This window comes from Schistocerca americana, chromosome 5, assembly GCF_021461395.2.
Source record: "Schistocerca americana isolate TAMUIC-IGC-003095 chromosome 5, iqSchAmer2.1, whole genome shotgun sequence".
NCBI lineage: Eukaryota > Metazoa > Arthropoda > Insecta > Orthoptera > Acrididae > Schistocerca > Schistocerca americana.
The window spans coordinates 672316955-672546685 of NC_060123.1; the positions used below are offsets into that span (position 1 = coordinate 672316955).

Consider the following 229731-nt stretch of genomic DNA (forward strand, 5'->3'; position numbering starts at 1 on the left):
AAATTCCGAAAGTGTCGTTAGATTAGAACTGTTGTTATTCAGTATTTTCTCATTCAGTAATAGGACATACAGTAATGCGGTTAGCCACGACTGTTTTGGATAGGCACACGGTCATTGATAGAAGCGAATACCAGTAAAAGACGTGAGGTCTACTGCTAATTAAACATTCCAACTGCCGAATTTTAATTGTAATAGCAGTTTACTAGTAGAGAGATTACAATACACATCTTCAACTTCTTACCACATCCCGGAAACCACTCTCAATGGGACACAGAATACAAGTGAAACGTAATATAAGAAGACCAAGACAGATTTCCACTCCCAACACTCTAGAATTGAGCTAGTGCTGCATCTGTAATAACCTCGATATCGATAGTATCATGAATTATGCTCCTTCTTCCTTCCTTCCGACAAGACAATAAACTTAGACTGACGAGCGTGTATGTGCGCCACATTTTAATGGAATACACCTTGTATTAAGTTCAGATCCAGGGCAAAGCAGTTGCCTGTTTCTTGCTCTAAGCGCAAGGACAATGATTTCTGTTTCTGTAAGTACGTGTTGTTCTGCGACGCACGAAGAGAAGAGAAGACGACACTGTGGCGAGGTGCTGGCCGCTTCACACCCGCGCCGAGGGCGCCGAGGCGAGTAGCCTGCTGCCGCCCGCGCCGGCAGGTGGCTGCGGGTTGGGCCGCTCCTCGACGACGGCGGCGTACGGCAGGTCCGGCTGGTGGGCGCGCCCGCCGCCGGCCGTGGGTTCGAGCCCCGCGCCGGCCCTGGGCCGCGGGGTGGCCGGCGGCCGCTAGGCGCTGCCCTGCGTCGGCCTGCTCGACGAGCGGCTGCCCTTGCCGGACTTGTTCCTGCTCGGCCTGCGGCGGCAGCACCAGCCAGCCACGTGCAAGGCAAAGCGCGTGTTACAAAGCATTTTCACTTGCAAAAACCACAAAGCTGCTAAAATGATTCACTGTTCCACAACTAATTTCGACAATGTCTCCCTGTCTGGCACAAGTGGACTTAATACTAGGATCATTCAATAAGTAATGCAACAGATGTTTTTTTCTCGGCCAGTTTCAGTTGAAAAAATGTAGAATTTACTGTGGAACATCGTGGGATATCCCGCTTTAGCCCTTATGGTTTCGTGATGTTCCGATAGGAGCCTTCAAAATGACATCTGTTATGGAGGTGCGTTGCAAGCTGTGAGCTGTCATTCAGTTTATTTTGGCGGAAAACCAGAACATTCCAAATGTTCATAGACGCTTGCAGAATGTCTACGGAGGCGCAGCAGTGAACAAAAGCACGGCGAGGCGTTGCGCGAGGCGTCTGCCATCATCGGAACAAAGGTGTGCAAACATATCTGATCCTCCGCCTACCGGCCGGCCACTCACAGCAGTGACTCCTGCAATGTTTGAACGTGCTTACACTCTCATTCGAGATGATCAACGGAACACAATGGAATACCACCTTTCACAACTGGACGTCTCTCTTAGTAGTTCAAAATGGTTCAAATGGCTCTGAGCACGATGGGACTTAACATCTGAGGTCATCAGTCCTCTAGACATAGAACCACTTAAACATAACTAACCTAAGGACATCACCTACATTCATGCACGAGGCAGGATTCGAACCTGCGACCGTAGCGGTCGCGCGGTTCCAGACTGAAGCGCCTAGAACCCTCTCGGCCGTTGTGGTCACAACGGCCGGCTCTCTTAGTAGTGTTGACACACTCGTCCGCCGGCCGCGGTGGTCTAGCGGTTCAGGCGCTCAGTCCGGAACTGCACGACTACTACGGTCGCAGGTTCGAATCCTGCCTCGGGCATGGATGAGTGTGATGTCTTTCGGTTAGTTAGGCTTAAGTAGTTCTAAGTTCTAGGGGACTGATGATCTTAGAAGTTTAGTCCCATAGTGTTCAGAGCCATTTTGAACCACACTCGTCCATCAGTTGGGGTACTCAGTGCATGGCCGTTGTGTTCCTCGGCGCCTAACAAAAGGCCATAAAGAACAACGAAGGACCATCTGGACGGAACTGCTTGCACGTTACGAGGCTGATGGTGACAATTTTTTGTCGAACGTCGTCACAGGCTATGAAACATGGCTTCATCATTTAGAACTGGAATCAAAACGGCAATCCATGGGGTAGAGCATTGAATGGAGATTATGGTGAGAAATAGGATTTTGTAGCCAAAACAGCGGGGAATAACATGGTGTATTTGAATCTTGAAAAAAATGAACCTGCTTTCAGAAAAAAGTATTGTATTACTTATTGAATGTCCTTCATACATAGTAAGAGATACAACTTCATGACGAAAGAGATTTATGTAATACAGTAAACATACCACATAATTAAAGACCTTACTTTCAAATTTTGAGCCGGCCGGGGTGGTCGAGCGGTTCAAGGCGCTATAGTGTGGAACCGCGCGACCGCTACGGTCGCAGGTTCGAATCCTGCCTCGGGCATGGATGTGTGTGATGTCCTTAGGTTAGTTAGGTTTAAGTAGTTCTAATTTCTAGGGGACTGGTGATCTTAGAAGTTTAGTCCTATAGTGTTCAGAGCCACCTGAACCACTTCAGATTTTGAAATGGTGTGTATTACATGTCTATAATTTTAAAATATCCGTATATAATGCCGTTAAAGTAAGTGGGCCTGTAAATACACTCACGATGTACAACAAAACTATTACCAAGAACAATTGCACTCCAGTAACAATTGCAATTCACACCATATAGCTGGATTACGGCTTAAAATTATCCAGCTCAAACCGCAGCTGAAATAGGGTCCTTACTCAGTCAACGTAATGCGAGATAGGGTATGTTTAACTACCAATGTATGAGGCGAGCAGCATTAAAGTTACATAAACAGCACTGACTATTTTAGTCAATATTGTATATAATTTTAACGTACATTATATCGGAGCAGAAATCAGGTGGATGACATACAGCGGTGTTCTAGAGACTGTGTGACTAGTCAGTTTGGAAGCAGTTCCAGCTACCATGCCTTATAGGCGAATCATAAATTCATATTACAATTAATGTAACGAATACAGACGACATTCTTACTACATGGAAGTCGTTATGGCAACCCTAATATTACCCAAGGATTTTAGCAGTGACCAAGAAACCACAGCATCTTTTTAGATAATATATTTTAATATTTACCAAATAAATTAAATAACCAGGTCTGTCAGACAATGGCATACTATAGAAAGTTATTCCAGAACAAAGAAATATTTTGGCAGTTTTGTGGTGGCTATATATATAAATGTCTTTCATACAAGCTGTAGAATACAACTTGAAAAATATTTTATGCAGGCTATAACATTAACAAGTTAATATAAGAATTTGATCCAACACCAGTAAAACCATTATTACTAATTCTAGGAGCATATCCTGCCGATTAATTGTCAAGAAGGAAAATGCATGTTTGTAGTAGCGGAAAAGAGGCACTGAGGCTGTTCCGGCATAACCACAAACCACGACGACAAGAGCGGCCTCTACAGGAAGAGAATACAAGGAGCCGCTGCTGCCGGCCTCGGCGGCACAGTACTAGCACAGAAATAGGAGAGCACTACGACAGCAATTGTTAGTGATCCGTATCCACTGTTGTATGGACATAGTATATACAGAAAGACGCTGACTGTTTGCCCGTCGCCCATCGCTTGCGACACGTTCTTGTGATACAAAGTTTTGTCTATCTTCTTCATTGTAACAAAAACTATTAATGTGATTCGCTTGAATTGTTGTATAGCATTCCGAGAACGCAGCATCCCTTAGGCACCCTATACGAGACGAGTGTGCACGACCCCACAGAGACAGTGACATCACTGGGCACCAAATCACTGTTAAAGTTCAATTAACGTCCTGGAGAGCAAAGACGTGTACACAACAGACAGACTGGGAGTCTAAGGAACTGGTCACGAAATTTACGAATAAATTCCAGACATTCGTGAAAGAAAACTGTAGTATATGACCCCACGCAGAGGCACGATCCATTTCCTAACCGGAAATCCTTTCTTCCTTGCCAAAAGACAATCAGATAGATGTGAATGTAGAGAACTCAGTATACGACATTATGTTGTCTTATTACAGCTTTCTCTAACACGAGGGAAAACAATGATGTAGATATGGGTCTTTGCTTTGAAGTAAGTAACCCAGATTCCTGGGTAACTAGAAATAACGTTCCCAAACGAATATCACAGAGACAACTACTAAGGTTCAGTGCACAAAGGGTTGCAAATAGAGGCAGCGTCAACCACTTCTCAGACTAACTCAGTTGTATTTTCTGGCATCAGCAAACACAATTACTGTGACTACTTGGCCAACTAAATTGGTAACGTGGCCACGGTGGTAGCATCTACGTATGAGGGATTTGTGACGTCACAGGTATGTAGCTGAGGTTATCTGAATCACTTGTTTGTAATCGCTGCGTTTATTGCATTTATGGTGGAAATCTCATTCGTTAAGACTGAGATACATGGGTCAGAATATTATTTAGTGTCCATTCCAAGTACCTCGAAATTGTTTTATGCCCACTTATGGGGGAACTATGATAACGGTCCTAAGGTTAACGCTTTTACATTCCTGTCTGATGGAGGTTTAAGATGAAAATGAATCTCGGTAATTCACAGGAAAGGCTGAGTTAACACTGAACAATCTGTCATGAGTAACTGCACATTTATCTTATTAATAAATCATTATTTTTAATAACAAAAAGTACCAAAATAGAAAACTCTAACCATTAACTAAAACAAAGCATTATTAACCACTTCCTATACCGTACTCTTAGTTTTCTTTGTTTAGTTTGCATCAAAACTAACACTAAGATGTGTGTTTGTTTTTAGGTATGTGATTTGCATTTTAATACAGACAACATTTTGTGCAGTAACACTATGTATGACCAAAGAACTGGTACGGTCTTTATGGCACCTTTGGGCAGTCTATATTTAAAGAAACGTGGATGAAAATCTGTTCACTACTTAGGAGAAAATACTTATAATCAATTTTTAAAAAATGAATTGCGCATCGAGTTCGTTACGATGTTGATAAAAGGTCCAGTATGAGCTTATGATACACACACTAAGACAAGTACAGTACAAAGAATTTCCAGGTTACTCTTTTACTTATCTCCATATTTGCACCAAGGCTGCCTGGATGCCCTACGTATTTGTTTGCACAGCAGATTTCTAGCCTAGAAGATTCAAAGACTCTTCGAGACTATTTATAAAACAGTGCATTCGAGGCAGTCATACAGCAGAGTGTGGCGTAGAATGCATAAACGATTGAGACGATTTCATTAAGAAGAATTTAAAAGTAAATTGTGGAAAGATTCCATCAGAGGTTCTTGGAAAATATAATATAAAAGCCAAAATGGAGTTATGGGATTCCATCATTAATACTCTAGACATCAACTAACAGATAGAAAATAGTAACCACAAATTGAAAGTTTACCGGAAAGACTCCTTTGCTGACACATTCCTCTCTACACAAAAGCTTACGAACATGCAGAATTCCAGAACATGTTCCACTTTCTCCTGTCCGTTCCCATTTCCTAAGAAGACAGCAGTAGTACAGCTATACCGGCACGAGCCCAGGGCCAAGGTGTAAAGGGAAACCGGACTAAAAGCTAAGGGCAACTGGTACAGCATAGAAGGAACTCCATACAACAGAAAAATGTGAACTGTTTGCAATATGGTAGCACTTTGATACTTAGGTTCCTATATCCAGATTAAACTGAACGGCAAAATGTGTAGCATTGTGTATTTTTAATAATATGACAGTTGTTAGTTTTCACCACTTAGGCTGAAGAAAGGAACATAAAACTGGAAGAGTATTGCTACATTTATAAAAGCAATAGGTCAGTGATGAGCTGTTGTTGATGTTCAAATACTGCCTAAAGATGAAAGGCTAGGGGGTGTTTCCCAGGAGCCTGTCACTGTCACTGTCACTGTCACTTCACAACATAGTCTAAATTTTTTGAAAAACTTTCTGCCATGGTTGCCTTCATGGCATGATTTCACTGATGGAAGGAGCCGACCAGAGAAACATACTCCGCTCTGAAACACACTACTGCTGCCTTAATTGATTCAAGCAATTAGTGGCTTTTTGAGATAACGAAAATATATTTGCATCTTGGAAAAGTACAAACCAGAGAGTTTAGAGGACAGGTTTGGGAAACACTGCCAACTAAATGGAGGAAATGACCACAGGTCTTTAAGACAGGTGTTTGAAATAGGGAAATATTAAGGTCACTGCTGTTGTACTAAAGTCTAAAGCATTTGGTGGTGCACTTATATGGACTTCTTGTTGAATCCCAAACTTAAAAGATGCAGTTGCACCAGAGCCCTTATATGCAGTAGCAGATGATAACGATGTTGATTAAATAGAGGACTACTACATTTGGCCATTACTCCACTGAATGTCAGTCTATTGTTCACACTAGATACTTAAAAAAACTTGTAGAGGTAGGGGTGTAAATGTGGAAGCGTGTGGGTAATGTGGAAACGTCTAGTGTCTGGCCTGCAGAGTGCTGCATTCTATCAGGGCAGCCAGAAATTGTTACAATAGTGCCCATTTGTCACGGTAGAAGGTTAGCAGTCAGTTGAGCAGCAGACGCCGTGACAAAGATGCAATTTACGTTCGCGCGTTTTCTAAACCTTTTTCGAGGTAAGTTTTGGTATTAGATTTATCTACATATTTTGTAGTTATCTTTTCTTTACGTCTGATAGCTTACAAAGGAAGGTGTGTAGAAGGTTTTAGCAGCCGTTTGTCAACCTTAAATGGATAGTTGCTTAATATAATCTACCGAAATTTAAAATGGCCCTTGTGTAGGTAATGTGGAAGCATACATACGATGGCATTGTGGGAACGTTTCCACAATACCAACATCAAATACATTACTTATAATACGTTTTTCGTCTGTTTCTAGATGCCGCGAAAGCTGACTGATCGGAAACCAAGAGCTATTGTGAAGAAGTGGGATGCTAAAAACATGATTAAGGCTATAATAGCCTTAAGGGAAAAGCAGGTGGGGTTAAGAAGAACAGTAGAAGCTTTCAGTGTACCTCAGACGACACTTCAAAAGTTTGTGCATAGTGATATGTCACCTGAAGAATGTATTTCTTTGAGACTTGGACGTAAACCTGTACTACCTGATGCTACTGAGAAACAATTGGTATAGTATCTCATTGAAATTGATACTGGCTTCTATGGCCTTATCAGATTAGATGTCAAGACAAAGGCATATCAGCTAGCAGAAAGAAATAATATTAATCATCCTTTTACTTCAAATTCTGCTGGTAGAGCTTGGTTTGACCTTTTTCTTAGACGACACAGAAATAAATTCACAAGCCCTATGAGGACCTCATTCTCGAGAGCAAACTGGTTCAACAAAGAAGCTGTAGACAAGTTTTTTGATATTTTGGAAGCTGAGTACAGTAAACACTCCTTAAGTTATCTGAGGATTCAGATGAAGAGCCCAATGCACCAACTGTCTCTTCAGGCGAGTCAGATTTGAATCTCCCAGTTGGGAAAGAAAAACCTACTGAATAAGATGCCATTTCTATTTTTTGTGGAGGCGCATTTTCTAAAGTCGTTCGGGGAGAATTGTGGATTAAGTGTGTAGTGTGTGAGGAATGGAGTCACTCTTTGTGTGCCAGAAATGAAGAGGATATTTACATATGCGATTTTTGCAAATGAACGTCACTTATAAAGCATTTTTCTATTACAGTTGCGTTTAAAAATATTTTTGTGTAGCTTAAATTTAACATAAAATAAAATAGTATCTAAAATTTTTAATACTTTTCGTTTGAAGTAGTCAGTTTCCCACAAATTTAAGGCGTTTCCACATCACCCGCACTTCTTGAAAAATTAATGAGTAGTTGTGCAAGTAGAAATTGTTTTTTAATTTTTAATATATTTAGGTTTTGTGTTTCATAATATTACATCCATTGCTAAAACATTATGAATTAGCTTTGGCTAATTTTTGAAGCTGAAAGAGAAGTAAACATTTCTTCTATACAACAAAAACAAACTGGGTTTCCACATTTACACCCCTACCTCTACTTATTGTAAAGACTTTCTCACCGCTGAAGAAATTAAACAAGCAGATGATTTAGCATTGATTAAGGGTAGGGGAGGACTGACATATCCAGTGAAAGATGTAGTCATGCGTGTCTTGAATGTACATTTAATTCTTCTAAAAATCCCCAAAGAAGGGAAATTTTTACCCAACAGCATGAAAATCAAAAGTGTATGCTTCCGAAAGTAGCAACCAATAACATTCGCCGACATTTCTTCCATGGATTTGATTGTATAAACAACTACACACTTGAGTCAGTCACAATTCGTATAACGACATGCTGTGCAAATATTTGTTAATTAACTTTACAAAGAAGGATGAATGACGTAGGGCACACGAAAATACAACCGTGCCCAAAAGAATGAAATGTTGATTGTACTGCATCTTCTCACAAAATAATAATTGGCTACTTAACGTATTGATCAATTTTTTCGTGTATTATTACTTAGAACGTGTACTTATTCCTTTCTCCCCCCCCCCTCTCTCTCTCTCTCTCTCTCTCTCTCTCTCTCTCTCTCTCTCTCTCTCTCTCTCTCTCTCTCCCCCTCTCTCTCTCTTTCTGTGAGTGTTGTAAGTGTGCGTGCGTGCGTGCCTGTGTGTGTGTGTGTGTGGGGGTGGGGGGGGGGCAAGAATTACTGACTTGTGAGTCACAAAAGTAATTATATGAGGGGCATTCAATAAGTAATGTAACACATTTGTTTCTGGAACCGGGTTGGTTTTATTCAGGATTCCGAAACACCATATTATTAACCACTCTTTTGGCCCCAAAACCCTATTTTTCTACATAAACGCCGTTCAGGGCGACGGCCTTTCGCCACCTTACTGGGAGGCCCTGTATGCAAGCATTGTACCACTCTAATGGTCGACGTCGGAACCAACTTCTTGCTGGATCAGTAAAATTGCTATCACGCTCGTACCGCTTCCCGTGAAGTGCACCCGTCAATGGACCAGACAGATCGAAGTCAGAAGGTGCGAAATTCAGGATAAGTGCCCAAACCTGAGTGAGGCATTGTGTTATCATGGAGAAAGAGATGTTGGTTTACACTTTTGTGGGGACGAACACGCTGAAGACGTTTCTTCAATTTCCGGAGCGTAGCACAGTACATTTCCAAGTTTGTCACTACACCATGAGAAAGGACGTCAAGCAGAATAACCTCTTCAGAGTAGCAGAAAACTGTCTCCATGAATTTTCCGGCTGAGGGTGCACCTTTAAACTTTTTCTTCGAAGGTGAGTTGGTTTGGCGCCACCCCATGGATTCCGTTTTATTTCGGCCTCGAAGTGATGACCATTTTCATCACCTGTGTCGATGTTCGACAAAAAATTGTCACGATCAGCCTCGTAACGCGCAAGCAATTCCGCACAGATGGTCCTTCGTTGCTCTTTATTGTCTTCTGTTAGGCTGCGAGAAACCCAGTTGGTTCAAATGGCTCTGAGCACTATGGGACTTAACATCTATGGTCATCAGTCCCATAGAACTTAAAACTACTTAAACCTAACTAACCTATGGACATCACACAACACCCAGTCATCACGAGGCAGAGAAAATCCCTGACCCCGCCGGGAACCGAACCCGGGAACCCGGGCGCGGGAAGCGAGAACGCTACCGCACGACCACGAGCTGCGGACAACCCAGCTGGCAACACACTTTTGAGTACCCCAATTAGTGGACGAATGCGTTAGCACTGCCAACGGAGATGTTCAGTTATTCAGCGGGGTGTTAGACTTTGATCCGACGATCACCTCGAATGAGAGTGTCCGCGCGTTCCAACATTTCATCTATCACAGCTGAGTGCGGCCTTTCGCCACAAGCTAGATCTGAGAGGTTTGCACAGCCTTGTTGGGATCATGAGTGTGACTAAGTTCGTGCAGTAATAATCCCTTAATGTGTGTGCATTTATGCATTTATGCAGCTGTACCTGTACACGCCATCCAAGCTCTGTTTGACTCAATGCCCAGGCGTATCGAGGCCGTTATTACGGCCAGAGGTGGTTGTTCTGGGTACTGATTTCTCACGACCTATGCACCCAAATTGTGTGAAAATGTAATCACATGTCAGTTCCAGTGTAATATATTTGTCCAACGAATACCTGTTTATCATCTGAATTTCTTCTTGGTGTAGCAATTTTAATGGCCAGTAGTGTAAAAAATGTACATTTGGATGAGAATCTGATCCCTAATGATGACAGACGTCTCTCCCAACAAGTCACCGTGCTTTTCTTCACTGTATGGTATCCGTAGAATTACTGCGAGCGGCTATGAATATCTTCGATGGTCAGGTTTTCCGCCAAAAGGAACTCAATGACAGTTCTTTGTTTGGAACGCACTTCCGTTACAGACACCATCTTGAAGGCTGCGTATAACGCCGACACCGTCGGAACTTCATGAAACTATAGGGTCTGAAGAGGGCGTGTTCCACGACGAGCCTCAAGAAATTCCGCGTTATTTCAACCTAAATTGGCCGAGGAAAAAATGTTGCATTGCTTATTGAACATACCTCATAATTCAATATACTTTTACGATAAAAACGAGTGGTTTGTTTTCTCCATTTCTGTCTTGTTTTGTTGTCAGTTTAAAAGAAAAAATGACAATAAACCCTTTAGGTTATAATCTGTAAGCGAATTTTGGAGTAAATGTTTTATAAGTGTTCATGATTGTCATAGTTTCCGTCTGCAAAGAAAATTATTACAATTATTATTATTATATGGCGTTTGCCTATTATAGGTACAAATGGCAGGAGAGACTAGAGGACAATTAAACAAGCAAATAATGCTAATGTAGGTCCTCAAAACCAGTGGTTTTCCCATTACGACGTACGCACAAGTGCTGTCAGTCCATTGCTACTGTTCATGCCTAAGACCACGTTTTGGGTTTATATTCATTGTGGCGAAAGGATGCGTATGTAGCACTCGCGTGGTGGTGCACCGACACACTTTCATGTGCCTGTTCGGGAATACGTAGCACACTTCATCGACAGCGAGGGCATCGGTCATAGCTCACCAACGCAATGGCGTCCCAAACCCTCACGACTGGAACCCGTTGATTTATTTGTTTATTGGTGATTTTTAAAAGCGTTGGTGTTGATACTGTTGATGAACTTCAGGAACGTATTGTGAATGGTTGTCACTGCATTCAGTACATGCCTGAGATTTTTGAACGTGTACAGGTATTGATGAGGAGACATGCTGAAGCCTGCCGTCTGTGACCATGCGGAATACTTGTTGGAATGTGTGTGTGTGTCGTCAAGTGCATATCTGCAGTTTGGATCCTTGGAGACTTTATTACAGGGTATTCATATAAGGAAAATCATTGGTTTCCCAATATATGTTTATTAGGAAGATTTGTTTGTTTCATTGTCCTGTACATGCCCCTTTCGTTTGCACCTATAATAGAGCACACACTGTACATGAATTCAAAGTTGTGAGTTGGTTACCTAATAGTAACATTATATTTGCAACACTTAAAACATATAAGTTCCAGCATTGGTATAACTCGAATCAATTATGAGACATTTTCTGTTTTAGGAACTAGTGCAACAGAGCACGCAGAACAGTCACTGAGGCAGTGGCTTCAGTACGGTTAGCAATTTCAGCCACTGTTAGCAATTTCAGCCACTGTCATGACGTCACAGCTCGATGCTTTGTTTTCTAGGTGGCATTAGGTCAGTGTACGCCTAAAGATCGCCAGAAGATTGCGCCTAAGTATCGTGGCAGCAACTTAGCGACATCTGGCTGTTAGTTTGACATTTCAGAGAACAGTTTATATTCCCACAAAGTTCGTGTACTTCACACTTCGAACAAAACAGCAAGTTTACTGATACCAGTCACGGTTTATTTATATCCACAACGTGTTTCGAAGTTTAAACCTATATCGTCATGTGGATTTACGTGTGTTAGTACGACATGTGTGTGTTGTGTTACGACTTTGGAGTAACTAGACAGCGTTACGGGCTACCCACAGCCATAACAGAACACACACAAGTCGTACTAGCTCATGCAAATCCACCTGATGATGGAGATTTAAACCTTAGAAACGCATTATGGATATAGATAAACAGTGATTGATAACAGTAAACTTGTTGTTTCATTCTATACCGATAACAGTCAAGGTAAAGACTAACCTAAAATGTTCATCCTTCCAGCGATAGGGAAAGGTCCCGAGTTCGAGTCTCGGTCCGGCATACAGTTTTAATCAGCCAGGAAGTTTCATATCAGCGCACACTCTGCTGCAGAGTGAAAATCTCATTCTGGATGTTCATCCTTCGTATTTTCTATTTATATTGCGGATGAGAAAATGGAAGAACTGGCAACGCGAGTCATTTGGTGTGAGCACTCACAAGTGAGTTTAACCGTAAACCGAGGTGAGAAACCACCCTACCTCGAACGAGAGCCAGAAGGAAGTTAAGGCTAAAAAGTTCTGTATAGGAACAATATGGCCACCCTTCTCCCCGCCGCTTGCTGTCATTTGTAGTTGGTTATTGGTTCAAATTTGATATTTTCCGCCTTATTGGGCCTTTAAATTCCTTGTGTATCTTAGGAAGTATTGTGCATTTTCAAGAGTTTCGTGTTGGTGATCCAAGCTGTAGTTTTCGTGGCCAGAAGGGAGAGAAACGTTACAGACATTTTCTGCAGGAAGATATGCAATAAAAAGACGAATCTGGGAGATTAAAATCAGTGGAGCTGATTGGTATCCAACAAGAGAAACTCTATTGTGTGCAGTAAACACAATTTCTATGCATTAACGTAAATTACAAGATTCAAGATTCATCGACGAATATATCACGTAGCAAAGTCGTGCAGTGTTTTAATTTGAACAGATTTGTGACGAGCAGTATACTGAACATCTTACATATCAACACCACTGTAATCTTAAATACACTTCTGCTGTCAGGCAAGAATCCTGTGAATTCCTCATACTTCTGTGATATATCTCTAAGGCGGGTACCGATCATTGATTTTCCCACTGTCCATAATGCCTTTGTTTCCTCAGTGTTTTGATCCAGTAAAAAATCCTTTCAAAAATACAAAACTAGTATTACATAGTACAGCGTATAATATACCGCGATTCTGTCTTTATAATAAATGAGCGGTTACGAAAGCTGTGCACTGCTGTGCACTGAGAAGAAATCTATACTCTCGTTTTTAAGCCTTGATGGCGGAGAAGCATGGCTGCTGACCAGTATATGCTTTGTTTCCGCTAATTTCTTTTGAAGGGTCACGGAATCTGCTCCAGAATTTCGATTTTTGTGTTGCAATTACGACTTTTTCTCGTAAAAACTGCGTTCTGCGACCTAATATTAGTTATCCTTTTTCTGCTTCTGAGGATTCGAGATCAATTGAAAGCTACCGATACTTACGACAACACAAAAAGCGTCTGAGATTGCTTCTATAGTAGGTTTTAATGACTGTTGAAAAGAATGACGAAAACTGGTTTGACCTTGTCAGAAAGCATATTTTTATGATTCTGTTTTTGCTTGCTGAAAATTCGAAGTTCAGTTTGCACATCGCGCTCTACCTTATCAATGGGCGAGGCAGTTGAGCTCACTCCCTTAATAAAAAGAGCTGAATACAATGTAGCGATCAATGTAGAGGTTGTCCATAATTGAAGCTCCAGTTTCAAAACGCTATAGAAAGAGAACCACAGCTCAGAATGACGTCAAATTTGAACAGTATATTACTGACGTAGAAAGGGGGGGTGGGGGGGGGGATATCGTGAAACGAGTACCAGTTTAAGGAAAATTTTATCAGTAGATGGGGCTGAAAGCGTATGAACGTAATTGGGGTCGGTTGCAACTGACATGTGAGTCGAAATACGACAGCTATCGTTTGAATCGCCCACTACACTATGCGTACTGTTCAGCGTGCATGACTACACAAGTCTGGCAGTCAATAGCTGTGGAACTGCTTGTTAAGTAAGCCCATCCACCACGGCAAGTTCTTATCACATAGGATGGGAAAAGTTGGTTGTTAATTACCCTGATACCAAAACCCGCTTAAACAACAAAATGACATCGGTTTTCAATCGTGTTGGGGCCAAAAACCGCACCAAAAGCAAACTGGCTTCTGTTTATAATTGTCCTGGGGCCAAGAAAGCGCATAAAAGCAAGATGACGTCAGCTTTCAAGTGTCAGAAGGCTGGCGCAAGGCATTTTCAATATATGCTCTCCACTATTTTCTGCCACAAGGAGAAATAGAGAAACATCATGTTCGACAGCAGATAAGAGTGTCTTGGGGGTCACGTTCAGAATGCGTTGCGCAACGCGTGCCTTCAGTTCAGCTAGTTCATAATTCGAGCACTAAATACAACATCTCTCAGATAACCCAACAGCTAGAAGTCAGACGGATTAAGATCGGGTGATCTGGGGGGCCAGGCTGTAGAAAAATGACGGCTGATAATTTTACCCCATTTCCGAAATGCCACAGCAGCACTCACTTCGCTGGTTGTGTAATGTGCGGAGGCGCGCCAACTTGCATTAAAAAGATCCCACCCGCACATCCATGTTGTTGAAGTGTTGGAATGATGTTGGTGCACAAAAGACGCCCATAGTGTTTATCACGAACGGTAACAGGATCCGCAGGACTCATCTCGTCGAAAAAATACGGCCCAACGATATGCGATGCCGTCAACTCGTACCACAGTCACCTTTGCAAAAAGAAGTGGTACCGATCGCTGTGCATGCGGATTTTCCGTTGCCCATATTCTGCAATTCTGCGTATTGACATGTCCTTGGAGATAGACTTCGTCTGTCTACAGAATGTCCTATGGCCATTCAATGTCCACTTCTAAGCGAGCACGAAATTCCAGAGAGAACTTTTGTCTTGCTCGCAGTTCAGCAGGAAGCAACTTCCAAAGGTGGGTGTTTTTAATGTGGATATCAATGTAGGATGTTTCGTAGGATTTTATGCACCGTGCTTGCGGGCATGTCAAGCGCGTGAGTCGGAGACACACACACATGCGAGGAATAAGGTTCTCCAGAACACACTGTCTTCTTGTCTCCTTTTGCGGGCAATACGAGAACAAAAGGCACACAGCACGCTTAGACAACACACCAATAAGGAGGAAAAAGATTGCGCACAACTAAATGCATTAACAAACAGTATTTCAAAACAACACATGAAGAGTACCTGCCGACACAACGTAACAGACATCCCTACAAAATATACAACGAAACAACTATCTATAGAGGGTGGACAGCGACACTCACAGTAACAACAAAAATAGTGACACTGAAGAGGAACAGGAGGAAGACGAGTTGTAACGGTAAATAAGAAAGATATAACATGCGAAAATCCACTGGCAAACTGTACATATCGGTCAAATAACATTAAAGATAGCGAGCACTAGAGTAAATGTATTGTACGGTGCTGGCGACCTAGCCAAGAAAGCTCCCAGTGCTGTACACGAATGAGTATCTAATGTTACTGCATAGGATTAGCAATACCATTTCTCTAGTACTAATTAGAAACTATTTTGTTGTGACTGGCGGTCAACAGCTCGAAGAACTCATTCCGAGGAATTCACCGCCAGTCAAAATCGGTGATAGCACTAACAAATCTCTCCTCTGTTCTATCATGTTTTTACACTCCTCTTACAACAACGAAATTTTATTTATATTGCAGCCTCATATTAGTGTTATTTGAAAAGAGTATTATTCTTTCTCAAATGTTGTAGGTAAAAAACAAAATAAAAAAGAACTGCAAGAAAGATGACAAACGAAAGCAGTAAGATGTACGATCTGCTTTAAAAGGTCAGTTAAGAGATCTTTAAATTTGCAATAAAATAAATAAATAAAAAATGACCAATTTTCGGGCAATTCCCGGTGCACAGCATGTTTGCACACTACAGCTCGACTACTCCTGCAATCCGGGGCCACATCTTCGACAGACATCGGGTCAAATGCTTTCCTCCCTCTTCCACATTCCAATTCAAAACAAGCTGTCTTTTCGTATTTTGTAAAGATTTTGTTGAGAAGCTTAGCACACGTCGGGCCAATGCCTTTTTTTCATACCCTTGAGTGTACGGATCTTCTCGAGGGCTACTGGCGATCAGTCATCCATTCTTGTAAAAGAGCTTTACCAGCAACGAGCGATCCTTGTCAGAGGCAGTCATGTAGGGAATTTCGGACTCAAACTGAGAAACAGCCGTGTATATTGCGTCTGAGGGTGTACATATTCTGCCGCTAATATCGCCATATACAGGGTGAAGAAAAATTCGAGCACTCGGACTTCGCTGCGCGATCCCTCACATACCAACAATTCAAAAATGTCTCTCGCAGAATTTCGTCCTGAGCACTTTTCGGGCAGTAAATGTACGTTAAAGATTTGAAATCTGGAAGCAATGTAATCACATGTACGGTCACTCTCTCTTTTAGCTCATAGCACCAACGCTGTGCAGTTGGAGCAATTAATAGCGTTTTGGGTTAGCATTGTGCGTGGTATGGTATCTAGCGTCTTAATCTTCATACAGTGGTTACAGTGCGCCTTCTATAAAACATTTGCAGTTACCTATTACGAACACAGAAATGGGAGTACAATCGTTTTCACTCGTCAGCTTGTAAAGCAGCCTTTTGCACATCATGGACAGGAATTCTTTCGCACCACTGCATCTACTAGGTACCAAACTTGTTTAGTGTATAATCTCCCATAATAGCCCAATCGGTTAATATCAACTACTATTCTTGCGACGTTCAGGTCCATTACATTTCGTTAGGGCCTTACGTCACCAGCAGGGCTAGTAACGCGCTTTGCAATTAATTTCGATTGGCGCATTGGGGGAGAGTACACAGAGAGCAGGTTTGGAATCTATTAGATATAGCGGCGCGAAACAATTCGCGTCCACGACGTGCAAAAAGCTTCTTTAAAAGCTGACCAATGAAAGCGATTGTAGTTCCACTTCTGTGTTTGTCGTACGTAACTGCAAATGTTTTGTAAAAGACCTACTGTAAAAGCTGTATGACAACTAAGACGTCAGGTACCTTACCACACAGACTACATTTCGCAGATAAAAACAAATACGCCTCGAGCCAGACTCGAACCCTCGACCTGCTGCATGCTACCGTAAAACGATAGCAACTGCACACCAACTGCACAGCACTGCTGCAATCTGCTGATAGTAGTGGTTACCCAACATGTAATTACAGTGTTGGCAGATTTCCAATCTTTAACGTCCATTTACTGCCCGAAATATGCGCCAGACGAAATTTTCCGAGAGACATTTTTGTACTGCTAATATGTGAGAGGTCGAAGTAGAGAATATATAAAATGTAGACTGGCAATGGCAAGGAAAGCTTTCCTGAAGAAGTGAAATTTGTTAACATCGGCCGGCCGGAGTGGCCGTCCGGTTCTAGGCTCTAAAGTCTGGAACCGCGCGACCACTACGGTCGCAGGTTCGAATCCTGCCTCGGGATGGATGTCTACGATGTCCTTAGGTTAGTTAGGTTTAAGTAGTTGTAAGTTCTAGGGGACTGATGACCTCAGAAGTTAAGTCCCATAGTGCTCAGAGCCATTTTAACTATGGTTTTTTTTTTTTTTTTTTTTTTTTTTTTTTTTTTTTTTTTGTTAACATCGAGTATAGATTTAAATGTCAGGAAGTCGTTTCTGAAAGTATTTGTGTGGTGTGTAGCCATGTATGTAAGTGAAACATGGACGATAAATAGTTTGGACAAGAAGAGAATAGAAGCTATCAAAATGTGGTGCTACAGAAGAATGCTGAAGATTAGATGGGTATATCACATAACTAATGAGGAGGCATTGAATAGAATTGGGGAGAACAGGAGTTTGTGGCACAACTTGACTATAAGAAGGGATCAGTTGGTAGGACATGTTCTGAGGCATCAAGGGATCACCAATTTAGTACTTGAGGGCAGCGTGGAGGGTAAAAATCATGGAGACCAAGAGATGAATACACTAAGCAGATTCAGAAGGACGTAGGTTGCAGTAGGTACGGGGAGATGAAGAAACTTGCACAGGATAGAGTAGCATGGAGAGCTGCATCAAACCAGTCTCAAGACTGAAGACCACAACAACAACAACAACATGTAATCACATGTACGGTAACTACCTCTGCCAGCACATAGTACGAGTGCAGTTGGAGCAATTGATAGCGTTTTAGGTTAGCATTATGCGTGGTACGGTATCTAGTGTCTTAATCGTCATACAGCGATTACAGTGGGCCCTCTATAAAACATTTGCAGTTACCTATTACGAACACGGAAATGGAAGTACAACGGTCTTCACTCGGCAGCTTGTAAAGAAGCCAATTCCACGTCATGGACACGAATTGTTTCGCATCACTGCATCTACTAGGTTCCAAACTTGTTTTGTGTATACTCTGCCATAATGGCCCGATCGGTTAATATCAACTACTATTCTTGCGAGTTCAGGTCCATTACATTTCCTTACGTCACCAATAGGGCTAGCAACGCGCTTTGCAAATAATTTCGATGGGCCCGTTGGGGGAGGGTACACAGAGAACAGGTTTGGAATCTAATAGATGCGGTGGCACGAAAAAATTCGCATCCACGACGTGCAAAAGGCTTCGTTAAAAGCTGACCAATGAAAGCGATTGTAGTTCCATTTCTGTGATCGTAGTACGTTCCTGGAATGTTTTGTAGAAGACCCACTGTAAAATGCTGTACGACGACTAAGACGCCAGGTATCTTACCATGCAGACTACGTGCAGCAGACAAGAAGACGCCTCCACCCAGACTCGAACCCTCGATCTCCTGCTTCCTCGAAACGCTAGCGACTCCATCAACTGCCCAGCATTGCTGCTATATGCTGACAGAGGCAGTTACCGTAAATGTGATTACATTATTGCCAGATTTCCAATCTTCAACTTCCGTTTACTGCCCGAAATATCCCTAAGACGCAATTTTCTGAGAGACATTTTTGTACTGCTAATATGTGAGGAACTACGCTGCGAAGTACGAATGCACGAATTTTCCTTCCCCCTTCAAATTTTTGTTAATTTTTTTTCCATGACTTTTCTCCCTACGTGAACAAAATGCTGTTCCAATCTGACGACATTCGGAGCAGTGGATCTCTTTTTACAGTGTTTTGAAACTGGGAGTTTAAATATGAATATGCTGTATAAGCAGCATCGTGATACGCCCAACACGGCGATCTCCAGCAACTTACCAATGTTTGTCAGTACTACACAGAGCTGTAAGTCACCGTGTATTAGTCAAATTTTCGTTATCTTTTTCTTTCATGACGGTTCCCCGCACGTGAATAAAATGCTCTTCCAGTCTCACGACATTGTGAGAAGTGGATCTCCTTTTACAGTGTTTTGAAACTGGGACTTTAATGATGAGCACCCTGCATGAGCAGCATCGTGACACGCCCAGTTGGGCGACCTCCGGCAACTTGGCCATGTTTCCCAGCACTACACAGAGCTGTGGGTAAGGTGGCTGAGGGGGGCGAGTGGTGAGGTGAGGGTGGGCACCTGGCGCGCTGCTGCGGGTCGCCGCCTTCGGCGGCCTCGAAGTCTGCGCCGGGCGCGCTCTGGCGGCGGCCCCACGACGGCTCGGGCTGCGTCCAGATGTAGCCGGTGCCCGTCATCGTGCAGAAGGCGTTGTAGTAGCGGCCCGGGCTGCGGCAGAACGACCACACGGGGCACTTGCAGCGGAACAGCGTCTGGAACTCCTCCTTGCAGACCTCGTTCCACCAGCACGTCCGCTGCAACACCCACACACCACACCGCTCTGTCACACGCCAGTGTCGGGAACAGTGTCTGGTAAACACCATCAAAGGTACGGACTCCTGACCGTAGCCATAGAAGCGGGAACGACGTCGCGTTAAATCAAAGATATACGGTGTATCCGATTTATCTTGACCACTCCAAATAACGTTTTGTCCAGAAGCCAAGCCAGCCGAGCGGTTCTAGGCGCTTCAGTCTGGAACCGCGCGACCGCTACGGTCGCAGATTCAAATCCTATACTAAAATGTAGACTTTCACGGCCGGATATATCATGTCCATTATAATTATCCGATACGTGGATGACACGTTTGTGCTGTGGAGACATGGTAGGGAGGAACTAATCCGGTTCCACGAACATCTGAACAGTATAAACTCGAGATTCAGTTTACGGTGGAGGAGGAGGTAGACGGCAAATTACATTTCCTCGATGTGCTTGTTTTTAGAAACGAAAATGGTAGTTTGGGCCACTCAGTATACCGCAAACCCACGCACACGAACCGTTATTTACACCGGGATTCGAACCACCACCCACAACAGAAGCGTGGTGTTATCAAGACGTTAGCGGACAGAGCTAGAAATATTTGTGAACCTGAGTTGCTCGACGCTGAGATGGAACATCTCCACAATGCACTAATGATGAACGGATATTCGTCCGCCGAAATAAAACGTGCGTTGAGGCAGCCACGCAGAAATCATACTGACGTACAGGCTACTGCAAAATCTAAGGTTTTCCTGCCGTTTGTTAAAAATGTAACAGAAACAATAGGGAGGATCTTGACGAAGCGGAATATTACCGTAATTTACAAGCCCACCAGGAAGATACAGGAATACCTTAAGCCTGCCAAGGACGCTCGCAAACCATTGGAAAAAGCTGGAGTGTATAGGATCCCATGCAGCTGTGGAGATGTTTATGTGGGTACCACTAAAAGAACAGTTTCTAAATGTTTGGAAGAGCACAAGGGAAATTGTAGAAGAGGAGAAACGGAACGATCAGCTGTTGCGGAGCATGCTTTCCAGCCAGGGAACCACAATATTCGTTTCGGGGAGACGCAAGTACTAGCTGCCACAAGGGGATATTACGAAAGGCTCTACAGGGAGGCAATCGAAATCGCTAAACACCCAAATAATTTCAACCGAAAGGAGGAGGGCATGAAATTAAACGGTATATGGATGCCGGTGTTAAAGGAGATGTGTACCACCCGTCCACTACTGGGTGATGGCAACGGCGATCGACGGCGACGGACAGCGGCCAATTGCACTGACGTTTTCAAAACACGTGACGTCACGCCGCGGCGTGGGAGCGCGCGGACACGGAATTTAGCGGCAGTCAGTAGCGAGCCAGTGGGTGTGTTGGACCTTCCATCGAGATACGGACCCACTTGAAGATGTCTCCCGTAGTCGAAGACGAAACGTTGGGAATTGACACAGAATTCATCAACCGACCACGGCATAACAGCCCGGATAATTATAATGGACATGAGATTCAAATCCTGCCTCGGGCATGGATGTGTGTGTTGTCCTTAGGTTAGTTAGTTTTAAGTAGTTCTAAGTTCTAGGGGACTGTTAACCTCAGATGTTAAGTCCCATAGTCCCCAGAGCCATTTGAACCATTTGAGCCATCCAGAAACCAAATGGAAATGCCGCTTGGCTATGGCCGACCCGTCGGGTAGACCGTTCACCTGGTGCAAGTCTTTCGAGTTGACGCCACTTCCATGGGGATGAAATAACGATGATAAGGACAATACAACACCCAGTCCCTGAGTGGAGAAAATCTCCGACCCAGCCGGGAATCGAACACAGGCCGTTAGATATGACATTCCTTCGCGCTGACCACGCAGCTACCAGGGGTGGACAGAAGCCAAATGGAAACTGTGTGAACTAAATACTATACTGAAGCGCCAAAGAAACTGGTATAGGCATGTGCAATCAAATACGGAGATATACGAGGGTTATTCGGAAAGTAAGGAACGATCGGTCGCGAAATGGAAACCACAGTGAAAATCCGACGAAATTTTCCACAGGTGTGTTGGACAGTGTCTCTAGTATGCCCGTCGTTCTTTTTAGTTCTGAGAAACCAGGGAGCATATAAAAATACCTAGAACACTAGTGTCTGCCGCCAAGTACGAGGGCCTGGTGAGAAATTTTGCCTGAAGCTATGCAGCCAACATTACATAACTGTCGTGCGTTTTCTTCTTCAAGACAGTTCTCAACCGCATTCTGCAGGGGCAATGAAGATGCTTCTGCATCGTTTTCAGCTGGAAATGTTTTTCCTACAATACAGCCCGCAATTGTCCCCCTCTGAGTTTCATCTCTGCTCACATGAACAGCTGGCTATGAAGACAACATTTTGGCACTGACCACGAGCTGTAGGCCAGCGCAGAAAATTGGCGGAAAGCACTGGCCGCTCCCTTCTATAACGAGGGTATCGGAAATATGCTACAACACTACGACAAACATCTAAGTCGGATAGGCGGCTCTGAAGATTGGGAGCTGGAAGTTGTATCTAACTGTTGTAAACAAAAAAGTTTTGATTTTCACTGTGGTTTCCATTTCGTGAACTATCGTTCCTTACTTTCCGAATAGCCCTCATATAAACAGGCAGAATACGGCGCAGCGGTCGGCAACGCCTACGTAAGACAGCACGTGTCTGGCGCAGTTGGTAGATCGGTTACTGCTCCTACAATGGCAGGTGATCAAGATTTAAGTGAGTTCGAACTTAGTGTTACAGTCGGCGCACGAGCGATGGGACACAGCATCTCCGAGTAGTGGGGATTTTCCCGTACGACCATTTCACAAGTGTACCGTGAATATCAGCAATCTGGTAAAAGAATGAGATTTTCACTCTGCAGCGGAGTGTGCGCTGATACGAAACTTCCTGGCAGATTAAAACTGTGTGCCGGTCCGAGACTCGAACTCGGGACCTTTGCCTTCCGCGGGCAAGTGCTCTACCAACTGAGCTACCCAAGCACGACTCACGCCCCGTCCTCACAGCTTTACTTCTGTCAGTACCTTGGAAGGTAGGAGACGAGGTACTGGCAGGAAGTAAAGCTGTGAGGACGGGGCGTGAGTCGTGCTTGGGTAGCTCAGTTGGTAGAGCACTTGCCCGCGGAAGGCAAAGGTCCCGAGTTCGAGTCTCGGACCGGCACACAGTTTTAATCTGCCAGGAAGTTTCAATCTGGTAGCTGCGGCCGGAAAAAGATCCTAGAAGAACGGAACCATCGACGACTGAAGAGAATTGTTCAACGTGACAGAGGCGCAATTATTTCGGAAATTGTTGCAGATTTCAATGCTGGGCCATCAACAAGTGTCAACGTGTGAACCATTCAACGAAACATTATCGATAAGGGCTTTCAGAGCCAAAGGCCCACTCGTGTGCCCTTGATGACTGCACGACACAAAGCTTTACGCCTTTCCTGGGCCCGTCAACACCAACATTGGACTGTCGTTGACTGGAACATTTCCTCTGATAGGACGAGTCTCGTTCAAATTGTATCGAGAGGATGGACGTGTACGGCTATGGAGAAAACGTGATGAATCCGTGGACCCTGCATGTCAGCAGGGGACTGTTCAAGCTGGTGGAGGCTGTGTAATGGCGTGGGGCGTGTGCAGTTGGAGTGGTATGTGACCCCTAATACGTCTACACACGACTTTGGCACCTGCATCCATTCATGTCCACTGCGAATTCCGACGGACTTGGACAATTCCGGCAGGACGATGCGGCACCTCACACGTCCAGAATCGCTGCAGAGTGGATGCAGGAGCCCTCTTGTGAGTTTAAACACCTCCGGTGACCACCAGACTCCTCAGACATAAACATTATTGAGCATATCTGGGATGCCTTCCAACGTGCTGTTCAGAAGAGATCTCCATCCGTCGTACTCTTACCTGTTTATGGACATCCCTGCAGTATTCATGGTGTCAGTTCCCTCCAGCAGTACTTCAGACATGTCGAACCCATGCCACGTAGTGTTGAGGCACTTCTGCGTGCTCGTGGGGGACCCTACATGATATTAGGCAGTTCCTTTGGCTCTTCAGTGTACAGGGTGATTCAAAAAGAATACCACAACTTTAAAAGTGTGTATTTAATGAAAGAAACATAATATAACCTTCTGTTATACATCATTACAAAGAGTATTTAAAAAGGCTTTTTTTCACTCAAAAACAAGTTCAGAGATGTTCAATATGGCCCCCTCCAGACACTCGAGCAATATCAACCCGATACTCCAACTCGTTCCACACTCTCTGTAACATATCAGGCGTAACAGTTTGGATAGCTGCTGTTATTTCTCGTATCAAATCATCAATGGTGGCTGGGAGAGGTGGCCAAAACACCATATCCTTAACATACCCCCATAAGAAAAAATCGCAGGGGGTAAGATCAGGGCTTCTTGGAGGCCAGTGATGAAGTGCTCTGTCACGGGCTGCCTGGCGGCCGATCCATCGCCTCGGGTAGTTGACGTTCAGGTAGTTATGGACAGATAAGTGCCAATGTGGTGGCGCTCCATCCTGCTGAAATATGAATTGTTGTGCTTCTTGTTCGAGCTGAGGGAACAGCCAATTCTCTAACATCTCCAGATACTGTAGTCCAGTTAGAGTAGCACCTTCGAAGAAAAAGGGACCAAAAACTTTATTGGCTGAAATGGCACAGAAAACGTTCACCTTAGGCTAGTCACGTTCATACTGAGTTGTTTCCCGCGGATTCTCAGTGCCCCATATACAGTATCAGCCGACGACGACGTCGACGACGACGACGATATACAGACATTGTGACGGTTGACTTTCCCATTAGTGTGGAAAGTTGCTTCATCACTAAACACAATCTTTGAAACGAAAGATTCATCTGTTTCCATTTGAGCAAGGATAAAATCACAGAAATCGATTCTTTTAATCTTATCAGCTGCAGACAGTGCTTGAACCAATTTCAGACGATAAGGTTTCATAACTAACCTTTTTCGTAGGACTCTCCATACAGTTGATTGTGGAATTTGCAGCTCTCTGCTAGCTCTGCGAGTCGATTTTCCTGGGCTGCGAACAAATGCTTGCTGGATGCGTGCTACATTTTCATCACTCGTTCTCGGCCGTCCAGAACTTTTCCCTTTGCACAAACACCCATTCTCTGTAAACTGTTTATACCAACGTTTAATACACCACCTATCAGGAGGTTTAACACCATACGTCGTTCGAAATGCACGCTGAACAACTGCCGTCGATTCACGTCTGCCGTACTCAATAACACAAAAAGCTTTCTGTTGAGCGGTCGCCATCTTAGCATCAACTGACGCTGACGCCTAGTCAACAGCGCCTCAAGCGAACAAATGTACAACTAAATGAAACTTTATAGCTCCCTTAATTCGCCGACAGATAGTGCTTAGCTCTGCCTTTTGTCGTTGCAGAGTTTTAATTTCCTAAAGTTGTGGTATTCTTTTTGAATCACCCTGTATATTGCAGTACCTCTGTTGTTAAGAATAACGATGCTGTGTTTCTTCGGACATTACTGCGGTGACTACGACCGTTATGAAATAAATGAAGTGTATTCGCAGTTGCAAATACGAACTATATAAGGGAATGACAACAATGAAAACCGCGCGGGGTAGCCGTGCAGTCGCAGGCGGCTTATCACGGTTCGCGCGGCTCTGCCCCGTCGGAGGCTCGAGTCCTCCCTCGTGCATGGCTGTGTGCGTTGTCCTTAGCGTAAGTTAGATTAAGTAGTGTGTAAGCCTAGGGACCGATGACCTCAGCAGTTTAGTCCCGCCGGATGTGGTGGCCGAGTGGTTCTAGGCGCTTCAGTCTGGAACCGCGCGACCGCTACGGTCGCAGGTTCGAATCCTGCCTCGGGCATGGATGTGTGTGATGTCCGTAGGTTAGTTGGGTTTAAGCAGTTCTAAGTTCTAGGGGACTGATGACATCCGATGCTAAGTCCCATAATGCTCAGAGCCATTTGAACCATTTGAGTTTGGTCCCATAGGAGCTTACGACAAATTTCCAGTTTCCAACAATGAAAATTTGTGCCGAACTGCGACTCGAATTGGAATTTCCATTTTATGCAAGAGGCTGCCGTACTTGTTTTGGCTATTCGTGCACTGTCAAGGCGACTGTTCGCGATCGAGTACCGCCCCGGCACAAATTTTCATTGTCGTCATTCCCTTACACTACTAATGGTAGTTCGCATTCGCAACTGCAGCATAATGGCTTTAGCCGATGCACGATGCAGTGCTTGTGCATGCATGTCAGAAGGAACGGTGTATCGTTCTTCTTAATAACACAGACACTACAATATTATACTTATCTGCCGATACCAGTAGGCGACTTTCCGTTAACATGTCCTCCCCTGTACGGGAATTACAAAATATGTACACGAGTACAGGGTGAGACGCAGGAACAACGACATATGGAAGTTTGGATCTGGCCGTGGGCCGCGCACGGGTAACCGAAGCTGTTACGGCGACTGCTCGCCTAAACCGGGAAATCTGAGTTCGAATCCCGGACCGGCACAGATTCTCATTGTCGTCATTCCCGTACACAACTGATCGCTGTTCGCATTAGCAACTCTTAATACAATTCATCCATCGAGTAAAAGCTACCATGGAGATATTAATCAGCATGATTGTCTTTCTGGTAACTTCGTTCGTTACGATGGTATGAACAGCGGTATGTCTTTTTTTTAAATAGCAGCCTATATTTTTCATTCGTTAATCCACTTCCTCTCCTCAAGACCTGTTCAAAAACGTACCGGAGTGTAGTATTTACTTAACTACGACTTTAAAAAGTAGCTCAAAATAAACTGTATGAGCACGTGCAGTACCCGGGATAACGTAACTCAACCACTTGCTGGAGTTAACAGTAAACAAATGGAAACACAAGGGAAACGGACGCTGGTCATTCAGTCAACCAGCTACACTCGAAGATATGTGTGAGTAGAACGTACAGCAACGAAAAGAAGGTAGAAATGCTACTCATCTATGGCGAAAGTAAGTTAGCAGAACTGAAACAGCAACAACCTTTTTCTTTATTTACATGTAGCACGATACTGGAGTACTTCTAAACACGCTAGGACAGTAACGGCAGTCCATGATTAAAATTGGACCATCATTACTTTTATTGCGGTTAAAGTTAGATGAAATGTCAATCGGGCAGAGGAACTCCACAGATAACAATACTCTGAATAGAGTCCTCTTTCAGTCGCATTCTACACATTATACTCGTCAGGTGACACATTACCTAAATCTAAAATAAATCTGAAGATGGATAGATAGAAATAATTACTTTTATGCGCCACGGTGGTCCCAAAACTTCATCCCTCTAAATTTTTGACTGTGGGGATGGTTGAAAGGCAAAGTCTACAAAGAAAAAGTAAATAAAAAAGATTAACTGTTAGGATTACAAACAATGACTTAACTTAATTCTTTTGGTCCATGTCGAAGCATAGGGCATTTCCCTCCGTTCCACCCAGGTCTTGCAAAATCTCCTTCTTACCCTTCTACCGTCCTCTTCCACATACATCTAGACCTATCTGTTGTAAGGTGTCAGGCAAAACCAACACCTTCCATGAAAACCCCGGCATGATAAGCAAATTCAGTAGTATATCACATAGCTCTGAATAAATCGTGACATTAAATTAACCAAAGTAATACGAGTAACGAGTGAGCAAATGGAATACCACAGACTAACACAAGAATGCCTAAATGCATGTCATACCTTCCTACCGTGAGACAGGCGCAGTTCCGAGGGGAGAAACGAGAACAGAAGCCGAGAGCAGAACCGTGTTAAGCTAGAAGGCCCTACGATAAGGGACGGACACCCACGTCGCCAGCTAACCGCTAGGACCATCCCCAGCCCATGTTGAAAGCTAGAGCCCTCCACAAGAACAGTATAGATCTTACGATAACACTAAAAGGTCCACACCAGCTGCAAGTTTTAGCGTGAGACTTTTTCGCGTCTCTGTTACGTTGCAAACTTTAAAAACATTGCCCCACCACGAAAAGTATAACGTTTCTCATTGGATAGACAGAATTTTTGTAGGCGGAGCTTAAGGTTAACATTGAGACCCTGATTGGTCAGATGAAAACACAGCCAGATAGTTTTTTTAAACCAACATCGGTATATTGTAATAAAGAGAAGTTAGGGGAGAGTTGCTTCCGAGGCAGCGAGGTGAGTGGAGCTGTGCTGTCGCCGCCCCCTAACGAACACTGACAAGGTAATGAACGCATGCGATGCCGCATAACAGCGCATAAAGCTTCACTCAGAACTGCAGAAGTCTCACCTGTTACACCCCCTTTTTGCGTAATACTAGTGTCGATCGTCAATTAAAGCTCATGGTGTTCACATTTGCCACTTGAAGTAAAAATCTGAAATGCGATGATTTTTCTGTTATATAGTTATTGAGAAGCCACATCAGCCACTGTAATTTACGACAAGTTAGATAAGTAATTAAAGATAATTGAGGGTCACTGTAGACCATTTTGATAGTTTCCTCTTTTCTGAAACTTAATTTAAACCTAGATTATAGATGTGAAATGGCATAGGTCATCCTTCGATCCATTGTAGAACTTGGAAACCCATTCAGGGAATATTCGTTCACATTTTTGTTGGACGCAGTTGGTTTTTACCATCCTGTATTAAAACATTTCCTTTTATCAATAGCGCAATTTATAAACAACGTTTTGTGAGTAGAATAAAATTCCCAATGGTAAACTTAACTGCTTTTTCGACGTTATTTTACCAGCTAACTAAAAATAGGAAAGCCTTGAACCCCTTCCACTAAATTTAGTTAGTATTAAGATTCTTTTATAGGGAGTGCAGTGGAGCTGACGCTGAAATCATTAAGTATTTGGTTATATCATCGCTAGTCTCACTGAACTCTACATGTCATGTGTGGTCTGGCGTCTCCTTACCAGCAACAGATCCCAGGTTCAAACTAGTCAATTCCCTAAAAAGCACACTCAGAGCGTCGTTGCGCGAAAGTGGTAGGGAGACACGATATAGAACAAACAGACGCCACGCAGAACGTTAGACGGGTACTGGAGAACCAATAGACCGACAAATAATCAACAAAGAAACCACTATCAACAAGCTGAACAAGAAAAGAGAATACAGATAGAAGAGGTGGAGGTAAGACCACCAAACCCCAATAAACGTTCGAATTGACAGCTAAGCGCCCATGCCAAAGAGAATGACGCACCGACCCAGGAAAATTGCAGCACCTTGAACAGAGAAGTAAAAATCTTATCACGAGAAGAGATGAAGGAAGAAACAAATCCGCAGGGACCAGATAAAAACGAAGAAAATAACAATATCGTGTTGGGACGAAATTAATTGGGACAATACTGACGAGGAGGATGAATTACCAGAGGCATGCACAAGGAATGTAGGAGGAAAGGACGAAGTAATGAGTATTGCAGAGCTATTTGAGATGGAAACCAGGGAAAGCGAATTGAGTGAGGATAATGCGCAGTTGACAGAAGTTGAAAATAAGTTACGAGTGGGCACACAACCCAACGTATATAATGAAGGAAGTTATGAAGCGATAATTAGAGCATTTAGATGCGATTATGTGGAAGTAGCGACGAAGAAGGAGAAGATAGACGAGGATGAGAAAAAAGTAGAGGATGTTGAAGAAAGCGTAAATGAAGGAAGAAATAGAGAAGAAGAAATAAAAGAGAGAGAAGTAGCAGTCGAAGCTTATCCTACAGAAAGTTCGAATTCACAAGGGAAATTTCTAAAAAGACTCATGTATGATTCAGTGGAGGATTCGTTGATGCAAGAAGAAGAAGAACAGAACCAACCCTTTCAAATTCAACCAATTGTGAAGGCCATGGTAAAGCATATCCCAGTCAATATTGTAATTGATAGCGGAAGTGAACTGACTGCGATCTCAGAAAATTTATTCATACAGTGTAATGCCAATGAGGAATTGCCAGTTCAGAAAACACGTAAGATTAAAGTAAGAGGTCCTATTAGAAACAATGCTGCGGAAGTTACGAGACAAACAAGGTTAACTCTTTCGTGTCAAGGTCAAACGATCGAAGCCAACTTCGTGATAATACCTAAACTAACTGTAGATTTGATTATAGGTGCAGATTTTTTAAATGAGAGACGAGCGATGATAAATACGGGGAAAGGTAGCGTAACATTCGGGAATGTCACACTTCTCTTTGAGCAAAAGCTAAAATTAGAAGAAATACCAGTTATAAACAAACAATTAAGAAAGACGCGAGATAAAGAGGATGAAGAATTAGAATGGTATGCACAAAAGGGGGAATCGCCTCAACTCATGTTAGAAGTCCGTAAAGAAACCGACGAAAAATTGCAAGAAGTTCAAGGTATTTCGGAACACAGTAAAAGAGAATTAGAGGGTATTTTACGAGATAAAGCAGAGGTATTTTTACCTAAGACTGGCAGTATTAAACACTTTCAGTACAAGTTTGAGTAAAACAGCACAAACCATTTAGAGTGCCACCCTATACAATCCCATTAAGCTACAGGAATAAAGTATTCCAGGAGATATCTAAAATGTTAGATGACGATATTATTGAACCAGCTACCTCCACATATAACAGCCCGCTCCATATTGCACAAAAACGAGATGGGAGCATCAGGTTAGTGCTTGATTCCAGACAGATCAACACAATCATAATCACTGAGACAGATCGCCCAGAAAAATTAGAGGAATTGATACAAAACTTCCACGGTGCTAAGATATTTTCATCAATTGATTTACGGAATAGTTTCTGGCAAACAGAATTGGCCCCAGAATGTAGAAAATTTACAGCATTTATCGTATTCGGTAGATGTTACCAGTTTAAACGATTGCCATTTGGTTGAAACATATCATCAGCAGCTTTTATTAGGGGATTTAATACTATACTCAGACCTGAAATTTTACAAAAAATTACTTCTTATGTTGATGATGTGATTATAGCAGAACCCTCTTGGGAACATCACAACGACACATTAAATCAGTTTTTACAGATCATGAAAGAGCATGGGGTCACAGTAAATATAACAAAATCCAAATTTGGAAGGCGAGAGGTCATATTTCTAGGACACATAATTTCAGAGAAATGGGTAATGCCCGACCCAGAAAAACTAACGGCAATCAAAGAATTCTGTACTCCATATAATAAGAAAACTCTCAGAGGATTTCTAGGTCTCACTGGATTCTATAAAAAATTTATTTGGATCGACTCTCTCGCAACACCACACCTATGTGCATTGACTGGAAAAAACACGCCATGGGTATGGGATCAACAAGCCAATGAAGAATTTTTAAAAGTGAAAAACGCACTAACAACAGCACCGATTTTAGCACATCCTGATCTAACACAAAATTTTTGTATGGCCACTGATAGCGCGAAAACAGGTTTAGGAGTTGTTTCATTCCAAGAATACGAACAGGCAGGGCTAAGATCATATAGAACAATTGCATTTGCCAGTCGGGTACTCACAAAAAGCGAGAAAAACTATTCAGTCACGGAGCTGGAAGCATTGGCCATTGTATGGGCTTCCAACGATTTCGATACTTCCTATTCGGAAGAAAAACAAAAATGAACACTGACCACAAAGCATTAGAATTTCTGTTATCCGCCAAACTAACTCATGGGAGGTTAGCCAGATGGATGTTAATACTACGAGAATTTGACTTCACTATTACACACATACCAGGACCAGCGAATGCATTAGCAGATGCTTTGTCACGATATCCACAGGGTGCATCCAATAACATAGGTTTGGAAGCAGCAGAAGACCGGTTTACAATGTACTATATGAAACAAGTACCTTTCGTAAAACTACATTACGACAGCATTGAAAAACTGGCAAAGAACAGGACAATGATCCCGAAATACTAGGAATCAAACACAGGTGGAAAAGTAAGGATTTTCCAGACATTCGACAGAACTATCTCGTAAAAAACAATGTTTTATTTTTTAGACGAAATGGTGCAACGAATGAATGGTTAATTTATATCCCAGATGAACTAATTAATAAGTACATATGGTATACACATTTAAGTAATGGCCACTTTGGACCAAAGAAATGCTTTTTAAAAATAAAATAAACAAGCCATTTTCCTAATATGGAAGGGTGAATTAGAAAAGTATTAGTCAAATGCATAAATGTATGAGGGCTAAATACGTCACTTTCCAAACCAGGCCACCTATGTTTCCAATAATCCCCAAAAGATTAAAACAAATAGCTGCAACAGATTTGATGGGGCCCCTCCCACGCACAAAATATGGTCAACCAAAGTAATACGAGTAACGAGTGAGCAAATGGAATACCACAGACTAACACAAGAATGCCTAAATGCATGTCATACCTTCCCACCGTGAGACAGACGCAGTTCCGAGGGGAGAAACGAGAACAGAGGCCGAGAGCAGAACCGTGTTAAGCTAGAAGGCCCTACGATAAGGGACGGACACCCACGTCGCCAGCTAACCGCTAGGACCATCCCCAGCCCATGTTGAAAGCTAGAGCCCTCCACAAGAACAGTATAGATCTTACGATAATACTAAAAGGTCCACACCAGCTGCAAGTTTTAGCGTGAGACTTTTTCGCGTCTCTGTTACGTTGCAAACTTTAAAAACATTGCCCCACCACGAAAAGTATAACGTTTCTCATTGGATAGACAGAATTTTTGTAGGCGGAGCTTAAGGTTAACATTGAAACCCTGATTGGTCAGATGAAAACACAGCCAGATAGTTTTTTTAAACCAACTTCGGTAAATTGTAGTAAGGAGAAATTAGGGGAGAGTTGCTTCCGAGACGGCGAAGTGAGCGGAGCTGTGCTGTCCGCCGCCCCCTGACGAACACCGACAAGGTAATGAACGCATGCGATGCCTCATAACAGCGCATTAAGCTTCACTCAGAATAGCAGAAGTCTCATCTGTTACACCCCCTTTTTGCTTAATACTAGTGTCGATCGTCAATTAAAGCTCATGGTGTTCACATTTGCCACTTGAAGTGAAAATCTGAAATGTGATGATTTTTCTGTTATATAGTTATTGAGAAGCCACATCAGCCACTGTAATTTACGACAAGTTAGATAAGTAATTAAAGATAATTGAGGGTCACTGTAGACCATTTTGATAGTTTCCTCTTTTCTGAAACTTAATTTAAACCTAGATTATAGATGTGAAATGGCATAGGTCATCCTTCGATCCATTGTAGAACTTGGAAACCCATTCAGGGAATATTCGTTCACATTTTTGTTGGACGCAGTTGGTTTTTACCATCCTGTATTAAAACATTTCCTTTTATCAATAGTGCAATTTATAAACAATGTTTTGTGAGTAGAATAAAATTCCCAATGGTAAACTTAACTGCTTTTTCGACGTTATTTTAACAGCTAACTAAAAATAGGAAAGCCTTGAACCCCTTCCACTAAATTTAGTTAGTATTAAGATTCTTTTACAGGGAGTGCAGTGGAGCTGACGCTGAAATCATTAAGTATTTGGTTATATCATCGCTAGTCTCACTGAACTCTACATGTCATGTGTGGTCTGGCGTCTCCTTACCAGTAACAGGTCCCAGGTTCAAACTAGTCAATTCCCTAAAAAACACACTCAGAGTGTCATTGCGCGAAAGCGGTAGGGAGACACGATATAGAACAAACAGACACCATGCAGAATGTTAGAAAATGGCGACCCTTCCAGGATGGTAAAATACAATGATTGAAGGTCGACCACATGCCTAACTAGGTCAGAAAAATATCCTGTTAAAAAATTTTCGTAATAAAAAAAATTTTTTTGAAAGGCATAAGTAGTTGAAAACAGTAGCTGCAGTGATAGATAGTGAGACATTCTAGCAGAGACAATAGCATAATTAAGTTATGAATTTTAAAAATTGTTAGTATTAAGTTTTCTCCTCAATGCAAGCGCACAGGTGGCGGATACATCGTTGACAAGTTGGTTCTGACCCAACAAGTAAGTGAATGGATTGTCAGCCTTGGGTATAATAAGTGTCAAGTCGTGTGACCAAAAAGTTTATGAAGCGCGTGAGATCGTATGAGCGCATGTTGACTCGAAGTAGGGCGCGTGAATTGCTTTTAAAACAGAAAATAAGGGATTCGGAAAGATTAGCAATGGCAGATCGAGACCTTGACCGAATTGAGGTAGAGACCCAGCATGAAAATGGACAGACAATAGAGGACAGTACAACAGACGATGCAGTATCGCGAGAAATAGGACATATAACGCACCATAACGAGGATAATGTACGTCAAGGCATAGAAAACGTAAGTCAGCATACGACAGAGGAGCAGGAAAGTAGAGAGACATTCGATGAGGATTCTAACTTGCGTCTTGAATACGTAGAACCCATAGTACGAGTAATCAGAGCTCCCTCACCACAGAGTACAAGGAATGCGAGCAGAAACGTGTCACAGCACAGTTCAATGCAATCGGTTGCGAACCAACACTTGGGCGAAAACACAGAGCGTAGGACGTCGGAAGAAAACGCAATAGGACCCACCAATCTGGCAGAATTATTACAACAAATTACGGAAACCATTACAAGGCAAAATAAAGACATAGCGAACCAAATTCAAATTCAGAATGCAGAAACCACGAGACAAATGCGTGCGATTAAAGAACAAAACAAAAAAATTCAGTTACACCTTAGTCATATTGAAGACGAGGCAAAAGAATCTCGAGAAGTGATAGGAAACTTAATAACAGGTCACAATCAATTGAGAACAGACATTGACAAGGTACAAGCGGACGTACAAACATTGCGTAATGACATTCAGGACAAGATCAAAACACTACGTAACAACACCCAAGGAGAAGTCAAGAAACTAGAGAAACAGATAAACGAAATTACTAGACAAGCAGCAGGAACAGCGCGTGAAATTGTTGAAAACAGTGTGTTACACAAACGTATCACAAAAGCAGCGCTGAAAAGATATGATAACCGCATGGTCAAAATAGAAGCGCAAACGAAGCGACAATTTCAGAAATTGCGAACAGAGTTGTTGCAAACCATTGAAGAGCGCAGTGAACGGGATCGAACAAGCACAGAGTCTGCAACCACATCCGTATCTGTAACAGCACCGGACAAACAAGCAATTAACGAAGATATTACGCATTTGCGATTCCAATCACAGGCGGAAAGTAACATACGTGAAATCAGACAGCCTGCACAGCAACAAACACGTTTCGAAATTCTTGATGAACAAACATCATCACAAACACATGCGGAACCACAAATGTATGTTTCAAGACAGTTTGGATCGTGCAATGAAGCAGCAAGGTTAGCCAGACAAGATACCGAACCAATACCTGACAATGGAAAAGCCAGATCACGAAGAGTACAGTGCAATGCATTCAGCTACACGTTCATAACCGATGGAATAAAATTATTGCGTACCACTCCAACGATACTACGCAAGGGTAGGCGAAAGTTACAGTGGACAATATCCAATGGATCTACCACAACCGGAAAGAACGACGGGAGAAATGATCAGAAACAAAAGTGGCGAAGAATCGCGAATTTCATATGGAACTATGACGAAGTACGACAACGATCATTTCCTCACAGTCAGAAAATTTCAACACTTTCGAGAAGGAAACTCATTACATCCACGAACTTTTATTGATCAATTCCGAGTAGGATTACCAGAACACTGGACGCTAGCACACAATTTAGACTTTATATGTGCACACATGTCAGGAACAGTCGCAGAAACCATGCAGAATGTTGCAGCGACATGCCGATCGTACGAAGATTTCAGAGAGAAGTTCCTCTCACGATATTGGTCCAGCGAAGCACAGAACAGAGTGAAGTACGAATTATTACAGAACCCATATTTTGAAAATTCAGGAGAGAAGAGTCCCGTGAAATTTTTCGAATTAATGGCAAAGAAAAATCAATGCTTAGATGTACCATACAGTGACGGAGAGCTGATTAAATCATGCGCGATGAAGTTACCATTGAAATACCAGCAATCACTAGTAGGTCGCGGAGGCAATGACGTCGAAGCATTTAAAGGTATTCTAAGGGAACTAGCGTTCATATTTTCGGAAGATGACGCAAGAAAAAGACGAAGCGCACGTGAAAACGAAAGCAAAAAGCAGTGGAATCCACAAGACACAGTACGAAGAAACAATAATTACGAACCACGTGATAACTTCGCACCAAGAAACGACAATAGATTTCAACGAAGAACCGGTTATGGATTTAGAAGAGAATATGGCAATAACTATAATTCACCCAGGAACGGCAACAACTATTACAGAGGGAATAACGACAACCGGAACGGGTACTGGAGAAACAATAGACCGACAAATTATCAACAAAGAAACCACTATCAACAAGCTGAACAAGAAAAGAGAATACAGATAGAAGAGGTGGAGGTAAGACCAACAAACCCCGATAAACGTTCGAATTGACAGCTAAGCGCCCGTGCCAAAGAGAATGACGCACCGACCCAGGAAAATTGCAGCACCTTGAACAGAGAAGTAAAAATCTTATCACGAGAAGAGAAGAAGGAAGAAACAAATCCGCAGGGACCAGATAAAAACGAAGAAAATAACAATATCGTGTTGGGACGAAATTAATTGGGACAATACTGACGAGGAGGATGAATTACCAGAGGCATGCACAAGGAATGTAGGAGGAAAGGACGAAGTAATGAGTATTGCAGAGCTATTTGAGATGGAAACCAGGGAAAGCGAATTGAGTGAGGATAATGCACAGTCAACAGAAGTTGAAAATAAGTTACGAGTGGGCACGCAACCCAACGTATATAATGAAGGAAGTTATGAAGCGATAATTAGAGCATTTAGATGCGGTTATGTGGAAGTAGCGACGAAGAAGGAGAAGATAGACGAGGAAGAGGAAAAAGTAGAGGATGTTGAAGAAAGCGTAAATGAAGGAAGAAATAGAGAAGAGGAAATAAAAGAGAGAGAAGTAGCAGTCGAAGCTTATCCTACAGAAAGTTCGAATTCACAAGGGAAATTTCTAAAAAGACTCATGTATGATTCAGTGGAGGATTCGTTGATGCAAGAAGAAGAAGAACAGAACCAACCCTTTCAAATTCAACCTGTTGTGAAGGCCATGGTAAAGCATATCCCAGTCAATATTGTAATTGATAGCGGAAGTGAACTGACTGCGATCTCAGAAAATTTATTCATGCAGTGTAATGCCAACGAGGAATTGCCAGTTCAGAAAACACGTAAGAGTAAAGTAAGAGGTCATATTAGAAACAATGCTGCGGAAGTTACGAGACAAACAAGGTTAACTCTTTCGTGTCAAGGTCAAAAGATCGAAGCCAACTTCGTGATAATATCTAAACTAACTGTAGATTTGAGTATAGGTGCAGATTTTTAAATGAGAGACGAGCGATAATAGATACGGGGAAAGGTAGCGGAACATTCGGGAATGTCACACATATCTTTGAGCAAAAGCTATGAAAGGGTACAGTACCGCCCGACATTGAAAATAGGTACAACATACTTCATTATTTTTGTCAGAACAACACATGTTTTTTTTGTAAAATAACTCAATTTCAATTAATACAGCGAAGCCGGATACCAGTGTGGGAAAGAATGACAATTTATTTATTTAATTGATCACATGTGCACTCCCACAATGTAAATCCCTACATCCAGTTTGGTGAGATCTGTGAAATGAATGAATGTATGGTCGTCTCCTAACCGCAGATAGTGAATGTGAAGATATGATCATCTTTGAGTCGATCCTTTGGTCACCTTTGGTGGGACCAAAGAGATGAAATTTACCAGAGCTTTGAGCGCCTGAAATGTGGCTGACCAATACGATAGCAAGGTACTTCCCCCACCTCGACAGAGATGGGAGAGAACCTCAGGAACGGCATTGTTTCAGCACTCTGCCGCTGGATCTTGTGCTGTTAAGACCTGTTTTAGTTGTGCTCCGTAATGACGAAAGAGTGGAGACATGGTATGCATGTGGAATATTTAAGAGTAGTTTGAAATAATAATTTCTCTATTTCAGGAACTTTTGTGGGGAGAATTAAATGTCAGGCAGGTAATATTAAAGGGATTGTAGTAATCTTCGGAAGTGACCAACGGTCACAATGAAACCACGTGTAGCAATAAGTTGAAATACTTCCGTGTGCTTAAGTTAAGCTGGATTACTAGCGTGTGTACAATAAGTTGAAATATTTAAGAAATAGCGTATGTACCATAAGTTGAAATATTTAAGAAATGGCGTGTGCAGTACTTGAAATTAGAGACGAGTACTTCCACGTGGTGAGTACTGTGTGAGTCTCAATCTGTGTATGAGACAAAGGATAAAGAGAAGTACTCGTCCATGGTATCAGTTGAGGACTCGCGTGTGTGAGTGTTACTTTGCGTGATATGATTCCGTGTGACGCTTGATTCAAACTCTGAGAGAGAAGCAAGGTGAGTCGGCCGTCTATCCAGCAACGCCACTTAGCTTGCATTGCACAGGAAGACGTGCAAATATCTCCAGAGTTCATAGTAGGAAAGTAGAGTTACAAAGTGGGGCAGTGTCGTGTGAAACTGGGATAAATACTAATTGAAGTGGGAAAGCTGAAAGTGATAATGTTGTGACCATTCTCTGTGTAGTATTTCATGTTGTAGTGTGGTGTATGTCATGTAATTTGGGTACGTGTGGTTTGCATGGGAGAGTAGCGAGGTAGTTTCAAAAGATTAGTGGGTTATGCTTGTTCCTTCGGTACCGCTCGGTCTGGAGGAAAGTTTCGTGATGATGATTGTGAGAGTCGAAGTGTGAGGTATAATAAAAGATCCACCATCCTATCCAGAAAGTGCACTGTAGCGTTAAAATAATTACGAGACCATAATATAGAGATTCACCATTGTAAAGCCATGCCCACTGGGCGGAATTTCTCATGTGTTATTGTTGTAGGTTCTAGAATTTGTGTGTTTAGGTTAGAGAATTTATCGGAATAAATAAGATAGTGAAAAGAAAAAGATTGGTGGACTTTTCCTTCGAATTGTATGTTGTCATAATGTCCCGAATTTATAATGTGTGCGCCATTCATGTCCAGTGCGGTGGCCACGTGTTGACAAAAGCCGTTAAATAAAAGACAAAAAGAAAATGTGGTATTGCCAGTGCGTAGTGTACAGTCAGAGTTCTGTAAATTACTGATAGTCAGATGCGTGAATCCGTTGCGTATTAATCATATAGGAGGATAACTGGTAACTTAAGTGTGAGTACTAGAGTTCATGTTACTCGATAAATAAGAATGAATCCACTCGCTTGGCAGACCACTCATCTTGCAGGCCTGACTGCTTGATGCCACAGTATGAGCGAGGCATGTGGGTGCCTCTCATAATTTCGACCCTGGTAGGATTCTGTTTTTTTTTTTTTTTTTTGGCCGGGATTTTTTGCTTCCAGGATATTTTGCCAGGATATTTTGCTGTTAGGGTTTGCTGTTAAGATTTTTTAATTTTTTGATGGAATATATTGTGATAGCGCTAAGAAGTAAAATTTTTTCTGTTTGCAATTTCTTTCTGGATTGGTGAGGATCTTTTATTTTTTTATGTAATTAATTGCTATATCGTCCAAGGCTGGAAGATCGTGGTATAATTTTTTTGCGTAATGTCCGTAGTAACTAGGTCGCAGTCGAAAAGTGTAGCCACCACGGAGAATAGCGATGCTGGGGTGAACGTAGCAGTGCAGCAGGAAGTAGCTGTTGATCATGGGCTAATGAGCGAGAACGACAAACACTCAGAAGGGTCTGAATTGTTCAGCGGACCGCTGCTAGGTGATCGTTTGAGCGGCGGGCTTTGTTCACAATCGGGGGCTTTTCCCTATGACGCGGGCGAGCCAGGACTAGGTCAGGTATGCAGTGAAAGTGCAGCTACCCTTAGCGAGGCTACAGTTTCTCAGGCGAACGAGGTGAGCGCGTCGAAAGTAGCAAATGACAATGTGATACTACAGTTTTTACAGAGGATGGATAGAGATAATAAGGAGAGAGATAGGGAGAGCGATAGGGAGAATAAGGAAAGATTGGAAGCAATGAATAGGGAGACTAAGGAAAGATTGGAAGCAAATAAGGAAAGATTGGAAGCGATGGATAGAGATAATAAGGAGAGATATAGGGAGACTAAGGAGAGAGATAGGGAGACTAAGGAAAGATTGGAAGCAAATAAGGAAAGATTGGAGGCAATGGATAAGGGAAATAAAGAGGCAATGAGAAAGCTACACACAGTTATCGATGAGCGTCTGCCCGCAGTTAATAATCGGTTAGATGAGGGGGAGAAGAATCTGGGTGCGTTGAAGCAAGTATGTGACGCCGTGAAAGAAAAAGCTAATAATTTGGAGGTACAAGTATTTGCAATAGAGAGTGATACTACTGAACGTAGGGACGTGTTGCCGGATGAGCGAATAAAAGAAGTAGTGGTCAGAATGAATACGATTAGTGCAGAGGTAGAAAAGATCAGTATAAGAGGCGAGACAGGCTCTGACAGTACGCAGCGAGAGGTTTATGCCAACCAGGGGGAGATACAATCGCTATTACAGCTTAAAGAGGCGCAATTAGTAATAAGTAGGAAACATAGTGAAGAACTAGCACAGTTGCAATTAGCGTGCAGAAGCGAAGGTGAAACACCACCAGGTAGACTGCAGAGGGAGAGTGAGATGAATTCAAAAAACGAAAATAGGCAGAAAGAGGAAGACGAATTCACAGAGTCAGAAGAACGGTTGTGTCGGATAAAACAGGTGGCAGACCCAACTGGGTATAGTCCAAGGCTGTCTCAATTTCAGGATTCATTACCTTCATCGTGGGGACTGCCCCTCAAAATGAAGTTTGTGTGTAACCATTTGAGGGACGAGGCTAGAGCGAAAATGCAGGAAGTTATTAAAGACTGTAGTAGCTATTTAAATGAATTCTGGTCGCAAAGTAAGCAGGACCAGGTTACGCAAAGCATATTGATGATGCGAAATGGTAACGAAGGTGGTATAAGAGATCCAGTGGCGTGCTATCAGGATATGCTGAGACGAAATAGGTATTTGGATGTGCCATACGAAACTGGGGAGCTCATTAGGATCTGTATAACGAAGTTGTCAGTGAGATTGCGCAGAGATATAGTGATAGCAGGCAGAGGCTTAGACGATTCTTCGTCATTTCAGCACTTGCTACAGGAACTTGGTAATGAGAGCAACATCGTAAACGGAGCCACGACTCATAGGTCAGACAGAGTCGAGGATAGACACTATCAGAATAACAGGAGAGCATGGAATCCTGGCATTTCATTCTTGTCATAATGGATTGAACTAATCCAACATATCAGCCCTTAGCATCTTGCCTTAAAACACATGCAGCTGGCACTGAAAATTGTCTATGTAGCAGACATACTCTACTGATATGTAGGAGTGCAAATACCATACTTCTGATCAGAGAATAAAACACCAGTAATGGCATCTGTTAGGCTGGTCTCTCAGAGCAAAATTTGCAAATTTTTATTTCGAACAGTAATGTAAAAAGGACTGTTTCCTCAAAGAAACCAGTTGCTAAAATGTTATGTAATAATGCCAATAAGCCCAGTTTAATTAGTGCGATTTGACTATTGCAGGTACTTAACACGTAATGTAAAAAGTCAACATGTGATCGAAGTTTTTAAATTAGATGCCATCTGATCTATAGCATGTCATAGTCGTGGTGACAGTTATAATGAGGTGCTGTGTATGGTTGTTCGGAATCTGGTGTTAGGGAAAGAGGCCACTAGCACCAAAGTTTCTAACACTTGGGCTGTCCCATCTCTCCCAGCTTGTATATTCTCTGCACACATTTAATTTTCATGTAAGCACAGATTCCTAACTAGCATATTCTTTACTGTGTATAGTGGACCATTCAGAGTGAGGCGGATTGTCCAGGAAAATGCTGTACTGATTGAGACGATCAAGGGAAAACAATCGCGTGGGCTTCATCACATTTCAAACATCAAATTGTGGAAAAGTTAAGGATAGATCGAAAGTAGGCAATTTATGGTAGATAGTTAGTGTATTTATTTGTGGTGTGTAACGTTGTGCAGGGTCAAATCGAACATAAGAATCTTCAGGCGGGATGTCAGGAAGTATGACGGAATAGACTGGTCGAATGAGTCATGAACAGGAGTCGACAGAGTGGTGTATGTACGTATTTTTTGTCATAAGAATAAGGATCAAGTAGAAACGAAGTGATGATTAATGAGTGGATAAAGATGGTAGAGAAGCGACGTGATAAATAGTAGTGGATAAAGGGGATATTTAAGGAGAGAAGCGACGTGAAGCAGTGTGATTAATAAAGAGAGACTCGACGTGATGAAACAGTGATAAATAAAGGTGAGTAGAATTAATAATGTGGAGATGTCTTAGATGTATGTTACAGAGAGGCCTGTGTATGCTGCAATAGAGATTGATGCCAAAGGCGAAGGAAGACCAGGAAATGATGGAGTAATGGACGGACGGAGAGCCGAAATACGAATGAAGAGATGAGGACAACTGCATAATGTGAAAGGACATAAAGGGAGTATGAGATCCAGATGGTGAACGTTGTGGAATACTGACGTAAGATGTAATATAAGTGTAGATCTAATTCTTAGTATAACATTTGCGATTTGGCGAAAATAATATTTTTTGTTGTTGTTGAAGCCTTGTACCAGTATAACTAATCAAAACGGTACCAAGAATGTGTTCAGTTATTTTGCAGGATGAATAATTTGTGTATTTTTTGTTCTTAGATGGAATGTCGCAATTCTAAAGTGATATTTAGCAGGAGGAATAATCGGTAAAGTGAATGCAGAGGTAAGCCGATGGAGAGAGATGCCAAAGTGAAAGGACGAATTCGGAGACTGGAACGCTATCTCCGAAACAGCTTCATGTGTTATGTGGTTGAGTATAAGGGAGCAAAGGTATGGTATGTTGTGAGTGCGGTGGTGTTATGAGTATAAGGGAGCAAAGGTATGGTATGTTGTCGTGAGTGTGGTGGTGTTAAGGTTAGCTGACTTCTAGACCTATTCTGTTAGTGCATTAATGGATTGAATGAGAAGGAAAATGTGATGTCTGGTGAGTGAGAGTCGTAGAGTACTGTGATCAATGCGCACACTCCTGTAAAGGGAATGCTACCGATCCATAACTAAAACATTATTGTGTTTTATTGTTTGATTGGGATGAACCTCGATGGCAGGTCAGGATCTGACATGTGGATGGTTCATACATGTCCTAGAAACGTTGTTGTATATAATAAAGGTAAAATATATAAAGAGATACGAATTTCAGTCTGTCACAAGCACAAGGATGTATTGTATGTTGTAGATTTAGAGTCATCAGTTTCTAAAATGTTTATTGTCTTAGTATGTTAAAGTAGTTTACTAGTTAATAACATGTGGTAGGAAGTTGTGAGCTGTGTAGATTATTTCTTATTTTTTTGTTAGAACACTTTCAAGTGGTATTAATTTCAGTCTGTCACAAGCACAAAGGTTCACTGTATATCGTAGTTTTAGAATAAACAGTTTCTAATATTTTCACTGTGATAGGATGTTAGAGTAGTCTACTATTTTATATTGTAATTATGAGTTGTATAGATTGTTTCTTATTCCTTTTTTTTTTTTTTTTTACACTTTCATGTTTTGTATGAGGGACGACAGGTACAATCAATAGCACAAGTGTGGGCTGTATATAAAAAAGGGATAAATGTTGATGTTGTATGTGTAGATAACTAGGGTGTATGATTTTATGTTTTAAAAAAAAAATCTTTTACTACCACAGTATCAAATAGATGATACATGTAATCAATGAATATTTAAATACTGTACGAACATCCTTTTGTCTGTAATGTTGCGAGATGCACGGAAGGGTCTGACTGATTGGGTGTCGTAGCGCTGAGGTGCTCACGCAGAACGCGACCGTACCTGCATAAGAAGGCGGGAGGCCGAGCTGACGTCACCATGGGAGATGTGACAAAGCTGCGGCACTCCCCACTCCACTGCCGGTCGGGGTACACTCCACGTGCCCGCTACAGCAGGTCAACGGCCTGGGGCGACACGCACGTACCACTGGCCATTCATAAGTTCCGCCACCCTTACGACTGGGGAAAGTATCCCGCAGAGGCAACAGCGGGTGGTTTCTTCTGCTCAACGGCGTGCGCAGCGGCGCCACGGCAGAAAGGACGACGCGCGGAAGAGCCCGGCGGGCATTTGTTACCAGCAACTATTAACTAGTACTGGACTGTGGAGCCGTGAAGCAAGATGACTGCTTGCATGTCTCCATAAGGTGGAAAGTGAAAGACTGGTGTTCCCACGTTGTGAGTAGTGGAAAAGATTTTGTCTTTAGCAGACAGGACGATCGTTTTGTTTTGTCTTGACCACTGAATGGTGGGATCCATAAACTTTTGGCAGTGACTTGTTAAGTGTGCTTTGTGAATTGCATGTGGGACGCTTGGTATTCTTGAAGAGGACAGTTGTCGTTTGGTGACTAATTATTGTATGAACGCAAGAAACTAGAGTGGGACATTGACATTTGCGTCTGTAGTAGGAGACATTTCTTTAATTGGTGCGGGAATAAGTGCTGTTTGTTGGAACTTACGACTTTTAATTACACCATGAACTGAAAGGACAGAACCGTGGGTAATAGTAGTTGTAGGGCCATTTCTGGACGACCAGATTCGTGTGGATGGTACGCTGAGTGTGACTATGACATTTGTGTTTAATGTGAGATACATTTTACTGTTCAGTGCGTGTTCAAAATGCCGATTTGAGTGACTTAAAGACTTTCGTCCAGGTAACCATGGGAGAGCTTTGACACCGAGACAGTGTTTCTAGGGAACCTGCCAGCAACTTTTTTGACCCCAAGAAAATCACAGAATGAAATGATTCCGTGTGACTCGCAAGATAGGGAATAATGTATTTGTAATTGTGTAAATATTTTTTTTATTATGTGTTTCATTCCTGAAGGGACAGCAAGTGTAATTGTATTTTATTAACATTTGTCTTTAGAATAGTTAGTGTTTTTTTTTTTTTTGTTTGTTCTGGGTATCAAGTTCACATAGCATGTTTATTAGAATATTTGGTACAATGATGCTTTAATTATTAGCCAGTGGCGTAATACTAACGTAGCGGCTCTTGTAGCATTGATCAGTAAGGTTGTCACAGGGGAGAAGAGTTTGCATTGCACAACAAATATCGGAATTAATTGATGCATTTTGATGTCGTGGACAGTAATGATCTTGTTGGTGTGCTGACTGAAGCCACTTATTTTATTATCACAGTGGTGATATTTCACATTAAAGTGTAACGAAGGCTAGTCGAAATGCAAGTTCTTGTCGTCTAAATGTGTGACAACAGAGAAATGAGCACTAGAGTAAGATACGAGACCTACTGGTGGATTCAAGCACTTATTGCTAACTATTTATTGCGTTTATTGATATGGAGCCTGACTTCTACGTGTAACTAGTGTACGCAATTTTTTTTTCCTTTTGTTGATTTTGTTTTGTATTTAGACATTGCCGTGTAAAGATTATTACAACGCAATTTATGAATGTCAGATTACATGTTCTGTGTTTGGACGGTGAGCTATTTGAAATTTCATGAGTACAATTAGTATTTTCTTTTATTTGTCATAGAATTATTGAAGTTTGGATTACTCACAAAATAACAGAGATCCCGGTAACTAAGCAATTTTTTATCTCACCATTATTTTTTATTTGTATGATGTAATGTTATATTTGTCATGTGGATTGTTGTAAATTTGTATGTGTACCTTACTCCGCATTGTGGAGAGTACAATAATGCAACAACTGTGTCAATAATTTGGTAAAGTAACAACATTTGGTCGCCAATTTGAGGTCACCAGGGGCTAAGGTCTCCTCCTGGTTATTTTGATGACTTGCTAAGTTTGTTCTAATGAAGCTTTTTTAAAAAAATGTTCGGAACTACCCTCGCATTGCAAGGATAGTACCGTGCCATTTTTTTCTGCATGAGTAGCCGGTGGTGAAAGGGTACAGTACCGCCTGAAATTGAAAATAGGTACAACATACTTCATTATTTTTGTCAGAACAACACATGTTTTTTTTGTAAAATAACTCAATTTCAATTAATACAGCGAAGCCGGATACCAGTGTGGGAAAGAATGACAATTTATTTATTTAATTGATCACATGTGCACTCCCACAAAGTAAATCCCTACATCCAGTTTGGTGAGATCTGTGAAATGAATGAATGTATGGTCGTCTGCTAACCGCAGATAGTGAATGTGAAGATATGATCATCTTTGAGTCGATCCTTTGGCCACCTTTGGTGGGACCAAAGAAATGAAATTTACCAGAGCTTTGAGCGCCTGAAATGTGGCTGACCAATACGATAGCAAGGTACTTCCCCCACCTCGACAGAGATGGGAGAGAACCTCAGGAACGGCATTGTTTCAGCACTCTGCCGCTGGATCTTGTGCTGTTAAGACCTGTTTTAGTTGTGCTCCGTAATGACGAAAGAGTGGAGACATGGTATGCATGTGGAATATTTAAGAGTAGTTTGAAATAATAATTTCTCTATTTCAGGAACTTTTGCGGGGAGAATTAAATGTCAGGCAGGTAATATTAAAGGGATTGTAGTAATCTTCGGAAGTGACCAACGGTCACAATGAAACCACGTGCAGCAATAAGTTGAAATACCCCCGTGTGCTTAAGTTAAGCTGGATTACTAGCGTGTGTACAATAAGTTGAAATATTTAAGAAATAGCGTGTGTACCATAAGTTGAAATATTTAAGAAATGGCGTGTGCAGGACTTGAAATTAGAGACGAGTACTTCCACGTGGTGAGTACTGTGTGAGTCTCAATCTGTGTATGAGACAAAGGATAAAGAGAAGTACTCGTCCATGGTATCAGTTGAGGACTCGCGTGTGTGAGTGTTACTTTGCGTGATATGATTCCGTGTGACGCTTGATTCAAACTCTGAGAGAGAAGCAAGGTGAGTCGGCCGTCTATCCAGCAACGCCACTTGGCTTGCATTGCACAGGAAGACGTGCAAATATCTCCAGAGTTCATAGTAGGAAAGTAGAATTACAAAGTGGGGCAGTGTCGTGTGAAACTGGGATAAATACTAACTGAAGTGGGAAAGCTGAAAGTGATAATGTTGTGACTATTCTCTGTGTAGTATTTCATGTTGTAGTGTGGTGTATGTCATGTAATTTGGGTACGTGTGGTTTGCATGGAAGAGTAGCGAGGTAGTTTCAAAAGATTAGTGGGTTATGCTTGTTCCTTCGGTACCGCTCGGTCTGGAGGAAAGTTTCGTGATGATGATTGTGAGAGTCGAAGTGTGAGGTATAATAAAAGATCCACCATCCTATCCAGAAAGTGCACTGTAGCGTTAAAATAATTACGAGACCATAATATAGAGATTCACCATTGTAAAGCCATGCCCACTGGGCGGAATTTCTCATGTGTTATTGTTGTAGGTTCTAGAATTTGTGTGTTTAGGTTAGAGACTTTATCGGAATAAATAAGATAGTGAAAAGAAAAAGATTGGTGGACTTTTCCTTCGAATTGTATATTGTCATAATGTCCCGAATTTATAATGTGTGCGCCATTCATGTCCAGTGCGGTGGCCACGTGTTGACAAAAGCCGTTAAATAAAAGACAAAAAGAAAATGTGGTATTGCCACTGCGAAGTGTACAGTCAGAGTTCTGTAAATTACTGATAGTCAGATGCGTGTTTCCGCTGCATATTAATCATATAGGAGGATAGCTGGTAACTTAATTGTGAGTATTAGAGTTCATGTTACTCGATAAATAAGAATGAATCCACTCACTTGGCAGACCACTCATCTTGCAGGCCTGACTGTTTGATGCCACAGTATGAGCAAGGCATGTGGGTGCCTCTCAGCTAAAATTAGAAGAAATACCAGTTATAAACAAACAATTAAGAATGACGGGAGATAAAGAGGATGACGAATTAGAATGGTATCCACAAAAGGGGGAATCGCCTCAACTCATGTTAGAAGTCCGTAAAGAAACCGACGAAAAATTGCAAGAAGTTCAAGGTATTTCGGAACACAGTAAAAGAGAATTAGAGGGTATTTTACGAGATAAAGCAGAGGTATTTTTACCTAAGACTGGCAGTATTAAACACTTTCAGTACAAGTTTGAAGTAAAACAGCACAAACCATATAGAGTGCCACCCTATACAATCCCATTAAGCTACAGGAATAAAGTATTCCAGGAGATATCTAAAATGTAAGATGACGATATTATTGAACCAGCTACCTCCACATATAACAGCCCGCTCCATATTGTACAAAAACGAGATGGGAGCATCAGGTTAGTGCTTGATTCCAGACAGATCAACACAATCATAATCACTGAGACAGATCGCCCAGAAAAATTAGAGGAATTGATACAAAACTTCCACGGTGCTAAGATATTTTCATCAATTGATTTACGGAGTAGTTTCTGCAAATAGAATTGGCCCCAGAATGTAGAAAATTTACAGCATTTATCGTATTCGGTAGATGTTACCAGTTTAAACGATTGCCATTTGGTTTAAACATATCATCAGCAGCGTTTATTAGGGAATTTAATACTATACTCAGTCCTGAAATTTTACAAAAAATTACTTCTTATGTTGATGATGTGATTATAGCACAACCCTCTTGGGAACATCACAACGACACATTAAATCAGTTTTTACAGATCATGAAAGAGCATGGAGTCACTGTAAATATAACAAAATCCAAATTTAGAAGGCGAGAGGTCATATTTCTAGGACACATAATTTCAGAGAAATGGGTAATGCCCGACCCAGAAAAACTAACGGCAATCAAAGAATTCTGTACTCCATATAATAAGAAAACTCTCAGAGGATTTCTAGGTCTCACCGGATTCTATAAAAAATTTATTTGGATCGACTCTCTCGCAACACCACGCCTATGTGCATTGACTGGAAAAAACACGCCGTGGGTATGGAATCAACAAGCATATGAAGACTTTTTAAAAGTGAAAACGCACTAACAACAGCACCGATTTTAGCACATCCTGATCTAACACAAAATTTTTGAATGGCCACTGATAGCGCGAAAACAGGTTTAGGAGTTGTTTTATTCCAAGAATACGAACAGGCAGGGCTAAGATCATATAGAACAATTGCATTTGCCAGTCGGGTACTCACATAAAGCGAGAAAAACTACTCAGTCACGGAGCTGGAAGCATTGGCCATTGTATGGGCTTCCAACGTTTTCGGAAGAAAAACAAAAATAAACACTGACCACAAAGCATTAGAATTTCTGTTATCCGCCAAACTAACTCATGGGAGGTTAGCCAGATGGATGTTAATACTACAAGAATTTTACTTCACTATTACACGCATACCAGGACCAGCAAATGTATTGGCAGATGCTTTATCACGATGTCCACAGGGTGCATCCAATAACATAGGTTTGGAAGCAGCAGAAGACCAGTTTACAATGTACTATATGAAACAAGTACCTTTCGAAAACTACATTACGACAGACAGCACTGAAAAACAGGCAAAGAACAGGACAATGATCCCGAAATACAAGGAATCAAACACAAGTGGAGAAGTAAGGATTTTCCAGACTTTCGACAGAACTATCTCGTAAAAAACAATGTTGTATTTTTAGACGAAATGTTGCAACGAATGAATGGTTAATTTATATCCCAGATGAACTAATTATTAACTACATATGGTATACACATTTAAGTAATGGCCACTTTGGACCAAAGAAATGCTTTTTAAAAATAAAACAAACAAGCCATTTTCCTAATATGGAAGGACGAATTAGAACAGTATTAGTCAAATGCAAAAAATGTATGAGGGCTAAACACGTCACTTTCCAAACCAAACCACCTATGTTTCCAATAATCCCCAAAAGATTAAAACAAATAGCTGCAACAGATTTGATGGGGCCCCTTCCACGCACAAAAAATGGTTAACCAAAGTAATACGAGTAACGAGTGAGCAAATGGAATACCACAGACTAACACAAGAATGCCTAAATGCATGTCATACCTTCCCACCGTGAGACAGACGCAGTTCCGAGGAGAGAAACGAGAACAGAAGCCGAGAGCAGAACCGTGTTAAGCTAGAAGGCCCTACGATAAGGGACGGACACCCACGTCGCCAGCTAACTGCTAGGATCACCCCCCAGCCCATGTTAAAAGCTAGAGCCCTCCAGAAGAACACTATAGATCTTACGATAACACTAAAAGGGCCACCCCAGCCGCAAGTTTTAGCGTGAGACTTTTTCGCGTCTCTGTTACGTCAGGACCACCCCCCAGCCCATGTTAAAGGATAGAGCTCTCCGGAAGAACAGTATACATCTTACGATAACATTAAAACGACCACACCAGCTGCAAGTTTTAGCGTGTGACTTTTCGCGTCTCTGTTACGTTGCAAACTTTAAAAACATTGCCCCACCACGAAAGTATAACGTTCGTCATTGGATAGACAGAATTTTTGTAGGCGGAGCTTAAACCACGAGATTCTGCACTCACAGCTCCATTCCATTATGGGACCTCCACAACAGCCAACAAGGAACGACGAACGAAGCTGTGCATCAAATACTTGCCCACATCCATCTCGCTCAAGTCTATCAGCTTCGTGCAAAAAACATTCACCACCTCATGCTTAAACATTCATAGGATTGTGTGAATGTGTGATATCAAATTATGTGATGTAGGAATTGTGCAAAAGAAACGTGTGAAAAACTAAATAAGTTAAGCACACCAGAGAGCTAATAAACTACAAAATAACAGTCACTCACTATGGACTTAAGTAAAAAATAGACTATCGATAAAAATAAGTCATTAGTTCGGAAATGGACAGTATATAAAGAACAAAAGTACGGCATAATAAACACTAAAACTATATGCCACTTATTTTCTCCTCATAAAAATAAAAGAATAACTATATTTTACTTATTTTCTCTTTATAAAAACAAAGAATAAATAATTATATTTTTGGATGTTTTCCCTTTTTCGTTTAACATTTGTACCATTTGTTAGGATAATATCTCAATACTTGCGTATGTATGTTTCTTTGTCAAAGCAATTCTTGGAAATAATTCTTATTTGTTAGTGTAACAATGTTGAAATGAGTGTCTAGAAACAAAAAATTTTACTTGTACATGATATTTAGGAATAGATTTTGCTTAATTACTACATTTATAAGAACAATATTTCTAAGAAAATCGATGTGAAAGACTCCTCACTTTCGAAAACAAACTTCTTAAAAAACAAACTTCACAGTTAAATAAAGAAATAAAATAATAAAAAACTAATAATTATAATAGAATAAAATTATTCTTCCCTTGTCAATATATACATACTTTTGATAATAATGTGGAAGAATATAAAAATTAGTAATAAAAACTACCATAGAACAGAATAACGTGGCTGAACAGTAGGCAACAAAATTTAGATAACGGAATAATTTTTCACTGGCTTAGACAACGATTCAATCATTGCCTAACTTCAGTACAAAAATTAAGTTCGAAGAGTGGTGATATGTAAGGTGCCAAGCAAATCCAACACCTTCCATGAAAACCCTGCCATGATAAGCAAATCCAGTAGTATGTCACATACAAGCCATTTTCCTAATATGGAAGGACGAATTAGAACAGTATTAGTCAAATGCAAAAAATGTATGAGGGCTAAACACGTCACTTTCGAAACCAAACCACCTATGTTTCCAATAATCCCCAAAAGATTAAAACAAATAGCTGCAACAGATTTGATGGGGCCCCTTCCACGCACAAATAATTGTTAACCAAAGTAATACGAGTAACGAGTGAGCAAATGGAATACCACAGACTAACACAAGAATGCCTACATGCATGTCATACCTTCCCACCGTGAGACAGACGCAGTTCCGAGGGGAGAAACGAGAACAGAAGCCGAGAGCAGAACCGTGTTAAGCTAGAAGGCCCTACGATAAGGGACGGACACCCACGTCGCCAGCTAACCGCTAGGACCATCCCCAGCTCAGGTTAAAAGCTAGAGCCCTCCAGAAGAACAGTATAGATCTTACAATAATACTAAAAGGTCCACACCAGCTGCAAGTTTTAGCGTGAGACTTTTTCGCGTCTCTCTTACGTTGCAAACTTTAAAAACATTGCCCCACCACGAAAAGTATAACGTTTCTCATTGGATAGACAGAATTTTTGTAGGCGGAGCTTAAGGTTAACATTGAGACCCTGATTGGTCAGATGAAAACACAGCCAGATAGTTTTTTTAAACCAACTTCGGTAAATTGTAGTAAGGAGAAGTTAGGGGAGAGTTGCTTCCGAGACGGAGAGGTGAGCGGAGCTGTGCTGTCGCCGCCCCCTGTCGAACACTGACAAGGTAATGAACGCACGCGATGCCTCATAACAGCGCACAAAGCTTCACTCAGAACTGCAGAAGTCTCATCTGTGACACCCACTTTTGGCGTAATACTAGTGTCGATCGTCAATTAAAGCTCATGGTGTTCACATTTGCCACTTGAAGTAAAAATCTGAAATGCGATGACTTTTCTGTTATGTAGTTATTGAGAAGCCACATCAGCCACTGTAATTTACGACAAGTTAGATAAGTAATTAAAGATAATTGAGGGTTACTGTAGACCATTTTGATAGTTTCCTCTTTTCTGAAACTTAATTTAAACCTAGATTATAGATGTGAAATGGCGTAGGTCATCCTTCGATCCATTGTAGAACTTGGAAACCCATTCAGGGAATATTCGTTCACATTTTTGTTGGACGCAGTTGGTTTTTACCATCCTGTATTAAAACATTTCCTTTTATCAATAGTGCAATTTATAAACAATTGTGAGTAGAATAAAATTTCCAATGATAAACTTAACTGCTTTTTCGACGTTATTTTACCAGCTAACTAAAAATAGGAAAGCCTTGAACCCCTTCCACTAAATTTAGTTGGTATTAAGATTCTTTTACAGGGAGTGCAGTGGAGCTGACGCTGAAATCATTAAGTATTTGGTTATATCATCGCTAGTTTCACTGAACTCTTCTGAACTCTACATGTCATGTGTGGTCTGGCGTCTTCTTACCAGCAACAGTTCCCAGGTTCAAACTAGTCAATTCCCCAAAAAACACGCTCAGAGCGTCGTTGCGCGAAAGTGGTATGGAGACACGATATAGAACAAACAGACACCACGCAGAATGTTAGAAAATGGCGACCCTTCCAGGATGGTAAAATACCATGATTGAAGGTCGACCACATGCCTAACTAGGTCAGAAAAATATCCTGTTAAAAAATTTTCGTAATAAAAAAATTTTTTTTTGAAAGGCATAAGTAGTTGAAAACAGTAGCTGCAGCGATAGATAGTGAGACATTCTAGCAGAGACAATAGCATAATTAAGTTATGAATTTTAAAAATTGTTAGTATTAAGTTTTCTCCTCAATGCAAGCGCACAGGTGGCGGATACATCGTTGACAAGTTGGTTCTGACCCAACAAGTAAGTGAATGGATTGTCAGTCTTGGGTATAATAAGTGTCAAGTCGTGTGACCAAAAAGTTTATGAATCGCGTGAGATCGTATGAGCGCATGTTGACTCGAAGTAGGGCGCGTGAATTGCTTTTAAAACAGAAAATAAGGGATTCGGAAAGATTAGCAATGGCAGATCGAGACCTTGACCGAATTGAGGTAGAGACCCAGTACGAAAATGGACAGACAATAGAGGACAGTACAACTGACGATGCAGTATCGCGAGAAATAGGACATATAACGCACCATAACGAGGATAATGTACGTCAAGGCATAGAAAACGTAAGTCAGCATACGACAGAGGAGCAGGAAAGTAGAGAGACATTCGATGAGGATTCTAACTTGCGTCTTGAATACGTAGAACCCATAGTACAAGTAATCAGAGCTCCCTCACCACAGAGTACAAGGAATGCGAGCAGAAACGTGTCACAGCACAGTTCAATGCAATCGGTTGCGAACCAACACTTGGGCGAAAACACAGAGCGTAGGACGTCGGAAGAAAACGCAATAGGACCCACCAATCTGGCAGAATTATTACAACAAATTACGGAAACCATTACAAGGCAAAATAAAGACATAGCGAACCAAATTCAAATTCAGAATGCAGAAACCACGAGACAAATGCGTGCGATTAAAGAACAAAACAAAAAAATTCAGCTACACCTTAGTCATATTGAAGACGAGGCAAAAGAATCTCGAGAAGTGATAGGAAACTTAATAACAGGTCACAATCAATTGAGAACAGACATTGACGAGGTACAAGCGGACGTACAAACATTGCGTAATGACATTCAGGACGAGATCAAAACATTACGTAACAACACCCAAGGAGAAGTCAAGAAACTAGAGAAACAGATAAACGAAATTACTAGACAAGCAGCAGGAACAGCGCGTGAAATTGTTGAAAACAGTGTGTTACACAAACGTATCACAAAAGCAGCGCTGAAAAGATATGATAACCGCATGGTCAAAATAGAAGCGCAAACGAAGCGACAATTTCAGAAATTGCGAACAGAGTTGTTGCAAACCATTGAAGAGCGTAGTGAACAGGATCGAACAAGCACAGTGTCTGCAACCACATCCGTATCTGCAACAGCACCGGACAAACAAGCAATTAACGAAGATATTACTCATTTGCGATCCCAATCACAAGCGGAAAGTAACATACGTGAAATCAGACAGCCTGCACAGCAACAAACACGTTTCGAAATTCTTGATGAACAAACGTCATCACAAACACATGCGGAACCACAAATGTATGTTTCAAGACAGTTTGGATCGTGCAATGAAGCAGCAAGGTTAGCCAGACAAGATACCGAACCAATACCTGACAATGGAAAGCCAGGTCGCGAAGAGTACAGTGCAATGCATTCAGCTACACGTTCACAACCGATGGAATATAATTATTGCGTACCACTCCAACGATACTACGCAAGGGTAGGCGAAAGTTACAGTGGACAATATCCAATGGATCTACCACAACCGGAAAGAACGACGGGAGAAATGATCAGAAACAAAAGTGGCGAAGAATCGCGAATTTCATATGGAACTATGACGAAGTACGACAACGATCATTTCCTCACAGTCAGAAAAATTCAACACTTTCGAGAAGGAAACTCATTACATCCACGAACTTTTATTGATCAATTCCGAGTAGGATTACCAGAACACTGGACGCTAGCACACAAATTAGACTTTATATGTGCACACATGTCAGGAACAGTCGCAGAAACCATGCAGAATGTTGCAGCGGCATGCCGATCGTACGAAGATTTTAGAGAGAAGTTTCTCTCACGATATTGGTCCAGCGAAGCACAGAACAGAGTGAAGTACGAATTATTACACAACCCATATTTTGAAAATTCAGGAGAGAAGAGTCCCGTGAAATTTTTCTAATTAATGGCAAAGAAAAATCAATGCTTAGATGTACCATACAGTGACGGAGAGTTGATTGAATTATGCGCGATGAGGTTACCATTGAAATACCAGCAATCATTAGTAGGTCGCGGAGGCAATGACGTCGATGCATTTAAAGATATTCTAAGGGAACTAGAGTTCATATTTTCGGAAGATGACGCAAGAAAAGGACGAAGCGCACGTGAAAACGAATGCAAAAAGCAGTGGAATCCACAAGACACAGTACGAAGAAACAATAATTACGAACCACGTGATAACTTCGCACCAAGAAACGACAATAGATTTCAACAAAGAACCGGTTATGGATTTAGAAGAGAATATGGCAATAACTATAATTCACCCAGGAACGGCAACAACTATTACAGAGGGAATAACGACAACCGGAACGGGTACTGGAGAACCAATAGACCGACAAATTATCAACAAAGAAACCACTATCAACAAGCTGAACAAGAAAAGAGAATACAGATAGAAGAGGTGGAGGTAAGACCAACAAACCCCGATAAACGTTCGAATTGACAGCTAAGCGCCCGTGCCAAAGAGAATGACGCACCGACCCAGGAAAATTGCAGCACCTTGAACAGAGAAGTAAAAATCTTATCACGAGAAGAGAAGAAGGAAGAAACAAATCCGCAGGGACCAGATAAAAACGAAGACAAGAAAATAACAATATCGTGTTGGGACGAAATTAATTGGGAGAATACTGACGAGGAAGATGAATTACCAGAGGCATGCACAACGAATGTAGGAGGAAAGGACGAAGTAATGAGTATTGCAGAGCTATTTGAGATGGAAACCAGGGAAAGCGAATTGAGTGAGGATAATGCGCAGTCGACAGAAGTTGAAAATAAGTTTCGAGTGGGCACATAACCCAACGTATATAATGAAGGAAGTTATGAAGCGATAATTAGAGCATTTAGATGCGATTATGTGGAAGTAGCGACGAAGAAGGAGAATGTAATTTGTTTCCTTCTTTTCTACGTAATTCTGTAGCTCTCAATTCGTTCGAGCAATCAATCATTCATGATAGGAAACACAGGCATAGCTCAGTCACTCAAAATGATTCTGAAATTTTACTTGTTAGAATGAAATCAGGCGATGATTCTTCTTCTCTGCAGGCTCGTGCTTTGCGGCAGTCTGCTAATCTGTACAAACAAAATGCCTCGTAATTTTGGGAGCGTTGTATAATCAGTCGGGAAACCTCATATCAAGCGGATATTTGGCTTTGATGAAGTTTAACCTTCCGAAGAAGTAATGGAGCTCTTGGATTATTAAATGCAGGTTCGTATCCAGTCTTTCGGAAGTTCCCTTCTGATTAACAACTACCCAATATATCGATAAATATCATTAATTCTCAAATTTCAAATACACACCTTTTATTTCAAGGAGCAATCTATATATATTTCCTTTTTAATCGTACAGTTTGTATCAGTTATCTTCTGTGATAAATCTCAATAATCAGATTACAGTTCTTCCAAACCAAGCTCAGGCTAATCGGCACGAAGACAATCTCCGAAGCTAGAATACTTATGCGCTCATGGCATAGCTATTGTATGAACTACTTTTCGCATGGATTCTGCGAGTATGAAGATAGAAAATTAGTAAACGTCATTCAAGGGTAGAATTGTATCAGAATAATTAATCGAATATAAAGAGATATTATAATTGCCCCTCGCAGCGAGCAAAGTTAATGATAATACACTTTGCGAGCTAACAGAAAAAATTTGTTGGGTTGTTTATTCAAAAGAGGAATATTTTGAATTATTAGAATTTTACTATAGAGAGTATGGGTAACACGTTAACACAATAAGTTACGAGAATACCTAAGCTGTAGCTTTTACATGTACTGGGGTATACCAGCATCCCGAGTACATAACCAGGGAAGATGTAGATTGGTGTAATTACGAAAAAGGTGTACCCATTTGGGAACTGGCCTTCACAGGGAAACCCTGGAAAACCCGGAAGAATAGACCCCAGCTCAGGTATTAAAGAAGATAGGAAAGCCTAAATCCAGTAATTTTGAAATATACAGAAGCTCCATAAATTAGATCGAAGGAAAAGTGCCTCTTAGCCAAAAAAAAATTTTACAATATTGCTCAAAAAAAATTTTCAAAACTCTTCTTTCGACGATGTAGCCGGCGATCTCGTTTGAAGTCGATGGAACAGGAACACCGGGTACGGACACCGGGTAGGCGACGTACAGCGTTTGGTGGAGGCGGCACGGAGGACAGGCGATGGCTTATGGTACAGGATAGAAGCTGGTAATGTGCCGTAGAAACAGGAAGACGATCTCAGGAACAGATGGTCAGGGACGTGAACATGAAACAGGTTTAAAGTGGAATAAGAAAAGGTTCTGACTGAATAAATCCCTGGAAGAGTGTGGATTGAGGCAACGAAGTCCATATTTCATCGTTGAACTCAAAATCGGAGTGGATTCTTATATTCTTCTATCTTTACTAGACTGGAACATTCATCAGTCCTGACAATCGCGAATTTTTTTTTGTAGTCCTCAATACCAAAGTTGTTTTGCATTACAACTGCTGATTGTCCAAAACATTGCCAAATAGACTGTGGGCATTTAAATGTTGTAGCTCATATCGAATGTATTCCTCTCAAAAAAAATTTTAATCTAATCTTCGTTTTGTTATAGTGCAGGTGGAAGTAGAGCATTGAATCTGTCCGAGGTTTGCTTTCAATTACGGAATTATGGATAAAATTTAAGTTTGCACCTGATGAAAAATTTTATACATAGGCATATGACACTGACTCCACAAAATGAATAATTTGAAAAATTTTCATTATTCTTATAATTAATTGATTTATAGATCCACTTGCAAATAAATATCATTAATGATGATGTATGTTCATTTAACAAATCATCCACTCACAGAAAATTCTTCATCCTCTCATGAACATTTATGGAAATATATTTCAACAATTATGTCCATAATATGAAACACACAAACTGCTATTCTTAAAATGTTAATTAAAATTCTTAAATTAATTCTCTGGGTAAAGAAGGCATAATGAAAAATCTAAAAATTATAATAATTTTCTCTTGCGCAACCAGAGAGTTTCTTCAATTGTTTGCAACAGTGACATTATCGACTGTTGCTTCATTTCACAGTTCATTTGTTTTCTCGCGCGAACAGCGCACATCATACACACAGCGTATTTACCTACATATCTCACACTGTTCAAGTTTCACACGCAATTCTCACATAAGTGCCGTGTCTTGAGGAAATGTATATGCACTTTCATTGTATATCACTATGGCTTCTGCTCATAGTCCACACTTAAAAACTCTAGTATTTCACATTTCTTCTACCTATCTTAAAATTTTTGTGCTAAACTATCACCGGAGTAATCTCACTGTCTCTTAACCTATCACAAGAGTAATCTCACTGTCTCTTAACCTATAACAGGAGTAAACTCACTGCCTCTTAAAATATCACAGGAGTAACCTCACTGTCTCTTAACCTATCACAGGAGCAATCTCACTGTCTCTTAACCTATCACAGGAGTAATCTCACTGTCTCTTAACCCCTAGACAACATAAACTTCTTGATATTTATTTACACATTCGACTCATAGTCAAATTCCACTCTAAATTCTTCTCCATATTTGGTATCACAGATCTACGGTCCTTCAAAAAATTTCTTAATATCATTATGCGGGAATAATCCCTTTATTCTTTTCGATTCGGGATATGCCAACAAGTATGATCCAGGATTTGGTATATTTACAATAACATATGGTCCGGTATAAATAAGATTCCATTTCTTTATGTTCTTCATCAGTTTCGAGGAATGGATGTGTCGCCCCAATAAAACCTTTTCTCCAAGATGAAACGTCTGAATCCGGTGAATCCGTTTATCATATGTCAATTTCCGTTGTATTGCCTTTTTAGTTAAATTGACAAGTGCGAGTCGAATCTTTTCCTCCCATTTTAAATTCTGGTCTTCATACTTTGGCAGATGGTTTATCCAGAAGTTCTTTTCAATCTGACTAAACATAAGCTCTGTTGGAGTAAAGTTAGTTGAGGTATGTGTCAGATTATTAAATATTTGTTCAAATTCTGACAAATAATCAGCCCATGATGTTTGTTTACTGTGACAGTATCTACGCATAAATCGGTTTAATTCTCGGAAAACTCGTTCTATTGGAGTACCTTGTGGATGGTAACATAATGTCAAAATTTGTCGAATACCAAGTTGTGTTAATGTTTGCTTCCATTTAAATCCAGTAAAAATTCTGTCATTATCTGTAATTATGGATTTCGGTAAACCTACATGCGGAAGATAGTCACGCACCAATCTCACTACAACAGCTCTGGCAGTAGCACACTTTAATGGATATAGTTTTACATATTTTGTAAACACGTCAAAGAATCCAACAATGAATTTGACTCCTCCTCTTGATCGTGGGAGAGGGCCGCAGATATCACACGAAATTAACGCCCTTGGCTCTCGTGGAATAATTGAATGCAGAACATGCTTACTACCTCTATTATCCGGTTTTGCCTTTCGACAGAGTAAACAGTTTTGTATTGTTTAGTGCACTTTTCTCCGAATATTCGGAAAATAACAGTATGCTCCTATTTTATTGGCACATTTAATTGCACCAAAATGTCCCCATGATAAGTGGGTAAACCAAATTAATTTTTCCTCATATTCCTTCGGGATACATACACACCACCGTGGATTGTTGTCCTTCCCACGTCTGTAGAATAATACTCCATTTACTAATTTATAATGATCTAATGTAGCCCTTGAATTTTGTTGTTTCTTTAGCTGAATTATCTTCTTCCATAGAGGGTCTTTTCGTTGTAAATTTCCCATATCTTTACAAAGATGTACATAATAAGTCTTGTAGATATTGTCCTGCAACAGTAATACTGGAAAATCCGAAGTATTTACTGATTCTATTTCCGGCGTTAAACCTTCTGGGGATCTTGACAGTGTATCCGCAATAATATTTTCTTTGCCAGACACATGAATAATTTTAAGTTGGTACTGTTGTAGTGTCATTGTCCAACGTGACAGTCTAGGATGTAATAATTTACATGTTTGCAAAAAGGTTAGTGATTGATGGTCACAATACACAATCGTTTTCGAACCATATAAATAATAGTTAAACTTCTTGAATGCCCAGATAACCGCAAGTGCTTCAAGTTCTGTGGTCGTATAGGCTCTTTCACAGGGCGACAACACTCGACTGGCAAATGCTATCGGACAGAATGTTGGCACCCCTTTTATTTTCCTTATTTGGAAGAGACAAGCACCTAATCCAACATCCGATGAATCTGTGGACAGACAGAACTCACAATTCATGTTAGGGTGATATAATAAGGATGCGTTAACTAGTTGGTCTTTAATGTCTCGAAAAGCTAGTTCACATTCTTCAGTCCATTTCCATGGCACATCCTTGCGTAGAAGCCGGTTTAATGCCTCAGAATTCATGGCTTGAGTCTTTATGAAACGACGGAAGAACGATGCCATACCTATAAATCCCTTCAGCTGTCTTTTATTCCGTGGTGATGGAAAATTTCGAATTGCACTTATCTTCTTCTCGGTAGCCAGGATACCTTTCGCATCTATCATATGTCCTACGAACTTAATTTGCGGTAAAGCAAAATGAGACTTTTGTAAGTTTACTGTAATTCCGGTTTTCTTGAAAACAGCAAATATCCTTTCCAAAATATGCAAATGCTCTTCCCATGTTTTCGTGGCTATTAATAAGTCGTCAACAAACACAGTTATACGACTACGCAATTCTGGTCCAAGAACATAATTAAACGCTGAAATAAATATTCCGGCACTAATATTAAGTCCGAACGAGACAACTCTAAATTGGTAACTTCTCCCAGCATAGATAAATGCGGTATATTTCCTAGATTCTTCATCCATTTGGACCTGCCAGTACGAACTTCTCAAATCAACACTAGTTAAGTACGAAACATCCTGGAAATTTTAAATTAATTCATTTATATTTTCCGAATGAGTTCTTACAGATACTATTATTTTATTAATCTCTCTCGCATCCAGAATTAATCTAACGTTGCCTCCAGGTTTTGGGACGACTAAGAGCGGAGAACAATATGGACTAGTTGATGGCTCAATCAAGTTCCATTCTAACATTCTATTTATCTCCCTTTGAACGGATTGTTTTAAACGCCAGGGAATCGGATAGTGCGTGTAACAGTAAGTCTGATGTGGCTTCACTTGTAGGTGACAAATATACCCTTTAATAATTCCTGGTTTCTCATTAAAAATCTTTTCATATGCCTCTAACAAATAATGAAGCTGCTGCCTTTGTTCTCCGGTAAGCTGATTTGATTCACTAGCTTTTATCATTGTCGTTTGGTTAAAGTCCTCCTGTTGTACCAAATCCTTTGAAAGCTCCTTCCAACGACCGTTTGTAGTGTCAATTAATTGAATTATGGCACCGTGACAATATTTCTCATGCACCGTTTCCTTTCTGTTTAAATCCAGTGCTATCACTTCTCCATTTAATCTAAATTTAACTATTCCTTCCAAAAAATACTCTCAATACCAAGAATACAGTCCACTAATAACTTCTCCACTACAAGGAACGTGCATTTTATCGCTACATTTCCCATTTTCATCTCTAATTGTGTTTGTATTTTGACATTGGGAGAGCGTGCTCCAACAGCTCCGATGATTTTGCAGTTCTGTACTGGCAAAATTGGTACCTTCTTCTTCCTAATAATTCTCCGAAAAAGAGCGCCTGAGATGACATTGGCGGAAGCGGCGGTGTCTAATATCACATTCGTTGGAACTTCCTCCATTTCAACAAATACTTCCGATACCGGAACACTCGATCTCTATATCCGACAAAGGAATCGGTACATCCCAATACAAAGATTTATTAATGTAGTTCTCAAAATATCTCTTTAGAGATCCGTTAGAACATGAGAAAGGCTCAGGATATAATACTTCCTGCCTAAGTCTTTCTTGTACTCCAGCAGGCCAATATTTTGCTAGAAAAGCCTGCTCAAATTCTTTGTAACATTTACAAGAAGATGTTTGTTCGGATGCCCACAATGCTCCTGATCCTTGTATATACCCAGATACAAAACTAATCTTTTGCCATTCTGTCCAAGATCGTGGAAATAGACCTCTGAAACTTCGAATAAAGACTACAGGATGAACATTCCTTTTGTCAGGGTTAAAGATTTGAAATTGTCTCTGTTTAATCATCTTTTCCTCAACGGTACTACGATTCCATAAATCATCCTGTTCGTACTCTTCCTTGTGGCTATCCGTTATGTCGAATCTAACTTGTGACGTTCCAGTTCTGTCTACATCGGATCTTGACGTGGACGGAATTTCACGCGCAGATTGAGAATGTTGTTTCCTACTTCTCGCTGTTTCTAAATCCTCCTGCGAGAGATTTAGTGATCTTTCGATATTTGCTTTCCAACGCGAGAATTCTTCGCCAAGTTGTTCTCGAACTTCCTTTAACCCTTTGCTGAAAAAATTCTCCTCGGAACTCTCTGAAATTGACTGTAAAGCTACTTTCACAGTTTCTTCTTTCGTTTCCGAAGGAAAATTTTGCCGCTGTAATGTCATTTCTGAAAACTTTCCCGCAAGTACATTCATTCTGTGTTCCACTGTCTCCTGTTTTTCCTTCACTTCGTCAAATTGCTTCTTTAGATTATCTTGGGATTCTATAATTTCTGGTATCATAGCTACGGAACACTATGTCCTCTTTAGCTTGTATTACTTGAGGAAACAGTTCTACTTGTTTTTGTATCGTGTCAATTTTGACGGATACATATTCGGTTAGTTCCGCTTTTAATTTACTATTGTTTTCTTGGCATTGTTGGCGGATCTGCTCAATTTGAGCAATAAAATTCTGTTCGGTCCTTTCTGCCCGTTCTTTTATTTCCTGTGTCTGGGTATTTAATCTCTGATCTAATTCGGTAAAGGTGGCTCTTAACTGATTTTGTAATTCTGTTTGATTTTCGGCTAATTGATTTTGAAGTTCATTTTGTATAACGGATAAGTCTCGTTTTACCTCCGCTTGGCCTTCGGCTAATAGAGACAACTGTTGCATAATAACAACTAATGTGTCAACAACAGTCTGATCAGCTGTTGTATGAATGTTTTCTGAACCAGCGGGATTATTTATATTGCTACCGCTAGCCACAACAGTCTCAGAATTGCTATCTGTGGCCTCTGCTTCTGCGCAAACAGCTGAAGGCTGTTGCACGTCTCGTTGATGATTCAATGACATTTTAAATGCCGCTCTAGTCAATACCATTAAATAACTGTCAATATCAGGTTCTAATCACTAAATACAGTTGCAAATTTACTGTCGTAGACACACTTAACTTTGAAATTACTTCACAGATGGTATAAAGTTCAATGTCCAAATACGAAAATCACACAATATGCAGTTCTACAATCTAACTATCATCTGGAAAAAAGTTCTTTCTAAATTGATTTCAAACTATTTCAACTACAGGATAAAAAAAATTAGATTTCTCTGGCCTTGTTCTGTAGTCTCGGTGTTGTCCAATAGTTGAAATCGTTTCTTCGTATCAGCAACCTTTTACTATGGACACCGAATCTCTCTTCAGATTAGTTACCTCTCGTTCTCGTTGGTTTTCATGAAACAAAAAAATACATATATTATATAACAATCCAAGAGAGTCCTGTCACACTGGCGCCACTGTAATTTTTTCCTTCTTTTCTACGTAATTCTGTACCTCTCAATTCGTTCGAGCAATCAATCATTCATGATAGGAAACACAGTCATAGCTCAGTCACTCAAAATGATTCTGAAATTTTACTTGTTAGAATGAAATCAGGCGATGATTCTTCTTCTCTGCAGGCTCGTGCTTTGCGGCAGTCCGCTAATCTGTACAAATAAAATGCCTCGTAATTTTGGGACCGTTGCATAATCAGTCGGGAAACCTTATATCAAGCGGATATTTGGCTTTGATGAAGTTTAACCTTCCGAAGAAGTAATGGAGCTCTTGGATTATTAAATGCAGGTTCGTATCCAGTCTTTCGGAAGTTCCCTTCTGATTAACAACTACGCAATATATCGATAAATATCATTAATTCTCAAATTTCAAATACACACCTTTTATTTGAAGGAGCAATCTATATATATTTCCTTTTCAATCGTACAGTTTGTATCAGTTATCTTCTGTGATAAATCTAAATAATCAGATTACAGTTCTTCCAAACCAAGCTCAGGCTAATCGGCACGAAGACAATCTCCAAAGCTTTCTTTTTTTTCTCCTTTTTTTTCTTTTTTTCTAACAACCACCAGAGAGAGTACTACAAAGAATACTTATGCGCTCATGGCATAGCTTTTGTATGAACTACTTTTCACATGGATTCTGCGAGTATGAAGATAGAAAATTAGTAAACGTCATTCAAGGGTAAAATTGTATCAGAATAATTCATCGAATATAAAGAGATATTACAAGAAGATAGACGAGGATGAGGAAAAAGTAGAGGATGTTGAAGAAAGCGTAAATGAAGGAAGAAATAGAGAAGAGGAAATAAAAGAGAGAGAAGTAGCAGTCGAAGCTTATCCTACAGAAAGTTCGAATTCATAAGGGAAATTCCTAAAAAGACTCATGTATGATTCAGTGGAGGATTCGTTGATGCAGGAAGAAGAAGAACAGAACCAACCCTTTCAAATTCAACTAATTGTGAAGGCCATGGTAAAGCATATCCCAGTCAATATTGTAATTGATAGCGGAAGTGAACTGACTGCGATCTCAGAAAATTTATTCATACAGTGTAATGCCAATGAGGAAATGCCAGTTCTGAAAACACGTAAGATTAAAGTAAGGGGTCCTATTAGAAACAATGCTGCGGAAGTTACGAGACAAACTAGGTTAACTCTTTCGTGTCAAGGTCAAACGATCGAAGCCAACTTCGTGATAATACCTAAACTAACTGTAGATTTGATTATAGGTGCAGATTTTTTAAATGAGAGACGAGCGATGATAAATACGGGGAAAGGTAGCGTAACATTCGGGAATGTCACACTTCTCTTTGAGCAAAAGCTAAAATTAGAAGAAATACCAGTTATAAACAAACAATTAAGAAAGACGCGAGATAAAGAGGATGAAGAATTAGAATGGTATGCACAAAAGGGGGAATCGCCTCAACTCATGTTAGAAGTCCGTAAAGAAACCGACGAAAAATTGCAAGAAGTTCAAGGTATTTCGGAACACAGTAAAAGAGAATTAGAGGGTATTTTACGAGATAAAGCAGAGGTATTTTTACCTAAGACTGGCAGTATTAAACACTTTCAGTACAAGTTTGAGTAAAACAGCACAAACCATTTAGAGTGCCACCCTATACAATCCCATTAAGCTACAGGAATAAAGTATTCCAGGAGATATCTAAAATGTTAGATGACGATATTATTGAACCAGCTACCTCCACATATAACGCCCGCTCCATATTGTACAAAAACGAGATGGGAGCATCAGGTTAGTGCTTGATTCCAGACAGATCAACACAATCATAATCACTGAGACAGATCGCCCAGAAAAATTAGAGGAATTGATACAAAACTTCCACGGTGCTAAGATATTTTCATCAATTGATTTACGGAGTAGTTTCTGGCAAATAGAATTGGCCCCAGAATGTAGAAAATTTACAGCATTTATCGTATTCGGTAGATGTTACCAGTTTAAACGATTGCCATTTGGTTTAAACAAATCATCAGCAGCGTTTATTAGGGGATTTAATACTATACTCAGTCCTGAAATTTTACAAAAAAATACTTCTTATGTTGATGATGCGATTATAGCAGAACCCTCTTGGGAACATCACAACGACACTATAAATCAGTTTTTACAGATCATGAAAGAGCATGGGGTCAGAGTAAATACAACAAAATCCCAAATTTGGAAGGCGAGAGGTCATATTTCTAGGACACATAATTTCAGAGAAATGGGTAATGCCCGACTCAGAAAAAATAACGGCAATCAAAGAATTCTGTACTCCATATAATAAGAAAACTCTCAGAGGATTTCTAGGTCTCACCGGATTCTATAAAAAATTTATTTGGATCGACTCTCTCGCAACACCACGCCTATGTGCATTGACTGGAAAAAACACGCCATGGGTATGGAATCAACAAGCCTATGAAGACTTTTTAAAAGTGAAAAACGCACTAACAACAGCACCGATTTTAGCACATCCTGATCTAACACAAAATTTTTGAATGGCCACTGATAGCGCGAAAACAGGTTTAGGAGTTGTTTTATTCCAAGAATACGAACAGGCAGGGCTAAGATCATATAGAACAATTGCATTTGCCAGTCGGGTACTCACATAAAGCGAGAAAAACTATTCAGTCACGGAGCTGGAAGCATTGGCCATTGTATGGGCTTCCAACGATTTCGATACTTCCTATTCGGAAGAAAAACAAAAGTATACACTGACCACAAAGCATTAGAATTTCTGTTATCCGCCAAACTAACTCACGGGAGGTTAGCCAGATGGATGTTAACACTACAAGAAATTGACTTCACTATTACACACATACCAGGAACAGCGAATGTATTAGCAGATGCTTTATCACGATGTCCACAGGGTGCATCCAATAACATAGCTTTGGAAGCAGCAGAAGACCAGTTTACAATGTACGAGGGCCGTTCAGAAAGTAACCTCCGGTTGATTTTAAAAAATACACCAGGTTAAATAAAAATATTTTAATATATACATCTTACAACTACATCTTTGCACTATTTTTCTACATAGTCTCCATAGCGATTGAGGCACTTATCGTATCTCTTCACAAGCTTTGAAATTCCTTCTGCATAAAAATCACCCGCTTGTGCCTGGAGCCAGCCTGTGACCGCATCTTTGAGCTCTTCGTCGTCATCAAACCGCTGTGACCCGAGCCATTTCTTCAAATGCATGAAGAGGTGATAATCACTTGGCGCCAAGTCTGGGCTGTAAGGTGGATGGTTGATAACGTCCCACTTGAAGGACTCAAGAAGGGCCGTTGTTCTGCGAGCAGAGTGAGGACGGGCGTTATTGTGCAAAAAAACGATACCGGAAGTCAGCATACCACGGTGTTTGTTCTGTATAGCCCGTCGTAACTTTTTTATTGTTTCACAGTACACGTCTTGATTAATGGTCGTGCCACGTTCCATGAATTCAACCAACAACACCCCTTTGGCATCCCGAAACACCGTTGCCATCAGTTTTCTGGCAGAAAAATCTTGCGAGGCTTTTCTTGGTTTGGTAGGCGAATTTGAATGTGCCCACATCTTTGATTGTTCTTTTGTCTCAGGGTTCACATACTTAATCCAGGTTTCGTCACCGGTCACGATTCTGTTTAACAATGGTTCTCCTTCGTCCTCATAACGTGACAGAAAGTCTAATGCAGAGGCCATTCTTTGAGTTTTGTGGTGGTCGGTAAGAATTTTGGGCACCCATCGTGCACAGAACTTACGGTAACCCAATCTTGCTGTCACTATCTCGTACAAGAGAGTCTTAGAAATCTGTGGAAAACCAGTAGACAACTCCGACATTGAGAAACGTCGATTTTCACGAACTTTTGCATCAACTGTCTGAACGAGTTCGTCAGTCACCAATGATGGTCTACCACTCCTCTCTTCATCATGAACGTTTTCTCGTCCACTTTTAAATAAACATACCCATTCACGGACAACTCCTTCACTCATAACTCTTGGTCTGTACACGGCACAAAGCTCACGATGAATAGCTGCTGCAGAATATCCTTTGGCTGTAAAAAACCTTATGACAGCACGCACTTCACATTTGGCGGGGTTTTCTATTGCAGCACACATTTCAAACTGCCACAAAAACTAAACTAGCACAGGTACGACGTTCACTCGACCACGGCTTGATGCCGACAGACCTGTTGAGTGCGTGAACGCACAGATGGCGTCGCTACTCCCCCCACAACCCGCACTGTGACCAATCGGAGGTTACTTTCTGAACCGCCCTCGTACTATATGAAACAAGTACCTTTCGAAAACTACATTACGACAGCATTGAAAAACAGGCAAAGAACAGGACAATGATCCCGAAATACTAGGAATCAAACACAAGTGGAGAAGTAAGGATTTTCCATATGCATGTTTACTCATAAATAAACTATTTCTGTCTTATCTTATGATGACACAGTTCGATTCTAACCCCATTGACAATTTCAGACGTGTCCTGCCATCTGTGAGTAAGATGTAGAACTTTTTGCATTCCGTAAGAATCGTGCCATCGCAGACTAGAATGAATCGTGAAAGAATCGTGAACGAATCGTAGGAATCGATTCGCAATGTGAAATTGAATCGTGGGAATCGAATCGGGAAAAAGAATCGTGTTGCCCAACTCTATTTTGCACTGCTCCACTCACACTGACGCAGTCCGCACTACGCTCTGAACCGCTGTGGATCACGTGGTGAACGAACACGTGGTGTGCGCGTCGCCCGGTGTGATCACATGCATACATTCACGTCCAATCGTATCCACTCGTCCAGGCCACTTTTATTTACCCCACTGTGTAAAATAGTTACTCCCCCTCCTGAAACATTCTATAAAATGAACCAGACATTGTCAGTCCCATTAAAACTAGTTTTTGTCAGTTGTATTAAAAGGCCATTACAAGTAATGAGAGATAATGAGCGAACGATTAGGAAGATATTAAGGGCATGAAGGCACCAAGAAGAGGGTGAAAGACCAAAGCTAATGTAGGAGGAATGTGTCAGAGAGGACACAACGAAAATTGGAATTGGAGTAGTTCGGCACTAAACAGGACAGAATGGAATAATGTCCTACAGAAGGCAAATAATCAAAGAGCTGTCGGAGCAGTGGTGATGATGATTCTTGTGGCGAAATAAATAAAAAAATTTAATTTATTGACTTTTTGAAAAGAGAAAAAATTATGGATATGGGACTGTAAATTTAGAATTTTTAAAGGCTATTTTACTGACTGTATTGACCAGTTTGAATGCGGACAAATTCAGTGCTGTGTGAAATTTGCCTGTAATATAATTTACCATTCCGAATAATTAAATTCTTGAATTCTACGTCATTGTTGATTTATTCAGAGGTCTCACCTTAGACGTAGAATTCGTCCTTCTGCCACAATATTAATTCATTAGTCGCCATCGATGTTCTTCTCTTTGTTGACCGTGTGTATCTTCCTGAGTCGGCATCGGTTCACTTCACAAAGGCGGTGGAAACCAAGGAATACAATGCTACGTCGCTTTAAATAATTCTCGTAAAACTTAGATAATTTTCACTATTTTTTATTCACAAGACAATAAGACTTGCTCTGCTCGTCGCACAAACCATAAATATTAACAAGATGGCTGCCTTTCCGCACACACCAAAAATTACGTCCATCCCCTACAAGGTAACAATCGAGAGTGTGTCTTAACTCCTTCTTGGAGCATGAAACAAAAGAGAATCCAATATGAACATTACTGAGATTATACTCTACATCCCTCTCAATTTAATCTTTGGCACAGCCTTTAAGGTATTGCATATATCTGCGTTGGAATGTGTCATTACATTCTGCAGGTAAAAACGTGAATACCCGTTCAATTGATTCACCTAACTGGTTTAATGAACAAAAAGGATCAATAAATTATTTTCCACGTGGCAGGTAGAAGTTGGCGGTCAGAGGTCCCCCATTCACGCTGACGCGCCGACTCCCTAACTCGCTTGTGGCCCCACTCAGACGGGCAACAGCAGCAACATCAGCAGCAGCAGAGCAGGCCTTTCTCGCAGAAGAACTCTCAGAACAACGGGCGGGCGACCGCGGCTCTCTGGTGCTGCGCTGCGTAGCGCCGCGCTTATAACTCGCCATTGATCCCGCCGTCTCGCCGGCGCAACGGCACGGAGAACAAAGCGAGCGCGGCGGCAACTCAGAGCCGCCTGTCGCTCTTTGTGCTGTCTCACTGGTCCGCAGGCGTTGCTGCTCCAGAATGTTTTCCAGCCGTACTCACTCTGAAAAGGAATTTGTTTATTTGAGAAAAGACGTGGGACGCTGCTGCAGACCTGGGACTAACCAAGGGACGGTGGTTTCAGTACTGAAAACCACAGCTGACACAGCATTCTTATCTTCTGGTCTCTTGTGTAACAGAAACCCCTCTTCACTCCCCGATTCCTTAAAGAGTCGCACTGACATATACAAAACTGCTTCAAAAATCTGATTACATCGCTTCGGAAACGGCTGAGCGCTCTCATTATCAAACACTGGATGAGCGCAGTCTGGCTAATTTGCATTCCGTTTTAAGAAAAGATTTATTTTCACGTATCTCAGTGATTATGACGTCATATCTTCTGAAATACGTGCCGCACAGTGAATAATATGACATTTAGTGGTATATGTCGATAATATATGAAAAATATGTTACGAATACAATTAGTAATAAAGAAGTAATAATTTATAACGTCCTACCGGATGCTGACGTTCAACTGCATGAACAACGAAAATGTATTAACACTTAACTTCCCAGTCCCTTTTTTTTCCACTTCCTGCCGTGGTGTGGTCTGACAGACTGCTGTATTTAAATAGCCATAAAAATTGAATCCAGAAATTTCACTGAAACAATTCAGATTTTTATGGAAAATGTTACGTTAATCACACACACACACACAAATATTCAGGCGATTTTAAAGTTTATTATTACGAAAGAAACACATTTAATCAGAAAGCTGCACAAAATGAACAACTTAAGTAAGGTAGCCAGAAAGGTGGGACTGAGGATGGCCTGTAACAAGAGAATGACATCAAACACCACTGCAGACTGGGAAACACTGGAAGGCACTGTGCAAGTGGTGGACATATTTACATACCTGGGAGAATTTATAACGGGAAGGAACAGGAGCAAGGAGGGAATAACAGAGAGGATAAAGAAGATGAGGTCAGCCTTCTGTATGACGAGAGACATATACAATAAAAAGAATACATCCACAGAGGCAAAGATAAGCCACTACAAGGTAACAGCGAGGAATGCAGTATTATATGCTGCTGAGACGATGACACTAGGAAGAAATGGGGCAGAACAACTAGAGAAAGAAGACAGAAAAATACTGAGAAAAATACTAGGTCACAAAAGACGTAGAGAGAGGTGGATGCGAAGACCTAGGGCACAGTTGTACCGGAACACGAGAACAATATCTGGGGAAATCAGACTCAAAAGGGCGAGATTTGCTGGACATGTAGTTAGGATGAGTATGGACAGAATGATGAAGAGAGTGTGGGAAACAACAGGGAGGACAAGGGGAAAGACAGGAACCAAGTGGGTTGTTGAACTTCGGAAGGACTGGTTGGAATTGAGGATCAGGGTCGAAGGAAAGGAAAATTGGAAGGACAAATAAACACCGACCAATATGCCGGAGATCAACGACAGGGAAGAATACAGGAAAAGATTTAGAGTGTCTCCAGTGGAGCCGACAGGAGAAAAGGACACTGAAGATCTCGGAAGAAGAACGGAAGAGAAGAAGAGAAAGAATGAAGAGGTTCTGGGAGAAGAAGAGGAAAATGCGAAGGGGCTACCCGTGGTCCTACAGAGACCGTAACGCAAGAAGAAGAATAAGATTCTACGATAGCGCTAATGCAATAAAAACTCAAAACCCGTGTACTCTAAATTTCACTTCTTGCTGTATTTTTGCTGTCTATTATACACTGAAGAGCCAAAGAAACTGGTACACGTGCCTAATGTTGTGTAGAGCCTCCGCGAGCACGCAGAAGTGCCGCAACACGACGTGACATTGACTCGACTAATGTCTGAACTAGTGCTGGAGGGAATTGACACCATGAATATTGCAGGGCTGTCCATAAACCCGTAAGAGTACGGCGGGATGGAGGTCTCTTCTGAACAGCACGTTGCAAGGAATCCCAGATATGCTCAGTATGCTCTGGGGAGCTTGCTGGCCAGTGGAAGTGTTTAAACTCAGAGGAGTGTTCATGGAGTCACTCTGTAGCAATTCTGAACGTTTAGGATGCCGAGTTGTCCTGCTGGAATTTACCAATGGATACAGGTGATCAGACCCAACACACCAGTACAGAGCCTCCACCAACTTGGACAGTCCCCTGCTGACATGCAGGGTCTATGGATTCATGAGATTGTCTCCATACCTGTACACGTCCATCCGCTCGATACAATTTGAAACGAGACTCGTCCGACCAGGCAACATGTTTGCAGTCATCAACAGTCCAATGTCGGTGTTGACGAGGGCAGGCGAGGCGTAAAGCTTTGCATCGTGTAATCATCAAGGGTACACCAGTGGGCTTTCGTTGAATGGTTCGCACGCTGACACTTTTTGATGGCCCAGTACTGAAATCGGCAGCAATTTGCGGAAGGGTTGCACTTCTGTCACGCTGAACGATTGTCTTCAGTCGTCGTTGGTCCCATTCGTGCAGGATCTCTTTCCGGCCGTAGTGATGTCGGATATCTGATGTTTTACCGGATTCACGGTACACTCGTGAAATGGTCGTACAGGAAAATCCCTACTTCATCGCTACCTCAGAGATGCTGTGTCCCATCGCTCGTGCCCCGACTATTAACACCATGTTCCAACTCAATTAAATCTTGGTAACCCGCCACTGTATCAGCAGCAACCGGTCTAACAACAGCACCAGACACTTGTATTATATACTGTACCATAGGTGCTGCCGACCGCAACGGCGTCTTCTGCTTCTTTATATATCTGTGTATTTCAAAACGAATGCCCATATCACTTTCTTTCGCGGTTCAGTGTACATGTAGTAATCAATGCATAAGAAACTCTCATAAAACAGTAATAGAAATTCAAATTAGACTAGTACTTTTTAGCTTTTTAGTTTCCTTCTAGCTGCAAATTTTTGTAGAGCATTCACAGCAAACTGGCTTCTTGCAGCAGTAGCAGACATAAGGGGACATCCTCTGTTTTTTATTTGGGGTGAGGATGTTCTGCGTTTTTTCAGTCGTTCTACAAACACTTCTGCGCTTGGTTCTGCTAAACCCAAAGCACGGTGAATGGAAGCACGAAGAAATGCTTTAAGGCCACACAAATCAGGTTCATGTCAAATATTTGCATCATTTTCAGGCTTTCATTTGTTTATTTTTACGTTACCAGTTTCAGTATAGTACTCAAAATGTCGTCACTTCAAAATGGTTGAAATGGCTCCAAACACTACGGGACTTAACATCTGAGGTCATTAGTCCCCTAGACTCAAAACTACTTAAACCTAACTAACCTAACGACATCACACACATCCATGCCCGAAGCAGGATTCGAACCTGCGACCGTAGCAGCAGTGCAGTTCCGGGCTGAAGCGCCTAGAGCCGCTCGGCCACAGCGGCTGACAATGTCGTCACTCATAAGTAAATTTCGAATAGTAAGAGGATCTGGATTTTTCCTCCTTCAGCAGTTAGTTTTACTGTTAGCATACGAATGATGTTATGCTGCCGAACATGAAATTGATGAGACTTCACAGATCACCGATATTTGTTTCGCCCAAATATATTTCTAACAGAACATTTAACAAAAGATTTAGTCTCTACACTTCTGTTTCCATCTCTTTGACCACTTGTTTCATTCAGTGAATTCACTGCTGGCACAACAAATTCGTTTTCTTTCCACTCTGTTCGGATTATGAACTATCTTCCCTTTCAATTTAATTTTCACTATCTGATCAAACATCACTTCCTAAACTATCTTCAAACGATTTGAAAACAGTATCCTCAAAGTCAGCTGTACCACGAATGATAGATGAAGACCTAGCTACGGAATCCATAACGCAAAATCTCAGTGCGGTCTCAGAGACCGCCACCACGAAAGAAGCCCAGTAACAGGATCGGCACGCGTCGATCCGGCAAACAACGGCAGCTGCGAGAAGAACAACCAGACAACGCACTGGTCCCCTACCACGCCTCTATGCATTAGCAACAGAGAAACAACAAACGCTCTCGGTCTGTGAGACAGTACCTGGGACGTTACGGATTAGGCGATAAACTGTTTTTTCTTTCATCACTTTGTGTGGGGTGTCAGCGGTAGAAAGTTCCGAAAAGTTTGAAATTATTTGTAAACCTTGTTGGAATTTGGTAACTCTTTCAGTACCAATGGTTTCGGCCTGAAACCACCATTTTACTATTATTTTAAACTACCAGCGCCTTTCGCCTGAAACCATCCATGCTGCTGCAAGACAGAGAGATCTACTGCTACAATGAGGTGCTACTACGAACGTAGTACATAGCGGCAGTCACTGGCAGCGGTCAAACCATCGGTTAGCGCAGGGACCGTGCTACGTGATTGTAACAGGCTGTCGCATGTGGTATTTTGATAGGGATCGTACCGAGGAGAACGTTGACGGTGAAGTAAGTACATCTACAGTTTATTGTAACGTAAATCTGAGTTTGTGCTGCTGTTGTTATAAGCGATTTCGAATTGTAGCAGCATCTGGAATCACTCAATAGAGGAAAGTCCACTGGACCTGACGGGATACCAATTCGATTCTACACAGAGTACGCGAAAGAACTTGCCCCCCTTCTAACAGCCGTGTACCGCAAGTCTCTAGAGGTTCCAAATGATTGGAAAAGAGCACAGATAGTCCCAGTCTTCAAGAAGGGTCGTCGAGCAGATGCGCAAAACTATAGACCTATATCTCTGACGTCGATCTGTTGTAGAATTTTAGAACATGTTTTTTGCTCGCGTATCATGTCATTTCTGGAAACCCAGAATCTACTATGTAGGAATCAACATGGATTCCGGAAACAGCGATCGTGTGAGACCCAACTCGCCTTATTTGTTCATGAGACCCAGAAAATTAGATACAGGCTCCCAGGTAGATGCTATTTTTCTTGACTTCCGGAAGGCGTTCCATACAGTTCCGCACTGTCGCCTGATAAACAAAGTAAGAGCCTACGGAATATCAGACCAGCTGTGTGGCTGGATTGAAGAGTTTTTAGCAAACAGAACACAGCATGTTGTTATCAATGGAGAGACGTCTACAGACGTTAAAGTAACCTCTGGCGTGCCACAGGGGAGTGTTATGGGACCATTGCTTTTCACAATATATATAAATGACTTAGTAGATAGTGTCGGAAGTTCCATGCGGCTTTTCGCGGATGATGCTGTAGTATACAGAGAAGTTGCTGCATTAGAAAATTGTAGCGAAATACAGGAAGATCTGCAGCGGATAGGCACTTGGTGCAGGGAGTGGCAACTGACCCTTAACATAGACAAATGTAATGTATTGCGAATACATAGAAAGAAGGATCCTTTATTGTATGATTATATGATAGCGGAACAAACACTGGTAGCAGTTACTTCTGTAAAATATCTGGGAGTATGCGTACGGAACGATTTGAAGTGGAATGATCATATAAAACTAATTGTTGGTAAGGCGGGTACCAGGTTGAGATTCATTGGGAGAGTGCTTAGAAAATGTAGTCCATCAACAAAGGAGGTGGCTTACAAAACACTCGTTCGACCTATACTTGACTATTGCTCATCAGTGTGGGATCCGTACCAGGTCGGGTTGACGGAGGAGATAGAGAAGATCCAAAGAAGAGCGGCGCGTTTCGTCACTGGGTTATTTGGTAACCGTGATAGCGTTACGGAGATGTTTAATAAACTCAAGTGGCAGACTCTGCAAGAGAGGCGCTCTGCATCGCGGTGTAGCTTGCTCGCCAGGTTTCGAGAGGGTGCGTTTCTGGATGAGGTATCGAATATATTGCTTCCCCCTACTTATACTTCCCGAGGAGATCACGAATGTAAAATTAGAGAGATTAGAGCGCGCACGGAGGCTTTCAGACAGTCGTTCTTCCCGCGAACCATACGCGACTGGAACAGGAAAGGGAGGTAATGACAGTGGCACGTAAAGTGCCCTCCGCCACACACCGTTGGGTGGCTTGCGGAGTATCAATGTAGATGTAGATGTAGTAGATCTATTACCGAGCTAGGTGGCGCTGTGGTCAGCATACTGGGCGACTGTTCAGACCCGCGGCCGGTCATCCTTATTTAGGTTTTCCGTCATTTCCTTAAACTGTTTCAGGCAAATGGTTCCTTTGAAAGGGCGCGGCCGGCTTCCTTCCCTAATCCGACGGGACCGGCGACATCGCTGTCTGGTCCCCTCCCCTAAATCAACCAACCAGCATGTACTTCTGATATAAATTTATTAAATTTTAGGCACATTTCTGCTTTTTACGTAAGACCCTAATTTGTTTTAGGTATTACGAATTCACGGAAGTTTCGAGATGTGGGATTATCTCTAGGAAAAATGCGAAATTGCTTACAAATATATCTCATGAAATGATGGATGATAGAAAACTGAATGTCTCAGTGGTTCTACAACTTCAACACAACTGATTGTTTAGGTTTGCTAATTTCTTCTTTTACATGCTGCTTACTACGATAAAAATAAGCGTTAATTATATTCCCAAGTGAAAATGTTTGAATATTTACTTTCAGCTAATTTCTTCTTGTATTTGTAAATTACTATGACTATATAGGTTAATTTCGTGAAAAATGTTAAAATGAATCTTTTATCTTATTGGAACTCAGCGGCTTAAGTGCCTTCATTCACAAATGTTTGTTGTGGTCTTCAGTCCGAAGACTGGTTTGATGCTGCTCTCCAAGCCTCTTTATCTCTGAGTAACTACTGCAACTTACATTCTTCTGAATCTCCTTACTGCATTCATCTTGGTCTCTCTCTACGATTATTACCAACCCCCTCCTCCCACACTTCTCTCCAGTACTAAATTATCTCAGAATGTGTCCTACCACAAATTTCTTTGTACCCTAATTCTGTTCAGTACCTCCTCATTAGTTACGTGATCTACCCATCTAATCTTCAGCATTCTTCTGTAGTACCACATTTCAGAGGCTTCTTTTCTTGTCTAAAGTGTTTAGCATCCATGTTTTACTTCCATACACTCCATACAGAAACTTTAAGAAAACGCTTCCTGACAAGTCTATACTCGACGTCAGCAAATTTCTCTTGTCCAGAAACGATTTTTTTGCCATTGCCAGTCTACATTTTATATCCCCTCTACTTCTGCCATCATCAGTTGTTTTGCTGCCCAAATAGGAAAACTCATCTACTACTTTAAGTGTCTCGATTCCTAATCTAAATCCCTCAGCATCACCCGATTTAATTTTACTGCAGTCAATTATCCTCGTTTTGCTTTTTTCGACCTTCATCTTACCATACATCTTCTTTTCAAGACACTGTCCATTCCGTTTAACTGCTCTTCCAGGTCCTTTGCTGTTTCTGACAGAATTGCAATATCATCGACTAACCTCAAGGTTTTTATTTCTTCTCCCTGGACGTTAAGTCCTACACCAAATTTTTCTTTGGATTCCTCTATTGCTTGCTCTGTGTACAGATTAAATAACATACGGTATAGGCTACAGCCCTGTCTAGCTCACTTCTCAACCACTGCTTCCTTTTTATGTCCAACTCTTACAACTGCCGTCTGGTTTCTGTACAAAGTTGTAGATACACAGAAAATACGTAGAAAAAAACAGAAGAATTCATCAGCAAAACCAACATAAAAAAGGTAAAATCAAACAAATCTAACAGATTTCAAACACATGTTAAAAACACAATCAAAAACATACACATTTACACACAGAAACAGAGACTTGTACAAAAAAATCCTCAATCCGCCAACTTGAGATGTCAATCAAAGATCCATAAAGAAAATTATCCAGTCCGTCCAATACTGAATTGCAGAGCAGCTCGTACGTATCTACTAGCAAAACAAATGCAGTCACAGCTCACCCAATACTATAAACTAGATAATGATACAACAATAACAAATCCCTGGCACAGCGCAACTACTATCCTTTGATGTATAAAGTATGTACAGTCGCATCGATGTTAACGAAACCATAAAAATAATTGAAGAAGACCCGAAAACACACTATCAGCTACCTCATGAACACCCATGTGATACAATAAAGTTTTTACAACAAAATTATTTTGAATTCAATTAAGAATACTAGATACAAGAAGAAGGTTTACCCATGGGTTCACCTACATCATCAACATTAGCCAACATTTTCGTAAATCATATAGAAAAATTTATATTGCGGAGGTGTATTGTATTCAGTGCCCTCGGCGACAGGGTGTCGGGACCACATATATCCTACCACCTAACTGCCAAAATCAGTGCCTTCCTTGCCGCCGTAAGGCTTTCGAGGCTGGTTTTCCGCTCTTATTTGCAACATTGCGATTTATTCAATTAAATGCGCTGTCGATGTCACATTTCATGTGACGAAGACAGAAGTTGGGGACAATTTTCTGAGGTGACTAGGTGCTCCGGCTGTTTACAGTTATTATATTTTATTGGCCAATTAAGCATTGGTATTACAAGGATAACACATTTTAATTATTAATTTCCCATTAATTTATTCGCTAGAAACCGCCAATTCACTTCTCCAATTGGCAATCTCCTCTTCATTTTTATATTTAAACTCTTGTCTCTTGAAAAGATGACGGCAGCGGTAGCTTGTCGCAAAAATTTTCGAAGCACGGGTTGTAGGTGTGCTCCCCCCCCCCCCCCCTCCCTCCGCCCTCCCCCATGTTATTCAATCAGTAAACCGATCAAAGTGGGAAGAAAACCAAACAGAAATTTGGAAAGGGATTTTAAGTTCATGGAGAAGAAATAAAAGGTTCGAGGTTTGCCAATGACTTCGTAATTCGGTCAGAGACGGGAACATTAGTTGGACGGACTGAATTGTATCTCGAAAAGAGGTTACATGATGAACATCAAAAAAAGAAAACAAGTGAAATGGAGGGTATACGAATTAAGCTGGGTGACGTTGAGGGAATTAGATTAGAAAATAAGACTTTAAAAGTAGGACGTGACTTTTGCTGTTTGGGAAACAAGATAACTGACGATGTCCGAAGCAGAGAGGATCTAACGTACAAATTATTAATAGTAAGAAAAGATTCAGAAAAAGAGAAGTTTATTGAGCTCTAGAATAAATTTTAGTGTTTAGTTGTTTTTCTACGGATATTTTTAGGCAAGAAAATGGTGGATGATTAGCAGTGTAGGCAAGAAGCAAGTAAAAGCTTATGTAGTGTCGTACTGCAGAAGAATACTGAAAATAAGATTGGTAGATCGAATAAGTAATGCGGAAGTACTGAATCTAATCGGGGGGAAACGAGTGTTATGACACACCTTGACTAAAAAAAGAGAGTGAATGAAAGGATACATAATGAGGCACCAAAAAATGGTCAGCTTGATCATGGTGCTAAGTGCGAGGGACGACGGGGAGGGGTAGGGGATAAAAATTCAAGACAGAGATCAAGGCATGGCTACAGTACGAAAGTTCAAATGGATTCGAGTAGGTTACAACAGTTAAGTAGAGGTGCAGAGGCTTGCATAGGATAGACTAGCATGGGGAGCTGCGTCAGACCAGTATTCGGACTGAAAACCACAACAAAAAACACTGGAGAGCTTTGGCCTCTGAAATGGAAACACTGCAAAAACCTCATTCATAGATCCGACTTTCGCTTTATCCAAAAGAGATTTTACTTACGTTCTATCCGAATTTTCTATCAGTCATTATGTGTAAGTAAATGTGTTTCAGCATAACTTAAATTTACACTGAGAATAAAAAGAAATAAAATTTATAACATCCGTAATGCTTCACACAAGATGGCGACATTTTTTTTTTTCAATTGGCGTCGACTGTCTTCGACGTGTTGCGTAAAACAACAGTGGTACGGCTCCTCATTTAAAAATTACGCAATGCATTGAATAACTTAGCATCAGCTTCTGGAGATAGAGCTGTACTTCCATCTAGATATTTTTAAAAACAAAGTGTATTTTTGGAGAGTAATTTTGATCTGTATTTCATGTTTACTTCTCAGAAGAGAGCGTCTGGCAGTGAGAATGAGATGCAGTACTAGCGTCGATGATTGTGGACTTAACATGAATCGTTACTTTACACTGCAAAACTCACAAGCTACAACCGCTGACAGATCGCAAAACCGATGTTTCTCACCAATGTAAATCTAGTACTGGCAATTTTATACCTATCACTGTGCAACTTTGATTGAAATGCATTTTTATTTTTAAACGTTCTGTTAAATGTTGGCCTATTTAATAAATGTTTTCGCTAACAGACCTTGGAAGAAATTCTTTATGCCAAGCACTTTATTTAAAGGTGTATCCATAATGTGGGCGGGAATTAACTCCCAATTGAAAACTGTTTATGACTACAATTTTCATGGAAGAAAAACTTACAACGGTAAAATTTGTTACACAATAATTCATTTATGCCATTGCACATATCAGCAGCCGATCATGGCGCAACGTCTGACTTTGCATGAGCAACTCCAACTGGCATCCCGGTACAAGTACAGCGATGGTGGCCTGGCAGATGTAAAGACCGCAAGGAATTGCCACTACAAGTTGATGCACGCAGGCTCTGTGTGAGATTTGGGTAGAAGCAGTCGAACCAGGACGGAGGAAAAATTGCAAGTGCGTTAAGAAAACTTCACTCCAAGCCCTCGTAAAACCAAAAGACACAAAGACAGGAATCTCGCGGAAGTAGTTTGACCTGGCATGCAATTCAAACTGTTCTGAAGACTGAGTTAAATTTTCGGACTTGGAAAGAACATTACTGCCAGGAATTATCGCCAGCAGACTGTGGTCATAAGTTGGAAGGTGAGGAAATGATGCTTACTCGGCATGAAGACGGGCTCAATTTTTCGATAATACCCTGTGATCCGATGTGACTGTGTTTCACGTTGGAGGATTTTTTAACCGACACAGTTGTTATTGCTGAGAAAAGGAGCATGCGACGTTGGTCGCTGAAAAAACCAACATCGCCGAAATGTCGCAGTGTGGAGTGCCATGACATCAACGAAAGTTGTCAGTCAGTATCTTACTGTGGACTCAATGCGTATCGAACGCTACCTTTATTTGCTTGAAGATGACCCTCACGCAATTGTATCCACATACCGCAATTACAAGGACCTAATCTGCATGCAAGATGGGGCCGCACTTCACCTCGCAAGACCTGTCCTTGCATGGCTCGACATCCACTTTGCGGGGCGCTAGTTGGGGCAGCGTGGTCCCCTGGAATGGCCAGCAAGGAACTTCTCCTCCCCCCATCCCCCAAACGTCCTTCGACTTCTATTGTAGGTGCGCGAAATAGAATGTTCATTGTACAAAATCAAAATTCCTGATGAGTTGGAGCGCATTCGCTATGTTTTGGAAAAGTATTGTTGGATTATTTGCAGAACATCCCCATCAGTTAGTGGCAACTCGTGGATAATAATATAAATTATGTCGAATATTAGCTATGGATAACAGTTTTACCTTTGTAAAGAATAAAATGTTTTTGTTCATGAAAATTGGTTAAGTATCAATACAGTTATAAAAAGTTTTCAATAGGGAGCTAATTCCCGCCCACCTACAGTTGGCCTCGCCGGAACATGTACGACGTGGGCAATATATAATTGGCCAAGAAAATATTTGCAACTAGTTGTACCCGACCACAGTTTGCTGCGGCATGGTCTGCTTAAACGGAAAAGAAAGAAAAGAGAAAGCACACGTTTCTTATATGTGTGGGAAATGGATACACGTCCTAATCTCCTCCCCCCCCCCCTTTCTCTGTCCATCTTCTCCTGCCCCCCCCTCTCTCCTTCTGTCCCCCTCTCTGTTCATTTCGTCCCATCCCTCTGTCCATCTCCTCTCCCCCCTCCTCCCACTGTCTCTGACCTTCAGCCTTGTTTATTACTATTGCGGATTCATATTCTATAATAATATTCTAATCGTAAATCAATGAGCCATAAATAAAACATTCCTGTTTGCTAATAACGTTTCACTGTTATGTATGTAACCTAGTATATAACCTAAACGTTTATTACAGTAACGTGCAGAAATTTGAAGTGATTAGGAAAGACATATTTTGAGATTTTTGGTAACAATGTTTTCCCTTTATATATATATATATATATATATATATATATATATATATATATATATATATATAATTAGGTACATAAAATACACCTGTATTAGAATTCAACGTTGTGTCAAAATTTCAAAGCAATCGGTCAAGAACTTCCGGAGATCAACGATTTTGTACAAACTGGTATTTACATTTTTGTAACATTACCCTTTTCACTACATACTGATTACATATATACCAGATGGCGTTCCCATAGGTAAATAAAAACACATGAGTGTTCGAATGCTATGTTATGTCAAAATTTGAAAGCAATCCGTGAAGAGCTTTTGGAGCTTTGAGATTTTGAGGAAACGAACATCAACGTTTGTAAAAGTTTCTAATCGCAAATCTCCATAAGTTTATGAGCAAATGCTTTGGAATTTTGATACAACGGTTACATTGGAATACCCATGTGTTTTATATACATATTTTTTATTATATGTAATGTACAATTTTTTATAAATTTAATAATAAGTAAATAAATGTAATAATTTTGTAACAACGTTTCCCTATTATTACATTTATTTCCTTACTATTAAATTTATTGTATATTACATATATATTGTGTTTTATATGCCTATTTTTTGATATACGTAATATACAATTTTTTTATGAACTTAATAATAGGGAAACACTGTGACAAACATTTAATAATAGGGAAACAAAGAAAAACTTACCTAAAAACACGCCTGTTTTAGAATGTAACATTTTGTCTAAATTTGAAAGCAATCCATCAAGAACTTTCACAGATTAACAATTCTGACCAAAGGAAAAATTTACTTTTTATTTATATTGATAAGATTGACGCAGGATTTACCCTCGTTAATGAATGTCACACAAGATGCCGGAAATGGACAACGCTCACGTCAATGCAGAGCAGAGACACACATAGCAGCTATGCCTGAGGGATAGCAGCAATAACATTTCAGTATTCTGCTTTAACTCTTCCAGTGTATGGGCATTATGTGAGTCCACCTGACCTTCAATTTTCCCCATACATAAAAACCACAAGGTGAGAGACCAGGCGATCGAGGTGGCCAGCAGATTTTGCTGCTTCTGATGATTGTCCTCTTTTCACAGAACACCTCATGCACTCTTGACTAGGTTATCGAGTCAATGCGTACTGTTGCTCAGTCTCGCTGAAAATGCCCATATAGCCTTTCTTTCGTATAACCATCTTTTGTTTTGGATGGAGAATGGGACAACAGCTGCTCAGTATACGAGAATTAATGCTAATCAGTAAGTCCAGAAACTGTTTAATTCATATGTGGATTAACTCACAGAAGATGAACGACTATACATGAGAATTAATGGTAACATCTTGAGCCGCGTGTTTCAATCTCCTCGTTCAAATGTGACTGGTTTCGATGACACGCTGCACTGTCATCAGGCCCCTCTACCGGCAAAAACTGGACCTATAACCAGCTTTCCATATTGTCATAGCAGGGGATAACAATCAAACTCAGAGTCCACTAGATCTGCTGGTGTATGAAGTGCCCGCTACATAATCAAAAAACGTAGTTGATTTTTATCACCTGTTATGCCAGTAAAATTGATGAACAACCAACTTTTGGTACTCCACTCACTCACCTTTTTCCGTGTTGTTATTTCATACATTCTTACAAATTGAGAGACAAAAGAATATCATGAATTTTCGTTTTAAATTAAGGATCTTAACGGTAGACAGCTACAAGGACAAACAATACGTACAATTTAAAAACACAATTGCAATGTGGTGATATTCTTCTGTGAAAAAAAAAAAAAAACGCTGGAACACTGCGCTTTCACTTAAAATCTGAAGGACCTGGACTAGATAGGAAATGTAGTGGCAGGAGGGAATATGTTCCATAGGATTGAGGGATGTGCATAAAGAGGTAGGGGCTGTTAGATAAGGAAACTGTGGTATGATAGGTTGGAGGTGAGGCAGATAGTGGGAATACAGTCGGTGGGAAAGGCATAGTGTGAGGAGTAGTGTGGTGTATGGGGAGAGTAGTGCTTACAAGAGCAAAGTGACAGGGATGGATAGAGAGGGAAAAGGAGTAGGAGGTTCTAAAGTGGGGTGGGAGAGGTAGGGAAGAGTTAAAGTTGGTAAGAGGGATAAATATTGGGGCGGATCTCATTGTCTGGGAGATGGAGTTGGTTGAAGTAGAGTTGAGATGGGATATGGAGTGTGTGGAGGTGTAGGGACGGAGGGATGTGGTTGTGAAGGCGCAGCAACATACTAGGGTTGGTGGTCAGAGGGGAGAATAGGGTTATTGGAATCTAGTTTGCGGATAGTATAGGAGATGTGGAGGTGTTCAATGTGGTTGAGGAGGGGTGGAAATTTGATAAGGTGATAGATAAACCATGTGGGGGACAGTTAACAGAAGAGGAAAATGAGGCGGAGTGCATAGTTTTTGACGATTTGGAGAGACTTATAGAACTTTGATGGGGTGGAGATCTATGCAACACTTGCATAGCATAGGATAGGCCAAGTCAGGGTTTTGTAGGTTTTGAGCGTACTGGAGGGGTGTAATCCCAAATTTGGCTGGTTAGTAGTTTTAGTCTAGTGTGGGTTTTCCGTTGGATGATTAATAAGTGAGGTTTCCACGTTAGTTGCCAGTTGAGCATTAGTCTAAGACATTTTAGTGCGTTAGTGGATAGGACTGTAGGACAGTCGTAAATGGTAAGATAGAACTCGTGCAGGGGAAGGTGTGGGCAGCTAGTCCTACAATTATTGCCTGAGTTTTGGAGGGACTGATTTTACAAGCCATCGGTTACACCAGGAGATAAACTGATTGAGGTAGATTTGGAAGCACTGTTGGGATTTCTGGAGTGTAAGGCAGAGGACGAGGAAAGCAGTGTCATCTACTCTCACTCAATCAGATGTAATAAAACAGCGAAATATTCGGGACAGATCATGTGGAAGATACACATGCACAGACATTTGACAGCAACCGATTATTGGATCCAAATCACAGTTTCCAGCATTGCCTCCGATGGGCAGTTCTCCTGTTCATTAACTAGGGTCAGTTGTGAGTCAGGCTTATAAATATTTTCTGTGAGAGTTTTGTCTTGTCAACTCTGAAGTTGTTCTGTGGAAATTCTGACAGCACAGCACTGTTGGCTACAAACACCTGCCCTGCACTCTGCAGTGATGCGCTCTGCAGACTCACCTCTGTGAGGTAGCCCATGATGGAGGAGTCTGTGACACTTCTGTACTCTCATCAAAATGTGATAGTTCAAACAGAGGTATTCATGATGCTGCTATTCACTCATCTCTATGTGGTAGCCCACGACAGACATGTCTGTGACACTTCTGCGCACTTACCTATGCAAGGTAACCCATGACAGAGGAGTCTGTGATACTTCAGTGCACTCACCTCCGTGAGGTAACCTGTGATGGGGGTGTCTCATGCTACTGTGCACTCACCTCTGTGAGGTAATCCGTGACGGGGGTGTCTGTGATGCTACTGTGCACTCTCCTCCATGAGGTAGCCCATGATGGAGGTGTCTGTGACGCTTCTGTGCAGTCGTGAGGTAACCCATGATGCAGATGTCAGTGATGCTTCTGTGCACTTACCTCCATGAGGTAACTCGTGACGGATGTGTGTGTGATGCTTCTGTGCACTCACCTCCGTGAGGTAATCCGTGACGGGGGTGTCTAGCATCACAGACACCCCCGTCACGGATTATCTCACGGAAGTAACACTTCTGCGCTCTCACCAAAATGTGGTAGACCATCGAAGACGTATTCATGATACTGCTGTGCCCTCACCTCCATGTGATAGCGAGTGACAGAAACGTCTGTGATGTTTCTGTGCACTCACCTACGTGAGGTAAGCCATTACGGAAGTGTCTGAGACGTTGCTGTGCACTCACCTCTTTGAGGTATCCCACGACGGAGGTATCCGTGACGCTGCTATCCACGCAGTAGCCTATGACAGAGGTGTCTGCGACGCTCCTGTGCACTCACCTCTGTGAGGTAGCCCATGACGGAGGTGTCCGTGACGCTGCTATCCACGTAGTAGCCTACGACAGGGGTGTCTGCGAAGCTCCTGTGCACTCACCTCTGTGAGGTAGCCCATGATGGAGGTGTCTGTGACACTTCTGTACTCTCATCAAAATGTGGTAGTTCAAACAGAGGTATTCATGATGCTTCTATTCACTCACCTCTATGTGGTAGCCCACGACAGACATGTCTGTGACACTTCTGCGCACTTACCAACGTAAGGTAACCCATGACAGAGGAGTCTGTGATACTTCAGTGCACTCACCTCCGTGAGGTAACCTGTGATGGGGGTGTCTGTGATGCTACTGTGCACTCTCCTCCATGAGGTAGCCCATGATGGAGGTGTCTGTGACCCTTCTGTGCAGTCGTGAGGTAACCCATGATGCAGATGTCTGCACTTACCTCCATGAGGTAACTCGCGACGGATGTGTGCGTGATGCTTCTGTGCACTCACCTCCGTGAGGTAATCCATGACGGGGGTGTCTAGCATCACAGACACCCCCGTCACGGATTATCTCACGGAAGTAACACTTCTGCACTCTCACCAAAATGTGGTAGGCCATCGAAGACGTACTCATGATACTGCTGTGCCCTCACCTCCATGTGGTAGCGAGTGACAGAAACGTCTGTGATGTTTCTGTGCACTCACCTCCGTGAGGTAAGCCATTACGGAGGTGTCTGAGACGTTGCTGTGCACTCACCTCTTTGAGGTAGCCCATGACGGAGGCATCCGTGACGCTGCTATCCACGTAGTAGCCTATGACAGAGATGTCTGCGAAGCTCCTGTACACTCACCTCTGTGAGGTAGCCCATGATGGAGGTGTCCGTGACGCTGCTATCCACGTAGTAGCCTATGACAGAGATGTCTGCGAAGCTCCTGTACACTCACCTCTGTGAGGTAGCCCATGACGGAGGTGTCCGTGACGCTGCTATCCACGTAGTAGCCTATGAAAGAGGTGTCTGCGAAGCTCCTGTGCACTCACCTCCGTGAGGTAGCCCATGATGGAGGTGTCCGTGACGCTGCTATCCACGTAGTAGCCTATGACAGAGGTGTCTGCGAAGCTCCTGTGCACTCACCTCTGTGAGGTAGCCGATGACGGAGGTGTCCGTGACGCTGCTATCCACGTAGTAGCCTATGACAGAGGTGTCTGCGAAGCTCCTGTGCACTCACCTCTGTGAGGTAGCCCATGACGGAGGTGTCGGTGACGCTGCGCTTGGTGGCCCTCGCCTCCGCCTCCTCCGCCGGCAGCGCCACCAGCAGACACGCCGCCGTCGTCGCCGCCCACCGCCAGACGCACACCTGTCCAACACAGCGAGGTGACGCGGACTTCCATAGCTGAAACTCAAGGCACATGTACTTCATAGGATACAAGTGTTACCAGGACCGGTTCGAGGAGATTTCTCCACACCAACCACATATCACACGGCACCCGTTGTCGCATGTCGAGAGTAGGTCCTGCCTGGGATTGACAGAGTCGTACGCAAGGTTTGTACGGTTTAAAAATGGCCGGACAGAAGTTAAAGATGACCCTCGTTCAGGACGCCCTTCGACATCTACCGACGACGCTCATGTCTGGAACGTCAAAGAAACTGTACGTGCCAATCGAAAACTAACTGTCTGAGAGATTGCAGATGAATGTAACATTTCAGTCGCATCATGTCATAAAATCCTAACACAGGATCTTTGAATGCATTGTGCTGCCGCCAAAGTTCGTCCCACGACTCGTGAGTCAAGACCAGAAAGACCATTGCCTCGCTATCTGTGAAGAGCTTTTGGATCGCGTAAATGAGAACTAGATGTTCCTCGAAGAAATCATAACTGTCGATGAGACGTGGATCTACGGTAATGATGTTGAGACCAAGGTTCAAACTTCACAATGGGTTGGGAAAGGTTCTAAAAAGAATGGCTCTGAGCACTATGGGACTTAACATCTTAGGTCATCAGTCCCCTAGAACTTAGAACTACTTAAACCTAATTAACTTAAGGACATTACACACATCCATACCCAAGGCAGGATTCGAACCTGCGACCGTAGCAGTCCCGCGGTTCCGGACTGAAGCGCCTAGAACCGCACGGCCACCGCGGCCGGAAAAGGTTCTCAAAGACAGAAAAAAGCTCGTCAGGTCAGGTCAAAAGTCAAAGCCATCCTGATAGTTTTCTTTGACTTTCAAGGATTGCTTCATCATGAATTAGTGCCACAGGGACAAACACTAAGGAAACGGTCCGAAATGTGGTGAGACAATTCATGCCTCTTGCATCTCGATAACGCACCTGCCCATTCATCCCTGTTGGTGTGTCATTGTTGCACAAAAAAACGAAAACACTGTGCAGCCTCAGCCTCCGTACTCTCCAGACCTTGCCCCTGAGTACTTTTTATTATTTTCATAGTTGAAAATCCCTTTGAAAGGACGAAGATTTGCAACGATAGACCAGAGCGATCCAGCAAGAGGCGTACCAAGACTACTTCTGGAATTGGAAACGGCATTCGGAGCTGTGTATCAATTGTGGAGGAGCGGATTTCGAAGACCATCCACAATAAGTAACAGATAAGTGTAGAAAAATTTTGTAGACAAAGTTCCGGAAGTTTTTGAACAGATCTGGTAGTCCACGATCAGCTAACAAACTAATTACGAACAATCTACTAGATGAATACCAATCAGTTTTTCGTAAACATTGCTGCACAACATCTGCCTTCAGATGACCTCAACTTGCATTGGATGCACAGGAAGCTGCTGTTTTTTAGACTTCAGCGAAGCCTTTGACACTGACGACGTCGACATTTTACTTGTCAAACTTAACAGCCTAAATTCCTCGCAAAGTGCAGTACAATTATTTAGGTTCATCAGTGCAATGGCAGAACAATTAATTTCATGAATGGAATACGTCTAGAACCAGAGTTACGGGCCGTGAAAAGTAATATGTACAAGTACCGTAATAAAAAAAAGGTTGGCAAATTGCTACGCAAGAAATAAACGAGATGAAGTTTCAAAAAAGCTTAGACGTCTTAAGAACCTAAGTAGGATAAAATTATGGTTCATTACTGCAGATCAGGGATCTCATCTCGTTAGGAATGCGTCGTCTGACACCATAAAGTCACAGTGGAGGCAGGGAGTATTAGGTGTCCCTCAGTGTTCGGTATTATTGCCACTCTCTTCTCATTGTATGTCAACGATGTGCTATCAGTTTTGTCGTATTGCTAATACCATATGTACTGTGATTACATCCATTTGTATGTAGGTGCAAAACCAATAAACCTGAAGATAACTACAGAGAATCTCAGTACTGGGCAGTGTGCACTATAAAAATGGGTACAGGGCATAGGGTTAAAACTCAACCCATCCAAAATCCATGCGGTACTGGTTGATCATTGTAGGGTCGTTGTTGTTGTGGTCTTCAGTCGAAAGACTGGTCTGATGCAGCTCTTCGCACTACTCTATCGTGTGCAAGCCTCTTCATCTCTGAATAACTACTAGTCTACATTGTTCTGAATTCAATTACTGTGTTAATCTCTTGGTGTCTCCCTACGATTTTTAACCCCCCCCCCCCCTCACACACACACACACACTTCCCTCCAATATTAAACTTATGCTCCCTTCATGTGTCAGAATGTGTCCGATCTAACGTTCCCTTCCTTTAGTCAAGTTTTACCACATATTTCTTGTCTTCCCAATTCCATTCAGTACTTCCTCATTAGTTACATGATCTACTGATCAAAATTTTAGCATTCTTCTGTTGCACCACATTTCGAAAGCTCCCATTCTTTTTTTGTATAAACTGTTTATCGTCAATGTTTCACGTCCATACATGGCTACAGTCCACAGAAATGCCTTCACAAGAGGTTTCCCATCACCTAAATCTATCCTCAATGTCAGGAAATTTCTCTTCCTCAGAAACGCTTTTCTTGCCATTGCCAAGTCGGCATTTTATATCCTGCCTACTTTGGCCATCATCAGTTAATTTACTGCCCAAATAGCAAAACTTGTCCACTACTTTAAGTGTCTCATTCCCTAATCTGATTCCCTCAGCATCATTACATTGCATTACCTTCGTTTTGCTTTTGTTGAGGTTCATCTTATACCCTCCTTTCAAGACACTGCTCATTCTGTCCAACTGCTCTTCTAAGTCCTTTGCTGTCTCCGACAGAATTACAGTGTCATCGGTAAAACTCAAAGTTTTTATTTCTGCTCCCTGGACTTTAATTTCTACTCCAAATTTTTCTTTGGTTTCCATTACTGCTGAATAACATCAGGGATAGGCTACAGCCCTGTCTCACACTCTTCTCAACCAGCTTCCTTTTCATGCCCTTCGACGCATATAACTGCCTTCTGGTTTCTGTACAAGTTGTAAATAGCCTTTCGCTCCCTGTATTCTAACCTTGCTACCTTCAGCATTTCAGAAAAATTGTTCTAGTCAACATTGTGAAAAGCTTCCTCTAAGTCTACAAAGGATACAGACCGAGGTTTCCTTTTCCTTAACCCATCTTCTAAGATGAGTCGAAGGGTCATTATTGCCTCGCGTGTTCCTACATTTCTTCGGAATCCAAACCGTTCTCCCTCAAGGTCAGCTTTTTGGAGTTTTTCCGTTCTTCTGCAAAGAATTCGTATTAGTATTTTTATGACTTACTAAATTGATAGTTCGGTAATATTCACACCTCTAGCACCTGCTTCCTTTGGAATTAGAACTATTAGATTCTTCTTGAAGTCTGGGGGTTTTCTCATACATCTTGCACACAAGGTGGAAGGGTTATGTCACATTTGGTTCTCGGCAGGCTATCAATAGTTCTGACGGAATGTCCCCTATTTCCGGGGCCTTGTTTCTACTTAGATCTTTCAGGGGTCAAATTCTTCTCGCAGTAACACATCTCCCATCTCATCTTCATCTACGTCCTATTTCTGTCATATTGCGTTCAAGATCTCCCTCGTACAGACACACTGTATATTCATTTCATCTTTCAGCTTTTCCTTCTTTGTTTGGGATCATTAGCCCGAAATATCGGGAATCCCTACGTATATCTGCGCCAACAATGAATCGATGCGCCAACAATGAATCGATGCAATATAGGCGAATACAAAATGGTGTTATGTAGTTGGTTGTGGCAGACACGCGAAGCAGCGGCGCCAAGCCCAGTATTAGTATCAGGGCTCTTCTCCTGCCGCGCGGACTGTGGCCTTGTGAGGTCCAATTAGGCAGCCAGCCGGCACCAGTGGCGACTTGAACCTCGTGACCTGTCGCGCCGCACGTGACCACGGGCCGGACTCGCGGCCTTCGCTGCCATTCACGTAAATGGCGCACGCAGCGGCCAATGAGCCCATCTGCCGGCATACCGAGGCCGTGACGCATCTGTGTGGCACAGGACAGCTCCACACAACACGTACCAGCGACCCGAGTAAACAACTGGACCCCAAGGCAACACAGTTTGGGACCTGGAGTATTCGATAAGTAAGGGTCGTTTGCTTACGCAGAGTGACATAAAGTCTCCATACTTTTCTCCGATATTATAGCTTATTCTCATTTTATTGCATGTGATATAACTAGAGTCGCGCTCTGCCAAAGCTACTGTACCATAGTTTTGGTACAGTACACAAATGAAGTAGTAAATGGTACTGTTGGCGTTGATTGGCGACTCCATAGTGTCCTGTGCACTACGACCAGATAATGGGTATACTTGGAAGGAGAGACGGCATTGGTCGTATATTTTTGTTTATTATCGCAAAATCGATTTTCGGTCACTTAGTGACCATCTTCAGTGCTGTAATTATAACTTAAATTAGTAAGCACTGGTGTCAATAAGCTTACGGCGATCACATAGACATTATTGACACCAGTGCTTACTAATTTAAGTTATAATTACAGCACTGAAGATGGTCACTAAGTGACCGACAATCGATTTTGCGATAATAAACAAAAATATACGACCAATGCTGTCTCTCCTTCCAAGTATACTGTTGGCGTTGTTAGAGAAAGAAACGTAAGTGAATTTCTGAGAGAGAAACTGGGAGCCGACTACTTCTCGTTGTATTTTGTTTGTTCTGAACACGGTTGGAAGCTCACATAGTTCAGTTTTAGTCCATTGCGTATTTTATATCCTTACAAAATATAGCCGGCCGAAGTGGCCGTGCGGTTAAAGGCGCTGCAGTCTGGAACCGCAAGACCGCTACGGTCGCAGGTTCGAATCCTGCCTCGGGCATGGATGTTTGTGATGTCCTTAGGTTAGTTAGGTTTAACTAGTTCTAAGTTCTAGGGGACTAATGACCTCAGCAGTTGAGTCCCATAGTGCTCAGAGCCATTTGAACCATTTTGAACAAAATATAAATTGTATTTTATAAGTTGTAACAATAAGCTGATCGCTTCTGCTCTTTTACGTAAACAAAGCAATTACTTTTGGCGCAAGTACAGTTTACATGCTCAAACATTAAAACGTTTAATAAATATTGTTGTTACACTGGTGTCCAAAATTAAAGCAACGAGCGAAAATTTTACAAGATTCGTTTATTTTGCCACAAAACACTATAAACAGGCGACAGCAAAGTAGAAACAATGTAAAGAATGCAGAACGTAAACAACTACACAATATATACCGGTAGACAAAATATTCTTAATTTCTTTCCAATTTAACGGATTTGTGTACACATTCCGACAATTGGTTAATGTGCTCAGTATGGGGTGTGACCACCTTTGGCAGCAGTACAGATCTGACAACGATGGGGCATGCAGTGAATGATGTCGCCAACCTCACATTGAGGCAATGACGCCCATTCTTCGTGCAGAGCTGCTCACAAGCCTTGGAGAGAGGTTGGTGGATGCTGACGTCTCCCTAGTGCATCCCTGACATGCTCTATAGGATTAAAATCGGGAGAGCGATCAGGCCGAGCCATGCACGCAATATCTTCCAAGAAAACATCGACCACTCGTGAGGTCGAGCGTTATCGTCCATCAGTACGAAGTCTGGGCCCACAGCACCTCGCAACAACCGCCATAAGGTCCCAAGATCTCGTCACGATACCTGACAGCAGTTAAACCTCACCGATTCACCCGTACAATTTCATGAAGTGGTGTTCGAGTAGCCAACATAATCCCTTACCACACCATTACGGATCCTTCTAGATATCGGTCTCTTTCCGCAATGTTTGGATCCGGAAATCGTGTTCCGCGTTCCCTCCAGATGCGAATTCGTCTCCAGACCAAATCAGGACTCTTCTGCTAAACGAACATTGGCCCACAGACCGACTGTCCAGGTGACTTGTTGACGACTCCACTCTAGACGTTCGCTTCTGTGAAGACGCGTAAGAGGTACACACACAGCAGGTCTCCAACAATAAAGGCCGTTCTGCTGAAGCCTTATGTGTACCTTTTGATACATCACTTCCAGTGGGTTCCGGGAGGTCAGATGCCACGTAAGTTTAAAAGAAAGTAAACTATTCTCTGATGAGCCAAAAAAACCGACCAACGCTCACGGCGAGAATGAATGCCACCTGCGTTGCCGGCACGTAACGCCGTAACATACACGTAGCAGGGACTTAAGTCATCACTACATATTTTCCTTCACTGTTTACAACACTCTTGCAACGCTGGGGTAACTTTTCGATTCCGCGAATGTAGGAATCAGGTGGTTTTGAGGCGAAGACCTCGTCGAGCCATGGTCGGAGCGCATTGTCATCCGCAAAGGAAGCTCCTTGAAGACTGTTCGATAGACATCGAGAAAGGTGACAACCTGAGGACGCAGGATCAGGCGAATACGGTGGATGTGCAATGCCCTCCCAACCCAACTCCTGTGTAGTCTAACAGAATGCAGGGGAGCGTTATCATGGAGTAGCATCACTTCAGGCAGTCTTCCTGGTCGTTGTTTTTGGATTACGTCTCCAAGTATTCAGTTGACAGTAAATGTCAGCAGTGGCGGTTACAACTCGGGGAAGCTGTTCCACCAGATGCATAAAATTAGCTTTTGTGGATGCTCGCAGGTGTTTGTACGGGAACTGATGCCTTGTTTGGGCTCAACCATTCCTTTCTTTTCTTTGCGTTAGCATAAAGACACCATTTCTCGTGACCAACAAAAATACACATAGGAATGGTCGGTGTTGTTCACGAGGCAATGATGACGAGCAAGCAGAGATGCACATATGACCACCCGCAAAAATTTTTTTTTGGTTTTTTTTGTGGTTTTAGGGCGCACAACTACAATGGTCATTAGCGCCCAGACTACGTTAGGAATGCACCGCGAGGCACAAGTTTAAAACAGCAACTTAAAGGGAAAACACGATAAAAGACAGATTGGCAGGCATAGGATTAAAAAAACAGCATAATCAAATGTCCTTAGGTTTGTCAAGTTGATAAAACGAAGAACGCGAGCAGCTGCTCCTGGGTCATCCGCTAAAATGGCATCCAGAGTACATGGCAGGCCAAGAACAAGACGCAGTGTAATAAAATCCGGACAGGACGTTAAAATGTGGCGGACCGTCAGCAATTGCCCACATGGGCAGAACGGCGCCGGCGCAGCCGTCAGCAGATGGCGATGGCTGAACCGGCAGTGTCCAATTCGTAACCGGGCCAAAACGACCTCCTCCCGCCGAGAAGGGCGTGAGGAGGACGTCCAAGCCGCGGGAAGAGGTTTCAAGGCCCGAAGCTTGTTGTCCGTAAGTGCAGCCCAATCGGCATGCCACAAATGACCCTGCTACAATCTGATGAAGGGACACAACAAGAAGCTGTCCGAGGATGGAGGACCGCAGACTTGGCCACGGCATCTGCAGCTTCGTTTCCAGGCATACCGACATGTCCAGGAACCCACATAAAGCTAACCGGAGAACCGTCGTCCACCAGCTGCTTGAGAGAGCGTTGGATCCGGTGCACGAAGGGGTGAACCGGATACGGATCACTGAGGCTCTGGATGGCGCTCAGGGAATCGGAGCAGATGACATAACCAGAATGTCGGTGGTGGCAAATGTAAAGAACAGCCTGGTAGAGGGCAAAGAGCTCAGCTGTGAAGACCGAACAATGGCCATGGAGCAGGTATTTGAAACTTTGTGCCCCGGGAGGGGGGGGGGGGGTAGTGCATGCGGTATCCATACACCCGATTTCTGAATCTTCCCCATTGCATGCAAATGTCACACGATGATGTGGAATCATCACACTTCATCACATTTACCAGTTGTCGAATACACTGACTTGGATCATCGTGGATTAACGCGTTTAAGCGATCTTCATCAAACCTCGAAGGTCTTTCAGAACGTGAGAGTCACTTATGCCAAAACAATACTCCACAAATCGTGAACAGCATTTTCCTGCCGAGCTTTGTCCAATGTCGTCATCCCACTTCACGGAGGAAATATTTCTGGCTGCCTCGGCTGCTGTCATCCCTCTACTGAATTCAAACGGAAGAATATGTCAGAAATATTCCGGTTTCTCCGCTTGGCACCCCATTTTCTATCGTCCGCTCTCTATTCTCACTGTTTCCACATGACAAAATGACAATATGTTGACTCAAACAGCAACAGTGGACTACATATAAAAATTGATAATCGATAAGTACACCGACAGCAAACGAAATATCAACATCCGCAACAAAAACACTACAAACTCATCCACTAACCTAGTATCTAACCGAAGCGGAGACGAAACGGGACTCATTCGAGTTAGCTCTGTCGCTGAGGTTGTCGAGCTCGTTGCGGAGGCACCCAAGCTCGGAGTTCGGATTATCGCCTGCCGGCAAGTGTGTTTATCCGTCGTCTGCTGCAGTCGACCGCCCTTCTGCGATCAACTCCGCCATGTTAGTGGATAGCGAGATGGACATTACTATGCTATCCGACCGACTTCTAGTGTTAAAAGCCCGCAAAGGAAACAAAATCTCCTCCAGTTGTCTTCAAATTCGGCAGAGACCACGACGAACGATACCAAATTGCCAGGCAGCGAGAGCTTTTCTCTTAGGCCAATGGGGAATGACGTCTATAAGGTTTCACTGAGACTGGCTCCAAACTCTAGGACTCCAGCTGCAGCTTTTGGAGAGTGATAGTTGCCATACTACACTTTTACGCCCAAGTAGGTGAAACTATTGAAGATCGTTTTTCGTGATTTGGTGAACAAATTCAACTTGGGACCACATACAACACCTTGACGACCTCGGATTCGCATGTGGCTTGCACCCTGTCACTGTCCTCCCACCACTGAAGACGCACAAAGAGAAGCCACTGGAACTTATTGTGGAGAGTGCCTTGCCCCATCCCCATGGCATCTGGTGCGTGACACACATCACAGCGATTCCCGTGGCGAAGGTGAACTTTTGCAACAGGATCTACAACTGTCATGTCGTTGGCCACGTTGTACTGCACTGTTCGATGCCACTGCGATGCCTAAAATGCACTGCCGAAGACGCCAGCTGTGACTGCTCTCGCAAAATGGAAAAGTCACCAACACACTGTGCACGCTGCGGCCAACAACACATCGCCAACCGTCGTGACCGCTCCCACTTCAAGCATATCACCATATGGAGATGAGATTTGAATTCTAAGGCCGCAAAATCGTTGATCCCTCAGCCAGGAGTGAGGTTTCTTCTCGCTTTCTTCGCCTGGGCAGTGGAAAACAGCACCACCCTGTAAGACAACCCCAGCCACCGATGGGAAAGGGAAGCAACCTTACCACTGCAAGCGGTTCCAGGCAAAAATCTGAGATGACTCACCCTCGGCCAAGAACTCTTTTGAGGGTAGTGGTCAACAGACAATGCACCCATCAGTACTGTTCTATCTATCTCAGGAATAAGAACGCCAAGACAACGTCACTGCAGTATCTCCACAAGATGAATTACCTCACGTCATATCCATGTTCAAGACGCTTATCACTTTCATGGAACAACTGCTAGAGAGCAACTGCTATCAATGAGGCCATCTGGGTAACTGTCACATCACCGTCGGAAACCCACCGTGACCCGTAATCTGGGAGACCTAACTATCTGTGTATGGAACACCAATAGCCTCCGTACACGGGGTGGGGGTTTCAGCAGTTCTTGTGTGAAAAGGCCGCCGACGCGTGTCTGGCGAGCGAGACCCATCTGAAGACCAGAATGTGGATTCAGTCAATTACTTCTGTTACTGGATGGGTAGGTGCACAACCAGCGGCGGAAATGCAGGCAACTTGCACAAGTCTCTCACCTACCGCCATATACAACTTCCTCTGCTCCAATCTATGGAGGTCACAGCTTACCATCAGTGACACATCTCTCCAGAGTATCACTTTCGTAGGGGTGTATAATTCACCAAAAGGCCTACTGGACCCAGCTGACGTGAAAGCCCTCCTCTCGCCTTCCCCCTACACCCCCACCAGCAAAGTCTTCGTTGGGGGAGACATTAACGCTAAGCATGGTGCATATCACTAATGCCAATGACAGGCGATTGGTCCACACGTCCCACCAGCCCACAATATATCGACTAGCCACCAGTGAGCGATTCTTGATGTCCCCCTTGAAAGTGGACTACCCTATATTATATCAGTGAGCACATGCACCACCATCATCTTAGACCACGAGCCCAACATTTTCGATCTCGACATCGATGGAAGATCACCACCACACCAGTCTGGACACCCTTCATATAAACTGGGAGCATTATTGGGCGCAATTAGATGGGGTACTGGCTTCAGCCTCTGCACCTGAAGGGGTTGGCAGCCACACGTATGTCATCACAAAGAACAGGCACTAGACGCTGTCATAGCTGCAACACCGACAGGAAATTACCCTAGTTAGCACACTGGAAGCGGGTTCGAGAGTAAGGGGGGCTCAAAGCCTCGTCCTGCCATCCAAACTCTGGATTTCCGTGATTTCTCTAAATCGCTATAGGTATTTGCTGGATGGGTTCCTTTGAAAAGAGCACATCTGATTTCCTTCCCCATTCTTTGGTAATCCTAACCTAATGACTGTGCTTTGAAAAGGACGTTAAGCTGATCTTCCTTCCTTTACAAAGACAGGCACCGACAGATCGTTGTCAGCGATTGCACTTGTACATAATGGCATCAATACTGAGAAAAATAGAGGATTCCGGGAGTGGCAGCAAATACGACACCAGGCAATCAAGCGCCTGCTTAAGCTGATGCGGCGTGAGGTTAAAGTCGCCATCGACCAACCACTATCTGGACTATATGAAATGTATTCGTAGTTACCAATGCGAGCTGTCTTCAACTTTATAACGAAATGACGACCATGAAAATTTGTGTCTGACCGGGATTCGAATATGGATTTCCTGCTTTACGTGAGCTGTCGTTTTAATCGCTTTGGCGATACGTGTACGAGTCAAGGTCAGACCCTGACTTCCATATGTTGTCATTCCTCCGCCACCACCTGCACTCGTACAAACAATATGTAATTCCCATACAGCAGAGGATATTTTAATTGAAAGTCGCTGCCTGTTATCAGCGGATAAATACGATATTGCAATGCATGTGCTGTTAATAAGAACGATTCCGTGTTCCTTCGGACATGCATGACTAGTATCGACAGATAAATACGATATTGTAACATAAGGTGCGTACGAGTGCAGGTTGCCATACAGGCACGACGAAGTTTGTGTTTTACATTGGGTCGTGCACGGATAGCCAAAACGGTGAAGGCGATCGCTCGCATAAAGCGGGAAATCCAGGTTCGGATCCCAGTCCAGCACAAATTTTCATTGTCGTCGTTTCCTTATACAGCTGATGGCTGTTTGTATCCACAACTGCGAATACATTTCATATATTTCATAATGACTGTAGTTGCCACAGTGCATCATTCTTTTTAACAACACAGGCACTGCAACGTCGTAATTACCAGGACTGGTCGAACCACCTGGCGATGATGTGTGTCAGAGATGAGTCGGCATAGGGGGAAAGAGGAGAGGACACGAAAACCTTCCTGTGTAGAGGACACACCACCACTGTGAATCAACCAAGAAGTTTTCTGTGAGCTGGCAGCCAAATCCACCATCCCTGGAGATATCTTTGAGACCAATTTCACTTCGATAGGAGATTCTGTAAGGCCCAGACCACATCACTCTCGTAGATTAACGACTTCTGGTTGTTTTTAGCAGCCAATGCAGACGAGGCACAGCAGCCGGAAGAAGTCGATGCAGAAGAGGTGGTTTAACAACTCCACTGCCTCAATACTCGGAATGCAGGAGACTCCTATCTACTCACCAATCAGCCGGCCGGTGTGGCCGAGCGGTTCTAGGCGCTACAGTCTGGAGCCGCGCGACCGTTGCGGACGCAGGTTCGAATCCTGCCTCCGGCATGGATGTGTGTGATGTCCTTAGGTTAGTTAGGTTTAAGTAGTTCTAATTTCTAGGGAACTGATGACCTCAGAAGTTAAGTCCCATAGTGCTCAGAGCCATTTGAACCATTTTTACTCACCAATCAACTTTTGCAATAGATGCCTGCCGCCGCCACAGACCATATAGTGGCGATTTTCAACAATATCCTGCGTCCATGGAGGTACGCACTGGATTTGAAGAAAGCCAAAAGCATGGCCATCCCATAAGGCAGGGTAGAAACCACAACTCCCAAATACTTACTGGCCCATCAAGTTGCTGCTAGCCATCAGCAATCTGTTTGAATCGATATACGTGTGTCATCTGCTCCAACACGTCGTAATCAGTGAATTACTACTAGACAAACCATCGGGATTTCGTCAGGGACGCCCAAAGAACCAACAGCTGTAGTGCCTAGTGGAGGAAGCGTCGGACACCCTCGGAAGGAGGGAGAACATCAGGACAGTACTACTCAATGTGTGTACATCTACATCTACGACTACATGGTTACTCTGCAATTCATACTTGCCTACCATTCCACTCTCAAATGGCGCGTGGGAAAAAGGAACACCTAAATATTTCCGTTCGAGCTCTGATTTCTCTTATTTTATTATGATGATGATTTCTCCCTACGCAGGTGGGTGTCAACAAAATATTTACGCATTCGGAAGAGAAAGATGGTGATAGAAATTTCGTAAATAGATCTCGCCACAAAGAAAACCGCCTTTGTTTCAGTGACTGCCACTCCAACTCGCGTATTATATCAGTGACACTCTCACCCCTATAGCGCGATAACACAAACGACCTGCCCTTCTTTGTACTTTTTCGATGTCCTCCGTCAATCCTACCTGGTAAGGATCCCACACCGCGCAGCAATATTCCAGCAGAGGACGGACAAGTGTAATGTAGGCAGTCTCTTTAGTGAATTTGTCGCATCCTCTAAGTGTTCTGCCAACGAAGCGCAGTCTTTGTTTCGCCTTCCCCACAATATTATCTATGTGGTCTTTCCAATTTAGGTTGCTCGTAATTATAATTCCTAGTTATTTAGTCGAATTGACAGCCCTTGGAATTCGAGAGCCTTCGATTTTGTGTGGCATGAGGGGCTCCTCTACAATCTCCTCAACTTGGGGGTGCCCCTGTCACATGTTCATCTCATCAAATCTTACCTAGAACGACTCGCCTTCCATGTCCATGCCGAAGGCACATAGACAGAGTGCAACATTCTCAGTGGTATCTAGAAGCCTCTGTGTTTGGTCCACTCTTACACATTCTGTAGACAGCAGACATACCAAGGATTTCCTCTTTCCCCCAAGTCCAGATGGCCCTCTACACAAATGGCATGGTGATCTACACTAAGAGAATGAACGGCGTTCAGTTTCAACGTCGCCTCCAATGGGCCTTCGATGTTCTGACACAGGGGGACATGCAGTGGCGACTAAAATTCAGACTGGCAAAGACGCAGACATCATAATTGCCAGAAGACTCGTTCCTGCAGACCGCACATCAGTAAACGTCCAGGGAATGGCAGTATCTTTCTTGGAACACGTTGCTAAATACCTGGGCGTCACCACCGACCGTTACTTCATGACGTAGTGTGGTAACCTAGATGGTCTCCTTGATTGCAGCTGGGATTTGTTGTGGGATGCTCTTTAGCAGTTGTTCCACAAAACTGAGAAGCGACTTGAACATGGCTGTGACGCTTGATAATTCGTATGCTGCAGTGACGCTCTCCTGGCGTTCTTCTTCCTGAGGTAAATGGAACAACGATGGCTGGAAAATCAGCTAGGCGTACTGCCTATGAATCACTATCCTTGACAGTGTCCTTTGTAGCATGAGTCATCTCAGATGCGTGATTGGGAGCGCTAGCTGCGGCGAGGTTGCTTCCCTTCCCCACTGGTGGCTGCAGTTTTTTTGCAAGTGGTGGTGAAGTTTTCCAACACCAGGGAGGAGACAGTCCGGAGAAAACTAGCTCCTGGACGATTGATCTATGCTTTTGAGGCTTTGGGATGTGTATCTCGTCTCCATGTGGCAGTACGCTTGAAGCAGAAACTGTCGCAATAGCCGATGCACGTCATTGGCCACAGTCTGCGTAGAGGGGCGGTGATTCTTCGATTTTGCGAGTGCAGTCACGGCTGGCTTTCCGCAGAGTATTTGACGCACTGCAGCGGAATGGAGAAGCGTCGCGCAATGTGGCTAACAAAATGACAGTTCCGGCATTGTGAGTCTCCCCTCCCCTCTTGTAAGTTCTCTGTCGTCACGGGGATGGCTGGGATGTGCTTCATGCACCATGTGCCACGGTGTAGGGACATGACACTCACCACAGTGAGCACCAGTGGCTTCTTACATCATCAGTAATGAGAGGCATGTAACAGAGTGCAGGCCGCACCAGAATCCAAGGACATAGAGGTGCTGTTGTACATGGTCCAACTTGAATTTTTGAAGCACACCATGAAAAAGATCTTCAATAGTTTCTCCCTTTTGGACGAAAATGTGTAGAATGGCAGCTGTAGCTCTCCAAAGGCTGCAGTCGCAGTCCTGAAGTCAACACAACGAATGACCTTGACAGGTAGGCTGCAGATACTCTTCTCCTTTCTCAACCCACAATCTTAACTCCCCCGCCTCCCTTGTTGGGGTAACCATGTGTGTGGCCCTAATCAGTCCCAACCTCCTGGACGCGTGCATCGTATGGGGCAGTGCTGCAGAGACGGGCGTAAAGTGGCTCCACGGACTTCAGAATGGGGCGATCCGTGTCGCCATGCATCTGTCTCTATATTTCCCCTCTGCCGACCTATGCAGGATCAGCCAGGTATCTACTATTTGCGAGAGGTCCTCACGGATTGTGTGGATCTTCTACTAAAAGAGACCATCAAATAGCCACATACACCCTCCTGGAACACCCGCGCTGTGCCCGACCCTACCTGGTGTGGAACTAAATTTTGGCAGCACTGGTAATGAAACACATACGGGAGGGCAATACAAAAGAGACCAACCAACACGTTAGGAAACATAACGACAAAGCCACTTCACTTTGGAGGGACACAGAAAAACCCGTCATTACTAAAGCTTGTTATGGAAACACATTTTAACGACGACACAGGCGGCAAATGGGGAAATCCACTGACATAAGAGATTTTGACAAAGAGAGACTACTGTGGCCCGGCGACTGCGAACGAACATCTCTCAAACGGGCGAAGCCGGTCGGCTGCGCTAATTGGTTGAAAGACGCTGAAACAGCGTTAAAAGTGTTGTATGTGGGCTCTTCATCACAGGACGTGAAGGTTGGAGCCTTGCTTGTTCTGTAAAGCGGCATAAGCGGCGACCTGTGGCAGATTTTATGACAGAGTAAAACACTGGTGCAGACACAAGTGTTTGACAGGACTCCGTTCGGCGCACATCGCTGAGCATGGATATCTGCAGCAGAAGACCTCTACATGTTCCCATATTGACTCAACGACATCGTCATTTACTATTGCAGCGGGCACAGCATCAACGAGACAGTGCCGTTAATCAATGGAAACATGTCCTCTGGTCGAATGAATCACGTTTCTTGTTACACAAGATCGGCGGTCGTGTCTGGATACACCGCCATCGAGGCGAACGCCTTCTTGAAACACGCACTTCGCTACTGAGACAGGCTGGTTTGGACACTATTGTGCTATAAGGGACATTCACCTGGGATTCTCTAGGACTTGTAGCACTAATCGAAGAAGTCATGACGGCTGTAGACTATGTGAACGTTGTTGACCACCAACTGCATCCCTTCATGCCCGATGTCCCCCCAATGACGGTGTCCTTGAGCAGGGTAACTGTCCGTGTCACAAGGCCAAGATTCCATATTTCTAGATTTCCGGAAAGCGTTTGACACGGTGCCCCATTATAGGTTGTTAACGGAAGTACGACCATGTGGAATAAGTTCACAGATATGTGAGCGGCTCGAAAACTTCGTAAGTAATAGAATCCAGTATGCTGTCCTCGACGGCGAATATTCATCGAAGACGTGGGTATCGTCAGGAATGCCCCATGTAGTGTAATAGGACCGCTCTTGTTGTCTATATACACAATTGATTTGGCGGACAGGATGAGCAGCAATGATGATGCCGTGGCGTACGGTACGGTGCCAAAGTTGAGTGAGTGTAGGAGGACACAAGACGACTTAGAGAAAATTTCCAGGTCGTGTGGTGAGTGGCAGCTAGCTTTAACTGTGGAAAAAAAGTTAAGTTAATGCGGATGAGTAGGTAGAACCTGTGATGTTCGGATACAGTATTACTAGTGTCCTGCCTGACGCTGTCAAACCTTTTAATAGTCTGGGCGTAACGCTGCAGAGTGGTGTAAAATGGAACGAGCATGTGACAACTGTGATAAGGATGGCGAATGGTCATCTTCGGTTTATTGGGAAGATTTTAGGAATGAATGGTTCATCTGTAAAGGAGGCCACATATAGGACGCTGGTGGGACCTACTCTTGAATACTGTTCGAGTGTTGTGGATCTGTACCAGGTCGGATTGAAGAAAGACAACGAAACAGTCCAGAGGCGAACTGCTAGCTTTGTTACCGGTAGGTTCGGACAACACGTAAGTGTTACGGAGATGCTTCGGGAACTCAAATGGGAGTCCCTGATGGGAAGACGGTGTTCTTTTCGAAACATGCTATTGAGAAAATATAGGAAACCGTCATTTGAAGTTGGCTGCCGTACGATTCTACTGTAGCCAACATACACTGTAAATAAGGACAACGACGATAAGACTCGAGAAATTAGAGCTCATACGGCGACATATAAGTAGCTATTTTTCCCTCGCTCTATTTGAGAGTGGAACGGGAAAGGAAATCACTAGTAGTGGTAGAAGGTGTGCTCTGCCACGGACCATACGCTAGCCCGCGGAGTATCTATGTAGATGTAGCTGAAGATGTAGATGTACAAACATTTACTCAGCAATTAAGCTGAATTAGAGATCCTGGTTCATTTCGAATATAATCATTTTGGGACTAGACTACGTCATTATGAAACACTGAAACAAGTAAAATACCGACGTTTCGATCGAATTTGCAGCGGCTCCCTTCTGGAAACTAGCTGCTGGATTCTGGTGATGGTCTTCCCCTACGTACTGTCTTATTTCGGTTGCCAGATGGCCACCGATGTCACATTTTGGGATGCCACCGGACAATTCGAAGTAAAACTTGCTATGGAGAAGTGGCTGTACAGCTGGTTATTGTCTCTGTTATTGTGTCAGGTGATTGATAGAAAATAACGCATCGGTAGGTTGTATCCGGGGATAGTGATTTCCTCCAGCGATGCCTCATGACTGTTCCCTGGTGGCTGCTTGTTTATACAGTCGAACCCGGGCTGGCGAGAGCATACGGTCCGATGAACTGTCATCTCTAGCAGTCGGGCCGTCGGTAACTTGCAGACACCCTGCCTGTTCACTGTGTTACTCCTTTCTTTTTATTTTACGCTTCGGTATCCACGGCTACCGAGCAAGCACACGAGGATCTTGAAAATACTGGGATGGTGCATCAGGTCGGAGAGTTTTTCCATGTGGTTAGCAAATACAACACACACACACATTGCAGAGACCTTGGTCATCATAATGTACTCTCCTTCACAATTTACAGCGGTCTGGAAAACTGAGGCAACTTTTCGATTCTACATCTACATCTACATTTATACTCCGTAAGCCACCCAACGATGTGTGGCGGAGGGCATTTTACGTGCCACTGTCATTACATCCCTTTCCTGTTCAGTCGCGTATGGTTCGCGGGAAGAACGACTGCCGGAAAGCCTCCGTGCGCGCTCGAATCTCTCTAATTGTACATTCGTGATCTCCTCGGGAGGTATAAGTAGGGGGAAGCAATATATTCGATACCTCATCCAGAAACGCACCCTCTCGAAACCTGGACAGCAAGCTACACCGCGATGCAGAGCGCCTCTCTTGCAGAGTCTGCTACTTGAGTTTGCTAAACGTCTCCGTAACGCTATCACGCTTACCAAATAATCCTGTGACGAAACGCGCCGCTCATCTTTGGATCTTCTCTATCTCCTCCGTCAACCCGACCTGGTACGGATCCCACACTGATGAGCAATACTCAAGTATAGGTCGAACGAGTGTTTTGTAAGCCACCTCCTTTGTTGATGGACTACATTTTCTAAGGACTCTCCCAATGAATCTCAACCTGGCACCCGCCTTAGCGACAATTAATTTTATATGATCATTCCACTTCAAATCGTACCGCACGCATACTCCCAGATATTTTACAGAAGAAACTGCTACCAGTGTTTGTTCCGCTATCATATAATCATACAATAAAGGATCCTTCTTTCTATGTATTTGCACTACATTACATTTGTCTATGTTAAGGGTCAGTTACCACTCCCTGCACCAAGTGCCTATCCGCTGCAGATCTTCCTGCATTTCGCTGCAATTTTCTAATGCTGCAACTTCTCTGTATACTACAGCATCATCCGCGAAAAGCCGCATGGAACTTCCGAGACTATCTACTAGGTCATTTATATATATTGTGAAAGCAATGGTCCCATAACACTCCCCTGTGGCACGCCAGAGGTTACTTTAACGTCTGTAGACGTCTCTCCATTGAGAACAACATGCTGTGTTCTGTTTGCTAAAAACTCTTCAATCCAGCCACACAGCTGGTCTGATATTCCGTAGCCTCTTACTTTGTTTATCAGGCGACAGTGCGGAACTGCATCGAACGCCTTCCAGAAGTCAAGGAAAATGGCATCTACCTGGGAGCCTGTATCTAATATTTTCTTGGTCTCATGAACAAATAAAGCGAGTTGGGTCTCACACGTTCGCTGTTTCCGGAATCCATGTTGATTGCTACAGAGTAGATTCTGGGTTTCCAAAAACGACATGATACGCGAGCAAAAAACATGTTCTAAAATTCTACAACAGATCGACGTCAGAGATATAGGTCTATAGTTTTCCCCATATGCTCGACGACCTTTGTTGAAGACTGGGATTACCTGTGCTCTTTTCCAATCATTTGGAACCTTCCGTTCCTCTAGAGACTTGCGGTACACGGCTGTTAGAAAGGGGGCAAGTTCTTTCGCGTACTCTGTGTAGAATCGAATTGGTATCCCGTCAGGTCCAGTGGACTTTCCTCTGTTGAGTGATTCCAGTTGCTTTTCTATTCCTTGGACACTTATTTCGATGTCAGCCATTTTTTCGTTTGTGCGAGGATTTAGAGAAGGAACTGAGAAATCACGTGGTTTTCCGGGCAAGAACTCGTCGAGCGATCTCCGGAGCGTATTTTCATCCGCGAAGGAAGTTCCTTGAAGACTGTTCGATAGATAGCGGAAAAGGTGAAATCTGAGGGCGCAAGACCAAGGGAATAAGGTGGTAGCGGAATGACTTCCCAGCCCTGTACAGTGTTTTTTTCTCAGTCTGGCAGAATGCAGGCGGCAGTCTCTATGGTCGTTGTTGTTTGCGTCTGCAAGACGTCTCACAAGGGGAGGCCGCCAATTGTGAAATTTCAGATTCGATCCATACTGCGCATAATAAAAGCTCATGGCCAGAGGTGTAACGTGGCAAAGCACCAAGATGCACTTCTCAGCCGTTGTCGAGAAAATCGATAGTTAAAAGAAACCGTTGCGGTGAAATACTCTCTACGATTAATAATTCTGTACAGCGTCGTGGCGCAGCGGTAAGCGCTCGGGTTCGTAATGCGAAGGTCGCCGGATCGAATCTCGCGCCATGCAACTTTTTTTTATTATTATTTTTTTGTAATATATATATATCAGTTGCAAGTTGTTGAAAGTCGTTTGTCGTGGAAAAATAATACTTGAAATAAAACACAATATCACAAATAATATTCAAGTGGATACAATTTATTGAAAAGTTCGGTACACACTCGCACATAATTAACAATTAGTGACCAGAAGTACCTGGAGTGTCGCACGAACCAGAGTGATAGTTATCACAGAAACATGGAAAGCAGAAAACAGCACGACATCGAGCACATCTGATAAACGATGCGTTTTTACAAGAACAACTGTTTTTTTTAAATTATCTGTTGGGAAACACACCTGACTGACATTCCGAAAAATTGTTCTATCGTTCGTCAGGTTTGATGCATACCACGCGTATCGTATAATATCGGCAAAAATCGGAGAAGACAATTGGTGGTGGACGATGGATTGGATTTTTATGCAATCGTCTCTGGAGCTGATGTCACGGTTTCGCTCGATTAAAAATTCTATTCTAATTCGAACGTTTGACTTACACTATACGTATTCGTTTCGGAATATCGTTTCTACGTTTTCCGTTAACTATACGTGGTAAACATTATGAAGACGATTAATAACATCTGTGAAATACAACCTTTGTTTGCGGAAAACATAATGTTGTTCGAAGTCGCCAGTTTTTCCACGACAAACGACTTTCAACAACTTATTATATGCATAATTGTTGCAACTGCTTGCCGGGAATTTTACATATATATATATTTGAATTACAAAACAAATACTAAAAAAAAAGTTGCATGGCGCGAGATTCGATCCGGCGACCATCGGATTACGAACTCGAGCGCTTACCACTGCGCCACGACGCTGTAGAAAATAATTAATCGCAGAGAGTATTTCACCGCAACGGTTTCTTTCAACTGTATTTTCTCGACAACGGCTGACAAGTGCATCTTGGTGCTTTGCCACATTAGACCTCTGGCCATGAGCTCTTATTATGCGCAGTATGGATCGAATCTGAATTTCACAATTGGCGGCCTCCCCTTGTCAGTCTAGCAGAACGCAGGCGGCAGTCTCTATGGTCGTTGCTGTTGTTGACAGTTGTTGACAGTAAATGTCGTCAGCGACGGTTACACCTCGAGGAAGCAACTCGAAGCCCCCCACACCGTCGTTGTTCCACCAGATGCGAAACATTATCTTTTGTGGATGCGCGCGGGTCTCTGCACGGGTAGTCGCTGCTTTGTCTGGGCTCAACCATTGCTTTCTTTTCCTTACGTTAGCATAAAGGCGCCATCTCTTGTCGCCAGTAACGATACGGGGTAGGAATGATCGGTGTTGTTCACGAGCCAGTTGGCGACGAGGAAGCAACGATGCACCCATGACCACCCGCGGATTTTTGTAATTATGACTTAGAGCATGCGTTACACATACGCTACATTTTTTTAACCTTCCCCATTGCATCCAAATGTAGCACGATGGTGGAGTGATCACGCTTCCATCCGATTCACCAGTTCTCGAGTACACCGACGTGGAACGCTGCGGATTAATGCGTTTAAACGATCTTCATCAAACCCCGGAGGTCTCCTGAACATGGGGAATCACTAATTTCAAAACGACCCTGCTTAAAACGAGAAAACTATTTTCATTGCATGCTCTGTCCAACGGCATCATCCCCCTTCACGGCGCATATGTTTCTGGCTGCCTCCGCTGCTCTCGCCCCTCTACTGAATTCAAACAGGAGAATAATTCGGAAATGTTCCGATTTCTCCACTTGCCACTCCATTTGGTAGCGGCCACAGCTCCACTATCTACATCTACATATACATACATACTCCGCAATCCACCATACGGTGCGTGGCGGAGGGTACCTCGTACCACAACTAGCATCTTCTCTCCCTGTTCCACTCCCAAACAGAACGAGGGAAAAATGACTGCCTATATGCCTCTGTACGAGCCCTAATCTCTCTTATCTTTGTGGTCTTTCCGCGAAATGTAAGTTGGCGGCAGTAAAATTGTACTGCAGTCAGCCTCAAATGCTGCTTCTCTAAATTTCCTCAGTAGCGATTCACGAAAAGAACACCTTTCCTCCAGAGACTCCCACCCGAGTTTCTGAAGCATTTCCGTAACACTCGTGTGATGTTCAAACCTACCAGTAACAAATCTAGCAGCCCTCCTCTGAATTACTTCTATGTCCTCCCTCAATCCGACCTGGTACGGATCTCAAACGCTCGAGCAGTACTCAAGAATAGGTCGTATTAGTATTTTATAAGCGGTCTCCTTTACAGATGAACCACATCTTCCCAAAATTCTACCAATGAACCGAAGACGACTATCCGCCTTCCCCACAACTGACATTACATGCTTGTCCCACTTCGTATCGCTCTGCAATGTCACGTCCAAATATTTAATCGACGTGACTGTGTCAAGCGCTACACTACTAATGGAGTATTCAAACATTACAGCATTCTTTTTCCTATTCATCTGGATTAATTTACATTTATCTATTTTAGAGTTAGCTGCCATTCTTTACACCAATCACAAATCCTGTCCAAGTCATCTTGTATCCTCCTACAGTCACTCAACGACGACACCTTCCCGTACACCACAGCAAACAGCCGCACATTGCTGTTTATCCTATCCAAAAGATCATTTAGGTAGATAGAAAACAACAACGGATCTACCACACTTCCCTGGGCACTCCAGATGATACTCTCACCTCCGATGAACACTCACCATAGAGGACAACTATCTCCAAATAACAATATGTAAACTCAGACAGTAACAGTGAACTGCCGGCCGCTGTGGCCGAGCCGTTCTAGGCGCTTCAGTATGGAACCGCGCGACCGCTGCGGTTGCAGGTTCGAATCCTGCCTCGGGCATGGATGTGTATGGTGTCCTTAGGTTAGTTAGGTTTAAGTAGTTGTAAGTTCTAGGCGATTGATGACCTCAGATGTTAAGTCCCGTAGTGCTCAGAGCCATTTGAACAGTGAACTACAAATACAAAATGACAATCGATAAACAAACCCACAGCAGCGGGAATACCAACATGCAAAACAGAAACGCTAGGATCCTAAGCGCCAGCCTAATATTTTCACACTTGAGCAATATTATAGGATGGAGCCCACTAGCAATTTGTAAGCTGTCTCTTTGATATAACTGCATTTTCCTACTCACATACAAATGGACAGAAGTCAGCCACCTGCTGTACCTACGACTGAACCTATTCGTCGTTCACCGAGCGAGGTGGCGCAGTGGTAGCACACTGGACTCGCATTCGGGAGGACGACGGTTCAATCCCGCGTCCGGCCATCCTGATTTAGGTTTTCCGTGATTTCCCTAAATCGCTCCAGGCAAATGCTGGGATGGTTCCTTTGCAAGGGCACGGCCGACTTCCTTCCCCGATGACCTCACTGTTTGGTCTCTTCCCCCAAACAGTCCAATCCAATCCTACTCTTCGTTCCATTTCATATCGCAGCAAATTGTTACACTCGGGTATTTGTATGAGCTGACCGATTCTAGCTGTGACTCGTTGGTACTGTAGTCTAGGACACTACGTTGCAAATTTACGTTTCTGAATATTTAAACAAGATGGCAGTCTCTGCTCCAATCTGAAATCGTTTCAAGGCCCGACTGAATATTTCTGTGCCTTTTTTCAGACTGTTTGAATACAGATAACTGCCATCACCTGCGAAAAGTCTGATATTACTATCGTCTGCAATGTCATTAGCATACAATGTGAACTGCAACGTTCTCAGCATAATTCCCTGGGCCACACTTGAAGTTACTTTTACATGTGTCGATGACTCTACACCCAAGAGAACATGCTGAGTACGCCGGCCAGGGTGGCCGAGCGGTTCTAGGCGCTACAGTCTGGAACCGCGCGACCGCTACGGTCGCAGGTTCGAATCCTGCCTCGGGCATGGATGTGTGTGATGTCCTTAGATTAGTTAGGTTTACGTAGTTCTAAGTTCTAGGAGACTGATGACCACAGAAGTCCCATAGTGCTCAGAGCCATTTGAACCAAGCCATGCTCAGTACTCCCTACCAAGAAGTCCGTTCTCAAATTTCTCTTGATACCCACTACCCCAGTGTCTTGAAAGGAGGATATAAGATGAACATCAACAAAAGCAAAACGCGGATAATGGAATGTAGTCAAATTAAGTCGGGTTATGCTGAGGGAATTAGATTAGGAAATGAGACACTTAAAGTAGTAAAGGAATTTTGCTATTTAGGGAGTAAAATAACTGATGATGGTCGAAGTAGAGAGGATATAAAATGTAGACTGGCAATGGCAAGGAAAGCACTTCTCAAGAAGAGAAATTTGTTAACATCGAGTATAGATTTAAGTGTCAGGAAGTCGTTTCTGAAAGTATTTGTATGGAGTGTAGCCATGTATGGAAGTGAAACATGGACGTTAACTAGTTTGGACAAGAAGAGAATAAAAGCTTTCGAAATGTGGTGCTACAGAAGAATGCTGAAGATAAGGTGGGTAGATCACGTAACTAATGAGGAGGTATTGAATAGGATTGGGGAGAAGAGAAGTTTGTAGCACAACTTGACTGGAAGAAGGGATCGGTTGGTAGGACATGTTTTGAGGCATCAAGGGATCACAAATTTAGCATTGGAGGGCACCGTGGAGGGTAAAAATCGTAGAGGGAGACCAAGAGATGAATACACTAAGCAGATTCAGAAGGATGTAGGTTGCAGTAGGTACTGGGAGATGAAGAAGCTTGCACAGGATAGAGTAGCATGGAGAGCTGCATCAAACCAGTCTCAGGACTGAAGACCACAACAACAACAACAACCCTCTACGATCGTACTTTCGATAATACGGGTGGGCGTTATAGTGAATCAAACACTTTTCTAAAATCAAGAAATACTTCATGTACGTGACTGCCTTGATCCGTGGCTTTCATTGTGACGTGGAGAAAAACGCTAATAGGGTTTCTCATGACCGATGTTCGCGGGATCCGTGCTGGTAAATAACTTATACGAAAATTAGAGGACGAAATTCCATAGTGGTCACGACGCAGGACATACCTTGTAATCGTCTTGCCGTTCTTATTTCAGTTTATTGTGGCTTCCGTAAAACACTCTGCTAGGAAACGGTTCGTTGTACCTAGTCGCGATCGATCTACGTTACCATTGCTGCCCAATTAAAATTGTGATTAGACTCTAGTGTTATCGATGCACATTAACTGTGACCACTTCCATTGCGAAAATGCAGACATTTCCAGGATTGGTCCCTTCCCCGAATCAACCAATTATTTCCAGGACATAGTTCCCACCTAAACAGACTGTCTCAAGTAGAAGCTGTATTCCGCGCCAGTTCTCATTAAGGCAAACAGAGCGGCCCCAGCAACGGGCAAGTACTTTGCGCACACGAGGCTGAGGCGCCGCGCTTACCTGCAGAGGATGCCGCTGTAGCCGCCACATGGTTGTCTCTCTCTTACCAGTCTCTGACGGCACTGCGAGGACTAGCGAGCTGCCATGACACTCTGAGAGGCCGGCAACCCGCAGGGCGAGCGCCGCGCATGCGCGCCCGACGAAAAACCCACACTGGTAACGCCGCCACGTCCAGAGCGGTCGATAACGCCACGCCCTGCGCGCAGCGGATAAAAGGCCTAAATTGTGACTCGTTTTATACAGGATCTTGTCGTGACGGGAAGGACGCTCCACAGTATACAGTCTCTGTATGGGTACTGCTAAAGATACAGCTACTGCTGCATAGCAGGTGTAAAGCGAAGCATGGGAGAGGTGCTGAGTGAAAAACGCATTTGGCTGCTCTCGTATCTCGATTAAAAGATTTTTTATAATTTCCAAAAGTCTTAAATTGGAACGATTAATGTTTTGTCTTTTTGGTTACCACGTCCGAGATATGAGAACAATTATTTTGTCTGTGATCTTCCGTCACTGTTAGGCAGCTAGCTCTGTCAACATAAATTTCTGTAAGATTGTTACCGTTAACTGACGAGAATTTAGTACGTAGTTCTTTAATTATTTTTGGGCACTGCAGACGTTAACTTCCAACACGTGCCGAGTACATTCTTAATATGACTATGCTTAATACTTCATATGCCGCATAATATTTCGTTAAAGTAAGCTTTCATAAAATGGTGCATAAGTGCACAAATCGGAGCTTTCCGAAAAGCTTCTAGCTTATATGACTAAAGAACCAGAGCTATTGTCTGCGTCTCCCCAGAGAGAAACACAATTGAAAATTCAGAGAGAAAAAATCGGTGCCTCGCTATAAAATGGCAGAGGATAACGAACTTAAAATGTATAGAAGTAAAATATACTTCCTACGTTGGAGGCGTTAAAATAAACCTGTCAAAAAGCCGAAGCGTCAAGGCTTCAACGACAGCCGTAGCAGAATATTTTCCCACACAAACCCCACAGAAATTCTGATTCGTGGACGAGACAGGATCTGAATTTGAAGATGGTAAAGCAAAAACAGAAATGTTTAACTCTGTTTTCAAATGTTCCTTTACAAAGGGAAATGTGGGAGTGTCTCCCCCAGTTTAATTCTTATACCACTGCAAAGACCAGTGAAATAGATAGTATCAGTGGCTTCGAGATACAGCTGAAATTGTTCAAACCGAACAAAGCTCCAGGGCCCGAAGTAATCGCTGTCAGGTTAGACAGGGCTTCCCAGAGGGAATGGCCAATATTCAGAGATATGACAGGAACACTCAACTGAAACAAAAAAAACTTCGTACAGATACAAGTGCTATTTCTAATGGTTTCCGAGACTGAACACCTTTAATGTACATTTGTTTTTGGGCTGTTCAGTCGTTTTTGAAGAGCGAATGATGTTACAGAATTATTTGCATTTTTTGGAAAACTCGTTCGTTGAATAACTTAAGGATGTTCCTTTGGCCATGCGGACTGCAACGAATTTCTGCTGTGACGGAGCCCCTCCACATTTTACCAGACGCGTGAGGAAACATCTCAGTTGCACTTACCCAAATTACTGGAATAGTCGTGATAGTGCAATTAAATGGTTACCAAGATCGCCAGACCTTACGCTATTAGATTTTTGTTGGTGGGGTTGTATGAAGTCTGACAAGATATATTCGCAAAGTGACTCGCAGATATTGAAATAAAATTAGTTACTAATATTTACTATTAAAAACAGTCTTGATCACAATTTATCTATTTCGGTGACCGGTTTCGACCACTACTGTGGTCATCTTCAGACCAATGAGTAAGAACCTCCTTCTGCTGGAGTAGTGATTGTCCAGCAGGAGGAGATTCTTACTCATTGGTCTGAAGATGACCACAGTAGTGGTCGAAACCGGTCACCGTAATAAATAAATTGAAGGAGATTCTTACTCATTGGTCTGAAGATGACCACAGTAGTGGTCGAAACCGGTCACCGTAATAAATAAATTGTGATCAAGACTGTTTTTAATATTAAATATTTGTAACACATTGATCACTGTCACTCCCATAATGCATTCAAAAGTAAAATTAAATACGATGGAAACGTCAGGTGTAAACAATACTTACTGCACAAATTTTAGCTGCCCATTATAGATGTTGGTAAGCCTTGTAGATAGTGGTGTAATAATGAATAGGACTAGAAACACAGTTGTAACATATTGATTATTATTGTTTATTTATTTATTCCATTTAGCTGTACTGAACTATTATTAAGATGTTTGTGGGTCTTGTTCAATAAATCTGTTAAACACAAATGTAAACGACAATATGAGCATTGGATAAATGACACAGTTGCGTAGTTGCGTGTTGACCAACTTGAATCTTCCGTATTCCAGAACACATTGTCAGGAGCTTCAGAAGCATCACATTCAGCTGGAAATATAGTTTTCTTGATCATCTTATTAAATATGGGGGCTCTAAACTGATAATGGATAAGTGCATGAAGGTCGATGGCAGCGTTACGAATGTGGACTTCAGTATCAATGTCGCCGAATAAAACTCGCTCATAAAAAACTTTTAGTGCACTTTTCCCGCTGGCGGAAAAAGTATACATGTAAAGGTTGCGCCAGGTGCAATGGTTGTTACCTGTATGTATTTATGTGGAATTACGAACAGTTCTGCTGACGGAATGAAAATGCATCCAGAACCAGGCAATATTTTGTTCTGATATTAGGAGAGAAATTGTTATCCCGCCATTGTTCAAGAATACTCTTGTCCACTTCGCCTGATTTTGAAGCCGTTATGTATACGTTCGGAGGTCGGTTCATTTCCTTTTGCACAAGTGGACCAAATGTACCACTTGATTCACGGAAGAAAATGAGTAGTGGAGAAAGAAGGCTATATTGTATGGAAATAATTGGGTGAGTAGTATACGAACGTGATATTTCGGACGCTGATTGCACCCTAACAATAGCGTCGCGTGCAGCCATTCACTAATGCTAGATAGTGTTCAGTCTCTATGAATGTCGTAATTAAATCCAGATTGGTCGGTATGTAGAATTTCAGCTGCTGAATAATAATGAACGACAGCGTCAGTGAATTCAATACCAAATGCAATCGCAGAATTCTCTGTCTCTTACAAAGTTCGTAACTGTGCTACTCACAATCTTGTGAACTGCCTTAAAATTCCATACCTAGGTAGATCCAGAGTTTTAAGCGCTCTAGCTTACGTGCATGCCCACCTCCTTATATCAAGATCATACACAGCCATGGAATTAGGCCTTGCCTCTTGAAAAGTAGACCAAAAATACTCCACTATGCCCTTTAGTTTCTCACGATTTGTTCGTTACTGTTCATAATATCTCTGATACGGGATAGATAGTTCCTGACCTTGAACCTTCTGAAGTGATGCATAATTTTTCTCAATGACCAGCCTTCATTTCTGGCTTCATTACTTCTTGACATGATCGAAAGGAACATAGTTATTAGCTACATCATCAGCAAAAGGCTCATAAATTGGTTCGACATCAGCGATGTTCTCGGTAGACATATTCTCCAGAATTTCAGTGATAGTGGCGCTATCAAGTTTCTTGATCAAACGGAAGATGGTGTTGTTTCTTGATGAAATGGAAGATAGTGTTTATAGTGTCTCTTCCCCTTCATGTACTTCACTTCATGGATGCGGTAAGTCAGTTGGGTATAAAACCTCTAACAAATTGTTTATGTCGATTCTCATTGTGCACGATACAAACACAAACACAAATGGTCCAGTTAAAATTCACTATATCATTCACAGGCGTATACTACACAGTCAGAATATAGTTCTCTTGCACTGCCAAGACGCTACGCTGCCGCTTGCAAGAATTAACTGCAACTGGCGTTGTGTTACGAATCAGTCAGAAAGGGCAACTAACCTTCGGAAAACTTGAGTAATTCAGAATAAGCGTAGAAGAAAGCTGACCTCAAAAATTTTATTCTTGCACTATAACGCTTGACCACAGATGGCGGCCGGCCGGTGTAGCAGAGCGGATCTAGGCGCTTCAGTCTGGAACCGGGCGACCGCTACGGTCGTAGGTTCGAATCCTGCCTCGGGCATAGACGTGTGTGATGTACTTAGGTTTGTTAGGTTTAAGTATTTCTAAGGTCTAGGGGACTGATGACCTCAGATGTTAATTTCCATAGTGCTCAGAGCAATTTGATTTGAACCACAGATGGCAAATCGCACTCTAGAACTACTCGACCTTTCAAATGCGAGGTATTTCCTCATCCACTGTACAGTACTGATATTGCTCCCAGCTATTGGCTCAAATGGTTCAAACGGCTCTGAGCAATATGGGACATCCATGCCCGAGGCAGGATCCGAACCTGTGACTGTAGCGGTCGCGCGGTTCCAGACTGAAGCGCCTAGAACCGCTCGGCCACTCCGGCCGGCGCTCCCAGCTATTACAGTCAGCGCAGCGCGGGATGCGGAGGCCGATGCCCAGTGACCAAGTTTCGTCCAAAGCGCTGGGCGAGTTCATTCGTTTGTTCGGGAGGCCGTCAGTGTTTATCTCCTTTCGGCAAGTCGGTGATGACAGAATCGAGACGCACGCCCTGTAATCTTTCTTCAGTGATTTTACAGAGTCTATTTTGTAAAAAAAAAATCATTTTTGCACTGCTTGTAGCTTTCTATATCGGGCTCAAGATGATGAGTCCATCATTTTGTTAAAGGTCACAGTTATTGTGATATGTGCGTGGAAGTAACACACTGCGCGAAATTCGAAAAAGTTTGCAGTGAAAAATAGGGGTCGCTAAGATTTTGCGTTTGGTGGATATTATATAATATTTTGCTGCATATGAAATTTAGCTAGCATACTGAATTTTTCTTTGCACTTCGGCGAAAGTCTCTTGCAGTCACAAGTCTCAAGAAAACTGATCTGATGAAGCACATTGATTTGCTATCGTCCTGCGCCAGCGATAAAGCCAGAATGAAGTATATTGACACACGCTTACTACGCAACACTTAATTATCTAACTCATTACTTCACCAACAACTTTTTCGATGAAAGAATGTAATTTTTTAGGGCCATCAGCATCTGGTGAAACGAGAAATGCAATCGGTGCTGGAGGGGAATGCCGTTTTACACTTAATATTACACGTTTAATCTGTACCGAGGATGTGCTTTTTCATAAGCTACTGACCTTACTTTTCCTTAGTTTATCACTTAATAAACTTAATAAACCACTGTGTCACAGCTGTTCCCCAGTTGCGTCTGCACAGAGTATTAGTGAGCTCAGACTATGTAAACTCAGCTGGGTTATAGCAAATGAAGCATATTTGAACACGGCAGCAAGAGAAACATATAAGGTTTTACCCAAAATTCGTCACTCATGATGCTTCTCAGAAAGTTACAATTGGTTAACAAGCCAGGCGAAAATAAATGACTCCATTTTCAGCTGAATTTTTTTCAGATACTAACCAAAGCAAAGGAGACACATCTTTTCAGATGGTCACCATGCAAGTGCGGAATGGAGGAACCCCGCTTAATATTTAGAAAAAATGAGAGTGCAGATTTAAGTTACTTCCTATCTACTGGCCATGGCAGTAGTAGGACAAAGTTCATGTCATTCCACTCTGCATTGTTGCCAGATTTATAAATATGGTGGATCCAAGATGGTCGCAATAGATGTGGCAACTTTCCAATGAAGTCATGGTGGGAAGTGTAAATTTTGGCGAAAAAATAAATCAACTGGGCTACCACCACTAACTTAACCCCCTCTCCTCCCCTCAACCATCCCCTCCCTTTCCCTCCCCAAGAAAATCGGGGCAAAATTTTGCAGGAAAAAAATTGCGGGAAAAAGGTCGTTGGGCTATCCCCACTAACCTAAGAAAGTGCTGGGAAAATTTCGCGGGAAATAGGTCAATTTTTGGCTACCTCCACTAACCCAAGTCATCCAACTACCACCTCATCCTTGGAAGTGGCGGGAAAAGGACTCACTCTATGTTTGGCTGCTGGATAGGATGGGCAAGAGTCTTTATTTTGCATTTTTATTCAAACAATTCGAGTTGTCATAGCCAGTAGTTCCATCCAGTGTGTTCACCATGAGGTCCAGAGTCCAACTGACCTAGTACATAGTAACGCCACCAGAGGGCGCTATCATCCCTCGTGTGGTGTAATCCAAGATGGCGGGCTGGGGAAAATGGCAGGAAAAGGACTCCGTCTGTGTCCAGCTGCTGGAGAGAGGAAGGAATCTACGTTTTTTTCAGTATGATGTTGGAACAATTTATTTAGGGATGGATTTCACGTAGCTTATGAATTTCTTATGCTGACACAAAACACTAGCCATGACGTGCTTGGGGTTACAATAAATAGCCTACAGACCTGCAAACTGCTCGTAAATTGCCATAATAATACAGTGCACTGATGTACAGACACGCAAACAACTCCTAAACTGTCAAAATAATGCATGTAAAACGCTCTGCAAACACACTCACTGATTCTAAACTGCGGAAATACTGCATTGCACAGCCTACAGACACGTTCACAAAATAATGCAGTACACAGATGCACAGACACGTTCACTAAGCGTAAAACTGTCAAAAATATTGCCTGCATAATGCTCTGCAAACACACTCACAATGCTGAAACCGACAAAATAATGCATTTCACAAACACTCATTGCATGCAAAACCGCTTTCGAACTATCATTAAGAAATTCGACTGTAACGTATCAGAGACCTGTTCCTTACAGAGATACAAGCCATAATGATGACTCATGTGTTGGGGTGTACGCCGGTCCAGCCTGCTCCACATGCGAGAGGTCTCCAGGCACACAAGTGTTTACCCAACCACCGTTGCTGGTGCAATGACAATAGCCTTTGTGCCTGCAGTTCCAGCGAGATGGTTACCTATCGACTCACCCTCACAGGTGCAGCTAAAAAGTTGTCAGTGTTATACTGTCCTCACGCGTCTAAGTAAATAACAGACATGGCCCCCTGTAGACACACTATAGAAATCGTTTGCAGTGCTTTCAGAAACTGTTTACAAAAAAATCCCAGAATAACACAGCATGGAGGAGGAGGAAGATATTGGTGTTTAACGTCCCGTCGACAACGAGGTCATTAGAGACGGAGCACAAGCTCGGATTAGGGAAGGATAGGGAAGGAAGTCGGCCGTGCCCTTTGAAAGGAACCATCCCGGCATTTGCCTGGAGTGATCTAGGGAAATCACGGAAAACCTAAATCAGGATGGCCGGACGCGGGATTGAACCGTCGTCCTCCCGAATGCGAGTCCAGTGTGCTAACCACTGCGCCACCTCGCTCGGTAACACAGCATGCATTCTCCTAGAGATCCTAACAGGACAGCCTGTCCATTACGCATAACCCTTCCCGGAAATCGCAAAGTGTCACAGAAATAGTTAACAATCATTTTTGTTGTTGTAGGAGCTTTTGTGATGTCTCAGCTCGTGTGCAAAAAATGGTTCAAATGGCTCTGAGCACTATGGGACGCAACTGCTGAGGTCATTAGTCCCCTAGAACTTAGAACTAGTTAAACCTAACTAACCTAAGGACATCACAAACATCCATGCCCGAGGCAGGATTCGAACCTGCGACCGTAGCGGTCTTGCGGTTCCAGACTGCAGCGCCTTTAACCGCACGGCCACTTCGGCCGGCTCAGCTCGTGTGCAAGGAAATTCTTGTCCTAACAGGACCTGTTTACGAATATAGCCTAGAATAACGCCGAATGCATTTCCCCTGATGGTCCTAACGAGCAACCTGTGCACCACGTGTTACCCTTCCCTGAAATCGTAACATCCTGCTTTCAACATATATCTCAGAAACGGTAAACGTCTCGCTCATGTTCTCACTTGTAAAAGCCTTCATAATGTCTGTGCATGCCTGCGAAAACACAGTTAATCATAAAAGCATGCACGTTGAAAAGAGAGTACTGTCTAAGCACAGATGGGAAAATCAGAACAATTATGCAAACAGAATTCGAAGCACTGCTGTCCTCTAATGGAATGTTTTTTACACCGGGGGCCTTGTTTCGACTCAGGTCTTTCAGTGCTCCGTCAAAATTTTCACGCAGTATCATATCTCCCATTTCATCTTCATCTACATCCTGTTCCATTTCCATAATATTGTCTTCAAGTACATCGCCCTTGTATAGACCCTCTATATACTCCTTCCACCTTTCTGCTTTCCCTTCTTTGCTTAGAACTGGGTTTCCATCAATGGTCTTGATATTCATGCAAGTGGTTCTCCTTTCTCCAAAGGTCTCTTGAATTTTCCTGTAGGCAGTATCTATCTTACCCCTAGTGAGATAAGCCTCTAAATCCTTACATTTGTCCTCTAACCATCCTTGCTTAGCCATTTTGCACTTCCTGTCGATCTCATTTTTCAGACGTTTGTATTCCTTTTTGCCTGCTTCATTTAAGGAGTAGCGGAGTGAAATTAATGGCATCAGTGGAGCTATAAGCAAGAATGGTGAAAACATGGCAAGCAGCGGAGGCTGTGGCAGTGAGTACAGTGGAAGCTGTAGCCGCTCTAACAGAGCAAATTCTGGTATTGTCAGAGGCGAGGATAAGTGACAAACAAAAATATGAAGAATTAGCAGGGAGATTTGAGGCATTGTGAGATGGGAAGGGACATTGGGTGAAAGTAAATTGCAGGTCGTGGTGTGTCGTAGACCATTTGACCCAGCAATCGCGGCATTGATTAACTCCTTTCCGGGTAAAGCAACGGAGGATGTCTCAGTATTCCTTAATGACATTATCAAAATGGCTGAGGCCAATGGGTGGCCAATGGGAGGGCAAGTGGTACATATTGTACCCTGAAACGTTGAGCAATGTGGGGACGTTTTCTGAGCTTGAGGCTGGGTTACGCCAGATGTATCAATAACAGAATAGTACCAGGTTTTTTCGTGAAAAATTAAGTGCGTAAGTTATAAGGAGAAATGAGACTGTTGTGGTGTTCTCAGACAGGATTCGCCGGCCGAAGTGGCCGTGCGGTTAAAGGCGCTGCAGTCTGGAACCGCAAGACCGCTACGGTCGCAGGTTCGAATCCCGCCTCGGGCATGGATGAGGAGGAGGAGGAGATTACTGTTTAACGTCCCGTCGACAACGAGGTCATTAGAGACGGAGCGCAAGCTCGGGTGAGGGAAGGATGAGGAAGGAAATCGGCCGTGCCCTTTCAAAGGAACCATCCCGGCATTTGCCTGAAGCGATTTAGGGAAATCACGGAAAACCTAAATCAGGATGGCCGGAGACGGGATTGAACCGTCGTCCTCCCGAATGCGAGTCCAGTGTGCTAACCACTGCGCCACCTCGCTCTGTCGGGCATGGATGTTTGTGATGTTCTTAGGTTAGTTAGGTTTAACTAGTTCTAAGTTCTAGGGGACTAATGACCTCAGAAGTTGAGTCCCATAGTGCTCAGAGCCATTTGAACCATTTTTTTTTTTTTTTTCAGACAGGATTCGAAAACTGAATGTACAAACATTCGAACTGTCACAGAATGGGGAGACTAATAAAGTTCTGTTAGAAGAGGCTGAGAACAGGGCGTTAGATGTGTGTTTGCGGGGAGTACCGCCGGAAATTCAGTGATTTTATTACGAAGTTGCACCATCGGAAACGTGTAACTGGAGTCCTGGTCTGATAATACACATTCCGACGATCACTGTCTCGGTATTTGTCTGGAAAAAATTACCTCATTCAGAGGTAATGTCGCACCTCGATTTATAAAGCCAGTATAGTTTTTGACATGGATACTTGTGTGCATTTGTAGAACCAAGACCGCTTGTGACAGTAACATACAGTAGTTGTTGGGATCGAGTTTTTTTAACATCTGGCAGTTAATCTTTCTAGGACACAGTGGTAGCGCTCGCAAGAAAAACTTATGAGACATGTCCACCCCTGGTTGATTTTCTCTCAGTATTATTTCGTATCACCAGCTATTAGTTATTGATGAAGTATTATACTTAGTAGTAGGGGGTGCATGATATGTTCTCATTTGAGCATCAGGCTTATAAAGTATGTGTTTGTGTTCCAAAACGTGCAAAGGAGATGACTATGTCCAGTCATAAGGAAGGTGTGAATTTGACATGTACTGTGATGGCAAGGGAAGAGTATGTCAAGTCATAAGTATGGGTACCGATAGTTCTATTTCCAGAGCCACAGCCATCAGCATGGTGTATTTCCAGTACATCGCTCATTGACGAGTGTCATTCAACTGAGACCACAATGCTAACATTTAGTAGTAAGTACAGGGATAAACTACATATGTGAACGAATTCGTAGGATCATTCAGTCTATGTATGCTTGGCCTGCAGCGCCAGCGACCTGTGTGGGAAAGATTCTCGTTTCCTGTTAACAGCAGCAGCCGTCCGAATGCAAAGGCCTGTTGGAATGCAGGAATGTATCTGAGTTAACTTTGCCGTCCTCTAGAGGGCAGAACAGTGAACTAATACTTAATACGTGTTGGACAGCTTTCGTGATCAAGTGGAAAATTGAGAAGATTGAATATGGAGGTGTGTTTGCGCTGGACCGTTATTTCCTCCAATGTAAATTGTTCGGTTGACTGCTTCTGCACTTTTCGCGCCTTTATTTAGTTGAGAGACGATCAATTGTGGCGTGTGCATCTAGCATGTGGAAGACATGTTTGCCAGTTCTTTTGACATGAGAAACACCTCAGATTACCTTGTAAATTATAGGGATGATTTCGAATCTGCTACATCACTGACATCAGTATTCGCGAGTGGAAATATCAGTTTTCTCTATTTTTTTTCTTTTCGAGTTTCCAAGCAAATGTCTTCACAGACTTGTCAGGTTTCTCGTGGTTTACAGCACACCCCACCTAGCTCAAGTTTCGGGTTTCTAGAGAAATAATTTCCAGTCTATATCTTCGGAATTGTATCGCGTGAGCGGTACTGCTATGCAAGCGATATTGATTTGTGCTTGATAACGAAAAGTACTATGAAAAAGGTATGATATTCTAGCAAACCATGCGAAATTATATATGTTCTTGTAATCCCAGAGTCTGGAGATGGGTGTAGAAAAGCGAGCAAGCAAGCAAGCAAGAAACAGTAATGCGTTTACGCCGAGGGGACAAATGAGGCCGAATTTGTAGAACAGTTCTGAGAGTGACTTCGATCCACTGAGGGCGCTCTGGTCACGTGTTGATGGTGGATTCCCTCCTGACTTTGCAGTAAATATCTACTGGTGCAAGTATACGTACTGTGCTGTCTGTCTTCATGGTATATGTACAAATGATGTAAAAGGGCTGATTTTGTATGGCACAGGATACGAATTGTATGTTTACTGCATTGAGATGGTAGATGGTAGGTGGTGATATATTGCTGGGTTGGATATCGGTTTCATTCTTTAATATTCAAGCTCCTATCCTCAGTGGGAGAGTAGTGTTACTGAGTAGGTGTCTTTCCAGATTTGATGATACGTAGGGTATGCGTTGATATATTGATGGGTTGCAAGTCGGTTTCACGTTCTAATATTCAAGCTCCTGTCCTCGGTAGGTAAGCAGTGTAATTGAGTAAGAGTCTTTCCGTATTTGACGATATGTAGGGTATGTGGCGATATATTGAAGGGTCGCAGGTCGGGTTCACATTCTAATGTTCAATCTCCTGTCCTCGGCGGGAGAGCAGTGTGATTGAGTAAGAGTCTTTCCATATTTGACGATACGTAGGAGCACTTTGCAGGGTTTAATTGTAGGTGCAATACGGCGATCTGTGTAAAATAGTTTTTACCTCTGAAAGTCTTATCTGCAGAAAGAAAGAAAAGGTGGATGATGCTTCGATACTGGTGGCATCAGTAATTTGGCGGGTAAATTCGATAATAGCCAATCATAATGCTCGATTCATTCACAAGACATCCCTTGTGCTAGGATGTAGGAGTCTCTTCATAGCAGTGGGAACGTTTGTGTGTGTTGAAAGCAGGAAGGGTATCACGTGATGGACGGGGTATCATGTTAGGACCGCTAGAAAGAGTGTATTCGATGTTATTATGCTCTATTTTCGTAAACAGGTTCTGTTATCGCAAGAATTTCCGTGCATATGAGCTGAGACATCACGAAAACTTCTACAAAAGTTCACATTAAGTATTTCTGGAACAATTTATTAGAGCGACTTGGTTATTATTTTAGATAGCCATGTGGCTTCAGTATAACTTTGAGAACATTGCTAGTTGCACTTGCGATGGTATGTAGCTATGAGCCACAATGCGTCAGCCACACATCACACAGGGTCCGTTAGAATCACTAGGGAGAAAGCAGCTTGTACTACTCTGGAATGGATTTCTGCAGTGTCGCTTGGTAATTAGCTCTTCACCGGACCGCAGGTAGAGGGACGGTTCACAGCAGTAGCGGCAAACACACACACACATGGCACACCTTGGAGTGTCTGCGCTCTGTAAATAAATTGCTCTTCACTCCCGTCTGGTTGTGTCATCAACGACGCCTAGGTGGTCACGTATTTCAAGGGGAATTTCTCGGGTACCAAGTAGGAAAAGTATGTCACTGCCTCATGTGTGCAGGACCCAAACGGGCACCTGTGTGTGGTTTGGGAGCTGATGGCTGCATCACTTCATGGGGTTGTTGGTAGCCTCCTGTGTGGTCTAGTAGACAGGGGGCAGTGGGCAGTGTCTGCGTGTCTGTTGCATTATTTTGTGAGTGGGTCTGTGGGCTGTGTTATGCATTATTTGGACAGTTTACGAGTTGATTTCGTGTCTGCACATCTGTGGACTGCATTATTTAGGGTGAGTTTGCATGTCTGCACTGAAATTATTTCGGTAAGTTAGGAGTTGTTTGTGTGTCTGGAGAGCGTTATTTAGGAGTAGTTTACAGATCTATGGGCTGTATGGCGTGACCCCAAGCATGTCAGAGGGTGTGTTTTGCATCAATGTGATAAATATACTCCATCCCTCGATTAATTGTTCCAAAATAAATAAAGTACACTCCTTCCTTACTCTTTCCAGCAGCCCAGCACAGGCTCAGTCATTTTCGCTCCATTTTCCCCCTCCAGACCACCATCTTGGATTTTGTCACAGGAGGGATGACAGCACCCTCTGGTGGCAGCACTATGTACTAGGTCAGTTGGACTCTAGCTCTTGTGGTGGAGACACTGTATGCAAAATAAAGACTTATGTCCAACACAGGCAGAATCCTTTTCCCACCATTTCCCCCACCCCAGACTATCATCTGGGATTACATCACAGAATGGACAACAACGCTATCTGGTGGTGGTACCGTGTACTAGAGCCGGACATCATAGCGAACACAATGTTTCCTGTCATCTTGGATAACAGTACTTGTGTCATGGTGGCCATCTTGGATTACATCACAGATGAGAGCGCCCACTGGTGGCAGTAGTGTGTACTAGGCCCAGACCTCGTGGTGAACACACTGTTTCCCACCATCTTGGGTAATAGAAGTCATATCAGCTGACATCACAGCGGTCATCTTGGATTACATTACGGAACGGACGATAGCGCCCTCTCATGGTGGTACTGTGTACTAGGTCAGTTGGAGTCTAGGCCTCATGGATAACACACTGGACGCTGCTGCTGCTTAAATAAAGTCAGCCTGCAAAATGAAGACTTACATCCATCCTACCCAGCACAGTCTAAGTCCATTTCCTGGCAATTCCTAGGAAGAGATGGCGGTCGGACAACTTACGTTAGTGTAGGTAGCCCAAGTGACCTTTTTTCCCGCCATTTCTTTAAGTTAGTGGAAGTAGCCCAACAGACCTATCACCCCTTCAAAATTCAAACCCCTAGGAAGAGATAACGGCCAGATGGCTTAGGTTAGTGGACATAACCCAAGTGGCCCATTTTCCCGCGATTTTTTTAGGTTAGTAGAGATAACCATGGTGTGATGCATTATCCTGTTGGAATTTGAACTTCCCGTCATTGTCTGGGGGAGGGGGTTAGGTTAATGGAGATAGCCCAATTGACCTATCTTCACACCAAAATCCACCATCTTGAATGACGTCACGGTCGACATCTTGGATGACGTCATGTGCTGTTGCCAAGTCTACACACCACCATCTTGAATGATGTCATCACCGCCATCTTGGCTACATCTGGCAACAATGGAGACTGGGATGACGCCAGAGTAGCCGCCCTACTGACTGTGATCGCTGCTACAGTGTATACAAGACCAACAGTGTGTTTACACATCTCCGACAGTGTATGGTCATAATAAAGTCACCGAATGTAGTAAGTGATTCAGCTATGGAACACGGTATGAAGCTAGTATTTGCAACTCTCTCATGCCACCGCTAGGTATTTCTCCAGCATTCGTAACACATTCTGTCTTGATGCCACATCAGAGGTTCTGTGATATAGCCACTGGGTTATAGGTGCTGGTTGATTGAGAATGATCACATACAGTAGACGGTGTACTGCTTGAGGCTGTAAGAAATGTATACAGGCTTTCCAGATCTCTAGTGCTATGCTTTCTGGTAGAAATGCTGTCTGCGATTTGGAATCAAGAGTTTCCATTCAACCACATATGTGCATTGGATCCTATGGAAAATCATATTTCTGGCACTGTCATATCTAGAAATGAATCGCCTTTTTCGAACCTATCTGCTACAGTAAAATTCCAGCATGGTTTTAGATAGTTCCTATGCATCTTGCAATTGCTCCTCAGACTCTGCCCTGCTATCCCTGTAGCTTTGCATATGTGATTGTTCCAATTTAAGTCGGAACTGAGCAGAAGTCAGAGATAGCTATATCTACCACATTCTGCAATCCATGTAGAAACAGGCTAAGCTGACTAAGTGCGACAGAACCACGTTTTGATCATTTGATGGAAATAGGAACATGTTGTTATAGCTCCACCAACCGTGTACGATGTGTAAGGTCAGCACCAAACGAAGCCCGTTCCTGCAACATGCGGTATTATAAAGAAAGTATGAACAGTTACGGTGGTGTTTCGGCTGAGGAAAATTCGGAAGACTCAACATCACACAGGTACCACAATCTGAAGCAGATCTGCGTCCCTCGGGGTCTATTCACGTCGATCACCCCAACATTCAATCATCGTTATTCTGCACAACCCAAAACAAAGAAAAATTATGAACTATAAAAGCTCTGCCAACTTCATCCGATAGAGCACTAGATAAGATTTTTACCGCGTCTTTCTCTCCCGATATATCACAAACAAATACCGTCTGCGTGCCAGCATCGAGCACATGCAGCGATTCTATTAAATACACAGGTGTTGATCCACAGCACTGACCAGTTTAAAGTTTTATCACTTGTACTGTAGGAGGATGAATGTATCCCACAGACCATACTGTAAGCCACAAGAGACGCTCCCTATGACCCTGTATCGTTGTTTGAAACATTGTTTTTTTCTGCTGTAACACGCGTTGTACATTGCCATAGATTTCGTTTTTCCACCACGACTTCGAGGTCTGTGTCAGATTCTAAACTGACATTAACACGTTCTGACCCATTGCCTCTCGCAGAAAACTAGACGTCGCACGGTGTAAATCATCTTGTTACTCCAGCTACCATAACATGCCACACACACACACACTGGATGATTTTAAATAAAAGACAGTTACAACATAAGGAAACTGGAAGGGTTTGGCGGCGTTGTGGAGAGTTTCCAAACTGCTGTCCGAAAGTGATTGCCGACCCCTACATTTAAACTCATCTGTCACAAGTTCAGAATAGGTGATGGCTCTGCGTTCCGTTTCGACTGATTCCTCACATTGTATGTATCCAATCGATGTTTCGGTGTTATCCATCCCCAGAAAGTGTTGTCCCTCCACCAAAACCCGTTCTTCATCTTAAACAAGAGGTCAGTTAATCATTATGCGTTAATCTACAGTGTACCAGTGGATGGATGGGACGGAAGAGACACCATCGATGTACAGTAATAATAAGCATCACAGTTGATAGTGTGAACAATTTTAGCAATGTTACAGTAATTTCAACACCGACAAATGATGCGACAGCGTGCTTCCCAACTTCTGTATCATCGCTAAACTGCCCTTCCTCTAATTTGCGAGTACCATTGCAAATGTAGAGAGATGACTGTGCAGTACGTCCATTCAGTGTTAATTCTCGAACATATACATCATCAAAGCATACCAGACAGCAATCTACAAATTTCTAGCACCTCAAGCATTGTGCGTTATTTCACCATCTTTCTCTGTGTGGATGGGAGTCACAGGGCATTCTCGCATTCTTAGGATAAAGTTAGAGATTTAAAGATCCCTTAGCACTGTCTTTGACCAACCCACCCCGTTGTGTGCTGTCCTTAGGTTAGTTAGGTTTAAGTAGTTCTAAGTTCTAAGGGACTGATGACCATAGATGTTAAGTCCCATAGTGCTCAGAGCCATATGAACCATATTCTGGGATTTTTCGTAAACAGTTTCTGAAAGCATTGCAAAAGATTTCTATAGCACCTCCAGAGGGAGGAGACTTGTCTGTTATTTACATAGATATGTGACGTCAGTATAACACCGAAAACCTTTTAGCTGTGCCTATGAGGGTGAGTCGCTAGGTAAACATCTCGCTGGAACAACAGGTACAAAGGCTATGCGTCATCACCCCAAAAACGGTGGTTAGGTAAACATGTGCACATCTGGAGGGTTCTAGGCACTTCAGGACAGAACAGCGCTGCTGCAACAATCGCAGGTTCAAATCCTGCCTCGGGCATGGATGTGTGTGATGTCCTTAGGTTAGTTAGGTTTACGTAGTTCTAAGTCTAGGGGACTGATGACCTCAGATGTTAAGTCCCATAGTGCTTAGAGCTATTTGAACCATTTGAGGCATCTCGCATGTGGAGCAGGCTGGACCGGCATCCACCCGAACACATCTGATCATCATTCCGGCTTGGATCTCTGTAGGGAACAGATCGCTGGTACATTGCAATCGAATTTCTTAACGATAGTTCGAAAGCGTTTTTACATGCAATGAGTGTTTGTGCACTGCATTATTTCAGCTTTTTCAGCGTTCTGAGTGGGTCTGCAGAGCATTTTATGTGCATTATTTTGACAGTTTACGAGTTGTTTGCATGTCTTTATATCAGTGGTCTGTATGATTACGGTAATTTACGAGGAGTCTGCATGTCTGTAGGCGATTTATTGTGACCCCAAGCATGTCAGGGCGAGTATTCTGTTTCGTGCCGTTCCGCCCCAAAAGCACATTTCACGTATCAGCATAATAAATAAACTATGTGAAATCCATCCTTAAATAAATTGTTCCAACTTCCTATTGAAAATAAATAATGTGCGCTCATTCCTCTCTCCAGCAGTTGGACACAGACAGAGTCCTTTTCCCGGCATTTTTCCCCAGACCGCCATCTTGGATTACGCCACAGAATGGACGACAGTGCCGTCTGGTAGCATTACTATGTACTAGGTCAGTTGGACTCCGTACCTCACAGTGAACACACTGGATGGAGCTATTGCCTATGAGAACCAAGATTGCTTAAAAATGCTGCATGCAATATAAGGTCTTACATACATCCTATCCAGCACCCCAGCACAGAGTGAGTCCTTTTCGCGCCAATTCCAAGGAAGAGATGGTGGTTGGATGACTTAGGTTAGTGGAGGTAGCCCAGTTGACCTATTTCCCCACCAAAATTTTCCCACCATTTTCTTAGGTTGGTAGAGGTAGCCAAAGTGGCCGTTTTTCACACCATTTTTTCCGCACCAAAATTTACGCGGCATTTTCTTGGGCTCAGGAGGGGACTGGATAGGAGAGGAGAGTGGGTTAGGTTAGTGGAGGTAGCCAATTGACCTGTTTTCCTGCCAAAATTTGAACTCCCCACCATGACATCATTGCAACATTGCCACGTCTGTCGCAACCATCTTGGATCCACCATCTTGAATAAATCTGGCAACAATGCAGAGTGGGGTCATACGAACTTTCTCCTATGACTCATGGTATTCTGAGTGGCCTCTACCTTTGGTTTCCAATGATGAAGATCTGGCTCACAATGCAGTGCTTTGACGATGGTGTGGAACTGTGGGATGACATGACAAACTGGTTGAAGTCTAGTGCAGCCATGTTTCATGAGCTGGGTGGAGAACACATTGAAAAGTAGTGTTGCTTTCAAACGAATAAAACGTAATGTACTTTCTGTATAGGACACATATATCAGTCACATTGCGCAGTGTTAGGTTGTGGTATCCCACTGGTAGAACTACCCTGCAATATTTTTGTTTGCGTAGGTTTCGACTCCCAAGTAGACCACACAGCAATAGGATTTTTGTATTTTTTTATGTTTATCATTCGAGAAGTTCAGAACTCAGATATCAGCCCATCAAAGCCGCTCGACGCATCTGTGAGAAATACTCGAAATATCGACTTTGCAGTTTTTTTCTTTTTTTTTTTTGCTTCTTTAAGACCCTAAATAAAAGTCAGTCTTTCGATAACCATCGTGTCTCTGAGGTATGGTGCTTACTTGCCACGTAGGCAGCCTGTGTTCCAGTCATAACTGTGTAAGATCTTTTAAAAAAAGGTGCTCATTTCACAGGCATTCTTGTGAAGCGTAAATTACATGAAGATGAAAAAAATAATAATTTGTAATGTTTTCTTTCATTTAAACCATCTTTACTAAGGCGCCCCAGACAGTGGTGTGAACCAACCTGACAGTCGCCTGTCGTACGGCCCATCAACCAGGAGTGATGGTCTGAGGTGTCATTTCTTTTCATAGCAGGAGCCCTTTGGTTCTCATCCGTGGCACCCTTACGGCACAGCGGTACGTCGACGACGTTCTACACTCCGTTTTATTGGCCTTCATGGCAAGCCATCATGGGTGTACATTTCAGCACGATAATACCCGCCCGCACACGGCGAGAGTTTCTACTGCTTGACTTCGTGCTTGACGAACCGTACCTTGGGCAGAGAGATCACCCAACTGAGAGAACTTCGGAGCACTATGGGCAGGGCCCTCCAACCATCTAACACGCCAATTGGACAGAATGTGGCACGACCTCCCTCAGGAGGACATCCAACAATTCTGTGAATCAATACCGATCCGAATAACTGCTTGCATAGTGGCCAGATATGAACCAACGCATTATTGATTTGTTCAGTTTGTGAAACTCTTTCTCTTGAATAAAGCATCTAAATCATCCAATTAATCTCAAATTGTAATCATTTGTTTGTCTGTTTGTATACATCAAGTCTACTGATTTCCGTCCCATTCGGATAATCCTGCGTGATGCTTCTTATTTTCTTTCTTTCTTATAGTACATAACGGCTTCTGTCCAGATGCAAACCCCAAGAGATCGTGTTGTGCACTACATACCATACTGCCATGTGCTCGACCCTTACGGCGATGATGTTTGCAGTCTAGCAACGTTCGTTACCTTTGGAGATTCCTCACGTGTTGATGTTGTGTGCAGAAACGGGACTCTTCTGAAAGACAACGTGCTGCCCCTCCCGTGCCGGTTGTTGTCTGGGCACGATTGTCGGAACACGCTTCTCTGTTGCCTCGTCAATGGGAAGTAGCAGCTGTCGCCATGCTGGCAGCCCTTGATGCTCCAGACTAGGATGTAGAAGCAGCGACTAAAGTTTGTACCGTCGTTGGGCCTTCATGACCTGTTCAGGCGGAGTTAGTTAGGTATTGGGTCTTCTCGAGATACATACCCATTACGAAGTATTCATTATACGTTACCCTCGGTGCTGGATGTCATAACAAATAGAGCAACTCAGGGAAGGAAGCGATAGCGGGGCACAACGCGATTGTGCTGTTTTCTAGGCTGGAAATGCTGCAAGCTGTTGTAGTAACACGTGACTATGTCTCTTAATTGAAGGAAAGGTCCGGCAGCCATTCTAACTTGGTTTGGAATGTTATTTTTAAGTGAACCCTTGCCCATCATGCTTCCAATTGTGTTTTTATAGTTTTTGGTGAATTTCAACGCAGGATAAGCCATTAATTTGTTAATTGTACGCCCTTAAATGACGTGTAATGTTGAAGTGGATGCCTGTCGCTATACGTTAGTTACACAATACGTTTGTAAGTTATTCTACTCCGTAAACTTGAAATGTCTTTTGGGGCGGAACGGCACCAGGCAGTGTGCCGTTTTGCGCAGTCATTTTTTGATGCAAGCAGATTCCAAGTATATATTTCTTTTTTCCCCTTGCGTTTCCAGGTGGCGTAAGCTGATAGACACCAATGGAATACTGCATCAGAGGAAATGGCAGTTTCAACTGATTTATATTCTAAAGTGGGAGTATTAAAAGCGCCTAAGGAGTTTAATGTGCCAAAATCAAAATTGGAAATATACATTCACAAAACTAAGAATAATCCCAACTACAGAGTTGAGAAACCAGATGGGAAATTTAAAAATGTGTGTAATGGAGAACAAAAATACGATCTAGTAGCATACCTGAAGTCAACGACAATTGGACTCGTTAGTCCAATGATGAAACAACACATTGTCAGACCATCAGCCTCTCAACTAGCAGAAAGAAATACACTGACGGAAAAAATATCGCAGCATCAAGAAAGAGTTGTGCGACAAAGCGATTGACAGCGAAGCACAGTTGAGCGTGGAAGGGGTCGATGTTGTCGTTTTGCCGGTAGTTGCGCGTACATTGTGGCTGTACCAGAGCAGCTTTGCGCTTTCTTATTGGATGCCTTCTCACGCTGCCTTTTAATGTGCAGTACTGAGTTCGCTTAACAGGATAGTTATATCCTTGTGGCTTAACAAACGCACTCCCATGTATAAAATGATACCGTGCTCCTATTAGTTAAGTATATCACAACAAAAGCAACAGGAAGAGCTCTGTTCATCAATAATCAGAATTAATCACATGTAGTCGTCCTGTTGTTGTTGTTGTGGTCTTCAGTCCAGAGACTGGATTGATGCAGCTCTCCGTGCTACTCTATCCTGTGCAAGGTTCTTCCTCTGCCAGTACCTCCTGCAGCCTACATCCTTCTGAATCTCCTTAGTGTATTCATCTCTTGGTCTCCCTCTACGATTTTTACCCTCCACGCTGCCCTCCAGTACTAAATTCGTTATCCCTTGATGCCTCAGAATATGTACTACCAACCGATCCCTTCTTCTAGTCAAGTTGTGCCACAAGCTCCTCTTCTCCGCAAATTCTATTCAATACCTCCTCATTAGTTAGGTGATCTACCCATCTAATCTTCAGCATTCTTCTGTAGCACCACATTTCGAAAGCTTCTATTCTCTACTTGTCCAAACTATTTATCGTCCATGTTACACTTCCATACATGGCTACAGTCCATACAAATACTTTCAGAAATCACTTACTGACAAATCTATACTCGACTCAACAAATTTTCTTCTTCAGAAACGCTTTCCTTGCCATTGCCAGTCTACATTTTATATCCTCTCTACTTCGACGATCATTAGTTATTTTGCTCCCGAAATAGCAAAACTCCATTACTACTTTAAGTGTCTCATTTCCTAATCTAATTCCCTCAGCATCACCCGACTTAATTCAACTACATTCCATTATCCTCGTTTTGCTTTTGTTGATGTTCATCTTATACCCTCCTTTCAAGACACTGTCCATTCCGTTCAACTGCTCTTCCAAGTCCTTTGGTGTCTCTGACAGAATTACAATGTCATCGGCGAACCTCAAGGTTTTTATTTCTTCTCCGTGGATTTTAATACCTACTCCGAACTTTTCTTTTGTTTCCCTTACTGTGTGCTCAATATACAGATTGAATAGCGCCGGGGAGAGGCTGCAACCCTGTCTCACTCCCTTCCCAACCACTGCTCCCTTTCATGTCCCTCGACTCTTATAACTGCCATCTGCTTTCTGTACAAATTGTAAATAGCCTTTCGCTGTCTGTATTTTATCCCTGCCAACTTCAGAATTTGAAAGAGAGTATTCCAGTCAACATTGTCAAAAGCTTTCTGTAAGTCTACAAATGCTAGAAACGTTGGTTTGCCTTTCCTTAATCTTTCTTCTAAGATAAGGCGTAAGGTCAGCATTGCCTCACGTGTTCCAACATTTCTACGGAATCCAAACCGATCTTCCCCGAGGTCAGCTTCTACCAGTTTTTCCATTCGTCTGTAGAGAATTCGCGTTAGTATTTTGCAGCTGTGACTTATTAAACTGATAGTTCGGTAATTTTCACATCTGTCAACACCTGCTTTCTTTGGGATTGGAATTATTATATTCTTCTTGAAGGGAATTTCGCCTGTCCCATACATCTTGCTCACCAGATGGTAGAGTTTTGTCAGGACTGGCAGTCGTCCTATTCGATACGTAATGGGTGTTAAAATGGATCTGAATAGTTCATGTAAATATAGGGTAAATGCCACTTACCTCAGGCTCACTTTCTTCCTCGACACTGTCATTATCTGAGCTCTCGTCAGTGAATGAGCCACAGAAATTTCCCAATGATATAAATGTGTCTTCTACATTTCTCTCGACACACACTTCACTTGTCCACGCTTCTTTAACAACCGTTTCTGTGTGGCGTGCAACATTTCTCCACTTCTATGGTGTTATTTGTGCCACGCTTCTTCTTACAGTCTGCCACAGTGAAGCTTTTGTTATTGTTGCCACACAGTTTTTAATTTGTGCACAAATCATTTTGATGGCGTTAACGTGACAGTTGTATGGTGGAAGCCTAAGAACCCTGTGGACACGTTCTTTAGCTACATTGTCCACAACATACTCTTGACACTTATTTTTCTTGTTTTTCTTCACTGTTTCAAAAAAATGGCTCTGAGCTCTATGGGACTTAACATCTGAGGTCATCAGTCCCCTAACTAACCTAAGGACATCACACACACCCATGCCCGAGGCAGGATTCGAACCTGTGATCGTAGCAGTCCCGCGGTTCCGGACTGCAGCGCCAGAACCGCTAGACCACCGCGGCCGGCTTCACTGTTTCCATGAATTCTGCTTACATAAATCGTCCCGAATTTTCACGTTCTGGCGTTTCAACCATTCAACAATGTCGGCCTCTTTCGTTGCCATAGTTGGAGCTTTAATAACTGAATGGTATTGGACGTTATCCATTACAATGACAGGCGACCGATTTAAGTTTTCCAGTAGTTGCCCCTTGAACCACTTCAGAAAACTATCGTGGTGCATTTTATCGTGGAAGTCGTGTGTTTTTCTCTATTTGTAATAGAGGAGACAGGTACGAAACCAGATGCAGTTCCAGCATGCAAGAGAATAATTCCTACGCCATTTTCCACTGGAATAGCAGAACTTCCACATATACTATCATCTGTCCAGTTTTTCTGACAGAATGACGCTTTATCCAGGTTTGTAGAGCCACACAATGTCTTCAAACGTCACTTTAACTACTGTCTTAAAAATCGGCAACGCCACGCTACGATGTCACCTCTCTCCATTGTACTTTCCCGTCCAGTAATTGTTTTATAGCGAAAACCGAGGGCTCTGACAACCGTTAGCAGACACCGTTAGCAAAGACGTTTTGCTAACACTGCATAACTCGACTTCGTGATGAGTAACGCACAGTTTTTTAATAGCTGGATGCTCTTTTCTCCGGTAATATCCATATATGTCACGACGAACAGCATCTTCTTGAAAAGAGTCCAAGTTTCTTACACGTGGTTCTGTCCTTCTCTTCTTTCCAGGTGTCCGCAGTTTGGTGAACCAGGCTCTTCCCATTCTGCACAGTATTTCTCCTTACAAATTATGACGACAGTATTTTTGTGTATCTTCAAGGCGTCTCCAGTTCTTTCGATTACCTTTGTTAGAGGCAATAGACTTGCACCATTGTCCCTCTCTTTCTCGAAGTATTTTCGCATCTAACACATGAACTCACGTGTCTGATCACGCAAAACATGAATATATTGCTGATCTTTCCGTTTAGCAGCCACACTTTAGTGCACACTTCCACTATTCGCTTCAGACATTCTGTAGCACTTTCCCCGCAGAGAAACAAAGCACACACCGAAACGAACCACAACTATTTACGCCTCGAGCGTCGTCTGTAACTGGCTACAGTAGTCGCTGCCTGGAGTAGCAGAGAGATATGACAACGATTGAAAATGAAATGATCGTATGGCATTGTTGGCCGGCAGGGCCCTCATTCGGGGGAGTTCGGCCGCTGTATTGCAAGTCATTTTAAGTTGACACCACTTCGGCGACTTGCGAGTCAATGATGATGAAGGACACACATCACCCAGTCCCCTGTTGGGAATCGAACCCGGGCCCCCTGCGTGGCAGGCGGTAACGCTACGATGGCGGACATGACAACGATTGACGGCACAGAAGGCGCGGCCGACCGCGTTCTGTGATTGGCTGTTGCTGTGGTAGCAGCCCTGCGAGCAGCTAGTATTCTGATCCGGGTATAGTAGCACCATTATGAGAATGCAAATCAGGTTTGCTTTAAACGCACGCCGAAACGGCCGTGATCGTCAGTTACCTTTGAGTTGGACATCGTTAATTGTTGTTAATCAAGAATGCCTTTCAGGCGACAAAGGCGCCATTATAAATAACTCATTGAGTTTGAACGAGATCATGTAATAGAATTACGAGAGGTTGGATCTTCCTTCCGCGATATTGCACGAAGACTTGGCAGGAATGTAGCCACTGTGCATGATTGCTGGCAGCGGTGATCACCAGAATGTGCAGTCATAAGAAGACCGGCCTCCGGACGGTCACGTGGCACTACCGAAAGAGAAGTCCATCGTGTTCGCCGATTGGCTCTGGCGCGTTATACTGAGTCTGCATCAGCAGTAGTTGGCGCCAAAGTGACACAACGAATTGTTACAAATCAGTTATTTCAGCTACAAGACATAGATCCTGCAGCTTGCTTTCCAGTGACCCCAAACCACTGCTATTTGCGAATTCAATGCCGCGCTGATATGAAACTTCCTGGCAGATTAAAACTGTGTGCCGGAGCGAGACTCGAACTCGGGACCTTTGCCTTTCGCGGGCAAGTGCTCTATCAACTGAGCTACCCGAGCACGACTCACGCCCCAGGAGAGCTTCTGTAAAGTTTGGAAGGTAGGAGACGAGGTACTGGCAGAAGTAAAGCTGTGAGGACGGGGCGTGAGTCGTGCTCGGGTAGCTCAGTTGGTAGAGCACTTGCCCGCAAAAGGCAAAGGTCCCGAGTTCGAGTCACGGTACATTCTTCAATGTTTTTTTTTTTTTTTTTTTTTTTGCTTGGTTCAAATGGCTCTGAGCTCTATGGGACTTAACTGTTGAGGTCATCAGTCCCCTAGAACTTAAAACTACTTAAACCTAAGGACATCACACATATCCATGCCCGAGGCAGGATTCGAACCTGCGACCGTAGCGGTAATGCGGTTCCAGACTGAGGAACGTCCAAACTGCTGTAGTTCCATCACGGTGTTAATTCGCTTTATCAATTTCGTGCAGAAACTCACTCTAGAACAATGAATAATGTTATGCTTGCCAAAGCGATGACCTCAAATCACTGGCACATGGCTCGATGCGTCACCGTCACCTGGGCAGATACAGGCTGGCGCCAGGAGGCTGGCACCGGTGTCCGGAGTTTGCTGGGTCGACGGGAAACTCTCGAGATGAAGGTGTTCTTGAACAACCACGAGCTTTGTCGCGAAAATGCTTTTGAAAGCTTTTGGTATCATTGAAGAGTCAGAAACTGAAATAAATTACCTTTGCACTTCTGTCACACTGATATTTTTAGCAAAACCATTGAAGGAGGAGTGGGTTCGAACCATCAGCATCATCTGCAGGGTCACAAGATAGAACCAGAGAAATCAGTTTTTATGAAACAAGAAAAAGCGTTTTTAATGTTTGAACTGTGATTATGTCAACATTTCCTGTAGCTATAATTAAAATGCGACTACACACAGAGGTCCTGTGTGGGTTGTAATTATTGTACGGAAAAAAACTTTGTAGATATGCTAATGCCTTAATGCAGAAACGTTGTTATAAACCTAAAAAAGACTATGTATGCAATGTTCAGAAATAAAGAGAAGCCTGTGCACATGGGTTTAGAGGTGGATCAAACGAGTCTAAATGAACTAGACTCCACCATATTCTTAGGTATTACCGTGAATATTAATTCCATCTGTAAGAAACTCAGCGCCATCATGTTTATAATGAGGCAGCAAGCACAGTATGCAGAGAAACAGCTTCTGTGCACAGTATATTACGGACTCTTTGAACCGTACCTGCAGTTTGTAGTGGTAATGTGGGGAAACTCAAACATTCAAGAAATGAAAAGGGTGTTCATATTACAAAAAAAAAAGCACTCGGAGTCATATTAAGAAGAAAGACTTCTGAAACATGCAGAAACTGCTTCAAACCACTAAGGATCTTAACTTTTTCCTCCTTATATAAAACTATACTATATGTCCCATAAGATAGTGCAGAGTAGACTACAAATGCTAGTGCACACAGCCACAACAAACGGAAGAAGAATAACATACGAAGTATGCCCCACCAATTGACAACGTTTGAAAAAGGACCCCAGTACTCAGGTATCAAATTACAAAGAAGTCTGCCTAAAAAACCTGCGTGACAACGTACATGACACTAAATTTTCAAAGAACCTCAAAGACTATCTGGTGGAAAAGGAATTTTACAGCGTTGATGAGTACTGCTCACATTAAATTTGTAAATGTTATTAATTATAATCAATGATCTTAGAATAGTTAGGAAATACTTAATAATGGAGGTTTTGGTACTTTTGACATGTCCTATATTACATGTACGTTCACTGTACACCAAGTAATCCTACAGGATCAAATAAAATTCAATTTAGTTCAATTCAATTTACGCTGGAAAAAAATTAGTTATAATTTTGGCCACCAGGTGAAAATCTGGTGGTGTACAGCATCACATTGAAGCCTCCAGTGCGCATACTGAACAAATTTCGTAAGTGGCGGTTAATAATAAAATCAACACAATGCCTTTCTCACTTGTATTACCTTTTCTGCCCACATCCTGTTCCTAACCAGAAACATAAGGAAGCATTTGTATAAGTCTTTCTTGTATTGACAGCGCCAGATTTGCACCTGGTGGCCATTTTTCTCCGGAGTAAGCCGGTTTTGCATTAATGCTTTAGAATATCTAAATAACAACCCGTGGTCTATGGGTAGTGTCTTTGATTCATAATCAAAGCCTCTTCAGTCCAGGGTTCCTCATTCTGCCAACGGCCTTTTGAAAGAGGGCGGAGGCGTGGTCAGAGGTTCAGGGCACTCTCTTGACCTAGGGGTGGGAAACTGCCCCTAAAGGCGGAAGAATCAGCAATGATCAACGGCATGACGATGCAGAAGGCAATGGAAACCACTGCATTAAAGACACATAAAGTGTATCCACAGGACATGTGGCCTGTAATTGAAGAAGTGTCATGATGATCTCTCCATTGGCAAAAGATCCTAGAATAGTCCCCATTCAGATCTCCAGGAAGGGGCTGCCAAGGGGGAGGTTACCATGAGAAAAAGATTGAATTATTAACGAAAGGATAATGTTCTACAAGTTGGGGTGTGGAATGTCAGAAGTTTGAACGTGGTAGGGAAACTAGAAAATCTGAAAAGGGAAATGCAAAGGCCCAATCTAGATATAGTAGAGGTCAGTGAAGTGAAGTGGGAAGAAGACAAAGATTTATGATCAGATGAGTATAGGGTAATATCAACAGCAGCGGAAAATGATATAACGGGAGTAGGATTCTTTAAGAATAGGAAGGTAGGGCAGAGAGTGTGTTACTGTGAATGGTTCAGTGACAGGGTTGTTCTTATCAGAATCGACAGCAAACCAACACCGCCAACGATAGTTCAGGTGTACATGCCGACGTCGCAAGCTGAAGATGAAGAGATAGAGAAAGTGTATGAGTATATTGAAAGGGTAATACAGTGTGTAAAGGGGGATGAAAATCTAATGGTCATGGGGAACTGGAATGCAGTTGTATGGGAAGGAGTAGAAGGAAAGTTTACAGGAGAATGTGGAATTGGGACAAGGAATGAGAAAGGGGAAAGACTATTTGAGTCCTGTAACAAGTTTCAGCTAGTAATAGTGAATATTCTGTTCAAGAATCACAAGAGGAGGAGGTATACGTGGAAAAGGCCGGGTTATACAGAAAGATTTCAGTTAAATTACATCATGAGACAGAGATTCCGAAATCAGATACTGGATTGTAAGGTGTACCCAGGAACAGAAATAGATGCAGATCACAATAAAGTAGTGATGAAGAGTAGGCTGAAGTTTAAGACATTAGTCAGGAAGAATCAATACGCAAAGAAGTGGGATACGGAAGTACTAAGGAATGACGAGATACAGTTGATGTTCTCTAAGGCTATAGATACATCAATAGGGAATAGCTCAGTAGGCAGTACAGTTGAAGAGGAATGGACATCTCTAAAAAGGGCCATCACAGAAGTTGGGAAGGAAAACATAGGTACAAAGAAGGTAACTGCGAAGAAACTATGGGTAACAGAAGAAATACTTCAATTGAATGATGAAAAATGTTCTGGGAAACTCAGGATTATAGAAATACAAGTCGCTCAGGAATGAAATAAATAGGAAGTGCAGGGAAGCTAAGACGAAATGGCTGCAGGAAAAATGTGAAGATAATGAAAATGAAATGATTGTCAGAAGGACAGACTCAGCATACAGGAAAGTCAAAACAACCATCGGTGACATTAAAAGCAAGGGTGATAACATTAAGAGTGCGACGGGAATTCCACTGTTAAATGCAGAGGAGAGAGCAGATAGGTGGAAAGAATACATTGAGAGCCTGTAATGATGTGGTAGAAGAAGAAAAAGGAGTCGATTTAGAAGAGATAGGGGATCCAGTATTAGAATCAGAATTTAAAAGACCTTTGGATGATTTAAGATCAAATAAGGCATAATTGTTAGATAACATTCCATGAGAATTTCTAAAATCATTGGAGGAAGTGGCAACAGCTGACAAGTGCGAGAATTATAGCACAATCAGCTTATCAGCTCATGCATCCAAGTTGCTTACAAGAATAATACACAGAAGAATGGAAAAGAAAATTGAGGATGCGCTAGGTGACGATCAGTTTGGCTTTAGGAAAAGTAAAGGGACGAGAGGGGCAGTTCTGACGTTACGATTAATAATGGAAGCAAGGCTAAAGAAAAATCAAGATACATTCATAGGATTTGTCGACCTGGAGAAAGATTTCGACAATGTAAAATGGTGCAAGATGTTCGAAATTCTGAAAAAAGCAGGGGTAAGCTATAGGGAGAGACGGGTCATATACAATATGTACAAGAACCAAGAGGGAATAATAAGAGTGGTCGACCAAGAACGAAGTGCTCATATGAAAAAGGGTGTACGACAAGGATGCAGCTTTTCGACCCTACTGTTAAAGCTGTACAATGAGGAAGCAATGATGGAAATAAAAGAAGGGGTCAGGAGTGAAACTAAAATTCGCTGATCACAATGCTGTCTTGAGTGAAAGTGAAGAATAATTACATGTTCTGCTGAACGGAATGAACAGTCTAATGAGTTCAGAGTATGGATTGAGAGTAAATCGAAGAAAGACGAAGGTAATGAGAAGTAGCAGAAATGAGAACAGCGAGAAACTTAACATCAGGATTGATGGTCACGAAGTAGATGAAGTTAAGGAATTCTGCTACCTAGGCAGTAAAATAACCAATGAAGGACGGAGCAAGGAGGACATCAAAAGCAAACTATCGGTGGCAAAAAGGGCATTCCTGGCCAAGAGAAGTCTATTAATATCAAATATCGGCTTCAATCTGAGGAAGAAATTTCTGAGAATGTACATCTGGAGTACAGCATTGTATGGTAGTGGACTGTGGGAAAACCGGAACAGAAGAGAATCGAAGCATTTGAGATGTGGTGCTACAGATGATTGTTGAAAATTAGGTGGACTGATAATGTAAGGAATAAGGAGATTCTACGCAGAATCGAAGAGGAAAGGAACATGTGGAAAACACTGGTAAGGAGAAGGGACAGAATGGTAGGACATCAGTTAAGACATGAGGGAATGACTTCCATGGTACTAGAGGAAACTGTAGAGGGCAAAAACTGTAGAGGAAGACAGAGATTGGAATACATCCAGCAAATAATTGACGACGTAGGTTGCAAGTGCTACTCTGAGATGAAGAGGTTAGCACAGGAGAGGACCGCATCAAACCAGTCAGAAAACTTGGGGCGGGGGGAGTCTAAAGAACATCACAGCATCAGGATTTCAAAACTTGATCAGGTTCGCAAATCTTTATATTTTAGCCTAGAAATTGGATGGAGGTCTAAAATAAAGAATGGTATTGTTCGAGTTAAATTACAGTAAACAGTAAATGTCTGCAAACCTACTGTGCACTAGACAAGTAGGGAATTCTGAAGTAAAATATATCCCTGTGTGCAGATACGGACAGTTCAAACAGCTCATTCATTGATTGACATTGTCACAATCTCCTTATGATGCCAGTTTGTATTTATTCGTGATAACTCATTTCATATTTCAGCATAGGGCAGTAACTTGATTTAGATTATACTACCGTAACAGACTATGCTTTAAAAGGGCATTCTGCAGCGTACATTGACTCCAACAATTCCCAGCCCAACACTATTTCTAGAGATCTTCAGGTGTTTCCATTAGTACCTTTTCGTTCAATAATCCAACGTTTCAACTCACACTAAATAGAATGGTCATGCCCAGGAAACGTGGTTTTGATCCTCTTCAGGCAACTAATTTGATTGAGAGTTAGGTAATGAATGAAGCAGAAGACAGCAAAGTTTTTATTTTGACCACCAGCACAAACACAAAATATATAGAGCTCTTCAGTGTCCTCACCCAAGACATGATTAATGAAGTGAGAAAGGAATGACATCACTTCATTTTTGCCCTTTTTCGCCATGCATTCAGAATAAACTTAAAAATAGGATTCGCCTGTTGCAAGAAAGTGGATATGGAACGAATATGTCGAAAGTGAGCGCTTAAAGTAAACATCATTGGGTGCTGCAATTGCCAGGGATACTTCTTTTGCCTCCAGTTTGCTGCGGGAAGAAATTGCGTCAGAACTCTTGTTTGTTCTGCCCTCTCGTGGCCGGATGAATCACTACTGACTTGCCTGTTTCTTTCCCCTGAAACATTGACTTGCCTCGTTCTTTCCCCTTAAAGAAAACCTTGAATGGTAATATCTCTGGACTCGCTTGGTTGTTTTGAATTCAGTTATAGCCTCTCAACAGATGCGGATGATCAGTCTGAATCGAGCTGTAGCAAGATCTCAAATTGGAAAAAAAGTGACGTACCTGGTTTTTTTCACCCTGGCCCTCCATGCATTCACACCGAAATGCAGACCACCAAACCACGAGTAGATACGGCAGCAAAATAGCTCGAGTAGAAGACAATACTGTCTCCAGATACTTGCGCACTCCACACTTTTGCCAAGTTGTACAGACTGCAGAACAGGATTTTGAGGAGCTGGTAAAATTTATTACCATCTTCGATAAACGTTCTGGATAATCGCTGTGGCGACCACATGTATGTCAAAGACGGTATCTTGGAAGTATATCGATAAGTGAGGAAAATTTGGCACCCATTGCTTGTAAGAAGGGATATATATATATATATATATATATATATATATATATATATATATATATATATATATACGGTATCCAACTTACGAACTTTTGGTAGATCATATTATTTATGCAGAAGTGACAGATGCCATCCTTTGAACGCTGACGAGAAATTGTGGTTTTAATTTCAGTGTTCTAATTGATACCTGGCACCGATCAAGGATGTTCCCACATCAGCATCGACAGAATAGAATAGGTAACGACTTCTAAATCCAACAGATCAACATACGAATCACGTAAATCTTTTTTTTTATTTTTCTCGTAATACGTCTACCATTAAGAAGAAGAAAGCCGAAAATCTGAATACTGATCAAGACATTTTATTTCTTAAAGGTTACTCAGTATCCCTGATTTTACTTTTCACGTGAAATAAATATCTGCTTCTTGGAAAGGACTCGAAGTTCAAGAGAGAAGTTTAAGAGAAGCCTAAACAATTTATTGGTGGCGACCTCCTTCTACTCCATTGATGAATTTCTCAGTAGAACCAACTGATTTGTGTGTGTGTGTGTGTGTGTGTGTGAAGTACAATCTAACTTCTGCACCATTTCGCTGCAGTAAGGTGTTCATTGTAAATAACTACTGTAATAGTACTATTATATGTTTATAACCCTATAAATAAAAAAAATTAATTTTAAATTCGGTGCATTAATGCGATCTTAGTGAATGAGTGTTGTAAAATGATCCTTTTTATATAGTGTTCATTAAAAAAGAAAAGAAAAAAAGAGACAACCATTCCACTTGGGACCTGAGGAAGGTACATTAGCTTATTTGTTTTAGTTGTAAATATTTGTCGTGTATTATTATTTTTCTGATATGTTCTACATCCTGGAGGACCTCCTCACAACAGATCAATTGGAATGAAAGTATATCTAATCTAATCGCACGTCAAGCAAATTATAACAGTCACCATAACACTGCCTTCACGTCTGGCAATGCCAAGCGGGCAATGCCAAGTGAAGAACACTGGGCTCCACCATTGACCAAAATCCTCGTCACACAATGTCCTCCCGGTACCGACTGCGGTGAAGTCAATTTAGAACAGACTGCGACAGAGGCGGGTGTCTCGACAAGCAACCGGTACGGCGACGTAGGGTTGAAACACAAGCATCTGTTTGCATCACAGTTACAGTCAGTCAACAGGGGTCTGGACAACGTGAGAAGGGCTTTACTCGTAAAGCTATTTTATCAAAACAACGGCAATAGTGCTGCTGCTCTTCAAGAGTATCGACGCATTGTAAGGAAATGGAGAGTTCCTCTTTCTACACCGAGGTTGAAGACATGATTCAGAAGCTCGAATTAACTGGCGATATAGGAATTGCTCCTCAGATAGGCAGAAGGTCAGTTGCGCCTCAAATTGGTTGGTTGGTTTAAAGGTGGGAGAGGTCATCGGTCCCTTGTTCCTAATAAAACAATGCCACAAGTGTGAGAATAAAACAGACGAAAACATAACACAAAACGGAAAGAAAGGAAAGGCCACGAGAACAAAGGGAAGGCAATGAACACTAAAAGGAACAAAAGAGGACAAGAAAACAAAAGAGAGACGCTAGAAACAGAAGAGAGTAAAACATGAAAGCAGATTACAGTGGCTGGCCAACCACGAGAATATAAAGGGAAATCCAGCCACTCTGCAACACATTAAAACCTCCACCCTAAAAGCACTAGGGTGGAGGACACAGAGGGACAAAGGACATGCGCTAAAACCTACATAGAAGTATAAAACCCACTCTCACAGATAAAACGTAAAACTGAAGCTGCTGTGGAGGCATTGTCGCCCAACACCGAAGGCAGGGTGATGGGAAAGTTAAAAGTCTGCCGCAGAGCGGCTAAAAGTGGGCAGTCCAGCAAGAGGTGGATGACTGTCATTTGGGAGCCACAGCAACACTGAGGTGGGTCCTCGTGACAGAGTAGATATCCGTGCGTTAGCCACGTATGGCCAATTCGGAGCCGGCAGGGGACAACTGATTCCCTGCGAGCGGTCTGCATGGAAGAATTCCACACATTCATAGACTCCTTAATGACACGCAGTTTGCTGTGTGTGCTGTTATGCCATTCCGTCTCCCAAAGCCGAAAAACCCTGTGGTGTAAGACAGGACGCAGGTCAGCTTCAGAGATGCCTATCTCCAGAAGCGGTTTCCGCGTCGCCTGTTTGGCCAGCCTATCGGCAAGTTCGTTGCCGGGGATTCTAACATGTCCTGAGGTCCACACAAACACTACGGAACGGCGGGACTGATCCAGGGCATAGATGGACTCCCGAATGGACGCTACCAGAGGGTGGCGAGGGTAGCACAGGTCGATAGCTTGTAGGCTGCTCAGTGAGTCAGTAGACAGAAGAAATGACTCGCCAGGGCATGAGCGGATGTACTCGAGAGCACCAGATATGGCTGCTAGCTCTGTAGTGAAAACACTGCAGCCAACTGGCAAGGAGTGCTGCTCAATATGTCCTCCATGAACATATACGAAGCCAATGTGACCATCAGCCATTGAGCCGTCAGTGTAAACCACTTCAGAGCCCCAGAACACCTTAAGAATCGAGAGGATGTGATAGCGGAGAGCAACGGGGTTAGGACCATGCAAAAGGTCCAGAGGAAGCTGCGGCCGAGGCATACACCATGGAGACGTACGTGAACGGACCACAAGTAGAGGTGGTCAAGGGAAGGACTCCAGTTCAGAGAGAAGGTACCGCATGCGAACCGCAATCGTTAGTTCCGATCTAGGCCGCCGATGTGGGAGATGGACTACCACGGGCGTGAAAATGAGATGGTAATTCGAATACTCAGGGGAACTGGTGAGCAGTTGCGCACGTCTGATCTGCTGTGGAGGGACACCAGCCTCCACCAGTACACTGGTCACCGGACTCGTCCTAAAAGCTCCTGTCGCTAATCGAACCCCACAGTGGTGCACAGGGTCAAGTAAATGCAATGCTGAAGGTGCTGTCGAATTATAAACCACACTCCCATAGTCAATTTGGGATTGGACAAGGGCTCTGTAGAGCTGCAGCAGCTGCACCCGAATTGGTGTTGCTCAGGCAATGGAGGGCATTGAGGTGCTGCCAGCACTTCTGCTTAAGCTCACGAAGATGAGGGAGCCAAGTCAATCGAGCGTCGAAAAGCAGTCCTAGGAATTGATATGTCTCCACTACAGTGAGTGGAACGTCATTAAGGTAAAGTGCGGGTTCCGGATGAACGGTACGACGCCGACAGAAGTACATGACACACGACTTTGCTGCTGAAAACTGGAAGCCGTGGGCTAGAGCCCATTACTACGCCTTTTGGGTGGCTCCCTGGAGGCGCAGCTAAACAACAACAGCACTGGAGCAGCAGTACGAAATTCAGGAGTCGTCTGCACACAGAGAAGGTGGGACAGAGAGCCCAACAGCTGCTGCTAGACCGTTAATGGCCACTAAAAATAGACACACACTCTATACAGAGCCCTGCGGGACTCCATTCTCCTGGATATGGATGTAACTATGGGAGTCACCAACTTGGACACGGAAAGTACAAAGCGACAGGAAGTTTTGGATAAAATTCGGGATTGGTCCCCGGAGACCCCACTCGCACAATGTGGCAAGGATATGATGTCGCCAAGTCGTGTCGTATGCTTGTATGCTATACATAAGTCAAAAAGGATGGCAATCAGGTGCTGTCTGGAAAAGGCTGTTCAGATAGCAGACTCGACTGGACACAATATTATCAGTGGTAGAGCGGCCTTGGCGGAAGCCACCCTCACAGCCACGTGAATCCAGGACCAACCCCAACTGCTGACCTACCATACGTTCCAGCAGCTTACAAAGAACGTTGGTGAGGCTGATGGGCCAATAGCTATCCACATCAAGCGGGTTTTTACAGGGTTGCAGCACCGGAATGATGGTGCTCTCCCGCCATTGCGATGGAAAGACGCCATCGCACCAGATCCAGTTGAAGATGACGAGAAGATGTCGCTTGTAGTCAGGTGAGAGATGTTTAATCATCTGGCTGTGGATGCAATCAGGCCCAGGAGCTGTGTCGGGGCAATGTGTAAGGGCACTGAGGAGCACCCTCTCTGTAAATGGGGCGTTGTAGGATTCACTGCAGCATGTAGTGAATGAGAGGACGTTCCCTTCTAGCCGCTGTCTGAGTGTGCAAAAGGCTGGGAGGTAATTCTATGATGCAGAGGCTTGAGGAAAGTGCGCAGCAAAGTGCTCGGCAATCGCGTTTGCATCAGTACATAACTCTCCATTTATGGTAACACAGGGGACAGCTGTTGGGGCCTAGTACTTGAAAAGACGTCTGATCTTTGCCCAGACTTGGGAAGGTGACGTGTCGCACCCAATGGTGGAGACGTATCTCTCCCAACACTCCTTCTTCCGTTGTTTGATAAGGTAGCGAACACGGGCATGGAGCCATTTGAAAGCTATGAGGTGCTCCAGGAAAGGATGCCGCTTATGCCGCTGTAGAGCTCGCCGACGCTCCTTAATTGCCTCAGCAACTTCCGGTGACCATCAAGGGACTGCCTTACACCTCCGGTCCCCTTAAGAGCGAGGGATCGCGTTTTCTGCCGCAGAAACAATTGTGCTAGTCACCTGCTCAACCATAACATCGATGTTACCGTGTGGGGGAGATTCAGCGGTGACAGCAGAGGTGAAAGTTCCCCAGTTCGCCTTGTTTAAAGCCCATTTGGGCAGGCGTACATGCGCCTCACGCTGGGGAAATGGCAGGAAGATGGGGGAAGTGGTCACTACCACACAGGTCGTCATGTGCGCTCCAGTGGATAGATGGGAGAAGTCCTGGGCTGCAAACTGATAAATTAATGGCCGAGTAACTACCATAAGCCACACTGAAATGTGTGGTGGCCCCAGTATTTAAGAGGTAGAGGTCGAACTGAGCGAAGTTTCGACATCTCTGCCTCGCCCAGTAAGCACAGCGCCACTCCACAAGGGGTTATGGGCGTTAAAATCTCCCAAAAGTAAAGGTTTAGGGAGTTGATCGATCAGTGCAGCTAATACATTCAGGGGTACTGCACCATCTGAAGGAAGATATACATTGCAGACAATTATTTCCTGCGTCGTCCTTATTCTGACTGCCACAGCTTTAACAGGGGTTTGAAGAGGCACAGGTTCACTACAGACCGAGTTTAGGACATAAACACAAACTCCACCTGACACTCGTTCTAGTTGATACTCTTCCTGTAATATCCCTTATAGCCATGGAGGGCAGGGGTCCGCATTGCCGGGAACCAGGTTTCCTGGAGAGCAATGCAGATAGCAGGTGTAAAGCTTAACAGTTGCCGTAGTTCAGCCAGATGGTGGAAAAAACCGCCGCAATTCCACCGGAAGATGACGTCATCGTGATACTGGAAGGCATGGAACATTCAATAGGCAGTTTACGTCTCAGGGTCACCTGCTGCCATCGACTTATTGCCGGAGCAGTCTATATCCATTGTGTCTGAGGGTCTGACGAGATCTAGGTCCTCAGAGGACGTCAAAATCTCCACCCCATCCTCAGCCGCAGAGCTTGTAGGTAGCGGTGGTGTTGGTGCCACCGCAATTTCCTTGATCTTTAGAGTTTTCTTTTTGGATTTCTCTCGCTGCTCCTTGGATTTCCCTGGCTGGGAGGACTTCACTGGCTCAGTCTCCGGGACTAAGGATGAGCATGAAGCCCTATGACCAGCTGCTTTTGAGCTCTTCAGCCACTGGCGGGTATCATCTTTCCCACTAGCAGAAACCTGGGAAGGGAGTGACCCAAGGGACCCCTTCCTAGCGAGAGAAGCCAAATAAGACTTACGCTTCTCCTGCTTACAAGTGGGGACGGGCATCCCCGATGGTTGGGGAGAGGGGGGGGGGTGTCGCTCCCAAAGTAGGTGGTGCAGGAGCAACAGGGAGGGAAATGCCTCCCACCATCAAGGGGGTAGTGTAGTCTTCCCACTCTGAGAGGTGACCTGGGTTGGCAGAGCTGATGGTGCCAGAACTGTTGATGTGACGGCGTAAGATGATGTCATATGCACAGGATGTAGGCGTTCAAATTTTCTCTTAGCCTGAGTGTAGGTCAGTCTGTCCAGGGTCTTTTACTCCATGATTTTCCTTTCTTTCTGGAGAATCCTGCAGTCAGGTGAGCAAGGCGAATGGTGCTCTCCGAAAGTTGACACAGATGGGAGGCGGGGCACATGGAGTATTGGGATGTGAAGGGCATCTGCAAGCTCAACATGTGACACTGGAAGTACAGCGGGAAGACATATGGCCGAACTTCCAGCACTTAAAGCATCTCATCAGGGGAGGGATACAGGGCTTTACATTACAGCGGTAGACCATCACTTTGATCTTCTCAGGCAATGTATCACCCTCAAAGGCCAAGATGAAGGCACCGGTGGCAACATGATTATCCTTCAGATCCTGGTGGACACGCCGGACGAAATGTACACTTCGCCACTCTAAATTGGCGCACAGCTCATCGTCAGACTGCAAAAGAAGGTCTCTGATAAATATGATACCCTGGACCATATTTAAGCTCTTATGGGATGTGATGGTTACAGAAACATCCCCCAGCTTGTCACAAGCGAGTAACTCCCGTGACTGGGCAGAGGATGCTGTGTTGGTCAAGACTTACCCAGATCTCATTTTGGACAAGCTCCACCTCCACGAACTTGTCCTCTAAATGTTCAATAAAAAACTGAGGCTTCATCATCATGAAACATTCCCCATCAGCTCTCGAACATACAAGCTACTGGGGCGAATAAGATCCGCCGCCATCCTTAGCCTGACGTTCCTCTCATGGTGTGGCCAGGGAGGGGAACGATTTGTGGTCATACTCCTGGGCAGCAAAGGCCACCTAGCAGGATGGCCATTGCCATGAGTCCCGATGCCCCAGGGGGATGGCCACCTACCCCTTGGCATACATGGGGAGTTACCGGGGTAGGCAACAGCGGAGCTATCCCTGTGTGGTCAGGGGGCTACAACCAACAGGGTACATGGCAGCCCTACCACAAAAGGACTGGCTACCGTGCTGGATATCAGGTGCAAAGAAGTCCATGGTCATCGTCGATGCAGAAATCGACACTGCATAGTGCATGGTCGAAAATGCACCCAGGATGGTGTCCTCACCCAAGAGATGGATAATGGGCAGGACTGCAATGCGACAATGAGAAAGTCGGCTACAGATCTCAATGCACGATGGACACAATGCACCTTGCAAGACACCCTTCCCCAATTGGCTCGCCCTTCAGAAAAATTTTGAAGAATGGAAGTCAAACCCAACAGGAGACCATCACATAAAGGCCGAAATGTGTGAAACTCCTTTTAGTCGCCTCGTACGATACGACAGGCAGGAATACCTTGGGCCTGTTCTAACCCCCAGAACCGCTGGGGGGAGGGGGCTCAAATTGGTAAAGAAGTTACTGTTGTCATGGCTAAGAATGCTGACCATTAAGTCCAATTTTCAAGCAGTGCACGAGCTTTATCGCGACAGCTGAACATTTCACGGTCCACCATTGGAAAAGTGCTGCGAAAAATTATGAAATGGTATCCGTGATATCATGGATACAAGCAGCCATCGCACAGAGTAACGTTTATAACCTGTAAGGTAAACAATAGCAAGCAATTGATAGGTGTTACGCTCTCATCTGGATGTTAAAGTGTTTTTCTTTCAATGGTTATTTCGTTCTCTTCTGCGTGTCCTTACTAAAGTTCCCTCAAAGTTTCATTGTCCTACAGTCAGTCGTTTATCATGAGGGCCCTCTCAAATAGCGAAAGTTTAATTCTAACCATCCTGTAATTGTTTTCTTACAGCTCAAATATTTCAATATTACAGAAAAAGACTGTGAATGACGACAGAAATTTCTTCATAATTTTTGTGATTCCTCTGTGTTATTAATATCAGATATGTGTTTGTCTTTGTAAAGGTATAAACACAGTAAGAAGTGTTGTGGGTTGGCAGGAGAGCCAACACCATGTTACTAGAGGAAGCCGAAAGGCACGCATTTTAGCTCATGCAGGCTGGCGTGGGGTCTGGAACAGGACAAGGAAATTAGAATTTAGAAAAACGGACGTAGCTGGTGGAATACTTAACTTTAATCCATAACTGGTGAACGTCACTCTTGACAGTACATGATTCACAATATCATAGTAACTGAACATGGCGTCTTTCTAGGTCGTAGCAAATGACGTAGCTGAAGGCTATGCTAACTATCGTCTCGGCAAATGAGAGCGTATTTTGTCAGTGAACCATCGTTAGCAAAATCGGTTGTACCACTCGGGCGAGTGCTAGGAAGTCTCTCTAGACCTGCCGTGTGGCGGCGCTCGGTCTGCAATCGCTGATAGTGGCGACACGTGGGTCCGACGTATACTAACAGACCGCGGCCGATTTAAAGGCTACCACCTAGCAAGTGTGGTGTCTGGCGGTGACACCACATTCCTCCCCCGCAAATCGGCACACGGTTGTGGCATAAGGCTTCCGCCCGCCGTGGGGAGGACCCCATGTTGACGTATGCGACAAGGTGGGGAGCCTAACAACAGGCGAGGCTGTGCCACCCGCACCCTGCCATTCGGACCGCGGGGAGCTAGGAAACGCCTGAAAACCTAGTCCAGGGTGCACGCCAACATTCGGTGTATGCGCCCGCAGAGAGACAGGAGAGGCCGAAGGGTCGACCTCCATCAGGCCGGGGCACCCGACGGGCGAAGATGACATATGGTCCGGAGCGGGCAAGAGTTCCATGTCGGAGGACAACTGGGCACGGGAAGCGATCGGCGGCGCATGACCCAGGGAGGCGCCCAGCGGTTGCAGTGACGCATCCACTGCGGGCGTCGCCGGCGGGAGAACAGGCGGCGGCGGCAGCGGCGGCGGCGAGTCGCCATGGGGCAAAATGGAAGGCAGCGTCGGTAACACCTGGGGCTGAGGCGAGCCAGTAGATGGGTCCCCAGGGCGCTGACCGGACGGCACCGTTGCTGAAAGCAGACGGGGAGTGGCAGATCCCATGTGACAACAGAGGGGCAGCTGATTGAGATGCCAACGCACCCCACCAGAGGCCCCCAAAACCAGATACATAGCACGGCCGAGGCAGCGAAGAATGCGCCCTTCGAGCCAACGCCATGAACCTCGATAGTGGCAGTAGTAGACAATGTCGCCTGGGGCAAAAACAGGTGTCTGCCACTGCACAGGAACCTGATGCGGCAGATGTAGCAAAGACATCAAGGTTCGATGAGGGCGACCATGGAGCAACTCAGCTGGAGAGCGACCATCTCGGGGCTGAGAGCGATACGAGGACAAAAAGAGCAACAACGCGTCCTCCCAAGAATGCAACTCTTTCCAACTTCAACATCTGTGACTTGAAAGTCCTGACCAATCGTTCAACGGCACCATTTGACTGTGGCGAAAACGGTGCGGACGTCAGATGCTGAATACCATTGGCCTTGCAGAATGACTGAATTTCTGCAGACATGAATTGTGGGCCACTGTCGGAAACAATAGTCTGTGGAAGACCTTCTATGCAAAAGATAGCGGATAATGCTTGGCTGGTGGCGGATGACGACGTGGAAGACATCCGGACAACAAAAGGAAAATTACTGAATGAATCTACCACAACCAACCATCGAGCATTCCAGAATGTACCAGCAAAATCGATGTGTAAGCGTTGCCAAGGGGAAGTGGCTTTTGGCCATGCAAAGAATTTCCGCGGTGGTGTTGATTGTTATTCGGCGCACACCCCGCAAGAAGAGCACATATTCGTAATCGCAGCATCGACTCCAAACCAAGTACAGTGCTGACGAGCAAGTTGTTTCGTTCTCAGTACACCCCAATGTCCTTGGTGGAGAAGCTGTAAGACAGAGGACTGTAACGAATGTGGGACCACGACCCTGGACTGATCATTATCTGAACGCAACAGCAAAACACCACGTCGTACAAAAAGTCTCTCCTGGTGAGCAAAAAATCGGCGAACCAACAGATCCCCGATCCGTGACTTTGACAAGGGCCATTGCGTAGCAACAAAACGCAGAACGGTAGCAAGGACAGGGTCGGCAGCTGTGGCTGTAGCTACACGACGAAAATCAATCGGAAACGATTCGACCATGTCATCGGTTTCCGAATCAATGAACATGCAAGCAAGTTCGGAGGAATCGAATGCTCTATCCTCAGCAACAGGCAAACAGGACAACGCATCGGCGTCTCCGTGCTTAGCAGTGGACCGATACAAGATATCGTAGCGGTACTGCAAGAGGAAAATAGACCAGCGAATGAATTTCTGCGCTGTATGTGGAGGTACAGGCTTTGTCGGATGAAAAAGCGATGTCAAAGGTTTGTGGTCTGTGATGATGGTAAAGTGACGAGCATACAAGAAATCATGAAACTTTGTAACACCAAATACTAGAGCCAATGCTTCTTTCTCGATCTGTGAATAATTTCTTTGTGCAGACGAGAGCAATTTGGACGCAAAGGCAATAGGGCGATCGTGCGAACCATCTTTGTGTGCAAGCACAGCACCGATCCCGAAATCCGATGCATCCACCATCAACAAAAGGGGCTTCTGGGGATCGAATGGCGTAAGGCAAGTATTGGAAAGCAACGCCGATTTCAACTGGCGAAAGGCGCGTTCGTATTCCGTCGTCCAGACGAACAGAACACCTCTACGGCATAAGCGATGAAGCGGAGCTGAAATGGACGAGGCCTGTGGAACATAGCGATGATAATAGTTAATTTTTCCCAGCACACTCTGTAGCTGCTTCAAATTCTGCGGCGAAGGCAAGTCTTGTATGGCACGGAGGTGCTCGGGACTGGGATGTATGCCTTGGGCATTGAGTACATGTCCCAGGTAGCGTAAGTCACGAGCAAAAAAACATACATTTGTCCTTCCGCAAGTGGAGACCATTTTGTCGCAAGACCTGAAATAATGTTCTGAGATTGGCTAAATGTTCTTCTTCCGTCTTTCCGGAGATCACAATATCGTCCAGATAGTTTGCTGCAGTAGGGACCGATGCACAAACAGTTTGTAGATATTGCTGAAACAATGCAGGGGCTTATGCACACCCGAATGGCAGTCATTTGAGTCGATATAAACCAAGATGCGTGTTAACCACCAAAACGCGCTGGGATTCTTCATCCACCGGTATTTGCAAGTACGCATCTGCTAGGTCCAACTTCGAAAAATATTTACCTGGGCACAGTTTGTCAAAAAGATCTTTCAGGCGGGGTAAAGGAAAAGTTGCAGTCACTAGTTGTGGATTCACTGTTGCCTTGAAGTCCACACAAAGTCTCAATTTTCCCAAAGGTTTTGGCAAAATTACTAAGGGTGATGCCCAGAGAGAAGCCTGCACACGTTCAATTACACCTTGTGATTCCAAATCGTGTAATGTTTTTGCGACCTCATCACGCAATGCGTGGGGAACAGTGCGCGCTCTGAAAATTTCGGTTGCGCGTTGACTTTCAGTTCCAAATGTGCTTTATAGTTCTTAGCGCAACCGAGGCCCAATGGAAAAATGTCTGCATATTCGTCACATAGACGAGAAACACTGTCTGAAGGCACAGTCTGGTTCACTGATAGGACCTGATTTACTATAGACAAGTTAAACAACTGAAATAAATCGAAATCAAACAAGTTCACTGCAGAAGAAGAATGAAGGACGTAAAATGACACAAGTTTTGTTTGTCCCTTGTATGTTGCAAGAAGGCTGCACTGTCCTAACACAGGGATCTCGTGACCTCAATACGTACTTAACATTTGCGGCACGCAACGGTGGTGTGCCTAGCAGTTTGTAAGTGTCTTGATTGATCAGTGAAACTGCAGCCCCGGTATCGAGCTGGAATGGTATCACTTTGCCGCTAATATCCAAGTCCACAAAAAGTTTATTGTCCTGCTGACGACAAGAGCGACTGTCTCGTGCAATGTGAACTGACACTGGTACAAAATCTTTTGTGACTTGACGGGAGTTCCGGCGACGTCGACGCACACAATTTGTGGGACGAACACAGTCACTGTTAGAGAGAGTGGCACTGGGTGGAGTGGAATGAACTATATGAATTTCCATGGGCGAAGTTTCGCGAGCCTGAGTATCCTTGGTTCGATTCCGATTCCGGCACAAAGCAAAGGGCCTGGCATGATTTTGAGTTTCCGATCTGATCTTTTTCTGGCAAACACTTTGAACATGTCTTTTTTATTACTGTAAAAGCAAATAGCCTGGCGTGATGGGCAATTCTCACGCGAATGTCTAGTAGCACACCGCGGGCATGATTTTAGCACTGCATTAGCTTGCCGGCGCAGCATACGAGCCTGGCGGCAACGGCGCGAGAACTGTTTACTGTTCTGTGCAGCTCGCCCGGCAGGCCAGTGAACCTGACACACGGGTGGCGAAGTTTCAAATGATTCCTGAGCAAAGTCAAGTGTGTCCTGCCGATCCAATAGGTCCATCACTTGTTGAAGGGAGGGATTGACTAGTTTCAAAAACTGTTCCCGAATACGAACATCAGAAATGTTCTGTGCAATTGCATCACATACCATAGTATCTGAATAAGGGAATCCACATTCACACTCAAAAGCACAATCCCTAGTAAGGCCTTGCAAGGTTGCAACCCACTCCCTATTAGTCTGACCTGCCATACGTTTTGTACGAAAGAAGGTATACCGTTTGGCAACTACATTGACTGCTTCTTTGAAATATGCATCTAATGCAGACAAAATTTCGTCGTAGGACAGAGTTGCTACGTCGCGTCGGGGAAATAATTTGACTATCACACAGTACGTGTGCACCCCTACGGAGGACAACAAAAAAGGCTGCCGCTCGTTACCTTGAATTCTGTAGGCGGCGAGATGGAATCCAAATTGGCGTGACCACTCCGTCCAGCTTTCCAGTGCAGCATCAAAAGGACGAAAAGTTGGTGCAACTGCGTGTTGTGGCTGCGTTAGCGGTGGAGCGGCGGCTGCCGCATCGTTTTGCACCGCACGTTGACCCTGGACGAGCTGTCCAAGGGCATCCAGTAAGGCCTGCGTCTGCTGATTCTGTAAGCGATAAAATTCGGTCAGTACATCTGGAGATGGTGGCGAAGCCATTACACAAGTAAATCAGGGCAACATCGTTAAGAACGCGGCGTTGCCTCGTCGTCAGTGTTGTGGGTTGGCAGGAGAGCCAACACCGCGTTACTAGAGGAAGCCGAAAGGCACGCGTTTTACCTCATGCAGGCTGGCGTGAGGTCTGGAACAGGACAAGGAAATTAGAATTTAGAAAAAACGGACGTAGCTGGTGGAATACCACCATAACTGGTGAACGTCGCTCTTGACTGTACATGATTCACAATATCAATAGTAACTGAACATGGCACCTTGCTAGGTCATAGCAAATGACGTAGCTGAAGGCTATGCTAACTATCGTCTCGGCAAATGAGAGCGTATTTTGTCAGTGAACCATCGCTAGCAAAATCGGTTGTACCACTCAGGCGAGTGCTGGGAAGTCTCTCTAGACCTGCCGTGTGGCGGCGCTCGGTCTGCAATCACTGATAGTGGCGACACGCGGGTCCGACGTATACTAACGGACTGCGGCCGATTTAAAGGCTACCACCTAGCAAGTATGGTGTCTGGCGGTGACACCACAAGAAGTATTTAGAAATACAAGAAAAACGTGAAAAAGGCTGGACATGAGACACAAGTTTTGACCAATGGTACGTTAGCTGGTCTGATTTAAACAAAAAGCTCTCCTTTCAGCTAAACTCGGTGCACTATTTTTTTTTTCCTTTCGAATAATCGTTTGTATTAACATTAGGCTGCAATATACTAACGTGCGGTAATCATTAATTATTTTACTAAAATAACAATTTTAATCAGTTATTAGTTGTGACTGTAAAAGTCCACAATCGATTGTCAACATTCGTAGCAGTTGGTATTCATGTATGAGAGTTATTAACTAAAAGCAGTCTTAAATTTTTGTGTTTTCCATTCTTATTACATGCTCATTCTGGACGCGATATTAATAAAACCAATAACCACTGTAGCCCGCAACCCAACGTTTTGCTTTCCTGTGGGTACCACTTGAAGCAATATTTTTACATTGATGTACAACACCTAGCAGGTATATAAATAATGTGTTCCGATACTCCGTGCCTGTGTTGTTCAGAAGTACTATCCATGTCCAAAGGAACATTCCATCGCACTTCTGAACAACACAGACAAAGAAAATCGTCAACAACAAAGACACAGCTAGCTTATATTTATCTCACATACAAATTAAAATTTTACGTTATTAAGTGAAGACAATTAGAATGAAAGCTTCACTTTCGTGAAAATCCAGTTGTTGTTATCGTAGCACTTCACGCAGGCAGTGGATGGATAGTATGGAAAAATTGTGGGGCTCTATGGACTCCAGTGATTTGTTCCTTAAGGTTTAAAGCAGGATCTCTCTTGTCCCTCCCATATCTCCTGTCAACAAACAGATAGCCGGGTCCAGCACGTGTTAGTTGACTGGTTGTTTTGCAGGAAAGTGTGTGTTTAGTAGTTAGACAAACGAGAACCGGAGCTACAAACACACGTTGGTATGGTTGCATGGTTTAACTTACGGATCCGTCGGCCTGGATAGGCAAAAGCCTACGAGCGTAAGAGTTTTACACTTCTCCTTGTGCTCATCCAGGTTAAATGTGGGCTCGATAGCAGACTTCGCTTTAGTTTGTCGTTTGACAATCAGGAAGAATAGGACAAGTTTATCTGCATCTCAGCACAATTAAAATTGCAAAACACTTCGAAAATCCGTTTACAGGGTCCACAAGATACCGTACAGAAATGTGGGTACGTCCTTTGATGTCAAGTTTCCTTCATGTGTTATAGTAGAAGAAAATTGGTGTTTTTGCTTAAAATTAGTTTATTGTTTACTCTTGGTTTTGCTCCAGTCCGCATCTCACTTATTGTTTCCTTTAAGGTACGCTAAGAATAAATGTGAATTGACGATAAGTTGGTTGCACTGTGCCTCCTTGCCTGTTACGCTGTTTGACAGACAGTAAGGCCGCTATTAGCTGAAGGGGCACTAGTGGCGTTACTCGCGATATCATGAGCGGCGCACTAGCTGGGAAAGTGTATTAGTGTGGACTGTGTTTACACGGAGTGGACTGCGTCCTATGGCCCAACTAAACTGATCACTGATTGGAAATGGTTATGTTCGGTTACTTGGAGACCACCTGCAGACATCGGCGGACTTCACGTCCCCAAACAACGATGGAATTGCAATCGACGACAATGCGCCATGTCACCAGGCCACAGTTGTGCACTATTGGTTTGCGGGACATTCTGGACAATTCAAGCGAATGGTTTGGCCACCCAGATCGCCTGAACTGAATGCCATCGAGCATCTATGGAACAGAATCGAGAGGTCAGTTCGTGTACTAAATCCTGTACACCAACACTTTGGCTGTTATGGAGGGCTATAGAGACAGCGTGGCTCAATATTTCTGCAGCGAACCTCAGACGTGTTGAGCCCATGCCACGTTGAGTTGCTGCACTATGCCAAGCAAAAGGATATTAGGATACATCCCAAGACTTTTTTCACTTCAAGATACACACACTGATCAGCCAAAACATTACGACCACTGCCCACAACATTGTTGGATGCCGTCTGGTGGCATTCCAGACAAGGGGGGGGGGGGGGGGGGGGGAGGGGGGGGATTGTTTCGGGAAGGAGACCAGACAGCGAGGTCATCGGTATCGGTCTCATCGGATTAGGGAAGGACGAGGAAAGAAGTCGGCCATGCCCTTTGAAAGGAACCATCCCGGCATTTGCCTGGAGCGATTTAGGGAAATCACGGAAAACCTAACTCAGGATGGCCGGACGCGGGATTGAACCGCCGTCCTCACAAATGCGAGTCCAGTGTCTAACCACTGCGCCACCTCGCTCGGTGTCCGGACACGGGACACGGCAGCAAAAGTATGCAAGCGGAGTAGACAGGGACAAGGGTTCGCCCTAGTGATGATATGGGCTGCAAATAGGGAAATCCATGGAGATAAACGACTCTGACAAAGGCCAGATTATTATGACGCAGAGCCTGTGAACAAGTATCTCGAAAACGGCAAAGCTGGTCGAATGTTGATATGCTACTGTTGTGAATGTCAACAGCAAGAGGTAGGAGGGCACTGAAATAACCGCTAGGCGCTAAATGATTGGACGTCCATGACTCTTCATAGAACTTGGGGTTTGGAGGCTTTTCTGTTCAGTAAAGTAGGGTAGATGGCATCTCTGCCGAAAGAGCAAAATGCTGGTACACGCCGTTTGTCGTATACTGTTGAACATGGAGCTCCACAGCAGACCACCCTTACTTGTTCACATGTTGACCCAACTACACCGTCAATTACAATTGCACAGGGCATTGGACCATCGGAATTCGACTCTCAATCAATGGAAACATGTCGGCTCTTCAGGTGAATCACATTTTTCCTACAGTAGGTCAATGGTCGTATCCACAAACGCCGTCATCAAGTTGAATGGCGATTCGAAGCGTGCAATGCGCCACAGACGCAGGCTGGTGGGGGCAGTGTTATATTTTCGGGAGACTTGCTTGGAACCTGTGGTCGTAATCGAAAACACCAATTACTAAAGAAGAGTACACAGTAAGGTACACAAAGTATAACTCTCGTATTGTTATAAGTAATCCAGTCCACTTATTTGGACGACTAAAGTCTTAACATTTAGTGTAGTGATGATATAAATGTTAGACTTTAGTCGTCCAAGTAAGTGGGTGATTAGGCATTTCTATGATTATTGTTAACTTATGTCAACCCTTGACTGGATTATATATAACAATACTAGAGTTTTACTTTGTATACCTTACTGTGTGGTCTTGTTTAGTTATTAGAGGAACTACGAGTATTTTGCATAAGTAACTGTTTTGACTGACAGCACCCTGTTTACTTCTAATTGGAGCATTATTATGTAGTTTATCGTTCTTTTACTAATGCGGGCGTATTAGAATTAGATTACCTTAGACCTTGGCCACGGCCTTAAATGAGGCACCGACATTGAAATGGTACATTTTTGTGGCATGTTAGCTTACATTTCTCTTGTTGGAATGAGATTAATGAATTGACTCATACACATTTATTTTACACCATTGACTACCTTTTAATACATTAACTGGGTTCCATACCATTCTTCCAGTTCCTCCTCACTTTTATTTCATATCGTTAAGAATGATTGTGTTTCAGTAACCTGTTTCACTTTGTTACTTTATAGTGATGATGATACAGTGTTATGCAAAGTAAATCCTTTCCACCTTTCCCACCATACACTATTTATGAACAACGGAATCGTACCTTACATATGTCTGATTGGCAATGCATATTTTCCTTCCTGTTAGTTAAACTGTACACACAAAGACGAGTTTTAGGGTACCGGTATTAATATTCGTTTTTAACACAGTTTTAGTACTGTGTTATGCCTATATTATTATCTCTAAGAGTAATGGCATGTCAACTAGACTTATATATAGCCCAATTTTTATTCTAATGTCTGGTATTGATCTATAACGGAAATAACCGTGTATATTTAATATCATTTGTACTTGTTTGTACCATAAAAATTGTTAATGTCAAGGTAAATTGCATCTTAGTGAAAATGAACGAAATGTAACTACTTTTAATGAATTCATCCTGTGTATAATATGTTTAATGTATTTATTTTGTACACTAGTTCACAGACTACTGATATCTCACATTGTTTGTTTTGTGTGTGCTGTTGTTATATAGAGCCTGAAGATGGCTTTGATGCAACGTCGAAACTAGTAGCTAAATAAATATAAAATCATGAGTACAGCTGGAGGAGTTTCATTTTTAACAAACATGAATAGATGCAGGTGGTTTGCAGCTGTCATAGTGAAATAAAGTAAAATAAAACTAATCATCCAATGAACCAAGTTTACTGTTATCAAAGTTTATTTAACTCCACGATGAGCTTCAAAGGTTTACACCTCCATCATCATGTGGGTGTACATTTCTTAGTATCTACATCTACATCCACACTCCGCAAACTGCCTGGCGGTGTGTGGCAGAGGGTACCTTGAGTACCTCTATTTGTTCTCCCTTCTATTCCAGTCTCGTATTGTTCGTGGAAAGAAAGACTGTCGGTATGCCTCTGTGTGGGCTCTAATCTCTCTGATTTTATCCTCATGGTCTCCTCGCGAGATATATGTAGGAGGGAGCAATGTAGTGCTTGACTCCTCGATGAAAGTATGTTCTCAAAACTTCAACAAAAGCCCGTACTGAGCTAATGAGCGTCTCTGCTGCAGAGTCTTCCATTGGAGTTTATCTATCATCTCCGTAACACTTTCGCGATTACTAAATGATCCTCCGTTGGATCTTCTCTCTCTCTTCTATGAACCTTATCTGGTATGGATCGCACACTGCTGAGCAGTATTCAAGCAGTGAGCGAACAAGCGTACTGTAACCTACTTCCTTTGTTTTCCGATTGAATTTCCTTAGGATTCTTTCAATGAATCTCAGTTTGGCATCTGGTTCGCCGATCATTAATTTTGTATGGTTATTCCATTTTAAATCACTCCTAATGCCTACTCCCAGATAATTTATGGAATTAACTGCTTCCAGTTGCTGACCTGCTATATTGTAGCTAAATGATAAAGGATGTTTCTATGTATTCGCAGCACATTACACTTGTCTATATTGAGATTCAATTGCCATTCCCTGCACCATGCGTCAATTTGTTGCAGAGCCTCCTGCATTTCAGTACAATTTTCCATTGTTACAACCTCTCGATATACCACAGCACATCCGCAAAAAGCCTCAGTGAACTTCCGATGTCATCCACTAGGTCATTTATGTATATTGTGAATAGCAACGGTCCTATGACATTCCCCTGCGGCACACCTGAAATCCTCTGTCATCTATTTCAATATCTAGCATTTTGTCATCTGTGCAAGAATCTAGTGAAGGAACTACAGTGCAATCTTCCCTGTGAAACAGCTCTGGAAAACGACATTTAGTATTTCGGCCTTTAGTCTGTCATCCTCTGTTTCAGTACCAGTTTGGTCACAGAGTGTCTGGATATTTTGTTTTGATCCACCTACTGCTTTGACATAAGATCAAAATTTCTTAGGATTTTCTGCCAAGTCAGTACATATAACTTTACTTTCGAATTCGTTGAACGCCTCTCGCATAGACCTCCTCACACAACATTTTGCTTTGTGTAATTTTTGCTTGTCTGCAAGGCTTTGGCTATGGTTATGTTTGCTGTGAAGTTCCCTTTGCTTCCATAGCAGTTTTCTAACTCGGTTGTTGTACCACGGTGGCTCTTTTCCATCTCTTATGATCTTGCTTGGCACATACTAGTCTAATGGATATTGTATGATGGTTTTGAACTTTGTCCACTGATCCTCAACATTATCTGTACTTGAGAAAAAACTTTTGTGTTGAGCCGTCTGAAATCTGCTTTTTGTCACTTCTGCTAAACAGAAAAATGTTCCTAACTTTTTTTTAATATTTATATTTACGGCTGAAATCACCGATGCCGTAACTGCTTTATGATAGCTGATTCCCTGTCCTGCATTAACTGTTTCAAATAGTTCGGGTCTGTTTGTCACCAGAAGGTCTAATATGTTACTGCCACGAGTGGGTTCTCTGTTTAACTGCTCAAGGTAGTTTTCAGATAATGCACTCAAAAAAATTTCACTGGGTTCTTTGTCCCTGCCACCTGTTATAAACGTTTAAGTCTCCCAGTCTACATCTGGTAAATTAAAATCTCTACCCAAAACTATGACATGGTCGGGAAATCTACTTGAAATATTTTCCAAATTTTCCTTCAGGTGTTCTGCCACAACAGCGGCTGAGCCAGGGGGCCTATAGAGACATCCAATTACCATGTTCGAGCCTGCTTTAACCGTGACCTTTACCCCAATTATTTCACATTTTGGGTCTCCAACAATTTCCTTTGATACTATTGCACTTTTTATCGCTATAAACACACCTCCCCCTTCACTGTCCAGCCTGTCTCTGCGGTATACATTCCAGTCTGAGTTTAGAATTTCATTACTGTTTACATCTGGTTTCAGCCAACTATCCGTCCCTAGTACTATGAGGGCGTTGTGACTGTTTATTAATGAGAGCAGTTCTGGGATCTTTCTATAGACGCTCCTTCAGTTTACTATTACCACATTAATATTGTCATTCCCTGTTGCGTTTTGCCTACTGCTGCCTTGTTGCATCTCAGAAGGCATCTTGTTCGACCTAGGGAGGGAATTCTCTAACCTAAAAAACCCACATGTGCACTCCACACGTACTCCGCTACCCTTGTATCCACTTTGAAACGCATTATGGGGATAAATAAACAGTGACGGGTAATAGTAAACCTGTTGTTTCAAACGCGTCAATAAGAGTCACGTTAAAGCTCAACCTAAAATGTTTGCATTTAAAAAATAATAAAAAAAAACTAATCACCCTAATCACTTGGGAAAAGTTATGGTGGGAGAAGTGATGGGTGGGAGAGAGAGAAAGGCAGTGGGAGAGGGGAGGGAGGGAAGGAGGGGAGAGGTAGAAGCAATATTTTGAGAAAAATACAACAATCTCGGAGTGAAAAGATCAGATATTCTAAATAGAGCTCCCTCCCTCCCCCCCCCCCCCCCCCCCTTCACTCTCATTATTTTCCTCTTCCTTTCTTTTCACTGGTGTGTTTATTCCCTTGTACATTAAATGAATTTCAATTCTATGATCAGTGTTGAAAAGTTAAAGACCTGTTTTTGTGTGTCCCAAGTCTCACGGATGTTCATCTTCACGAATCTCCGTCAGTAATTAATAGATTCTTAAATAAAGATAGCAATGCAGCACAGACATGTTACTTGTTTAGTTCTTTTACACTTCTCATCCTGTCCAGTAAGTCTCCACTGAGGCCGGGTTCTTGGTGACTTCTCCAAACTCTCCCCATTTATTAAATCTCTCACTTGTCTTTTCCCCTCATCCCCTCTTCTTCTACCACCTTCAACCCTTCTGCAAGAAGAAGGGGCCACTGTCTCTGAAAGCTTGCAAATTTCTATACCTTTATATGTGTGTTCTCCTGCCACTGCTTTGTGAACAGATATTTTATCTATCCAATTACACTATATTTTCAGCTTTAGGATAGTAGTTTAGACAATTATCATCACACATGTCAACAACTCAGAAAGCTTATGAGTTTTTTAACAAAATTTCACAAGCAGAAAAGACAACTAACTACACTCACTGAATGATAGGAAATGACTGAAAGAATGAATGAATGAACACACCGATTAGAGTTGCTACTGACTGCAAGCTTGCTCTCCCAAAAGATTGACACAGATGCTTACATTTTGACTACGAGATACTGACTGACTTAAATGACATAGTATTTACATTGGTTGAATGTGCAACGATTACAATAATTTTAATAGTAATAGCTAAAGATACATATTTTTGGAAACAATAAATGTCCATTGCAAAGTGGAGAATGAGAGCTTTCAATTAACATATGCCACTCCTAAAACAACTAATTATTAGCAGGGTTGAATTTTGAAGTGCATGTGGTTTTAGTGATTCGTAAGTTTGAACATTGCATGACAGAAATAGTTTCCTCAAAAGCTAATAATGCTGTTAAAATCACAGGTCTGAAAAAATATACACTGAATAATAAAGTTTAGTAAAACACAGCCTGGATAAGAATTCAACAATTTCATGTACACAGGGCAAATGCATTATCTGTATAACACAAAAGAAAAACAAATATTTAAGGAGTGGGATTATAGTAAGTGAGATATTTCACCTTGTTATGTTTCATTGTCAGCTCAAGCTAATGGATCAAAAACTTAAAGGTACTGTCTAACAGAAAATTAGGCGTTGCTTTAGAAGTGCCACTATATCTCCATATAGGGTAATGAAGCACATTAAGCTCTAAACTGCATGTTTAAGTAACTGAACTAATGGAATGAGTTTCTCAATTTTACCTCTGTTTGTTATTTTTCTGTATTATAATACTTACATAGGAACAGCATTCAGAGTTTTGATAAACGCTGAATTCTGATTCAATGACACACTTATCAGGTGCATACATGATAGAAGTTGATGTAATCTACAGTTTCAAGTGTCAACAATATGGAACTATTAAAACCAGCACAAAACCCTCCATTGCCATGCTCTGCAGATATTCAGTCACTGCATATCATGGCACTGAATGGTATCTTTCGCATGTGCTGAAATTGATTTGTGTGGAAATAATTATCTTGGGGATTTCACTTGGTACTAAAGAGCATGCCCACATCGGCTGACAGCAAACACATTGTACTCTTTTGTTTGATTCAGTACTTTTGTCTGGGATCTTAAAGTAGAGGTTTCATGTTAGGGAGATTATCAGTCTGGACACCGCAATGTCTAATTCAGTAGCAGATGCCTCTGTTTGGTGACCTGTCAATAGATGCTAGATAGGCTTAATGTTGGATTGCCAAATCAATACTGAACCATTGTAACTAAATGTATCAATGTGTTGAAAACGCAACAATCATGCCTCTGAGTCTTCCCAATGGAAGCCCATTTAACAAAAACAAAGACAGCAAGGGGTGTACACGAAATAATGGAGAGCTTTGTGTTCATTACAAGTAGTTAAAATAGAACACTGGGTCTTGATTACAACAAGTAGTAGCCACAACTTATCATACTGTAGTCTGTATTCTTACACTTTCTTTTAACAATCCACAAAAAATACGCAAAGTAAGGTCTGCGCAAGGGATCTTGTTGCACTAACTTCACAACAAAAACATAAGCATTTATTGCAGAATCCAAACATGTCATGGTTGCAAAATACTAACACGAACTCTTTACAAATGAATGGAAAAACTGGCAGAAGCCGACCTTGGGGAAGATCAGTTTTGATTCCATAGAAATGTTGGAACATGCAAGACAATACTGATGCTATGACTTTGCTTAGAAAATAGGTTAAGGAAAGGCAGACCTATGTTTCTAGCATTTGTAGACTTAGGAAAAGCTTTTGTCAATGTTCACAGGAATACTCTCCCTCAAATTCTGAAGGTGGCAGGTGCAAAATATAGAGTGTGAAAGGCTATTTACAACTTGTACAGAAATCAGACTGCAGTTATGAGTCGAGGGGCACGAAAGGGAAGCAGTGATTGAGAAGGGAGTGAGACAGGTTTGTGGCCTATAGCCAGTGTTATTCAATCTGTATATCGAGCAAGCAGTAAGACAAACAAAAGAAAGATTTGGAGTAGGAATTAAAATCCATGGAGAAGAAAAAAAACTTTGAGTTTGCTAATGACATTGTACTTCTGTCAGAAACAGCAAAGGACGTGGAAGAGCAGTTGAATGGAATGGAGAAGTCTTGAAAGGATGATATAAGATGAAAATCAACAAAAGCAAAATGAGGATAATGGAAGGTAGTCGAAATTAAATCAGGTGATGCCAAGGGAATTAGATTAGGAAATGAGACACTTAAAGTAGTAAATCAGTTTTGCTATTTCGGGAGCAAAATAACTGATGTTGGCAGAAGTAGAGAGGATACGGCTATGGCAAAGAAAGCATTTCTGAAGAAGAGAAACTTGTTATCATCGAGTATAGATTTAAGTGTCAGGAAGTCTTTTCTGAAAGTATTTGTATAGAGTGTAACCACGTATGGAAGTGAAACATGGACGATAAACAGTGTAGACAAGAACAGAATAAAAGCTTTAGAAATGTGGTGCTACAGACGAATGCTGAAGATTAGATGGGTAGATCATGTAACTAATGAGGGGGTACTGAATAAAATTGGGGAGAAAAGGAATTTGTAGTACATCTAGACTAGAAGAAGGGATCGGTTGGTGGGACACATTCTGAGTCATCAAGAAATCACCAATTTAGTATTGGAAGGAAGTATGGAGGGTAAAAATCGTTGAGGGAGATCAAGAGATGATTACACTAAGCAGATTCAGAATGATATAGGTTGCAGTAGTTGTTTGGAGATGAAGAGGCTTGCACAGGATAGAGTAGCATGGAGAGCTGCATCAGATGTACTTCTTTCATAGAACAGTTGACATGAAAAGATTATTTCTCAGTGGAAGGTTTTAGTTTAACATGTTCACCAATATCGAAACCAAATCTGATCCATTGCTTCTTTAAATTGATACTCAGCATGTATTATCTAAAATGCTGCAACTGAATAAACAAAGAATCGTAGAGCCAATTGCACATGATATAAACATATAACAAAGTGTCAGGAATAAGACAAAAGATGCAGAAGAAAATCACTAGAATAACTGGAAAGATAAACACAAGACTTTTGAAAAATGATACATGGCACTAAAAACTAACAGGATGAGAACAATATATTATACTCTGTGACCTCTTCTCATTTCTCTGTTTACTGGAACCATACACTACTTGAATGTGATTCTCTATAAGTAACAGCTAATCCAAAACATCACGTCAAGTACAAATAAAATAATGATTATGCTTTTGTTAATTTGTCACAGCATATTTTCACATTCATGTAGTAGCAACAGGGCTCACACATATATAAGAACAAAGCTCAAAAACTGAAAAAAATAATAATAATTTTTAATTTATCTTGTTTCTTATATCTGTCTTACAATGAAGTTATATTTTCTAAAAAATACCACCTCTCACTCATAAATCTGTTTTTATTTATTTCCTAGAGTTTGCCAACTTTCTCACATGTTTTCATACATACTCCTCTGCACTGCTGTATTCCTTTTCATGGTGAACAATTCACCTTATTTTCCAGCAATACCACTGTTAATCACTAAGCCTTTATTGAAAGATACATTTTTCCTTTTATTGTTTGTTTTACAGGATTAATACGTTTAAGAATTTGTGTCATGATATTGACCAACTGTTCTGATGTTAAACCAGTCTTTTTGGACTTAAATTTCTGTAACAGCTCTGTTGTCGTCATTGGTTTCCTCATCAAATATCGCCTTACTGCATCTTCTGTAATACCAGAATCATTACTGCCCAAAGACAATGTAGGAACTGAGGCAGACGCAAAATTGTCCAACCGAGCCTTCTTATTCATCATTTGCTCAATAGCTATTGTTGACTTCCGTTTATTGCTCTCTGGTCCTGTCGTATCTTTAGTGGGTGTTACGGACCGTGAACTGGCAGCACTACTTGGCTCCTTTTGAGATTTGTTAGTGCTATGCTTTTTCTTGTTGTCAGTCTCAGAGTCAGAACTATCGGAACTCATGTCAGATGATGAATCATTAACAATTCCATCATCCTTCTTTTTCTTTTCATGTTTCTTCTTTTTACTTTTCTTTTCCTTGTCTTCTTTAGTACCTCCTGCACCTTCAGCCTTCTGTTTATCTTCTCCTTCACTGTCTTTGCCTTCTTCTTTTTCTTTATCTTCTTCATCTTCATCTTCTTCTCCAGATGAAAGGAGTTTTCTAAGTGCATCTTCTTCAGCCACACCTTTCAGTTCTTTACTTGCTTTTGCTTCATGATCAGAAACACTGTCTGATGAATCTGATATATAATCAACTTCCCTGCCTTCTTCATCACCATCATCACTTTCCTCAAATGCTTCATCTAGAGGATCTTTCTTTTTCTTTTTCTTTGGATCTTCTTTTTTTTTCTTTTTCTCTTTTTCTTCCTCATCTGATTCTTTTTCTTCGCCACTTTCAGACCCTTTCTCATCATCAGAATCTATCCAGTCATCCATTTCTGATATTTTAAGTTCACCTTTCTTTCCCTTTGTTTTAGATTTTAATTTCCCTGCTTCTTCTCCTTCCTCAGTTTCTGCTTCTTCATCTCCTCTCAGACGCTTTCTTAACATCAACGAAAAGTAATTCACTTGTTTGTTACGCCTGCTAAATTCTAGTTCAGCTTCTTCTGCTGACAAGGCCTTGTACCGCTGTGTGGGTTGAAAATTATACCATTCTTGAATTGGGAATGCTTCAATTACACCATCCTGACCATGAGTAAACACATAATACGAAGCATTCTCTGCAACACCACCTTCACGGGTCCCTCTAAACTTTTTGCCAGTTTTACCACCAATCTTCAGAATCCACGGCTGATCTTCAGGACGGTATTTCTTAGTATTTATTCCATATTTTCTCCGCCGAGCTTCTTCTCTCGCATCTCGTCCAAATTCACTGCCAGCACCAAATTTTGGTTGTTCTTCGTCTAGCCCTCTATATTCTTTCATGTTGTTCTCTCTCTCCATTTTGACCTGCGACCATTTTGTGAAATCTACATTCACTGACGAGTTAAATCTCATCACTTTGAAATTCTTTTTAACATTCTTAGGAACACGTATGGAATATTCTTGAATGGTTGCCCCAGGTGAAGACATCTTTGTTACTTATGCTGTCTTGTTCCTTCTTCTATTTTCAATCTGAAACAGAAAGTAAACAAAATTCAGTCCCTACATGCATTTCACAAAAAAGAAAAACTTAGTTCATAAACTGCCCACTGGCTTCTGTCTCGGGTTCTTCGGCCGACGTTCATCTAATGATTTTTCTGACGTTTCGCCAGCACGAGTGGCTGGCATTGTCAAAGCTTCACCCTCCATTGCCGGTGGTGAACTGGAGCCGAGCTCGCGGCCACAGACTATATGTACCTGGTGCGCCAACGTCCGAGGGCTTCTCCGCGGTCATTTCCGGTGCGGTTCTCCTCTTGCTACCTGTGACCGTCGTTCGCTGCAGTACGGGAAGCCAGGATCCGTTTACCTTAAGGCTTTCCTCTTTCTTGAACAAGAAAGAGGGAAGCCTTATGGTAAATGGATCCTGGCTTCCCGTACAGCAGCAAACAACGGTCGCTGGTAGCAAGAGGAGAACCGCACCAGAAATGACTGCGGAGAAGCCGTCAGACGTTGGCGCGCCAGGTACATATAGTCTGCGGCCGCGAGCTCGGCTCCAGTTCACCACCGGCAATGGAGGGTGAAGCTTTGACAATGCCAGCCACTCATGCTGGCGAAACGTCAGAAAAATCATTAGATGAACGTCGGCCGAAGAACCCGAGACAGAAGCCAGTAGGCAGTTTGTCAACAAGTGGCCACGAAAGCCTCAACAATCTTGTATTAATTCATAAAGTATTGATTCAAGGGTGAATCAAATGAAAACCTTAAATATTTTTTAAATATTATTTATTGTGCAGAAGTGGTACAAAGCTGTATCACTTTCAGGAGGTTAAACATGCAGCACTACTGACACAAATAAATACAAAGAATACACTACCTAGCTTTCAAAACTAATGGTTACTTTCTCAGTGAGGAGAGAGGGATATGTTGGGAAAAGTTGAAAAGGAAGAGCAGATCACTCAGACATGTTCTTTGCCTACCCTCACCCTGAATGCATGTCGGTTTCAGTGACTGCCCACCCTTTCCAGTGTTCCCCAACATATCACTCTCTCCTCCCCAACAAGGGGAGGACAGGTAGTGTATCCCTTTAACTTTTATGTGTCTGTCAGAAGTACTATACATTTCACCTCCTACAGGTAACTGTTGGGCAGCAATTCTGTCTCATATTTGTTTTTGTGGCTGAATTTTTCTTTGATATGATAATATTTACAACAGCCACTCTAAAGGGAGTGTTGCAATGTTAATATTTCTAGAATTAGATAACAAAGATTTATGGATTGGTACTTTTGAAGCACTTAAACACACTTGTTTTGTGTGAATGACAAATAAGAGTCTGTATATCTTACCAATATTAGTTTTAGTTACATACTTCAAAATTCACCTTGTGTGTTATCATTCTCAAGTTATTTGACTCTAAAGACACTGTTAACCTAAACAAAACTAATAAAAAATAAAGTTTGAGCTCATAAAATAAATGGGAGGATTTATCCATCAAAATTTTGTGAGAGTTCTGTTCATTTACACAACGTGAACTGATGCATTTATTCCCACAGGTTGTTGTTTTTTCAATATCATGGAATTTAGCATTAACAAAACATTTAAGTGACCAAATGAAACACCATCCATTATGCAGAGATAAGTTTTTAATTTGTGTTATCCACACTGAAAGATGTGCATTCACATAGTCTAATTGATTTGTCTATGTCATTAAATATTAATTTTGGGCTGAATGGTGAAATGGTTTTAAGATTTCACAACAAATGTCACTGGGTACACTTGCTACTAGTCAATATTAATTACAGATTCTGCATTTCTTCAAACTGACACTGAATTCATACATCTGTCTCTGTGATGGTGCAGTGTGTGCATTATGTTCACAGAGACCATTTTTTCCTAGGGGGGAGAGGTGGGGTTATGGGAGAGATATCCCCTCACCACTTGGTTTCCCATGCTGCATTGTGTTGGTTATCTGCATATAGGACACCTTCATCACGACAGATACAGAGATTAATGACCACAAGGTGGTTTTAGCTAGATTGTACACAGTAACATGTAAACCCACCAAAAATAAATGCAAAATACATCTATATAAAGAAGCAGATAGAATTCACTTGACACATTACTACGAGACAGTCTCCACCCCTTACAATCTGACTATGTAAGTGCAGACCAGATGTGGCTTAAATTCAAAGAAATAGTATCAATGGCAGCTGAGCGACATATACCACATACATCAATAAGACATGGTATTGATCACCCATGGTACACTAAACAGATCAGAACACTATTGCATAAGCAACAAAAAAGCATGCCAAATTTACAAGAATGCAAAATCCCCAGGATTGACGAAGTTTTACAGAAGCTCAAAATTTAGTATGAACGTCACTGTGAAATACTTTTAATAGTTCCCACAATGAAATTCTGTCTCAAAATATAGGCAGAAAACTTAAAGAGATTCTGGTCATATGTAAAGTGCGCCAGTGGCACAACACAATCAATACCTTCACTGTGCGGTAACGATGGTGATGTTATCGATGACAGTACCACTAAAGTAGAGTCACTAAAAACCTGGTTTTCTGAAATTCCTTCACAAAAGAAGATGATGCAGACATTCCAGAACGTGAATCATGCACAACTGCCAACATGAGTAACTTGGACGTAGATATTCTCAGTGTTGTGAAACAGCTTAAAACACTTAAGAAAGGCAAGGCTTCTGGTCCTGATTGTATACCAGTTAGGTTCCTTTCAGACTATGCTGATACAATCGCTCCATATTTAACAATCATATAATATGGCTCACTCATAGAAAGATCGGTACCCAAAGACTGGAAAGTTTACAAGTCACATTGATACCCAAGAAACGAAATAGGAGTGACCTGCTGAACTACAGACCCATATCAGTAACATTCGTATGCAGTAGGGTTTTGGAACATATACTGTATTCGAACATTATGAAGTACTTCGAAGAAAACAATTTACTGACACACGGTCAGCACAGATTCAGACAATATCGTTCTTGTCAAACACAACTAACATATGAGTGCTATTGACAGGTGATGTCCAATTGATTCCATATTTTTGGATTTCCAGAAGACTTGTAACAATGTTCCTCACAAGTGACTTCTAATTAAATTACATGGCTATAGAGTATCATCTCAGTTGTATGACTGGATACGTGACTTCCTGTCAAAAAGGTCACAGTTCATAATAACTGATGGAAAGTCATCGAGTAAAACAGAAGTAATATCAGGTGTTCCCCAAGGAAGTTTACAGGCCCTACATTGCTCCTGATCAACATAAATGATTTACGGGACAATGTGAGCTGCCATATTAGATTGTTTGCATATAGGCTGTCACTTCTTGTCATGTAAAATCATCAGATGACAAAAATAAATTGCAAAATAATTTAGACAAGATATCTTTATGGTGCAAAAAGTAGGAATTGACTCTAAATCATGAAAAGTGTGAAGTCATCAACATGAGCACTAAAAAGAATTCACTAAATTTCAGTTACATGATAAAGCACACAAATCTAAAGCCTGTAAACTCAACTAAATACTTAGGGATTACAATTATGAATAACAAACTGGAACAATCACATAGATAATGCTGAGGAAAGCAAACCAAAGTGTTATTGGCAGAACACTTACAAAATTTAACAGGTCTGCTAAAGACTACCTTACACCACACTTGTACATAACTTTCTAGAGTATTGCTGTGCAGTGTGGGATCTGCATCACGTAGGATTGACAGAGGACATCGGAAAAGTTGAAAGAAGAGCAGCGTGTTTTGTATTATCGCAAAATAAGGGAGAGAGTGCCACAGATATGATACAAAAATTGGGGTGGCAATCATTACAACAGACGCTTTTTTTCATTTCTCATGAAATTTCACTCACTCACCAACTTTCTCCACATAGTGTGAAAATATTTTGTAGGCATCCACCTACATCAGAAGAAATGTTCATGATAATAAAATATGAGAAATCAGAGCTCACACAGAAAGATTTAAGTGTTCATTTTCCCAACACACCATTCAAGAGTGGAACAGTAGAGAAGCAGCTTAAAGGTGGTTCGATAAACCCTCTGCCAGGCACATAATTGTAAATTGCAGAGTAATCATATAGATGTACATGTTCATAGTGATAAATGCAGTCTGTTAGGATCACCAGTTTTTACATTCTTGTAAAGATTTTCAGGTTATTATTTTGCAACCATGACTTATTACACTGATACTTCGGTAATATTCACACCTGTCAGCATCTGCTTTCTTTGGAATTGGAATTAATACATTATTCTTGAAGTCTGAGGGTATTCAGGCTGTTTCATACATCTTGCACACCAGATGGAAGAATTTTGTCATGGTTGCCTGTACCAAGACTATCAGTAGTTCTGACAGTATGTCATTTACTCTGGGGGCCTTGTTTCAACTTAGGTCCTTCAGCACTCTGTCATATTCTTCTCACAGTATCACATCTCCCATCTCATCTTCATCTTCATCTATGTCCTTCTACATTTCTGTACTATTTCCTTCAAGTTCATCTCCCTTGTACAGATCCTCTATATACTCCTTCCATCTTCCAGCTTTCCCTTCTCTGCTTCGGATTGGTTTTCTGTCTTAGCTTTTGATATTTGTACAGCTGTTTCCTTTTCTTCAAAGTCCTCTTTAATTTTCCTGTGGGTGGTATCTATATTTCCCCTAATGCAAATCCTTACATTTGTCCTAAAGCCATTCCTGGTTAGCCATTGTACACTTGTCATCAGTCTCATTTCTTACATGTATGAATTCGCTTTCACCTGCTTCATTTGCTGCATTTTTATATTTCCTCCCTTTATCAGTTAAATACAATATCTCGTATTTTACGCCAGGATTTCTACTAGGCCTTGTATTTTTAGCTATTTGATTCTCTGCTGCCTCCACTATTTGATCTCTCAAAGCTATCCATTTGTCTTCTTCTTTGTTCCTTACCCCTGTCCTATTCAACCATTGCCTAATGCTTCCTCTGAACCTCTCAATAACCCCTTGTTCTTTCAACTTATCCAGGTCCCATCATCTTAATTTTCTACCTTTTTACAGTTTCTTCAGTTTTGGTCTACAGTTCATAACCAATAAATTGAGACCAGCATCCATGTCTGCTCTTGGAAATGACTTACAATTCAAAATCTTATTCTGAAATGTTTATTATCAATAACATTTTAGTGGTAGTTACCTCCAGTCGGCAGGTGGTGCCAGTGTTCAGAATCTGTAGTTTGTTTTCCCATAAGGATTCTCTTACATTCCACATTGGTGCAGCCCCAAGCCCAAGAAAGGTAATCAGAACGGAGAGGGAAATTTCTTGACACCTATACTGTGAGAGTAATCAACTGAAATCATACCAGCTGAGAACTCACAGAGAGCTTTCAGTCCGAGGCAACAGGGAGGCAATGGGACCTTGAACCTTTCCTGGAAGCATCTCATCTAAGAAGCAGTTCCCAGTATCAAGCTAAGGGGGATTGTCGAGAATAATGTTGTGTTCTATTTGAAAGGAATAACATGTGGAGCACAAGCGGACACCGTCAAGATTTCTGCATTACCTTTGCATTTTCTACAGTATGCAAGCCCTGTACAGCACAGATTTCATCATATCAAAGTACTGCCAATAAGACATGCAGCATCTTTACAGCCTGCCTGCAGCTCACCCTTATGGATAACTTACATTGTCTTGCTGACATTGTTTCTCCTGGATTTTATGAGATTCGGTGATCAGGAAAAGAGAAGACCACAATGGAAACATCTGAAGACAATCGTCTTATTTGGTTATCACCAAACATGCTGGAGGGTTTCCTAAAATGCCGATTCATGCAGGACATCAACAGAATGTCAACTCATGAAATGGCAAATGGGTGGTGTGTTCACACTAGGTGGAATGTCAACACACCATCATGCCACACTGCCCAATAAAAATGGGACTATAAGTAACCACCAGTCCTACAAAAATGAGTACGATTCAAAATTAATGCAATAACAAATAGCACTATAATTTGTCAGTGGATATAGCTAAATTATGAATAGATATTCTTCATAAAGGTAATGTAGCAAATTCTATGTCAGCCCCGTTAAAGGAGAAGATACAAATAAACAAACGTATCAATAATTATAACAAAAATATTTAGAAGATACTACATATCACCCTTTTTGCTTTGTAATTTGCATTTTCTTATAGTTACCAAATACTGTAAGAAAATCTATTTTTCACTTTTGATGAAACTTTCAGTTTCACTGTTGAAGCAGTGATGATAAAGAAGTTTTTTTTTTTTTAGAATGCATTTATGTTCAGGTTAATAAACAAAGTTTTGGTACACCTCTTCTTTGTCCAGGTATTGTAAAAGCCATATGCTGTTACAATTTCAGATATTGGGTCTTCCTGATAAAACCCTCAGAGGAAAAATATCAAGTTCTCATGCAACCTTTGAAATGTGATACAAAAAAGGGCAAGCAATAAATGAAAGATTAATAAGGCACAAAACCTAGTACTACAATATGGGCAATTGTTATGAGAAAAGGTCAGTTTCAGATGTTAACTGACAATACCACTATCCCATCGACATCAAAACTTTCTTCCGCAGAATCCTTGATGTTGACATCCCTTGCCGTTCTCTGGTGGTCAGTTTATAAATGAAACGTATTTCTCTTTATTTAGTGCATCTGGATGATGACATGATGGCCCCACATCAGAAAAATGAGTTTTATCGACCTAACAAACGTTGACATCATTCTGAGAGAAAAAAACAAATATTGCAACTGACAGGGGACTAAGGACAATTGATATTTAAACAATGGAAAAACCAGAATGGAATAACAACAATATGAATTAGGATATAGGGTGTCCAGTGAAGGAGTCTGTGATTTTGAAATTAAACATCTCAAAAACTAAGATCAATAGGCAAGTGCAACAAATGGTATTCTTATTGTGAAAGCTGTAACAATTTTACACAGAAGTTTCAAAATAGTTTGAAAAGTTGCGAACAGCTGGTGCTGTATGCTGTGCAGCTCATACAGTATCAGCAAGCATAATTAAATTCGTCCTCTGCTAGCAGTCATTGCAATCACATCACAATCTCTTCCAAATGTCCACCATTCGCAGTATGGAGGCGGCACTAACAAACAATGAAATTTGCCACACAGACAGTGGTTACCCCCTCCCGCCAAAAAAACAATAGTCACAGGGAGTCAGATACGGCAAATATCAGGGCCAATCCATTACTGCATCAGTTACTTTGCAATAATCCAATGTAAAGAGTCTTTTCCCAAAGTATTTATCAAGAAAATGAAATACCTGTTTGGTATGACTGTGGTCTGATCCCACCTTGCATGAACAACTTGGTGCCTGGCCAATCCTCTAACGCTAGCTGTGTGGCGATTAATTGTTCTGGAAGTGCAACATAATGTTCAATGATGTTCATTTCTTGCATGAAAAAGGGCCAACAATGCATCTGCTCCATCCTGCAGCCCAAACAGTAGCTTTATAGAAATACAGTGGTTTGACTTCATATAAATGGTGATTTTTGGAACCCCAAAATCCCAGTTTTGTTTTTTCACAACTCCATTCAGTTGGTACTGAGCTTTGTCCATGAACCAGATGCAGCCAATATCAAATCCTTCATAACCAATCATTGTGAGAATCTGGTTCACAAAGTCTGCCCTCTGTCACACAGCTTGTACAGGTATGACAGGTATGGTCTGGTGGCTTTGGGTTTTGAGTGAAAAATGTGTAAACTCTTTCTCACAAGGGAACCTCCCATCGCATCCCCCTCAGATTTAGTTATAAGTTGGCACAATGGATAGGCCTTGAAAAATTGGACACAGATCAGTCGAGAAAACAGGAAGAAGTTGTGAGGAACTATGAAAAAAATAAGCAAAATATACAAACTGAGTAGTCCATGCGAAGATAGGTAACATCAAGGACACTGGGAGTCAAGGAGCGTCGTGGTCCCGTGGTTAGTGAGAGCAGCTACAGAACGAGAGGCCCTAGGGTCAAGTCTTCCCTCGAGTGAAAAGTTTAATTTTTTATTTTTAGTTTATGTGACAAACTCTTATGTTTTCATCACTTTTTTGGCAGTGATTATCACATCCACAAGAAAACCTAAATCGGGCAAGGTAGAAGAATCTTTTTACCCATTCGCTAAGTGTACAAATTAGGTGGGTCGACAACATATTCCTGTCATGTGACGCACATGCCGTCACCAGTGTTGTATAGAATATATCAGACGTGTTTTCCCGTGGAGGAATCGGTTGACCTATGACCTTGCGATCAAATGTTTTCGGCTCCCATTGGAGAGGCACGTCCTTTCGTCTACTAATCGCACGGTTTTGCAGTGCGGTCGCAAAACACAGACACTAAACTTATTGCAGTGAACAGAGACGTCAATGAACGAACGGACAGATCATAACTTTGCGAAAATAAAGAAAGTAAAATTTTAAGTCGAGGGAAGACTTGAACCAAGGACCTCTCGTTCTGTAGCTACTCACGCTAACCATGGGACCACGGCACTTCTGAGCTCACATGTTCCTTGATGTTGCATATCTTGTGCATGGACTACTCAGTTTGTTTATTTTACTAATTTTTTTCATGGTTCCACACAACTTCTTCCTGTTTTCTTGATTGATCTGTGTTAAGTTTTTCAAGGCCTATGCACTGTACCAACTTATAACTAAATCTGAGGGGGGTGCGATGGGGAGGTTCCCTTGTCAGTACATTTTGCATGCCAGAGTGCTTCACATCAGTCTCTGCTACAATTCTTCAGACAAATTTCCTTGGATATTGCTCAGTAATTCCAGAAACAGTGGCAACATTTTCAGGAGTAACTACAATCTGCTCGGGGCTGATACACACTGCTAGATCATCAGCCACGCTGTCTGTCAGTCAGAATTTGGCAAGTAGCTTGCAAATGGTTTTCACGTCTGGACCTTTTGGAACATTAAATCGTGTCTGAAAACTGTGCTTTGTTGCTGTAGGACTGTGTTCTAACCTGTGGTATTCCAATATTTCAGAAAAAAACATGTTGTTCAATGGAATAAGTGATTTCAACTTCTTCCTTCAGTATGCTAAATTCCTTTCAAGTTTCAACAGTGGAAGTGATTGCTCTGAACTGCATCACATTTTTACAGATACTATGCATTGTGATTACAGTGCCAACTGTTAGCAGCTTCTTAAACTATTTAAAAACTTCTGTATAAAATTCTTGGAGCTTTCACAATAAACATAACTGCATCGCCCTCATCTACTGATCTTAGTTAACAAGATATTTAATTTTGAAATCTTGAACTCCTTTGCTGGATACCCTGCATATTGCGCTCACCATACAGATGAGGCACTGTGTGGTTGTCAGGCATGTTGCATGTTTAAAAAACATTTAAAAGTAGTCTATGCTATCAGACAAAGTTCTTCAGATTATGAAAAACATGTACATATTCATGCACACACAACTCAACACACACATTTCCACTGTCATCTCCAAGCACTGAAGCTAAACTGCAGTCAGGCCGCATAAGCCAAAGTCCATAACAATACAATAGTACATCGGGAACACAACACTGGTCAAGGAATATAATTAGAAAAGCTCAGAATACTTGACAGCGACACAACATGCTCTCTATTGTGTGGGAGGTCTATTTTCAGTTAATTCCATCCCTGAAGAAGAGCAATGCAGCAGTCTGAAAGACTCCTTGGTGGCCTCCAGCACATCTCTCCATCGATTTTCACACATGCTCTCTGAGATTCAGATCTGGATATCTCGGATATTGACATATTCACCTGTGAGAAATTCAGCCACCAGTTAGGTTTAATGAATAGGGAGTCTGCATCAACTGCACAAGAGAACAGACCACTGTAGTTGCAGTATCTCTGGGCATTAACATTACTCCCCTAACTACTAACTAAGATGTGAAGCTTCATAATATGCCTTCATACATCACAGCCCCATTCCCACTAAACTAGTTTCTTTCCACTATACCTACGTTATTATACTGATTACCATTTCCCCACGAGACACATGTTTGATACAAAGTGCTCTGTAAACCACAATGAGAAAAATCATTCATGGTTAAACCTCACTGCTGGTGACTCCACAATAAAAATGCCTGCATCTGCCTTGGCTTAACCACAATATACATTGTAAGATGTCTGCCATGAAGACCAGTCTCTCTAAGGTAAATACTATTTGGAAAACTATTAAACAAGAAAGAAACAAAACCAGTCATTCACATGAAACAGAGTTCTCCGGAAAATAGGTCCAGCAAAAATGGCGATACTTTCAAGTCAATGGCCACCAAATTCAATGATCACTTACTCACAGCAACTGCGAACACTATACCCATTGATAAACAATCAAACACAGGAGTGTTACATTTACTCATGCAGATGCTGCATGCATCACCAACAGACATTAGTTTCAAGTACAACACCTAAGGAGATTATACAATTCAACCACGTCACTAAAAAGTAATAATTCTGCTTGCTATGATAGTGTTTCTACCAAAATATTAAATTCTTACATTATAATCAATCAATGACTCTGGAGGCATTTCCTGACTCTTTCAAATATGCTGTAGCAACAGCTATCCACAAATTTGGAGGCAGACAAGCCGCCTCTAATTATATGCCTTTGTCATTTCTTCCAGTCACTCCAAAAGTGCTTGACAAAGTGGCCTCTAATAGAATACAGACTCATTTAAATGAGCGGAACTTGTTAACCACCTCTAATTTCAATATAAAATTTTCCACACCAAAATCAATAGAAGATCTCACAAAAGAAGAGCCATCACAGATAAATATAAACTATAACCCTGCTGGTCTGTTCTTTAACCTTGCAAAGCCTTTGATTGTGTGGATCACAGGATTGTACTTAGCAAATTAAAGTGTTATAGCATTAATGGACTCCCTCTTGTAGCAACAGAACCTTACTTCCATAACAGAAAGCAGAGGGACTCATTAACAGACTAAATCTTGTTTATCAGGTTATCTTCCATTCAGAAGGCTGTTGCACTCAGTGACTGTTATATTGACTTGTAAATAATAGATTTCAGCTATCAGTTGTCCTTTATAAATTTTATTGACAGATCTAGATTTCAGCTAGAAACTAGCCATTCTCAACGCACTATCATTTTTGATCAATGCATGCCTGTTGGTCGGGCTTCATCCACTGTGGATGAAACCCGACCAACAGGCATTACATGCATTGATCAAAAATAATAGTGCATTGAGAATGGCTAGTTTCTAGCTGAAATCTAGATCTGCCAATAAAATTTAAAAAGGACGACTGATAGCTGAAATCTATTATTTACAAATCTTGTTTATATTTCGTCGTCCAATGTAAATATAAATAAGGTGAAAATGGGACTGTGACAAAAATGACTACAACAGTAGACATTACTTCTAATTGTCTTGATTCTAAACCCTGCATGGGAACCACGAGGTGTATGAGTGCAAGTAAATGAATTAATAATCTATGAGAAGAAATAGATGTATATGTGTCACATACAGGAGTTTGGGTCAGTCCAGGGAGTGTGCCCGATCAGCCTAAGAGCTAAGGCGACTGCTCGTGATAAGCACAAAATCCGTGTTTGAATCCCAGTCTGGCACAAATTTTCACGTGCCACTTTGTGTAGTACATCTGTACCTTTACTGTTACATTGAATTTCTGGAATAAATTTCATGACTAGCTCAGGCATTAAAATAGCATCAGAATGGGGGAGCATCCATGTGGAGTGCCATGAGGATTGGTATGGGCCCAGTCTTGCTTTTAACCTACAGAGACAATCTTCCAATATCTTTAAAGGGCAGATCAAAAACTATAACACTTGCTGATGACACAAGCAAGTGTCCAAATCCAACCCTAGCAGAGACAGATCAAATGACAGTTGAACAGCCCTAAATGTGGTTCCACAACACAGGAATAACCTTCAATTTTAGCAGAGAGTAGATATAAATGGTCATAGAATGAATGAAAACATAGTGAGCAAAATTGATTCAGCTCTAGTTGGATAACAAGTTAAAAAGAAGGTTGAACTGGAACAATGTGATATTCCAATACACCTAGAAATTACACTTGATAGATCTCTCACATTCAAGAATCATTTAACGAACACCAAGTTGACAATTTCCACCAGAAATAATTGCCTTAGATAACTGGATGGTTCACAGTGGGGCAGTCAACCCAAAACAATTTGTACTTTTGCACTGACATCATTTATTCTGCTGCCGAATACACTTCTTTTGTTTAGTACAACTCAGGTCACATCAAACATGTGGATGTACCCCTCAATGGCATAGGCAGACTTATAAAAGTCTGTTTAAAATCTACACCACATGACTAACACTTGGCAAGCTCCAGCTTATGTTCAAAGAGAAATAATTTCAAACAAGGTATGACAGAAAATAGAGCAGGATATAACTTATCCATTAATTGGACATGAAAGGTATGTGCTCAGACTGAAATCCGGGAGGAGCTTCTCAGAACATCACACATATTCACAACCACCGATGAATTAACCAGGTTACAAATGTGGAAAGAAATGGACCCCATTCTCCTTCAATAGAAAGGAGTATATGAAATTCCAACCTCTAGTTATTACAAGGGATAACATACACCGAAGTCGTTGAACAGATTGAGATCTGAAGCGAGTAGACCCAAGGTTAATATGGCAAGATAGGGCTATGACAAAGAAGACAGTGTCAAGTGCAGCTGTGGAGAAAATCACACAGTTAATCGTATCTGTTTCAATGTTGTCTGTGTCCAACTACTTCATTTGCAGTTCTCGAAGAATGCGCTAGAAGTAGCCAAGCTTTGGTCAAATTTTATACACTGTAATGTTCATTAATTATGTAAATCTGTCTCTTTCTGGCATCATGACGATGAAAATAATAATAATAATAATAATAATAATACCTAATCAAGAACCTCAGTTAAGCAAGTTATGCCCATAGAAGCATCTCTTGTTGTCATCTTAAGACAAGAGTGTTCATTTTCTTTGCATATTTTCACTCCTTGTCGGATTATGGAGTTATCTTCTGGGTAATGCTCTTAAAATAAATAAAGTGTTTATTCAGCAGAAGTAAGCAATAAGAATATTATTTAAAGTTTATAAGCATACATCTTTCAGAACCCTTTTTAAGGATCTTTGAATTGTTACATTCACTCCCCAACAAATTTACCCCTTAATGACTTTTGTTGCTGATAATAAAGATCTATTTCAACTGAACTGTGACATACACTCTTCCCTTGAAAAATACCACTGTAATCAAGTAAATACTAAGCTACTAATATCAGTTAAACAGCACCTGTCTAGCAAAATTGAAGAGACAGCAGTTTTTTTGAAAATAGTAACTTTATTACTAATTTGTTCTACTAAATTTTGATGACACAAGCAGAGATAGCACTAAACATTATAGTGATATTTCACTGTTAATCCCTGCTACTATATAAAGACAAGTCATCATTTGATGTTGTTACCAAAAATCTTGATAGGTTCTTGACTAACTAACTTTTTCGATGTGTGTTTGAAAAGTCCGTGCAAAAAGAAAAACTACTTATGTGTTTGGGATAAACCTTTTTTCTTTTTCAACTTAGTCTCCTTTTAGACTTATACGCTTCATCCAACGCTGTTCTAATCTGTTGATCCCTTCCGAATAATAGGAATTGTCCAAGTCTGCAAAATAGTTATTAGTTGCTGCAATCACCTCCTCGTTTGAATAAAATCTTTGTCCCGCCAGCCATTTCTTCAAATTGGGGAACAAATAGTAGTCCGAGGGAGCCAAGTCTGGAGAATAGGGGGGATGTGAAACGAGTTGGAATTCTATTTCCAATAATTTTGCAACCACAACTGCTGAGGTGTCTACAGGTGCATTGTCGTGATGGGAAAGGACTTTTCTGTGGTCCAATTGCGGGCGTTTTTCTTGCAGCTCGGTTTTCAAACGGTCCAATAAAGATGAATAATATGCACCTGTAATAGTTTTACCCTTTTCCAGATAGTCAATGAGAATTATCCCTTGCGAATCCCAAAAGACAGTCGCCATAACCTTTCCGGCCAAAGGAATGGTCTTCGCCTTTTTTGGTACAGATTCTCCTTTGGTAACCTATTGTTTAGATTGTTGTATCCATGTTTCATCCACAGTGACGAAACGACGCTTAAAGTCCTGTGGATTCTTCCTGAACCGCTGCAGATCATCCTTGCAACACTTCACACAATTCCGTTTTTGGTCAAGTGTGAGCAATCGCGGAACCCACCTTGCAGATAGCTTTCTCATGTCCAAATGTTTATGCAAAATATTATGTGCCTGTTTATTCGAGATTCCCACCGCACTAGCAATCTCATGCACCTTAACTTTTCTGTCATCCATCACCAGAACATTCAACATCACTGGTGCCCATATGGCCACTCCAAAAATTTTGAAACCACTTATAAACTGTTCTAATCAAAGGTGCAGTCACCGTAATGTTTAGCAAGCTTCTCTTTAGTCTCCTGAGGCGTTTTTCCTTTCATAAAGTAATATTTAATCACCACACAAAATTCTTTTTCATTCATTTTTTGACAATCACTCGACTTCCTTGATTCACAAGAATGCCAAACACAAAGAAGCAGACCAATATGGCTGAAGCTTGGTGTGTGTTCTTTCCAAAGTTGTTACTAACTATACATGACCTCGATACGCGCCGGTGGTGCCATCTCTAGGGCTTTGCACGGACTTTTCAAACGCCCCTCGTAGACAGATATAGGCCATATTTTTCAAAGAAAATGTACAGGTTTTCTTTTAAACCCAATTGCCAGAAAGAAAATGTTGTGTTATGCTGTTTCAGTTTCTTTCTTGTGGTCAATTTTAACAATGATAGCAGGGGATTATGATCAGAATACAACTACAGAATCTGAATTGTCCAAAATTTTGTGATTCTACCCATTCGCAGATTAAAACTGAGAAATGCTATCCTCATAGATCCAACATCTGGAGAAATCTCTCTCGGACACTGTACACAAATGATCCCAACCAATTACCCATTCATGTTAAGCAACTTCAATTCCTAATCAAAGTTTCATTCACAATAACAAGCAACACTGCTCAAGGTCAGAAAGAGGGGAGGAGGTGGAGGATATGGACAGAGATGCAGAGGAAGGGATGGACAGAAATGGGGAGCAGAAGATGGAAAAGGGGGGAAGAAGAGATGAGGAGATGGACAGAGAGAGGTGGAGTGGAGGTGATGCACCTGCACGCACCTACACGCACACACACAGGGGGGGGGGGGGGGGGGGGAAGAGCGAGACGGGGCGGGGGAGGGGGGGGGGTTGAGAAGAGGGACAAAGAGAGTAGAGATTAGGAGATGGATAGACATATTTAGTAATTGTGAAACACTGGCAGGTTTACTAGTATGATGTACAGATTTACATGAAAGTTTGCTGGGTATGGTACTGTCTCATACCAGGTGTAAGCTAATGAAACTGATAGCACTGTGTTTGATCCAGCTATGCTGATGATGCCACACTTGGAAGGGAGGCAGGTGAACTTGTGATGCACCGTCAGTATGTGTTGGACCATGCTAGTGTTGGACATTTTTAATGAAGAAGGGTTTGCTTGTGCATTCTGACAATAAGTGACTAATTTTGAGCAACAGTCTGCGATAAGATTTTTCTTCGGATTCCAACTCAGTGGAACAGAAACGTCTGCAAAGCTTTGGCTGGTCTATAGATAGTGTGTTTTGTCAAGCTCCCAGGTGTTTCACCAGCGTAAGACATTTGCAGAAGGCAGACAGACAATTTAAGATGAACCTAACAGTGGAAGGCCTTTGGTTTCAAGAACTGGTTCAAATGTTGACAGAGTCCATGACCTTGTGCATGCAGATCATTAACTGACAATGGAACGATTGGGGCAAAGTTGAGTTTGAGTCACACCACCATTCATCGGATGCTGACCAATGAATACCGGTATGGGATACGAAAAATCTGCTCAAAATTGGTTCTCAGAAACCTCATGCACAGTCAACAGAACATGAGGGGGGGGGGGGGGGGCAGATGCATTAACTTTTTGAAATCAACTGAAAATGATCCCCATTTTCTGAAACATGCCATTACAGGTGACATGACTAGAATGTTTGAGTGTGACCTAGTACCATGCACCACAGAATGGAATGGCACACTCCAAGCCGCCCAAGACAAAAAAAAACAACACTCAGCAAGTTAAAGATCAACTGCATGCTGATAGGCTTTTTTGATTGTTTTAAAGAGTTTGTGCATCAAGACCAAGAGGTTCATCAGCACTTACAGAGAGGTTCTTGAAGGACTAAACAAAAGAGTCATGTGTGTGAGAATAAACATAAAAAACAATTGGGTTTTGTATCACAACACAGTGCCTTCTAACTAAGCAGTTTCAGTAAACCATTATTTGGACTGTAAGAACATTTCTGTGGCCTTTCATCCTCCCTATTCACGCGACTTGAGTCCTTAATATTTTTCTCTTTCCAAGACTGAAAATGCACATCAAGGGACAGGGTTTTGGGGCCCTGGACAACATTCAAATGTCTGTAACCAACCAACTGAAGGTTATTCCGTTATCAGAGTTCCAGCACTGGTTTGAGGAGTTGGAGAATGATCTACGGTGCTGTGTGGCTTTCTAATGCAAATACTTTGACGGGGACAATGTCCTCTTGTGATGTTATTGGAACAAAAGAGGTGAAAAAAAATCAGCCTCATTATTTTATTTACATACTTTGTATTGTAAATAACTATCACTGATGAAACCAATGTTTGGGCTAAAGTTACAGTGTCCTTGTGACCGAAATGATGAACACCTTTGCCAAGTTGGTGTCTGACCTGTCTTCTATAGCACCAGAACGATCCAGATTGTGCTGGACTCCACACTGCAGATGTGTAGAAGGTGGGCCATGAGTGTGAACAATTCTACATTGGTGAAACCATCAGGCCAGTAGTCATATGCATACAAGAGCACAAGTGCAACATTTCACTTGGGCAGCACAACAAATCTGCAATGACCTAACACAAAAAAGACTGTGGCAAGAAAATAAAATTCAATTGTGTATTTGTCAAGCAGCCAGGGGTGGTGAAATATAAGAGCAGAGGGAGCACTGAAATATTAAAACACGGACAACATGAATAGAGAATTTGGCAGAGCTCTAAAAGACCTAAGTCAAAACAAGTCTCCTGGAGTAAATGACATTCTGCCAGAATTACTGAGATCACTGGGAGAGTCAGCCTGAAGTACCCTCAGACTTCAAAAAGAACAACATAATTCTTATTCCAAAGAGCTGATAGGTGCGAATATTAACAAACCATCAGTTGAATCTGTCACAGTTGCAGGATACGGACATGAATTATTTACAACAGAATGGAAAGATTTGTAGAAGTAAACCTCAAGGAAGATATGTTTGATTCTGGAGAACACACAAGGCCATACTGATCCTTAATTTATCTTTGAACATAGACTGGAGAAAGGCAAAGCTATATTTATAGCATTTGTAGATTTCGAGTAGGCTTTTGACAGTGTCGACTCAAATATATTATTTGAAATTCTGAAGGTGGCAGGGATAAAATATAGGGAGTGAAAAGTCATCTACAACTTGAACAGAAACCACACTGCAATTATGACTTGAAGGATATGAAAGGGAAGCAGTAGATTAGGATGGAGTGAGACAAGGTCATAGCCTCTACCCAATGTTATTCAATCTATACACTGATGAAGATGATTTTGATTTTGGGTGTGCAGGGTTCTCAACATTATGGTTTCCACTGTCCCTTCCAGGCCTTCCACATCTCTCTTCCTATACCCACCCTACCTGACACAATCTCCATCAAAATCTAGTCCACCTGCCAAACTGCAGTACTGGCAGTGTACATCCAATTGGCATCATGTAGGGGCACAGATGTATGTATGCATGCATGCTTGTGTGTGTGTATGTTTTCAGTGGTAGTTAACTCTAGCTTGAAAAAAGGTTTACTCCGAAAGCTTGCACAATTTCTTTCTTTTTGTGTACATATCAATGACTCAGAACACTTCTGCTTTTCATTGGGTGGTCTCCTTTAATCCAAAAGTATTTACATCCTCCCCCCATGAACCATGGACCTAGCCGTTGGTGGGGAGGCTTGCATGCCTCAGCGATACAGATGGAGGTACCATAGGTGCAAACCACACCGGAGAGGTATCTGTTGAGAGGCCAGACAAACATGTTGCTCCTGAAGAGGGGCAGCAGCCTTTTCAGTAGTTGCAGGGGCAACAGTCTGGATGATTGACTGATCTGGCCTTGTAACACTAATCAAAACGGCCTTGCTGTGCTGGTACTGCAAATGGCTGAAAGCAAGGGGAAACTACAGCCATAATTTTTCCTGAGGGCATGCAGCTTTACTGTATGGTTAAATGATGATGGCATCCTCTTGGGTAAAATAGTCCCCCATTCGGATCTCCGGGCGAGGACTACTCAAGAGGATGTCGTTATCAGGAGAAAGAAAACTGGCGTTCTACGGATCAGAGCGTGGAATGTCAGATCCCTTAATCGGGCAGGTAGGTTAGAAAATTTAAAAAACTGGCACGTCGATAGACACACAAACAAACACAAACATACACACAAAATTCAAGCTTTCGCAACAAACTGTTGCCTCATCAGGAAAGAGGGAAGGAGAGGGAAAGACGAAAGGATGTGGGTTTTAAGCGAGCGGGTAAGGAGTCATTCCAATCCCGGGAGCGGAAAGACTTGCCTTAGGGGGAAAAAAGGACGGGTATACACTCGCACACACACACATATCCATCCACACATATACAGACACAAGCAGACATATTTAAATATATTTTTCCTGCGTGGAATGTTTCCCTCTATTATATTGATATATATATATATATATATATATATATATATATATATATCAATATAATAGAGGGAAACATTCCATGTGGGAAAAATATATCTAAAAACAGAGATGATGTGACTTACCAAACGAAAGTGCTGGCAGGTTGATAGACACACAAACAAACACAAACACACACACAAAATTCAAGCTTTTGCAACAAACGGTTGCTTCATCAGGAAAGAGGGAAGGAGAGGGAAAGACAAAAGGATGTGGGTTTTAAGGGAGAGGGTAAGGAGTCATTCCAATCCCGGGAGTGGAAAGACTTACCTTAGGGGGGAAAAAGGACAGGTATACACTCGCACACACACATACATATCCATCCACACATACACAGACACAAGCAGACATTTGTAAAGGCAAAGAGTTAGGGCAGAGATGTCAGTCAAGGCGGAAGTACAGAGGCAAAGATGTTGTTGAAAGACAGGTGAGGTATGAGCGGCGGCAAATTGAAATTAGCCCCCGGTGTAAAACCTGTCCCATGCACCCTCCCATCACCACCTACTCCAGTCCTGTAACCAGAAAGGTGTGTGTGTGTGTGTGTGTGTGTGTGTGTGTGTGTGTGTGTGTGTGTGTGTCTATATATATGATATGACTTACCAAACGAAAGGGAGAGGGAAAGACGAAAGGATGTGGGTTTTAAGGGAGAGGGTAAGGAGTCATTCCAATCCCGGGAGCGGAAAGACTTACCTTAGGGGGAAAGAAGGGGTATACACTCGCACACACACACACATATCCATCCGCACATATGTATGTGCAGATGAATATGTGTGTGTGTGTGTGTGCGAAATACCCTCAGACTTCGAGAAGAATATAATAATTCCAATCCCAAAGAAAGCAGGAGTTGACAGATGTGAAAATTACCGAACTATCAGTTTAATAAGTCACAGCTGCAAAATACTAACGCGAATTCTTCACAGACGAATGGAAAAACTAGTAGAAGCCGACCTCGGGGAAGATCAGTTTGGATTCCGTAGAAATATTGGAACACGTGAGGCAATACTGACTCTACGACGTAACTTAGAAGAAAGATTAAGGAAAGGCAAACCTATGTTGCTAGCGTTTGTAGTCTTAGAGAAATACTCTCTTTCAAATTCTAAAGGTGGCAGGGGTAAAATACAGAGATTGAAAGGCTATTTACAATTTGTACAGAAACCAGATGGGAGTTATACGAGTCGAGGGGTATGAAAGAGAAGTGGGGGTTGGGAAGGGAGTGAGACAGGGGTGTAGCCTCTCACCGATGTTATTCAATTTGTATATTGAGCAAGCACTAAAGGAAACAAAAGAAAAATTTGGAGTAGGTATTAAAATCCATGGAGAAGAAAAAAAGCTTTGAGGTTCGCCGATGACATTAGATTTCTGCCAGAGACAGCAAATGGCTTGGAAGAGCAGTTGAACGCAATGGATAGTTTCTTGAAAGGAGGATATAAGATGAACATCAACAAAAGCAAAACGAGGATAATGGAATCTAGTCGAATTAAGTCGGGTGATCCTGAGGGAATTAGATTAGGAAATGAGACATTTAAAGCAGTAAAGGAGTTTTGCAATTTGGGGAGCAAAATAACTGATGATGGTCAAAGTAGAGAGGATATAAAATGTAGACTGCCAATGGCAAGGAAAGCGTTTCTGAAGAAGAGAAATTTGTCAACACCGAGTATAGATTTAAGTGTCAGGAAGCTATTTCTGAAAGTATTTGTACGGAGTGTAGCCATGTATGGAAGTGAAACATGGACGATAAACAGTTTGGACAAGAAGAGAATAGAAGCTTTCCAAATGTGGTGCTACAGTAGAATGCTGAAGATTAGATGGGTAGACCACATAACTAATGAGGAGGTACTGAATAGAATTGGGGAGAAGAGGAGTTTGTGGCACAACTTGACAAGAAGACATCCAAAGGTCAACCTCCAGCTTGGTTTTGAATGTCTGGTTTGTTGCTAACAGCCTCAAATCTGGTGGAAGGTTACTGAAAATATATATTACAGAATGCTGGACTTCCTTTTAAACAAAATTGTTGGTTCACAACACAAATACTGTTTCTAATTTTTGCAATCAATGGATGCTGTTGCTGTTTTCATTAAACAAGCTTGTGTTGCCAACCACAAACCTCATAATCGAACCAATGTACTGAGATATGTAGGCAAGAATCCCCAGTTCACAATAAAGAAATTTGCATGAGCTTCAAAAATTAACACCACATATGGCACAGATCATTTGCTTTTTGGTTAATAGTAATCTTCCTGACTGAGCTCAATTGTCCAAAATCCTATCTCACAGAAAATCAAAGAATGAAAGCAAACAACATAAGCTTCAATGGCTCACCCGGCTAGCCATGTGGTCTAACATGCTGCTTCCCGAGCGGGAAGGCGTGCTGGTTGCCGGCGCTAATCCGCCCGGCCAATTAGTGTCGAGGTCCGGTGTGCCAGCCAGCCTGTGGATAGTTTTTAAGATGGTTTTCCATCTACCTCAGTGAATGCAAGCTGGTTCCCCTTATTCCGCCTCAGTTACACTGTGTCGGCGATTGCTGACCAAACATCACTTCCACAAACGCGTACACCATAATCATTCTACCGCGCAAACATTTTAGGTTACACTCGTCTGGTATGTTCCCTGGAGGGTCCACTGGGGGGCCAAACAGCACAATAACCCAGGGTTCGGTGTGGGGCGGCAGTGGTGTGGGTGGACTGCTGTGGGGTTGTGAACAAGTGAGGGCTAAAGTGGGATGAAGCCTCTCCGTCATTTCTACGTCCCCAGTTAAATACATACATACAAGCTTCAATGAATAACTAGTGCTGAAAGTGAACACTGCAACTGCAGTTGAAGGAGCCAAAGATCTGTTTTCTGCATGAGCTAACCATCTACCCAAACCTCAAATGTATGGTGTCTTCTACTTCACTATTCATTGTAGCATGGTGGAAGAGCCAGACATGAGCATCATCAGACTTATGGGTATCACTCAGGTAGAACAGCTAAGGCAGGGTGCGCAAACCATCATTATTCTTATCGGTACTGTATGGTCAGGCTCTTTAACTTCAGGGGCTACTAAAATGCCTCAATTTCTTTGCTCTTCATCCTCTGTCTGTTCTATCTAAGGAAACATTATGTAAGAAATTCTGTTATGGAGCCAGGTTTAACTTAATTTACTCATAACATACAAGCAATTACTGTAATGCTAACTTAAAACTGGACTTCAGTAAACTGACAAATTAGCCTAACCCTTTTGTTTATTTCCCTACTTAGGCCCCACTATATGCCATATTGTTTGGATTTCATTCTAAAATTTGTGTATGCTACTTGAAAATGTATAGTCTTAGACTCTAATATAAATCACATCATAGCATTTTTAGCAGAGAGCTAGTTCAAACCATTTTTGCATTAAGTCATACAATGTTTTACAGGAAATTTATATGATCTGCATTATCCACAATATACGACTTTTATCAAGGTGTTTGTGTGCTCTGTATCCTACTGAAAAGTAACTTTAACAAAATTTAATAAAAACATAAATGCATGTATTACTTTCATCACCCGTGCAGAGTCCACATGCACCTGTTGCCATCACTGTTCCTTTAACAGTGAATATATAAGTATGCTCTATACTGGAAGTAGGTCACTTACAAAACTTCTCTCATCAACAAGCCCGGTTCATGACGTTATGCCCTTTGAAGCTTTTCGCATTGTGTTGGCCTAAAGACAAGAGTAGTAGCTTATTCTGCATTCTTTCAGTGGCCCTTGGCTTTTAGATTTATCATCTGGGGCAATGCACCTAAAGTAAATAATGTGTTTGTTCAGCAGAACCAAGCTGTAAGCCTATTGTTTAAAGTACATAGGTTACATCGCTCAAAAATCCTTTTAAGAATCTTTGCATTATTACACTCACTTCAAATGATTCAAATGGCTCTAAGCACTATGGGACTTAACATCTGAGGTCATCAGTCCCCTAGACTTAGAACTACTTAAACCTAACTAACCTAAGGACATCACACACATCCATGCCCAAGGCAGGATTCGAACCTGCAATCGGAGTAGCAGCGCGGTTCCAGACTGAAGTGCCTAGAACCACTCGATCACAGTGGCCGGCACACTCACTTTCACTATATTTACTCCTTAATGGTTTTTGAACATTATTGATTACGAAAATCAGTTTCAACTGAACTGTGACATCTCACAATATAGGACACAGCAATAATTGTCATGTCGACTTTGCCTACTTTACAAGTGTTTAGGATGGTGTTACATACTCTTGTAGTAAGATATTCCACAAGCTCCTGTCTACTATCCTGTCTTCCCCTAAGCAAGAAATGTGGATTCCAAACCAACTCTAAAGAAAATTAAAATAATACCTCATTAGCTACATTTTCAAGAAAAGAACTCTTAGTGTATTCATATCTTGGTCTCCCTCTGCAATTTTTACCCTCCATGCTGCCCTCCAATACTAAATTGGTGATCCCTTGATGCCTCAGAATATGCCCTACCAACCAATCCCTTCTTGTTGTCAAGTTGTGCCACAAATTTCTCTTCTCTTCAATTATATTCAATACTTCCTCATTAGTTATGTGATCTACCCATATAATGTTCAGCATTCTTCTGTAGCACCATATTTCAAAAGCTTCTATTCTCTTCTTGTCCAAACTATTTATCATCCATGTTTCACTTCCATACATTGCCACACTCCATACAAATACTTTCAGAAATGACTTACTGACACTTAAATCTATACTCAACCCAACAAATTTCTCTTCTTCAGAAACGCTTTCCTTGCCATTGCCAGTCTACATTTTATATCCTCTCTACTTCGACGATCATTAGTTATTTTGCTCCCGAAATAGCAATACTCCATTACTACTTTAAGTGTCTCATTTCCTAATCTAATTCCCTCAGCATCACCCGATTTCATTCGACTACATTCCATTATTCTCGTTTTGCTTTTGTTGATATTCATATCATATCTTCCTTTCAAGACCTTGTCCATTCCATTCAGCTGCTCTTCCAGGTCCTTTGCTGTCTCTGACAGAATTACAATGTCATCGGCGAACCTCAAAGTTTTTATTTCTTCTCCATGGATTTTAATTTCTACTCCAAATTTTTCTTTTGTTTCCTTTACTGCTTTCTTGAATAACATCAGGGAGAGGCTACAACCCTGTCTCACTCCCTTCCCAACCACTGCTTCCCTTTCATGTCCCTCGAATCTTATAACTGCCATCTGGTTTCTGTACAAATTGTAAATAGCCCTTCACTCCATGTATTTTACCCCTGCCACCTTCAGAATCTGAAAGAGAGTATTCCAGTCAACACTGTCAAAAGCTTTCTACAAATGCTAGAAACATACATTTGCCTTTCCTTCATCTATTTTCTAAGATAAGTTGTAGGGTCAGTATTGCCTCACGTGTTCCAACATTTCTACGGAATCCAAACTGATCTTCCCCAAGGACGGCTACTAGCAGTTTTTCCATTCGTATGTAAAGAATTCGTGTTAGTATTTTGCAGCAGTGGCTTATTAAACTGATAGTTCAGTAATTTTCACATCTGTCAACACCTGCTTTCTTTGGGATTGGAATTATTATATTCTTCTTGAAGTCTGAGGGTATTTTGCCAGTCTCATACATCTTGCTCACCAGATGGTAGAGTTTTGTCAGGACTGGCTCTCCCAAGGCTGTCAGTAGTTCTAATGGAATGTTGTCTATTCCAGGGGCCTTGTTTCAACCTAGGTCTTTCAGTGCTCTTTCAAACTCTTCACGCAGTATATCATCTCCCATTTCATCTTCATCTACATTCTCTTCCATTTCTATAATATTATCCTTAAGAACATCGTCCTTGTATAGACCCTCTATATACTCCTTCCCCCTTTCTGCTTTCCCTTCTTTGCTTAGAACTGGGTTTCCATCTGAGCTCTTGATATTCATGCAAGTGGTTCTCTTTTCTCCAAAGGTCTCTTTAATTTTCCTGTAGGCAGTATCTCTTACCCCTAGTGAGATGAGCCTCTACATCCTTACATTTGTCCGCTAGCCATCCCTGCTTATTAAGCTAGTAATGGCACATCAACAACAGCTATAGGCTATTGGTAGTACAACTAAGGGTGCAGAAGCTTTTAGCAGCATTCAAACTGTCAAATGCGCAGGCTTAATTTAGTTGTTGCTGACTAAACCACTGTATTAATTCAATCAGTGATGAAGATGAGTTTCCTGCTCCTTCGGGGGTAGAGAAAATGGAAAATATGTTGGCTCATGAAGAGGCCAAACCACTCGAGCATGACAAACTGACCCGCAATTTACACCAGATTGACTGTATATGCCACACAGGGGGAAGGATTCATAAACATACCATGATTAATGATACACAATCTAAGCTGCACTAAGAATTACAAAAGCTAAACTATACAAAAGAAATAAGTATAAATCACGATGACATATCTGGTGTTCTACTGTTTCCCGTACATACCACTATCTCGAGATTTGCACACATTGTAACATTCTTAGCTGTATTCCTGTATTCTTTTCTGTTTCTTACCTCACGATTCCTATTTAGTAAGAGCAAGTTGTGTAATATTTCACACTACACATGCATCCAAATACAGTTGGACCACAACACAAAGTAATAACTCTAAACACTCATGTCCTCTCCTTGACAGACAACACTTAAAGTGCACTAGTATTTGATAGTTGATGTTTCACGACACTCGCAAACATCTGATTTGGTTGACTTTACATAATTTCGTCACAACTCACAGACTTCAACACATCGCTATCGCCTATCGACATTTAGACATGTAGTCGATACAGGAAGGTTCACACGATTTGAACGACATGGTATCGGATATCGATGGTAACTAATATAGTCGATATTTGAAAGCGACCACAATTTAGGTATCTATTCATCCACAGATTAATTTAAGGCCCGCCCACAACCAACGATCCGTTTGCGCAAATGTCCTCGCACATCACATACGCGCAGATACATAGTTGCGCGTGAACAGAAAATTTGCGCAGATTTGAGCGGTGCACAAACCTGGAATTTGGAGGTTTGAGCGAAACTGTCCAAATCACATTTACGATGACAAATCGGATCGTGGAGACAGGAGAGCGCCACAAATGCAGCGTGTGAAACATGTTTCAGATAGCTGTTTGTTCAGTCCCGTGTTTCTCGGCTGTATGTTCATAATGAATTTTAAAATGGCAGCTACACATCACTGGCCTCGAGAACACATTGCCGAATGTGGACTGTTTACCGGAAAGAGCTAAGCAAAGCAATGGAATCTATTCGATATGGAGCAGGGAGACTGCTAGCATAATTCACACAGTACTATCCCATGAGACAATCTTATGAGACAGCGTAGCAAACAATAAAAGCAGGTCCTATTCGTTCTAAAGAGGAGTACAATCAGACTGTTGTGTTAAGGTGATAATGAAAGACCTTGAAACAGTGCCGTCAGGGAAAATTACACTTCTTTCACTTCCTAATATGATATGTGGCTGATAACAAAAGTGGGTTGGAGGTGAGCTGTAGAATTCACTGTCACAATGCTAAAAGTAAAACTTCTCAGATGAATGATGAATCCCTGTCTTCGGTTCAGAACAGAGTTTTATATTCTTGTGTGAATATCTTTAACACGTTTTTGGTAGGCTTCACACAGGAAACTGAAAATTCCAACTCAGAAACAAACTAAACTATAGCTCATTGGCCACATAAATAATTTCAAAAATATACTACGTTTCAAAAATGTCTGCGACTGTAAAAATATTACATTGAACTCGTCAGAACTAAGGTATAGTACTTAAGTTGCCTTCATGAAATCACCATTAAGGACAGCGTAAATAGCTTTGCATGGAGTGAGTATGATTTCAGTCAATGCTGTTTCGAAATTGCAGTAGAAAATTCTAGAACCTTGTAGCTCCTCCCTGTTCCTAGAAATCTTAACGTCACTGTCAGCTGCTCATGTGGAGAAATTGTTATCCATATAGAAGTATATTTCCATATTATATGAGGATTTATTAGTGTCAAAACATAATTATACCTTTCAAAATCCATCCTCAAACAATTAACCTGTTGTCGAGCTCGCCCTGCAACTCACGAAGTAAATTTATGTGTGAAACCTGCCTTCATTTAAGCAGCCACTGTCAAGACCACTTTGACATATCTTCCTGTCTTCCTGTTTCTTGCATTTTGTTTGTGGAGCTATTTTTTAAAAAATTTTTTTTACTGTACAAGTTGCAAACACAGACCATAATAGATTTTTCTTCATTCCTGAATAAATGAAACAATCTATGAGATTTTTGAAGTCTCTCCCCGGCCAGCACTTAGCTAAACCGGGGTAGGCTCATATGCAACGTCCACATCAGAATGTGAAACAGGTATTAGAACCTATAGTGCAAACAGTGTGACAGACAACCCAAGACATCGTTACACATTGCTTGAGCGATGTGTCTGAATCATAACGAAAGGTCAGGACAGCATGGTGTGGGAAGGAACATTGATGTGCCTGGAAAACCAGGACACATTTGGTCATCTCGTATATGGATAACGTCTTTGTCTCTGACACACAGCTCAAAATAATTGGACTTCTGAGTCCTTCCTCGAGCTAGTGCGCCAGTTCCAAGGCAGGGCCTGTGATGCACCGACTTCCGTTTGCCAGATGACTGCTATCTTCGAAACATAAGCCAGCCCATCCTGCTGGACTTAGCCTTTGTGAGCTGCCATCCTCTCCTCTGCTGGTGTGAAGACTTAGAGCCTTCTACCACATGCTCATTGAGACCAAATTTGATATTGTTTGGTGAACTACCAAACTGACGCTGTTCTCAGGAGGTACGCTAGGTGCTGCTACTCCCCAACTTGATCTGTGAATGAAAAATACTGCCCGCGACCTTATTTTAGTGGAGAAGCCATTACATAGCTCTGCCATGCCATACTTGGAGCTTACTGGAATGCTATCTTTATTATCCACCAGAGCACCCTAGTAAGCCATGTCATCACACTGTTGGGTATCACTGCTGAAGGCCCAATGACTTGCCACCAGCTAGGCTTGCTATCTTGCACGTCACCATTTCTGCTATGCTGGTGACACTGACCATGCAAACGCCTTCAAGACTACTGAGAAGTATGCATCAATGCATTCCAATACTGTGTGCCACTTCTGCTGCAATACTGAGGAGTATGCACCAGTGCATTCCAAACCTGTGTGCCATTTTTGGTGTCATCAACACTGCCACAGAGTAGATGATTCAATTGTAGAGCCTTCAGTAGTTGTATAAAACGCTAATGGTGTCTCATTAGCGCACCTGGGCTCCTGACTGGCCCTCACCACCACACTCCACATTTTGTCATTCTGCATCAGTAGAGATCACATTCCAGAGACGCCTGCAATACTTTGTTTTCCTTTTATACAGTATATTAAAAGCATAAGTGTGATAATTCTCTTCCAGACATTTAGAAATTTTGTTGACGATGTTTTGGCTTCAACTTTATTTTTCAGTATTTAATTCTCAATCTATACATTGTAGCAGAGTATTGAGTTTTACTTAAAACAATTTTTAAAAGAAATATGATAATATTACCATGTCTACAAAATAGATATTGGATAAAAGCATAAACAGGTACAAATTATTCTTGTTAGTAATGACATATCTCAATTTAAATCTCCTTTATGAAAGAATACTTGGTATTTTCAATAAACATTGTGTCTGAAAATCATTACTGATGTCAAGTTTTGAATTGCAAACGATCTTTTGTGAAACTGAAAAAGATTTAATGAACTAATATTATATTCCTCTAACTTTAAGTTTCTGCTTTCTAAAAAGGTGTATTTTTATCAACATTGATGCATAAATTATTATATCATTTTAATTAAAACATATGCTTTCTCAACACTCTCATGGGAAATTAGAGATTATAAGTATTGGCCATTTGTACCAATTGCATCTTAGTCTGTGTTTTAACTCCCATTTGTACAGATACTATGTCGAATTTCAGTTCGCAAACATAATATATTGATTCACTTTCATCTGAAAATTATTATTATTTTGCTTGATATCTGAGGATAAGGGCTTTGAGAAATTGTTTTCATATCAATAAATTATGTCAAAAGCAAATAAATGTGTTTCAGTCATCACATGTTGTTGTTGTTGTGGTCTTCAGTCCTGAGACTGGTTTGATGCAGCTCTCCATGCTACTCTATCCTGTGCAAGCTTCTTCATCTCCCAGTACCTACTGTAACCTACATCCTTCTGAATCTGCTTAGTGTATTCATCTCTTGGTCTCCCCCTATGATTTTTACCCTCCACGCTGCCCTCCAATACTAAATTGGTGATCCCTTGATGCCTCAGAACATGTCCTACCAACCGATCCCTTCTTCTTGTCAAGTTGTGCCACAAACTCCTCTTCTCCCCAATTCTATTCAGTACCTCCTCATTAGTTATGTGGTCTACCCATCTAATCTTCAGCATTCTACTGTAGCACCACATTTGGAAAGCTTCTATTCTCTTCTTGTCCAAACTGTTTATCGTCCATGTTTCACTTCCATACATGGCTACACTCCGTACAAATACTTTCAGAAATGGCTTCCTGACACTTAAATCTATACTCAACCCAACAAATTTCTCTTCTTCAGAAACGCTTTCCTTGCCATTGGCAGTCTACATTTTATATCCTCTCTACTTTGACCATCATCAGTTATTTTGCTCCCCAAATTGCAAAACTCCTTTACTGCTTTAAATGTCTCATTTCCTAATCTAATTCCCTCAGGATCACCCGACTTAATTCGACTACATTCCATTATCCTCGTTTTGCTTTTGTTGATGTTCATCTTATATCCTCCCTTCAAGACACCATCCATTCCGTTCAACTGCTCTTCCAAGTCCTTTGCTGTCTCTGACAGAATTACAATGTCATCGGCGAACCTCAAAGTTTTTATTTCTTCTCCATGGATTTTAATACCTACTCCAAATTTTTCTTTTGTTTCCTTTACTGCTTGCTCAATATAGTGATTGATTAACATCGGGGAGAGGCTGCAACCCTGTCTTACTCCCTTCCCAACCACTGCTTCCCTTTCATGTCCCTCAACTCTTATAACTGCCATGTGGTTTCTGTACAAGTTGTAAATAGCCTTTCGCTCCATGTATTTTACCCCTGCCACCTTTAGAATTTGAAAGAGAGTATTCCAGTCAACATTGTCAAAAGCTTTCTCTAAGGCTACAAATGCTAGAAACGTAGGTTTGCCTTTCCTTAATCTTTCTTCTAAGATAAGTCGTAAGGTCAGTATTGCCTCACGTGTTCCAGTATTTCTACGGAATCCAAACTGATCTTCCCCGAGGTCAGCTTCTACTAGTTTTTCCATTCGTCTGTAAAGAATTCGTGTTAGTACTTTGCAGCTGTGGCTTATTAAACTGATTGTTCGGTAATTTTCACATCTGTCAACACCTGCTTTCTTTGGGATTGGAATTATTATATTCTTCTTGAAGTCTGAGGGTATTTCGCCTGTTTCATACATCTTGCTCACTAGATGGTAGAGTTTTGTCAGGACTGGCTCTCCCAAGGCCGTCAGTAGTTCCAATGGAATGTTGTCTACTCCGGGGGCCTTGTTTCGACTCAGGTCCTTCAGTGCTCTGTCAAACTCTTCACGCAGTATCGTATCTCCCATTTCATCTTTATCTACATCCTCTTCCATTTCCATAATATTGTCCTCAAGTGCACCGCCCTTGTATAGACCCTCTATATACTCCTTCCACCTTTCTGCTTTCCCTTCTTTGCTTAGAACTGGGTTTCCATCTGAACTCTTGATGTTCATACATGTGGTTCTCTTATCTCCAAAGGTCTCTTTAATTTTCCAGTAGGCAGTATCTATCTTACCCCTAGTGAGATAAGCCTCTACATCCTTACATTTGTCCTCTAGCCATCCGTGTTCAGCCATTTTGCACTTCCTGTCGATCTCATTTTTGAGACGTTTGTATTCCTTTTTGCCTGCTTCATTTACTGCATTTTTATATTTTCTCCTTTCATCAATTAAATTCAATATTTCTTCTGTTACCCAAGGATTTCTACTAACCTTCTTCTTTTTACCTACTTGATCGTCTGCTGCCTTCACTACTTCATCCCTCAGAGCTACCCATTCTTCTTCTACTGTATTTCTTTCCCCCATTCCTTTCAATTGTTCCCTTATGCTCTCCCTGAAACTCTGTACAACCTCTGGTTCTTTCAGTTTATCCAGGTCCCATCTCCTTAAATTCCCACCTTTTTGCAGTTTCTTCAGTTTTAATCTACAGGTCATAACCAATAGATTGTGGTCCAAGTCCACATCTGCCCCTGGAAATGTCTTACAATTTAAAACCTGGTTCCTAAATCTCTGTCTTACCATTATATAATCTATCTGATACCTTTTAGTATCTCCAGGGTTCTTCCATGTATACAACCTTCTATCATGATTCTTAAACCAAGTGTTAGCTATGATTAAGTTGTGCTCTGTGCAAAATTCTATCAGGTGGCTTCCTCTTTCATTTCTTAGCCCCAATCCATATTCACCTACTACGTTTCCTTCTCTCCCTTTTCCTACACTCGAATTCCAGTCACCCATGACTATTAAATTTTCGTCTCCCTTCACTATCTGTATAATTTCTTTTATTTCATCATACATTTCTTCAATTTCTTCGTCATCTGCAGAGCTAGTTGGCATATAAACTTGTACTACTGTAGTAGGTGTGGGCTTCGTATCTATCTTGGCCACAATAATGCGTTCACTATGCTGTTTGTAGTAGCTTACACGAATTCCTATTTTCCTATTCATTATTAAACCTACTCCTGCATTACCCCTATTTGACTTTGTGTTTATAACCCTGTAGTCACCTGACCAGAAGTCTTGTTCCTCCTGCCACCGAACTTCACTAATTCCCACAATATCTAACTTTAACCTATCCATTTCCCTTTTTAAATTTTCTAACCTACCTGCCCGATTAAGGGATCTGACATTGCACGCTCCGATCCGTAGAACGCCAGTTTTCTTTCTCCTGATAACGACATCCTCTTGAGTAGTCCCCGCCCGGAGATCCAAATGGGGGACTATTTTACCTCCGGAATATTTTACCCAAGAGGACGCCATCATCATTTAATCATGCAGTAAAGCTGCATGCCCTCGGGAAAAATTACGGCCGTAGTTTCCCCTTGCTTTCAGCCGTTCGCAGTACCAGCACAGCAAGGCCGTTTTGATTATTGTTACAAGGCCAGATCAGTCAATCATCCAGACTGTTGCCCTTGCAACTACTGAAAAGGCTGCTGCCCCTCTTCAGGAACCACACTTTTGTCTGGCCTCTCAACAGATACCCCTCCGTTGTGGTTGTACTTACGGTACGGCTATCTGTATCGCTGAGGCACGCAAGCCTCCCCACCAACGGCAAGGTCCATGGTTCATGGGGGGGAGTCATCACATAACAAACCCCAAATTGGAAGAGGAGCTGGAAATAAGTATTATATTTGTAATTACATCTTACCAATGATAATTAATTGGAGCACAAATGGTGATTGTCACTACATATCATTTGTATTAATTTGGTTGATATTTATTTTAATTGTGCAGTATAAAGGAAGGTATATGAAAAGTGGTGGTTTCTCATCCTTGATATGATGAAAGTGATTGAAATACTATTGCCTTTTATGTCTTCCACTGCCAGAAATAGAGTTGCATATTAACACTGAAAAAGCAGATGGTGATGATGTAATATGTGTGCAAACAAAAACAGTGGTGCACAAAAGTAAGAGGAACATGGATTAATGATGAAGTGGACTCCTCACAAAAAGTTAGTTAAATACTTTAAAAAATCTATGTATTTCATTTTTGTTAACACTATCAGTGAATATTTTAAAATGACTTCCAGTGAGTGAAAGGTACAAAAAGAGTTGAGATCAGTATGTGAATAATGTAGGTATGAAAAGTAAGACTCTAGATTTGGCAGAAATGGTGAGAATAATTGGAGTTCAGTAGAGTGAATTTAGAGTAGAAATGTAAACAAATGGTGAACAGGTAAAGTCAGAAATAAAATCAGAATTGTGAGCAAATAGTGAACAGTTGAAATCAGAAATTCAAGCAAGCAGTTGAAAGTTCCCTTTCACATGATAATTTCTTTTACCCACTATACTGTTACTTTTCATAAACCATGATATCAAATTTACTATACTAAACATATCTCTGCTATACTCAGCTTCGACTGATCAAAATAAGCTCCTTGAACAGCCCCTTTGTATATCCACTGAGGTGTTTTCGGATCTTTGTAAGGTCAGCTTGCCTCTCAAAGAATAGGAAGCTTTTTTGGTTTAGAAGCCACAACATGTTCCTTGTTTGAATGGGCTTCCACCATTCTTTATTCTGTTCTGGTTATGGTTAGGGTCCTTCTGGATTTGAGAAGAGGCCTGGATTTGTCTGTTTAGTGCGACCTGCATTGGAATTTCTGCAGTGGTTAAGAAATTGGGTGAGATAATTCCAATTACTAACTGTGGTGAATGTTATGTGACTGATTATGTTCTTTCTGGAGCGTATTCTAAAGTTTTGCACAGTTTATCTGTGATTGCTCAACACTCAGACTTGCAGCAATATCCATGTGCATGGTGAAATGGAACCTCACAGGTTACTATGTTCTGGTTAAATGGAAGCTGACTGTAGGATTGAATATTATCTTTTAAATTCATGGTGCTGTAGATTCAAAGTTATCATCCTCTCCTGAATTATAGAAGAGTCATTACCTTGTAAAACATTGTGTACTGAGGAAATAGTATTCTCATAGCTCATTTTGAAAATTCATCTTTGTATTACCCTTCTGAGGACCCAAGTGGGCTCATAAATTAAGTGTATTCTTTTGGTAACAATACTGTATATCTATACATTAATGAGATTATTTTCTAAGTGGTGCCTGTTCTTTTGGACATCTATGAAAGAGCAGACACTATTTTGAGCCTACTACCACTATGAATCAACACACAAAGGAATAAGAGGAATTTACTGCCAGTGGGCATTGGTTGATATCAATAGGGAAGTTGAAAATTTGTGCCAGACGGGGACTTGAACCCGAGTGTCCTGCTTATTTGGCAAATGCACTGACCACCATGTCATCAAGACACAGTGGTCACTGTAACAACACAGACTTCCCTAGCATGCCCCTCAGACCCAAATTCTCAACTAATACTACACCTACTGATGTAGTGCCCCTGCTCATTAGCCCCATTACTCATTGATTCCCATAAGTGTTCGAGCTTTGTGTGCTTCTACACTGAAGGGATCATTGACAGTCATCAGCTCAATTATATATTTGGTGTCTGTTCTTTTGGACATGATGCACATATAAGCTAGAAGTCTTATGGGAATTGGCAGGATTCTGCGAGTAATGAGGCTGGTAAGCAGGGTTACTACATCAGTAATGTGTTGAGAATTTGAGTCTGATAGGAGGTGAGGTACGGTAGCCTACGCGGCTGTGTTGGCCACTGAGGAAAATTGCATACCACAGCTACTTTCAATCAGTTGTAAGGTACGGTATTATTTTTAGGGGAAATTCAAGCAATATATTGCGCATACTAAAGCTACAGAAAAGAATAATAAGGACCATGTGTACCGCCCATCCAAGGACATCATGTCGCCCACTATTTGAAAAACAACAGTTATTAACAGTTCCCTCCTTATACATCTATGATATTATCATCTTTCTACATAGCAATTTAGAGTTATTCGAGAAAAACTGTATCAGTCACTCATATAACACAAGAAACAAAGACAATTTTATGCTTCCCAATCATCGGTTAAACCTACATCTGCAGTCTCCTCAGTATATGGCAATGAAAATCCATAACAAGCTAAAAGGAAAGATTGTTCTGAGTATGAAGCTAGAGACACTGAAAACAAAGCTATATGATATACTTATCAAACGCTGCTACTACACTGTTGAGGAGTTCATGAAGGATGAACTGAACATTTGAGCAGGATAAATTTACATATAGTCTTGTGTGTAAATGTAGCTGTCCTTCACAAAAGGGAGGAAAGAAAAATAAAAGTTTATATTAATGTTAAAATTCTTTGTATCGATTAGGCCTAAGTTGTATTATCCATTTTTTGACGTGTCTCCTGTACACAAATCATATGATTAGAAATTGTATGTTATGAGACGAGTAAAACACTATTCACTATTCTACATGTTGTAGTGGTCAGCGCATCTGCTTAGTAAGTGGGGGACCCGGTTCGAGTCTTGATGCAGCACCAATTTTCAGCTTGCCCCATTGGTACAAATCAATGCCAGCTGGCAATTAATGTCTCTAATTTTCTTGTTATCTTTAATTATTTCTGTCCAAACTATGACATTTCTTTCTTATTGATATGTGACACAGTGGCATGCTACCACACAGCTATATTGCTATTGATACCAACTGCAGCACCGAAATATTCTGATACCCCAGAGGCAATCAACTGAGTTAAGTCTGCAGTTACAAAACATTAGCTATAAGAATTTCGTTTCTGCATGAAACTGAATGTAATCTTCAGATTAAGAGTAAAAATATTGCAGAACTTCAAACTTAACACTGATTTCAATAATTTAGGAAAAAGCTAGGCAGATTACACTGAGGTGATGAAAGTCATGGGATAGCGATATGCATACATACAGATGCCACTAGTACCGTGTACACAAGGTGTAAAAGCACAGTGCATTGGCCGAGCAGTTATTTGAACTCAGGTGATTCATACGGAAAGTTTGACAAGATTATGGCCACATAACTGGAATTAACAGAATTTGAACGTAGAATGGTAGTGCAGCTAGATGCGTGACACATTCCAAATTCAATTTTATGAGATCTACAGTGTCAGGAGTGTACAAGAATATCAAATTTCGGGCATTATTTCTCACCACAGACAACACAGTGGCCGACAGCCTTCACTTAACGACCGAGAGCTGCAGCGTTTATGTACAATTGTCAATGCTAACAGACAAGCAACACTGCGTGAGATAACTGCAGGTAACAATGTGGAAAGTATGATGAGCTTATCTGTTAGAACAGTGAGGTGGAATTTGAAGTAAATGGGCCATGGTAGAAGACAACTGACGCAAGTGCTTTTGGCAGCAGCACGGCATCACCTGCAGCACCTCTCCTGCGCTCATTACAATATCAGTTGGACCCCAGACAACTGGAAAACCGTGGCGTGGTCAGACGCATCCCGATTTCAGTTTGTAAGAGCTAGTGGTAGGTTTTGAGTGTGGCACAGACCGCATGAAGCCACAGACCCAAGTTGTTTACAAGAAGCTATGCAAGCTGGTGGTGGCTCCATAATGGTGTGGGCTGCGTTTGTGTAGAATGCACTGCATCCTCTGGTCCAAGAGAACCGATCGTTGACTGGAAATGATTATGTTCAAGTACTTGGAGACCATTTGCAGCCATTCATGGACTTCATATTCCCAAACAACAATGGAATTTTTATGGATGACAGTGCACCATGTCACTGGGCCACAATTGTTCACAATTGATTTGAAGAACATTCTGGACAGTTCGAGCGAATGATTTGGCCACCCATATCGCCCAACATGAATTGGACTCAAACATTTATGGGATATAATCGACAAGTCAGTTCATGCACAAACTCCTGCACCAGCAACAATTTCGTAATAATGCATGGTTATAGAGGCTGTATGACTCAATCTTTCTGCAGGGACTTCCATCGATTTGTTAAGTTCATGTCAAGTCGAGTTGCTGCACTACAACGGGAAAATGGAGGTTGAACACTGTATGAGGAGGTATCTCATGACCATTGTCACCTCAATGTATTCGTTTAGTATGGAAAGTGGTCAAGTTGAGTCAGATGATGCCTGTAGAATGTAAGTGCAATCTACTTTTGACGGGGATGGCCTTCAGCCAATGGAGAAGTGGTTGGTGGGGGAACACTACTGAAGTCAAGTGGAGCAAGACATCTTTTGAGTGGTCCAAAATTATACCTTATTTAATTAGTTTTTCGAACAATTTACTCTATTCATCTAGGAAAAAAAATAAAAATACTGAAAAGAATTGTCAATACATTAATTAATAAATTAAAATTTGAAATGCATCCATCTGTCTATAATTACTGTCGTCCAGGAAGTAGAAGAAACATTAGCTAGAGGAAATCAAGGTATAAATCAGTTAGATGAAGTATGTAAAAAACATGATAGTTCATATAGAGACATAGATTTAGACATGAATTAGAACAACAATTCAGTATTCGCTGAAGAAAGGAAGCACGGTGAGGATGCATCATTTGGAGAAATATGTGCCGCAACAGCAGTTAGAGGAGTAATGTATGGGAAAAGAATATTAGGTAAAGAAATTGAAGCAGATGGTAATAGATATGGATTATAATTTTTTTATTGTTTTCTTAATCTGTGTAAATAAATAACTACAGCAACGATTATTCTGTTCTACCAAGTGCCAAAACTAAAGCTAAATCAATTAAAATTATACTCAGTAATGCTCAGTTACATAGTATTGCCTATTTTTAACTGATGCTCAAAAGAGAAAGAGAGATAAAAAGTAGTGGAACTTTTCCTACAAGCGTATGTATACCTGTTATGAAAACATTATTGAATATTTTACGAAAAAGAAAGAAGGAGCAGGTTTAACTAAACATGAGGAAGGTTTTGAATCAGTTTTATTAGCAGCATTGAGAGATATCAGCTCTTTAGTTGATGAAGCAGCAGCTGTAGCTAAATGAGGCCATGATAAAAACATAATGCAGAATTAGAAGAACAAAAAGACATTATTTAGCAATAGAGATGGAAGGCGAAGGAATCATGAAGAAACTGTTAAAAAATAAGACGATTATTAAACTCTGAAATAAAAGTTTAGTTAAGCAATTTAAAATTAAACACTTTTGTGTTGTTTTTGTGGTTGAAAATTATCTAATAAACCAAACATTGTTGAATGTGGTATAGTTAATTTAGTTACTTCAAATCATTTTAGTACAACTGGATTTGTTACCTTAATATGTGTCTCATTGAGCATAGTTTAGACATATTTTTGAAGATGTATCACACTATGTTTGCTAGAAACACCTGCTTTATTTCACAAATTAAATCTCCCACACTAGTCAAGTTATTCAGCTGTTCTTACTACCTTTATGTGTATTATGTAAATTCTGAAATAATTTTTTTTGTACAAATGCTACCACATAAAGTGAGTCCAATTTAGTACTAGTTCAAAGACCTCTGAAAACTGCAGCAAGGTCCAATGCACCATTCTCATCCAATAAAGATATGTCTGTTAACAGCTTTGCTAGATCAAATAACGACAGAAAAATACTAGGTGGTTATAATTAAACTTAACCTTTTTAACACATTATAACACAGAAACCAATTACTGTATGAGTACCAAACTTGGTAGCATTAATGTCTGCAGTATTGGATGCATGATTTCCATGCGTCACAGTACCACTGTATAGTTCCAACTGTGGCCATCAGGTTTCACACAACTGACCAGTCGCAGTGCACTTGTTTAGATGTCAATATGAGCTTGAACAAAAGGAGCAGGGCATATTAGGTGAAGCTCTGTTTTCAAAACAACAGTAATGCTGCAGCTGCACTTCGAGAATATCGCCAGCTGAAAAGGATTAAGGAATGGTCCTCTTACTCCACCTGGTGCGTGGAGCATGATGAAGAATTTCGAATCAATTGGAGAACTGGGGAAAAGGCAGACGACTGGTTGCACGACAGGTGGCCGATGAAAACGCTGTTGCTATGGCCCACAATGCTGCGCCCAATTCTCGATCGTCAGGCTGTGAGCGTGCTGTGTCACGACTGTTGAACATCCCATGGTGGACTGTACATAAGGTGCTTCAAACCATTCTCATATTGTATCTGTACAGGATACATATTGTACAACAGCTCGCACCACAGGACACACAATGACGTGATGACTTCACTCTCCACTTTCTCCCAAGGATTGAAATTGATGAGGACTGTGAATGGACCGAGCTCATTTTTCTCTGATGGTTGAGGTGAACATACAGAATTGCTGAGTGTGGGGATCTTCGCCTCCCATCATCATGCATGAAGTTCCTATGTGTGGAGAACATGTCACTGTATGGTTGGGCTTCAGGGCTACATTCATCATTGGCCCATTCTTTTTTGAACAGGTTGGCGCTCAAGTGCCAAATACATGCACTGTGACTGGCCAGCATTACTGTTATATGCTCCCCCAGCATGTCATACCTACCATTGAGGTTAGAGACGCATTGAACTAAACAGTTTTCATGCAAGATGGGGCGTCACCGCACATCACTCGTGAAGTTCACCTGCTTCCCCAAAACACATTTGGAAGCGATCGAATTATGAGCCAATCGTTTCCAAATGCTAGGCCGACATGATCACCTGATCTCACACCCTGTGATTTCTCGTTTTGAAGCTACTTGAAAACAGGGTTTACAAGGGGAACATTCATACATGTGTTGATCTGAAGCGCAGCATATCAAGAGAGATAGCCAGAATGTCTATGGGCATGCTTCGTTCTGCTATGCTAAATGCAATCCTGCGCTTTCAAACTCTTCTGGACACTGATGGGAACCACATTCAGCTCCTTTTGTACAAATAATGGTAGCAATATGTAATAGTACGATATAGCGTAGCAGCATATAAAAAGTGTTCAATTGAATTGATTCTCCATTATTTCTCTTACCCACGTCCTTGACATTAATGCTACGAATTCTGGTCCTTGTATGGTAATTACTTTCCGTGTTATAACGTGTTAAATAGGGAAAGTTTAATTATAACCACCCCATTCTTACTTCAACATTCATTTAAAATTTATAATTTTTAAGTCCATTGGTTTTTTTAGATAAAATTGTTGCAAATTATACTGAAATAAACTAAATCAGCTACTACTAACACAATTAACTCACTAGTAGTGGCAAAAAATCAGTAAAAAGAAATCTCAAGTCACTATATCTGAGGAACACACTTTCAAATTTCATGTCAACAAGAAATATCTCCCTTCCACATATTTTTTGTGAATTGCAATTTGCATAGTATTTGCTCTCAAGAGAAACAATTTTCGTCAATTGTATTTGGCTATTTCCAATGTTTGTCACATTTTTTCGTACATGAGACCTTAAAGTTCTTGTCTAGTACTAAAATAACATTGTGATGTCTCATAGCTTAGAACAACATGCTAACCAACTTATATAATGAGATTTTGGGTTGTTATGAGATAATAGACTGGCATTATAAATGTGTTTACTGAGTTCATTTTCGTCATTTCCAGGGCAAAGTTGTTCAATTGTTGGCAGTTTGCCATCACTTTCTGTATAGCTGATACAGGAATCTGTATCTCTGGAAGAGCTATTGTCATCGCTGTTGATTTTGTTCTTTCTGTGAGAAATGTTTCGCTTTTTCTCTGAAGAACTACCAGTGCTGATAACTGGGTGAATAGGGTCTTCTTGGTGAAAGTCATCAGTTGTTGTACCTCCTTTTTAACTATGCCTGTTGTGTCTTTTCGTGTTTCTTGCAAATGCTGCGGAAGCAAATCAGACATGTGGCCTTTCAGGTTCGACCACAAGGAAAGAAGGGGTTAAGTCCATTTTATAGATTTTTCAGGAGAGCAGTTTTAAAGTTTATAACGTTACAGTTTGATTGGTTATTGAAATATGCTTTGTAATTCATACAATACATTCAACGACCTTTTCTTTATAGTTCCTTAAAAGTGGAAGAAAATATTATTAAAAATTTGATCCTGTATGTCTTTTTATCTGAAAGTCTATTTTTTAATTTCTTCGTATAATGCACTAGTTAGATGTAAAAGTCAGGATGTAATGTCATATTGGGATTGATGCTTCACTATAAAAACTCCCTGCAACTCCCTTGACAAAGATCTACTCATTTTTGAGGATAGTCATTGCACAGGATGTTCATGAGTGATCAGGTTTTAGGAAAAATACTGATTATCAATATTCTGTTTTATTTTCATTGAACCCATCTAAATTATAACGATTAATAAGCCCATGTCTCAACTTCTGTATCTTTAAATCATCTGGTATACAACTACCAACAAGTATTCAATAAATGGCTACAACACATACATTAAAATATTTTTAGTAGGACATAATTTCAGTTATCAGCATAAATCACAGTTTTTATAATCCACAGTCTTCACATCTCACATTTTAAGTATTACAAACAAATAACACAAAACTTGTTGTAAATTCACTGCCAGAAAGGAATATTAGTATAGTATACTTGGGCCTCTGTGTCACAGAGCACCTTCAGTTCTTGCAGATCACGATACTTTTCCTTGGTGATAGGTAACAGTCCAGAAACACTAGACATGCGACATCTTATTAGCATGGTATCTCAATAGGTTTGTTATAATAAAGCAGGACACGCTATTTCACACACTGATATGATCTAGTTTCATTTAATTACAGTGACAAAAGTCTTTACCAATGTACCTTCGCAACAGGGTGAAGGGAAGAAAAACTCTCCTTCTGTAAATTCTGGCTCCTCTTCCATTTGTCCAGCAGGACCAGTAACAACTGATGTAATCCAAGATCCGTTGTAAGTGTCACAATATATGATAAGCCTTGGATGGTGATGTTCTATCTTCATCTCCTTAATAATTCGCCACGGGAATTAACATTTTGGTCGGTATTTTGGTTGCAACAAATTATGTCTGACCAGTTCTTTAGGGGCTCAGCATTTGTTTTACATCTGATGAGACCCATGTCTTTGTCACTTTCCAGATATGAATGTCCATTACTTGGAATCTCACATGAAATGATTAAAATCGCTTTGCATGATGGACAAGATAATGGATGAACCTGAAAAGGGTGTAGATTTTGTTTTGTCCACCACATGAGTCACAGAAGATTTCCAAATTTTTGACCTCAGCATCCAGAAAAGAAGTAACATAATGGTGCAGGAAAGAAATTGCTTCATTTGAGCGTTTCTTCTCTATAATTTCAGGATAAACATAAAACACTGCATTACTGTCCTCAGACAGTAAATAGATACAGAGAAAGATGTCGCTTATAATAGACAATGTTGGTGCTGATGTTTGGACATGGAAGGTTTCGTTGGAAATCCGTACATATCGATTCTGTTTCTGTAAACTTTCTGCTCCTCTGTCGAGATTTACTTTTACACTGATAGAATGCATCAGCTTTACAGTGATGCAGTTAATATTCAGACTTCTCTCTCTTAATATCACTTTGAATGTCTCATCTTTCCTTTTCATCTGCTGCATGTGTGAGTTGCGCCTCTGGAGCTTTGAAAATTGCAGCAAACTTATTGCAAGTACTTAATGTATCTCTTTGAGGAACACCGAATGATATTCTGTATTAAATATTTTACGATAAGTTTCATATGATACCGAACAAGTGGAATGTGTCTCTTGAAACATCTTGAACAAATTCTTGATTGAGAGTTCTTCAGGCAAATACAGTTTCTGTGTTGTATTTATGCTGTAATGGGTAGACTGTCCTTTATATGTCGTTATGTGAGCGCAGATGTTTTGCTTAGTTTCTGTTGAAAGTTTATGAACTTGGTTTCTGTGTTTTCCTCGTTTATCAACTAGCCCCATGCCTTCATTTTTTAAGGAATTCCTTGTAGTATGTAATCTTTTCTTTGAAATACCATGCAGTGATATAAAGGCCTTTTGACAAACAGACAATTCTGTCACAGTATTGTCTCTCATTATCCTGGACTTATAATGAAATGTATAATCGCACCAGGTAGCTACTGTCTCATCTCTGCAAGGCCTTCGGTGTTGTACATTGTCAACTTAAAACTCTAGTACATAGGGCGTGCACTATCTCTGATGCACAGAGTCTACCCCAGGAATTGGAACATCTGAGAACTGTATTTCGAAAAAATGGGTACTCAGAGTGGCAGATTCAACGTGCTCTCCGCCCAACCACTACAGCACAACCTGTGGAGATGGATGAAATCACGAGAGAGGAGGTAGGCACTGCGTTTATTCCATATACAGGCGCACTCTCGGGGAAGAAACACCGGGTCGGAACTGTGTTCTGTCCCCCGAATAAAACTCGTGCACTGGTGGGGAGCGCCAAAGATGACCTCGGATTGAGGAAAATCCGGCGTGTACCAGATTCCGTGTCAGTGTGGCAAGTCGTATATTGGTCAGACGATGCGTACCGTAGAGGATAGATGCCGTGAACACCAGAGGCACATTCGACTGATGTATCCGAGCAAGTCGGCGGTCGCTGAACATTGTTTTTTGGGAAAATCACGCTATGGAGTATGAACGCACGAGGATTCTGGTACAGACGTCGAGATACTGGGACAGCGTTGTTAGAGAGGCCATCGAAATTCGCACCAATGACGACCTCATAAACCGTTACTGTGGCTATAATCTTAGCAAGGCTTGGGAACCAGTGATTGGGTTAATCAAGAGTAAATCGAGCAAACGTATAGTTGTGACGACCACAGCGAACAGAGCCATCACTCCGACGTCATCTCAGACGCCGTCGCAATCTGTTCCACCGCGCGACCGTGGTGCGGGGCGCGGACAGCGGAGGGAGCGCGCCGTGGGCGCAGGGTATTTAAATCGACCCCCGCCGCGACCGAACCCAGTTCCCTCTGAGCAGCCATAGCGTACGGATCTCCGTGCCGGCACGTTCCCAGGGGCTCAGTCCGTCAGTTCACCTGATGATGGCGACATGTATGATCGCCGAAATATTGTGTCCGTTGGACACTGTAGACCGGCAGTACACCCATGGATATTTTGATTATCAAATACGCCAGGAGAAACTCAAGAATCACATTTATTTTGTTGTACCTCTCTTTTAGCTATACCCACTGTGTCTTTTCATGTTTCTTGCAAACGCTGCAGAAGCAATTCAGACATACGGCCTTTCAGGTTCTCTCTTTCAGTTGCCAACAGGCTACTGCTTAATTTGCCTAAAATGTTGTTCTGAATAAAGGGATATATCCCTCAAGATTTGAAACAAGATTTTAGATTTACTTCAGTTGTGCTGTTCTCATCATCTGAAATAATTGGTTCACTAATTTGGAGAGGACAGCTTTTGGCACTGTCGCACATTGCTTTCCCATTTGTTTCCAGTTGGTTAGTGTGTCATTTGATGAGACTTTCATTTACCGAAATGCAGCTACATGTAAGGGTTGCATCACATAGACAGAGTTGGGAAGGAGGCACAAATAAATAATTCTCTCGACGTTTAATCATGACTGCATAACTCAAATGGGAACTTAAATTGCATCCAGCCAAAAAATTATTCCAAGGGAGTTTCTTGAGCTGTGGTAATATCGTTCCCACAAACCAGTCTTCAAAAGTTTTTAAATCTATCCATCCATATTTGGTTCGCTTATAGTGTGCCTCAGGTGGTCCACCTCTTTGCCATTATTTGTGAACACTGCCTGCTTTGTTGTCAATATATAATAGAGCCCCCATAGCTCGTAATAGTCATACACACCTTAGGTGCATTTCATATTCGTTCCGGATATTTGGTACCACATTCTATTAGAACAACTTCGAAGCCAGAATGAACCAAAGCGTCTGTTTCGACATAATTCCACATTTGCAATTTCTTCTTTCAGGTTGTCACAATAACGTTTGATATCTTCTGACCCCACAGCTGCTCGTTTCATTGTTCATTTCTGACCATTCTAGGGCTCAGCACCTACCTGTGTTGTTTCAGAAATCAGTATATCCAAACTATTCCTAAATAGAGCTGATTTTCGAATTTCCTCAATTTTTTTCCTATGCGAAGTAAGTGTGATGTGGCACTGTATCTCAGATGCTCGAAGGCAGGGCTTCACAACATACGTGCTCGTGGAGCAAGCTGTGAGCAGCAAGGTGCGAGCACGGAGCAGCGCGAGCACGCTACCCCCACTACCGGACCAGAGTGGTGAGTGGGGAGAGTCACGTGGGGTACACAACAGCTGCCGCCTGTCAATGTAAATCCGCAGCCACCTGCAGGGATATCACTCACGAATTATTACTGCGACAAATGAAACAAATAAATGAGAATGTACATGTGCCACATAATTTTATTAGCTTAGTGTATGCCTCTACATTCGTATTAATTCGTGAACTGTTGCACAATAAAAGGTGTCACTGAAGTGTGGGATTCTCGGTTACCTTGTAATTTTTTCCCTTTACAATTGCGTCTATGTTTGGAGTAATTGTTCCTGTGCATTTCAATCAGACAATGCGTTTCTCAGGCGCGTCTTGTTACATTTCATTGCAGAGAATAGTTGTTCACAAACATATGTGGAACTGAACAATGATATTATTGTAGCCGCCAGTTTGTGCAAACGAGGAAATCTATCCTGAGGGAAGTGTCTGTAGAATTCCAAAATGTTTTTCTTGTTCTGAAATTTGTCTCTGTATTCTCTGTCACACTGCAGGTCAATAATTTCTAGTTGCAGCTCAGGACGAATCTCTTCAATATTCGCTGAATATGGAGAGGAGAACAGATCAAAATCACTGTCTAGTGCTGTCAGATCTTGAAAGCGTTGATCAAATTCTCCCTTAAGGGCAACTAAACTATGTGAATAACGTTCGCAGTCTTTGTGAACATCTTGCATGGATGATAATTTAGGAAAATGAGCTAGGTTTCCTGTTTCCAGCTGACTCACCCAAAGTGTCAATTTCATTTTAAAAGCTCGTATTCGATCTATGAAATGAGTAATTAGTAGATCTTTACCTTGTAGTGAAATGTTCAAAGCATTCAGATGGCTAGTTAAATCTGCTAAGAACGCGAGATCACATTTCCGTGAAGGCTCTTTCAAATCAGGAACACACATGTTATTTATTTCCATGAACATATTTATCTCATGTAATAGGCAAGAAAATTGATTTAATAATTCACCACGACTAAGCCAGCGGACCTCGCTGTAATAAGGCAGGCTACCATACTGGCTTTCTACATCCTCAAGAAAGCTTTTAAATTGTCTGTGTTGTAGCCCATGCTTCCTTATATGATTGGTTGTACGAACAACAACACTCATCACATTTTTTTAGAGTGATACTCTTTGCACATAAGTTTTCCTGGTGGATCACACAGTGAACGCCCTTATTTCATTCGGCATGGCCAGCTTTTGCATTTTCTCCTTCAACAGCGCAACGAAACCTGATTTTTTCCCTGTCACCGCTGGTGCACCGTCTGTAGACACTGAAACTAAAAAATTCCACGACAATCCTATATTTTCAACGCTTTCTTCAACACTACTTAAAATATCACCTCCGGTTGTAGTGTTCTTCATGGCTACTACATCGAGGACCTCCTCCCTCACCTGAAGATTTCTATTAGCACCTCTAATAAATATGGCAAGCTGCGCTGTTCCAGTGATATCAACACTTTCGTCCAGAGCTAGAGAATACGCCATAAAATCTTTGCAGATATTTGCAAGCTGGCTCTGGACGTCATCTGTCATGTCCTGTATGCGACGCATAATTGTCATGTTAGATAATGGCACAATCCGAAACTGTTCAACTTGAGATGGACACAAATGTTCCACTGCAACTACCAAACATTCTTTTATTAAATCGCCATCAGTGAAGGGGCGTAGGAAATTTGCTAAAAGCAAAGCAATCTTGTAACTCACTCTGAGAGATGCCTCAATTGATTTTTCTTTGTCGTCCAGATCTTCTTCCGATAGCTTCCTTTTAAGTTTAATAACTTCCTGTGCACGATCTGGTCCATCACATTTTCCACTTCCGTAGTATTTCGCGTGGTACAACATATAATGTCGCTGCAAATTAAATTTCCTAAAAGAATTCAGCGTTTAGTGACATACTAAACATTTTGCAGCAGCGTCTTTTTCTGTAAACAGATACAATTCCTCCCAATGGGGGTTGAACTGCGAAAGCATGGTTGGGGTTACACAACGGCGACTTGACATGATTCTTAACCAGCGAAGTGACTGTTGGAGCTGATCGTAGTACTTTAAACGTTACATAGTCGGCGCGAATTCAATAGGCACGCGGCGGCCCTATTCAAACGTGTGCGCGCATTTTCCTCCCTCCCCTCCCTCCCTACTCCGCGACCTTGCACCTGCTCGGACACATGCCTGAGCAGACGTGAGTACTTGCGCTCAAAACCGGCCAGTTGTTAAGCCCTGGTCTAAGGTAATAGGAAATCCTAGTACAGGGAGTGCCACAGTGTGAGCAGTCATCATTTCTTCCTCTTCTGGCATGAAATATGTTGTGTATTTCACTAATAATTGGCTAGCTGCCTGACCTTCTTCATTTCCAGTATTAAAGTATTCAGTGGAATTTGGAATCTGAGAATGGAAAAAGAGAGAGAATTTGTATTACCCATTTCAAAATGACATAAATATTATAGCCTAAAAGCGAGAAGTCCGTTTACACTCACAAATGCAGTAGAATATAGCTACAGAATTTTTGTCAGGAATTCACCTTTTAGATGCGTCATGGAAGCTAATTTTCCTTTCCTTGATTTGATCAAGAGCATTCCTACAGAGTCTCACTGCTGTCATTTTGGTAATGTCTTGAACCTAGTTTACGCATATATCGTCGTGGCATCTTTTTTGAATCGAAAAAGTAGTGTTTTAGTTGGAAATATGTGCGTAATAGGCGAACTCCTCTAGTTTCCCACATCAACAGGTGTACTTAATTAAACCCACCAATTAACAATTATCTCTGAATGTGCGGTTTTATCTGTTTCACCTATAAGTACTAAAGTAATTCCATCTTACACAACTGCAATTGATGTTTGTGCACTTGTGGCACCTTCTCCACTCACTCCCACCAACTACCATCATGGGATAAGGTCAGAAAGTGCTAAAGAACAGACTGAAACCGGTAACCACAAAATAAAGTTCTTTTGCAGTACTGACTGTTTTGGAAACTGGAAATTTGTCTTAAGGTCTTATGGGATCAAACTTAAACTAACTTTCACTAAGGACAACACACACACCCATGCCCCAGGGAGGACTCGAACCTCCAATGGGAACAGCTACATGGACCCTGACAAGGCGCCCTAGACTGCTCAGCTACCTCGTGTGTCCTTTCACTGTTTGTGTGCATTTTAAAGCACTGAACAAACAGCTTATCCCAATTAAAACTTCCGTTGATTTTAATGTTAGAAAATAAGTGGATGTAAATTCTCTAACAGATAAAAAGATGTAAATAGCAAAAGGTAATTAGAAAATGAATTAAATAATCTAATTATGAAAGCTGAATACACAATTATTGTAACACAGCTCAATAAAATTGACAATAAAACAAATATTAATGAAAAAATTAAATAGTTTCATAATGACAGTTATGTCACTATAATACATTTTGATGAATAGATTAGTAATTCAAACAAGAAATTCGACATCTGTGTGAAAGGTTTGTTGATGTAATAGAAAAAACGATGTATGATAAACTAATAATTAAATTTTTGGTTTGTGAGAGGAAATGAGCAACAAATATACAATTATATCAATTTTACAATGAAAAAACTATTGTTAATAAACAAATATTTAATATTTAATGATTTTGATGCTAAATTAAGTTTATTTTTGTATTTGTGGTCTTTAGTCCAAAGACTGGTTTGATACAGTTTTCCATGCTATCCTGTGTAAGCCTCTTCATGTCTGAGTAACTCTTGCAACCTACATCCTTCTGAATCTGCTCAATGTATTCACCTCTTAGCCTCCCTCTACCATCTTAACCCTACATGCTTCCCTCCAATACTAAATTGGTGATCCCTTGATGTCTCAGAACATGAACTACCAATCGATCTCTTCTTCTAGTCAAGCTGTGCCACAAAGTCCTCTTCCCCACAATTCTATTCAGTACCTCCACATTAGTTACATAATCTACCCATCTGATCTGCAGCATTATTCTGTAGCACCACATTTCAAAAGGTTCTGTTCTCTTCTTGTCTAAACTGTGTGTTGTCCATGTTTCACTTACATACATGGCTACACTCCATACAAATTCTAACAGAAAAGGTCTCCTGATTCTTAAATCTATACTCAATGTTAACAAATTTCTCTTCTTCAGAAACGCTTTTCTTGCCATCCCCAGTTACAGCACACATTATACAAGTAAATAATAATAATAATGATTATAAATCATCCAACATTCCACATAACAACTTCACACAAGTTATGCATAGCACAATACTAATACCTCTACCCCTTTCTGAACACATCTCACTCATTATAGAGGGATGCTGACTCAGTTTTTTGGAATATGAAATGTAACGTTGCAGTACAGAAAATGGCCCAGAGATCACCAGTGTGTGTGTGTGTGTGTGTGTGTGTGTGTGTGTGTGTCTATGTGTTTGTGTGTAGTGAGTGAAGTGTTACGAAACTATGTGTGTATAGTGCGTCCAGTTACTGATAGTGAGATATGAGTGAACAGTATCGCATTACATTAGTTAATAAGTTATTTGTAAAAAAGTATTGTACACCAGGAGTAAATCTAATGATTGTCTCTAACTAAAATTCTGTAAATGTATGTGTGTACAAATTACCTTATTTCAAATGGGTCTAAACCTGTAAATACTTTGACCTGTCCTATCTCCTTGTAAAAAGAGATCTACAGATGAATAAAGCTACTACTACTACTACTACTACATTTTATATCCTCTCTAGTTCGACTATCATCAGTTATTTTTCTTCCCAAATAGCTAAATTCGTCCACTACTTTACATGTCTCATTTCCTAATCTAATTCCTTTAGCATCAACTGATTTAATTCGACTACATTCCATTATTCTCGTTTTACTTTTATTGATCTTATATCCTCCTTTCAAGACACTGTCCATTCCATTCAACTGTTCTTCCAAGTTCTGTGCTGTCTCTAACAGAATTACGATGTCGTTGGCAAACCTCAAAGTTTTCATTTCTTCTATCTCAATTTTAATATCCACTCTAAATTTTCCTTTTGTTTCCTTTACTGTTTTCTCATTATACATATTGAATAGCATTGGGGATAGGCTACAGCCCTGTCTCACTCTATCTAAACCACATCTGCCCTTTCATGCCCCTCGGCTCTTATAACTGCCATTTGGGTTTCAAAAATTGTAAATAGCCTCTTGGGCCCTGTATTTTCCCCTGCTACCTTCAGAATTTGAAAGAGATTCCAGTCGATATTGTCAAAACTTTCCCTAAGTCTACAAATGCTATAAATGTAGGTCTGCCTTTCCTTAAACTCTACAATAATTTGTAGTGTCAGTACCACTCCGTGTGTTCCTGCGTGTCTATGGAATCCAAACTGATCTTCCCCGATGTCAGCTTCCACCAGTTTTTCCGTTTGTCTGTAAAGAATTCGTGTTAGTATTTTCCAACCATGACTTATTAAACTGATAGTTTTGTAATTTTCACACCTGACAGAAGCTGTTTTCATTTAATTGGAGATATTAAATCTTCTTGAAGTCTGAGGGTATTTCGCCTGTCTCATACTTCTTTTTCACCAGATGGAAGACCTAAGTCATGTCTGGCTATCCCAAGGCTGTCAATAGTTCTAAAAGAATTTTGTTTACTCCTGGGACGTTGTGTTCAGTGGTCTGTCAAATTCTTCACACAGTATCATATCTCCTATCTTGTCTTCATCTACATTACCTTCCATTTCCATAATATTGTCCCCCAGAACATCGACCTTCTACAGACATTTTATGTACTCCTTCCACCTTTATGCTTTCCCCTCTTTGCTTAGGACTGGTTTTCCATATGTACTCTTGATATTCATACAGGTGGTTCCCTTTTTTCCGAAGGTCTCTTTAACTATCCTGTAAGCATCATCTGTCTTACCCCATAGCAATATATGTTTCTACATCCTTACATTTGTCGTCCCGTCTTTCCTGCCTACCTGTTTTACACTACCACGGACCTCATTTCTTAGACATTTGCATTCCTTTTCGCCTGCTTCGTTTACTGCATTTTTATATTTTCATCTTTCATCGATTAAATTCAATACCTCTAATGTTACCCAAGGGTTTCTACTAGTCCTTGTCTCTTTATCTACTTGATACTCTGCTGTATTCACTATTTCATATCTCGAAGTTGCCCATTCTTCTTCTGCTGTACTTCTTTCCCCTGTTCTCGTCAATCGTTCCCTAATGCTCCCTCTAAAACTCTCTACATCCTCTGGTTCTTTCAGTTTATGAAGGTTCCATCTCCTTCATTATTAACATCACATTCATTTAATTTACTACAGAATATTTGTTTTGGTGGGAAATCTGTTTCTTCAGATTTTTGCCAACTATCCATGTAACTATAAGGATAAACACCATTTTTACTTACTAAATATACTAGATTTTCTACAAAATATTTTGTAATATTTGTCATTTGATTCTTTCTTAAACTTGATGAAAGTTTGTCAAGACTTGAAGCCATCAATTCAAATGTACGAATAAATCTCATATTTACTATTTGCATAAAGTACATGTTTTAATTCACTATGTCTTCATTGTTCTTCAGATGTTAATGGTGTAATTTATTCAATTTCATAATATGATTTACCACTTGCTTCTAATTCGCTTTTCAAAAATTCGATAATTTTTTTATAACAGTTTGGTCCTTTATATACAACTGGATTTTTGTAAGATCCATTCATATATTTAATGTAATAACAAAAACCACAAGGTTCCTTTTAGATTTTTTCTGGAGTAGGTTAACAAGATTCAAAATTAGTATGAATAAAAAAAGGAACTTTGATTGTATGTTGACAATTTTTATAACTTATATATTAATCTATATCTGGTTATTCAACGTTTAGAGGTTTGTTAACTAAACAATTTGGAATATGACTAATTTATCATTACAGACAAATTGTTATTAACACATATCGCAAATAAATTTCGATTCAAATGTTTTGAGATCTGAATTGGCATATATTGAGATGAGTCTTTAATTCAACAATGATGTGAATGCTGTTCTAAGCCTGCTACAGCTTGCACTGAGTTATTTTCAGCTTTAAAATATAATATATTATTATGTTTCCCCTTTTTTAATTTAGTTATTTTCAATTGATTTGCTTGATTTTTACATCAAATTAATAAACATTAATAGATACATTAATTTTAGACTCAGTTTTAGAAACATTTTTAAGTTTAATTGTAAATTTAAAATTGTCAAAATTCTGATAAACATAGAATCCAACACTTATATATTATATAGTTTTCTTCTTATTTTTAACTGAAAGGTATAATGTAGATTTTATAGACTACAGAAAAAGTTTAATCAGTTGTTTTAACATTAATACACTTCTTTATTTCTTCTGATAATTCAATGAAACTTGAACCTCTGAATGGAATATATCTATTAACTACTAATTGTAACCCAATTACTCGACATAGATTCCAACCAGATATTCTACCCTGAAATTCAGGGGTTCATGATATAATTTCTTGTTCTTCATTTATATAACATTTAATCAAATCTCTTTTATTCGTGAATCTCTTATTATGTGACTGTATTTTAAATTCAAATTTTCTAGAATCTGATGATTTGATAATCACAGAAAAGTAAAAAATTTACTTCCATTTGCAATATGTGATGTTAAATTTGTGTCAAGGACAGTAACACTGTTCTCTAAATTTCTAGTTTGTATTCTACTTTCAAATACTTCATTAACTAGATATTGATTGTCTGTTTTTCTATTGTTTTCGGAAATACATTGACAGAAAATAAATATGTTTCGTTGAGTTCTGTAGTTTCATCATTTTTGAAAACATTATCAATATTTTCAGATTCCATATATTTTTCTTAATATTATAAAACCAAGGAAATTACCTTTTCATGATTTACTATATGAAGTAAATATATTTAACTTGCAGTAAGCACACAAATTAGCAGTAGTGAACTGTTTCAACTTATTTGGCATTTATAAGTGAAAAAATATCATTGGAAAAATAAAAATTATTACGATAAAAATGTAGAAAAAAATGTGTTGCTTTGAATAAAATTCTTAAAAGTTACAAAATGATGTTGCTTATTTAAACTACATTCACTCGAATATTTGTATTTTGCTGATGGATTTGAGTAAAAACAATCAAAATCCATAATTGTTTATAATTTTCTATCGATAATGATATCTTCAAATACTCATCACAGGAAACATATTTAATGTCCCTGATAATAACATATAGAAATAATTTTCCACATACAAAAAATAATTTCTCTACTATTATAGAGGTCTTGTGAAACTCATTAAAACATATTTTACCTTCGTTCTATAATCAACTTTTGTATATTCTTGTAAATTAAAATTATCAATTGACTTCTCAGTATCACACATTTTACAGTTTTTAGTTTTATCTGCATCCATTTAACAGAAAAAAATTTATGTGGTATCAAATTTATGTTGTAGTAAAAGTTTGTGGTTTCTGTAATGTATTTTCAGTACATATATTACCGCTGGAGTTAATTCCGCTCAATTAATACAGTCTATACCAAAAAGTGATAGACGAGTTCTATGAGCTATTAATACCTTTATAGCAAGTTCATTATAATGATATAATATACTGTCTTAGGGAATGCAGCATCTCATGAAAAATTAAAATCTTTAAATGCAGAATTAGTTCCAGCAGGGAATCCGAAAAACTTACTACTTACAACTCCACAAAATATATATTTAAATTTACGTTCTTCAAACTCTGCGAACAAAAAAAATCATTAAATGGTAGAAATGTTTTACCTGTATATGCGTTGATTACACCATTTAATACCGCGTGTTGATGTAATGTTGTACTACATATCAAATTAATATATCCTGAGATTAACTGCAATATTTGTATATTCATCATATGTCATATTATCAAACAATAAAAACAGCTTCACAGTTTGGTCTTAGATATAGAGCAAATATAGCTCAAAAATTTTGTAGTAAAATTGTTAACTAATCAGTTATCAAACTTGATTTAAAATTTTTATCAACAACTATCGAAATCCATTTCTGATAGAAAATATATAAAATTCCAATCACAAATATTAAGTGATGGATATTCTTACTTTGACATAATGATTCAACTGGTGTAAATGGTGGATCAGGTGTCGTTTTCGGTACAGGAGATTTTACTGTTTTTACTCATACGCTACCATACAAATTTTGATTATCGTTGATGTCATCCTAAGAGAAATTCAAATCTGATCCATTGTAAGAAGGGAATATTATTAAGACAAAAACATCTCTATATTATAAACCTAATGTATGCCAAATTTTATGCACTATTATTGAATTTTTTGGTGTATTATTATTAATCTCCAAGTAACATATCACACCTTGATCCATATGTATTCTCACTAGATTATTAAAAATGTTTTGAACAAAAATATAAACAAACACATTATCTTTTACGTCTGGTTTTTTTAGACATTGAATATTATAATCAGTTTCATATTTATGTACTCGTCTTTTATTTTTAATCATTGCTCTAATTCTCCAATTGTATGTCAATTATTTTTGTCATAAATTAAATGCTGCTTCTTACTAATTGTAGTACTTCATTATTTGCTCCTTTATAGCGATATTATATTAATTTTTATTCCCTTTAACATGGTAGTGCAAAAGCTACCAATGAACCTTCTACATTCCATGGATGTGGAAAATAAAGGTATTTTCATTTAACTCACCATTTATTTCAAGTTTAAATGTTAACTGTCATAACATTAATAGTTCTCTGAATACATCCTATTTCACTTAACTATTAAAATTATTTGGTATATACAAGTAAGAAAACTTATTTAAATACTTTTTTGTTTCACTTTTCTCATCTGCAACTATTACCTTTATGCTTAAAATAGCTGAAAAAACAAATGAAACTAAAAATTAGTGATACTAAAGAAAAAATTCTAATAACAAATTTTTGTAGGAAATGAATTAATTCATAGATATCTTATAATAACAAAGAAATTTTTTGTTAATTGGCAAAAAATAATTCTTGGTTGTAGGTAAACAATCCTGAAATTTTAGAAAATGGATGTACAGACAAAGCAATTAGGAGAAATGTTGCTGTGGAACAGGAAAATATTTTAAAAATTTATATCCCATCTGCCAGGTGGTTCTAAATTACGATGAAGAAACACAGCTCTTATTAATGAATCTGGATTTAGTTTCCTTATTTTATCAACTAAAAAATCCAAAACAATTTAAATAATTTTGTAATAAGACTTTTTACCATCATTCGGAAATGCACCACAATCAAATTTGAAAATGAACAAAAAATAACAGAGGAGCAAAAACAACAACTTCCTGTGGAGTTAGAACAGATGTATGTCAAATCTCCTTTAAAGTTGATGCTACAAATTAATTAATCGTAGCTATCTACATGTAATATGACTGAACCTTCAGACAATAAATTTTATTATGTATGCAGCAAAGATTGTATCTATTTTAAGGTAGCTGATGAAAAATTTATAACTGCTTTCATAACTTTTAAAACAGAAGATGACAATGTTACAAGATATGAAATTTGCTGATATTAAATATTATTTACATTTGCTTTCTAGATGATGAAAATAATTGAATCGTAATGAAATATGAGCAAAATAATAATGAAATTAAAAATATTTATATGACAATCTTCCAACAGCACCAGAATATATTATATCTGTTATCAACACTCAAGTCACAGTTTTTCCCGAGGGTATGCAGCTTTACTGTATGTTTAAATAACGATGGCGTCCTCTTGGGTAAAATATTCGAAGTTAAATAGTCACCCATTTTGGATCTCCAGGTGGGGACTACTAAGGAGGATGTCATTATCAGGAGAAACAAAACAGGCATTCTACAGATCAAAGTGTGGAAAGTCAGATCTCTTAATTGGGCAGCTAGGTTACAAAATTTTAAAAGGGAAATCGACTGGTTATAGTTAGATGTAGTGGGAAAATATGAAGTTCAATGGTAGGAAGAACACGACTTCTGGGTAGGGCTAATGTGAGAGTAGTAATGAACAACAATATTGGAACATTGATAAACTACTATGAACAGCATAGTGAATGCTTTATTGTACCCAAAATAGACACAGAGCTCATGCCTACCACTGTAGTGCAAGTTTATATGCCATCTACCTGGGTAGATGACAAAGAGCTTGAAGAAAATTTCATGTGATGAAAGAAGTTATTCAGATAGTTATGGAAGACGAAAATTTAACAGTCATGGAGACCTTGAATTTGTTAATTGGAAAAGGAAGAAAAGTTTGTTCAGGAAAAATGTAATATAAAAAAATCTTTGTGAATTTTGTGATTTATTTCTTAAACTGATGCTTTGTTTTTATCTGATTTATTGAAAATTTTAGAAAATTTGTAAAAAAGACATGATTTAGATCTCGCTATTTCACAGCAGCTGATGTAGCATTGGATTCGTTGTTAAAAATGAGTTAACCTAAATGATATGTATTACATGATTATAATATGATATTAATGGTCAAATAAGATATTAGAGGCTGTATATCTCAATACAGTAAGTAATATGTTAAAGTAAATAATAAATATAGAAACGATTATAATTCAATCAGAAAGTCAAATTATTTAATATGTGAGTAATTTATATGGCTGGGTTATGAGTCAGTATATTCCCATATAACAGTTCTGAATGGGATGATTCTAATTGTTGGCATTCTAAAGAAATTTTGGATTCTTCTCAGTTTGCACATGTATATTTCAAATGGATTTAGAATAACGAAAAAGTTGCATTATGAACACATAGATGTACCAGTAGCTTCTGAAAATATAAAAGTATCTGGAACTAAACGAGTTATTAACTACTTCGTCTGACAAACGTAGCAATGTAGTTCACTGCAGACATCTTAAACAATATTTGTCTCTAGGAATTATAACAAAAATATATAGATTTTTAAAATTGTAACAATATTATTGGTTGTAAATGTGCATAGATTCAGATACATAAATTATGTCTAAACTAAAAAATGGTTTTGATAAAGATTTCCACAAGTTAACGAATAGTGCAGCATTTGGAAGAATGAAGGAGCATATAAGAAGCAGAGTGGATGTAAAATTAGTTTCAGATGCAAATAATTGTGAAAAACATATAGCAAAACAAGATTATATACGAAGAATTGAAATGTCATTTCATCCATAGAGTTATGAACCCAAATCTGGAGAAAAAACAGATCACTGTTATAAGGATACGGACATTTGCATCTATAATATAGAAACAGAAATTTTTTTATGCAGATATGAAGAAAATACTTGATAAATTTGACACAAGTGAAGACCAAAAGATAATATATGTAGAACACTCCACAAATAAATACAAAAGTATTAGGTAAAATGAAAGAAGATTGTAATGGAAATGGAGGAGTTATTTGGTTTAAGGTAAAAAAGTATGCTTATAAAATTGATGGTATTCAGGTAAAAGATCTAAAGGAGTTGACAATGTACTGTAAAAATATAATATGCTTGGAAGATTATAAACATTATTTGTTTCAAAATATAGAACAACGAATCAGATATGAAGTAATAAACATGTAATTTATTTTTTTGAGATAAATAGAAAAACATTAAGACTTCACGATGATAAATATATGCTTTGGACGATGAAATACATACATTACCATATGGCCACTATAAAATAATTATTTGGTAAAACTTACATTTAAAACATTTCAATAATTTTTATAAATTCACATTTTTATATTCCTTTGAAAAACAGATCAATTAGATGTCCATTGATTTCTAAGCTACATTCCCAGCCATCATAATCATCTTTTAACTCATAACATAATTCTCTAATAATAATTCTCATCATAGAATATTTATGTTATAACTAATATTTTCGTAGATTTATCAGATAATACCTTTCCTGTTTCTTTTAAAATATATTCAATATTAAAATTTTCTAATTTCACCAAAACTTTGAAGAAAATCATTTACATACAAAAAAATTACAATAAATTTTTTAGGAAATAAATGAGTGAGAAAAGTGACAAAAATATTACATGTTTTAGTGAACTTTTCCGTTTTCTTCTCCACATATTCCAGAAAATACAGGCAGAAATGATGAGAGAATTTGAAACTTTTATATTTTTTACATTTTTCATATTACCCTTGATATATTTTGTGAGGTTTTTGCTTAAAATTTCACAGCTTTTTCTTGAAATCTGTGGACAAATGAAATGAACGTTGAAAGTAATAGTGAAACTTGTCGCAAGGTTGTAAAAAGTGTGAAAAAATGATTACAATGCTTGTAAAAGACAATTGTTTTTGTTGTGATCGATTTCAATTTCTTCTTATTAATATCCGACTCTTTTATAAAACAATGATATTTTTGCCTTTTGATGAATTTTGGACCATTTTCGTAATATTTGGCTGATTCTTGTATGTGGTGATTTTTCTAATTTTGTGAACTGCAACCAGAAGTCCAAATATATATCTACACTAGTAGCTTTTAGGACAACAGTTGGGCAATGTCACCTCTCAGATATACTGTCATTTTTTTTTCAATGTCTATCATGTGCCTGTCCATCTCCCCTGCCTCTGTCTCTCTGGGCATCTCTCCCCCCACTGTCTCTCTCCCTGTACCCTCCTCGCCGCCTCTCTGTGGCCTTCTCCTATATCTCTTTCAATTGCATCCTCCTCATCTCTATTATCACACCATCCTCACCATTCCCCGTTCATCTCCATCTCCTCCTCTCTCTTTCTAATTCCTCCTCCTATCTCTGTTCATCTATTTCATTTTTCTTGACTGTGTTTGCACTTGTCTCCTCCTCCCCTTGTCTCTGTCCAACTCCTCCTGTCCTTCTCTCTGTCAATCTGCTCCTCCCTCTCTCTCCAACCACCTGCACATCTGCGTCCATTTCCTCCTTCTGCCTCTCACAATTGTTATGTAATCTTCATCAGGCAGCAGTGAGTAAATACGAAAATGATAAAGTTAACTGAATCCTCTAAATAGTATGCAGTGCATGAATTATAGTTTTGCCATCTGAAGAACATATCACTGAAGCGAAAGCATGACATCTTAGATTTACATCCAAACATATTAATTATCTCACTGAGTATTAAAGTGACTTCCTGCGAGAAGAAATAAAATCGCTATCACTTACTGACTGGTGAGTGTATCAGGCTGTGGATGCTGAAACACATTATTGCTCGATGAGCAGATTGACCGTGAAAAGTCTTAATTTATTTTCTTACATTAATAATGACAGCAAAACTACATATTTAAAGATACAAGCTCTATTCGGAATAAAATGTTCAATCAGCAAGTCACGATTTGCAGCCTGTCTGATTGCTGTCGAACAATGTACATTGTCCTTCCTGACCCAACAGTTCTAAAACAAAAAATACACAACATAAGTACAAATGTGAGGTATCTATGGATGACCACATAAACGGTAGATGCTTCCAATAAATATGCCAAGTTATTATTGAGTAAAATATAAAGTAGAAGATTTGCCAGTTACTCATACTTATGTCTGCTTTGTGAGGATGTACAAACGAGGGTGATTAGTGGGGAGGAATTTCTTCTCTCAACAAACTCCTACTTTTTAACAGCTGATATCTTTTACATATATCTATATCTTTTCTTCAAAATATTATTGAATCGTCTATTCTCTGTTTACGTTAGACTAGGATGGGTATGTATTTTTTATGACAGTAAGTATAAATAAAAAGAAAGTTGTAGTACTTACTTTTTTTATGCACCTGCTTTATAAACTGACAAGCTGTCACTTTCGAGAATATGTCTGAGGGTTTCATATACGAGTAGTTTGAAATTTATTTACATTTATCTGAGGCCCCATAATATGTGCTGTTTATGCTTTCACTCATTTACTTGTAGTGTTCGACTTA

The 229731-nt window shown here is 41.5% G+C and overlaps 2 protein-coding genes across 3 annotated transcripts; both read right to left on the minus strand.

Annotated features, from left to right (window-relative positions):
- Window positions 1–761: 761 nt before the first annotated feature.
- Window positions 762–112497, minus strand: LOC124616731. The gene is made up of 4 exons (XM_047145093.1): window positions 112417–112497; window positions 87229–87357; window positions 19513–19745; window positions 762–867 (listed from the first exon to the last, which is right to left on the minus strand). The coding sequence occupies exons 1-4, from the start codon at window positions 112444–112446 to the stop codon at window positions 801–803; spliced, it is 459 nt and encodes a 152-aa protein (XP_047001049.1). The 5' UTR covers window positions 112447–112497; the 3' UTR covers window positions 762–800.
- Window positions 112498–168343: 55846 nt separating this feature from the next.
- On the minus strand, window positions 168344–195729 carry LOC124615532 (general transcription factor IIF subunit 1). Of its 2 annotated transcripts, XM_047143495.1 has the most exons (3): window positions 195516–195729; window positions 192627–192774; window positions 168344–170168 (listed from the first exon to the last, which is right to left on the minus strand). In XM_047143495.1, exon 3 carries the CDS (start codon window positions 170124–170126, stop codon window positions 168573–168575), a length of 1554 nt encoding a protein of 517 aa, XP_046999451.1. In that variant the 5' UTR covers window positions 170127–170168; window positions 192627–192774; window positions 195516–195729; the 3' UTR covers window positions 168344–168572. The 2 variants fall into 2 exon arrangements, with proteins under 2 accessions (XP_046999451.1, XP_046999450.1); XM_047143494.1 differs by lacking the exon at window positions 192627–192774.
- Between the last annotated feature and the right edge of the window lie 34002 nt (window positions 195730–229731).

What these genes read in the sequence shown, in the direction of transcription:
- LOC124616731 (XM_047145093.1), bottom strand. Translation starts at nt 112,446, where the DNA reads ATGTGGCGGCTACAGCGGCATCCTCTGCAG. An exon ending in TCATGGGCTACCTCACAGAG is followed by an intron (nt 19,746 to 87,228) that starts GTGAGTGCACAG and finishes TGGGTGTTGCAG; the next exon opens with CGGACGTGCTGGTGGAACGA. An exon ending in GACCCGCAGCAGCGCGCCAG is followed by an intron (nt 868 to 19,512) that starts GTGCCCACCCTC and finishes CTGCCGCCGCAG; the next exon opens with GCCGAGCAGGAACAAGTCCG.
- LOC124615532 (XM_047143494.1), bottom strand. Translation starts at nt 170,126, where the DNA reads ATGTCTTCACCTGGGGCAACCATTCAAGAATATTCCATACGTGTTCCT.